This window comes from Rhinopithecus roxellana, chromosome 5 (genome assembly GCF_007565055.1).
Source record: "Rhinopithecus roxellana isolate Shanxi Qingling chromosome 5, ASM756505v1, whole genome shotgun sequence".
Classification (NCBI taxonomy): domain Eukaryota; kingdom Metazoa; phylum Chordata; class Mammalia; order Primates; family Cercopithecidae; genus Rhinopithecus; species Rhinopithecus roxellana.
In genome coordinates this window covers 106,284,404-106,570,218 of record NC_044553.1, presented here as the reverse complement: position 1 = coordinate 106,570,218, position 285,815 = coordinate 106,284,404, and the positions used below count along the sequence as shown (strand labels likewise).

Here is a 285,815-nt window from a genome sequence, read left to right as displayed (position 1 = left end):
AATAAAGTTGCATTTGATTGCCTCCAGAGCTGTGCTTACCCAGAACACTTTGGAAGAAGCCCCCAGGAAAGCCCTGGTGGAAGGCGCACAGCCCAAGGGCTCTCAAGAATCTCCTTCCAGGCCTGGTGTGGTGGCTCACCCCTGTAATCTCAGCACTTTTGGAGGCTGAGGTGGGCAGATCACGAGGTCAGGAGTTCGAGACCAGCCTGGCCAGTATGGTGAAACCCCGTCTCTACTAAAAATACAAAAATTAGCCAGGCGTGGTGGCAGATGCCTGTAATCCCAGCTACTTAGGAGGCTGAGGCAGAAGAATCGCTTGAACCCGGGAGGCAGAGGTTGCAGTGAGCCAAGATCGTGCCATTGCACTCCAGCCTGGGCAACAGAGCAAGACTCCGTCTCAAAAAAGAATCTCCTTCCTGGCCTTGCCATGACAGTCCTCAGCCCTCTCCACATGACCAGCCAGCTGAGACCCTTGGTAGAGCCACAAGTCTAAAACCCCTCACAGCACAGGAAGTAACTCAGAGCACAGCATGTGACCTCTCCTGGTGATACTTGAGTAGTAAGAAGTGGCAACTCAGCCACAGCAAGTCTATATTTGGACCTTCACTCATGGCAGGCCTGTTGCTATTTGCAGCTATAGCCAGCTCGTGTTACCATCCATCTTTAGTGCCTCACTTGCGGAACTCTGGTGTAAAATAGGCAGGGGTAGCCTGTGGGGCATGCAGAGGTCACCAGGAAGGAAAGCCTGCTGAACACGGATTCAATTTTCTAGCAGAACTCCAGGTCCTCTGAGTTAAAGGAAGCATTTATGGACGCTTAGCAGGCAAGTTTTGGGGTAGTCATATTCTTCCCATGCAAATTATATTATTAGAAACTCAACTTAATGCTGCAATATTAATGCAATATATTTCCTGTAGGTGGGAAGAGATATCATGGTAAATTGCAGATGTTTAAATTACAATAAACAGTGTAAATGTTTTCTGTGCCTTCTTAAAGTAAGAATTCGCGTTAACTGAACATGATGTTGGGACAGGATGTGAGAGGCTCTGATGAAGGCAGACGGGCTGGTGATTCTTGTAATGTGTCTTTAGGATATCTGTAGTGCTGGGGCTCATTTGCTAGAACCATTTGCTAGAACTGTTTGGAAATATAAATGTTGAATATCATCTGGCTATACCATTGCGTTGTAAATACATTTTATTTAACCTGCATGTACATACTGACAAATAATAACTTCATGCATTGATTCAAATACTATAAAACAGCATCGTAATTATTTTTCACTTGTTATGCATACAGCCTCCTCCTATGGAAAGTTTTCAGGTTTGGGCAGTGTCTGCAAAGCCGATTTGAATCATTTTGTATCACTGTAACACTTTAAGGCAAGTTTTCTTTTGTTGCTGTGGCTCAGGAATTGCCAAGGGCTACATGGGTGAGCTAAAATTGTATGCAAAGTTATGTTCCTGCCCTTATGGAATCACTTCTGGGAAAAGAATTCACAGGTTTCAGTAGATTCAGTAGATGTGCTCATGACCCATAAAAGGTTCATAAACAAGCCAAGTGAGGTGGCAGATTGCATGAGCCCAGGAGTTCAAGACCAGTCTGGGCAACATAGCGAGACCCTGTCTCTAAAAAAGAAAAATAAAAAACATTCTGGGGGGACTTTTCTAAGTAATGCACAGGGATACACCTCCCATATAAGCCTTAGGTAAACATCTTTTTAATTTTAATTGCTTCCCTATGGCATAGAGGAAAGGGTATCAAGACATTCATAATGGACTGTGACTTATTACTTTACTTCTCTAAGCTTTAGTTTCACCATTTATAAAATGACAATTTATTGTCAACCTTCCTTTCTCCCCAAATCCTGATTCTGTTAAGAGTCTAGGTGTTGAGGGGAAAAGTGAGTGTTAACTGTAGGGTGTGTTGCAAAATTCCTACTTTGACACTGAGCAAGTTTGTGTTGAGACCAGTTTGTGTTATGTGTTCAAAGGGCAAGTGCCAGCTTGAAAGCATGTGTTCTTATTTGTATTTGTACTAAGTGTTTTCCAGTCTTCTTGCTTGTGTCTTTCTGACAGTTCAACTTGGTGTTTCACATTCCAGCTTCTGGTTGAAAGAATTTCTCATGATGATTTATTGGTCATACAGAATCCTGGCTATTTCCCTTTGGGTAGCACATGGGAATGTAAGCATTATTTTTAGTGAACTGCTCCTCTGTCTGGAGATGGTGTGATTTAGTGGAAACCTGGGTTTGAATCCAAGCTCTTCACCTGACTGGTTGTGTGTCAGGTGAAAAGCTTGGATTCAAGCACAGGGCTAAATACAGAGTAGCCCAGATAAATTTTTGTAAAAGAAAATTGGCTATAAGCAAGCCATTTATCCTCACAAGAACTGTTTTGCCATCCTAAAATCAGGAATTATTTTAAACATCCATGACCTGCTGAATAAAATCAGGAAATTGAATTAGATGCTCTCCAAGGGACCTCCATCCCTAGAATACCACATCTCTACCTGGGCCCCTTGGAAACTCTTGCTATAGGGAGAAGAATGATCTCATAGCAGATGTCTGTGCATGGTTATGAGGCTGTTCTGCTTTGGTGCCTTCTTTCATCATCAGCTGTTTTCAAGGGACAAATATTCCCACAGTGGCCACGGATGATTCCACACTGCTGTGGTCACTCTCCATGAGTGACCAGGTAGAAGGCTTGTAGCCCAGGTGGGAGATACTAAGGTACGAATGATGGTAATTATAGTAAGAACAATAGCAATAACAGCAGCTAACACTTATTGAGGACTTACTTTAACCCATGCATTATGTATAAAGTACATTATGTTATTTCGTCTAAATGCCAACCTTATGAGGTAGAAAGTGTTAATAGAGCTGTTTTATAGTCCATTAAAGTGAGGCCTAGAGAGATGTTTTTCCTGAAGTCATACTTCCAGGATGTGGCAGAAACAATGCAAACACAGGACTGTCTAAATCCAGAAGGCAGTGGTCTTGGGGAGGGGGGAGGAGGGACAGGAAAAGGAATATTACCTAGAGATTCAAGAAGTAGAGTCAAAATCAGCATGAATTGATTATTCATTAGATTGGGGGTGTCAAAGATGAGCTTCTGGTCTCTGGTTTGGTGCTGGAGGGGGTGGGTGTCATGCTGTCATTCATGGATAGTAGCAATGCAAGTGGCCTTCATGGAGGGCCATGTTGGATGAGTAGGGGTTTAAGAAGCAGTGGTGAGACAGGGAAGAGTGGGAAGCTCTCAGCAGGCAGGACAGCCTGAGCCAGGGCCTAGGATGAGTCTCACATGGAAGACCCTGAGAGCGGCCAGAAGGAACAGGGGGTGACCGCTAGGGAAGGTGGGGCTGCTTGGGGAGTATAGAGCTATGGCATGGGGCGGGGGGTCCCTGGTGCCCAGGAGAGTTGGGACTTGCCAGTAATGGAGCCCTCAGAATGCAGGACATGCAGATGTACCACTTCTACCTGAGCAAAGCAATGTATGCTGTATGAGTTTTGCTGTTATCCTGGGCAGGGACACCCCTGAGGAAGAACCATGGTGCATAGTCAGCAGACTGTAGAGACAGGAGGGTTTCAAGCAAGATTTCGAGGCCTCAGAGGGAAATAGTGGGATTTTGGTCCTCCTAAAATCTGTGCTTTAGGAAGAAGAAGTACTCTGGGGTCCCAGGAAAGAGGGAAAGTGGCATCTCTGAGAAGTCGTGCATAGCCCCAGATGGGATAATAATCCCTTATTCACTTGTCTGGAGCCTCCTTGAGACCAGGAACTGTATCTCATCCATTGTACCCCCAGCGCCTAGCCTGGTCCCGTTCTCTTGAATTCACACCTCACCAACCCCATGAACATTCAGAGCTGGGGCAATGAATGATGCCCAACACCACAGACCATGCATGTGGTAAGGTTAGCCAGGGTCACAGAAGGACCTAGGGCTTCTCCAGATGTCCTCTGCATGGGTGCAGACTTTCCAGGTCATTCCATGTTGCCCCATAACACACTGGCTCCAGGACATCTAACTCTGCCATGACCAGGTAGAATCTATAACGCCCAGGAGCAGAGGCAGCAACCAGGAGTCCCAGTGGAGTAGAGATGAGGAACTGCTTCTAAGCTTGGGAGACCTGCTGCTGCTGTTGCTGGCTGATAAGAGGCCCCTGGAGAAGAAGCATGACCCTCCCATCCTGTCAGGTTCTATTTCCAGAGATACTTGTGCTTAGCTTCATTCTCTTCCTCTTTCTCCCCCATGATGCCAAGTTAAGAGCTCAACCCAGCTGTTAATGGTAAGATATTATTTCCATGCAATGTGGGTAATTCTGATTAGCTGGGCAATCCGACATACAGGAGTGTGAAGGCAGGATTGATTCAGAGCCTCTTAGGGTAGAAGGCTCTGATTGCTTTGTTGAGATTCATCCACTACAATAAGGGATTCAGGATGAGAGAGGAGGCAAAGTGGTGTTTCTGTAGCTGGAAGGGAACTTTGACCTTGTGAACCATCAGAGGGAAACATGGGCTAAAGTGCAGGCAATGTGCATGATACCCAGGAAGAGCTAGCAATCCCTTGGGTCTGGTATGTATGGAGGGGGGTGGTGCTTGCCAGTACAGCTCAGTGCTGATTTTGCTGGGACGCAGATTCAGTGTGAGAAAAAGTTGTGCCCTAGTTCACTTGAAGCCATACTTCTCCAGCTCTGTGTACAGGCTGCACTAGTGAGGATGAACTAGGACTGCCCCAGCCAGGGCCTAATGGTGGACAGGTTTCTTAGTAGTAACTTCTCCATAAAGAAAATCCAATTCTGGAGTCTTCATAAATCATAGATGCTCTGGAGGCAAAACACTGGCCCTGGTGCCTAGAAGCCACTGGCTTTGCGATGCTGCCTCTGGAAACCTACCTCCACTCATCCTTCTCTCCATCTAGGGGGTGGACCTGATCCTGTTTGTGGTCTCAGGTGGCATGGACCAAGACCTGGTGGAGCTGGTGCATTGTGTGCCTTAATCCTGCATGGTGATGGTATCTCAGCCTCAGCAAGTGTTACCGAAGTGATATTTACCACTGTCTTCCACGTGAAGAGTTTTGGAGCACTGGAGAGTGGGAGAACTCCAAGAGTGATGTTCCCAAGTCTTAGAGTCTCAGGAGCAAGGTTTCCTTATGAGGATCCAGATCTCTGAAACCAATAACATACATGGCATTGGGTTAGGATAGCAGCATCTTTATCATCTAATGGCTGCTGGAAGTCGACTTCTCTGTGTGGTGCTGTTAGAGTACCTAGAAAAACAGCAACCCATGGACACTTCAGAGTGAAGAGGAGAAGAGAGAAGGTCCCCAGGGGCTCACCAGGGCTGAGTCCATGTAGTGACACTTCCACATCCCACCTCCCCAAACCCTCCACCATCAGAGAAGGCTGGTTGGTTCTTGTGTTTTTGTCTTGTCAGAAAGCCAGGGTGAGCGCATGGAGGAAAATGTGAGGGATTTCCAAGGTGAGGTGTAGCCATGATTAACTGGGGGAGTGATATTTGGTATGGAGTCCCAGTTGAAGTGGCTAAGGGCCCCTCCAGGTTAAGAGCAGGACACAGTTCCATCACTGGGATCCAGAACCTCCTATTCTTGGATCAAAATGTTACCAGCATCCTGGGTTCTTGTAATCTCCCAGGATAGAAATCAAGAGAGATCACCAGACATAGCAGCAAAGAAAAAGTTTATTTTAGCTTGTGCACAAGGAAGCTGGCACTGAAGAAGAAAAGAATGGGCTGCCCCTTGAGGAAAGTAGTGTGTGGGTTAGTTTTATAAAGTCTTTCTATAGGGAAGGGTTACATCGGGGCATGTGTAGAAGGGTTTTTCTAGTGCTTGCACAGTGGCTCAACATGCTTCTTCATACATTATATGTAACATTAGCATTTTAAATCGCCACCCCAGGTGTGATTTTTAGCATTAAAATGAAGAAGGGGTAACTACAGGTTGGAGTTTAAATCTAACTGCACATTTGGGGTTCCAGGGAAGTCCCTAGACCCCCGAAATAGGAGCTTATGGTTATAGCAGTTATAGCTTCTTGGGTCTTTTGTTACTGATTGGCTGGGAGTTAGATAAGCAAGAGCTTGACTGAGGGGCTTTTCTTTTCTTTTCTTTTTTTTTTTTGAGACAGAGTCTCACTCTATCCCCCAAGCTGGAGCGCAGTGGCGTGATCTTGGATCACTGCAACCTTCGCCTCCCAGGTTCAAGTGATTCTCATGCCTCAGCCTGCCAAGTAGCTGGGATTACAGGCTCCCACCACCACGCCCAGCTAATTTTTGTATTTCTAGTAGAGACAGGGTTTCATCATACTAGCCAGGCTGGTCTTGAACTCCTGACCTCAGGGGATCCACCCACCTCAGCCTCCTAAAGTGCTGAGATTACAGATGTGAGCCACTGCGCAGGGCCGACTGAGGGGCTTTTATCCTTTTCCTCCAGATCATCTTAACATAGGAACCTAACTAGCCTGCCTGTCTCAAATCCTTCCTAAATGGGCCAGATGTAGAACTGTGTTGGCACCTCTGCTGTCCTCATCAATACTCCTAGCCTTTTCCTGTGCTCACAGGACAAAACTTGGAGGGCACCAGGTGAGGCAGTGAGCAGAGCCTGGGTGGTTGTCCCCAGGAAGGAAGGAGGAGGTCCAGGCCATAACGGCAAAGTGTCATCTCTGACCAGCCTAGGACACAGGGCAGAGTTCTTCTTCCTGAGGCCATGGGTAACTTGGCCTCCACAAATAAAGGCTGAGGAAGAGGGATGAAACTGGAGGCTTACAGCAGGAATGTCCAGGGAGGGCAGGGGGAAGGGCAGGCAGTCAGTTCAGGACATCGCAGATTTTCATGGCCAGAGTGTAGAGAGGCTGAAGAAGGTGGGTTTTCTGGAAGACTGTCCCAACCTCTCAGGGGCCAGCTGGGCATCCAAGCATCTCCTACCTTAGAAGGTAGACCAGCAGAATAGGCACCACTTAGAGATTTAGAAATGCAGTTTTCCAGACCTCACTCTAGACTTTCTGACTCTACATTTAACCAGATCCCCAAGGTGACGTGTGTGCAGGAAAGTCTGAGAAAACTTGTTGAGGGGAGGAGTTCTGACAGGGCTGGAGGGAGGACACCCCTCTAACAGGCAGCACGCAGGGGCTGCCATGGAGGTGACATCACACCACATGGTGAGTTGGGGAAAGAGAGAGGCAATGAGCTCCTTCCGGCGGGGCTGAGTGTGAGGGGGCTGCTGGAGGGGGCTGCTCAAGACAGCAGCTGTGCCTCTGAGCCTCTGCCTCTGCATGGGGCACAGGTTAGGGCCAGAGACATGGATTTGGAGCCCTCAGAAGAGACGAGGACGTAGAAGCTGTGAAACTGGACGAGATCACCTAGAACAAGTGGAGAGTGGGAAGAGGGCCTAGAATGGAGGTTGAGGGGATGCCCCCATATAAACAGCAGCCAAGGGGAGGAACTTGGCAGAGATTTCAGCAGTCAGTGGCCTAGGGGAAATTCCAGCTGAGCCGGGGGAGACAGAAGGGTCAATAGGATTGAATGGATAGAGCAGACAGGAGGGCACCAGACAGGGTCCATGGATTTCACAGGCCATCAGAAAATGTTACATTAAAAGGGCTATCAAAAGCGGAGATAGGCCAGGCACATTGGCTCACACCTGTAATCCCAACATTTTGGGAGACCAAGGCGGGAGGATTGCTTAAGCAAGAGTTTGAGACCAGCTTGGGCAACATAGTGAGACCCTATCTCTACAAAAATTATAAAAATTAGCCAGGCATGGTGGTCTGTGCCTGTGATCCCATCTGCTCGGGAGGCTGAGGTGGGAGGATTGCTTCAGCCCAGGAGGTCAAAGCAGCAGTGAGCTGAGATGGCACCACTGCACTCCAACCTGGGCAACAGAGCAAGACCCTGTTTCAAAAAACAAACAAACAACAACAACAACAAAAAAAAACAGTGGAGATAGTGGAAAGAAAACTTAATGCCTTTTTAAAAATATGGTTTGGGAAGTGGCTATTAAAAGGACAGTCGGCCGGGCGCGGTGGCTCAAGCCTGTAATCCCAGCACTTTGGGAGGCCGAGATGGGCGGATCACGAGGTCAGGAGATCGAGACCATCCTGGCTAACACGGTGAAACCCCGTCTCTACTAAAAAATACAAATAACTAGCCGGGCGAGGTGGCGGGCGCCTGTAGTCCCAGCTACTCGGGAGGCTGAGACAGGAGAATGGCGTAAACCCGGGAGGCGGAGCTTGCAGTGAGCTGAGATCCGGCCACTGCACTCCAGCCTGGGCGACAGAGCAAGACTCCGTCTCAAAAAAAAATAAAAATAAAAAAAATAAAAATAAAAATAAAAATAAAAGGACAGTCTATCAGCAGAAGTGGCAGTCCATCACTGTAGAAAGATAAACAGAGCTGACAGGGGAAGCTGCTGAACTTGTTGATTTCTGTTTTCTGTGTACAACTGTGGAACAAATAGGGAAGACAAACAGCTGGCTGCTAACTCTGATCACATAAATGGAAGTTAAGGAAAACTGGATCATAAAAGTGATGGCTAAGGAAAAAACAGTGCTAAACCATATCTTAAAATATTTTGCTTATCTTATTTTTCTCAAAACATTATATATATGTCATGTTAAAATAGCTTAATAATATTAATTAAAAAAAAAAAAAAAGGCAGCCAGGTGCAGTGGCTCAAGCCTGTAATCCCAGCACTTTGGGAGACTGAGACGGATGGATCACGAGGTCAGGAGATGGAGACCATCCTGGCTAACCCAGTGAAACCCCGTCTCTACTAAATACAAAAAACTAGCCAGGCGAGGTGGTGGGCGCCTGTAGTCCCAGCTACTCGGGAGGCTGAGGCAGGAGAATGGCATAAACCTGGGAGGTGGAGCTTGCAGTGAGCTGAGATCTGGCCACTGCACTCCAGCCTGGGCGACAGAGCGAGACTCCATCTCAAAAAAAAAATAAAAATAAAAATAAAAAATAAAAAATTTTTTTAAAAGGCATTAAGTTTACCACAATTTTTTAATGGGGGTAGGCATTGGGAACTGGATTGTGATGATGGCTGCACAATTTGGGGAATTTACTAAAAATCATTGAATTGTGCACTTAAAACATGAATTTTCTTCCTTTCTTCCTTTCTTTCTTCCAACAGGGTCTTGCTCTGTCACCCAGGCTGGAGTGCAGTGGCAAGATAATAGTTCACTGCAGCCTCAATCTTCCAAGCTAAAGTGATCCTCCCACCTTAGCGTCCCAAGTAGCTAGGACTGCAGGCACACACCCCCACGCTGGGCTAGTTTTTTGTTTTTGTTTTTGTTTTTTTAATAGAGGTGAGGTTTCTTTGTGTTGTCCAGGCTGGTCTCGAACTCCTAACCTCAAGAGGTCCTCCCACCTTTGCCTCCCAAAGTGCTTGGATAACAGGTGTCAGCCACTGTACCTGACCTGTAATATTTTTCTGTTCTTGGAAAGTCTTTTGTTGGTCATCTATGATACTTCTCTATAAAAATACACATGTATAACTTGAGATTTAAGATTTCCTCTTATTCTCCTGGGACCATACATCTCTGAATAGTAAACTCTTTTTTTCTTTTTTTTTTTTTTTTTTTGAGACGGAGTCTGGCTCTGTCGCCCAGGCTGGAGTGCAGTGGCCGGATCTCAGCTCACTGCAAGCTCCGCCTCCCGGGTTGACGCCATTCTCCTGCCTCAGCCTCCCGAGTAGCTGGGACTACAGGCGCCCGCCACCTCTCCCGGCTAGTTTTTTGTATTTTTTAGTAGAGACAGGGTTTCACCATACTAGCCAGGATGGTCTCGATCTCCTGACCTCGTGATCCGCCCGTCTCGGCCTCCCAAAGTGCTGGGATTACAGGCTTGAGCCACCGCGCCCGACCTCAACCCTTTTTTTCTTTTGGATGAAGTTACCAATACAGCTTTTAGTCACATGTAAGCAAATAACAGAAATATATTAAAAATTTCAGTAAATAATAATTATTATTATTTTTATTTATTTTTTTTTTTTGAAATGGAGTCTCGTTCTGTCGCCCAGGCTGGAGTGCAGTGGCGCCATCTCAGCTCACTGCAAGCTCCACCTCCCGGGTTCACGCCATTCTCTTGCCTCAGCCTCCCGAGTAGCTGGGACTACAGACGCCACCACCACACCCTCCTAACTTTGTATTTTTAGTAGAGACTGGGTTTCACTGTGTTAACCAGGATGGTCTCGATCTCCTGACCTTGTGATCTGCCCGCCTTGGCCTCCCAAAGTGCTGGGATTACAGGCATGAGCCACCGTGCCTGGCCAATAATTATTACATGAAAAATAAAATGGAAATGCATCTCTTAATGAAGTAGATGGAGCTTTTTAAAAAAAGTTGATTTGTGTATCCATTGATGAAAATTACATGTTTTAGACTGCAACAGGAATTAGGGTCAATTGTCTTTCTGCTTTTCATTTTGTTGATGTAAGCACTGAGCAACCTTGCTCAGCTACATAATCAAACATTGATGGAAATGAAAGTTTTTTATTATAGCAGTGTCACTCACTCACATTTTTTAACTCTTTCTGAAATGTGTGTCAAAAAGTACATAGTGATCTATCATGAAAAATTATTTTTAATCATATATTAGCTGACAATTTGATTAGATCTTCCTTCAACTTTATTGAAAGCAAAGAACTGGAAACCACTCAGCTTGAAAACAAATTTTTTCTTATGCATTCATTCATTAATGTCACTCACCCTCCACCATTGATAGCAATACTTCAATTGTCCTTCCATTTAATCCCCTGGAGGTTTTTGGGTTTTGTTGTTGTTGTTGTTGTTTAATTCCCAAGCAATGAAATCTTACAGTGCAATGAAATATTCAGGACAAGTGAGAGGTATAGTTTTACTTTTGTAATAAAGAGAAGAAGGACTATTGTGAAAAAAGAATCTACATGAAGTCTCAAATGCTGGCTCCTTCCCAGGCAGAGCAGCTCTGGGAAAGATTAAATATGAAGTGGAGCATCTGGGAGCTGATCCTCCTGAAGCTATCTATACCCATGTACCCCTTGGAAAGTCTTCACATACAGATTCCATAGCCTGAAGAGTGATGGTGGGAATGCCATCCTTTGATGGAGTCTGGATAGGAAAACAGGAGAAGGCCGGGCGCGGTGGCTCATGCCTATAATCCCAGCACTTTGGGAGGCCGAGGTGGGCGGATCATGAGGTCAGGAGATCAAGACCATCCTGGCTAACACGGCGAAACCCCGTCTCTACTAAAAATACAAAGAAAAAAATTAGCTGGGCGTGGTGGCGGGCACCTGTAGTCCCAGCTACTCGGGAGGCTGAGGCAGGAGAATGGCGTGAACCTGGGAGGCAGAGCTTGCAGTGAGCCGAGATCGCACCACTGAACTCCAGCCTGGGCGACACAGCGAGACTCCATCTCAAAAAAAAAAAAAAAAAAAAAAAAAAAAAAAAAAAAAAAAAGGAAAAGGGGAGAAAGAGAGAATAACAGCTAGCAGAGAAAGCTGGGTGGAAAGTTTATTTTTAGTCTGGGACAATGAATTAGTCATCTACTGTGACATAACAAATTATTTCAAAACTTGGCAGCTTAAAACAACAAATATTTATTCTCTTGAATGGTTTCTGACGGTCAAGAACCTGAGAACAGTTCGTCTGGGTGATTGTGGCTCAGGGTCTCTCATGAGGCCTGGTGACCACTTTCCCTTGGTCCTTTAATATGTCTTATGCCCTCAGCAATGCTACCAACTTCTTCGGCTCACCTGCCAGCCAACCTTGGTTCACCTGTGTTTCCATATGTTTTTCTTGCTTGTACAGCCACTGGGGACCAGCTCTGGCCAGGACAATTCTGTTTGCCATGATGTGGGTTGAAATCACAACTTCTCCTGGGCCTGGTGGCTCACGCCTGTAATCCCAGCACTTTGGGAGGCCGAGGCAGGTGGATCACAAAGTCAGGAGTTTGAGACCAGCCTGGCCAACATGGTGAAACCTTGTCTCTACTAAAAAATACAAAAATTAGCTGGGCATGGTTGTGGGAGCCTGTAATCCCAGCTACTCGGGAGGCTGAGGCAGGAAAATCGCTTAAAACCGAAAGCGGAGGTTGCAGTGAGCAGAGATCGCGCCACTGCACTCCCACCTGGGCAACAAGAGCAAAACTCTGTCTCAGTAAAAAAAAAAAGAAAGGAAAAAGAAAAAGAAATCAAAACTTCTTCTCTGACATTTGAACTCCCTGTGAAGTTTGTCCTGTGTTAGAGTTTTTCTCTCGGTCTTAGAGTATCCTTTAGTGTCCTCTTCATAATTACTCTCCTATCATAACTCTCCTATCATCTAACACTTTTTTTTTTTTTTTGAGATGGAGTTACCATTACCCAGGCTGAAGTGAAGGAGTGAAATCTCAGCTAACTGCAATCTCCGTCTTTTGGGCTCAAGAGACCCTCCTGCCTCAGCCTCCTGAGTAGCTGGGATTACAGGCATGTGCCACCATGCCTGGCTAATTTTTTTGTATTTTTCGTAGAGATGGAGTTTCACCATATTGCCCAGGCTGGTCTCAAACTCCTGAGCTCAAACGATCTGCCCACCTCAGCCCCCTAAAGTGCTGGGATTACAGGCATGAGTCACTGCGCCTGGCCTAATACTCCTTTAGAATGAACTGTCTTCCTCTAATATAGCCGTAAATGCGTATATTTAGTTCTGATAGACTTGTAGATGATAATCTTCTTCTAACCTCTGATTTATTATCCTACTAGGAAGTTGAGAATTGGAATGTTCATTATCAGGTTCTGGGGAGGATTTTCTTTGGGGGTGTGTTATATTATTTCATAGGAAATACCATTTTGTTATACGGAAAAAAAAATCATAGCTTGAGCTCCTCCAAAAAAGTGTTGTAATTTAGAAATTCTTAGGAAGCTTGTCATAATGAATCAATAAAAAATTAATAACAATATAGCCAACTCTATGTTGTCTACAAGATACACATGTTAGATTCAAAAATACAAATAGATTGAAACTAAAAGGATAGAAAAAGATAAATCATGTAAACAGCAACCACAGGAAAGCTAGAGGGGCTGTACTGACATCAGAAAAAAATGGATTTAAAACAAAAAAGTGTTACTAGAGATAAAGAGGGATATGCTATCATTAGAAAAGAGCCAATCCATCAGAAAGATATGACAATTATATATGTATATGCACCTAACTACAGAGTACCAAAATATGTCAAACAAAAACTGACATAAATGAAGGTAGAAATGGAAACTCTAACAATAATAGTTGAAGACTTTAATACTCTGCTTTCAATAATGGATAGAATGACTAAGCAGAAGATCAACAAGGAAATAGAAGACTTAGGCCGGGCGCGGTGGCTCAAGCCTGTAATCCCAGCACTTTGGGAGGCCGAGACGGGCGGATCACGAGGTCAGGAGATCGAGACCGTCTAACATGGTGAAACCCCGTCTCTACTAAAAATACAAAAAAACTAGCCGGGCGATGTGGCGGGCGCCTGTAGTCCCAGCTACTCGGGAGGCTGAGGCAGGAGAATGGCGTGAACCCGGGAGGCGGAGCTTGCAGTGAGCTGAGATCCGGCCACTGCACTCCAGCCTGGGTGACAGAGCGAGACTCCGTCTCAAAAAAAAAAAAAAAAAAAAAAAAAAGAAATAGAAGACTTAAATAATACTATAAACCAAATGGACCTAACAGACATCTGTATAACACTCTACTCAACAATAGCAGAAGCAGAATACACATTCTTCCCGAATGCCTATGGAATGTTCTCTAAGATGGACCATATACTAGCCCATAAAACAAACCTCAATACATTTAAAAGGATAGAAATAATACAAAATATGTTTTCTTGTCGCAATGGAATGCAAATAGAAATTAATAACACAAAGAAAGTGGAAAACTCACAAATACATGGAAATTAAACAACACACTCCTCAATAACCAATGGGTCAAAGAAGAAATCAAAACGGAAGTTAGAAAATACTTTGAGATGAATAGACATGAAGATAACATGAAAACTTGTGGGGTACAGCAAAAGCAGTGATTAGAGGAAAATTTATAGCCATAAATGCCTATATTTAACAAGAAGAAAGACCTCAAATCAATACATTTAAAAGCTGGAAAAAGAAGAGCAAACTAACAAAACAAGCAGAGGAAGGAAATAATAAGTATTAGAGTAGAACTTAATTAAATAATAGAAAAACAATAGGGAAAATTAAAGAAACCAAAGCAGATTATTTGAAGTAATCAGCAAAATTGACAAACCTCTAGTCAGAGGTTTGACCAAGAGAAAATGAGGGAAAACTCAAATTACTAGAATCAGAAATGAAAAAGGGGCATTACTACCAAGCATACAGAAATAAAAAAGATTGAAAAGAAATACCATGAACAACTGTATTAGAATAAATTAGATAATTTAAATGAAATAGACATTTCCTAGAGAGACACAAAGTCCCAAAACAGACCAAGGAAGAAATAGGCAATCTAAATAGGCCTAAGTAAAGAGATTAAATTAATAATTTAAAAACTAGCTTTTTCCAAAGTGAATTCAGGGCCCCATTGCTACTTGTGCTATACTTTGACATACCTTTCCTTTCTTATTTTGTAAACTTCCTGGAAAGCCGTCTTCACTAAGTATCTCCTAGTCTCTCTATGTGTGGTTGGTAGTCATGGAAGTGACACATAAAGTAAGCCAGAAGTTCGGTGGAACGTGTGAGAAACTGTTTTGTGCTTTTATAGATGTCATACTTGACAATACATGTATAAGTTACATGAATTGATGCTAAATATATCTTCCATTTGAATTCCTTTTGGACAAAGTTATTTCTTGATGTGAAAAAAAAAAAAAAAAACAAAACACCAGCCTGGCCAACATGGTGAAACCCCGTCTCTAATAAAAATACAAAAATTAGCCAGGTGTGGTGGCAGGTGCCTGTAATTCTAGCTACCTGGGATGCTGAGGCAGGAAAATCACGTGGACCTGGGAGGTGGAGGTTGCAGTTAGCCAAGATTGTGCCACTGCACTCCAGCCTGGGTGACAGAGTGAGACCCTGTCTCAAAAAAAAATTAATAATAATAGTAATAATAATACATCACCCACGAAGAAAAGCCTAGGACCAGGTGGCTTCACTGATGAATTCTGCCAAATGTTGAAAGAAGCATTCATAACAATTCTTTACATACTGTTCCAAAAAATAGAAGAACAGGAACACTTCCCAACTCATTCTATGAAACATATTACCCTGATACCAAAACCAGAGAAAGATATCACAAGAAAAAAAAACCAAAACTACACGCCAGTATTTGTTAGGAATATGAATTCAAAATCCCTCAGCAAAATACTAGCATACTGAATCTAGTCACATATAACAAAAACTTAGGCCAGACACGGTGGCTAATGCCTGTAATCCCTCCTAAAAAACAATAACAAAAAAGAAAAATATTAAGCATTATGACCAAGTGGGATTTATCCCAAATTTGGCAATGGATTGTTAGACATGACATCAAAAGCACAAGCAGCAACAACGACAAAAAATAGATAAACTAGACTTCATCAAAATTAAAAACGTTTGTGCTTCAAGGGACATCATCAAGAAAATAAAAGGATACCTCACCAAATAGAAGAAAAATATTTGTAATGTACATACCTGACAGTGGACTAGAATCCAGAATACATAAAGAACTCTTAGAGCTCAATAACAAAAAGGCAAATAACCCAATTTAAAAATGGGCAAAAGATTCAGAGAGGTATTTCTTCAAAGCAGGTATACAAATGGCCAATAAATACATGAAAGATAACTGACATCATTATTCATCAGGGACATGCAAATCAAAACCACAATGAGATACCATTTCATAACCACTAGGATGACTGTAATCAAACAGTCAGATAATAACAAGTGCTGACAAGAATGTGGAGAAATCAGAGCTTTCCTACACTGCTGGCAGGAATGTAAAATGGTGTAGACAATTTGGAAAATAGTTTGGTGGTTTTTCAGAAAGTTAAACATAAGTTACCATTTGACCCAGTGATTGCACTCTGAGGTGTTTACTCACTCCTAGGTATATACCTACAAGAGATGAAAACATATTCATACAAAAACTTGTACACAAATGTCTTTAGCAGCGTTATTTAAAATAGCCAAAAGGTAGAAACAACCCAAATGAAATGGGAAACCACCTGAATCAACTGATGCATGGACAAACAAAATATGGTATATCCATACAACGGAGTATTTTTCCAGTGCTAAAAAGGGAATGAAATACTGATACATGCTACGACATGGGTGAACCTTGAAAACAGTATGCTCAGTGAGAGAAGCAGTTACAAAAGATCATATACTATATTATTCCATTTATAGGAAATGTCCAAACAGGAAAATCAATAGAGACAGAAAGTAGATTAGTTGTTGCTTAGGGATAGGAGAGATGGGGGAATGCTGGTGGTGATAGCTAAAGGGTACAATGCTTCTTTTTGAGGTGATATAAATGCTCTAAAATTACGGCCAGGCGCAGTGGCTCACTCCTGTAATCCCAGCATTTTGGGAGGCTGAGGTAGGAGGATCCCTTGAACTCAGGAGTTCAAGACCATCCTGGGCAACATGGCATGACTCCGTCTCTAAAAAAAAAAAAAAATTCAAAAGTTTGCCAGGCGTGGCAGCAAGTACCTATAGTCCCAGCTACTTGGGAGGCTGAGGTGGGAGGATCCCCTGAGCCCAGGAGGCAGAGGTTGCAGTGAGCCAAGATGGTGCCACTGCACTCCAGCCTGGGTGACAGAGGGAGACCATGTCTCAAAAAATTTTTTTAAATTTAAAAATACATGCTGTGAAATTGACTGTGGTGATCACCACATATATGTGTGAGTATACTAAAAACCACTACATTATACACTTTTAACAGGTGAATTGTATGGTATATGAATTATACCTCAATAAAACTGTTACAAACAAGAATTAATAAAACACAATGGGCCGGGCGCGGTGGCTCACGCCTGTAATCCCAGCACTTTGGGAGTCCGAGGCAGGCGGATCATGAGGTCAGGAGATCGAGACCATCCTGGCTAACATGGTGAAACCCTGTCTCTACTAAAAATACAAAAAAAAAAAAAAAAAATTAGCTGGGCATGGTGGTGGGTGCCTGTAGTCCCAGCTACTCAGGAAGCTGAGGCAGGAGAATGGCACGAACTCGGGAGGCGAAGTGAGCAGAGACTGCGCAACTGCACTCCAGCCTGGGCAACAGAGCAAGACTCTGTCTCAAACACACACACACACACACACACACACACACACACACACACACACACAAATGGCAGCTCTGTGCCAGGAAGAAAGCATGGACTTTGGAGTCTAACAGACTGTGTTAATCTGGTTCTCCAAGAAGCAGGAACAATATGGAAAAGAATTTTATTAGAGGAAACACCTATGTGAGCGATAAAATGGGGAGGCAGCTGGGAGAACTGCCAGACCATGATGCAAGTCTGACCCTGGCTGAAGAAGAGCAAGAGGGAAGGTTCAGGGAAGATTCAGGCAAGTATCCTAGACTACTATGCAGTCTAAGAAAGCCTTGGTGAGGCTGTCAGGGAATCCTCCAGCCAACTCCTCTGGCCATCAGAGAAGTGTGTTGTTGTTGTTGTTGTTGTTGTTGTTGTTGTTTGAGATGGAGTCTCGCTCTGTTATCCAGGCTGGAGTGCAGTGGTGCAGTCACGGCTCACTGCAACCTTCACCTCCCTGGTTCAAGCAATTCTTCTGCCTCAGCCTCCCAAGTAGCTGGGATTACAGGCACCTGCCACCACGACTGGCTAATTTTTTGTGTTTTTAGTAGAGACCGGGTTTCACCACGTTGGTCAGGCTGGTCTCAAACTCCTGACCTCATGATCCATCCGCCTCCGAAAGTGCTAGGATTACAGGCGACCAGCCTTCTGTTTGTATTTTAAGAGACAGGGTCTTGCTATGTTGCCCAGGCTGGTCTTGAACTCCTGGGCTCAAGTGATCCTCCCACCTCAGCCTCCTGAGTAACTGGAACTAGAGAAGGGCTCAGAGGAGTTTTGTATCAACCAGAAATGGATCTGCCTTAGAATCCCTGGCTGTGCTTGTCACTGGATGGCAGATGTTTGTGGCAAGCATGCTATGCAGCAATGAACTTCAGGGGGCAACTGAAACCTCCAGTCAATTACACTCCCTGTAGTTGGATATCTGTGAAGCACAGTCGCATAACTGCCACACCGATTAAGGCTCAAATCCCAGTTCAACAATATGCTAACTGTGTGGCCTTGCACAAGATACCCTCCCTGAGACACAGTTGACTCATCTACAAAATGGGGATGATAGTAGTACCTGCCACATAGGGTCGATGTGAGAATAATGTATATATAAACTGCCTAACACAGAAAAGGCATACAATAAGTGTTCAAGAAGTAGTAGCTATTACTAATATTGTATTTACTACTACTGTTGTTATTATTATATCCTTCTAGACTTTATGTACTTCATTAAAATAGTGGACATCATATTCTACATATAATGGGCGTTCTGTTTATTTTGCTTAACATCATATTGTATGTCTTTTTCCAAGTTACCATTTGCTCTTCATAAACATTTTGAAGGCTGTTTTGTAGTCTATGTAGTATACATACCCGAGCTTACTTAGCCCTTCTCTTAATCATTAAACCTTTCCCCCCAAAAAAGTTTTTGCTACTTAAAAAAATTCTGTAGTGGGCATTTTTACATAAAATAATTATTTTCTTTGTATTTGGGATTTTTCCTCAAGGTTCCAGAATAGGATTACTAGGTTAGAGAGAGTGTGGACAGGCTAGAGAGTTGTATGTATGAACACTTTTTTTTTTTTTTTAGACAGAGTCTTGCTGTGTCGCCCAGGCTGGAGTACATTGGTGCAATCATGGCTCACTGCTTCAGCCTCCCAAGTAGCTGGAACTACAGACATGCACCACCACACCTGGCAAATTCTTAAATTTTTTGTAGACATGGGGTTTCACTATGTTGCCTAGGCTGGTCTCAAACTCCTGGCCTCAAGCAATCCTCCTGCCTCACCCTCCCAAAGTGCTGGGATTACAGGCGTGAATCACCACACCCAGCTGAGAGTGTGAACATTTTTAAGGCTCCTGACCCGGGTTGCCAAGCTTGCTCTTCAGAAAAATGGGGCCAGTTTACATTCCAGCCAGCAGCATATGAGAGTGCTCACTTCACTGTCCCCTTATCCAGCCGGGGTTATCACTTTTGATATTTTTAAAAAAAAATTTTTTTTTTTTTTGAGACGGAGTCTCGCTCTGTCACCCAGGCTGGAGTGCAGTGGCCGGATCTCAGCTCACTGCAAGCTCCGCCTCCCAGGTTCACGCCATTCTCCTGCCTCAGCCTCCCCAGTAGTTGGGACTACAGGCGCCGCCACCTCGCCCGGCTAGTTTTTTGTATTTTTAGTAGAGATGGGGTTTCACCGTGTTAGCCAGGATGGTCTCAATCTCCTGACCTCGTGCCCGTCTCAGCCTCCCAAAGTGCTGGGATTACAGGCTTGAGCCACCGCACCCGGCGATATTTTTAAATATTTTCTAACTGAAAAGGCAAAACAGCCTCTACTTATTTGTTCTGTCCTTTTTTTTTTTTTTTTTTTTTTGAGACAGGGTCTTGCTCCGTCACCCAGGCTGGAGTGCAGTGGTGTGATTTAGGCTCACTGCAACCTCCACCCCCCAGGCTCAAGTGATCCTCCCACCTCAGCCTCCCAAGTAGCTGGGACGACAGGTGCACACCACTATGCCTGGCTTTTTTTTTTTTTTTTTTTTGTATTTTTGGTAGAGACAGGGTCTTGCCATATTGTCCAGGATGATCTCGAACTCTTGAGCTCAAGCAATCCATTCGCCTCAGCCTCCCAAAGTACTGGGATTACAGGCATGAGCCACCATACCAGGCCTGTTCTGTTACTTTTAAGTACAGTTTTTTTTTTCAAATGTTTTTGTGCAGGTGCTATCATATACAAAAGTAATTGTTTTGTGAATTGTCTGTGCACATTCATCTATTAAGATGCCACCTTTTCAATTAATTAATACAATTTCAAAATAATAGACTGGGCGCAGTGGTTCATGCCTGTAATCCCAGGACTTTGGGAGGCTGAGGTGGGTGGATAACCTGAGGTCGGGAGTTCCAACATGGTGAAAACCCATCTCTACCAAAAATACAAAAGTTAGCTGGGTGTGGTGGCACATACCTGTAATCCCAGCTACTTGGGAGGTTGAGGCACAAGAATTGCTTGCACCCCGGAGGCAGAGGCTGCAGTCAGCCGAGATCACGCCACTGCACTCCAGCCTGTGCGACGGAGTGAGACTCCATCTCAAAAATAAATTAATAACAATAATAATAATAATAATAATTGCCTGACATGCTTCCCATTATTTTGCCTTTTAAGTTTTTTTTTTTAATGTATAAGAAGGGAAGTATTTTGTCGGACATACCTATTAGACATTTGTTTTGTAATTTCTTTTGTCTCTTTTAACCTTAAAAAGCCCATCCTCCCATAGAAAACAAATTTTTTTTACAGATGGTTCAAAGTGAAACCATGACTGAGCTACACAGATAATTTTTTAAAGTTTTGTATGAGTACAGCCCAATCTAATGATCATCTGCTGCAATGCCCTTCTCCAGAACTGATCTTCCTCCTCCTTTTGTGTTCCAGGGCCCAGATATTCACTATTAAGTGTCCAGGAAGGATCTTTCTTATATAAAGGTGCTTCTGAGGACTTCCAGAGTTACAGTAGAGGAGGAATCGGGGCAGGAATTGGGGCTGGACAGGTCTACTCCCAAGGATTTCCACTTTTACCACATGGACCTGCATGACTCTGAAGACAGACTGCAGCTCTTTCCAGAAGAGAATACTAGGATGAAGAAAGAAGTAGTCCAAGCTGAAATGGCCAATGAGTCAAGAGGAGCAGGGGATGGTAAGGCTCAAAGAGACCTTCAAGAGGAAGTGGATGAACTTGTCCACTTATATGGACTTGAAGATGATCATGAATTAGGGGATGAGTTTGTTGATGAACACATGCCCAGAACAGCGGTTTCAGAATATCCTCCTTATGTGATGAAGAGGAGAGACCCAGCCAGGGAGCAGAGAGACTGGAGACTTAGTGGAGAGACAGCGGAGGCCGAGGACCTGGGCTTCGGAGGGTGGGGCTCAGCAGGCCAGTGCCAGGACTTGCGGGAAGCCTATAGGTACACACACGGCCGTGCCAGCGAGGAGTATGAATGCTATGTCATCCCCGAGGAAGAGGATGAAGAAGAAGCTGCTGATGTCTTCTGTGTCACTTGTAAGACTCCAATAAGAGCTTTTCAGAAGGTTTTTGATGAACATAAGGAGCATGAAGTGATCCCACTCAGTGAAGCACTGGAAAGTGCCAAGGTAAATAAGTCTCCTTGGTTCTTCTCTGTCTTGACATTGCTTTGGTATCTCAAGTACATATGCAGGGAATACATCTAAAATGCCTTCTAGGGCCGGGCACGGTGGCTCAAGCCTGTAATCCCAACACTTTGGGAGGCCAAGATGGGCGGATCACGAGGTCAGGAGATCGAGACCATCCTGGCTAACACGGTGAAACCCCGTCTCTACTAAAAAATACAAAAAACTAGCCGGGCGAGGTGGCGGGCACCTGTAGTCCCAGCTACTCGGGAGGCTGAGGCAGGAGAATGGCGTAAACCCAGGAGGCGGAGCTTTCAGTGAGCTGAGATCCGGCCACTGCACTCCAGCCTGGGCGACAGAGTGAGACTCCGTCTCAAAAAAATAAATAAATAAAATAAAATAAAATGCCTTCTACAAGAGCGAGAGAAGATATAACATTAATACCTTCTTTGTGATCCTCTGTTGGACAGGATGAAATTCACAAAAACATGTACAAATTGGAAAAGCAGATAATCGAGATGGAAAACTTTGCAAATCACTTGGAAGAGGTTTTCATCACTGTGGAGGTAAGACCATACTTGAAGACCTCATCAGACTAACATTGCTTCCATCAATGGCTAGGTCAAGCAGCTGTTTCTGGTATGAGCTAGATAATCTGTTTTCTTAGAATGTGAGGGGTCACCAGTGCACCTCTCCCCTCCCTTCTTTCCCTGACCTCCCATAGCACCCAGGCATGGATGTCATGGAACCGATTACCTGTCAGCATTCCCTACTGAACTATAAGCTCTTGGTGTGAAAGCTGGGTCGTCTGTCTCAATATCCCTAGTCCTACTACATGGTATATTTCAGAGCAGGCATTTCATACATGTTTGTTGCATTAGTAAATAAGGTAGAAATTTCCCAATCACAATCCCTCTCCTTCACTTGTTCATTTCCCCTTTACCCAAATCACCAATTGTATGTGATTTAGACCCTTATTTGAATTCTTTTTTTAATGTATACTGTTTTCATTATTCAACTTGATAGACCCTTATTCTAACAAAGATGACTTCACGGTGGCATCATCCAGTGAAGTCCCTCATTTGAGCCCAGGTGGTGAAGAGGGGACATCTTTAATTTTGCCCTTGTGTTTTGGGCTGTTTTTCTTTTTATTTGTTTTGGACCTCTTTTTTGGGGTAGAAGGTCTTACTGAGAATCCCTGGGTTGCTGTCTGGTGCTTTGGCTGAGAAACCAGAAACAGTGGAGTTCCATGTTGCTTCCTTGGTTTTGGGAGTTTTTAATTTTAGGCTTTTGGGGGTACCTATAATGTTGACTATATAAAGTCAGGTGTAGACTGTGAAACACTTTTTTATTTTTTTTTTTTTTTTTTTTTTTTTTTTTTTTTTTTTTTTGAGACGGAGTCTCGCTCTGTCGCCTGGACTGGAGTGCAGTGGCCGGATCTCAGCTCACTGCAAGCTCCGCCTCCCGGGTTTGCACCATTCTCCTGCCTCAGCCTCCCGAGTAGCTGGGACTACAGGCGCCCGCCACCTCGCCCAGCTAGTTTTTTGTATTTTTTAATGGAGACGGGGTTTCACCATGTTAGCCAGGATGGTCTCAATCTCCTGACCTTGTGATCCGCCCGTCTCGGCCTCCCAAAGTGCTGGGATTACAGGCTTGAGCCACCGCGCCCGGCCTTTTTTATTGTTCTAAGAGGCAAAATACCCACTTCTGCCAACGATTGCTACTCAAACAAATGAATATTTTTAGCTCTGCATGCATTTAAAAAATAAATTTATGGCTGGACGCAGTGGCTCATGCCTGTAATCCCAGAGCTTTAGGAGGTCAAGGTGGGCAGATCACCTGAGGTTAGGAGTTCGACCAGCCTGGCCAACATGGTGAAACCCCATCTCTACTACTAATAAAAAATTAGCTGGGCGTGGTGGCATGTGCCTGTAGTCCCAGCTACTTGGGAGGCTGAGGCAGGAGAATTGCTGGAACCTGGGAGGTGGAAGTTGCAGTGAGCCTAGATCACACCACTGCACTCCAGCCTGGGCAACAGAGCGAGACTCCATCTCAAATAAATAAATAAATAAATAAATAAATAAATAAATAAATAAATTTGTGTATTGCCTTTGTCTAGTTAGCAATTTCCAGACTTTCCTGAGAGATCAGTAAAAGCTTAGAATTCTAGGATTGAAAAGGAGTTTCCATCCTTTGACAGCCCCTCTCCCTCCCAATCTTGACATGAGTGAGGATGTGAGCCTTGATCCAGATGTCAAGACAACTGAGATAGAAGGTGTGGCTCTGTAACTTCTGCCCACTAGTCATATTGGCCCCTAGATACACAGAATAAAACTAGTTCCTTTTTCATGGTTCAGCCTTGACAAGGCATTGCAGGATACCCATTCCATTTTTGATAAATATTCTTTTCCTCAGCTGTTATCTATTTCTCATAAGATTAAAATAAGTTTCAATGCCTGTCACCAAACATGCCACAGTCCCCTGTGTGTGACCTAGTAGATACATGGTACACCACTGTGATGCCAGAGCTCAACCCAACCTTCCAGATGAGGTCAACCAGGACTGAGGAGCTCAGGACTTGCCCTCTCTCTTCTCTTCACATGGATGCTCTACTTCTATTAATGCAGCCTCGGATGGTACCAACAGGAGGATCTCATATGAATCAACGAAGCCCCAGGCCCATTTCCCATGAAGCTAGACCTTTTCCATCCCCAATCTTACAAGGGAGGAGAGCTATTGCACTAATCCTCCATGGAAGACACAGAGAAGGGGCAAACCCTTCCACTGCCAAGCATAGGGTGGTAGTAGGAGGGGGTAAGTGCACAACATCCAAGACAAAACTTCTTACATTGGCTGGGCACACCTGTAATTTCAGCATTTTGGGAGGCCACAGTGGGCGGATCAGTTGAGGTCAGGAGTTCGAGACCAGCCTAGCCAAGATGGTGAAACCCCATCTCTACTAAAGATACCAAAAAAAAAAAAAAATTAGTTGAGCATGGGGGTGGGTGCCTGCAATCCCAGCTACTTGGGAGGCTGAGACAGGAGAATCACTTGAACCAAGGAGGCAGAGGTTGCAGTGAGCTGAGATCGCTCCACTGCACTCCAACCTGGGCAACAAAACAAGGCTCCATCAAACAAACAAACAAACAAACAAAAGCTTCTTACACGCTGCTCTGCCAGCTTACTCTCAGATCAAAGTCCCTTCATCCTCAGTGAGGACCCCATGGCCATCCTTTCATACTCAGCACTGGGAAGTTCATCGGTTGCCTTTCTCTCTCTTGCACCATTCTGAGCAAGTCCTATGCACATAGCGGGTGTTCAGTAATTACTCCCTGAATGATTGATAAGATCCTCTTCCTTGGAAATGTCCCCATCACCTCATGAGGATGACATCCATTAGAGCTTGCAGAGCTCTGGGGACAATATAAGCAATATATACTCTATTAATATTAATATTTCTCATCTACTGTGCTCCTGGATTCATATTGTCAGAACCCTCCCTTTGCCCTCCTGCAACTTCTCATCTGTAAGCAGTGCTGCCGGGTCACAACCCTTGTTCCCCCTTTGCCTTCATCTCTCCCCTAGTTGATATGATCCTCGTTGATTTAATCTTGGTGTTTGTATGATCCAAGCACAAGGGAGTGAAGAGGAGCCTCATGAGATGTTAAGAGCTCAGGAGGGAATGGTAGATGGGAATCTCTCAGGGAAAATATTCCCACATTAAGGTCCAATATCAGGCTGAATCATCACTGATAATCTCCCTGGTCACTTGTCATGGTGATATAAGGTAGTTGAAACTGGAAGTGGATTGCAAAATGATGCCAGGAGAGAAAGCAGTGCTTTTGTTTAGATTATTCCTGGGGTCTAGACAACTGTGTTCCAGCACCTTCAGCTTCCATTCCAACATCCTGACAAGAGATGAGAGGACAAAGTAGAGGAACTAAAATAGTTCTGATAGGCACACATTTTCATTGCTCTAATGACTCTAATCAGGCTGGGCGCGGTGGCTCACTCCTGTAATCCCAACACTTTGGGAGGCTGAGGCAGGCGGATCACTTGAGGTCAGGAGTTCAAGACCAACCTAGCCAATATGGTGAAACCCCATCTCTACTAAAAATACAAAAATTAGCCAGGTGTGGTGATGCACACCTGTAATCCCACCTACTCAGGAGCCTGAGGCAGGAGAGTCACTTTAACCTGGGGGGCGGAGGTTGCAATTAGCCAAGATCGCACTACTGCACTCCAGCCTGGGCACCACTGCGTGACTCTGTTTCAAAAAAAAAAAAAAAATTAATCAACACACTACATGTGCTGAAATGATGACTGAGGTCAACTGTCTTGCAGGAGAATTTTGGAAAACAAGAACAAAACTTTGAGTCACATTACAACGAGATCTTGGAAACACTTGCTCAAAAATATGAGGAAAAAATACAAGCTCTAGGGGAGAAAAAGAAAGAGAAGCTGGAAGCCTTATATGGACAACTGGTCAGCTGTGGAGAAAACCTAGATACCTGCAAAGAACTGATGGAAACAATAGAAGAGATGTGTCACGAGGAGAAGGTGGATTTCATAAAGGTCAGTAATGAAACGAAATGAAATAATGAACATAAAGGAAAGAGATGGAATGATAAACGGAAACGACAGTTATGGCTGAGGTAAGCTTGGTTGTCCTCTTTCCTTCTGGAGGCATTGGAATCGACTTTTATGGCCAGCATCCATTTGATTCCATTGGATGATCATGATGGGGAGGCTGTGGCCCAGTCTCTCTGCATGGCTTCCACATGAGTGGCCAGGCAGACTCACAGCAGCGGACTCTCTCCCTCCCCCAGTGCGGAGGCAGCACCAGTCTTTGTTCCTCTTTTCTAGTCACCCAGATACTTGTCCCCTCATCCTGGAGCTGAGCTGAGCAAAAACCGTGCTCTAAGAGTTTTCTGGCCACCTCAGATGGCCTCTTGGAGCTCTGGGGAGAAAGTTGTCAAGGCTCAAAAGGCACCTTAAATTTCCCAGTTACAAATGTAGCAATTAAAAATCTTACTTCACAAACTCAGACATGCAAAAAAAAAAAAAATCCATTTCCTAATTTTCTTGAAGTCAAATTAAATCTTACCCAACCCTCTACATGGCTGGGCTGTGGGAATTTCAATTTCAGTCAGAGCCGGGGTCCCCTTTCTTCACAAGGTGCCACAGGAGTAGGAGGAAGATTTGGTGTTCAGGGTGTGGGGGAGGGGCCTTCCGCCTCCAGTGCTTCCTGGTTGCTAAGTATGGCCCCCACATTGTCCAAGCATACAGTTGCTCCTCAAAGCCCAACCATGCCTCCTTCCCGCTGTGCTAGGGGTGAGGGACCAGTGAATGAAGCTGGAGAGCAATTTGGCAGGCACTGCAAGAAACATCAATGCTCATTGGGCCCACCATATGCAGAACGTGGAGAAAGTGATAAACATGAAGGTGGGTTTCTCACTGTTATGTATGATGGTGAAAAATTGGAAACAACAAAACATTCAACAATAGAAGAACCTTAAGTAAATGATGGCATTTCCATTCATTAACTGTTCACAATTAACTGTTATACAAGTGTTCAAGTCGATGGCCCAAAAGACCATTTATAACATGGAAAGTGCTTACATAGTGTGGATTGTTTGTTGTTGGTTTTTCTTTTGAGACAGGGTCTTGCTCTGCTGCTTGGGCTGGAGGACAGTGGTGCGATCATAGCTCAATGCAACCTTGAACTCCTGGGCTCAGATGATCCTCCTGCCTCAGCCTCCCAAGGAGCTGGGACCACAGGCACATGACAATGTTAATGCGGAAAAGCAGTACTGTGGTATGGAAGAAAATGCACAGAAATAAGGGTGGTTTTGTTAGGGTATGGGATACAGCTGGGCTTTTTAACTTTTTCCTAATTTCCAAGTTTTCGTCTATGTTTATGTTATTATATGTTATGTATAGTTATATCAATTGTTATATAACTATCCTATATATGTAAGATGTAACAATATGTATTATTAAATATATAGTTATATCTATCTACGTATTTATAACAATATGTTGGTAAAAGAAACTTATTTCCAGCCAGGCGTGGTGGCTGACACCTGTAATCCTAGCACTTTGGGAGGCCGAGTTGGGCAAATCACAAGATCAGGAGTTCGAGACCAGCCTGGCCAATATGGCAAAACCCTGTCTCTACTAAAATACAAAAATTAGCTGAGTGTGGTGGTGCGTGCCTGTAATCTCAGCTACTTGGGAGGCTGAGGCAGGAGAATCCCTTGAATCTGGGAGGTGGAGGATGCAGTGAGCCGAGATTGCGCCATTGCACTCCAGCCTAGGCGACAGAGCGAGACTCCATTTTAAAAAGAAAAAGAAAAAAGAAATGTATTTCCAAAATCAACTTAATATTTTCTCCTTTTCCTTTTTAGGATGCAGTGGCTATGGCTGACAGGTAATACATTTGTTCTAATATGTATTTCTTTTTTCTACTTTTTTCAACTTTAGATATCCAAATAGACTCAGTTCCATTTGGTTATATGGTTCCAGTTTCAGTTTTTGTGTCAATCCTGGCTTTGGACTGATGGTGTGTGGTCGCTAGGAGTATCTAGTATTGCCAATTAGCACTGGCTTTGGACTGATGGTATGTGGTCGCTAGGAGTATCTAGTATTGAATCTCAGGATCTCAGGACTAGCAGGGAGCGTGTATGGTGAGGCTCAGTCAACAAGCCTATGGGCATCTCTCCTCCACAAGCCCCTCATTTCACCAGGAAGAACTGAGATCTGTGGAGTACCCCCACATCCCCTTGCTATGCCTGGACCCAGACTATCCAGTTGCAGAAAGCATGCACATTTTAGAGTCAGACAGATAGGAGTTCAAATCCTGCTACCTTCATGACCTTGGGCAAATCCAATCAGTCCAGGAGCTACCTTATCTACAAATGAGGATAGCTTTGTGAGAATCAAATAAAATAAATGTCCATAAAGCAACATGAACACAGAAGTTTCATAATGTAAGGGTTAAGTGCAGTGATTTTTGCAAAGATGGAACTGGTTTCAATTTTTTTTTTTTTTTTTCTTGAGACAGAGTTTTGTTCTTGTTGCCCAGGCTGGAGTGCAATGGCGCGGTCTCAGCTCACTGCAACCTCTGCCTCCCGGGTGCAAGTGATTCTCCTGCCTCAGCCTCCCAACTAGCTGGGATTACAGGTGTCCCCACCATCCTGGCTAATTTTTTTGTATTTTTAGTAGAGATGGAGTTTCATCATGTTGGCCAGGCTGGTCTCGAACTTCTGACCTCAGGTGCTCTGCCTGCCTTGGCCTCCCAAAGTGCTGGGATTACAGGTGTGAGCCACCGTGCCTGGCCCTGGTTTCACATTCTGCCTGTGCCATTTACAAACCTTGTGACTGCCAGGAAGCAGATACAAGGAGACCCAGAGTCCCATGAGCAGCAACTTGAGGGCACCTGACCATGTGGAGAAGCCCGGGGAGTCTGGACCCTCGGTACATCTTGGGCCTGGAGTGACTTGAGAGTGGGAACTCCCAGGTTAGCACCTAAGAGATCTTCCAGAGGGTGTGGTTCTGGATCTTGTTGGCAGATCGCCCCTACCAACCCTCTGACATGGCCTTACTCTTTCTCCTCTCCCTCAAAGGCACAAACCAATCCCACCCATCCCCAGTGATGACCCCAGGTCAATCTCCAAAAAAAATGGTAGATGGCAGCCAGCAGCTGTTTGTAACTAAATGAAAGTTCAGCAAAGAGCCCCTCTTCATTTATGACAGTGACTCAGCACTATAGATATACACTAAGGAGAATGCCCCTCCATTCTAGTCAGCGTGTCTTTTTATACCAACAGACTCGGGAAATTCCTGAAAGCAAAAACAGACGTGGAAATCTCTGCACAGCCTGAGTTTGAAGACCAGACCTTGGATTTCTCTGATGTGGAGCAGCTGATGGGCTCCATTAACACCATTCCAGGTGCTCACCTGTGTGTGTACTTCATGGCAAGCTCAGACTACCCAGAGCTTTTTTCTTTCTTGTGATGAGAACACTTAACATGAGATCTATCCTCTTAACAAATTTTAAAGTGTACAATACAATATTGTTAAGTACAGGTACTGTGTTGTACAGCACACCTCTAGAACTTACTCATCTTGCATAACTAATCTTTGTATCCATTGAGCAACAATTCCCCATTTCCCCTTCCCCCAAGCCCCTGGCAACCACGATTCCGTTCTCTGCTTCTAAGAGTTTGACTGTTTTATATACCGCATGTAAGTGGAATCATGGAGTATCTGTCCTTCTGTGACTGGCTGATGTCACTTAGCATAATGTCCTCAGGGTTCATCCATGTTGTCACAAATGGCAAAACTTCCTTCTTTGTTAAGCCTGAATAATATTCCATATGTATACACACACACACTTTTTAAAATCTATCCATCTATTGATGGACATTGAGGTTGTTTCCATGTCTTGGTTATTGTGAATAACGAATGCTGCAATGAACGTGGAACACAGGTATCTTTGAGATCTTTATTTCAGTTCTGGTGAATACATACCCAGAAGTGGTATTACTAGATCATATAGTAGTTCTGATATATATAAATATTTTCAGAGACAGGGTATTGCTATGTTGCCCAGACTGGCCTCAAATTCCTGGGCTCACATGATCTTCCCACCTCAGCCTCCTGAGTAGTTAGGACTACAGGTACACACCACCGCAACCAAATTATTTTTAATTTTTTGTGGAACCACCATACTGTTTTCCATTGTGGCTGCATGATTTTATATTCACACCAACAGTATATAAGGGTTCCAGTTCTCCACGGTCTCACCATTTGTTACCTTTCACTTTTTCTTTTTAATTGAGACAGAGTCTTGCTCTGTCGCCCAAGTTGCAGTACAGTGGCATGATCTTGGCTCACTAAAACCTCTGCCTCCCGGGTTCAGGTGATTCTCCAGCCTCAGCCTCCTGAGTAGCTGGGATTATAGGTACCCGCCATCATGCCCCGCTAATTTTTTGTATTTTTAGTAGAGATGGGGTTTCACCATGTTGGCCAGGCTGGTCTTGAACTCCTGACCTCAAATGATCCGACCACCTTAGCTTCCCAAAGTGCTGGGATTACAGGCCTGAGCCACCACGCTCAGCCTCCTTTTACTTTTTGACAATATCATCCTAACAGGTATGAGGTGATATCTTGTTGTGGTTTTGATATGCATTTCCCTGATGACTAGAGATATTGAGTACTCTTTCATATACAAGGTGGCTATTTATATGTCTTCTTTGGGGAAATATCTATTTAAGTCCTTTGCCCATTTTTTAATTGGTTTGTTTTTTTGCTATTTAATTGTAGAAGATTCTTATTTTTTTTGTATACTAGTCTCTTATCAGATAAATAATTTGCAAATATTTTCTTCTATTCTGTACGTTGTTTCTTCACTCTGTTAATGGTTTATCTTGCTATGCAAAAGCTATTTTAGTATGATATAGTGCCATTTACCTATTTTTTATTTTGTTGCTTGTGCTTTTGGTGTCAAATCCAAGAAATCATTGCCAAGACCAATGTCAAGAAGCTATTCACCTGTATTTTCTTTAAGGAGTTTTACAGTTTCAGGGTTTTACATTTAAGTCTTTAATAATCTATTTTGAGTTTACTTTTGTTCTGATGTAAGATAGGGATCAAATTTCATTCTTTTGCATGTGGATATAGTTTTCCAAATGCCATTTGTTGAAGACACTATCCTTTCCCCATTGTGTGCTCTTGTCACCCTTAGCAAAGATCATTTGGATGGGTTTATTACTGGGCTCTCGATTCTGTTTCATTGGTCTATGTGTCTGTCCTTATGCGTGTACCATACTGTCTCAATTACTGTAGCTTTGTAATATATTTTGAAATCAGAATTTGTGATGCCTCTAGCTTTGTCTTTACCAAGATGGCTTTAGCTACTTGGGTTATTTTGTGGTTCCATATGAATTTGGGGATTTTTTTTTTATTTCTGTAAAAACTGCTGTTGGGGCCGGGTGTGGTGGCTCATGCCTATAATCCCAGCACTTTGGGAGGCCGAGGTGGGCAGATCACGACATCAGGAGATCAAGACCATCCCAGCTAACACGGTGAAACCCTGACTCTACTAAAAATAGAAAAAATTAGCCGGGCGTGGTGGCGGGTGCCTGTAGTCCCAGCTAGTCAGGAGGCTGAGGCAGGAGAACCTGGGAGGTGGAGCTTGCAGTGAGCTGAGATCGCGCCACTGCACTCCACCCTGGGCAAGAGCGAGACTCCGTCTCAAAAAAAAAAAACAGAAACAGAAACAAAAAAACTGCTGTTGGGATTTTGATAAGGATTGCCTTGAATCTGTATATCATTTGGCATAATATGGACATTTTAACAATCTTAATTCTTCCAATCTATGAATGCAGGATACCTTTCCCTTTTTTGTGTGTCTGCTTCAATTTCTTTCATCAGTGTTTTATAGTTTTCAGTATACAAGTCTTTTTTTTTTAGACAGAGTCTCACTCTGCTCCAGGCTAGATCACATGTTAGGCCACAAAACAAGCCTTAACAAATGTAAGAAGAATGAAATTGTATCAAGTATCTTTTATTGTTATTATCATTACTATTTTCAGATAGGGTTTTGCTCTGTTGCCCAGCCTGGGGTACAGTGGTGTGATTGTGGCTCACTGCAAACTCCAACTCCTGGGCTCAAGAAATCCTCCCGCCTCAGCCTCCCAAGTAGCTAGGACTATAGGTCCATGCCACCATACCCAGCCAATGTGTTCAATTTTTTGTAGAGGTGAGTTCTCACTATGTTGCCCAGGCTGTTCTTGAACTCCTGGTGTCAAGTAATCCTCCAACCTCAGCCTCCCAATGTGCTGGGATTACAGGCCTGAGTCACTCTGCCTGGCCTTAAGTATCTTTTATGACCACATGGTATGAAACTAGAAATCAATAACAAGAAAAAATTGGAAAATTCACAGATATGTGGAAATTACACAACACATTCCTGAGCAATCAATGGGCCAAAGAAGAAATCAAAAGGGAATTTTAAAAATCTTGAGATAAATGAAAATGAAACACAACATACCAAAACTTATGTGACGCAGCAAAAGAAATACTACAAAGGAAATTTATAGCAATAAGCACCTACATTAAGAAAGATCTCAAATAAACAACCTAACTTTACACCTCTAGGAACAAGAAAAAGAACAAGCTAAGCCCAAATTTTGCAGAAGAAAGGAAATAATAAAGATTAGAGCAAACATTATAAGAAATGTCATATATGACATCCCACAGCTAACATCATACTCAATGGTGAAAAGTTGAAATATTTTCCTCTAAGATCAGGAACAAGACAAAGATGCCCACTCTCAACACTCCAATTCAACATAGTGCTAGAAGACCTTGCCAGAGCAATTAAGCAAGAGAAAGACAGAAAGGCATCCAAATTGAAAAGGAAAAAGAGAAATTGCCTCTGTTTATAAATTATATATATATAATATATATATACACATATATATATACACACATATATACACCCACACACACACACACACATATATATATATATATATACATTTTTTTTTTTTGAGACAGAGTCTCACACTGTTGCCTGGGTTGGAGTGCAATGGTGCGATTTCAGCTCACTGCAACCTCAGCCTCCCGGGTTCAAGCGATTCTCCTGCCTCAGCCTCCTGAGTAGCTAGGATTACAGGCACCTGCCACCACGCCTGGCTAATTTTTTATATTTTTAGTAGACACGGGGTTTCACCATGTTGGCCAGGCTGGTCTCAAACTCCTGACCTCGTGATCCACCTGCCTCGACCTCCCAAAGTGCTGGAATTACAGGCGTTAGCCACCATGGCCAGCCAGATTATATGATTTTATTGTAGAAAACCCTGCAGAACCCCTGAACTTTGAGTAGGAAATGTCGATGTCTGAAAAAAATCATAAAGATTTAGAAAGAAGGCCAGCCGTGGTGGCTCACGCTTGTAATCCCAGCACTTTGGGTGGCCAAGGTGAGTGGATCATGAGGTCAGGAGATTGAGACCATCCTGGCCAACATGGTGAAACCCCATCTCTACCAAAAATACAAAAATTAGCTGGCTGTGGTGGCATGCGCCTGTAATCCCAGCTACTTGGGAGGCTGAGGCAGGAGAATGGCTTGAACCCAGGAGGCAGAGATTGCAGTGAGCCGAGATCACGCTACTGCACTCCAAACTGGTGACAGGGCGAGACTCCATCTAAAAAGGTATTTTTTCCCTCAAACTTCCTATTTTTGTCTTTATGGCTCATAAGTGAGAACAGAGGCTGACCTCTCTGAGGTTCCTCCTGGGTATCTGTGATTAGCATTGTGGCTAAGAGATGGGCTTTGGAATTCTATAGAACTCGTGAGAATCCCAGCTCTGCCACTTCCTAGCAGTGTGACTCTGGACAATTCACCTAACCTCTCTGAGTCTTGGTTTCTTCATCTGTAAAAATGGACATCATAATACCTCATAGGAATATGTCAAGAATTAAGTGAGGTAACTTATGTACAACATCTTACATGGTGCCAAGTAGCTCTTTAAAAGTATTATTGTGGGCCAGGCATGCTGGCTCACGCCTGTAATTCCAGCACTGTGGGAGGCTGAGGTGGGCAGATTGCTTGAGCCCAGGAGTTTGAGGCCAGCCTAGGCAATATAGCAAGACCCCATCTCTATAAAAAAAATCTTAAAAATTAGATTGGGGTGGCAACGTACACCTATAGCCCCAGCTACTTGGGAGACTGAGGTGGGAAGATTGCTTGAGCCCAAGAGTAAGGCTGCAGTGAGCTATGATTGCCCAACTGCACTCCAGCCTGGGTGACAGAGTGAGAACCTATCTCAAAAAAATGAAAGACAATAAAATATTATTATGATTACTTATTTATAAGGATAGTCTGTAATTCCTCTTTTTTCAACTGCTTGCTTTCCCTTTCTCACCAACACTGAACAACATGATTGTGAACAATGTTGTGTATACCATTTTAGGTTTTTCCTTGCACAGTATTTTTGTTATAAAACTTGAGTCATTCTGTTTTGTAATCTGCTGTTTGTAATATGCTCTTTTTTTAGCAAAACAATTTTGATAGATATTTTCTCACCCTGATAAATTATTTTATAATATCACTTTAGTGGCTACATACTTTAATTTGTTTATTTAATCCTCAATTGTTAGATACTGGTGTGTTTCTAACTTTTTTTTTTTTTTTTTTTTTTTACCATTGTAAACCATACTGTAATGCAAATCTTTAATCATAGATCTTGGGGACCATTCTTAGAATCACTGGGTCAAGGAGAGATTTCATGGAGCTATGATGTCCACTGGATGGTTCTTTTCCCCATCTAGGAATGGTGCTGCCCAAATAATCAGGCTTAGTCATTGGGAAGGAAAGGCACTATTGCCCAAATTCGTGCTTGAGAAGCAGAGACATTTTTCTTCACTTCCCTGTGTCCGGATCTCACATAAACCATCACCTTCCTGCTTGCATCTAGTGCTTCCTGAGGGGTTAAAAGCTCCCAGAACATCCATTTTCTTACACTGCATCTCCAGGTGAAGCTGTATTTGACAGTGTCTAGCAGGGCATCTGTTGAGCACCCTGAACTTTGTCATTGGGGATATAAGTTCTTTGTCTTCCTCCTCGCCTCTGTCACGTTATGATCTTTCAGCTCCGGACCAGAAAGCAAAGGATGAGCCAAAACTAATTCAAACTCCTTTAAGTTCAGCTGTGCTCTTACATGGGTTGATCAATTTCAACTTTTGAAACTAAGGATATGAAAAGTCTGGGATGGAGGGAGATGCTGCCATGGGAGAAGAATTATAGAAGAAAGGGCCGAGTACAAGTGGCTCACACCTGTAATCTCAGCACTTTGGGAGGCAGAGGCAGGAGTTCACTTGAGGTCAGGAGTTCAAGACCAGCCTGGCCAACATGGTGAAAACCTGTCTCTACTAAAAATACAAAAAACTAGCTGGGCATGGTGGTGTGCACCTGCAGTCCCAGCTACTCAGGAGGTTGAGGCACAAGAATCGCTTGAATCGGGATGTGGAGGCTGCAGTGAGCCAAGATTACGCCATTGCACTCCAGCCTGGGTGACAGAGCAAGACTTTGTCTCAAAGAGAGAAAAAAGAAAGAATTATGGAGGAAAAACACCACTTGTTCTTATTCTCGGTTGTGTGGGTGAGATTGTATGGGGGTGGGGAAGATAGAAGTACTCACCTACAGAGAAGAAAATAATTAGCTTAGTAGATGGACTCTAAAGAAGTTGGTTCTGAAAAGCACAACTGGGCCACCCCAGTGTTCTCTCACTAATGTGGAAGATGGTCCCTGGATGCCTCCTTTCCCCACACCATCAATGAAAGCAGAGCCTCCTTGTTGAAGGCTTCTTTCTCTCTGCTGAGGCAGCAGTGCTGTGATCCTCGTTGTCCTGCCTCTTCAAGTGCCAGAGAAGGGCCAGAGGACCCACAACCTAGAGCAGGACTCCCAGTCTATGCCTTGGTCTGAGTCCCTGCCACCAACCCCTGCTCCCTAAGCTCATCTGCACTTGTCAAAGCAAGAATAAATATACTGGTTGTGTTTTGCAGACTCATGTTTGAGAGGCTGTGTGTCCCCATCCTTGTCTACTCTGGACTTTCTCTTCCATTCTCAAAGGCTGTGGCTTCATTGGGGGATCAATGGTCATGGGAAAGGGGCCACTCTCACCCCACACCTCTATTAGAGGTTCCTCTTTTTTTTTTCTTTTCTTTTCCTAGCTCCTTCTGCTCCAGTCATAAATCCGCAGGCTCCTAACTCAGCCACAGGTTCCTCAGTCCGAGTGTGCTGGAGCTTATACTCGGACGACACCGTGGAGAGCTATCAGCTGTCCTACCAGCCAGTGCAGGACAGCTCACCTGGGAAGGACCAAACAGGTGAGGCTCTGCCAGGAACATGCTCATGTTCATGGGAACGGTTCAGGCCCCCCAGGGGCCTGGGCCCTGTCTTCCTGGCAGTTGGGATAGTGGAGACAGGATGGGTCTACACGTGCAGAGGATTGGATGCAGGCAGGTGAACAAGGCAGAAAGGGTAGCAAGGCATGATGGGGCCTGACTGGGGAGGACGGTAAGGCCAGGTGAAGGGGTCTGGAGCGTATCTACAGCCATTGGGTCAGAGCTGTCCCTGGGACCAGTCTCTGGCTGCACTGTGTACAGGAGGGACCAGGGGCGCCCCTTGTCAAGGAGGTTGGGCTAGCTGGATTCTAGCTTGTCCTGGCATCTGAGGGTCAGGCTGGTGCTCCTCTCACAGCAGCCTTGTGTTGCAGGAGAAACTGGAGGATTCATCTGCAGACCCCATGAGGCGTGAGGGGGTCTCTGCAGCCTGGAAGGGCTGCTGCTGATACCAGGTGGAGACAACTCCTGAGATGGCCCCCAGCCTCCACTCTGGGCAGCTCTTGGCCAACATCCTTTTCCCCAGAAATGGGACTGGTTGGTGTGGGGTTATAGCTGGGGTAGGGCCCCCCACACCACAATAATCAATAAGCCATTCTCTCTTAAGGAGTGAGGGTCAAACAACAGAAGAGCCCCAGCTGAGCATCTGAAGATTGCAAGGGATCAGGGCCAGCCTGACAGTGCCTGTCCTGGGCATGTGGGGTTGGAGTGGGATTGCTAGAAAGAGACTTAGAGATCTCCATTTTATAGACGAGGAAACTGAGACTCAGAGAGAAAGAAGCTGTCCGTGAGGACACAGTGAGTTATGGCAGAATGAGGATGTGAATCAGGCGTGTAGGCATCCTGCCCCAAGGTCCACTCATTGTACCAGACCATGCAGATGGAGGGCTGAGTTCCAGAAGCTAAGGATGGTGTTTCTGCCCAGGAAAGAAGGGGAATTCTTGAGAAAAGTAAGAGTAAATTTAAGCGATGATGAGGGAGGGTAAGAGTGGTCAGAATAAAGACTAAAGAGGACATGGAGTGGGTGAGGAACTTTGAAAAGGGAGGTTGGGGACTAGGAAGTCAGATGTGATTAACCCCAGCTTTTGCCACAAATCAACCCTGCCAGCACCCCTGCAGATACACAGAAGCCATTGTATTGGGGCTGTGTTGTGGCAATCTATAAAGAGCTTTCAAACTGACCATTTTGCTATAAAGGAACTGATATCTGAAGGTAAATTAGGGAGTTATCACTGCCTTTCAAGATTCTGGGGAAGTCTGGAGTTGTGTCAGTTTTTGCTGCATAACCAAACCCCCTCCCCACCCCCTACAACTTAGTGGCTTAAAATAACAAACAATTCTTCTTCTTCTTTTTTTTTCTTTTTTGAGATGGAGTCTTGCTCTGTTGCCCAGACTGGAGTGCAGTGGCACCATCTCGGCTCACTGCAACCTCCGCTTCCCGAGTTAAAGTGATTCTCCTGCCTCAGCCTCCTGAGTAGCTGGGACTACAGGCAAACACCACCACGCCCAGCTAATTTTTTGTATTTTTAGTAGAGATGAGGTCTCACTGTGTTAGCCAGGATAGTCTCGGTCTCCTGACCTTGTGATCCGCCTGCCTCAGCCTCCCAAAGTGCTGGGACTATAGGCGTGAGCTACTGCGCCCGGCCCTATTATTTAATTCTGTGGGCTGGCCAAACAGTTCTATTCTGAACCACCTTGGGTAGGGCTGGTTGGTCTAGGATGGCCTCATTTACTGTCATCTCAGATAGGATAGCCAGGAGGACTTGGGCAGCTGGGGTCTCTCTCCCTGCAGTCTCGCATCCTCCAGGAGGCTGGCTTGGGCTTGCTCACATGGTAATGGAAGCATCCCCAGCAGCAAGAGGGCAAGCCCCTGTGCACCAGCACTTCCCACACCTCTGCTTCATCGTTTGCTATTGCCTCATTGACCAAAGCTAGTCACATAGCTAAGCCCAGTTTCAAGGAATAGAGAGAAGGAAGGAAGCTCTGAATGGAAGGAGCAGCAAAGTCATGCTGCAGAGGGAGTGCATACAGAGATGGGAGGAATTTACAGCCAGTTTTGTAATCTACTACTGTGGGATTCAGCATAATGAATTTGGAGCCACTTGGCCAGTTTTTAGGGTTGAATTCTTATCTTTTTTTCCCCCAGCATTTACAGTGACCGTCAAAGAAACATATTGCTCAGTGACAAACCTTGTGCCAAATACCCAGTATGAATTTTGGGTCACAGCTCACAACAGGGCTGGCCCCAGTCCCTCCAGCGAGCATGCAGTGTACATGACAGGTAATGGGCTACTCATTTCCTATAACAGGGCTTTCAGTCAAGGGGACACAGGACTCATGGGTTTCTAGACAAGGCAGAGCCCTTGATTTCATTTGGAAGGGTAGGAAGAGCTGTATACATTTTGTTTCTTCTATTTAATACACCAAATCTACATGCCTAGTTTGACAATGACATTTTTTTCTTTTCTTTTCTTTTTTTTTTTTTGGAGATGGAGTCCCACCCAGGCTGGAGTGCAGTGGCATGATCTCTGCTCTCTCTGCTCACTACAACCTCCGTCTCCCAGGTTCAAGAGATTCTCCTGTCTCACCCTCCCGAGTAGCTGGGATTACAGGTGTCTGCCACGTCTGGCTGATTTTTTTTTTTTTTTAATTTTTTATTTTTAGCAGAGATGGTGTTTCACTATGTTGGCCAGGCTGGTCTCGAACTCCTGAACTCAAGTGATCCACCTGCCTTGGTCTCCTGAAGTGCTGGGATTACAGGCGTGAGCCACTGTGCTCAGCCGACAGTGACATTTTCTGATGGTTGGTCTCAAAATATAAAAAACTGCCACTCTCCGTCACACTGACATTTAAACCTTGCAACCATCTTCTACTCCAGAAACATCTGGAAGGGATTCCCTGGTTTGCTTTTTATTGCACTGAATCTCTTTTGTGGGAGGAAGAAGGTGGCTGTGATGTTTGTCTGTGGCTCTGAACAAAATGGCTGGAAATGAACCCAACAGTTGCTCATCTCTCCCTTTCTCCCACATTTAGCACCTTCTCCCCCCATTATAAAAACAAAAGAGATAAGGAGCTGTGAAGAGGCTGTGCTGATTTGCTGGGAGTCTGGGAACCTGAATCCTGTGGACTCATACACTGTGGAGCTGACCCAGGCTGAAAGTCCAGAGGCCTCAGGTGTAACTGAGTGAGTCATAAGGGCATTTGCTAGGCACGAGAGCCCTGACACCTGATACAGTGACATGGCTTAGGAAGTATATGGAGTCTGAAGATAAGGTTGGCATTTTTGATACACAGGAATCTCAAATTTTGGTTGCTCAGTGTTCATGAGAAGTAGTTGGAATGCTATTACTGAAGGTGAATGATGAGTGAATGAATAAGTTGGTTGAACCTCCGGTTTTGTTGTTGTTTTAGCTGAAGTAAGGTTTCCCATTCATTCATTCATTCATTCATTCAACAAGCATTGAGTGCTGGGTGGTGTCAGGTCCTGTGCAAGGCACTGGGAACTAGATGGATAAATTTCCTGCCCTAATGGGGCTGACAGTCTGGTGGGGAAATAAACAAAAGGCAAGAAAACAAACCAATGTGCAAAATATGCAGTGCTAGGAAGGAAAAAGAAATGTAATAAAACAGAGAATGGTGGTGGAGGTGAGGATCCACTTTGGATAAAGAAGATGTTTAAACTGAGACCTGAACAGATGGGAAAGACTGAGCCCCAAGAACAGTGAATGCAGGGGTGCTCCAGCGGGAGGGGGCTGCATGGACACACACCCTGGGGGCAGGAGTGAGCAGCTGGAGGAACTGAAAGACCCACTTAGCTGGAATTCAGAGAGGAGAGGGAGAAACTCATAAGCGAAAACAAAAGAGATCACAACTCAATGTACAAAGAATGTTTCATCTATCATAGAAGACTGTCTGGAAGCTCATGTTCACCCCTCATTCTCTGAGAGCTGGAGGGGTTCACAAACTGATAAGGGTTGGACTCAGTGACCACAAGGGCTCAAAGAACCTGAGTTTACAGCAGCCTATGATGGAAGAAGCATAGGTTTACCTCTGGTTTACAGAAGCTTGTGAAAGGGGATGAACCAGCCAGGCATGCCAGCACCAGCCACCAGGACCAGGGGCTCCCCTGCTGTGGAGCACAGGGTTGCACTGACCTGGAGCTGGAGAAATGAAGAGGGATTGGTGTCAACTGTTACGGAAGCAGATTTTTCTATGCTAAATGCCAGGTTTGAAACATGGCCATATGCCACCCATCCATCTGTTCCAGGTGGAATCTGCATGTCCATGGCCACATGGAGGCTGACCTTGGTAATCCACTCTGGGGATACTCAGGAGTGGGGCAGGGTGTCCAGTGGTTCTGGCCATCCTAGTGGTTCAGGTTTCCTCTGCAATTTATGCTGATACTTTAGGAGCACTTGACACCTGGGACCAACTCACAATGATGAGGTCACCAGAGGGCTGGTCAGTAACCTGAGAGATGACCTGAGAGCTGTTGCATATTCTTCCAGTACAAATCCAATCGTGGCGGCCCATTGCTGAAGAAAAGGCAAAACTCGTTCATAGGCTCTGGCCCCTTCCTGCCTCTCCAACTCCTCCCACACCAGCTCCCCTCCCTCTAAAGCTCCCACCACATTGGTCACATTTCAGTTCCTCCTACTTTTCACACTCCTTCCTGCCACAGGGCCTTGGCACATGCTTCTCCTGTGAAGGAGACTCCTCTGCCCCTTTTTCATTCAGTTACCTCTTCAGCATTCTTCAGAGCTCTGCTCAAAAGCCATCCTTCCCCCACCATTATATGCTATAGCACACTGTCAACTTGTCATGGTTGCCATCTTACATTCCTTCCAGTGATTGCCTGAAGAATGCTGCTCTTCCCATCTAGACTGTAAGCTCTATGAGGGCAGGAACTACATTTGGTTTTTCTGAGGGCCTCCCTATACAGTGCCTGGAACCTAAGGAGTTTAGTTAATATTTATTGAACGCATAAATGTGCCCCTCTGGCCCAGAGCTGCAGCCTGAAGATAACCTAGACAACCTGACCTCATCTGGGTGAAGATGTTGTATTGGTAAACGGGCCTTATCCTAAAGACTTTTCTTGCCCACTGGACTGACATGGGGTTGGCAACCGCAGCAATATAGACAGTGGCAATTATGGGCTTATATTTCTGTATAGTACAATTTAAATACATTGGATTATTTCTAATAGGCAGCTGTTCTCAGTGGGTTAATAGCAGTTAACCCTTTCAGCTCTAGTCAGAATTATTTGTTCATAAACATGAATCAAGGACCTTCTTTTTTTTTTTTTTTTTTTGAGACAGAGTCTCACTCTGTCGCCTGCCCAGGCTGGAGCGCAGTAGAGTGATGATCTCTGCTCACTGCAACCTCCAATTCCCAGGTTCACGTAATTCTCCTGCCTCAGCCTCCTGAGTAGCTGGGATTACAGGCATCTGCCACCACACTCGGCTACTTTTTGTAGTTTTAGTAGAGACAGGGTTTCACCATGTTGGCCAGGCTGGTCTCGAACTCCTGACCTCAAGTGACCCACCGGCCTCAGCCTCGCAAAGTGCTGGAATTACAGACGTGAGCCATCGCACCCGGCTGAAGTGAGGCCCTTCTATGGGCCCAGCACTGTACTAAGAATAGCGGTACTCATAATGACTCAGAGACATTATGATCCTAACAGACAGAGACACACTGGATTCCATTGCATGCACACTCCATGATGCAGTGTTAGCCATATGCCAAGCGCGGTGCTGGGTGCCTGGGAAACCAGAATGAGGGACTTGGAGAGGAGACAGCCACAAATACAAGAAGTAGCAACGAAGTGAGAAGAGCAGACTAGAGACTGTGGGAGGGAATGCCAAGGGGCAGCCAACACTCCTGGCTGTGCTGCTGTAAGTGTGGGTCAGAGGACAGGGGCGCAAGAGTGAGTTAAACCTTCCAGCTTTGAAAGGGATGCCTGGTGCTTGGGCCCGGGTGTCCTGGCCCCATTCTGACTGCAGCTCTGCTTCCTTGTACAGGTCTGTTGTAGGCATCCCGACCTGCGAGTCCCTGGTGCAGCTGCAGCCGGGGCAGAGCTACATTATCTATGTGCGAGCCCTCAACACGGGGGGCCCCAGCGTGAGGAGCGAGCCAGCTGCAGTTCACACCATAGGTCTGTGCCCCAGCCCACATAGTCTCTGGGACCCAAAGTGGCCACTCTGTGGCAGACCCAGTGATGCTATGACTTCACTGGGAAATTGATGAATATGCACAGATATGGACATGTGGCAAGTCAGCCCAGAAGGAGTTCAGGGTTGTCCCCCACTGCCCTAATTGCAAGTCAAATGGATCATTAAGAAGTCCCTCAGGCCGGGCGCGGTGGTTCACGCCTGTAATCCCAGCACTTTGGGAGGCCGAGGCGGGGGGATCACAAGGTCAGGAGATCAAGACTATCCTGGCTAACAACTCCGTCTCCACTAAAACATACAGAAAACATACAGTGCAACCCCGTCTCCACTAAAACATACAGAAAATTAGCCGGGCGTGGTGGCGGGCCCCTGTAGTCCCAGCTACTTGGGAGGCTGAGGCAGGAGAATGGCGTGACCCGGGAGGCGGAGCTTGCAGTGAGCCGAGATGGTGCCACTGCACTCCAGCCTGGGTGACAGAGCGAGACTCCGTCTCAAAAAAAAAAACAAAAAAAGAAGTCCCTCAATTCCTATTTCCCTTGGCAAATAGGTTAGACATTCTTATCCATATATAGGCATTACAGCTAGAGGTGAAGAGCACAGCCTCTGGAATCAGAGGGGATTGGGGTTCAAGTTTTATCATTTGCCAGCTTGATTTCTTAACCACCCTGTGTCTCCATTTCCTCAACTTCAAAATGGAAATAGTAACACCTGTTTCTAAGGGTCGTAGTGAGGATTGAAGGGCATACTAGGCACACAAGACTGCCCAATGAGTGTTAATTGCCATCCTTGTTAACGGGACGCCTATTACTAGGCCAGGTCCAGGCTTAGGTGTATCCCACACGAAGCTAAGCCGGCCACCACCGCCCACGTGGAGAAAGCAAGTGATTGGCTGCGGGTCTTCTGTGTGCTCCTCCTCCCACAGGAAGCTACTTTCGCCTAAACAAGGACACCTGCCATCCCTGGCTGATCATTTCTGAAGATGGACTTACGGTCGTACGAAGTGAAAGGAGAATCCCCGCCAGGGAGCTGTCATCCAGCAACACCCGCTTCACCAGGTACTTTGTCAACCTCTCACAAGGGCGTTCTGTGAACTACCCGAAGGTGCACTGCTATTCAGGTCAAATCCGAATATGGCATGGAGGCAGCCTTGAGGGAAAAGGAATCCCGGAAATGAGTGAGGAGAGGGGAGCCTAGTGGGGAGGGGACCCAGAGGAGTGTGGGTGAGAGGGGTCGGGCAGTTGCCAGCAGAAGAGCCCCCTGGGAGGGCGAGGTCAGGGGAGAGTGCGGTTCCCTGGGAGGGCATGGTCCCCGGGTCTTAGGCTGCCAGAGCTGGAGCAGCCAGAGGTCATGAGGGTGGGACAGGTATTACTAGTGGAGGGTGTCCAAGTTCTTAGAGTTCTCAACAAAGAATTGGACAAAACGCACAAACAAAGCAAGGAAAGAGGCCAAGCACGGTGGCTCACACCTGTAATCACAGCACTTTGGGAGGTCGAGGCAGACGGATCACTTGAGGTCAGGAGTTCGAGACCAGCTTGGCCAACATGCCGAAACCCCATCTCTACTAAAAATACAAAAATTAGCCGGGCGTGGTTGCGGGTGCCTGTAATCCCAGCTACTCAGGAGGCTGAGGCAGAAGAATCGCTTGAACCCGCAGGGCAGAGATGGCGCCACTGTACTCCAGCCTGGGCAACAGAGTGAGACTCCTTCTCAAAAAAAAAAAAAAAAGCAAATAAAGAATGAAGCAACAAGAGCAGAGATTTATTGAAAACGAAAGCACACTCCATAGTGTGGGAGCGGACCAAGTAAGCGGCTCAAGGGCTGGGTTACAGAATTTTCTGGGGTTTAAATATCCTCTAGAGGTTCCCACTGGTTACTTGGTGTACACCCTATGCATATGAAGAGGCTAAAGTGAAGTTACAAAGTCCTTTACTCGGTGTACACCCTATGCAAATGAAGAGGATGTTTCCTGCCACAGCTGAAATACAAAGTTATTTACTTGGACTTAGAAGGTTGGGGTTTTTCCGCTTAATTTAGTTCTAGGAAGTCCTTATGTTCCCTGCCCCCAGACTCTGTTCTGCTTCACAGGGCTCATGCTGTGGGCTAGTGGGAGAACAGAAACAAGGACCTAGATCTCCCACCGGTTAGCCCAGTGCTCTTTCTCCTGCACTGTGGTACCTTATAGCCAAACTCCTGATGGAAAACTGGCCATGGAGTGAGACTGTTCCGAAGTGAGGGGAAAACCATCATTGTGCTGGTGCATGACCTGTGGGCAGGATGGCCCACCAAAGAAGCTGGTTGGCTGGTCCAGCTATTTCTAAAGCTTGGTACACAACACATGTTGAAATTACTTACATATTCCTTACTTCTTTCCAAACTTAACAGACAAAATAAGGGGCAAATAAAAATACTGAAATAGAAAAATCAAAGCAATGGGAGAAAAGAAAGGACAGAGGTTAACTTCAAGGGCTAATTCAGTTTCTAGGATTAAACATAAATATGGCCTCTCAGCTTCCTGATATCCAGGGCAAAAATAGTTCTTGGTAGGTTGATTTTTAGAGTCAAGAGGATCTTCTAGGGAAGCAAAGGGGCTCTCCTATTAGGGCTGGAATGTCCACTGACGGAAAACTATCCAGCCTCCCTACCTGGGTCCTAGATAGTCCCCTCAGCTGGCTCTTCCTCTGACCCTGGCTTCCTGCTGGCCTTTTTACTGCACATGGGTTAAGCACCTACTGTATGCAAGTGTCAGTGTGAAAGAGCAGGTGCAAAGGAAAAAATTTTGTCCTTTCCTCCTCTGCCCTTTCAACCCAGGTTTGTAGGGTGTAGAGAGGATTAAGCAGCAATAAAGGTCTTGCCTGACTGGCACCAGAGCAACGTTTAAAGCTACTCTCATGGGCACTGTCATAAGCCCCTCTGACTGCAGCTGTGGGCCCCAGGCAGTCCCCCTCCCTCCAGGGGCCCTTTGCTACCCTTCAACCTTTGCATCCACACAACTCTAGCATCTTTCTGCTGAGGTCTCCTTGACCCCCACAGAAAGCCCTCTTGGACAGGACCCCCTCAAAAACAGCACTACGACAGCATCCCTGTGGCGGCTGCCAGTCACACCTGGTCCTGGGAAAACACATACCTTGGATGAGGCCACTGCTACTTCACTCTTCCTTTGTGTGAATAAGAAAGATCTCTGGGTAAAGCCTCAAGCATCTTCAAATTCAACCCTTTGTTATTACACTGAAAAGCTATGAACCCAGTTTTTGGCTCTCTCCTTCTAAACTTTTGCCTAGGGGGTCTATTTCTAACATCTCACCATGAAATACAGGAGTTCTTTACACTCATCGTTTGGTTCTTGGCTTTTGGGGATCCAGCCAAGCTGAGTTAGACAGTCCCATTTTAATATCCAGTTGCCAATGTAGCTGTTGCCCTGTGAAACATTGTGCTGTCCTGGGGGATAAAGAGATGAAGATACAGTCCTCGCCCACCTAAGACTCAGATCTCAAGTGGAGGAGACGTGCATGCAAAAGGCACACACATTAAAGGTAAGGTAGATTTATAGACAAAGCATTGTAGGACCCCCAAGGACAAAGACTTGGAAGGACAAAAGCATGAAGGATAAATAGGAGTTCTCTAGGCCAACAAGGCAGATAGTTGCTTTGTACATGTACATATGAAAGAAGCCAAAAAGATCCTGTTTGGAGAAATATGAGGAATTTGGTATGTCTGCAATATAGGGTCCACGATGGGAAGAGGTGGAAGATGAGGCAGGAAAGTCAGAGAAAGTCCAGTACATACACAATAAAAGTTTGGATTTTATCCTCTATGTGGTGAGAATTATTGGATGAGTTAAAGCAGGGGAACAAGATCAGATTACATTTCAGAAAGCTTACAGTGCATGGTAGAACATGAGCTGGGGAGGGAGAGGGAAAGGGAAAGGCAAAGGCAGATGGGAAACAAAGAGACCAGAGAGGAGACTATGGAGGGCTTAACTATGCAGTAGGGTACGTGAGAGGAGCCAGTGGAGTCAACAGCTGTTAAGCACATAAAATCAACAAGGCTAGCTGGTCACCTGTTTAAAGGGCAACAGACAGGGAGATGAGTCAGGGACTATCATATTGCCATATTTATAAAGTGCTTACCAAGTGCTAAATGTACTTCATCTCATGCAATCATCCCAACAGCCCTGTGAGGTCTGTACTATTATCAATCCCAGTTGATGGATGAGAAAACTAATTAAAACACAGAGAAGTAACTTGCCCAAGAGTATAATGCCATTAAGGGTTGAAGCAGGAATCAAACTAGAAGGTAAGCTTGTAGCCACTACATTATTCCCATCTTAGTTTTCTGCCAAGGGGTTATCAGGTAGATAACGACTATATTAACCAAAATGGAGATGTGAGAAGTATGTACCCCTCCCCACTACACCCCAAACTTTGGTAGATAAGAGGGGTGGGAATATGACTTTCCATTTGGGACATTCTGAATTTGAAACAACAGGTGGAAATGTGAGTCCGGAGCTTGAAGCAGAGATGGCCTCATTTTATAGGTGAGGTAACCGAGGTAGAAGTTAACCAACATGCAACCTCCTTCTCAAAGCTTTGCTTGGGCAGTAAGAACTTGGAGTTTTGAGAATAGAGAGAAAATTTTAAACTGAACAAATCTTTCCCAGGATGTTGAGGGCTATATATATTTTGGTTAATGTAGGAGTCTCCTGAAGAAGGTAGAACATTCACTTTGGAGATACCAATATAATTTGATTTTCACTGAAAACCTTCCTGTGTTGATAGTTTGCTGACGTAGAACAAAACATTACTCTAACCTTTGTCAGTATAATTGTTCCCAGTGCAACCTTGGAGGTAGATTTTAATGATCTGTGAGGAATCTGCTATCTTGTCCTTCTTGGGTTGGCCTCTGAATTATTGTCTTCCTCCAGGAGTCATCCCTAACATGATAGCTACCTCAAAGGCCTTCCATGTTCATTTAGTACAATAAGCAATGGTGGTGAACCTGAAGCTTATGGTTCACTTAACTGTGCTGTGTTGTATATTTCCAACCCTTTTCTTTTTTTATGAACAAGTGAACCGAACCTTTTTCTATAAAAGTCCCAACAATTTTAAAGAGCAAACAAAACTTGTTCTGTTGGTTTAGTGCCTCCTCCTCTCCCATTACCAAGCAGTATCATAATCTTCTTTAATCTTCAGGATCAGCCCACTGAGCTTTGAGAGCTAAGGGTGCTTTACAAGTTAAGTGTCCAGAAGCACCCACCATCACATTCGTAGACCACCGACTGATCCCAGCAGCTGGCTTCACTGACCTGCACAGCCAGGTTTGGGGCACCCCAGATCACACATGCTTCCACTTTCTGAAACCAGGTGTGTTGCTGTCATGGGAAATCTAATTCCAGTCCGAGGGCACCATTACTGGGAGGTGGAGGTGGATGAGCATTTGGACTATACAGTTGGTGTGGCCTTTGAAGATGTCACTAAACAGGAGGATCTGGGAGCAAACTGCCTCTCCTGGTGCATGAGGCACACATTTGCATCATCAAGGTAAAGTAAAATCTGGATACTCATAATTAAAATTTGTTTTTGAAAGATTACAGCAAGACCTTTTTACTAGCAATAATTAAGACACACGTTATGTTTTACAAATATTCTAAGACATTTCAGGAGTTGCTGCCAGTCACTTTCCCTAAAGTCCAAGTAAGAGGAGAAAGAGCAGCTTTTCTCTGAGCTAAAAATAGCTAAAATTTATGGAGAATTGTGTGCCAAGTACTCAGTTACTCAGGAGAGTGAGGTGGGAGGATCATTTGAGCCCTGGACTTCAAGGCCAGCTTGGGCAACATAGCAAGACCCCTTCTCTAAAACAAAAACAAAAACAAAAATAAAAGAATAAAAATAAAAAGACCACACCTCACAGCAATTAGATAATCCAAACAACATGGATTTGGAACTTGGATTCAAACTCAAGCAGTCTGGCTCCAAAGAGTTCATTCCTAACCAGTTAAGTGATTGATTTTTTCATTTCTGTTCACCTTTAGTATTAAGCCAATACAGTTTGCTTTGAAGCCCCAGTTCCATCTTTTTAAGTGAATGTGGGCAAGAGGCTTAGTAGTTATGGCTAATTCTGGTTTGCTCCTGCTGCTGGGCACTCTGTCTTTACACATGGATAAGTTCCATATAGTAAGGAAAAAGGTCTCATGCAGCCCAGGTCAATGAATAAACTTTCAGACTTAGAAGGCCATGGTTACAACCTTCCTTCACCTCAAAAACTGAAAAACAAGACCCCACACTGCTTTCCCATCACACCTTGTAAAATGGGGCCTCTGACCCTCCTTGGTTTGATGAATCCTATTAATGTTCATCCAATGTTCTCTGCCCATGATCCTCTATCATGGTTATTTACACATTATGTGTCATGCCCAAGCATAAGTGGGAAGACCAACTTCCCCTGATAATAGATGAGGACACTAATGAAATCTACTAAACTTCAGACCCAGTTTGGGGAATGCAAGAATTACTATACACTAAGGCAGATACTTTATTTGGGGATTCTGCCTGAAGTAAGGCTAAAGATCAAAGTCTCTTCTTTAGAAAGGCAAGAACAAGGGGCAGAGTAAAACTAAGGGAGCATAAAGAAAGCTTAGAAGTCTGTGTGTAGGGGGAGGAATAAGGGGAGTAAGAAGACAGAATAGAAGAGGGATGGAAGACAAAGGAAGGGCAAAAGCTACAGGCCAAGTGCTAGAGCCAAGCCAGTTTCTTACAGATGTAGGGATGTGTAGGGGTGTGTGTGTGTGCACGCGCACACGTCACAAATGGAGAATGAAGGTAAGGTATCCTAGGATAAGGTCTCCTAGCAGACTTGCATTTTTGGCTCATAGTATTAGACTCCATTGGTGGTGTGAGAGAAAGTACAAGAAAGGACTCATATAGCTTCTAGCAGCTGCTTAGTTAAAATAAGGTGAAATGGGCTAGAGACAGGCTGGCTTCCTCTGACACATTTAGATTATATTCCAAGTGTTCATCCCAGCAGCCTAGACTAGCCTGTTGACACAAAGAGCTTTTCAAGTATCTATAGGTAGCAGGGTTAGGAAATTCCTGTGACAGGTTTTGGCTTCTGCCATTTTTCAAAGTACACAGGATGCAGAGCACGGATAGTGATATAATATTGATTGGTAACAGGCCCACTGGCTCCCCACTCAATTTGAAAGTTTAAGAATTGGAGTAACTGTGCAGAGAAGAGCTTATGCCAAGAGGCCCATTTTATCACATGGAAAATCACAAGGTTCCCTGTTTCAAATGTCTAATCCAAATTTTAAAAACATGTTCTATTCCTATGCTAGTTTAGATGCAAGAGAGTTCAGGATGCTATAGGTAAATTTCTTAGGTTAAGAGGTTACTAGAGAAAAAATGATGTTTGAAAAATGTTTTGGCCAGGAGCAGATGCTCACACCTGTAATCCCAGCACTTTGGGAGGCCAAGGTGAGCGACTGCCTGAGCTCAGAAGTTTGAGACCAGCCTGGGCAACAGTGAAACCCTGGTCTCTACTAAAAATACAAAAATTAGCTGGGCTTGGTGGTACATGCCTGTAATACCAGTTACTCAGGGGGCTAAGGCAGGAGAATTGCTTGAACCCAGGAGGTGGAGGTTGCAGTGAGCCGAGATAGCGCCACTGCACTCCAGCCTGGGTGACAGAGTGAGACTCCGTCTAAAAAAAAAAAAAGAAAATATTTCTTAGGACAAATTTTAGAAAAGAGATAGTTTAGAGAATATAGTTTTAGAAATAGCTTGTCACTTTGCTAGTCATTTAATACTAGAAAATAGCAAAATCATAGGACTATCAATAAAATTAATATGAAATGTTCTATAAATAGTAAATCTATAGAATTACTGAAACTTTATGTCAAATTTAATTTTCAGGCATAAGTATGAATTTCTGCACAACAGAACAACTCCAGATATAAGAATAACAGTTCCTCCAAAGAAGATCGGCATTCTATTAGACTATGAAAATTCAAAGTTGTCATTTTTCAATGTGGACCTTTCTCAGCATCTATACACATTTAGTTGTCAGCTTCACGAATTTGTGTATCCCTGTTTTTCTTTGGAAAACCCTGGGTGTCTAAAGGTACATAATGGCATTTCAATGCCAAAACATATCACTTTCTATTAGAACATTCTGATGTCCAGTTTCCTGTCTTCCATGCCTACCCCTCTCGCAGCCACTCACGCCTTAGCTGGCTGAACCCGGCATTTAAGCACCATGTGCCCAGCACAATTTATGGCTGATGTTATTATCTGGCAGAATGGTGTGCTGGCGCTCATTTCACCCAACCTGGATTCTAGTCCTGTGTGCTGCTAAGATAGTCATTACCAGGCCCAGCTGTAAAATAAAGGCTCAGACTAAATGAACTCAAAAGCCTTTAAAGTTGTCAAACTGTAGTTGTGTATATGCAAAATATGAGTTTCCAAGACCTAGAGAGCTTGGAAGACGAGGAGGGTAGTCTTAATGGCTCCAGCAACCCCAGTACACTCATGCATTTCATGAGTCAGCCAAGAATACACTTGAGAAGGCAAGAGGCTGTCTGTAGAAAACTAGGGAAGCTGTGTGCCCTTCTCAACATCTTCTACCCTCATTTTCCCAATAGTGAGCAGCATTATGGTGAGGTCCCTTCCACTATGTACTCTTTATAACACCCTGTTCCACTCCTACACAATATGCACCACTCTCTAATTTTGAAATTACCTCTATAATGCCCAATTCCACGAAGGCAGGGACAGTGCCTGTTTTGTTAATTGCTAGATTCCCAACGGCTAACACATAACAGCTGTTACCAAGTATTTGTTGAATAAATGAGTATCTTCTTCAGCCACTGCTCTTTGGCCTCTCACTGCTCTCCATGTGAAGGATGGCAAGGCTCTTTCAAAACTATAGCAAAGGACCTATGGCCAAGAAATGGGAAAAAACCTAGAATGGAGGCAGCGTGAAAGAACAGAAGGGCATCTGTGGCATATTAGCAAATGCACAACAATTTTTTAAAAGAAATTAACACCCCACCAGAGGGCAAAGCTGAGCACGGGAAGGAAGACTGATCTCTAGCTAGGCAGCTTTCAGGCATCCTGCCTCACTGCCCCCAGGCCATTCTGTGAGCTCAATGCCCAACTCCATCAGCTACATTCCTGGTTCTCCCGTTCAAGTTTCCAGTTGCCACTTAAGCTCTGCACACATAGCATTTTCAAAGCTTGTGAGTGAAGCTGCAGAATAATTCCATTTGTGAAGCAATTACAATTCGGTATCACGTCCCACGGATGCCTCTAAACCCAGATATGCCCTAATCTCATCATTTAAGGTTTTGTGTTTAAAAAAAAGGCCACTTTGATGTTTTCTGGTGAAACCCTGTCTCTACTAAAAATACAAAAAATTAGCCAGGCGTGGTGGTGGGTGCCTGTAATCCCAGCTACTCAGGAGGCTGAGGCAAGATAATTGCTTGAACCCGGGGGGTAGAGACTGCAGTGAGCCGAGATTGTGCCATTGCACTCCAGCCTTGGCAACAAGAGTGCAACTCTGTCTCAAAAACAAACAAACAAAAAAACCTCTGATGTTTTCCAGCACATGCAAATCCTGACAAACTGAAAGACTCTCATCTACTAAACTCTGGCTACTGGTATAAATGGCAGCTCAGATTCCTGAATTAACAATTCACACTGACAATTTAATAACTCATTATACACACACATACCTAGCCTGCCAAGCTGGACTGTCTACTCTGAAACAAGGGACAGCAGATGTAAGCACAGAAATGGTTCCAGTTATAAACAAACAAAAGATACATATATGTATATTAAAAAATGTTCTCAGCTACTGAAATAGAAACTACCAAGTAAGAAACAGGATATCACAGAGAAGGCAAGTTTGAATTCAGGGTTCTAATAGGCTTTATGGAATACTACACATGTTAATATGAACACGGATAAATGGATTAAAAACTCGACACCTGTAAAGTTTTAATTAAATTTTTATTTGACCAAGAAAAAACTGTCTAGAATTGTCTGACATTTACACCAAATGTCAGACAAATCCACTTAAAGCAGATTAGCAACTTCAAGCATCATAATTATTCAGCATAAAGAGCCTTTGTTGAAACATCTTTCTCATTTATTTAGAAGAAAAACATCTAGAACAGAACCAAACAAAACTTTTGTGTTTTTGTAAAAAAATTCCAATTCCTTAAACTACTATAAACAATCTACTGAAACTGTATTCAACAAGGGACAGATTTACCTCAACATGCCATGTTCACCTGCAACATGCTGATAAGTCTGTTAAAAAACAAAGCAAAAAAAGAATTTTTAAAAATTAGACCACTGTAGCCACAATCCCTAACATTGGACAGTTAAAACAAAAGATATCAAAATCTGTCCTTTTCTTAGCTTTACCTGTATCACTTTATAACTCCTGAGAAAGTCAATTCACATAAGCTGTGGCCTCCCCACCTTAACAAAGGGGAAAAAGAATATGTAAAACCACCACAGAATCTTGGTGTAAACTAACATGGGTTTAGTAACACAGAGTGCAGTATTAAGAATTTAAGGCACGCTTATAAGTCAGAATTGGAAAGTTGGTTTGAGACTTGCAAACTAAAATGACACTGGTTTCTGATAAAATTAAATGACTTTTATTTAGAAAAGTGTGTTTAATAAATTACTTCCTGCTGGTTCAAATGACACACAATCACTTGTATACAATCCACTAAGATATTTCTGAAGTGTATACTTGGTCAAAAGTAAAAAGCAGAGCAAATGCATGGGCAGTGGGGCCTTTTTCTTAATACTTCTCATCCTCCAAAATCTGTTAAAATCATCATCTTCCACAACTCATACACTGGAAGCTGTCCACAGCACAATTCACTGTGATTTGGCATTCTGTAAATAAGACTATATTGGTCTTGATGCAAGCAGGTTCAGCTACCACACTGCACTATAAGAAAAGTCCTCTCCTCAACTTACCAAGACAACTTCTCCAATTTCTAGTCACCCTCCTATCAATTAGTAGAACAAGATTCTCACATGTTCACTATGTCTTTCTCCAGTTTTCTCATCTATAAATGTACTACTCCTATTTTCTATAGAAAGACAATGGAAAGCATATAATTGCTGTTGGTAGATAAGTAGGCCTTGAGTTTATTTTGCAAACAAGACCTGTTCTATCTACCTTTTCATTTAGGAGGCTAAAAGCAGAGTCAGCTTGATTTCAAGGACTCTATTTTCTTAGTCTCCAGAAGAACATAACCAAATCCAGCTTTTAAAACACTGTCCTTTACCATGTCAAGATACTCAAATAAAGATCATTTATAACTTCAAGCTATAGGAGATTAACTCTGTACATATGCTTGTTTCACTGTAACCAATGGTTAATTAATCTAAATGCAAGAGAAGTGTTTGTTATTTGGAAAGAAGACCCCAGCTGGTCAGCATCTTTTCTGTCATCCGGAAGTCCCCTGGAAGGAGTAGGACTATGACCTGGGCACAACAACTGCCCCTAAGTTAGTACTTATTTTACAGTTGCTACTGAACAGGTGGTAGTTCTTGTCAAGTATATCATGTCTGACTATTTCATTGTTTGTTTTCTGCTATCACCAGTTCCAGAAAAAAAAAAAAAAAAAGCCCAAATTGATTGCTTTTTCATTTTGCCAGAACATGACAGAATCAAGGTTTTTAGCTCTATTTTCACCTTACTCAAATCCTGGAGGAATTAAACTATCATTTATTTGAAACGTTACAAATTAGCCTCCAGCTGATTCAAACAACATGTAGTCACTCAGACATAGCCAATAAAAATGTTTTGGTAGTGTGAACTTGGATTCTAATCTTGCTGTCTCTCCTACTCTCATTCCTAAGTCTAAATGTTAGGTCTCTTGCTTGAAAGGAATTTAAGAGATGCCCTTAAATTCAAACAGACTGGATTGCAGAAAGGAATATAATCCATTCACTGGGAAAATACACAACCAACAAAACTGAGATTTCCCAACTGTGCACTATTAACAATGCAGAAACACAGTTTTAGAGATGGCTTTACTGAGTATATACATTGCTCTTTGTAGACTCATCTATTATTCTGCCACCCAGAAAGATTCTTACCCTCCTACTTCCTTCCTACTAAATGAATGTTTAAATTAAACATTCATTTAATTTAAAGGTGATAAGGCCAGGGAGAGGGAAGGAAAAAACAAGAAGCACTATCCAAAAGTAAGAACAGTACTCTGGAGAAAGGTAAAAGATACTCAACACTGTTTTTTGTACCATTTACAATTTATAAACCAGCCACAGAGTCCTAGGCACCCAGAATGGACCTCCCCTTCCTTGTCTACCTAATGCCTGTATAGCCTCTTGGAAACACTGCCTTATTCCTCCCCGTCCCAGGAGAGGTTAAGTGCCACACTCACCTCTTTTAGATTACTTAAGTAGCTATACTGCAATCATTGACTTGTGTCTGCTCCACTTGACTATAAGCAAACTGAAGGCAGGGTTTGTGCCTTCATAATCTCTGAATGATCTGAAGATGGAAATAACTGCTTTGTGCTTTCAGGGAGCTCATATACCTGCAAAGAGAAAAGAGACATCAAATTATCTTCCAAATCAAAGGAAAAGTCTCTTTATTAGAAAGCAAAGCAGCTTTCAAATTTGTGTGTGCTTGGGGAGTAGAAGGAAACATTAAAATACGAACCTGCCAGGCACAGTGGCTCATGCCTGTAATCCCAACACTTTGGGGGGCCAAGACGGGCAGATCACCTGAGGTCAAGAGTTCAAGACCAGCCTAGCCAACATGATGAAATCCCGTCTCTACTAAAAATACAATAATTAGCCGGGCATGGTGGTGGGCGCATATGATCCCAGCTACTCAGGAAGCTGAGGCAGGAGAATCGCTTGAACCAGGGAGGCGGAGATTGTAGTGAGCCGAGATGGCCGCCATTGCATTCCAGCCTGGGCAACAAGTGTGAAAACTCCGTCTAAAAAAAAAAAAAAAAACCCCAAAATATCAACCTTTCTTCTGTCCCAGTACATCTTAAAGATCTGATACACAGTCCCATTACTAACAGTGCTCCATGGTGACTTCTAATCTAGGAAGAGTGGGAGGGGGCACAGAATGATCTGGGGATGGGAAAGATGTATGTGGTTTAGAATGCTCTTCCCATCATTGCAAGAGACCTTTGACACATTTAATATTTATTATAGTTAGACTATCCTTATGAGAGCCCAAAGATCTTCAACATGTATATTTTAAATGTACTGAATCATAAATTTGGTTCATATGCCCTGGAGGCTGGTGAGTGAAAGCTGCCCCCGTGACTACTGAGTAAGCTTAACTGTCAATCCTATATTTATAGCACAACATGAGTATTTGGCTTTCTGCTAGTTTCAGGATCTAAGACTTTATGGAATAAATCATATGCTATAAAATTAATGTCAAATTAGGGATTTAGAAAGATCAAAGGTGATTCCTTTTCAAATGTCAAGTATCTTTAAAAGTCAATTTTAAAAGTGATACAAAGCAACAAAGTATTATAGTTAGTACCTAACAACAGCCCCTCTCCCCCAAACAACTTTGGCCAAATTTATATATTAATCTGTAGGGTGGAAATCAGATAAACAAACCCCTTGTTACTGAAATTTCATCCTTTTCTTATAAAGTGATTGATGGCTAGAATTTTCAAACAGTGGGATCCTATGCTCCATTATTTTAAATCAGAAATAAAGGGATCATTCTATAGTTCATTACTGGAAATGTTTCTCTGAATGTGGAGAGCACCAGTGAACAAATAACTTTGACACACACACACATAGGTACATGCAAAAGAAAGAAATACATGTTCCCAGCCCTTCAAAGAACCTCAAGCCAGCTTCCCAAAAATAACCACATATAACTAACTATCAAGGATTTCTACATAAGGTATTTTAAACAGCATTTACCTATTTATTATAAACTCACTAGTGGGTATGTTTCTGTACAGTTATCCATTGAAAACTCATCTAAGTTCTGGAAGAGGGAGAAAAAGGAGATGGAACATAGAGGCTGTCACATGCTACTGGCTACCGGCAGGGGAAGTTAAGCAAGAGATAACTGGCCAAGAGAGTGAGAAGAAAAACTGCCTGTGGCTTGTCCATGTCCAAATCTACTAAATTGGTAGTCTTTTCTTCTTAGCCCTTGATTCTCTAGTAGCTGGTCTGAACCACTGTCTGAAACCATTAAAAAAAAAAAAAAGTAATGGGATAAAAAGAATACAAAATGGCTGAGTGCGGTTTTGTAGAGATGGGGTTTTGCCCTGTTGCCCAGGCTGGTCTCAAACTCCTGAGCGCAAGCGATCCATCCACCTCGTCCTCCCAAAGTGATGAGATTACAGGTGTGAACCACCACATCTGGCTGAGAAAATTTTAAATCTCAAGTTATATATGTGTATTTTTGTAGAGAAGTATCCTAGCTGATTAATAATAAACTTTCCAAGCATAGAAAAATATTACAGGCCAGGCGCAGTGGCTGACGCCTGTAATTCCAACATTTCAGGAGGTCAAGGTGGGAGGATGGCTTGAGCTCAGGAGTTTGAGACCAGTCTGAGCAACACACAGAGACCCTGTCTCTACAAAATGTATATATTTTTAAATTAGCCAGGGTGGTAGCACACACTTGTGGCCCTAGCTACTCAGGAGGCTGAGGTGGAGGAGCTCTTGAGCTCAGGAGGTCAAGGCTGCCAGTGAGCTGTGATCGCATCACTGCACTCCAGCCTGGATGACAGTGAGGTCTTGTCTCAAAAAAACAACAAAAGAATTAAAAATGGACAACTGTTTGTGTTCTCTGTGCCTGGAATTATACAGCTACTGGAAATACAAGCTACTGTGCTTGTTGTTGCATTTTTAAGGTGATACTTCTGCTCATGTCACAATCACAACAGCAATCATTCCTCTACATAATCTAAAATTTCTTTGAGATAACTTTTTTTTTTTTTTTTGAGACGGAGTCTCGCTCTGTCGCCCGGGCTGGAGTGCAGTGGCTGGATCTCAGCTCACTGCAAGCTCCGCCTCCCAGGTTTACGCCATTCTCCTGCCTCAGCCTCCCGAGTAGCTGGGACTACAGGCGCCCGCCACCTCGCCCGGCTAGTTTTTTTTTTTTTTTGTATTTTTTAGTAGAGACAGGGTTTCACAGTGTTAGCCAGGATGGTCTCGATCTCCTGCCTCGTGATCCGCCTGTCTCGGCCTCCCAAAGTGCTGGGATTACAGGTTTGAGCCACCGCGCCCGGCCTGAAATATCTTAAAAGTCGGTCTCTGTGGGGGTTTCTGAAAACCCTTCTCGGGGTTAGTGAAGTCAAAACTATTTTCATATGAACAAAAGCTCTTTGGAGTCCTCAATAACTGTTTAGTGGCTCCTGAGACCAACAAGTTTGAAAACTGTTTATATAGGAGCCGGGCACGGTGGCTCACACCTGTAATCCCAGCACTTTAGGAGGCCAAGGTGGGAAGATCACCTGAGGTCAGGAGTTCGAGACCAGCCTGGCCAATATGGAGGGACCCCCCCCCCCCGTATCTACTAAAAATGCAAAAATCAGCCGGGCATGGTGGCACACACCTGTAATCCCAGCTACTCAGGAGAGTGAGGCAGGAAAATCGCTTGAACCCAGGAGACAGAGACTATTTATGGCTTCCCCACAATGAACATCTGGTTGAATGAGTTCCCCAGTACTTAAGACACCCCCTATGTGAAGTGAACAGTTTTTCAATATTTGCTAATGTATGGTTTTCTGGGCCTCAGGCTCACTTATTTTCTTCACAGGCTTGCCACTTTCCTACAACACATTTCCATTTCAATAACATGAGAGAGATGAGTGCAATAATGCACAAGACACTTAAGCCACACAAGCACCAAATGTAAGATTACTTAAAACAGCTGAGGGTTGACTGCAGTGCACGCTACAGAATCAGTTTTCTAGGGTGAGCACTTAGCGTGTTCAGTGAACCCCAGGCCGCTCTGTGTAAATGTGTGTAACAGGTAATGAAAGTTCCTTCTTCACATATTGTTACTACACATCTATTGCTAAAAGTGAAATGACAGAAGCGACGTGACAGACTCATCTCCATCTATAAAGTATGAAAGATGTAGATGACTGACACAGTTCTAACACACACTGATTTAGCCTTTCATGGATTTATACTGTATGTAGACGTACATTCACCCTCTTCACTCCTCCTTGCAACTCCCCATCCACTTCGTAAAAAAAGACCAATTGTCTAGCAATGCAAAGAAAAAGTATGGTGTAGAACAAATAATTCCGGGCTGAAAATGAAGAAATCGCGCTTTCACTCTCGGCTCTGTTATTAACAAGTTGTATAACTTTCGGCCTATCTCCCCTCATCACGCTTCAGTATACGCTAAAAGGAGGGAGATGACCAAGATGGCTTTACTCACTTCTGACACCAAACGACTGCCAGCAGATTCAAGAAGCTTAAGAATTACCAACTCTGTGTGTGTGTTCTAAAATTAATGCAACAGGTGCTGCTGCCTCCAACAGGCGTCACCGATTCAGAAGGTTTGGGTTCGCGCAGGCCCTTATGGGACACAGGATAGCACCACCTATGTGAAAACTGCAAACTTTAGTCTGGTGAGTGCATATTTCTCCTTTCCGCATTTATACTTACCTCAGCTCCGTCGGCTACCAAGCTCGTTCTTCAAATGAGGTGGAGAAATGTAAGCGCAATGAATGAGGCCCAGATCGCTGGTGGCGCTGAACCCCCAAAAGATACACACCGCGACAGATGCAACGACCCCTCACCTCTACCCCCGTTCCCTGCTGCATCCTCTGAAACCTGATACGCCTGCCTGCCTACTAGGACGCTGCTGTCACCAGCTCCGCTGGGTGGCCAGAGACCGGACTTAACTCCAAGGTACTACCCCTCCAGTGTCCCACCTTCCTAGTAAATCCACTCTCCTTCCGGCGGAAAAGCCCTTCTAGTTTCCTGGGCGTGAGAGGAAGTCCCGCCCCACGCACCAGCGGGCTATAACTGAATGCGCCCAGGAGCTTCGCGCAGGCTCAGAATCGATCGCTCGGCTGGTTGACGTTATCCAGGAGGAGAGTCGCTTTAGACCAGGGGAAGGCATGCACAGGATCCGGTTGTTGCTGGGTCCGAGGGCGGTAGGGAGTGGAGAGAGCGCCGGGAGTCGCTCAGCGGGGTCTGGGAGAACGGCTTGCAGATTCACATCTCCTCCGCCCGCGGATGTCCTCCGGGGAATTGAGGCTTCCTTCCTCAGCGGCCGTTGTTTCTCTCTTTGCTCCCGCTGCCCCTTGTTGTATTTGGTTTCTTACTATTTATGTAGTATTGCTTGCGGTTATAATGGCCACCACTTTCTTGAGCATTCACTGTACAAGCATCTCGCAGCAGGCGCTCATAAGCATCTGGCGATTCTTGGCCACTGCTGGAAGCCCAACCATTCTTTGGAAGGAATTTGACAGCCTACATAACAATCCTGTACTCTAATATCCACATGGTACTCTTGGGGCTAGGAAGATGAAATTGCCGTTATATTAGTTTTCTGAAGCCGCCATAACAAAGTACCACACACTGGATAGCTTAAAACAACATATATTTTCTCGTTTTCTGGAGTCTGGAAGTCAGAAATCAAGATGTCAGTGGGGCCTTGCTTCTTCTGAGGCTCTGGATAGAATCCTTCCTGCCTATTCCTAGCTTCTGGTGGGAGCCAGCAATCATTGGTGTTCTTTGGCTTGTAGCTGCATTAATCCACTCTTCCTCTTTTATCAAATGGTATACTCCCTGTGTGTCTCTGTCTCTGTGTCTTTTATAAGGAAACCAGTTCTATTAGGTAAAAGGCTCACCTTACTCCAGTATGACCTGATCATGATTTATCACATCTGCAATGACACCCTTTCCAAATAAGATCACATTTCGAGGTTCCAGGAAGGACATGAATTTTGGGGGCGACACTAACCAACCCAGTACAGCTATCAAAGTTCTTAAGAAGTAAACAAACGAAGAGTTGACAAATAGATGTACAAGTGGATTCAAACTTAGTTCAGTTTTTTTTTTTTTTTTTTTTTTTTTTGAGACGGAGTCTTGCTCTGTCACCCAGGCTGGAGTGCAGTGGCCGGCTCTCAGCTCACTGCAAGCTCCGCCTCCCGGGTTCACGCCATTCTCCTGTCTCAGCCTCCCGAGTAGCTGGGACTACAGACGCCCGCCTCGTCGCCCGGCTAGTTTTTTGTATTTTTTAGTAGAGACGGGGTTTCACCGTATTAGCCAGGATGGTCTCGATCTCCTGACCTCGTGATCCGCCCGTCTCGGCCTCCCAAAGTGCTGGTATTACAGGCTTGAGCCACCGCGCCCGGCCGTTCAGTTTTATCTGAGTGTTCATAGACATTCGAGGTATCCCTTTAAAAGATGGGTAGGGGCCGGGCGTGGTGGCTCACGCCTGTAGTCCCAGTACTTTGGGAGGCTGAGGTGGGCGGATCAGTTGAGGTCAGGAGTTTGAGACCAGCCTGGCCAACATGGCGAGACCTCGCCTCTACTAAAAATACAAAAATTAGCCGGGCATGGCAACAGGTGCCTGTAGTCCCAGCTACTTGGGAGGCTGAGGCAAGAGAATCGCTTGAACCTGGGAGGTTGCAGTGAACCGAGATCACGCCATTGCACTTTAGCCTGAACAACAGAGCGGGACTTCGTCTCTAAATAAATAAATGAATCAATCAATCAATAAATAAAACATGGTGGGTAAGACTTGAATGTGCCATCATAGACTGTCAGAGACAACATTCTGGGCAAAAGAAACATCACAGACAAGGAAGCACGGGTTGAACTGTAAAATAAATTAGGTTAAAGCGGGAAAGACCTTCATTGCATGCTGAAGAGTTTGGAGCCTTCTCTTTATATAAAATTAGGAGCAAATCAACGTGTTTCAGCAACTTAGTTGTGCTTTGAAGATTAATTTACCAGTTTGGGCCAAGCCTGCTTTGCATTTCTTACTCCAGTTTAAGAAGTCTTAAGTCCTATGATCTGAGCATAACGTGCTGCCCATCCTGTCTCCTCTGCCTGGAATGCTGCCGTGGGGCTACATCATATTCACTTCTCCTTTTTTTTTTTTTTTTTTTCCTTGTCCTGGAAATTGTATTATAGCATGGCGAGGAGTTGAGTGGGGAGAGAAAGTTCTTCCACTCATTTGATGGCATTAGTATCCCCGTAATACCAAGACTGATAAAAAGCACGAGAAGAGAAAACTACATGCCAAACTCAACGTAGATACAAAGCTCTAAAATAAAGTTCTATCGGGAACAAGAAAAGGTGTATCTCAGAAATGATTTAACATTAGGAAACCTGTTACTATAAATCATTGTATTAATAGTTCAGAGGTTTAAAGCCCCATGATTATCTCAATAACATTATTTTTTGAAAAATTCAATAGCTACTTTGACTTAAGAGAAAAGTCTTTAAGCAAATGGGGAATGAATAGCAACTTGATAAAGGACACTTATCAGAAATCTATGGTAACCATCATACTGAATAATACAACAGAAGCATTCCCATTACTGTTAGGGAAAATGAGAATACTCACTTTTACTGCTAATGTTCAACATGGTGCTGGATTTTCTAGCCAATACAGTAAAACAAGCAAAAGGCAAAAACATTAGGAAAGGAAGAAATGAAAATCGTATTTTCAGAAAATGTAATTTTCTTTCTAGAAAATAGGATGTAAGGACAACCTACTAGATGGTGCAGCAAGGTGGCTAAATAGATTAAAGTGATAACTTACATTTTTTGTATATACCAGTAATAAAATAGAAAAAAGGGAACCCACCCAAAGGGGCCAAATGAAGTACCTATGAGTACACTGAACAAAAGATGTATGAGACTTATGGGAAAATATGAAATATCATTGAAAAATATTAAAGACTTAAGTAAATGGGTATTTCATGTTTCAGGATGGGAAATTTTAGTATTCTAAAGATATTAGTCTATTGCAAATTAATAAAAATTTGATGTAGTGCCTACAAAATGTTAATATTATACTAATAGGATCTTTCCAAATAACTCTTTGGTCAAAGTGTATTATTATTTTGACACACTATTAGGTTTCATTATTTATTTAGAATGTTTATTTAGAATGAGTAATATTGGTATGTAGGAGGTTTTTGTACTATATTAATCAGCTGTTGAGGCTTAAAGTTATACTAGATTTCTTAAATTTATTTTTATTTCGTATTTGCCTACGGTTTGAAATAATTTAAGTAACTTTAGAATGATCTGCTCTTTGAAGGATGCAGAACTCAGTTATGAAATTATTATATAGTATTATATGGTGTGTTTTAAACAATGTAGTCTACTCTCTATCATAATTGGACTATTCAACTTTTCTACTTTTTGTGGGATCAATTACGATTATTTATATTGTGTTTTAAAGTCATTAATCACAAGTGGGTTTTGGATTTTGTGAAATACTTTTTCTGCATCTATAGTTATGAAATTGGGATTTTTCTTCTTTAGCTTGTTGATGGGTTACCTTTTTTTTTGTTTTTTTTTTTGAGACGGAGTCTGGCTCTGTCTCCCAGGCTGGAGTGCAGTGGCCGGATCTCAGCTCACTGCAAGCTCCGCCTCCTGGGTTTAGGCCATTCTCCTGCCTCAGCCTCCCGAGTAGCTGGGACTACAGGCGCCCACCACCTCGCCCTGCTAGTTTTTTTGTATTTTTTAGTAGAGACGGGGTTTCACCGTGTTAGCCAGGATGGTCTCGATCTCCTGACCTCGTGATCCGCCCGTCTCGGCCTCCCAAAGTGCTGGGATTACAGGCTTGAGCCACCGCACCCGGCCGTGATGGGTTACCTTAATTGATTTTTGAATGTTTAACTAGCCTTCCATACCTGGGGTAAATCGCACTTGGTGATTGATATGGTTTGGCTCTGTGTCCTCACCCAAATCTCTTCTTGAATTGTACTCCCATAATTTCCACGTGTTGTGGGAGGGACCCGGTGGGAGATAATTTGAATCATGGTGGTTCCCCCATACTGTTCTCCTGGTAGTGAATAACTCTCATGAGATCTGATGGCTTTATCAGGGGTTTCTGCTTTTGCATCTTCCTCATTTTTCTCTTGCTGCTGCCGTGTAAGCAGTGCCTTTTGCCTCCCGCCATGGTTCTGAGGCCTCCCCAGCCATATGGAACTGTAAGTCCAATTAACCCTCTTTTCCTTCCCAGTCTCGGATATGTCTTTATCAGCAGTGTGAAAACAGACTAATATAGTAAAAGTGTATAATTCTTTTTCTTCATTGTTGGACTAAATTTGCTAATGTTTTATTGAAGATTTCGCATCTATGTTTACGAGAGATATTGGTCTGTCATTTTCTTTTCTTTGTCTGGTTTTGGTATGAGGGTGATGTTGTCCACATAGAATTAGTTAGGAAAGCCAGGCACGGTGGGTCACGCCTGTAATCCCAGCAGTTTTGGAGGCTAAGGCGGGTGGATCACTTGAAATCAGGAGTTTGAGACCAGCCTGACTGACATGGTGAAACCCCATCTCTACTAAAAATACAAAAATATTAGCTGGGCGTGGTGGTGCATGCCTGTAATCCCAGCTACTTGGGAGGCTGAGGCAGGAGAATTGCTTGATCCCAGGAGATGGAGGTTGCAGTGAGCTGAGATGGCGCCATTGCACTCCAACCTGGGTGACAAGAGCGAACATCCATTTCAAAAAAAAGAAAAGAAAAAAAAGCCAGGCGCAGTGGCTTACACCTGTAATCCCAGCACTTTGGGAGGCCGAGGCAGGCGGATCATAAGGTCAGGAGATCGAGACCATCCTGGCTAACATGGTGAAACCCCGTTTCTATGAAAAATGCAAAAAAAATTAGCCGGGCGTGGTGGTGGATGCCTGTAGTCCCAGCTACTCAGGAGGCAGAGGTGGGAGAATGGCGTGAACCCAGGAGGCAGAGTTTGCAGTGATCTGAGATCACGCCACTGCACTCCAGCCTGGGCCACAGAGCAAGACTCCATCTCAAAAGATAAAATAAAATAAAATAAAATAAAATAAAATAAAATAAAATAAAAAGAATACGTACTACAGGACCTCCATTTTATAGTCAGGATGACTCAGCGTCATATAGACACCTCACTCCATAATCTTCTGCAAAATTAGCACCAAATTCAGGCAGACCAGGTTTTTGTTGCTAGGGAGAATAGTTGCCAGAGAAATACGCTAGAGGGTAAACACCGATAGATATATAAAAAGCATCAACATCAATCACTCCGTATTTATTACTTTCACCTGCATTTCTAACCTATCTCTCATGGTCTATTATTATTATCCCCTTTTTATTTCTCATAAGACTCTCAGGCCCCATGAAGAATGCGAATAACAAAATTGTACGTCTTAGTTAGCTTACACTGCTATAACAAAGTACCATGTACTGGATGTCTTAAACGACAGACATGTATTTCTCACAGTTCTGGAGGCTGAGAAGTTCAAGATCAAGGTGCTGGCAGATGTGGTTCCTGGTGAGGATCCTCTTCCTGGTTTGCTGATGGCCTCCTGCTTGTTGTGTGCTTGCATGGCAGGGAGAGAGAGAAGCAAGTTCTCTGGTGTCTCTTAAGGGCACTAAAACTATTATGAGACCCCATCTTTATGATCTCATCTAAATATAATGACCTCTCAAAGGTTCCATCTTCATATACCATCATATTGGGGGTTAGGGCATCGACATATGGATTTGAGGGGTCACAATTCATTGCATAGCATTGTACCTATTCAGCAGTATTCCTTTGAGAGTTATGTCCCAGCAGTGTGTCATGTTTTTATACGCAGATGTTGACTTAGTCCTCACTATAGAGCTGAGGGAACTGGGTCTAGTTCATTAACTACACTAAGGTTATAATCAGTAAGTTGTCACAGAGCTAGGATTTGAGCCCAGGCAGTCTGAGTGTAAATCCCCAAATCCTAATTCCCTCCCTATATTGCCTCAACAGAGGAAAAATCATTTTGAAACCTGATTAACTGAGTTCAAGAGTTGTCACACTTTTATGGACTGGGTATAGAAGTACTTCAAATATTAATTAAACTGATTCTTTTGATAAATGCTTACAAGAAAATAAACCAGACAGACAATAAATGTTTACAATAGAAAGAACTAAAAACAAAACGTTGGAGAATATGGACAGCCAGTTTGAAAGGAGTAATTTCTTGAATGCTGATCACATGAGACATGCATGCCTTGTCAGAAGCAACCACAAGTGTTAACTGATCAAACTGGCTAAGGATTTAAAAAGTTCCTGGCCAGGCAGGGTGGCTCACGCTTGTAATCCCAGTACTTTGGGAGGCCGAGGTGGGTGGATCACGAGGTCAGGAGATTGAGACCATCCTGGTTAACATGGTGAAACCCCGTCTCTACTAAAAATACAAAATAGTAGCCAGGCGTGGTGGCAGGCACCTGTAGTCCCAGCTACTCAGGAGGCTGAGGCAGGAGAATGGCATAAACCTGGGAGGCGGAGCTTGCAGTGAGCCGAGATGGCGCCACTGCACTCCAGCCTGGACAACAGAGCAAGACTCCGTCTCAAAAAAAAAAAAAAAAAGTTCCAGTGAGGGTCTGGGGAAGTGGCATTGTTCAACACTGCTGGTGAATATGTATTTGCACTTCTTCTGAAGAGGAAATTTGAAAATATGTATGTAAAACTTCAAAAAAATTATTCTTTTGACTAAATAGGTTAAACCTGGGTACGAATTCTAAGGAAGTCAAGATGTATGCAAAATGTTATGTACAAGGCTAGTCATTATATTACTTCAAAAATAAATTTATATATATTCTGATTATTAAAAACATGCTACTTACAAAAAAGTCAAGAAGATACAGAGATGTCCATAGAAATAAAAACAAAGAACTTGGGATTTTATCTCTTAGAACTTGCCATTGTTACAACTGGACACCCCTACTCCTCAGTCATGTATATATGTCTAATTTGTATTTTCATAACTCATTGCTTTTAAAAATACACTTCTCTTACCTAGTTATTCATGCTCAAAATACAAATACATGCTTGCATCTTTTTTGTGTGTGTGATGGAGTTTCGCTCTTGTTGCCCAGGCTGGAGTGCAATGGCACGATCTCAGCTCACTGCAACCTCCACCTCCTGGGTTCAAGCAATTTTCCTGCCTCAGCCTCCCAAGTAGCTGGGATTACCAGCGCATGCATGATGCCTGGCTAATTTTTTGTATTTTTAGTAGGGATGAGGTTTCTACATGTTGGCCAGGCTGGTTTCGAACTCCCGACCTCAAGTGATCCGCCCACCTCGGCCTCCCAAAGTGCTGGGATTACAGGTGTGAGCCACCCCGCCTGCCCCCCCCCCCCTTTTTTTTTTGAGATGGAGTCTTGCTGTGCCACCCAGGCTGGAGTGCAATAGTGTGATCTCGGCTCACTGCAATCTCTGCCTCTCGGGTTCAAGCGAGTCTCCTGTCTCAGCCTTCCGAGTAGCTAGGATTACAGGCACATACCACCAAGCCCGGCTAATTTTTTGTATTTTTAGTAGAGATGGGGTTTCACCATGTTCCCTAGGCTGGTCTCGAACTCCTGAGCTCAGACAATCCACCTGCCTTGGCCTCCCAAAGTGCTAGGATTACAGGTGTGAGCCACTGTGCCCGGCTGCTCACATCATTTTATTTTTATTTATTTATTTTTTTGAGACAAAGTTTCACTTGTGTTGCCCAGGCTGGAGTGCAATGGCACTATCTCGGCTCACTGCAACCTCTACCTGCCAGGTTCAAGTGATTCTCCTGCCTCAGCCTCCCGAGTAGCTGGGATTACAGGCATGTGCCACCACACCCAGCTACAATTTTGTATTTTTAGTAGGGATGGCATTTCTCCATGTTGGTCAGGCTGGTTTTGAATTCCCGACCTCTGGTGATCCACCTGCCTTGGCCTCTCAAAGTGCTGGGATTACAGGCGTGAGCCACCGTGCCCAGCCTGCTCGCATCATTTTAAATGAATGCCTATTATTCGACTGTATGAATAGACCATAATTTAATCAGTGAGTTTTTTTGTTGTTGTTGTTTTGGTTTTTTTTTTTTTTTTTTTTTGAGACAGTCTCGCTCTGACATCCAGGCTGGAGTGCTTTTGTTGTTTTTTTGGTTTTTGTTTTGTTGTGTTGGAGACAGTCTCACTCTGACACCCAGGCTGGAGTGCAATGGCGCGATCTCAGCTCACTGAAACCTCCATCTCCTGGGTTCAAGCATTCTCCCTGCCTCAGCCTCCCAAGTAGCTGGGATTACAGGCGCCCAACACCACACCTGGCTAATTTTTGTATTTTTAGTAGAGACAGGGTTTCACCATCTTGGCCAGGCTGGTCTTGAACTCCTGAGCTCAGGCAATCTGCCCTACCTCGGCCTCCCAAAGTGCTGGAATTTTAGGCATGAGCCACCATGCCTGGCTAATTTTTGTATTCTTAGTAGAGATGGGGTTTCACCATGTTGGCCAGGCTGGTCTCGAACTCCTGAGCTCAGGCAATCTGCCCTACCTTGGCCTACCAAAGTGCTGAGATTACAGGCATGAGCCATAGTGCCCAACTAGTGAACTGCTGATGAGCTTGTTTTTGCCTTGTTAGAATTGAGAACTTGATTTATCATCTCACCCTCCTAAGATTTCATTAAAATCATACTTAAGAAATAAAAAGAGACATAAAGATATAAATAAGAGAATGGGAAAAGAAACATAAGGATCTAAACAGGAGAATGGGGAAAAGATCATTAGTAGATGGCAGATTTCAAAGCAATTTTGGAAGATAGCTTATGAATTATAACTGATGGTGGGGGAAGCAGAAGAAACTGTGGAGGGTGAGAGATATAACCCAGGAAAAAACAATTCACACTACGGAGTGCTAGAAGTTTCCAGAACCAGGAGCTATCAGAGACAACTGAGTACAGGAATGAGATATAAGGCCAAGATTCCACATATGAAACAGTTTACCTTCCTTTCCACCTCTGCATGCAGAATACCTTACAGCCAAGAATCTACCCCCAGGGTGAGGGTATGATAGGAGGAACAGAGACCATCCAGAACTTCCCATACATTCACACATCACACTAAAACGTTATTCTGTAAATAAATCCAAGGGTTCCATAGAAAATCCCCTGCATTCTGCCCATTAAAGTACAATGTCAGCATTCCTGTCCCATCATCTTGGCCAGCAGACAAGTTCCACACAAGAGAGCTCATAATCCACTTATTACTTCATTAAAAAATATAAACAGTCAAGACCCCCTGACTCCAGACATTTGAGGAATACTTCCAATGTGAAATAAAGATGGGTGAGATCACTGCACTCCACCCTGGGTGACAGAGCAAGACTTTGTCTCAAAAAAAAAAAAAAAAAAGAAAAGCTTAACAAACTGAAATAATTTTTCTTAAATCCAGAAGAAAAGTGAGGTCACAGGGCAAACCACTATCCCCAAAATTGGAGAGGCAGACAGGTATGTAGAAAAGTCACAAGCTACCCAGACCAGAAATCTCCAAAGGAACCAATGCCAGGGCAGAAAAATATGAACTATAATTGCATTGCCAGAGGCTAGGTGTAGACAAGTCTGAGAGTCAAAAATTTCAGAAGAAACCAGACATAGGGGAGGCAGAACCCAAGCTTCTGTGAGTTTTACCTCCAAGAGTTTGACCAGATTCTCACAATAAATACCAGAGAAAAATCTTGTCAGGCTTCTAGCAGGAGAAGAAGAAAAAGAACCATTTTGAAACATGCCAGAGCATGCTATTCTTAACAAAGTCTGCCCTCGGGAGAATTATTTAATCAGAGCCTAAACTGCTGGAGTTTTATCAGGGCTAACTGCCCTGGGAGAAGGGAAAAATGCCCAACTCCAGCCCACCCTGGCCATTTTGTCTCACCTAAGGGGGAAGAAAAAACTGAGAAGCACTTGTAAAGTTCACATTCCAGAAGCATATGCTCACTAAAAGACTGAGACCTAATCATAGGATTCATAGAGGAATACTTTCTTTCTCCCCACACCTTACTCCCACATTACTAAAGGCGTATTTGCAGCAGTTCCTTTTACCCAGTACATCCTGTCCAGTATGAAAAAAAACTTACAAGGCAAACTAAAAGCCAAAACACACATTTTGAAGAGACAGAGCAAGCATCAGAACCAGACATAGCAGGAATGTTGGAATTATTAGACAAGAAATTTTAAACAACTTTGATTAATATACTAACAGCTTTAATGGGTAAAGTAGACAGCATGCAAGAACAGATGGTCAGTGTAAACAAAGAGATGGAAATCCTAAGAAAGAACCAAAAAGACGCTGGGAGCGGTGGCTTACGCCTACGCCTATAATCCTAACACTTTGGGAGGCCTAAGTGGGACAGATTGCCTGAGCTCAGGAGTTCGAGACCAGCCTGGGCAACATGGCGAAACCCTGTCTCTACTAAAAATACAAAAAAAATTAGCTGGGGGTGGTGGTGCGTGCCTGTAGTCCCAGCTTCTTGTGAGGCTGAGGTACGAGAATCTCTTGAACCCAGACCCGGGAAACAGAGGTTGCAGTGAGTTGAGATCATGCCACTGCATTCCAGCCTGGGTAACAGAGCGAGGCTCTATCTCCAAAAAAAAAAAAAAAAAAAAAAAAAAAAAAAAAAAAATTAAATCAAATAAAAACAAAAAAGAACCAAAAAAAAAAAAAAAAAAAAAGGCAAGAGATAAAAAACACTGTGAATAGAAAATGAAGAATGTCTTTGATAGGCTACTAGACTGGACATGGCTGAGGAAAGAATCTCTGATTCTATAATACATCAATAGAAACCTTTTTTTTGAGATGGAGTCTCATTTCATCGCCTGGGCTGGAGTGCAGTGGGGCGTGATCTCAGCTCACTGCAACCTCCACCTCCCAGGTTCAAGCAATTCTCCTGCCTCAGCTTCCCGAGTAGCTGGGACTACAGGCGCATGACGCCATGCCCAGCTAATTTTTTGTATTTTTAGTAGAGATGGGGTTTCACCATGTTGCCCAGGCTGGGACTACAGGCATACACCACCACGCCAGGTTAATTTTTTGTATTTTAGTACAGACGGGATTTCACCATGTTGCCCAGACTGGTCTTGAACTCCTGAGCTCAGGCAATCCACCTGCCTTGGCCTCTCAAAGTGCTGGGATTACAGGCGTAAGCCACCATGTCCAGCCAATAGGAACCTTTCAAACTGGCAATAAAAGAGAACAAAGACAAAACAAACAAACAAAACAAAACAAAACAAACCTAAGAGACTATCCAAAACTTATGGAACAACTACAGAAGATATAACATCTGCATATTATGAATACCAGAAGGAGAAAAAAGAAAGGAATAGAAGAAATTATTAATATTGTTTGAAAGAATAACGACTTGAGAGTTCCCTCAAATTAATGTCAGACACCAAACTACAGATCCAGGAAGCTCAGAGAACACTAAGCAGATAAATATAAAAAACAAAAACAGAAAACTGCAACCAGTCCTATAATTTTCAAACTACCAAAAATCAAAGATAAAGAAAAAATCCTGAAAGAAACTAGAGGGGTCCAGGCACAGTGGCTCATGTCTGTAATCCCAGCACTTTGGGAGGCCAAGGCGGGTGGATCATCTGAGGTCAGGAGCTCGAGACTAGCCTGGCCAACATGGTAAAACCCCATCTCTACTAAAAATGCAAAAAATTAGCCAGGCATGGTGGCATGTGCCTGCAATCCAAAATACTTGGGAGGCTGAAGCAGGAGAATCGCTTGAACCTGGGAGGTGGAGGTTGCAGTGAGCCAAGACTGCACCACTGCCCTCTAGCCTGGGCAACAGAGTGAGATTCCGTCTCAAAAAAAAAAAAAAAAAAAAAAAAAAGAAACCAGAGAAACACCTTAACTACAGAGGAGGAGCAAAGTTAAGAATTACAACTGACTTCTCCTCAGAAACCATGTAAGCAAGAAGAAAGCAGAGTAAAATATTTAAAGTATTTAGAGAAAAAAACTCCATCAATCTAGAATTCTGTAGGCTGTGAAACTATCCTTTAAAAGTCGAAGAGAAATATAGGTTTTCTCAGAAAAACAAATATTGAGGGAATTTGTTGCCAGTAGAATCCCAAAAAATGTTAAAAGAATTCTTTAGAAGTCGGGTGTGGTGGCTCACGCCTGTAATCCCAACATTTTGGGAGGCCAACTGGGGCACATTACCATAGGTCAAGAATTCAAGACCAGCCTGGCCAACATGGTGAAACCCTGTCTCTACTAGAAATTCAAAAAAATTAGCCAGGTGTGGTGGCACATGCCTGTAATCCCAGGTACTCGGGAGGCTGAGGCAGGAGAATTGCTTGAACCTAGGAGACAGAGGTTCCAGTAAGCTGAAATCGCACTGTGCTACTGCACTCCAGCCTGGGTGACAGAGAGAGACTCCATCTCAAAAAAAAGAAAAGAAAAGAAAAGAATTGTTTAGAGAGAAGGAAAATAACACAGGTCAGAATCTCGGATCCACATAAAGAAAGAGCACCAAAGAAGTAGTAAGTGAAAGTAAAATAGAAACTTTTTCTTATTTTTAATTGATCTAACAGATAATAGTTTGTGCAAAATAATATTAACAAATATATTTGCTTATCTGTGCTTATACGTGTATGGTTATGTATGCTTACATATTGTAAGTGATACAAATGACAGCAATGATACAAAGATGGGAAGGAAGAATTAGGATTATTTAATTATTATAAGGAACACTGTTCAAGAAATGGTGTAGTGTTATTTGAAATTGGGCTTGGATTAGCTGTAAATGTACATTGCAAACTCTAGGGTGACATCTTAAAAAAAAAGTATAAGTGATATGGTAACAAATGAATAAAAATGGAATTACATACAAGGCTCAATTAAAGCCACAAAAGGGGCCAGACATGGTGGTTCACACTCATAATCCCAGTACTTTGGGAGGCCAAGGCAGGTGGATCATCTGAGCTCAGGAGTTTGAGACCAGCCTGGCCAACATGATGAAACCCTGTCTCCACTAAACATACAAAAATTAGCCGGGCATTATGACGTGTGCCTGTAGTCCCAACTACTTGGGAGGCTGAGGCAGGAGAATCGCTTGAACATGGGAGGTGGAGACTGCAGTGAGCCGAGATTGGGCCACTGCACTCCAGCCTGGGAGACAGAGCAAGACTGTGTATCAAAAATAAAATAAAATAAAATAAAAATTTATCAGGGATAAAGAGAAACATTATGTAATGATTAAGAAGTTATTTCTCCAAAAAGACTTAACAATCCTTAAAGTGTGTGTGCCTAGCAACACAATATCAAAATATGCGAGGTAAAAACCAATAGAACTACAAAGAAAAACAGATGACTCCATTGTCATAGTTGGAGATTTCAACATATCGCTATCAGAAATAGACAGATCCAGCACGAAAAAAATCAGTAAAGACACAGTTGAACTCAACAACACCATCAATCAACTGAATAATATTGACATCTGTAAACAACTTCATTTAACAACAGCAAAATACACATTTTTCTTAAGCTCATAGGGAACATTCACCAGGAGAGACTACATTTTGGGCCATAAAATACACTTTAACCCACTTGGGAGAATAGAAATTATACAATGTCTGCTCTCAGACAACAATGGAATTTAACTAGAAATCAATAATAGAAAAATAACTTAGAAATCCCAAAATATTTGGAGATTAAATATACTTCTAATTTACATGTGAGCCAAAGAAGAAATTTCAAAAGAAATTTTGAAATACTTTGAATTAAATGAAAGTGAAAATACAATCAAAATTTGTGGGAAGCAGTTAAAACAGTGATTAGAGGGAAATTAACACCATTGAATGCATATATTAGAAAAAATGAAAGATCTAAAATCAATTTTAGCTTCCACTTTAGGAAAACACAAAAAGAAGAGTTAATTAAATGCAAAGTAAGTAGAAGAAAATAAATAATAAAAATTAGAGCAGAAATCAATGAAATTTACAACAGAAAATAGAGAAAAATCATTGAAATCAAAAAGCTTGTTCTTGAAAAAGAGCAATAAAAGCAAAACACTTCTAGTAATCTAACTACAAAAAAATTGAGAAGGCATAAATTACTAATATTAAAAATGAAAGAGGGGAACATCACTACAGATCCCATGAAGATTGAAAGGGTGATAAAAACTCTGTCCAAAAACAAAAACAAGAAAAAAACCTCTACGCTCATAAATTTGATAACCTAAATGAAATGGACCAATTTCTTAAAGACACAATCTGGCAAAACTTACACAAGAAGAAACAATCTGAATAGGCCTATACCTATTTTTAAAATGGGATCAATAATTGGTAACTTTCTGAAACAGAAAGTACTAGATCCAGATGGTCTAACTGATGAATTCCATGAAACATTTAAGGAAGAAATTATGCAAATTATCTACACTCTCTTTCAAAAGATAGAAGTAGAGAGAATCTTTCCTAACTTTTTTTTTTGAGACGGGGTCTCGCCTTGTCACCCAGGCTGGAGTGCAGTGGCGTGATCTCTGCTCACTGCAAGCTCCGCCTCCCAAGTTCACGCCATTCTCCTGCCTCTGCCTCCTGAGTAGCTGGGACTACAGGCGTCCACCACCACGCCCGGCTAATTTTTTTTTGTATTTTTCATAGAGATGGGGTTTCACCGTGTCAGCCAGGGATGGTCTCGATCTCCTGACTTTGTGATCCGCCTGCCTCGGCCTCCCAAAGTGCTGGGATTACAGGTGTGAGCCACTGCGCCCGGCTTTTTTTTCTTTTTTTGAGATGGGTGTTAGCTCTTGTCACCCAGGTTGGAGTGCAATGGCGCCATCTCAGCTCACTGCAACCTCCATCTCCTGGGATCAAGCAATTCTCCTGCCTCAGCCTCCCAAGTAGCTGGGATTACAGGCATGCACCACCACGCCCAGCTAATATTTTTGTATTTTTAGTAGAGATGGGGTTTCACCATGTCAGTCAGGCTGGTCTCAAACTCCTGACTTCAAGTGATCCACCCGCCTTAGCCTCCAAAACTGCTGGGATTACAGGCGTGACCCACCGTGCCTGGCTTTCCTAACTAATTCTATGTGGACAACATCACCCTCATACCAAAACCAGACAAAGAAAAGAAAATGACAGACCAATATCTCTCATAAACATAGATGCGAAATCTTCAATAAAACATTAGCAAATTTAGTCCAACAATGAAGAAAAAGAATTATACACTTTTACTATATTAGTCTGTTTTCACACTGCTGATAAAGACATATCCGAGACTGGGAAGGAAAAGAGGGTTAATTGGACTTACAGTTCCATATGGCTGGGGAGGCCTCAGAACCATGGCGGGAGGCAAAAGGCACTGCTTACACGGCAGCAGCAAGAGAAAAATGAGGAAGATGCAAAAGCAGAAACCCCTGATAAAGCCATCAGATCTCATGAGAGTTATTCACTACCAGGAGAACAGTATGGGGGAACCACCATGATTCAAATTATCTCCCACCGGGTCCCTCCCACAACACGTGGAAATTATGGGAGTACAATTCAAGAAGAGATTTGGGTGAGGACACAGAGCCAAACCATATCAATCACCAAGTGCGATTTACCCCAGGTATGGAAGGCTAGTTAAACATTCAAAAATCAATTAAGGTAACCCATCACGGCCGGGTGCGGTGGCTCAAGCCTGTAATCCCAGCACTTTGGGAGGCCGAGACGGGCGGATCACGAGGTCAGGAGATCGAGACCATCCTGGCTAACACGGTGAAACCCCGTCTCTACTAAAAAATACAAAAAACTAGCAGGGCGAGGTGGTGGGCGCCTGTAGTCCCAGCTACTCGGGAGGCTGAGGCAGGAGAATGGCCTAAACCCAGGAGGCGGAGCTTGCAGTGAGCTGAGATCCGGCCACTGCACTCCAGCCTGGGAGACAGAGCCAGACTCCGTCTCAAAAAAAAAACAAAAAAAAGGTAACCCATCAACAAGCTAAAGAAGAAAAATCCCATAATCATAACTATAGATGCAGAAAAAGTATTTCACAAAATCCAAAACCCACTTGTGATTAATGACTTTAAAACACAATATAAATAATCGTAATTGATCCCACAAAAAGTAGAAAAGTTGAATAGTCCAATTATCATAGAGAGTAGACTACATTGTTTAAAACACACCATATAATACTATATAATAATTTCATAACTGAGTTCTGCATCCTTCAAAGAGCAGATCATTCTAAAGTTACTTAAATTATTTCAGACCATAGGCAAATACAAAATAAAAATAAATTTAAGAAATCTAGTATAACTTTAAGCCTCAACAGCTGATTAATATAGTACAAAAACCTCCTACATACCAATATTACTCATTCTAAATAAACATTCTAAATAAATAATGAAACCTAATAGTGTGTCAAAATAATAATACACTTTGACCAAATAGAGTTATTTGGAAAGATCCTATTAGTATAATATTAACATTTTGTAGGCACTACATCAAATTTTTATTAATTTGCAATAGACTAATATCTTTAGAATACTAAAATTTCCCATCCTGAAACATGAAATACCCATTTACTTAAGTCTTTAATATTTTTCAATGATATTTCATATTTTCCCATAAGTCTCATACATCTTTTGTTCAGTGTACTCATAGGTACTTCATTTGGCCCCTTTGGGTGGGTTCCCTTTTTTCTATTTTATTACTGGTATATACAAAAAATGTAAGTTATCACTTTAATCTATTTAGCCACCTTGCTGCACCATCTAGTAGGTTGTCCTTACATCCTATTTTCTAGAAAGAAAATTACATTTTCTGAAAATACGATTTTCATTTCTTCCTTTCCTAATGTTTTTGCCTTTTGCTTGTTTTACTGTATTGGCTAGAAAATCCAGCACCATGTTGAACATTAGCAGTAAAAGTGAGTATTCTCATTTTCCCTAACAGTAATGGGAATGCTTCTGTTGTATTATTCAGTATGATGGTTACCATAGATTTCTGATAAGTGTCCTTTATCAAGTTGCTATTCATTCCCCATTTGCTTAAAGACTTTTCTCTTAAGTCAAAGTAGCTATTGAATTTTTCAAAAAATAATGTTATTGAGATAATCATGGGGCTTTAAACCTCTGAACTATTAATACAATGATTTATAGTAACAGGTTTCCTAATGTTAAATCATTTCTGAGATACACCTTTTCTTGTTCCCGATAGAACTTTATTTTAGAGCTTTGTATCTACGTTGAGTTTGGCATGTAGTTTTCTCTTCTCGTGCTTTTTATCAGTCTTGGTATTACGGGGATACTAATGCCATCAAATGAGTTGAAGAACTTTCTCTCCCCACTCAACTCCTCGCCATGCTATAATACAATTTCCAGGACAAGGAAAAAAAAAAAAAAGGAGAAGTGAATATGATGTAGCCCCACGGCAGCATTCCAGGCAGAGGAGACAGGATGGGCAGCACGTTATGCTCAGATCATAGGACTTAAGACTTCTTAAACTGGAGTAAGAAATGCAAAGCAGGCTTGGCCCAAACTGGTAAATTAATCTTCAAAGCACAACTAAGTTGCTGAAACACGTTGATTTACTCCTAATTTTATATAAAGAAAAGGCTCCAAACTCCTGAGTAAGTGGGACTACAGGTGCCCGCCACCACACCTGGCTAATTTTGTTTTTGTAGTTTTAGTAGAGACGGGGTTTCACCGTGTTAGCCAGGATAGTCTCGATCTCCTGACCTTGTGAGTCACCTGCCTTAGCCTCCCAAAGTACTGGGATTACAGGCGTGAGCCACCACACCTGGCTGGTCCTGAACTATGTATTCTACGGCTTTCCTTCTAGATGGTATTTACTGTAGGGATTCACTTAATGGATGAGAAAGCTGGAATCTGTATGTATTTAGTAAAAAGTTGAATTCTAAATGACTCATTTTTTCTATTGGAATTCTGAGGAAATTTTTTGTCTTCATTATAATCATTATAAGTTTTCTTTTCTTTTTTTTTGAGACAGAGTTTCGCTCTTGTTGCCCAGGCTGGAGTCCATGGCAGGATCTCGGCTCACCACAACCTCGGCCTTCCAAGTTCAAGTGATTCTCCTGCCTCTGCCTCCCCGAGTCCTGAGATTACAGGCGTGCCTCACTACACCTGGCTAATTCTGTTTTTTTAGTAGAGATGGGGTTTCTCCATGTTGGTCAGGCTGGTCTTGAACTCCCGATGTCAAGTGATCTGCCCGCCTTGGCCTCCCAAAGTGTTAGGATTACAGGCATGAGCCACCATACCCTGCATAAATTTTTCTTATCTTTCCAAGAAGACTTGCTGGTTTGTAGGGTTTTCCTTTTGTGTAAAAATACTCCTTTGTTACTAAATCAGAATTAAAGTATTATAAAATTTCTACCCACAACACCATTAAGTTAATACCAACTACTTTAAGGTTTATCTGTTCATTTTATATGTGAACAATTTTATTCACTTGTTTATTCATTCAACTTTATTTTTAAAACTTATTTTAATATTGCTACTCACTTGTAATATTCATATAATATTCCATAGAACCCTACTATCTCTGACAGGCACATAATAAGCGCACATGTCATGTATCTGACATAACATGTGGCCAGTGAATGCCAGGCAGACCTCTCAAACCAGTGCCTAACAGAGCAGGTAGTTTATCTGTCAAAAGATGAGGTCCAGCCTTCAGCATTTTTAGGTTAAGAAGCTCAAGATTTGTAGTATTAGAGATTTTACTTTGATACATTGATTTAAATTAACCAATTTGACAAGAAAGGCATGAAACTTCTAGAATATAAATGAAATAAGTTATCAATAAATATAACTAGAAGGGAGAGGAGATTTGGAATATATGAACATCTTTTTTAAATTTAATTTTTAGTTACAAATATTAGTATTTGAACATCTTTTTTTTTTGTTGTTGTTGTTGTTGTTGTATTTTGAGACAGGGTCTCGCTCTTTCGCCCAGGCTGGAGTGCAGTAGCATGATCTCGGCTCACTGCAAGCTCCGCCTCCTCTGGAAGGAAAATCTACTTGGAACTTTGGGTAACTAATTGACCATTCACTTATAACACACGGAAGGAGTTAAATCATTTTTAACACAGACCATCAGTAACTTTAACATACAAATTAACCTGTTATAAAGACTATTAATCAGTTATTTCTGGAGGTACCCTGTCCCTCTGCTGTCTAAGATGTGCCCTGGGATTCTTTTGTATTGAGACAGGGTCTCTGACACCCAGGCTGGAGTGCAGTGGCATGACCATAGTACACTGCAGCCTCAACCTCTCTGGTTCAAGTGACCCTCCCACCTAAGCCTCCTGAGCAGCTAGGACCACAGATTTGCACCACCACACCAGGCTAATTTCATTTTTTATGTTTTTTGTGGAGATGAGGGGGTGAGTCTCACTATTTTGTCGAGGCTGGTCTCAAACTCCTGGGCTCAAGCAATCCTCCTACCTCAGCCTCCCAGAGTACTGGGATTACAGGCATGAGCCACCACACCTGGCCTACATTGTTTTTTTGTTGTTGTTGTTTGTTTTGTTGTTGTTGTTGTTTGTTTTTGAGATAGGAGTCTTGCTTTCTCATCTAGGCTGGAGTGCAGTGGTGCGATCTCACCTCACTGCAACCTCTGCCTCGTGGGTTCAAGTGATTCTCCTGCCTCAACCTCCTGAGTGTCTGGAACTACAGGTGTGCACCACCATCCCTGGCTAATTTTTTGTATTTTTAGCAGAGACGGGGTTTCGCCATGTTGGCCAGGCTGGTCTTGAACTCCTGGCCTCAGGTAATCTGCCCACCTTGGCCTCCCAAAGTGCTGGGATTACAGGCATAAATCACCGCATCCGGCCTGCACTGGGATTCTTAACTGGATCCTGGGCTGATTGTTTTCCCCACAGTAGCAATGGGGTGGGAACTCATTAGCAGATAGACTAAAGAAAACTATCACCTGGAACGTGTGCAAATGAGAATTTAGCAAATGTGAAATCTTCTTTCCCAAGAATGCCTCTAAGAGGCTCTAGACTAAGAGCAGAAGCAGAGTGGAAACAGGACTGATATCAAAGGGGTAATTGAAAGACAGTCTATCAAACCACTTTGTGCCAGTTGATGCTGTGACTCTCCCTACTCCAATCTTATATATAAAGTGGCTAGCTGCAGCAGTCACTAACGGAAAACTAAACTAAAAACCAAAATTGAAGGAGTCATTCTTCCCTAAAGAAAATGATCTGCCTTGGGAACAATCCAGGTAGGTAAGCTTTTCTCATTTTGGCAGTTAGAAGGGCCCTCCTTCTGTCTGTGTACCCTAAAAAGAAGCCTCCCAGTTGACACATCCACCATATAAAGTTGACATTACCCCTCCTATTACAGAGAGAAATCAGCTATGAAAATTGAACCTACAGCAGCAGATGAAACTCCAGCAGCTACCTAGTCATTTATTTATTTATTTTTAGAGACAGGGTTTCGTTCTGTCACCCAGGCTAAAACGCAGTGGCATGATCATAGCTCACTGCAGCCTCAAACTCCTGGGCTCGAGCAATCCTCCTGCCTCAGCCTGTTGAGTAACTAGGATTACAGGTGCGTACCACCATGCCCAACTAATTTCTTTCTTTTTTTTTTTTTTTAAGACAGAGACTCCCCGTGTCGCCCAGGCTGGAGTGCAGTGGCACAGTCTCGGCTCACTGCAACCTCTGCCTCCCGGGTTCAAGTGATTCTCCTGTCTCAGCCTCCTGAGTAGCTGGGATTATAGGCACGTGCCATCACACCCAGCTAAATTTTGTATTTTTAGTAGAGACAGGGTTTCACCATGTTGGCCAGGCTGGTCTCAAACTCCTGACCTCAGGTCATCTACACACCTCAGCCTCTGAAAGTGTTAGGATTACAGGTGTGAGCCACTGCGCCTGGCCCCAGCTAATTTTTTTGTTGAGACAAGGTCTCACTATGTTGGCCAGGCTGGTCTCAAACTCCTGGCCTCAAGCAATCCTCCTGACTGGGCCTCTCAAAGTGTTAAGATTACAGGCATGAGCCATTGCGCCTGGCCCTAGTCCTTTGTTTTTGTGCAAGTCTTAAATGTTCAACCCGCATTTACTAGACATTTAAAGAAAACTAACAGCAAGTAAGAAAAGGGCCTCATTGAAAAAACAGAGCTATTCCCAGGGAGTACAACTTATACAAGAAACAGAGAAAACATTGGAAAAAAATGTATGTGTCTATGTATACTAAAAAAATTAGTATCTATGAAGAGATTTGAGGATATTGCATTGTAAGTCAAAAATAGGCTGCTATGGAAAAGGAACGACGCAAATAAGAGAACTCCTAGAAATTAAAAATGATTGTCAAAATAAAAATTTAATAGTGTTGGGATAACAAACAGAAACATCCTTCCCCAAAAGATAATTGGAAAAAAAATGTTAGTCTAGGATATCTACTAACTACCTAATAGAAGTTAAGAAAAAAAATCAGGAAAAAAATGGAAGAAAAGAAATACTAGGAGAACAAATAGTTCAGGTAACTTAGAGATGCATGTCTTTGTACTGAAAACGTACCAAGCATAGGAACTTTTAAACACGTATATATGTGTGTGTGTGTGTGTATATATACACACACACACATATCTGTACACACAGCAAATTTAAACACACACACACACACGCACACAGAAACCTGTTACCGGGAAGGAGTCCCACTCCAGACCCCAAGAGTGGGTTCTTGGATCTTGTACAAGAAAGAATTTGGGATCAGTCCATAGAGTAAAGTGAAAGCGTTTATTAAGAAACAAAGGAATAATAGTTGGCTACTCCAGAGGCAGAGCAGCAGCTTGGGCTGCCCCACTAAGGATACTTATAGTTACTTCTTCTTTATATGCTAAACAAGGGGTAGATTATTCACAAGTTTTCCAGGAAAGGAGTTTAGTACTTTAGAAGTTACTAAAACTAACTTTAGAAAGTTAGTTTCCCAAAACTAAGCTTTCCTCCCCCTTTTGGACCATATAGGGTAACACCCTGACATTGGCATGGTATTTGTAAACTGTCATGGTGCTGGTGGGAGTGTCTCCGAGCATGCTAATATATTATAATGAGTGTATAATGAACCTTGAGGACGACCAGAGGTCACTCTTGTCACCATCTTGGTTTTGGTGGGTTTCAGTCAGCTTCTTTAATGCAAACTGTTTTATCAGCAAGGTCTTTATGACCAGTATCTTTGCTGACCTCCTGTCTCATCCTGTGACTTAGAAAGCCTAACCTCCTGGAAGTGCAGTCCAGTAGGTCTCAGCACCTATTCAAGATGGAGTTGTTGTGGTTCAAATGCCTACGACAAATCCTTCAAGATTTTGGAATAATAAAAATTATAGGAAGAGCCTAAAAGTTTCCAGAGAAGGAAAACAGAGGTTACCCAAACAAGAATGAGAAGTGGATTGGCATCTGTTTTGTCATCAGCAAAGAGGTATACAAGAAGATATTGAAGCAGTACCTTCGAAGTCGGAACAGAAAGTTGTTGAATCTGTAATTCTATACCAGACAAATACATGAAAGAGTAAAAAAGATATTTCAGAGATGCAAGAACTCACATTTATTTCACTTCTACATTTTTCTGAAAAAAAAATTTAAGGATATACACCGGAGAGAATGAAACTTGTGAGCTAGTAAAAAGGACCCAACCTAGGAATGCAATGAAAAGAAATTCCAGGATGCTATCTTTGCAGAAAGCCTAAAAAATAATGAATCCTCATTTGAACAGGATTCCAGAGGGTCAGCAGAATGTATTGAAGCAAAAAGTAGATTCCAGTTAACAAATAGTTAAGATTAAAAAGCTAGATGATCATCACCAAAAAAGGTAACAGTGTATGTTTCATTTTCTCAAATAAAGAGGTTAATGAAAACATCAAGGAAAGCAGTTTTATAAGAATATGATAGTCCACATACAAAAATTAGGCCAGGCACAGTGGCTCACGCCTATAATCCCAGCACTTTGGGAGGCCAAGGTAGGTGGATCACTTAAGGACAGGAGTTCGAGATCAGCCTGGCCAAGATGGTGAAACCCCGTCTCTACTAAATATACAAAAATTAGCTGGGCGTGGTGGCAGGTACCTCTAATATATAAAAATAAAAAATAAAAATAAAAAAATTTAAAAAAAGATATTCTCTAGGTGATATTTTCTTTTTTTTTTCTGAAAGTTTTAATTTAGCTTTAATTATCTATAGAATTTTATGTGATGTGAGATAGGGACCTTTATGTGGTATGAGATAGGGACCCCGTTTTATTTTTCACCTTGATTTGATAATCAATAGTCCCAGATCTAGTCATTAAATGACTATTCCTTTCCCCCCGATCTCCAATGCCCCCTCTGTCATATCAAGCATCCATATGTGTGGGTCTGTTTCTAGGACCTCTTATTTGTTCTATCAATCATTTTATTTTATTTTGAACCAATACCAGAGTATTATAATTACTATAGCTTTGTCATAATGATACAGGAGGTAGAAAGAAATTATTTAGGCAGATAGTGAGGTCAGCAGAGTCTTCAGCAGAGCTTCCTGTCTAACAAAAAGTAGCCCAAGAATCTTTTTATTTTTTTTAGATGGAGTCTCACTCTGTTGCCCAGGCTGGAGTGCAGGGGTGCAATCTCGGCTCACTGCAAGCTCCACCTCCCGGGTTCACATCATTCTCTTACCTCAGCCTCCCGAGTAGCTGGGACTACAGGCGCCTGCCACCATGCCTGGCTAATTATTGTATTTTTAGTAGAGACAGGGTTTCACCTTGTTAGCCAGCATGGTCTCAATCTCCTGACCTCGTGATCCACCTGCCTCAGCCTCCCAAAGTGCTGGTATTACAGGCACGAGCCACCACGCCTGGCCAAGAATCATTTTTTTCCTAACAAAGATCAGCCTGACAAATCAAACTGCAAACATAAGTAAGGAAGCTAGAAAGTTGCATGGGGGAATGCCGGCAGCTGTGCCAACAGGAAAGGGCTAACTGGGGGCCAGACATGTCCACCATGGAGGTTCCATCTTCCCTTTTTTTTGTTACCATGTGTACAGTAATAGATACATGGGCAACATGGCACAGCTCAGGCAGAGAACCCACCAGCATAATAGAAGATTAGGGTGGGAGCTACGAGAAATTAATGCCCTATGCAAATGGCACACCTGGTGTAACCAGTTTTTTGCACCCTACGTAAATCAGACACCGCCTATTCACCAGCTCATCTATAAAACTCCCTGCATTTCACTGCAGATCTGGAACCTATTTTTCCAGGACCCATCTCTGAAGCAGAGAGCTCTTCTCTTTCTTTCACTTATTAAACTTCCATTCTTAACCTCACTCTTCGTGTGTCCTTGTTCTTGTTCTCCGTGGCTGTGGGACAACGAACCTTGGGTGTTACTCCAGACAACGAGGTTGTTTCAGTAAGACTAGATAGTTGATAGAATAAATCCTCCCACCTTACTCTTCAAGAGTGTCTTGGCCACTCTTGGCCCTTTGCTCTTTTATTTGCATGTTAGAGTCTATCAAGTTCCTGGCCGGGCATGGTGGCTGACACCTCCTGGGTTCAAGCAATTCTCCTGCCTCAGCCTCACTAGTAGCTTTACAGGTGCCCACCACCACACCTGGCTAATTTTTTGTATTTTTAATAGAGACAGGGTTTCACTATGTTGGCCAGGCTGGTCTCAAACTCCTGACCTCGTGATCTACCTGCCTTGGCCTCCCAAAGTGTTGGGATTACAGGTGTGAGCCACCACACCTGGCCAGCTGTTTTTAAACATAGGGTTTTTATTATTTGGCAGGAGAGCAGCAGGTGCAGCATATAGGCCACATCCTCACTCCCATGATAACAAGCCACTTCATCCCCTGACTGACTCTGGTCGGGTCTCCGTTTCAGCCAATCCTTCACCGTGTAGCCAATTGGAGGCCTCTACAGGGCACCAAGGGGTGTTGCTAGGTTCCTTTAGCTTAATAAAAACCCTAATTGAGGAGGCTCTTGAGACGCTTGCTGGAGCCCACTCCCACTCTGCTAATTGTCTTTAATAAACTTGTGCTTTCACTCTTTCCTTGCTCTGTTCTTTTATTACTTTGTTCAGTTCTTTTTTTTGAGATGGAGTCTTGCTCTGTTACCCAGGTTGGAGTGCAGTGGCATGATGTTGGCTCACTGAAGCCTCTTCCCCCCAGGTTCCAGTGATTCTCCTGCCTCAACCTCCTGGGTAGCTGGGATTACAGGCGCACGCCACCACGCCTAGCTAATTTTTGTATTTTCAGTAGAGATGGGGTTTTGCCATGTTGGCCAGGCTGGTCTCAAACTCCTGATCTCGAATGATCCACCTGCCTCGGCCTCCCAAAGTGTTGGGATTATAGGTGTGAGCCACTGTGCCCGGCGTTGTTCAATTCTTTGTTCAACATACCAAGAACCTCAACAACTCTATCCAGTAACAATACCTTTTCCAATCAAATCCCCAAACATTCTAAATGTGAGTGTTCAGATGTTCCGATACTTGTGTGAGAAGATCCAGGATAGTGATCAGTTCTCTATTTTTCCTGTTGGGACCTCAAACCCACAAATAAAAGCACATGTGGGAATTCCATAGAAGATCACTAAAGTTTTTCCCAAGTTCAACACAGATGAACCAATCCATTTGGACATACATACATTCATGGTTACATACAGAGGAAAATGCATTCTCTTTTGAGGAGGCCAGATGATGGTAATAATCTGTGATATGACACAATTTTAAAGGAAAATGTGTTCTTGTTTAGTCCCCATTGCTTGGTTGGGAAGAGAGGCATCTGTAGCATTCCCCTGGAGGCAGGAATCAACTATGGAATCAACAGTCAAGAGCAGAGAGGCCAGGCACTGTGGCTCACGCCTGTAATCCCAGCACTTTGGGAGGCTGAGACGGGCGGATCACGAGGTCAGGAGATCGAGACCATCCTAGCTAACACGGTGAAACCCTGTCTCTACTGAAAATACAAAAAAATTAGCCGGGCGTAGTGGTGGGTGCCTGTAGTCCCAGCTACTCGGGAGGCCGAGGCAGGAGGATGGTGTGAACCCCTGAGGCGGAGCTTGCAGTGAGCCGAGATAGCGCCACTGCACTCCAGCCTGGGTGACTGAGCAAGACTCTGTTTCAAAAAAAAAAAAAAAAAAAAGAGCAGAGGGATAAACAGGTAGGTCCTCTATGCTTTTTCTGGGCTCTAGAAAGCCTCAGTAAGTGAAAAACCACAGTTTTGTCTGGATGCTATAAGAGAAGTCCTGTGTTACTATTGGGGAAGATTGATATGATAATGGCGAGAAAGATAGTGGTGATGACTTTCCTGATTTGAAGACCTCTACATGTATTCTCTCAGAGTGGTCCTAAAGAGAGGTAAGAAATGAGGTTTTATGAGAACTGGTCAGGACTGAAACTTCATGAAGATGTGTGTCCTGCTCTCTCCACAGCCCCATCAGTCAAACAGACTGAAGTTCCTCTGTGTTCAACTGCAGAACAGCTAAGTTGTGTGCCCTTTGAACCTTAAAATTAAGACCCTTTACAGTCATTCTAAAATGGTTGTCTGTACGCTTCTTTTGAGAGGATCAAATAAATCAATATTATAGCACTTTGAAAGAGTCTAAAGTGGTGTTATTCACCAGTGAACATGAATCAAGAACAAGAGTGGAAGAACCTTAATCCTTAACCTACTTAAGTTAGGAAGGGAGATCAGAAAGGATGGCTAGGAACAACCCAAGTCAAAGGATTCTCAGGTGTCAATCACTCTTTTATGTTCCTTCTTTTGTCAGTCACCTCAATCACTCTTTTATGTCGTCTTCTTTTTGTTCTTCCTATCACTGCCTTAATGAACACATTCATCATTTAATTATACATTTGCCCTCATCCAGCCACCCTAAAAAACTTGCTTTCTCTGTTTCCAGTATCTTTCTTTTTTTTTTTTTTGAGACAGAGTCTTGCTCTGTCACCCAGGCTGGAGTGCAGTGGTGCTATCTCGGCTCACTGCAACCTCGGCCTTCCGGGTTCACACCATTCTCCTGCCTCAGCCTCCCGAGTAGCTGGGACTACATGTGCCTGCCACCATGCCTGGCCAATTTTTTTGTATTTTTAGTAGAGACAGGGTTTCACTGTTTTAGCCAGGATGGTCTCGATCTCCTGACGGTGTGATCCTCCCGCCTCGGCCTCCCAAAGTGCTGGGATTACAGGTGTGAGCCGCCGCTCCCTGACTGTTTCCAGTATCTTTTATACTGGCCACTCACTATTCTTTCAGACATATGTATGCCAGGCTCAGTGGCTCACGCCTGTAATCCCAGCCCTTTGGGAGGCTGAGGCGGGCAGATCACCTGAGGTTAAGAGTTCGAGACCAGCCTGGCCAACATGGTGAAACCCTGTCTCTACAAAAATACAAAAAAAATTAGCTGGCCATGATGGTGAGTGCCTGTAATCCCAGCTACTCGGGAGGCTGAGGCAGGAGGATCACTTGAACCTGGGAGGCGGAGGTTGCAGTGAGCCGAGATTGTGCCATTGCACTCCAGCCTGGGCAACAGAGTTGAGACTCCATCTCAAATAAATAAATAAAATATATCTAATTACACAATTTCTATGGCTTAGACACCTTTTTTTTTTTTTTTTTTTTTTTTTTTTTTTTTTGAGATGGAGTCTCGCTCTGTCACCCAGGCTGGAGTGCTGTGGCCGGATCTCAGCTCACTGCAAGCTCCGCCTCCCGGGTTTACGCCATTCTCCTGCCTCAACCTCCCGAGTAGCTGGGACTACAGGCGCCCGCCACCTCGCCCGGCTAGTAGAGACGGGGTTTCACCCCAATTAGGTACAGGGCCATTCAGGTCACCCTGTCCCTGCATGCCTCTGTCAGCGCCATTGGCACCATCGCGGACTCAAGCGATGGGGTCACCCACACTTGCCCATCTTCAGGGATATAACCACTCGCCCCCAGTCAGACTGTGTTTGGCCCTGGCTGGCCAGGACCTTGCTGACTACCTGGTGAAGATCCTCATGGGGCCTGCTACAGCTTCATCACCACAGTGGAGTGGGGGATTTGTGCGTGACATCCAGAAAAATCTGTGCTATGTTGCCTTGGACTTGCAGCAGGAGATGGCCACTGCCGTGTCCTCTTCCTCCCTGGAGAGGAGCTACGAGCTGTTCCACAGCCAGGTGGTCACCATCAGCAATGAGTGGTTCTGGTGTCCAGAGGCACTGTCCCAGCCCTCCTTCCTGGGCATGGAATCTTGTTGCATCCAGGAGACCACCTTGAACTCCATCATGAAGTGGGATGTGGATATCTGCAAGGACCTGTACACCAATGTGGTGCTGTCTGGCAGCATTGCCATGCACCCAAGCATCACACACAGGATATAGAAGGAGATCACTGCGCCGGCACCCAGGGCCATGAAGATCAAGATCATGGCTGTCTCTGAGCACAAGTATTCCATGTGGATCAGCAGCTCCATCCTGGCCTCACTGTCCACCTTCCAGCCAATGTGGATCAGCATGCAGGAGTGTCACCAGTCAGGCCCTCCACTGTTCAATGCAAATGCTTCTAAATGGACTGTGAGGAGATATGTAGCCTGTGATGCCTGAGTCAATTCAGAAGTATAAATTTGTCCCTGGCAAATGTATACATCTCATGCTAGCCTTAGGAAACCGAAACAACCATTTGAAAAGAAATTTGTCAGGCTGGTTGCGGTGGCTTATGCCTGTAATCCCAGCACTTTTGGAGGCCCAGGTGGGCGGATCACCTGAGGTTGGGAGTTTGAGACCAGCCTGACCAACATGGAGAAAGCCCGTCTCTACTAAAAATACAACATGAGCTGGGCGTGGTGGTGCATGCCTGTAATCCTAGCTACTCGGGAGGCTGAGGCAGGAGAATCGCTTAAACCTGGGAGGCAGAGGTTGCAGTGAGCTGAGATCGCATCATTGCACTCCAGCCTGGGCAACAAGAGTGAAACTCCATCTCAAAAAAAACCATAATAAATAAAAATAAAAAGAAAAGAAAAGAAATTTGTCCTTGAAGCTTGTGTCTGATGTCAGCACTGGATTGTAGGATTTGTTGCTGATTTTGACCTTTTATTGAAGTTAACTGTTTCTTTGGTATTTAATACCTTGTACTTATCTTTTATTTAAACCCTTAGTACACGTGGCTCAGTCACTTCATGGCAGAGGTGAGAACATGCTTGTGGAAGAGAAGTTCGTGACTTGGTGATTCTGCCTGACCTTCAGTCTCTCCATCTGTGCAGGGTACTAATGTGTCAGAGCTCAGTGTTCCAGAATTTGTCTAGAGACCAGCAGGAGCCCCTCCCCCCGTTGTCATTTCTGTCTTGCCTGTCTGTCAGGGTTGGAGAAGCCCAAACCTTAGGACCCAGTTTCCTTTCTTTCCTGATGTTTTCCTGCCAGGACACCAGTAGGCTGTTACTTGCCTTGAGCTGGAATAAGTTTGCATTTACATGTAAACATATTCAGTGTTTTAATTGATGTAATGCACAATTCTTAATTCTTTAAGAGATGACAACAAATTTTGGTTTTCTCTTTTTTCTGTGGCCAATGTATTTTTAACAACAATCCCAAGATCATTCAGTGGGGGAAAAGACCATTTCTATAAATGATGCTTGGACAACTGGATATCTACATGCAAAAGAATGAAGTTGGATGCCTACCTCACACCACATAAAAAATTAACTCAAAATACATCAAAGGCCTAAAGGTAAGAACTAAACTAGAAACTCTTAGAAGAAAACATAGGTATACATCTTTGTGACTTTAAAGTAGGCAAGTTTCTCAAATATAACATCAAAAGCAAAGCATCAGCCGGGTGTGGTGGCTCACCCCTGTAATCACAGCATTTTGGGAGGCCAAGGCAGGTGAATCACTTCAGGTCAGGAGTTCAAGACCAGCCTGGCCAACATGGTGAAACCCCATCTCTATTAAAAATACAAATATTAGTTGGGTGTGGTGGCTGTAGTCCTAGCTACTCAGGAGGCTGAGGCGTGAGAATCACTTGAACTGGGAAGTAGAGGTTGCAGTGAGCCAAGATTGCGCCACTGCACTCCAGCCTGGGCGACAGAGCAAGACTCCATCTAAAGAAAAAAAAGAAAGATCTACAAATGGCCAATAGGCACATGAAAAGATGCTCGACATCATTACTTATCAGGGAAATGCAAACCTAAACCATAATGAAATATTACTTCACAGTTGCTAGAATGGCCGTAATAAAAAATACAGATAAAAGCAAGAATTGGTGAAGATGTAGAGAAACTGAAACATTGTTCATGGAAATGTAAAATGGTGCAGTTGCTTTGGCAAGCAGTTGCGTGTTTCTTTAAAAAGTTAAGCAGAATTTTTGGCCGGGCGCAGTGGCTCACACCTGTAATCCTAGCACTTTGGGAGGCCAAGATGGGCAGATCACGAGGTCAGGAGATCGAAACCATCCTGGCTAACATGGTGAAACCCCATCTCTACTAAAAATACAAAAAATTAGCCTGGCATGGTGGTGGGCGCCTGTAGTCCCAGCTACTTGGGAAGCTGAGGCAGGAGAATGGTGTAAACCCGGGAGGCGGAGTTTGCAGTGAGCCGAGATAGCGCCTGGGTGACAGAGCGAGACTCCATCTCAAAAAAAAAAAAAAAAAAAAAAAAGAAAGAAAGAAAAAAAGTTAAGCAGAATTTTCATATGACCCAGCAACTGCACTCCTAGGTATACACTCAAGAGAATTGAAAACATATGTTCAAACAAAAACTTGTACATGAATGATCATAGTACCATTATTTATAATATTCAAACAGTGGAAACAATCCAAATGTCTATCAACTGATGAATGGATAAATAAAATGTATATACATAAAATGGAATATTATATGTTCATTAAAAGGAATGAAAGCAAGGCGCAGTGGTTCATGCCTGTAATCCCAGTATTTTGGGAGGGTGAGGCAAGAGGACTGTGAGCCAGGAGTTTGAGACCAGCCTGGGTAACATAGTGAGACCCTGTCTCTATTAAAAAAAAAAAAAAAATAGCTGGGTATGGTGGCATGTGCCTGTGATCCTAGCTACTTAGGAGGCTGAGGTGGGAGGATTGTGTGAGCCAGGGATGTCAAGGCTGCAGTGAGATGTGATCATGCCACTGCACTCCAGCCTGGGCAACAGCAAGACCCTGTCTCACAAAAGAAAAAAAAAGGAATGAAGTACTGGTACATGGTACAACATGGATGAATCTTGAAAACATGCTCAATGAAAGAAGCCAGTCACAAAAGGCCACATATTATGTAATTCCATTTATACAAAGTGTCCAGAATAGATAAATTCATAGAGACAAAAAATAGATTTGTGGTTACTAGGGGAGGAAAGAATAGGGGAATGACTACCTAATGAATATGAGATATTTTTGGAGAGTGATGAAAATGTTGTGGAATTAGATAGTAGTAATGGGGCCAGGTGAGGTGGCTCATGCCTGTAATCCCAGCACTTTAGGAGGCCAAGGTGGATGGACCACCTGAGGTCAGGAGTTCAAGTCCAGCCTGGCCAACATGGTGAAACCCAGTCTCTATTAAAAATATAAAAATTAGTTGAGTGTGGTGGTGCACACCTGTAATCCCAGCTACTTGGGAGACTGAGGCAAGAGAATCACTTGAACCCAAGAGGTAGAGGTTGAAGTGAGCCAAGATTGTGCCACTGCACTCCAGCCTAGGCGACAAAGCAAGACTATGTCTCAAGCAAATAAACAAACAAACAAAAAAGATAGTAGTGATGGTTATATAACCTTGTAAACAAACTTTTTAAAACCCCAAATGAATTGTACATTTTAAAATGGTGAATTTGGCCAGGTGCAGTGGCTCTCCAAGTTTGGTGGATCACGTGAAGTCAGGAGTTTGAGATCAGCCTGGCCAACATGGTGAAACCCTGTCTACTAAAAATACAAAAATTAACCGGTGGTGGTGCATGCCTGTAGTCCCAGCTACTTGGGAAGCTGAGGCAAGAGAATCGCTTGAATCTGGGAGGCGGATGTTGGCAGTGAGCCAAGATTGCGCCACTGCACTCTAGCCTGGGCTACAGAGTGAGACTCTGTCTCAAATAAATAAATAAATAAATAAATAAATAAATAAATAAAATGATGAATTTTATGCTATGTAAACTATATTTCAATACAAATAGCAAAAGACTTGAACAGATACTTCACCGAAGAGATTACACAGATAGCAGATAAGCACATAAAAATATGTTTAACATTTATTAGGGAAATGCATATTAAAACCATGGTGACAAGAGGAACCCAAAGAGACATGATGACTAAATGTAATATGGTGCTGGGATGGAATCCTGGAACAAGAAAAGGACTATAGCCAAAAACTTAGGGGAAGCTGAATAATGTATGGAACTTAGTTAATAGTAATGTATTTTCAGTGGTTCACTAATTGTGACATGTGGACTCATACTAGTATAAGATGTTGAAAAAGTTAGTTTGGGGGAATGGTAGAACGATTCTGTATCTTGTGATGCATCTATACATATGTTAAAATTCATAGAAATGTACAACAATTCAGTAACTGACATTTACTGAATGTCAATTTAAAAAAAATAAAATTTAAAAAAAGACATGGAGGAACTAGAGAGCATTCAAGAGCCCATAGAACCTGGAGATTTGACCCCAGAAAAAAAGAAGTGCACTTAATGAGATCCATGTTTCCGAAGTTGTCGTCGTCGTCGTCTTCTTCTTCTTCTTCTTCTTCTTCTTCTTCTTCTTCTTCTTCTTCTTCTTCTTCTTCTTCCTCTTCCTCTTCCTCTTCTTCTTTCTTCTTCTTCTTTCTTCTTTCTTCTTCTTTTTATTTTTATTTTTATTTACTGAGACAGAGTCTCACTCTGTCACCCAGGCTGGAGTGCAGTGGCACCATCTCAGGTCACTACAAGCTCCGCCTCCTAGGTTCAAGCGATTCTCCTGCCTCAGCCTCCCGAGTAGCTGGGACTACAGGCGCGTGCAACCATGCCCGGCTAATTTTTTGTATTTTTAGTAGAGACAGGATTTCGCCGTGTTAGCCTTGATGGTCTGGATCTCCTGACCTCATGATCCACCCAGCTTGGCCTTCCAAAGATGTTGGTACCCCGCCAACATCCCTCTCTTAACAACTGACAGAGAAACCATACAAAAAAATCAGTGAAGTCATAGTTCATCTGAACATTATCAACCACCGTGACCTAATTGATATTTATAGAAAACTATACCCTAATTTGCAAAATCAACATTTTCAAGTACAAATGGTATGTTCACGAGAGTAGACCATATGTTACTCCATGAAGTAAGCCTCAATAAAATTAAAGGGATTGAAATCATTCACTGTTTGTTCTCTGACCACAATCTGGGGATGTGGCAGGCATCTGAGCACACTGGAGGTCAGCGGAAGGAGAAGAGCCAGTTCAGAGAGGAGGCACAAGCAGGTCTGGGTAGGACTGAATACCAGGAGGACTTAAGGCGGGGTGGTGGGGGCACCAATTACCCACCTGGACCCCAGCCTCAGAGATGCTAGGAGGAAGGAGTGCTGCTGTCAGACTGGCCTGGGCAGTGATGACAAACAGGGCCCCAGGGCTTCCCTCTTGGTCCCTTTATCTGCCTGAAGGATGGACAGCTTGTCCTTCCTTCTCTATCACAGTCTAGTCACAGAAGAACATCTAGCAAGGTGTGCTAATTGGGCTGGGGGCTCAGATTCAAGTGGGATTGCTCTGTGCCAAGAGGAAAGGGATAACCAAAGGCTCTGTATGGGAAGGAAGACGGGCTGAAGCAAGGTGTGCTAGGGAACTGCCTACTCCGATGCTTGTTCCTGCTGAAGGTGGCCGGCTAGGACCAGCGATCCCAAAGCCCTGCCTTCCACAGAGGCACACTTTGTCCAAGTTTAAACTGAAGGGTGAAGAGAGAAGCTGACAATGTAGGGTTGTCACTAAATTTGGTTGACCCCACTGGTTGGGGTCCTGCAGGGGCCCGGTTCTGGGGAAAGGCAGAGCCCTGGGCTTCAGAAAGACTGCCTGTCACCCCCACACCCAGCTGCAGGACCACCCTCATTACTTTGCTCTGTTGAAAGCCTCAGTCAGGGTGAGGGGAGGAAGAGCTCAGGCCCCCAGCAAGGAGTCCCCATGAGGTGGGTGGCATGATCAGGCCAGGTGCTCCAGGAGTGGGAGTCTCTGTTCCCTGGGTTCTTACAGCTCCAGGGCCTTGCCCCCTTTTCTTTCTTACAAAGAAAATGGTGGCTTGACTCAGCGAAAACTAAGGAGAAGGGTAGCTGTTTCTCCAGGTCAGGGGGTCAGCACTTCCTGGCAGTTGGGTCTGGAGAAGGGGGACCTCACATGCCAGCAGCATGAGAAAGATGATACTGTACAGTGGTGAAGGACACGGGCACTGGAGCCAGACCACTTAGCCTGAATACTGATTGTGCCACTTACTAACTTGTAACCTCTCCAAGCCTCAGTTTCCCCATCTGTAAAATGGGAAGTATAACATCATCTACTTGAAGTCATTATTGTTAGGGCTAAATGATGCTTTAGCACAGCTTTTGGCAACAAATCATTATGGATGGAGCACCATGTGGGGACCTATATCCCCTATCTGAAGGAGCATGTCCTCATCAGATCTTGACTCAAAGTCTAGTGCCCAGCTGATAGTGGCCGAAGTGCCTCCCCACCCCCACCAGCACTGGGAAACTTTCAGAGGGAGAGTCAGGGTGGGGCCCTGCTCCCCAGGGCCTTTCCATCTGGGTGATTCCCTGAGACCTCTGGGGCAGGAGTCGCAGGGAGGCCACCAGCCTCTGAGGTGCCCATTGTTCTTCTCCTCTGAGCTAGGAAAGATGTATTGTCCCCACCCTTCCTCTCCACACGCACATCTGCATGCTTAGGGCAGACTTTAGATAAACAAACCTTGCCGGCTAGCCTTGCCCAGCTCACAGAGAGCTCTTACTGCCTCAGAATGGCCCTGTGATGTCCAGCCCTTCGAGCTTATTGTCCCTAGTTCACAGGAAGTTGAGGCCCAGAGAGAGGAAGGGGCTGGTTTGATGTCCCATATAGACAGGTGGCACAGCCAGGGATGGGTATCCCAGTCCTGTGTCCAGCATTTTAGTGCAGATTCACATGCACATCAAAAGCACAACCATGCACTGACAGACAAAGAGCTCCACAGGTGGAGTGTACAACCAGAAGGGGAGAGGAGAGAGGCTGGACAGCCTCTGTCCTCACCTCCTCAGTGGCCCCGTGGTGACAGCTGTTTTTTTTTTTTTTCTCCCTAGATAAGCTTCACATCTCAGGTAACTGGAGAAGCCTTCAGCTCTTCTTGTCTTCTCCACAGGTGGGGTGCCCACTGCCTCAACAGGGGCCAGAACAGTGTGCCCTCCTCCATAGCTGTAAACATCTGCTTGGCTCAGCAGGAGTGAGGGTAGAGGGGAGTAGGGTTCAAGGTTCCCTCACTACCTGGTAGATGGTAGGAGAGCATGACCAAAAGCCAAAGAGCCGTTTACATGACTGGGTTCTCCCTGTGGCCTTCTGAAATTACGGGAGATGGAAAGGGGGAGACCGGATCCTAGGGGAACCCAATATTCAGGTTTTCCTGGGTTCCTGGGATGCAAGGTTTCAATTTTAACACATGGGAAGTTGCAGGCAGACTGGGATGAGTTGGTCACCTGAGTCTTCCACAGCTCCCAGTCTGAGAAAATGAGACTCAACCAGTAATAAGCAGAAGATTTGGCTGGGTGAGGGGGCTCATGCCTGTAATCCCAGCACTTTGGGAGGCCAAGGCAGGCAGATCACAAGGTCAGGAGTTCGAGACCAGCCTCGCCAAGATGGTGAAACCCCATCTCTGCTAAAGATAGCTGGGCATGGTCGTGGGTGCCTGTAGTCCTAGCTACTCAGGAGGCTGAGGCAGGAGAATCACTTGAACCCGGGAGGCGTAGGTTGCAGTGAGCCGAGATCATGCCACTGCACTCCAGCCTGAAGACAGAGCAATACTCCATCCAAAAAGAAAAAAAAAAAAAAGCAGAAGATACTATGGAATGGGCCAGGAGAAAAAGGAAGGATCAGGGATGGGAGAGACACAGTGAGCCACACAGTAGCTGGCATTCTGCATGGTGGGCCTGGGCAGCCTGGCTCTTCAATTGCATATGGGTCTTTCCCACCCCAGTCAAATCTGCTGAAGCCAATTCTGCTCCCTTCCAAGAAAGATGTCCAGATACCTGGCGGTAGTGTGTCACTTCCTGCTGCCAGCTCCTCTAACACCCCTGGAGAGTTCCATGCCCACAGGTCTTAACTTCACCCACTTTCCCAGGCTCTGAGATGAAACCTCAGGCACAGTGCAGGCAATGGGGCCATCCTCCCAAGTCCCAAAAGCCTTCTGTTTCCAGTAGAGATGGGAGAAGCCTGAACTAAGCAGGTTTCTCACTTCCTTATGGAGGAAGAAGAACTAAGAGAGGTGACTGCTTTTAGTACAAAGGGCACAGGGCAGAGTCATGTAGGAATACATTAGCTGCGTGCACTTGTGATGTATAGCCTCTGTAAACCTGTTTCCTTATCCTGAAAATGGGGACGTTGTTCCTATCTTGTGATTGTATTACGGATCAAATGAGCAGCTGCTCAACAGAGGTTGTTGGAGAGGTCCTTCTCCACACAGACTTGGGAGGAGATGCTTGTCCTAGGGCCACATCTCATCCAGGTTTCCTGATTTTTTCAGGTCTTCTGCTCAACCCAGGTACCAGTTGACACCCACCCAGTCCTTGGTGTTGCCTTCAGGAGCAGTGGCAAGATGGGAGCTGGTTGGGGAAGGGGATCCTAGAGCAGTGGAGAGGAGGAGAGAATGGAATGGTTGGACTTTGAGATGAGAAGACAGTTGGATGGGGAGGAGGTACCATTTGCTGGAACTGAAGGGTTCTCAGTAGGGGCTAGAGGCAGGATGTATCTGTGATATCTGGACCTCTGGAGTCCCTTAAGCACAAGGAGACAAGTGTGTGGCAGTGAAGACATTCTGCCTTGGGCCCAAGCCCAAGACAGGTCTCCCTGAGCCCTGGGCAGACCATCCGACCTATGGTCGGTGGAAGGACCCACCTCCTCCCTATCCCGGGCCCGTGTAAACGACAGGATACATACAGGCCCTGACTGGGGCAGTCAGCACCATTAAGTTCTTCCTCTCTGAGGCTTTCCTGAGTTAACACTTCGAGGCTGTGAAGTTAGAGGGCAGGGAGCCTGAGCCAGGAGACCTCTTCCTGTTCAGGCTGATGTCCCCCACTGGACGCTGGCGCGGGGCCCAGGTGGGCATGTACTGTGGCCATGGAGAGATCATCCACTTTGAGGGTGAGTGCCTTCAGCAGAAACACAGTCCCAAGTCTGCAGAGATGCTGCCCAGCCAAGCCACGCCCCACTAGTGAGCTGGCTACTCGGGGATAAAGACTGAAGTCCCAGGCGAGGGGTACGTGTCTCTGAAAATAGGGTTTGGGCACTCAGGGTCCCTGGGGTCTCGGGAAATGGGGGTGCGGGATCACAGGGCATAGGACCTAAGCCTGGCTCTGATCCGCACCCCTCTGGCGATCCCCGCAGGCAAGAACTCAGGAGCCTGTGGGCCGTTTCTGGGCTCCTGGGAAGGCATCGTATCCAAACAGGGGCAGCGCCCGCTGCTGTGCGTGCTGCTGCGTAGACGCAGCGGCGTTGAGCGAGCGGTGCTGGAGCGCAGAGTGCGCGAAGCCATGGACACGAACCCACCACCCTATCACCCCACACGCAGCAACTGTGTGCACTTTGCACTACGTCTGCTCGCCCCAGGTCCCAGCCTGGACCCCTGGCAAATAGACGGGAGCTCCAGCAGCTCGGTGAGCATGGCCCATCTACCTACACAGGACTCATCCCACCTCCTGAGCAGACTAGCCAAAGAGCCTTACAAACGCGCAACTGCAAAATTCAGGCCCTTCCGTCCCCACTCCCTACCCACATCAGTTTTCTCCAAACTCAAGATCCACTTTTCTCTGGCAGACACAAAGCCACCAGAACCAAGCAGACCCACCCACTTGTCTAGGTTATCCCAGTAGAACCTTCCCATTACTCCAACAGAACCTTACCCCAATAGAAAGACCTCCAATAGAACTTTTTTAGAGTCGAGCTCCACGTTTTTGGGCCCCACTCCTTCCCAGGCAGGCCCGCCAATTCTGGCCATGGATACTTCGGGATGCTAGTCAACAGACCAAGACTCAGGCCTTAGGAACTCCTCCAGTCCCCATGCCCAGCTAAGAGACTCCAGCCACTTAAACTGATGCCCCAAACTCGGGCCCAACTGGATCCTACCTCTTCCCCCAGCCCAGTTCACTACTTTCCATCTGATCCAAGCCCTCCTTCCTTGGGCCTAGGGTACCTCGGTCTAGGGAGGTACTCACTGGAGGTCTCACATGACTCAGGAGTCCTGGTGGTCACACCAGACCCTCTCTCTTCCTTTTCAGGTGTCAGTGGATGTGGATGTGTCCCCGGATTAAGCATGACCTTGGGCCCTCCTGGGTGGACGTGGAGGCTTCAGAAAGATTCATTAAACTACTTTCCGAAGCTTAATCAGATGTTCACCGTCCGTATCCTGTTCCCCATCTCTCTAAGCCCCCAAGGGCTCCTCGGAGCTCCCTGACCTTAGTTCCTTAAATTCCGCCACCTCCAGGAAGCTCTTCGGCTTCCAGCGGCCAAGCCAGATTTTGTTGGAAAGGTGAGGCAGGAAAGAGAGTGTCCTTAGGTATCTGAAGCCGGTCCTCGCGTGTGGTGACCCCTTCCCGCTCTAGAAATCCCAGCCCGTGGGCACAGCCTTCTCTCCAGATCTCCGCTTTCCCCCCACGGCGTGGTGGAGCATCTGCTCGCGTGTCTGGGGAGAACGGAGCCCCAGAAGCCCGTTCCGCCGAGGCCAGGTGGTCGGGGGTGGGGGCAGGTGTTCCGCATCCCCTGGAAGAAGGTCCCAGCGTCCGTCCAGCTGCCTTGCCCACTTTCAGACCTGGAGATGAGCCAAGTCGCTTTAAAGGGCAGAAGACGCCCTAAAGGGAGGGCATTTCCGAGGGATGGGCGGGGCCAGGCCCTGCTGCACCGCCCCTGTAGCCTCCTCGCGGACTCGCCCTCCGCTCGGCTGGCGCCGGTGCCTTTAAGACCTCAGCGCGCGGCCCTGATTGAGAAATCCGCGCGCAGCCTCCTCCGCCGCACACTGTGGTCTCTGCTGAACCCCTGCCGCGCCGCCGGCCTCACCAGCCCGACCCGGACCGGCCCGCGTTCCCTTCCTCGGCTCCAGCCGGCCTCCGGCCCCGCAACCTCCTCCTCGGCGAAGTCTTCTCCCTGGCCGCCCCATGTCTGCCGCCCCCGCCTACAGCGAAGACAAGGGCGGCTCCGCTGGCCCCGGGGAGCCCGAGTACGGCCACGACCCCGCGAGCGGCGGCATCTTCTCCTCCGATTACAAGCGGTGAGGGAGCCCGCGAGGAAGCTCGCGGGAGGGCTAGGGCCGGGGCCGGGGCGAGGCGCGCGGGCACCATGGACAGCGCCCGGACCCAGCGCCGCCCCGCCCCGGCCGCGCCGACCGGAAGTCCGCCCGGCCCCCTCTTGCGGCCTGGAGCCCTGGCCCAGCGCGGGTAGCGCTGGCGCCCCGGCCCCTAGGACGCGGCGCGGGGCGGATAGGGGCTGGCGGGGGATGGGCCGGCGGGGGATGGGCCAGCTCGGTTTCGGGAGGAGAAACCCTCCGGTTCCAGGTGTTTCTCTGGTTTGCAGCGTTGCGTTACGGGTTCCCTTCCTTTTTCGTGCTAGGCGGGTTGGCTTCCCAAAAATGTGGGGGAGGAGTCTGAGTCAGTGAACGAGTTTGAGCCTGGGGCCTTTCCAGGAAGGCAGGCCCTGGATGTGCTTGCACAGCCTCACAGCCTGGCCCCTGTTGCAAATTCATTTCCCCTCCCGCTGGTCCCCATCTCCATCCGACCGTCACATTCCTGCCCCCGGCATTGCCCCTATAGTTCAACTCCACCTTCACACCTCCCCCACCTTTGATTCTTTCGTTTGTTTCTTCACTTGTTTATTCGTAAATTCTGCAACAAGCATTTATGAAAAGCCAGCTGTGTCGAGTACTGAACTAGTCACGGAATACAACTGTGAACATGAGACCCTTCTTGTCCTTAGGTTGCTCTTGAGGGGAGCACAGATAAAAAAGCAGTCGGGGACAGTTGAGTGTAATGGGGGCTAGTGGAAGCAGGGAGAGGACCTGGTCTCTGGTGCCAGAGAGAAGGGAGACAGGAGCCTGAGGTATGTTCCAGGCAGAGGAAAGGGCTTTCAGGAAGGTTGAGAGCCAGGCAGAGGAAAGGGCTTTCAGGAAGGTTGAGAGCCATTGGACTGACCAGAAAAGAGGGTGGGGAGGACTCCTGAAGGGTTTTAAGCAGGCGACATAATCAGATTTATATTTTAGAAGGACCTCAGGCTGCTGCATTGTGGAGAAGAGATTGGAGGTGGGCCAGATTGAGCAAGAGACAAGCGAGGTGGGTCTTGAAGTTCACAGGCCGGGCATGATGGTGGCCTAGACCAGGGGAGAGGCAGAAGATTTGAGGCTGTGGAAGAGGCGGAAGCCTCAGACCTGATGATTAATTGGATATTGGGTGGGGGTTTGAGGGACGGGGGGAGAAGATGAGGCTTTTCATGCACATCTGTGTGAAGAGACCACCAAACAGGTTTTGTGTGAGCAATGAAACTTTTTAATCACCTGGGTGCCGGCAGGCTGAGTCCGAAAAAAGAGTCAGCAAAGGGAGACAAGGGTAGGGCCGTTTTGTAGGATTTGGGTAGTCAAATTATAGTCAAAGGGGGTTGTTCTCTGGCTGGCAGGGGCGGGAGACACAAGGTGCTCAGTGGGGGAGCTTTTGAGCCAGGATGAGCCAGGAGAAGAAATTTCACAAGGTAGTGTCATCAGTTAAGGCAGGAATAAGCCATTTTCACTTCTTTTGTGATTCTTCAGTTCCTTCAGGCCATCTGGATGTATATGTGCAGGTCACAGGGGATATGATGGCTTAGCTTGGGCTCAGAGGCCTGACATTCCTGTCTTTTTATTCGTAAGAAAAATAACATAAAATAGTGTTGACGTGTTGGCAGCAAAAATTTTGAGGGGGGTGGTATGGAGAGATACTGCTTCTCCATAGCCTCAAAGGACTGCTTCGAGCGGGATTAGGGGCAGTGTGGGAACCTAGAGTGGGAGAGATTAAGCTGAAGGAAGATTTTGTGGTAAGGGGTGATATTGTGAGGTTGTTAGAAAAAACATTTGTCTTATAGAATTATTGGTGATGGCCTGGATACAGTTTTGTATGAATTGAAAAACTAAATGGAATTTAGAGAAGGAGAAAAACAGGTATTAAAGGACTAAGAATTGGGAGGACCCAGGACATCCAATTAGAGTGCCCAAGGAGATTCAGCATAGTCCTGCCAGCAAAGATTATTTATTTACTTTAAGAGGGAGTTAAGAGTGGTGGTTTGAGGATAGCACCAGGAGATATCAGCTGTGATGGCTTGGAGAAGCAATGTAAACCGGCAGTGTAAACAAGAGCAGGGCATTTATGAGTAGTTGAGAATGGTGAATAGGAGTATGACTAGTCAGAAGATAGTAGGGATGACAAGTTTTTTGGGGCACAGCCAAGTTGGTCTGGTGTCTGGAATGAGACTGGGGTCTAATAAAAAGGGGTGTCCATACAGGAGCTCAAATGGGCTGTACCCTGTAGCATTCCGAGACAGGCCCGAATTCTGAGAAGGGCAAGTGGTAAAAGTATTGTCCAGTCGTTTTTAAGTTGGGGGCTGAGCTTGGTGACATGTGTTTTTAAAAGACCATTAGTCTGTTCTACCTTTTCTGAAGAGTGAGGACAGTAAGGGGTATGAGGGTTTCACTGAATACCAAGAGCCTGAGAAACTGCTTGGGTGATTTGACTAGTAAAGGCCGGTGTGTTATTGGACTGTATAGAGGTGGGAAGGCCAAACTGAGGAATTATGTCTGACGGAAAGGAAGAAATGACTGCAGTGGCCTTCTCAGACCCTGTGGGAAAGGCCTCTACCCATCCAGTGAAAGTGTCTACCCAGACCAAGAGGTATTTTAGTTTCCTGACTTGGGGCATATGAGTAAAGTCAATTTGCCAGTCCTGGGCAGGGGTAAATCTTTGAACTTGAGGTGTAGGGAAGGGAGGGGGCTTGAACAATCCCTGAGGAGTAGTAGAATAGCAGATGGAACATTGAGAAGTGATTTCTTTCAGGATAGATTTCCACAATGGAAAGGAAATGTGAGGTTCTAAGAGGCAGGCTAGTGGCTTGCAACCTACATGGAAGAGGTTATGAAATGATGACAGAATAGAATGGGCCTGTGAGCCTAGAAGGAGATATTTTCCTTGGGCTAAGAACCATTTGCCTTGTGTGGGAAGAGACTCATAAGTGGAAGTTTCAGTGGGGCAGTAGGTGGGAGTGACTGAAGAGGAGAAAAACTGGCCATGAGGGACAGAAGTTGGAACGCTACCTGCTTTTTTAGCTACGTTATCAGCATAAACATTGCCCTGAGTGATGGGATCTTTTGATGGCCCTTGCAGTGAATGACTCCAGCTTCCTTTGGAAGTAAAGCTGCCTTGAGGAGAGTTTTTGTTAAAGGGGAATTAATGATGGAGGACCCTTGCATAGTGAGGAAACCTCTTTTCGCCCATATAACAGCATGGTGGTGCAGGATATGGAAGGCATATTTAGAGTCAGTATAAACATTGATGCATAGTCCCTTTGCAAGAGTGAGGGCCCGAGTTAAGGCAATGAGTTCGGTTTTCTGAGAGGTAGTGGAGGGGGGCAGAAAGTATACGCGTCAGGTGTGAGGAAGAAAATAGATTTTGGAAGTTATGAGAACTGTCGAGAGTGAGTTGAGCATAGTTTGTGATTTTGAGGGCCTCTAAAAGTATTAAAGCAGTGGCAGCTGCCACACGCAGACATGAGGACTAGGCTAGAACAGTAACATCAAGTTGTTTGGACAGAAAGGCTACAGGGTGTGGTCCTGGCTCTTGTGTAAGAATTCTGACTGCACAGCCCTGCACTTTGGCTGTGTGTGATGAAAAAAGGTTGGGATGAGTTAGGGAGAGCTAGTGTGGGAGCAGCTTCTAGGGCTGTTTTTAAGGAATGGAAAGGAGTGGTGAAAGGATTTAGGATCTGTGGAATCAGCTAAGTTTGCTTTTGTGAGTTTATATGATGGTTTAGTCAGGATGGTAAAACTAGGTATCCAAAGGCAGAAGTATCTATCCATGCCTAGGAAGGAAAGGAGCTGTTATTTTGTAGAAGGGATTGGGGTTTGGGAGATTAGCTGGACATGATCAACAGGGAGAGCACGTGTGTTTTCATGAGAATTATGCTGAGATAGGTAGCAGATGAGGAAGAAATTTGGGCTTGACTGAAGTAATGGGGACTGTCTGTGAAGCCTTGCGGCAGTACAGCCCAGGTAGTTTGCTGAGCATGATGGGTGTCAGGGTCAGTCCAAGTGAAAGCGAAGAAAGGCTGGGATGAAGGGTGCAAATGAATAGTAAAGAAAGCATGTTTGAGATCTGGAACAGAATAATGGGTTGTAGAGGGAGGTTTTGAGGATAAGAGAGTATATGGGTTTGGCATCACAGGGTGGATAGGCAAAACAATTTGGTTGATAAGATGCAGATCCTGAACTAACTTGTAAGACTTGTCCGACTTTTGGACAGGTAAAATGGGGGAATTGTAAGGAGAGTTTGTAGGCTTTAAAAGGCCATGCTGCAGCAGGCGAGTGATAACAGGCTTTAATCCTTTTAAAGCCTGCTGTGGGATGGGATATTGGTGTTGAGCAGGGTAAGGGTGATTAGGTTTTAATGGGATGGTGAGGGGTGCGTGATCGGTTGCCAAAGAGGGAATAGAGGTGTCCTATGCTTGAGGATTAAGGTGGGGAGATACAAGGGGAGGATGCGAAGGAGGCTTTGAACTGGGGGAAAGGGCAGCAATGAGGTGTGGCTGTAGCCTAGGAATAGTCAGGGAAGCATATAATTTAGTTAAAATGTCTCGACCTAATAAGGGAACTGGGCAGGTGGGGATAACTGAAAAGGAGTGCGTAAAAGAATATTGTCCAAGTTGGCACCAGAGTTGGGGAGTTTTAAGAGGTTTAGAAGCCTGGCCATCAATACCCACAATAGTTATGGAGGCAAAGGAAATAGGCCTTTGAAAAGAAGGTAATGTGGAGTTGGTAGCCTCCATTGATTAAGAAGGGGACAGACTTACCCTCCACTGTAAGAGTTATCCAAAGCGTCTGTGATGGTCCAGGAAGATTCCGAGGTGATTGGGCACCATCAGTCTTTAGCCGCTAAGCCAAGAAGATTTGGGAAGGAATCAGAGAGCCTTGGGCCAGAGCTCCAGGGGTTCTGGGAGTGGCTGCCGGGTGAGTTGGACAGTCCGATTTCCAGTGGGGTCCCGCACAGATGGGACAAGGCTTAGGAGGAATCCCAGGCTGTGGGCATTCCTTGGCCCAGTGGCCAGATTTCTGGCACTTGAAGCAAGATCCTGATGGAGAACGTCCTGTAGGAATGCTTGACTGCTGCAGCTTAGGCATTTTGAAGTTCTTGTGTGCTGGAGATGTGGCTGGGGTTTCTCTCACAGTGGAGGCCAGGAATTGCAACTCAGAAATACATTGTTACTTGGCTGCCTCTATTCTATTATTGTACACCTTGAAGGTGAGGTTAATGAAGTCCTGTTGTGGGGTTTGAGGGCTGGAATTTAAATTTTGGAGTTTTATGTAATGTTGGGAGCAGATTGGGTAATCAAATGTATATTGAGAATAAGACAGCCTTTTGACCTTTTAGGATTTAGGGCTGTAAAGCGTCTCAGGGTTGCTGCCAAATGAGCCATGAACTGGGCTGGGTTTTTATATTTGATGAAAAAGAACCTAAATGCTAACTGATTTGGGAGAGGTCGGATAAAGAAAAAGGAGCAGTAACCTTGACTATGCCTTTAGCTCCAGCCACCTCTTTAAGAGGAAATTGTTGGGCAGGTGGGGGAGGGCTAGTCATGGAACAAAACTGTAAGCCAGACTGGGTGTGGGGAGAGGAGGTGATAGAAGGATTATAGGGCGGAGGAGCAGAAGCTGAGGAAGAATTGGAGTCTGATTCAGCCTGGTCGGGAGCCACCTGAGGAGTATTCTGGGGATGAGGTGAGAGATCAGATGGGTTGGTAGAAAAGGAAGATTGAAAAGACTCAAAAATGCTTGGGGTTGGGACTGCAGGGACAGGCGGGAGGGAAAGAAGGAGGATTTGGGACAAGTTGCATTGGGAACAGAGACTAGGGAGGGACAGATGTGTAAAAGAATGCCTGGACATCAGGCACCACAGACCGTTTGCCCATTTTACTACAAGAATTACCTAGATCTTGTAGGATGGAAAAATCGAAAATGCTGTTTTCTGGCTATTTGGAATCATTGTCGAGTTTCTACTGGGGTTAAGTGGCATTGCAGAAGAAAATAAGGCATTTAGGTTTTAGGTCAGGTGTGAACTGAAGAGGTTTCAAGTTCTTGAGAACACAGGCTAAGGGAGAAGAAGGAGGAATGGAGGGTGGAATGTTGCCCATAGTGATGGAGGCAAGCCCAGAGAAAATAGAGGGTAGAGACATGGAGAGAAGGGGTAGGGGGCGCTTGCCCCCCAGGAAAGTGGAGAGAAAAGAGAGGGTAGAGACACAGAGGGAAGGGGTTGGGGGTGCTTGCCCCCCAGGAAAGTGGAGAAGGGGTGAGGGTGCTTGCCCCCCAAAAAGTGGTGCTTGCCACAAAGGGTGAAAGATCAAGGCAGGCATCCCCGTGGTGATCAGACACCTCCAAAACGTGGGTGAATAATCAAGCAGGCGTCCCTACAGTGATTAAACACCACGGGAAGACTGTCTTCCTGAGTCCGTGACCAGTGCCGGAGTTTTGGGTTCACGGATAAAACGCATCTCCTCTGTCTCTACCAGAAAAGGAAAGGAACTGAAATTAAGAGAAGGGAGAGATTGAAAGATGGCACCAAGATTGAAAGGAGAAAGAAGTTGAGGGATAGTGAGAGAGGCTGGAGAAGAGAGTAAAAAGAGGCCGCTTAACCGATTTAAAATTGGTGAGATATTCCTTGGGCTGGTTTGTCTGAGGACCTGAGGTTGTAGGTTGATCTTTCTTTTCGGAGCAAAGAGCAGGAGGACAGGAGATTGATCTCCCAGGGGAGGTCCCCCGATCCAAGTCATGGCACCAAATTTCATGCACGTCCATGTGAAGAGACCACCAAACAGGCTTTGTGTGAGCAATAAAGCTTTTTAATCACCTGGCTGCAGGCTGGCTGAGTCTGAAAAAAGAGTCAGCAAAGGGAGATGGGGGTGGGGCCGTTTTATAGAATTTGGGTAGTCAAATTATAGTCAAAGGGGGTTGTTCTCTGGCTGGCAGGGGCAGGAGACACAAGGTGCTCAGTGGGGGAGCTTTTGAGCCAGAATGAGCCAAGAGAAGGAATTTCACAAGGTAATGTCATCAGTTAAGGCAGGAACAAGCTATTTTCACTTCTTTTGTGATTCTTCAGTTACTTCAGGCCCTCTGGATGTATAGTGCAGGTCACAGAGGATATGATGGCTTAGCTTGGGCTCAGAGGGCTGACAAGGATGTTACTCAGGTTACTAGTTCCTGCAACTGGATGGATGATGGTGTTATTCAGTGTAATTGGAAATAAAGATGTTACAAGTAAATTTGTGGAAAATGAATGTTGAACCCAGCTTTGGACATACTGAGATTGTAAACTCTGAGGGACATATTACCCTATTAGGTAGCTGGATTATTACGATTTTGGTTCCAGGAGAGAGATTAGGGAATTATTAACATATATATGTTAATTAAAGCCACAGAAGTGAAGATAACTCAGGGAGAAGGTATAAAATGAGTTCAGACACTGCATAAGTCAGAACCCTGAAGACACCAACATTAGAGGTGACTAGAGAACAGTGGAAAGTGTTTCAAGGTACCCAAGAAGTGAACTAAAGGTTGAAAGAAAACAATGTAATTTCAAGGAGGGAGTGGTCAGTAGTTTCAATGCCCATTAAGGTCAAATCAAACAAGGAAAAAAATTATGACCATTGGTTGACAAAGAAGAGCTCAATTCCTTTCTACTCTATTCCCCACCTTCTGCCCTGGGAGACAAATTCTGGCAAAATGTGGAGAACAGGAGCTAGATTATTTATTTCTCAACATTCTGTTGTACATGATTTAAAATACATAGAAAAATGAAATTAATAGTACAATGAACACATGTATATCATTCATCTAGATTCAACTGTCATTGACATCATGCCATATTTGCTTTATCTAACCATCTATTCGTATACTTTTTTTGGTTGAACCATTTTAAGTTGCAGAGATCATGACCCTTCAACTCCAAATTCTAAATCGGCATCTAAAGCCAGATTAAAATGAATAAAGGATCACATAGGAGGTGAATAGATAAAACAGTGAATGGGAATTTTGCTTTCAAGAAATTTGACTGTAAAAGAGAAAGCTGCTGGAGGAGAACCTCAGTTCAAGGAAGTTTGTCTATTTTATTTTGGGTTTTTTTTTTGTTTCCTAAAATGTATGACTCCATATTTTTGTTTATTATTAATATTAGACTGGGAGAGCCTAGAGCAAGTTTAACTGCTGATGGGAAGGAGCAATTGGTGAGAAAGAGGCTGAAGGGAAGAAAGGAAGTACAGAACGCTAAGTGATGGGAGGGGAGGCTTACTGAGCTGGGTGGGAGGTCTAGCCTGCGAGCAGGGAGGACCAGCTCTGCCTAGAGGGAAGAGGGCAGGAGGAGAGGAGAGTATGATGCAAATGGAGACTGGGTACAGTGGCTCAGGCCTGTAATCCCAGCACTTTGGGAAGCCGAGGCAGGCAGAGCACTTGAGATCAAAAGTTCGAGACTAGCCTGGCCAACATGTCGAAACCCCCTCGCTACTAAAAATACAAAAATTAGCCAGTTGTGGTAACGAACGCCTGTAATCCCAGCTACTCAGGAGGCTGAAGCAGGAGAATCACTTGAACCCGGGAGGCGGAGATTACAGTGAGCCGAGATGGCACCACTGCACTCCAGCCTGGGCAACAGAGTGAGACTCCATCTCTAAATAAATAAATAAGTAAATAAATGCAGATGGATGGGAGTCTGGGGCAGGGAGATGCAGGGGATTTCATCTAAAGCCTTTCCCTTTTTTGGGAACCAGGTAGTGAAGCCATAAGGGCAAGGCTGGGAATGGGGACTTGAGGGTCAAAGGGGTTTCAAATACAGTGAATAAAGCCAACCAGGCCAGGTGCGGTGACTCACACCTGTAATCCCAGCACTTTGGGAGGCTGAGGCGGGCAGATCACCTAAGGTTGGGAGTTTCGGACCAGCCTGACCAACATGGAGAAACCCCGTCTCTACTAAAAATATGAGAGTTAGCCAGGCATGGTGGCGTATGCCTGTAATCCCAGCTATTTGGGAGGCTGAGGCAGGAGAATCGCTTGAACCCAGGAGATGGAGGTTGCAGTGAGCCGAGATCATCCATTGTACTCCAGCCTGGGCAACAAGAGTGAAACTTGATCTCAAAAAAAAAAAAGCCACCCACCACTGGCAGGCCAGTGGCATTAGAGACTAGTGGGACAAGAAGGCCAAGGATGTGAGCCAGTTGGAGGGATGGACACAGGGGTTGTGGGGGAGGGTGCTAGGAGGAAGTAGAGATAAAAGAAGGTTGATGGGAAGGAATAAATCAAATATTGGTTCTGGAAAGGCAGGCGAGGATTAAGATGCCTAGGGTCAGTGACAAGAGGATATATAAGATTTCTCAGAAGGCTGCAGTCTAATTGTGGTGGTGGGATTGGAGCTGAAGAGGGCATCTCTCACCTCTCTGTCAACTCCACTGACCCTCTAGTCCCTTGCCCAGAGACTGGGGGTAGGCTTGGTCCCCTGTCCCTACCCTTCTGTCCCTCCGGATGCCTTGTCTCTGAGCAGTGAAAAGGAAACCGGAGCCTCCCTCCCTGCCAGTGTCTGGTTACCAAGTTTTGGGGGCAGGCCGTCTGGCGACTATGACAGGAGCCCCAGTGCCCTGGCCAGCTCAGTCCTATCCTGGAGAAGGACCTGATGCAGCGATTCCTGCAGCTCCCGGGGGTGGTGGTGAGGCCCAGGGTCAGAGGGGCCTGCAGAGCTGATCGAGAGGCTACTAGCTGTGTGCTGGCTCCCGAAGGTGGGCCACCGCCCTGGTACCAGGCCTTGGAGCCTGAGGAGCTTCGATGGCTGCAGGCCCAGGAGGAAGACACGACCCCAGAAGCATCTCTGGAAGGACCTTGCCCAGAGGCTGGCCAGAGCCAGAGCCAGCCACTACGGTATAGAGGAACCCACAGGAACCCCCTACTTACGCAGCCAGGAAGGCCAGGGATGGGCAGCTGCACTCAGCCCAGACACCTTCAGGACCCACCTCCTCAGACAGAGGCTTAGGCTGACATTTAGGGTCCAGGCTGGGCAGAGAAGGTGGTCAGGGGCACAGTATGGGGGCTGAGGGTATGAGTGAGGAGAGGAGGATAGTAAAATATTTGAGGGTTGAGGTCCCACCTTGACCTTTTTCTCCCCACAGGCCCCTACTGGAGTGGGCTCTGGATGAGGTTTGGGGACAGGATAAAGCACAGACAGGGTTTGGCCAGCCACTGCCTGCCAGTAGACTGGAACTTAGGTGGTAAGAGGTGGCAGGGAGGTGGTATATCAAGGGAGGTGACCTCCAGTGCCATGCTGGACCCCCTGGCTGGCTCCAGCCACCCCCAGAAGAGTCCCTCAGGCTAGGTCAGACTAGGGGTCAGGTCAGAGTGAGCCCAGCGTAAGGGGATCTGACTATGGGAGATAATGTTTCATGGCCTTAGGGTGTTGTTGTGCCTTAGTCCCTGTGTCTGCCTCTTGGGAATGGAAGCTGGTGGGAGTGAGGATGAGAGGCCCAGGGCGGTCTCACCGTAGGTGGTTGCTGTGGTCTGTGTCAGTGCATAGGTCTGTGTCAGTGCATATTCCACAGTCAATCTTGCCTGTGCTGGCTGCTTTAGGCCCAGTGGTCCTGCCCTCTCTCATTCCCCTTCTCCTTCAGGGGCCTGGAATGTACTCACTAGGCTGGGTGGGGAGGATGCCTTGGGGTGTGTGCATTTGACAGGCACATGTGGCATTTTTGGGTGTGGTGAGGAAGGGAATACCCAGAGTTAAAGGAGATTGGGCAAACTTGGCCCTCCTTCCACGGAAGCCCAGGGAAAAGCTGTCCCAGGGTGACCCCTCAGAAGGGGATCAGGGGACTCCTGGGGCTGGATATATTTGATCTTAGAAGCCAACATTTATCATCAAAAATCTCAACTAGGAGTCCACTGGACCATTTTGGTGAATGAGACTGGAGAGACCTAGTTTGGTCCAAGTTGTCTGTGTATTAGATGTGACTGTGGCTTGTGTGTTGGGGGGAAACATGTGTGGTGTGTGTGTCTCTATGAGGGTGTAGGGGAGCAGGGAGAGGTCTCGTGGTGGTTTATGTCTGTGGGGGGCATGTGTGGGGTGTGTGTGTCTCTATGAGGGTGTGGGGCAGCAGGGAGAGATCTTGTGATATGTGTCTGTGGGGTACATGTATGGGATATGTGTGTCTCTATGAGGGTGTGGGAGAGTGGGGAGAGGTCTTGTGGTGGTATATGTCTGGGGGGTTTGTAGGTGTGTAGGTGAGTTGTGTGGGTGTCCAAGTGTGGGGGTTTGTGTGTATAGAGTTTTTCTATGGTAGGTGTCTATATGTGGGGGAGTGTGTTTCTCTGGGTGTTGCGTAGGCAGGATTTTGTGGGTGTGCATGGGTTTATGTATGGATTCTACGAGTGTCTGTGGGGCCTGTAGGTATGTTTGTATGAGCTGTCCATGAGGTGTAGGTATGTCTGTCAGGGGACATGGGAGTGTCTGTGGTATATGTGGGTGGTATCAATGTGTAGTTGTCTGTGGGGTGTGCGTACGGAGGATCCTGGGGTGCAGTGTTGTGCATTTGTATCTCAGGGAAGCTGGTGCCCAGCTCTGTCACTGTTCGTAGGCCCTCGGTGCTGCCCAGGCCTACCCAGCTCAATGGTCTGTACCTATGCCCATGCCCCAGGTGTCCTGAGCTCAGCCTCCTACCCACTAAGAAACTCACAGTCTCATCTGTGTTTGGGAGGGTAAGAGGGTGATTATCTTTGGGCCCTGGCCTGACCCTAGCAGAGTAGAAGATGTCCTCTGATTTGGGGGGCAATCCCCCAGGTGGGGGAGTTTCAGATAACATGATGGGGCTGGATATTTTCTTCTGTTCTCACATGACAGATAGTGAGGGCCTCAGATAATGCTGGAAGGCATCATCTTTCTATTTTGTTTTCCATAAAAAATCTCTTTAGGAAAGACAGTTTCTAAAATTCTTGGGATAGTGACTTCTTAGTGCCCCTCTTCTCATTTGACATTAGGTACTCACGCATTTCTGCAGCCCTGTGACTAAGGCGCGTGTTGTATCGGGTTCTCTTCCTCTCAGCATTTGTCACTCATTTCTTAGCATTAGCAGCAGTCATTTGCCTCTTTATGGCTGTTATCATGTTCTCTCCTCTCCTAACAGAAAACATTTCTGATTTTCTGTCACTTCTAAATGTTGAATGTCTGTGACTAACTTGGCACACAATGAATTTTTTTTTTTTTTTTTTAGACGGAGTCTCAATCTGTTGCCCAGGCAGGAGTGCAGTGGTGCGATGTTGGCTCACTGCAAGCTCCACCTCCTGGGTTCATGCCTTTCTCCTGCCTCAGCCTACCAAGTATCTAGGACTACACGCACCCATCACCACGCCCGGCTAATTTTTTTTGTATTTTTAGTAGAGACGGGGTTTCACCATGTTAGCCAGGATGGTCTTGATCTCCTGGCCTTGTGATCCGCCTGCCTTGGCCTCCCAAAGTGCTGGGATTATAGGCGTTAGTCACTGTGCCCGGCCTGATTTTTAATTTTTATCACTGGTGATATTTCTCAAGCTGAATTCTCGTGCCTGGGTCAAAGCTGTGGGTTACCAGAGTGTCATCTGCGAAATTAGTGTGTGCGAGTCCCCACACACAGCTGCTCACCACATTTTGGAATTGTCTTGGCAACATATGAGTGCATCAGTTTCACACAACTCTATCAGCTGTATATAGACACATTCTTTTTTCATGGGTTTATTCACAATTCTCTGATCACTTCTTGATCACCAGTTCTGCATCCTCTGAGTATGGTTAGGCACATTGTTCACGTCCACAAGGGCATCTGGCCAAGGAATACCAGCCCATGATCCACACATGGAACGGGGAGCAACAGCTCAGGGCTGTGTCTACCTGGAGGGGCATGCAGATGGCAGATGGGCTTGTAGCAGCCCTAACAGTGAATGCTGGAGAGAGACCTTATACATGTATATCAGTTCCTTTTTTTTCTTTTTTTGAGATGGAGTATCACTCTGTCGCCCAGGCTGGAGTGTAGTGGCACGATCTCGGCTCACTGCAACCTCCGCCTCCTGGGTTCAAGTGATTCTTGTGCTTCAGCCTCCTGAGTAGCTGGGATTACAGGTGTGTACCACCATGCCCAGCTAATTTTTGTAGTTTTAGTAGAGATGGGGTTTCACCATCTTGGCCAGGCTAATCTCAAACTCCTGACCTTAAGTGATCTGCCCACCTTGGCCTCCAAAAATGCTGGAATTACAAGCATGAGCCACCACGCCTGGCCTCTATTTTGAATATTAAACTTTTATTTACCATATCCCAAATATTTTTCCTTTTGTTGCTATTATGGGCTGATTTGTGTCCCTCCAAAATGCATATGTTGAAGTCCTAGCCCCCAGTACCTCAGAATGTTACCTTTGAGATGATTAAGTTAAAATGAGGTTATTAAGGGGGGCCCTAATCCAGTATGACTGACTTCTTTATAAGAGGAGGAAATTTGGATATAGGCATGCAGAAGGAAGACCATGTGAAGACCGAGAAGATGGTTGTAAGAGACAGAAAAACCCAAAGTGTGTTTCTCCTACTCTCATACACACCACTCACCAGAGAGTGCTTCACCTCTGGCCACAAAAATGGGTGGAGATTTCTCCCCACCAACAACCTATTCTCCAGCGGACACTGAGTGTTCTCTAATTCAAGTCAATCTAGTTTTAGGATTTTTTAGGTTAAGGGCTCAGTGCCATAAGACTGCCTTCTGCTTCAGATGCCAATTGCAAGTGATAAGTTGTCACCTGTAATTCTGACCAACTGGCTATAAATCAGGGGTTCCCATGCCCTCCTCCTTGGGTTCAACTCTGTGAGTGGCTCACAGAACTCAGGGAAACTTTATTTATATTTACCCATTTATTATAAAGGATACAGACAAAAACCAGATGAAGAGATGCATAGGGAGAGGTATGGAAGGGGGGGCGCAGAGCGCCCATGCCCTCTCCAGGCACTCCACCCTCCAGGCACCTTCACATGTTCCACAATCTGGAAGCTCTCCAAACCCTGTCCTCTTGGGTTTTCATGAAGGCTTCATGATTGATTGCATCTTTGGCCATGTGATCAATTCAGCGATCAGCCCCACTCCCCATTCCCCAGAGGTCAAATAGTGGGATTGAAAGTTTCAACCCTCAGCTGGGCGCAGCGGCTCATGCCTATAATCCTAGCACGTTGAGAGGCCAAGGCGGGTGGATCACTTGAGGTCAGGAGTTCAGGACCAGCCTGGCCAACATGATGAAACCCTATCTCTATTGAAAATACAAAAATTTGCCAGGAGTGGCGGTAGGTGCCTGTAGCTACCCCAGCTACTTGGGAGGCTGAGGCAGGAGAATTGCTTCAACCCAGAAGGCAGAGGTTGCAGTGAGCCGAGATTGCACCACTCCAGCCTTGGCAACAGAGCAAGACTCAGTGTCAAAAAAAAAAAAGAAAAAAGAAAAAAGTTCCAACCATCTAATAACAAAAGATGCTTCTATCACCCAGGAAATTCCAAGGGATTTCCATGTCAGATGTTCCTATCACTCAGGAAGTTATAAAGGTCTTAGGATTGCTGTGTGAGGAACTGGGTGGAAGACCAAATATTAGGACAAAAGTTATCCTAGCATCACTGTCGTCAAGTGTTTTAGGAGCTCTGTCTCAGAAATGGGGTATAGAGACCAAATATATATATTTCTTTACAATATCACAAGAGCCATGTACAAGCCAAAGAGAGAGGCTGTAGAAGAAACTAATCCTGTTGACATTTTAATCTCAGCCTTCCAGCCTCCAGAACTGTGAGCAAATAAATTTATGTTGTTCAAGCCACCATCTGTAGTACTTTCTGGTTTTTTTTTTTTAGAGATAGGTTCTTGCTCTGTTGCTTAGGCTGGAGTGCAGTAGAATGATCATAGCTCACTGTAGCCTCCAACATCTTGGTGCAAGTGTTCCTCTCACCTCAGCCTCCTGAGTAGCTGGGACTACAGGCACGTGCCACCATGCCTGGCTAATTTTTTTTTTTAGTTTTGTAGAAACAGGATCTGACTATGTTGTCCAGGCTGGTCCCAACTCCTGTGCTCAAGTAATCAATCCTTCTGCCTCAGTCTCCCAAAGTGCTGGGATTACAAGTGTGAGCCCTGGCCTGTGGTTCTTTGTTATGGTGGTTCTAGGAAGCTAGTATAGTTGCCTTATTCTTCTCATAAATTTAGTTTTTAGATTCCAAAGTTTAAAAATTAAACCTAGGCCTGGGACAGTGGCTCACACTCGTAATCCCAGCACTTTGGGAGGCCGAAGCAGGCAAATCACTAGAGTTCAGGAGTTTGAGACCAGCGTGGTCAACATGGCGAAATACCATCTCTACTAAAATACAAAAAATTTGCCAGGCATGGTGGTGTACGCCTGTAATCTCAGCTATTTAGGAGGTTGTGGCATGAGAATCACTTGAACCCAGGAGGCCGAGGCTGCAGTGAGCCAAGATGGCGCCACTGCACTCCAGCCTGGGCAGCAGAGTGAGACTTTGTCTCAAAAAAAAAAAAAAAAAAAAAAAGGGCTGGGCGCAGTGGCTCACGCCTGTAATCCCAGCACTTTGGGAGGCTGGGGTGGGCGGATCACCTGAGGTCGGGAGTTCGAGACCAGCCTGACCAACATGGAGAAACCTCGTCTCTACTAAAAATACAAAAATTAGCTGGAATGGTGGTGCACGCCTGTAATCCCAGCTATTCGGGAGGCTGAGGCAGGAGAATCGCTTGAACCTGGGAAGCGGAGGTTGCCGTGAGCTGAGATTGCGTCATTGCACTCCAGCCTAGGCAACAAGAACGAAACTCTGTCTCAAAAAACCAAAAACAAATACAAATTAAACCTAGCCATATTGTTGCTAATAATTTTATGACCTTAATAAAATCTTCCCTTCTTTTGTATTTAAAAATAATTTAACTGTTAATCAAATGTGGGATTTATTTTGGGGTGAAATATGTATACAAGTTAAATTATTTGCTGCTGGCCAGATGTGGTGGTTCACGTCTGTAATCTCAGCGCTTTGGGAGGCTGAAGTGGGTAGATCACTTGAGGTCAAGAGTTTGAGACTAGCCTGAACAACACATGGTGAAACCCTGTCTCTACTAAAAATACAAAAATTACCCGAGCGTAGTGGCGCATGCCTGTAATCCCAACTACTTGGGAGGCTGAGGCAGGAGAATCACTTGAACCCAGGAGGCAGAGGTTCCAGTGACCCGAGATTGAGCCATTTTACCCCAGCCTGGGCAACGAGAGCAAAATTCCATCTCAAAAAAACAAAAAAAGTGCTGCAAAGCAGTTGTCTCAATAGCATTTATTTAAGTGGGGGTGGGGGGGAGGTTCTTTCTTCCTTAGATAAGTTATTGGTTCCTAATTTATCAAGTTAGACCTTTTATGAAATTCCCTCCATGACCTTTGACCTTCTGGTTTTAACTTGGTACCAAACAGCTTTTATCATTGTCTCATGGTTTTATGTTTTGAAGTCCAATAGGGTGAGTTGTCTATCATTACTCCCTTCTTTTCCCAAAAACATTCTTTGGAGTTCTTACCTACTGATTTTTTTTTCCAGATGAATTTTGCTGTCACTTCAAAAAGTTTGACAAAATGTTCCCTTTGAAATTTCAATTTTTTGAAATGAAGTATGAGATCTAAAAAAAGAAAGAAACCTGTGTATTGGCTCAGCACTACCCTTATTCGTCTCAGCCAAGTGCAAGGGATTACTTATTCAAATCTTTATTCATCCCACTAGAGTTTAATAACTTCCTTGAATGGCTGTTCAGTGGTTCAGTGACAGGTCTGTCTTTTGTTGTGAGGCAATCTATGGAGTCTCTGGTACCCTTCCAGTCCCTGGAATCAGTTTGGTCTGAGAGGTTAGGCCTTGGAAACATACTGGAGGCAGGGCAAGGGCACCCTGCTCTTGTTTTGGCATCTACCTCTTTTCCACTGGTCCTTCTCATCCATCCAACTGGTCCTTTTCCCTGAGCCGGGTCCATACTTCCCCACCCCAAACCCTTCCTCTTGTCTCTTTTCTCTCGTTCCTGGCTACATTCATTTCCTACACTGCCATATCAGAAGTACCACAGTTGCCCCTCGTTCCCACAATGCAGTGCGACTGAGCGCCTCAGAGCCCGCGGGGACGCTGCCACGGGCAAGGGGTGGGGGCGTGCTGAGGCGGGGGCATGCTGAGGCAGCGGCCCGCGGGCCCGCGGCGTCAGGCTGTGGGGATGTGCGGATGTTGGGCTGGGCGGATGAGCGAGAATGAGTGACGGTGACGGGCGCATCTACGTGGTGGACCTTCCGACCGAGGTGCGCGAGAAGGACCTGGAAGACTTTTTCTACAAGTACGACTGCATTCACGAAATCGAGCTCAAGAACAGGCACGGCCTGTGCCCTTTGCCTTCGTGTGCTTTGAGGAGGACCCCCGAGATGCAGAGGATGCTATTTATGGAAGAAATGTTATGATTATGGCCAGTGTTGGCTTCGTGTGGAGTTCCCCAGGACTTATGGAGGTCGGGGTGGGTGGCCCCGTGGTGGGAGGAATTGACCTTCTACAAGAAGATCTGATTTCCGAGTTCTTGTTTCAGGACTTCCTTCATCAGGCAGCTGGCAGGACCTGAAGGATCACATGCGAGCAGTTTGGGATGTCTGTTATGCCGATGTGCAGAAGGATGGTGTGGGGATGGTTGAGTATCTCAGAAAAGAAGACATGGAATATGCCCTGCGTAAACTGGATAACATCAAATTCTGCTCTCATGATAGTGAAACTTCCTACATCCGAGTTTATCCTGAGAGAAGGACCAGCTAAGGCTACTCATGGTCTCGCTCTGGGTCAAGGGGCCATGACTCTCCATACTAAAGCAGGGGTTTCCCCACACCACTTCTCTCCTTTCAGGCCCTACTGAGACAGGTGATGGGAATTTTTTCTTTATTTTTTAGGTTAACTGAGCTGCTGTGTGCTCAGAATCTACATTCCAGATTGAGGATTCAGCGTCTTAGGAAATTGTTTTAATTTTTTTTTAAATAAGAAAAAAAACTACGTAATTTCTACCAGGGCCATATTAGCAGTGAAACATTTTAAACTGCAGAAATTGTGGTTTTGGTTCAGAAACAAGTTGTATATTTTTCACTCCTGATTATGGGAAAAAAATCAGTTCTGTCTTTGTGGGTTGCTCTGCTATGGAGATCAACAGTTACTGTGACTGAGTTGGCCCATTCTGTTTAGAAATATATTTTAAACCTTTAGAAAAATGCTCATCATCACTGGCCATCAGAGAAATGCAAATGAAAACCACAATGATATACTATCTCACACCAGTTTGAAGGGTGATCATTAAAAAGTCAGGAAACAACTGGTGCTGGAGAGGATGCGGAGAAATAGGAACACTTTTACACTGTTGATGGGAGTGTAAACTAGTTAAAACCATTGTGGAAGACAGTGTGGCGAGTCCTCAAGGATCTAGAACTAGAAATACCATTTGACCCAATGATCCCATTACTGGGTATATACCCAAAGGATTATAAATCATGCTACTATAAAGATAAATGCACACGTATATTTATTGTGACACTATTCACAATAGCAAAGACTTGGAACCAACCCAAATGTCCATCAGTGATAGACTGGATTCAGAAAATGTGGCATGGCCGGGTGCGGTGGCTTATGCCTATAATCCCAGCACTTTGGGAGGCTGAGGCAGGTGGATCATGAGGTCAGGAGATCGAGACCATCCCAGCTAACACGGTGAAACCCTGTCTCTACTAAAAATACAAAAAATTAGCCAGGCGTGTTGGTGGCGGGCGCCTGTAGTCCCAGCTACTTGGGAGGCTGAAGCAGGAGAATGGCGTGAACCTGGGAGGCGGAGCTTGCAGTGGGCCGAGATTGTGCCACTGCGCTCCAGCCTGGGCAACAGAGTGAGACTCTGTCTCACCAAAAAAAAAAAAAAAAAAAAAAAAGAAAATGTGGCACATATACATCATGGAATACTATGCAGCCATAAAAAAGGATAAGTTCATGTCCTTTGTAGGGACATGGATGAAGCTGGAAACCATCATTCTGAGCAAACGACTGCAAGGACAGAAAACCAAACACCACATGTTCTCACTCATAGGTGAGAATCAAACAATGAGAACACTTGGACACAGGGTGGGGAACATCACACACTGGGGCCTGTCGTGGGGTGGGGGGAGAAGGGAGGGATAGCATTGGGAGGAATACCTAATGTAAATGACAAGTTAAAATGACAAGTTAATGGGTGCAGCACACCAACATGGCATATGTATACATATGTAACAAACCTGCACGTTGTGCACATGTACCCTAGAACTTAAAGTATTAAAAAAAAAAAAAGTTTAGTAATTGAAAAAAAAAAAAAAGGTACCACAGTTGGGTTGCTTGGAACAACAGAAATGAATTGTCTCACAGCTCTGGAGGCCAAAAGTCCAAACTCAAGGTGTCAGCAGGACCATGCTCCCTCTGAAACACATAGGGGAATCCTTCCTTGCCCCTTCTAGCTTCTGGTTGTTTGCTGGCAATCTCTGGCATTCCCTGGCTTGTAGACGCATCTCTCCAATCCTCTGCCTTCACATGGTAGTCTCCCTGTGTCTGTCTCTTTAAGTGGCTGTCTTCTTTTTTTTTTTAATTTCAATTTAATCTATTTTTTGTAGACACATTGTTTCACCATGTTGCCAAGCTGGTCTGGAACTCCCGGCTCAAGTGATTCTCCCGCCTCAGCTTCCCAAAGTGCTGGGATTACAGGCGTGAGCCACTGCGCCCAGCCCACATGGCTGTTTTCTTATAGGAAACCAGACATATAGGATTAGAGACCCACGCTGCTAAAGTAGGATTGCATTTAACTAATTACATCTGCAACAACTCTGTTCCCAAATAAGGTTACATTCTGAGGTACTAGGGGTTAAGACTTAAACATATCCTTTTTAGGAAGGATATACTTCAACCCCTAATATTAGCTGGCCACATGTTTCCACTGATCTGTACTTTACTTGCTCGCCCTGGCTCTGGTCCCTCTTCGGGTCAGGTCCTGCCTGAGCCTCCCCTGGGCCATGTTCCTTCTTTGTGCCTGGACCCTCCTGATTAATACCCCGTCCCCACCCTTGTGCCCTCAGTTGACCTCTTGTACCTCCCACCAGGCATGATGACCTGAAGGAGATGCTGGATACCAACAAGGATTCTCTAAAGCTGGAGGCCATGAAGAGGATTGTGGCGGTAAGAGGGGAAGGAAGGGGCCTCCCTTGGGGCGGGGCCTGGGTGGCCAAGAGCAGCTCTCTTTAGCTCCTTGTAGACCTTCCCTCTAATTAGTGCTGTGCCTCCCGATTTGTCCCTCTTCCCTTACCTTGACCCCACCACCCAGATGATTGCCCGAGGAAAGAATGCTTCAGACCTGTTTCCAGCGGTGGTGAAGAATGTGGCCTGTAAGAACATAGAGGTGAGCACTACCTGGTGAGGGATCACTTGTTCCCACCTCCCCCAGGAACAAACTCAAGTTTGGGGTGAGGAAGGAAATGATTTAGCCCCTGGAGGCCCAACTTGCTCAGAAATGTCCCTGAGCCAGGAGAAGACACTCTCTCCATGTCCTTGAACTGGATGTGGATCAAGGTAAAGGACCTGGATACACTCGGGTGCTCTCCCCAACTGGAAGAATTTGTCCCCATGGACCACAGCTGCCTGGGGAGATGACATCCCAGGGGTAGGGGGGCGGGCACAGGTCCCTGCTGAGAAGCCTTCTGCTGAGAAACCTGCTCTCCCCAAGGTGAAGAAGCTTGTCTACGTGTACCTGGTACGCTACGCTGAGGAGCAGCAAGACCTGGCCCTGCTGTCCATCTCCACCTTCCAACGTGGCCTAAAGGTCAGGGGTCTCAGTTTGCCTCCCAGGGCCTGGGTCTCATTGGCGCTATCAGAGGAACAGGCCCAGGGAGAGGCCATGAGCATGGGAGCGGGCCCTTTCTACCTGCCTAAAGTTGGGAGGGTCACAGTCAGGAAAGGCCAGCCAGACCCTCAGAGTGTGGAAGCCAGGTTCAGAAGGGCATAAGAGATGAAGTGGGTACCTAGGGCCCCTGTCTCTCTTCCCAGGAACCTGTGGTAATGGCTGCTTCTAGTATGAACCACTTGAGCCCCTGGAGAGTGGGGAGTCTCTGGCAATGGAGAACCCCTCAACCCTCTTTGTGTAAAGGTGTGAATTGTGGTCCACAGCCAGGCAGAATTCAACCTTTAGCAGTGGCCGGAATCCCCCACACCATTCTCACTGTTTCTTTCGTTTTGCCCAAGGCTTCTAGTTGAATTTACATATGTTAGGTGCATGCATAAGTTTCCCCTGAGGGCTTTTCTGGTTAGTCTAAGATATCTTGAGGGTAAAGACAGCCATTTCAAAGCCATTCTTTCTCTCCATATCAGATTTTTCGCTCTGATTACAACCATTAACTCCCCTATTTTTGCATACCTTTATTTATTTATTTGTGAGACAGATTCTCACTCTGTTGCCCAGGCTGGAGCGCAGTGGTGCAATCATGGCTCACTGGAGCCTGGACCTTCCAATGAGCTCAGGTGATTCTCCCACCTCTGTCTCCCGAGTAGCGGCGACTACAGGCATGCACCACCCATGCCCACCTAATTTTTTTGTAGTTTTTGTAGAGACCGGGTTTTACCATGTTGCCCAGGCTGGTCTCGGACTCCTGGGCTCAAGTGGCCTCAGCTTCCCAAAATGCTGGGATTACGGGCATGGCCACTACTCCTGGCCTGGATACTTTTAGTTCAAATTTCTGTGAGAGAGATTGTGAGAGGTCCAGCTCATCTTTTCATATCCAGAAGTTCTGTAGGTTACTGGGTACATAGGATTGACTGCTCAAATTCAGGGCCCACCCCTTGTCCAATCTGCTATGGCCAGCAAGAGGGGTTGACAGTCGGCTTCTTTGGGGTGACGGTAGAAAGCATGGTCACTTGCATATACAGTTCATTCATTTAGCAAATACTTGGGTGTCTCTATGCCACACATTGTGCTAGGGTTCTTTTTATAAGTCAAAACCATGGAATCCATCTTAGATTGGCAAGTAATCTTTCGGTTTGAGTTAAGGGTTAAGTATAAAAACTAATCTGAAATCGTTGCACAGATTTTCACCTGTAGTCTCTACCAACTGCCCCTTTCCCCCTTTTAGAAAATCAGAGCTCATTTAGTCCAACTGAATGTGATAATTTCTTTCTGCAAAGTGCCAAATAGTATTTTAGGTTTTGTAGGCCTTATAGTCTCAACTATGCAACTACTTAATTTTGCCCTTATGGTGCAAATGCAGCCATTAACAAGTGGGTGTGGCCGTGTTCCAATACATCTATATAAAAACAGGCAATAGACAGATTTTATCCAAGGGCTGTAGCATGCCAACCTTTGCTCTAGAACATCTCTAACAGGTATCTTTTCTGATAGGGACCTCACTCCTTCACAGGGCAACTTGCTCCATCTCAAAGACAACTACTACTATTTGGGGTGTTTTTTAAACCATTATATTTTGTTGAAACCTCCACAACTATAATTTTTAAAAATTGATTTCAGGCCGGGCACGGTGGCTCATGCCTGTAATTCCAGCACTTTGGGAGGCCAAGGTGGGCGAATCATGAGGTCCAGGAGTTTGAGACCAGCCTGGCCAACATGGTGAAACCCCATCTCTACTAAAAATACAAAAAATTAGCTGGGCATGGTGGCAGGTGCCCATAATCCTAGCTACTCAGGAGGCTGAGGCAGGAGAATTGCTTGAACCTGGGAGGCAGAGGTTGCAGTGAGCTGAGATCGTGCCCATCCAGCCCAGGCGACAGTGTGAGACTCCATCTCAAAAAAAAAAAAAAGAAAAAAAAATTGATTTCAGGCTGTACTGCATTATGACTGCGCCTGTGAATAGTCACTGTACTCCAGCCTGGGCAACACAGGGAGACCCTGTATCTAAAAAATAAAATAAAATTTACTACAGGTTCACAAAAGGCATAAAGAATAATATAATGAATATCCATATATCCAGCATAAGAAATGACACATTTCTCAAAGCCTCCTGTATATCTTCTCTTGTTTATCATTCATACATATGTATTTATTCCTGAGCTAGTAATTTGCATATTGTTAAGCAATATAAAATGTTTTGTAAATGGTGTCATCATACTATATATGTATTCCTTTAAAACTTGTTTTTTTGTTGTTGTTGTCACTGGCTTTTGGTCTCTCCTGCATGTTGGAACCAATCATTTTAATCTAGCCTTCTCCCTTCTTTTTATCAGCCCAGGCTAGGGCCGTGTTCACTTTCTTAGGAGATCCCTCATGGAATCAAACCTCTGACTGGCAAGCAGATAATCTAGGTCTCCCTACATCCTGTCTTTGTGCAGTTGGTCCCTTGAACCCCCTGTGAAACCCTACTCTATTTCATTTTATCGGTTTAGCACAGGGTCCAAGCCAGGGTAATTCTGAATCTTAATTATGTTCCTCCTGATTTTGTGTCTTCTTTCAAGATACTGATAAGCTATTTGGACCAGGGCAAAAGACTGAGGCATAGCGTGTTTCCAGGTTGACATTGATCTGTTAATAAACCTTCCCCAAGTACATTTCATAAACCTTCCCCAAGTACATTTCACCAAGTTGTAGACCCATCTGACTGTACAGACAGCTGGCATTTTTCTATCTTGTTAGGAAAGATCTTATTCAATAGCAATAAATAAATAAATAAATAACACCTTTCATGTGCAAAGGGTTGTGGGTGACACAGAGATAAAACAGATGTGAATTCTTTTCTTAAAAATGCTTGACTATTAGGTGAAACAAAAGGCCTACCTAAAAAATGGCAATGCAGGAAATGCTGTGAGACTTCCACAAACATATCACTGAAATCAAGATACAAAGTACTAATATCCACTGGCCTAGTTACCCCATCAAAAAGGAAAACAGATTTTTTTTGATAACTTTCTGTGAATCTATAATCATTTCCCAAATAAAATATTCACACACAAAAAAGGAAAACGGGTTTTAGCAGTTGATGTGACTATTTGTCTCTAAGAAAACAGAGACTCCTTCCTTTTTAATAAATGCTTCTAACCCATCTGTTTAAAAGTCAATTCCAGAATTTTGTCAGGAATTAGCATCAATTTTGCCCGCAATTGTGAGGATCTTTTCTTTCTCCATTTCAGAAAGTCACGGTAATATCTATCCTTCTTTAGTGTTCCTATTCCCATCATTCTCTAAGATTAATAGTACAGACGCATCTCATTTTATTGCACTTTGCAGATATTGCACTTTGCAGATATTGCACGTTTTACAAATTGAAGGTTTCTGGCAACCCTACATCAATCAAGTCTATTAGTGCCATTTTTCCAACAGTATGTCCTCACATTGTGCCTCTGTCACATTCTGGTAATTCTCACAATATTCTCACAATATTCCAAACTTTTAAATGATTATTATATGTTATGGTGATCAGTGATCTTTGATGTTACTATTGTAATTGTTTTGGGGTGCCACAAACCATGCCCAGAGATGAAAGTGAAAGTAATCAATAAATGTTGTGTGTGTTCTGACTGTTCCCCCATCTCCTTCACCGTGGGCCTCTTTATTCCCTGAGACACAACAATATTGAAATTAGACCAATTAATAACCCTACAATGGCCTCTAAGTGTTCAAGTGAAAGGAAGAACCACACATCTCTCACTTTAAATCAAAAGCTAGAAATGGTTAGGCTTACTGAGGAAGGCATGTTGAAAGCCGTGATAGGCTGAAAGCTATGCCTCTTTCTTTAAACATTTAGCCAAGTTGTGAATGCGAAGTAAAAGTCCTTGAAGGAAATTAAAATTGCTACTCCAGGCTGGGCGTGGTGGCTCACACCTGTAATCCCAGCAGTTTGGGAGGCCGAGGCAGGAGGATCACTTGAGACCAGGGGTTCAAGACCATCCTGGGCAACAGAGCAAGAACATCTCTACAAAAAAAAATTTTTTTTTTTCCTACAAAAATTTTTTAAAAATTAGCCTGGTGTGGTGGTATGCACCTGTAGTCTTAGCTACTTGGAAGGCTGAGGTGGGAGGATCACTTGAACCCAGAAGTTTGGGGTGCTACTCCAGAAAACACATGATAAAGAAAGCAAGACAGGCTTATTGCTGATATAGGAAAATTTAAGTGGCCTGGATAGAAGATCAAACCAGCTACCACATTCCCTTAAGCCAAAGCCTAATTCATAGGCAGGTCTTAAATCTCTCCAATTCTATGATGGCTAAGAGAGGTGAGGAAGCTACAGAAGAAAAGACGGAAGCTAGTGGAGGTTGGTTCATGAAGTTTAAGTACAGAAGCCATCTCCATAACAAAAAAATGCAAGGTGAAGCAAAAGTGCTGATGGAGAAGCTACAGCAAGTTGTCCAGAAGGTCTAGCTAAGATCACTGATGAAAGTGACTATGTTCAACAAGAGATGCTCAGTGTAAATGAAATAGCCTCTTACTGGAAGAAGATACCATCTAGCACTTTCCTATCTAGAGAGGAGAAGTCAATGCCTGGCTTTAAAAAAACAGGCCGGCTCTTGTTAGGGGCTAATGCAGCTAGTGACTTTAAGTTGAGGCCAGTGCTCACTGACCATTCTGAATATCCTGGGGTCCTTAAGAATTATGGCAGATCTCCTCTGCCTGTGCTCTATAAATGGAACAACAATGCCATGACAACATATCTGTTTGCAGTTATGGTTTACTGAATTTTTAAAGCCCATTGTTGATACCTACCGCTTAAAGGTTCCTTTCATAGTATCACTGCTCTATGACAATGCATTTGTTCACTGGAGCTCTGATGGAGGTACAAGATTAATGATTTCGTGCCTGCTAACACAAGATCAGTTCTGCAGCCTATGGATCAATGAGTAATTTTGACTTTCAAGTCTTATTATTTAAGAAATACATCTCATAAAGCTAGAGCTGCCATAGATAGTGATTCCTCTCATGGATCTGGACAAAGTAAATTGAAAACCTTCTGGAAAGGATTCACCATTCTAGGTGCCATTAGGAACATTCATGATTCATGGGAGGAGGTCAAAATATTAACATGAACAGGAGTTTGGAAGAAGTTGATTCTAAACTCCATGGATGACTTTGAGGGGTTCACTACTTCAGTGGAGGAAGTAACTACATATGTGATGGAAATAACAAGAGAAGTAGAATTAAAAGTGGAGCCTGAAGATGTGACTGAATTGCTGCAATCTCATGATAAAACTTGAATTGATGAGGACTTGCTTCTTATGAATGAACACAGAAAGTCCTTTCTTAAAATGGAATCTACTCCTGGTGCAGATGCTGTGAACATTGTTGAAATGACAACAAAGGATTTAGAACACTACATAAACCTAGTTGATAAAGCAGAGGCAGAGTTTAAGAGGATTGACTTCAAAATTTTTTTTTTTTTTTTTTTTTTTGTAGAGACTGGGGTCTCCCTATGTTGCCCGGGCTGGTCTTGAACTCCTAGGCTCAAGCAATCCTCCTACCTCAGCCTACCAAAGTGTTGGGATTACAGGCACAAGCCATCACACACAGCCTACATTGGTTTTTAAGACATAATGCTATTGCATGCTTAGTAGACTACAGTATATTGTAAATGTAACTTTTTTTTTTCCTTTTTTTTTTTTGGAGATAGGATCTCACTCTGTTGCTCAGTTTGGAGTGCAGTGGTGTGAACATACATAGCTCACTTCAGCTTCCAACTTCCTGGGCTCAAGTGATTCTCTGACCTCAGCTTCCCAAGCAGCTGTAACTATAAGCATAACTTGTATGCACCAGGGAACAAAAAATTTATGTAACTCATTTTAGTGTGATATTTGCTTTATTGTTGAGGTCTAGAATCAAACCCACAATATCTCCAAGGTGTGCCTGTAATATATAGCTGCTGCTGCTGATAGTGGGAAGAAGTCCTAAGCCCCATGATCACAATACAGTGTAACTAACGCTTTTATACATTCTGTATAGGATGCAATAGGAATAAAGAGGAAGGGCTTGGGGCCAGGCGTGGTGGCTCACGTCTGTAATCCCAGTACTTTGGGAGGCCAAGGTGGGCGGATCACTTGTGGCCAGGCGTTCGAGACCAGCCTGGCCAACATGGCGAAACCCCATCTCTACTAAAAATACAAAAAATTAGCTGGGTGTGGTGGTGCATGCCTGTAGTCCCAACTACTTGGAAGGCTGAGGCAGGAGAATCGCTTGAAACCAGGAGGCGGAGGTTGCAGTGAGCCAAGATTGTGCCACTGCACTCCAGCCTGGCCACAGAGTGAGACTCCATCTCAAAAAAAAAAAAAAAAAAAAAAAAAAAAAAGGAAGGACCTACACCCCTATTCTGTTTTAAACACTGTGGAAGAACAGCAGCTTTTGCAATGATTTCTGGGAGAAAGGAGTGTAAGGTTGAACTCCGGAAGGGATACCAGCCTGCATCTGCTGGGCAGTCACCTCAGGCATTAAAACAGATACCCCCCCCCCAAAAAAAACCCTTGCAAGGAACAGAAAATGTTTCAGGTGTTTCAGCAACTTTAGGCGTTCTGAACGTTTTTCAATCTTTCTGGAAGTGAAGCTACCCATTGCAACACCTGTTCAGGTGTCAGATTTCTGCAACCAGAGCCAAAATTAAGTGTCCCCCAGGTACCCAGCAATGGCACACCATCCAGGCTCCAGTCAGGGGGCAGGGAAGCAAGAACTGGTGGTCGCTGGGGACAGTGATTTCCAAAGGTGTGGTCCCCCTCCATCAGGTCACCTGGTGCTCTTTCTTTTTTTTTTTTTTTTTTCTTTTGAGACGGAGTCTCCCTCTGTCGCCCAGGCTGGAGTGCAGTGGCCGGATCTCAGCTCACTGCAAGCTCCGCCTCCCGGGTTTATGCCATTCTCCTGCCTCAGCCTCCCGAGTAGCTGGGACTACAGGCGCACACCACCTCGCCCAGCTAGTGTTTTTGTATTTTTTAGTAGAGACGGGGTTTCACCGTGTTAGCCAGGATGGTTTTGATATCCTGACCTCATGATCCGCCCGTCTCGGCCTCCCAAAGTGCTGGGATTACAGGCTTGAGCCACCGCGCCCGGCCACCTGGTGCTCTTTCATAGCTCTGCCTCCACCTCTGCCTTTAGGACCCCAACCAACTGATTCGTGCCAGTGCCCTCCGTGTCCTCTCTAGCATCCGTGTGCCCATCATAGTGCCCATCATGATGCTAGCTATCAAGGAAGCCGCCTCGGACATGTCACCCTATGTGCGGAAAACAGCTGCCCACGCCATCCCTAAACTTTACAGGTATGCCCCAGCCCTGTCCCACGCTCCCCAGGAGGCTGGCTCCTAAGTTCCCAACGGACCCCTGGCCTTTCCTAAGTCTTGCCCGCTGCTTCTCAGAGGGTTTGAGGAGGGCAGTTTGGGGGACTGACAGAGATGGAGGAGAACAATAAGGTTGGGGTGCCTGAGGTGAGCATGGCTTGGACAGATATTGGGAAGGCTGGGGCTGAGAGTGGCAAATTCCCCTACCGATTTCTCCCTCAGTTTGGACTCTGACCAGAAGGATCAGCTGATAGAAGTCATTGAGAAGCTTCTGGCTGACAAGACCACGGTGCGGTATCGGGGCACTCCGGGAGGGGTGGTGACTGACAGCCGGCCTTCCACCCTTCGCGTTCACCCCCTCGCCTTTGTTCTTTCCCCAGCTGGTGGCGGGCAGCGTGGTGATGGCCTTCGAGGAGGTCTGCCCGGAGCGCATCGACCTGATTCACAAAAACTACCGGAAACTCTGTAACCTGCTGATCGACGTGGAGGAGTGGGGCCAGGTGGTCATCATCAGCATGCTCACCCGCTACGCCCGCACGCAGTTCCTGAGCCCCACCCAAAACGTGAGTGGGCCCCGCCCCGGCAGAGCGGGCGGAAGGGTGTCCCAGGGAGGCGCCCACAGGCCCGTCGGTCTCCCTGTCCAGGAATCCCTGCTAGAGGAGAACGCGGAGAAAGCCTTCTACGGCTCAGAGGAGGACGAGGCCAAGGGCGCGGGGTCTGAGGAGACGGCCGCCGCGTCGCTCCCCGCTCGAAAGCCCTATATCATGGACCCCGACCACCGGCTGCTGCTGCGCAACACCAAACCCCTGCTGCAGAGCCGCAGCGCCGCGGTGGTCATGGCGGTGGCGCAGCTCTACTTCCACCTGGCGCCCAAGGCGGAAGTGGGCGTCATCGCCAAGGCGCTAGTGCGCCTGCTGCGCAGCCACAGGTGCGCTGCGGCCCCGGCCCCGCCCCGGCCCTAGCCCCGCCCTAGCCTCACGCCCTGTCCCACGCCCCGCCCCAAGGGCTGCCCGGCTCCGCCCCCTCATGCCCACCAACCGCTTCCCCCTCTGCCCAGCCGCTCCACACTGACCGCAGGCCTGCCCTCTGCACTGGTCCTCTCCCCGCAACGACTTGCCCCACCTTTTCCCCTCATCCGCTGCCCCTTGCCCCAGCCGAGGGGCCCGGGGTGCTCTGACCCATCCTCTCCGCAGTGAGGTGCAGTACGTTGTGCTCCAGAACGTGGCCACCATGTCCATCAAGCGCCGGGTGAGCCTGCGACCGCAGCCTGTCCTCGCTGTCCGAGGGCCGCTTCTGCAGGCACGGAGGCGCTTTCGGGGCTGGGACTGGGACCGGGGCTGGGGAACGGGAAGATGGAGGAATACCCGGGCTGTGCAGAGGATGGGGCAGGGGAGGCTCCAAACACAGATGGGGAGCAGGGCCTGAATCCTGAGGGGCCGCTGAGAAGGGATGCACCTTGGAGAAAGAGCTGGTCAAATCTGAGGTGGACGAGGGAAGACTTGAGGAGTGGAGGGCAGTGGTGAGGAGGGAAGGATCCTGGGTACTAGGTCAGGATAGGAGGGGTGCCTCTGGGCAGTGAGGCAGGCCTGGGGCTTCGGTGGAGCTCCCTGACTGCCTCTCTTGTGCCAGGGTATGTTTGAGCCCTACCTGAAGAGCTTCTACATCAGGTCCACCGACCCCACCCAGATCAAGATCCTGAAGGTGAGTGAGGGACAGAAGTGCATGTGGCTCCCAGCCCTCCCCACCCCATGTACCCACTCAAATAACACACAGTGGCCCCCCTGGTGCCTGCCTGTTTCTAAGGCAGAGCCCAGGAGCCCATGACTGCCCCAGCTAGAGCTGTTTGTTCAGGGAGCTGGGCTAAGGAGGGTCGGGGGAGAAGGGAACTAACTGCTTTTTGCCTCATACCTGGTATACACCTGCTACTCTTCATAAATGAAGTAACCTGATACGACCTCTTAATAATCCCAGGATGTGTACATTATATTCCTTTTATAAAAATATAGACTCTGGCCGGGCACAGTGGCTCACGCCTAATCCCTGCACTTTGGGAGGCTGAGGCAGGCAGATTGCCTGAGGTCGGGAGTTCAAGACCAGCCTGGCCAACATGGCAAAACCTTGTCTCTACTAAAAATACAAAGATTAGCCAGGCGTGGTGGCAGGCGCCTGTAATCTCAGCTACTCGGGAGGCTGAGGCTGGAGAATTGCTTGAACTTGGAAGGCAGAGGTTGCAGTGAGCTGAGATCGCGCCATTGCAGTCCAACCTGGGTGATGAGTGAAACTCCATCTCAAAAGAAAAAAAAAATAGACTCTGGGAGGTAACTGCCCCAGACCACACAATTCTGCTGACTCCAAGGTTCATGCTTTTCTCTCCACCCACAGTGTTATGGCCCCCACACACCTGCCCCCTCACGCTTTCCTGCAAACGTTCACAGACAAGGAAAGTGGCAGGAGCCCATACCTCCATTTGATTCCTGCTCTGCTGCCTCATTATTGAGTGATTTCCTTCAGCAACAGTTAATTCTCCTAACCCTTGTGAACATCCACTATGTTCTAGGGGTACATGATGGAGCAAACTAATCAGGGACCTTGCCTTCGTGGAGCTTACAGATGCAGGGAGGAGGATACATTAAGCAGCTAATCACAAGGCAAATGTAAAAGCCCATTTACAAAATATGGAAGAAAGTGTGGAGAGCTATAAGGGCATAAAATAGGGAGAACTAATCTAGTCTGGTGCCAGGGAAAGTTTTCTGGAGGATATGAGACTTGAGCTGAAGACAGAGAGATGAACATGAAGTATGTGGGGACAGAAATGGGAAGAACTGCTCCACACAGAGGAAACAGCATCTGCGAAGACCCTGGGTTAGGAAGTGGAGTGGGATTGGGATGGAGAGTGATAGGAGATGGGAGGTAGACAGCAAGCAGATCATTCAGGGACTTACAGACCATGGTGAATACAATGGTCTCCATCCTGAAAGCAATAGGAAACTTTACGTTTTCAATGGAGTAGGGAGGTGACATGGTCATACTGTAAGCATACTCTGTAGGGAATCCCTTTAAGAGGCAAACTGGTCCTCTTGATTTTTAGACAAGTTTCATAACCTGTCAATTCCCTCATCAGTCTGAGGATGATGCAGGTCTGTCATGAGGATTGTTTTCTGGTCTGTGAAGTGTACTTGGAATAGAAGTACAGAAAGCCCACTGGCCACCCCTCTCTGCCTCTCCACCCCTCCCTGCAGCTGGAAGTGCTGACCAACCTGGCCAATGAGACCAACATTCCTACTGTCCTACGGGAATTCCAGGTACAGGCCAGCTCCCAGCCAGAAGGGCCTGGGAGAGGTACCCATCAGATCCTTGTGCCCTGGTGGGTCAAACCTCTTATGAGCCCAAAGCTGGAGAAGCTATTATCTTACATTCCCCTTCCAATGCGTTTGGCTAGCTTTGGGCGAAGGAATCACTGGATTGGGGGTGGAGGTGTCGCCCCCTTTCCCAAGTCTTAGTCACTGGCATGATGAGCCATAAAATGAAGGGCCACAGCCTTCTTGAAGGTCACACTTAAGCCTGCAGAGTCACTGAGGCATTTCTTTGTCATATCTCACAGACCTATATTCGCAGCATGGACAAGGACTTTGTGGCAGCCACAATCCAGGCCATTGGACGCTGTGCAACTAACATTGGCAGAGTCCGTGACACCTGCCTTAATGGCCTGGTGCAGCTGCTGTCCAACCGTGATGGTCAGTGTTTGCCTGAATGTCTAATCGTGATGATCAGAAGATGCCTGCCTGCAGGTCTGACTCTGCTGGCCAGTGGATATCCACCAGTCTGCCTAGATATGATGTGTGTCCATTGGTCTGTCTGTCTTGATCAGGGCCCAAGTGTTCCTACACCTCTGAGGGCTGCTAGAGAAGTGAAGGGGTTGAAAGAAAGAACCAAGGGCCTGGGGCACTGCAGGTGTGTCTGTCCACCTGAGCATGGCTATCTGACTGTCTTGGGGTCCATACACTCATTTTTCTTCCGTAGAGCTTGTGGTTGCAGAGTCAGTGGTCGTCATTAAGAAATTGCTACAGATGCAGCCAGCACAACATGGAGAGATCATCAAACACTTGGCAAAGCTTACAGACAACATCCAGGTGAGGGAGTAGCCACATTTTCACTCCCCACTTCAAGGTCTTCCCCATGATTTCAAGACTGTATAATTAAATATGCTAGCCTTATCAAAAGTAACTTCCACACCTTAGGTCTTCAGGTGGGAGGAGGAGAGACACTGGACCATGTGATCCTGACCTTGTTACCCAAGATTTGCCTTTCCTTTGGAGACCTTCACTGAGTGCCATGGACTTTACTGCTACTCTTGCTTTCTCTCTAAAGCTCTAGCCAAACATGGTTAAGTGACAAATCTTGTATTTTTCTGTTGCACTGCTAAGCTGAAACATCTAAACAAGGCATTCCCAAAGATTCAGGAGAGTAACATGGAAATAAAGCACTGAGGGTACAATGAATCCAGAAAGTCAGTCTTTTACATCATGATTGACTTAGGGTCTTGAAAGCTCTATGCTAATGAAGTCCTGGGGAAGAGGGGAAATGCTGTCCAGGAAATGTCTACCTTTTAACCTCTCTCTTTCCCACCACCCCCAACTCCCATTTCCAGAGAACCCATAATAGGCCAGCACAGATGAAGAGTGCTGTTTCCCTGGAAGTCCACATTCCTACCCACCCACTTTCCCATATTTACCCATCTTCACTCCTCTCCCACAACCACAGGTGCCCATGGCCAGAGCCAGCATCCTGTGGCTCATTGGAGAGTACTGTGAGCATGTCCCTAGGATTGCACCTGATGTCTTAAGAAAAATGGCCAAGACATTCACAGCAGAGGAAGATATTGTCAAGCTGCAGGTCATCAACTTAGCAGCCAAGCTCTACCTGACCAACTCTAAACAGGTAAAGATTGAGAGATGACCCCCCCAAATACTCTGGTTCCCAGAAACTCCCTAGACAGTATTCTTTTGGCCCTCCCTAGGCAGGGCTGAACTTTTGCTCCTATTTTGGAAAAGAAGAATCAGGGAAGGTGGCTGGTCTGCCCATATAACCAATGCTACCCCAGTGCCCACAGCTATTCTGGGGACTCAAAGACCTTGTAGTGCTGGTAGTCACTGTTGAAGAGACTCTCCTATGAAGCTGTGACCTCCAGTTGGCTAGTACAAGAGTCCTGTCTGCCACCTTGGAACTCTGGGGCTGGGAAGAACCACAGTTGATTGAAATAAGGGAAGGGGCCAACAGTGCAGGTACTGATGGGAGAACATGCATCCCAGATGTGGTCTGTGCTTCTTCCCAAAGCTTGACAATGCTTGGCCAGTCTGTGCCAAAGATAAGGGAGTGAGTCTCTGCTTGGACTTGGGTGGTGCTGGTGGCCACTGTCATTCTCAAGGTGAAAGGTTGTAAGAGATACATAGCCAAGGATGAGGCTCAACTAAGTTGTAGTATCAGGGCATTCAGAGCCTCCTAGCTGTCTGGCATCTCCTGAGATGGTTCCAGGAGATTCTTCTAAAATAAAGCATAATGTGCTGAGCTTTTCAAGGTGTCAGGGACATCAAACACCATGACAATTTCCACACTCTCCTACTCAGTTAAGCAGGACAGGGATTGGCAAACTACTGCCCATAGGCTGAATCTGGCCTATGCCTGTTCTTGTAAATAAAGTTTTGTTGGAACACAGCCCTGCTCGTTCATTTATGAATTAGCTGTGGCTGCTTTTGTGCTACAACAGCAGGGTTGACTAGTTGCAACAGACTGTATTGCCCACAAAGCCTAGAATAGTTATTCTCTGGCCCTTTTATAGAAAGACTCTGCCAATCCTTGAAGCAAAACATCTGGGTAGGTGGCTGGGGTCTACAGATTTATAGCAGGGATATCCCCTGGAGACTGTAGCCTCCCTGCCATGCCTACTCTGCATGGGAGTCTTTGGATGGTGGCATTTGTCTTTTTCAGTGGCTTCTTTGATCCATGGTGGCCAGAGTGAGCCCCAGAGGCTCAAGCTGAGGTAGGCAGGGCCACCAAAGTGCTGGGACTCTAATCAGGAGTCAGAAAGGACAGCAGCTACATGTGGAGGCAACTGAGTCTGTGGGTATCAGTGTTGTGGGCAAAGCAGATTGGAGAGAGAGAAGTTAGAGGGAGAGGGAGCACCATGGAGAAGCCTTCAATCATTAAACGAATATTTGTATACTTTCTTTGTTCAGGCAGGAGGAAGGAGCAAGTGGGAGGAATGTTTGAAAAGATGAAGCAGCCTGGGTGGGGAGCCACCCAGGTAGGTGGGAGTCTGACATGCTCAGCACTGAGCCAGGGTCCTAAACCCCAGGATGGTGAGGTTGGCATGTTTTCATAAGCTTGGGCCTGTCCACATGGCATTTCTCCAAGTTGTCACTGTGAGCTACATGTGCATTTGTTCATTTATTTAACATACAGGCCTACTATTTACCTGGTAATGTGCTACGTCCTAGGGATATGACAATAAGTGAGACACATTTACAGGTCTCCAGATACTCACAGCCAAGTAGGATAAATAGGAGAAAAATAAACACTTTAAACATAGCAGGAAGAGCTGTCATCAGGGTTGGCACAGAGAGCTGGGTATATACAGCTTAACCCTCCCCTAGGAAGGACCCCTGTCAGGGCACCCAGAGTAGGCTGTTCAGGCAAATGGATACACCTCCAGGGTGCCCTTCACCTGAAAGTGAGTTTTTGCAGACCCCTTAGAATGGTTATTTGATTCAATAAAGATTTTTGTCCTCTCTTTCTTTCTCCTTTCTTCCCAGCCTCTTCTGGGAGTGGTAAAGAAGGGGGAGTCCTTGGTGTACTAGGAGGGAGGTGGTTTGGATGCGCACATGACCATGATTGCAAAACGTAGTGATGCTTCCCATCCTGGGACCATGAGTGGCAATCTGCCCAGCTAAAAGGTCACAGTAATCTCAGTCATTCTCTCCAATTTGGATATGGCCCCACTGCATGCCAGATCCTGGCACAGGCTGAGGCCAAGGGAATGACCAAGATGAGGCCTCTGCCCTGCTATTGATCATCAGATAATCAGATTCTAGACCAGAGACCACAAACACATAATATGCAGGCTTAAGCAGGCAGCGGGGGAGGGGGGGTTGGTAGTGAAAGTGGTTATTACATCCACATGGATATAGAACCTGGGGAAACTGCCTAGCAGCTGAGTTTGCTTTTATATGTCAGGTAAGATGTGTGGCAGGAGGGTCTGCCAGGGGCACAGTGAGATCTGCAACCCTCCCATGTGACCGTCTTTACAGTGAATGGAGGATTGTGACAAATTTTGCAGAATTGCTTTTAAAAACTTAAAACTCTTTAAATATTCTAAAGGTAATACATGCTCATTGTAGAACATCTGGAAAACTCAGAAAGTTAATAGTTTAAACTATTAATAAGTCCACCACTTAGAAGACCACCATTCATTTTATATTTCCTTATTTTTTATTCCTATATATAGTCATTCAGAAGTTGTACATTTGTCTGTTGTCCAATATTTTAAACTTTTCTGCTGCTTTTCAATGCTTTCATATTTAATACTTTTTTTCCCAGTCACATTTCAATTAAAATTTTCACTTAGAATTTTCGCCAGACTGGGTTCAGTGGCTCACACCTGCAATCCCACTTTGGGAGCCCAAGGTGGGTGGACCATTTGAGGTCGTGAATTCAAGACCAGCCTGACCAACATGGCGAAACCCTGTCCCTCCTAAAAGTACAAAAAAATTAGCTGGGTATGGTGGTGCACTTAAATCTCAGCTACTTGGGAGGCTAAGGCAGGAGAATTGCTTGAACCTGGGAGCTGGAGGTTGCAGTGAGCTGAGATGGCACCACTGCACTTCAGCCTGGGCCACAGAGCAAGATCCATCTCAAAAATAAATAAAAATGGCTGGGCGCGGTGGCTCAAGCCTGTAATCCCAGCACTTTGGGAGGCCGAGACGGGTGGATCACGAGGTCAGGAGATCGAGACCATCCTGGCTAACACAGTGAAACCCCATCTCTACTAAAAATACAAAAAACTAGCCGGGCGAGGTGGCAGGCGCCTGTAGTCCCAGCTACTCGGGAGGCTGAGGCAGGAGAATGACGTGAACCTGGGAGGCGGAGCTTGCAGTGAGCTGAGATCCGGCCACTGCACTCCAACCTGGGCGACACAGCAAGACTCCGTCTCAAAAAAAATTAAAAAATAAAAAAATAAATAAAATAAAAATAAAAAAGAATTTTCTCCAGATTTTTTTCTACTTTCACATTTTTAAATCAATTGTATTAATTTTCTGCAACATAATAAATTACTGTAAATTTAGGGGCTTCAAACAACACACGTATATTTTTTCAACGTCTATGGGTCGAGAATTCAGGTATGGCTTAGTTGGATCTTATGCAATACAATTGAGGTGTCAGCCAAGGCTGAGTTTTTATCTGGAGGCTGTAATGGGGAAAGGTCCACTTCCAAGTCACATGGTGCCAGGATCCACTTCCTTGCAGTTGTAGGATTGTGGCCCTGGCATCTTGCTGGCTGTCAGCTGGGGACTGCCCTTGCCTTCTAGAGGCTGTCCTTAGCTCATTGCCATATGGGCCTCCCAACACGGATGCTTATTTCTCCAAAGCAACAAGGGAGAAAGTCTCTAGAGTCAGTCTGCTAGCAAGACAGTCTTCTTTTTATTTTTTAATTTTTATGGGTACATAGTAGGTGTATACATTTATGGTATACGTGATATATTTTGATACAGGCATACAATGCATAACAATCACATCAGGGAATGGGGTATCCATCCTCTCAACCATTTATCTTTTGTGTTACAATCAAATTATACTCTTTTAGTTATTTTTAAATGTATAATAAATTATTGTTGACTGTAGTCACCCTGTTGTGCTATCAAATACTAGATCTTAGCATTCTATATAACTATAATTTTGTACCCATTAACCATCCCTACTTCCCCCCACCCACTACCCTTCTCAGCCTCTGGTAACCATTATTCTACTCTCCAACTCCATGAGCTCAGTTCTTTTAATTTTTAGCCCCCATAAATAAATGAGAATATGTGAAGTTTGTTTTTCTGTGCTTGGCTTATTTCACTTAAAATAATGACCTCTAGTTCTATCCATGTTGTTGCAAATGACAGAATCTCATTCTTTTTTTTAATTCTTTTTTTATAGTCTTGCATTGTGTATATGTACCATATTTTCTTTATCCATTTGTCTGTTGATGGACACTTAAGTTGCTTTCAAATCTTGGCTATGGTGAACAGTGCTGCAATAAACGTAGGAGCGCAGCTATCACTTCAATATGTTGATTTCCTTACTTTTGGGTATATACATAGCATTGGGATTGCTGGATCATACGGTAGCGAAATTTTTAGTTTTTTTTTTTTTTTTTTTGAGATGGAGTCTTGCCCTGTCGCCCAGGCTGGAGTGCAATGGCGTGATCTCAGCTCACTGCAACCTCCCGGGTTCAAGTGATTCTCCTGCTTCAGCCTTCCAAGTAACTGGGATTACAGGTGCCTACCACCACTCCTGGCTAATTTTTTGTGTTTTTAGTAGAGATGGGGTTTCACCATGTTGGTCAGGATGGTCTCCATCTCTTGACCTTGTGATCCGCCCACCTCGGCCTCCAAAGTGCTGGGATTACAGGTGTGAGCCACCGCACCCAGTCTATTTTTAGTGTTTTAAGGAACCTCCAAACTGTTCTCCATAGACATTCCAACTAACAGTGTACAAGGGTTGCCTTTTCTCCATGTTCTTGTCAGCATTTGTTATTGCCTATCTTTTGGATATAAGCCTACTTGGGGCGAGATGATATATCATTTTTTTGTTTTGTTTTGTTTTTTGAGACGGAGTCTTGCTGTCACCCAGGCTGGAGTGTGCAGTGGTGCGATCTCGGCTCACTGCAACCTCTGCCTCTGTGGTTCAAGTGATTCTCCTGCCTCAGCCTCATGAGTAGCTGGGACTAGAGGTGCATGCCACCATGCCCAGTTAATTTCTGTACTTTTAGTATAGATGGGGTTTCGCCATGTTGGACAGGCTGGTCTCAACTCCTGACCTCAGGTGATCCGCCTGCCTCAGCCTCCCAAAGTGCTGGGATTACAGGCATGAGCCACCATGCCTGGCCTTTCATTGTAGTTTTGATTTGCTTTCTCTGATGCTCAATGATGTTGATCACCTTTTCATATACCTGTTTGCTATCTGTATGTCTTCTTTTGAGAAATGTCTATTCAGATCTTTTGCCCATTTTTAAATTGGATTGAATTTTTTTTTCTTATTGAGTTGTTTGATCTCCTTACATATGCTGGTTATTAATCCCTTGTCAGATGGGTAGTTTGCCAAATTTTTTCTCCTGTGGCTTGTTTGTTGATTCCTTTAGTTTGCAATTTTTTTCTCCTATTCTGTGGCTTGTCTCTTTGTTGATTCCTTTAGTGTGCAGAAGCTTTGTAACTTGATGTGATCCCATTTTTCTTTTTCTTTTTTTTTTTTTTTGGAGATGGACTCTTGCTCTGTCGCCCGGGCTGGAGTGCAGTGGCCGGATCTCAGCTCATTTTTTTTTTTGTATTTTTAGTAGAGACGGGGTTTCACCGTGTTAGCCAGGATGGTCTCGATCTCCTGACCTCGTGATCCGCCCGTCTCGGCCTCCCAAAGTGCTGGGATTACAGGCTTGAGCCACCGCGCCCGGCTGTGATCCCATTTTTCTACTTTTGCTTTGGTTGCCTGTGCATGTGGGGTATTACACAAGAAATCTTTGCCCAGTACAATGTCCTGGAGAATTTCTCTAATGTTTTCTTTTAGTAGTTTCATAGTTTGAAGTGTTAGATTTAAGTTTTTAATACATTATGATTTGATTTTTGCATATGGTCAGAGATAGGAGTCTGGTTTAAATCCTCTGCATATGGATATCCCGTTTTCCCAGCACCGTTTATTGAAGAGACTCTCCTTTCCCTAATGTATGTTCTTGATACCTTTGTCAAAAATGAATTCACGGCCAGGTGTGGTGGCTCACGCTTGTAATCCCAGCACTTTGGGAGGCCAAGGCTGGTGGATCACCTGAAGTCAGGAGTTCAAGACCAGCCTGGTTAACATGGTGAAACCCTGTCTCTACTAAAAACACAAAAATTAGCTGGTTGTGGTGGCGGGTGCCTGTAATCCCAGCTACTCAGGAGGCTGAGGCAGGATAATTGCTTGAACCCGGGAGGCGGAGGTTGCAGTGAGTCAAGATCGCGTCATTGCACTCCAACCTGGGGTACAAGAGCAAGACTTTGTCTTCATCTCAAAAAAAAAGTAAACGCTACTGATTTTTTGTTTTGTTTTTTTGGAGACAGAGTTTTGCTCTTGTTGCCCAGGCTGGAGGGCAAGGGCTAATTTTTTTTTTTCTTGGAGATGGAGTTCTCGCTCCGTTGCCCAGGCTCTGGAGTGCAGTGGCGTGATCTCAGCTCACTGCAACCTCCGCCTCCTGGGTTCAAGCAATTCTCCTGCCTCAGACTCCCAAGTAGCTGGGATTACAGGTATGCGCCACCATGCCCAGCTAATTTTGTATTTTTAGTAGAGAAGGGTTTCTCTATGTTGGTCAGACTGGTCTCGAACTCCTGACCTCAGGTATTCTGCCTGCCTCAGCCTCCCAAAGTGATTACAGGTGTGAGCCACCACGCCTGGCCAATGCTACTGATTTTTTTTTTTTTTTTTTTTTTGAGATGGACTCTCACTCTGTCGCCACGCTGGAGTGCAGTGGCACCATCTTGGCTCAGTGCAACCTTTACCTCCTGGGTTCAAGCGATTCTCCTGCCTCAGCCTCCTGAGTAGCTGGGACTACAGGTGTGCACCACCACATCCAGCTAATTTTTGTATTTTTAGTAGAGACAGGATTTCACCGTGTTGGCCAGGATGGTCTCAATCTCTTGATCTTGTGATCCGCCTGCCTCGGACTCCCAAAGTGCTGGGATTACAGGCGTCAGCCACTGCACCCGGCCAATGCTACTGACATTTATGTGGATTTTGTATCCTGCAACTTTACTGAATTTGTTTATCAGTTCTAATAGTTTTTTGGTGGAGTTCTTAGATTTTTTTAACTATAAGATCATACCATCTGCAAACAAGGATAATTTGAATTCTTTTCCAATTTGGATATGCTTTATTTCTTTCTCCTGTCTGATTGCTCTAGCTAGGACTTCCAATACAGAGTCTTCTTAATCAAACATAATCATAGGATCATATATAATCACATACCACCTTTGCTATATCCTGTTGGTTAGAAGCAAGTCTCAGGTTTTGCCCATACCCAAGGTGAGGGATTGCACAAAGGCATGAACACCGGGAGGCAGCTACTGGTGGGGAAGACCTTAAAATCTGTCTGCCACATCCATCTAGAGCTTAAACTTACTCATGTGTAATGTGTGAATTGAGGATGTATTTCAATTTTTTTTTTTATAGTCAGTTTTCTAAGCATGATTAGCAGGCAGCTGCAAGGTAGCATGTACATTGGCATAGGTTATGGAAAGATAGTGTTTCCCATTTAAAATTCCTCCCTGACAACTGGAGCCTGTTGGTGAGGGGGAGCCTTGTTCTGTTCTTGGCATACTGGAGTGTATCTCATAGGCCTTCTTGAGTAGCCTGTAATTCCTGCATATCCTGGCTAGATGAGGTGGGGGTCTTGGTGGTGCACACAGTATGCCACAATCCACAGGGAGTGGCTCCTTGGGGTGGAGAAGGGTAATGAATTATTATAGGCAAATCCTGCAGTGTCGAGGTGGTGGGCCAGCCCTTCTTGTGTTGGTTGTTAACATGCAGGTAAGGCTGTGGACAGATGGATCCAAATACCAAACAGTTCCGTCTAGAACTAGGCAAGGTCTTAAAGGAGGGAGGCTGTGATCAGCCAGCTGGGAAATCTGTGGAGGAAGACATTGTTCAAACCAAAAGAGGGATCAGCAGCCTCTTGATAATGGACCATGTTGGTAAGGGCATCCACTAGCCCTGGCCATTTAGATGGTGTCTGGCCAAGAGAGGGGCAGGTTGGTGATGAAATCTGTTGTGATGGCATCTTATTTTCATATTTTTAAGTCTATTCTATTAGGGGTGCATGGGGTTGGGATTGCTTATCTGTGACTAGAACAGTATGAGAGGTGCTGCTTTGCTGGAAGGGACTGAGCTGAAGAGGTCCTGTGGGCCAGACTGGAGGTAGGAATGTGGAATCATAGTGGCTGTCTAGAGTGGTGTGGGGCAATTCTGTCACAGCAGCTGCTCCGACTCTGGGTCAGCATCTGAGGGGCTTTGCCCCTCATGGACATCTGCCTGATGTTCCTGCCAGATTAGCTGGATTAACCATGTCCAAGGCTGCATGTAACAGTATGTCACCATAAACCTCAGGAAGAACAGAGTCAGTTCCAGGCTCCCTCCTGCTGGCCCCTGATGCCCCTGGGCATTCTGGTTGTTGATTACTTGGTGGTTTTGATCTTGGTCACAAGTGATGGAAACATGGAGACCTGGACCAGGGCAGGCTCCTTATGTCAGCAGGTAGGCAGTGAAGGGAAGCAGATGGGGTGCAGCTCCAACAGACGCAGGCCTAGGTGCAGTACTGATGGGCTCCTTGGCCTGGGAAAAGCCCCTTAATGATTCTGCTTCTTTTCTGTAAAATGGGGGCAATAATGCCTACCTCTCAGAAGGCTTGGGGAGATTAGATGAGCTAGTGTGGAGCACCTAGCAGTGCTTGGTGCCAGAAGGCACTTGATAAGTGATGGCTGCTACCACTGTTGCCATGTTAAGGCAGGTTAGATTAGGCCAAGATCATGGCAGAAATGGAGAGATTTCAGGTCTGCAGTTGTAGCTTCCCTGACTGCAGACTGTGAACCCTACATGACCTTGGCAAATGCATCGGTAGCTGCAGTTTGCCTTAATGTCTCATTAGAACCTTCCAGGGAAGGATCAAGACCTGAGACCCCTGGACTGCTCAGAATCTACTAAGTGGGTGGATAGGACATGAGGGTGGCCCCTGCCAAAGGGACCCCTGTTTATCTGCCCTTTTTGTTGTCTAATTCCCCCCTGGGTGGTGGAGCCTGGAAACTGTGAGGTCCAGTAGAGCATTCCTAGAGACTTCCACATACCCTGCTACCCTGGAGTAAAGAGGCTGGACAGGCCTGGAGACGTAGGAACCAGAAACCTGGGGAAGAATGGAGTCCAGAGCCAGGAGTGGGGAAAGTCCAAAAGGAAAACCTCTTTTGCTGGCCCAAGGCAGTTGTCAAAGTTGGGGTCATCAGGAGGCATGGTCAGAGAGATGAGAGAAAATTCTGAGCCCAGAACAAGGGCAGGTGAGGAGGGAAGCAGCCGGTCCTAAGCAGGGAGAGGAGAGGTTCTGCCTGCAAGTGTCGGCTTAAAGAATCTGGTTCTGAGCCTCCTGTGTCCCCACCCCCTCTGTCAGCTGACGCACCTCTTCCTGTTCCTCCAGACCAAGCTGCTGACCCAGTATGTGCTGAGTCTGGCCAAATATGACCAGAACTATGATATTCGCGATCGGGCACGCTTCACCCGGCAGCTCATCGTCCCTTCCGAGCAGGGTGGGGCCCTTAGCCGCCATGCCAAGAAGCTCTTCCTGGCACCCAAACCAGCTCCAGTCTTGGAGTCATCCTTCAAAGGTGGGTGATGAAATCAAGGGTAACATTCCTAGGGGAATGGGAGGGAACTGGCCAGTCTCTGCCCCAGACCTTCCTGAAGCCCCTAGCCAGGCACCATGCTTCTGTGGGCAGTCCTACTCCCTGGCTCACTCCTTTTGCCCTTGCCTGTGGCACCAGGAATTACTCTTTCACCTGCCCACAACCATTGCCAGCATCATCTCACTTGAGGGTCTGCCTTCCCAGCCAGGATGGGCTCCTGCCTCCTCTCCTCTCAGGCTCCCTTTTTAATATCCCTCCCTGAGCAGACAGTAGGCTTTGGAATACATACCAAGATCTTAAATACCAAGGACCCAGGAAGACAGAAACCAAAACAACACACAGAGGAGAGGTGTATATTTTTATAAAGGTCCTGAGAAAGCAGTTGCCTGTACTCTGTGGGCTTAGTCACTACAGTCAGTCCAAATCCCAGGCTCCAGGGCTTCAGCCTTGCTCTGTTCTTGGGCTTGGCCCTTAAGGCCTCTTTTCCCAAGACAAGGGCCCTGAGAGGGGGCTGGGAGGGAAGGGTTCTCCCGCTGGCTCTCTGGACCCCAGGAGCGGAAGCCAGGAACCTACACAGAAGAGATCCTCCTTCACAAAGCTCAGTTCTTCTGGGTATCTTTTCGTTCTTTTTCTCTTCCCTGGACCTCAGGAATGGGGAGATTCTGAGGGTGGGTGTAGCTTTGAAATTCTCCCAGGAAGAAGGCAACAGTCCCTTTCTCCCTGGCACCATCCCTATTCACAGGCCTGTGCTGCCCTCCTCCAGCGGTGCCTCACCTCTGACCTGGACTCCCACACACTCATGCTCTGATGCTCATCTCTCCCAGCTGAGTCCAGAACCTGACTAGACATGCTTCCCAAGCAGATGGGCTGGCAGCATCTGTGGGCCCAGAGTCTCCTCCTGCCCACCTCTGTAGGCCGCCTCTGCCTGGCCCTTAGTCCCTGCTCTGGCCTGGCCAAACAGCCTTTTCTTCCAGCATGTGGGCCTAAAGGTGCAGTCAGGGTGGAAGAGCCATTAGGGCACACATCCATCTCCTCCTACCCACCTGGGAAGTCCCGACCAGAATCACGACCCAGCCCCATCTGGGAAACAGCTCCCAGAGGTCTCCCTCACTGCTGCTACCTGCCTGACCTCTAAACCTATCCCTAGACCGGGACCACTTCCAGCTGGGCTCACTGTCCCACCTGCTCAATGCCAAGGCCACAGGCTACCAGGAGCTCCCAGATTGGCCGGAGGAAGCCCCAGACCCATCTGTGCGCAACGTGGAGGTCAGCGGGGTGGAGGGTTGAAGTGTGTGTGTGTGTGTTGGTGGGGGCAGACAGTAGGGAGCTCTGGCAGTGCTGGCCCAGCCCTCCTAACACCTTCCCCACACACACAGGAAGAAGATCTCTCCCTTATTGAGACTCACGTGGGCCTGTTGGGTGAATACACTGAGGTCCCACCTCCGTGTGCCGTGTGCTCTCTCCCATGCCCTGTGTCCCTCTGCTTCCCCTGTGTGCTGTGCTCCTGGGCCTTCCCATGTTCTGTTTCCACCTTGGTTTGGCAGTGCCCCTCTGTGAGCAGCATCCCCTCCCCTCCATGGACAGTGCCCCTTTCTTCCTCCTCTGTTCTTCCCTTTGTAGGACAGACCAGGTAGGGCCTCATGAAGAGGTGGAATAAAGGGTAAGGGCTTGTGCCTGCCTTCCTTCTCCCCAACCATTATGAAACGACCCTGCACCCTACTCCCATCTCCAGGTACCTGAATGGACCAAGTGCTCAAATCGGGAGAAGAGAAAGGAGAAGGAAAAGCCCTTCTACTCGGACTCTGAGGGGGAGTCAGGCCCCACGGAGTCCGCAGACAGTGGTGAGCAGATGGCAGAGCTGGGGTCCTCTGTGCTCCCGCCCATGTGTCTGCATGACTGGCTATATGAGGGGTGTATGTATATGGTTGTGTGTCTAGGGGTGTGCACCTGCTTGTGAGTTCTGTTTGTGCACCTGAGGGATTCATGTTCCAGGTGTGTGTGCTTGTGCAGGCTTCTATCCATGGAGTCCATCTGTGTTTCTGTCAGTTCCAGCTGGCATGTAGGGCTGGGGGCAGGTCAGAGAGGGTTCAGTACTGAATCTGAAGGTGGAACCCAGCTGCCTGCTCCAGACCCAAGGAGGCCTGCATATGAGGGAGGAGGCCTCATATTATTCCTCCACAGACCCTGAGTCTGAGAGTGAATCGGACAGTAAGAGCAGCAGTGAGAGCGGCTCTGGGGAGTCCAGCAGTGAGTCCGACAATGAAGACCAGGATGAGGATGAGGAGAAAGGCAGAGGCAGTGAGAGGTGAGAAGGGAGCTAGCCAGATGGCGGGTGGGGTTCCGGGGGGCTTTCCTGGAAAGAAGGGCTAGCACTGAGCTTTAGCCAGTCTCCTAAGAGCCCCTGAGTCCCTCATGAGCTGGCTGGGGTTGTCAGCTCACATGACAACTGCTTTCGCTGGCTGCAGGAGATCTCTGAGGCCTCGTGGGGGAGGTGTGGAGAAGCAACCAGGAGCCTGGAGCCTGAGCTGGCACAAGCTGGCTTCAAGCTCTCATGAGGTCCCTGCTATAGGACTTCAGGTGTGAACCCTCCTGGCCCAGGCTCCCCACTCCACTCCAGCTTTTCAGCATGTCTCCTGCTTCTGTGAAGCAAGGAGGGGGTGTCCAGGCCAGGCCTGAGCCCACCTTTCCCACTCTCCTTCAGTGAACAGAGTGAGGAGGATGGTAAGAGGAAGACGAAGAAGAAGAAGGTGCCAGAGGGAAAAGAAGCGTCATCCTCTGATGAGGACAGCGATTCCAGCAGTAGCACATCAGAGTCCGAGATGTCATCGGAGTCCGAGGAGGAGCAGTTGGAACCTGCCTCCTGGAGGAGGAAAACAGTGAGAGCCTTGGGGCAGAGTCAGGGTGTGCTCATGGGCCAGGGCCCTCCCCACCCTCTGGGCCAGACTCAGACTCTATCTCCCTACCATCCAGAACAGACCATGACATCTTCTACCCAACCCAGAACATGCCAAGGTGCTCCCCTTACTTACACCCATATCCCATTTTTCTCTTTCAGCCTCCCAGCAGCAAAAGGGCCCCTGCAACCAAGGAGATCTCCCTGCTTGATCTAGAGGACTGTGAGTTTGGGTGGTAAAAGTCACAGGGGAAAGGAGGACTGGGGAGCATGAATTAGAACGGCCCACTAGGGATTCTGGATCAGGTTCCTCAGGTCTTGCGGGAGCAGGGGAGCAGACAGAACATATCTTCAGGCCTGAGAGGGCAGCAGGGCTGACTTCTCCAGGTCTGGGGTTGAGGTCTAGGGATGGGTATTTTGCGAGAGCGTCCAGGCAGGCATGTGCTCCCGCTGTCCATGGTGCTGAAACGCGTACTCCTTGATCCCTGGGCTCCCTGCTCAAACCAAGTCACCTTCACTTTGCCTCATCATAGTCTTTATCTACTCCCACAGTCACCCCTCCCAGTGTCCAGCCTGTGTCTCCCCCAGCAATTGTGTCTACCAGTCTGGCTGCTGACCTGGAGGGCCTGACACTCACAGATTCCACCCTGGTACCATCGGTGAGTGGGATGGAGGAGGGGACTGGGCTGGGGCAGGGACACATCCCTGTGCTGCATCCTATGGTGTGGATGTGTGTGGGGGGTGGGTGTGATGGAGGATGTGATAGCTTTGAGTCCCAGTTGCTGGATGGCCCTAGGGGACAATGCTGGGACAGGCTCTCTCCGTCTTGCTCAGTTCTGTCCTTCCTTACCCCTCCACTCTAGCTTCTGAGTCCAGTGTCGTGTGTTGGGCGGCAGGAGCTGCTGCACCGGGTAGCTGGCGAGGGGCTGGTTGTGGACTACACCTTCAGCCGCCAACCTTTCTCTGGGGACCCCCACATGGTGTCTGTGCACATCCACTTCTCCAACAGCTCTGATACCCCCATCAAGGGCCTGCATGTGGGCACTCCCAAACTGCCTGCTGGCATCGGCATCCAAGAGTTTCCCGAAATTGGTGCGAAGGGCTTTGGATGGGGTGGAGGAGGAGGCTCCTGGGCAGAGTCAGTCTTTCTGTGGTTGTTGATACCCTTTTTGTGCCAGGCCAGGGGCCAAGCTATAGGGACACAGAGATAGCATCTAACGTCATCAACACTCTGGTGAACAAGACAGATTATGAAATAAGCAAGTTCACATCAGGGCAAGAGGTGCTTGCAGCAGCAGATTTGAGCCTTGGTTGTTTCAGGACTAACTTAAATGTGGTGAGGGTGAGTGGGGGAAAGCACCCTTAGAGTTCAGAAGGAAACCAGAAACAGTCTCCAGGGGCCAAGAAAGCCAAGATTCTGTAGAGGGTTGGTCAGCTGTAACAGTGGAGGGGAGAGTAGGGCTAGGCTGGGTTCTAGACCTATCAGGTGATGGTGGTCCTCCCTCTCCCCTTCACTGCCTTATACCGCTTCAGAGTCCCTGGCCCCTGGAGAATCTGCCACTGCTGTAATGGGCATTAATTTCTGTGACTCAACCCAGGCAGCCAACTTCCAGCTGTGGTATGTGCCCAACTCAAGGTGGGGGTGAGAGGATGGGCTGGAAAGGGTCAGGGTAACAATGAACCAGAAATGGAGGTGGTGCTTAGTGGGGATACATCATGATTGGGTGGGTTTGGAAGCCATCTTAGGCCCTCATTCCTCACCTCACTCTCCCACTGCCTCCAGGCTGTGCCTCTACACAGGGTGGGAGGTGAGGGGAGAGATGACGGCCTTAATTCTTCTCCCTCTGTTTTCTCCCACCCTTCCAGCACCCAGACCCGACAGTTCTATGTCTCCATTCAGCCACCTGTTGGGGAGCTGATGGCCCCTGTGTTCATGAGTGAAAATGAGTTTAAGAAGGAACAGGGTGAGTGCTCCCTGGGAGTGGGCAAAGAGAAGCTGACTCCAGAATATCTAGCTTGAATGGTAGGGAGAATGGTGGTGTCCTTCATCTAGACCAGGGGTCAGCAAACTTTTTCTGTAACGGGCCAAAGATAAATGTTTTAGGCTTTGAGAATCATGTGGTATCTGTTGCAGTTACAACACGACTGTGGCTGTTGAAACATATAAACATCCACAGACAGTATGTAAATGAATGAGCATGGCTGTGTTCCAAGAAATTTCCATTTATATTTATAGATATTGAAGTATAAATTTCATATAATTTTCATGTGTCATGAAATATTAATCTTCTTTTGATTGCTCCCCCAACACTTAAAAATAATTTAAAACAGTGTGGGCCATACAGGTGGTGGGCTGGATTTGGCTTGGAGGCTGTAATTTGCAAAACCTCTGGCCTACAAGAAAGAAGAGTGGCTTGGGCAAGGGAGGAGGGAAGATCATGGTTAGTTTTGGATAAGCTGATTTTGAAATGCATTTGGGAAATTCAGGAGGAGCTATTTAGTATGCAATTGAAAATATGGGTCTATGCCCAGGAAACACTTTGAGCTGGAGTCATGAGCATAGAGGTTGTAATGGAAGCTGTGAATATGAATGAGATCACTCTGGGAGGTGGGAGAAAATAGGAATGCCAAGGACAGAACCTTGGGGGAAAACCTGAATTCTGCAGAAGAAAGAGGAGGAGAGGAATAAGAGAAGGAGCACAGAGAGAGGTGGGAAGAGAACCAGGAGAGACAACAAGGCAGAAGGTGTCTGCAAACCACAGTTACCGAACACCTTCAAAGTCAGCATATAAAAGGCTACTGCCAACCTGAGGGAGAAAGGGTCATTGCTAAAGGAGGGACAGAGGCCAATTGCAGTGGGTTGAGGGAGACCAGGGCTCAAGTAAATGGAGTCCTCTTTGGAGGACTTTAGCCATGAATGAGGAGGGAGACAGGGCATTGGCACGATGAAGGATCTCGCTTCTGGAAAGGATTTTTTGGAGACGGGAACACTTGAACATGAACAGATTGAAGGAACAAATATAAGAAAATGTTATTAGTCAGGAATGAAGGGGATGGAAGAAACAGGAGAGGGATGTTGGTTTCTAAAAGGAGGTGAAGAATGGGGGAAGCAGCGGAAGGAGAAAAGAGGCCTCCTGTTGGTGTGCAGGAGGGCAGATGGAGGGGCTCCCACTAGGGACCTAGAGCATGTGAGTGGAGAGAAGTCAGCCCTGCAGAATGAGGAGTTCTGGTGATGCTGGGAAGGTTTGGGGGCTTCAGGAGCCCTGGCTAGGTCTGGAGCTGCTGCTGCAGAGGTGCAATTAAAAATGTACCTGTGAATGCTGCATGTGACTACTGGATTCTGGCTGAGAGATCACAGCAGCCACCTGTCATCTTTTTGTGAGGGCTTAGCCTCCAGGAGCTGAGTGGGAGTTGAATGTGGATTGGAGGGCCCCCCAGGAAAGATCAAAGGGTATGAGGTTCAGGATTGGGGAACCTCTTAAGAACTGACTGGCCACTCTCAAGGGGCTGGTAGCCCAGATATCTGATGGAGGAAGCGCCAAATCAGTCTTTGGTAACAACGTGGATAAAGGCCTGGGTGGGAGGGGTACAGAGGCTAACGAAGGCTTCCTGATGGAGGGCCCAGTCTGAGAGCGAAGTACCCTCTCCCCACGACTGATGATTTAGATTCTGACCTGCCCTTTGCATGATACCTTCCCAGCCTGGGAGAACTTGATGCTTAGTAAGCAGACCCAGGTGCTGGCCTCTGTACCCACCACAGCCTCTGCCCTCATCACGACCTCTGCCCCCAGGAAAGCTGATGGGCATGAATGAGATCACAGAAAAGCTCATGCTGCCAGACACCTGTCGGAGTGACCACACTGTGGTGCAGAAAGTGACTGCCACTGCCAACCTGGGTCGTGTTCCTTGTGGGACATCTGATGAGTACAGGTACTAGGCCACCAGTAGAGGGGAAATGATGAGCATGGGGGCCCTGGTTTGAAGGAGGAGCCAGGAGCCCCAAGCGCTGATCCCCTTCCAAACACAGTCACCCTTAGCAGCTCTTCCCCACCCCTTCTACTCCCACCTCAGGTTTGCAGGGAGGACACTAACCAGTGGAAGCCTCGTTCTGCTGACCCTGGATGCCCGGCCAGCTGGAGCTGCCCAGCTGACGGTCAACAGTGAGAAAATGGTGATTGGCACCATGCTGGTAAAGGATGTGATACAGGCTCTTACCCAGTGACTTCCAAATGCTATGACCTCTTTGGCTCCTATCTATACCTCCCCATGACATCTGGGCTGTCAGTCCCTCTCACCTTTCTCTCTCATCATCATCCTCATGCCAGATAGCATTCAGGGTGTCCTCTCTCCCTTGGGAGGACCAGGCCTTCCCCTAATCCCCTCTCCATGTGTTCCTTAGTGATCTGTGCAGAGGGAGATGGCAGTCACTCCCTTCAGTCCTCCCAGCTTTCTGTAGCTATTTATTTAACACTGTCAATAAAATGTCTTCTCTCTAGCAGCTGGCTTGATTTTCCTTCTGGGGGTTTGGGGGAGAGCTGCTAAGGGTGACTGTGTTTCGCCCTTGTGACCTTGTAGGGGAGGCTATGACTGCTTCTCAGGAACAACTCTGGTTGAATCCCCAAGGTGACTATCTCTGGGTCAGGATGCCTAGGAGTCTGCAGGCATCTCTGTGGAAGAGACATCTGGGCTGGGATGGGAAAGCAAAGCTGGAAGAGCACCTTGGTTCTTTTTTTATAGCCTCTGCAAAAACAAGTCCTCTTCAATGGCTGGCAGACCCCCTTAGTTCTTCTTATGGTCCCTTGGGAAGGAAGGACTCATAACATGGGGATTTCCCCAAACACAGGTGCTCAGTTCAACATATGTCAAGTACTTCCAGTTAGGCAGCCTGGAGGCCCCACCTGACTGGGGTACTGACCCACTAGTCATCTTAGTGGAGTAATAGACGATGTATAACTGTACTTCTCAAGTCAGTTTGTGGCAAGTCACCTGGTGATCCTATCACACGCAGATGCTATTAATAGGTCTAGGATGAGGCCAGAAATTGCTTTCTTTTTTTTTTTAAGTGAAAGCAGCCGGGCATGGTGGTTCATGCCTGTAATGCCAGCACTTTGGGAGGCTGAGGTGGGCAAATCACGAGGTCAAGACCAGCCTGGCCAACATGGTGAAATCCCGTCTCTACTAAAGATACAAAAAATTAGCTGGGCACGGTGGCATGTGCCTGTAATTCCAGCTACCTGGGAGACTGAGGCAGGAGAATCGCTTGAACCCAGGAGGCAGAGGTTGGAGTGAGCTGAGATCGTGCCATTGCACTCCAGCCTGGGCAATAAGGTGAAACTCCGTCTCATAATAATAATAATAATGTGAAAGCAAGTTTATTAAGGAAGTAAAGAAACAGAAAAATGGCGACTCCATAGGCAGAGCAGCAGATTCTGTACTTGTGACAAGACACCACCATCTGGTCACACCTGGAACAAACCTGGTGGGTGCAGTGGGGGTCGGGGCTCTCCCTGACACCTTTTCTGGTGAAGAAAGAGGCTGAGTGAGCAGTGGTTCTAAAAGGTATAAAAGGTGTTCTATTAGGATGTGTTCTGTACCTTCCCTTCCCCTGCAAAGTCTATGATCAAATAAGTTTAGGAATCTTAGATTTAAGTGAAATAAGTTCATTTCCCACAGGTCTTCTCAGAACCTTTACTATGCTAATGTACACTGTGACCACCTCTCAGCCTGCAGTGTGACTCAAACTTGGTTTTGATCTTGGAACACTTTGCTCACATCATCTTGATTGACTGGGTTACAAGGAACACACTCCAGTGATAGTTTGAGGTGTTGTACCTCAGCCTCTGATCCTCTGTGACCAACACTTTAGGCCCTTGGCCATACTGTCCCACAGCCCTGCCACTTAGACATCCCTGAGCACATCTGTTCACGGGTAAGACGGGGTGAAGCAGGTGTGGCTGTCCTCTCACGGAAGGAGAACAAAGGCAGAACAGGGGACAGCCCGACTTGCTGGGCACTGTGACACCGGAGAGCTGCTGGAACTGCTGCTCCCCTGAGAGCCTGGGGCCCCAAAGTCTCCCTGGGATCACTGTTTTTGTCACTGCAGATTCTGAGATGATCCTCCAGTCAAAATTAAGATTCAGTCTTACTTTTGCCTCTGAATCAGCACTACCCACAGCCCTGAGAGGGTGAGGGTGATTTTCTAAGAAATTTGAACAAGAACCATCAGAGAATCTCTTATCCACCTTTATTCTATATCAAAAGCCCCAGAGTAGAGCTGGGCATGTGTCTGTAGTCCCAGCTACTCAGAAGGCTGAGACTGGAGAACTGCTTGAGGCCAGGAGTTCAGGGTTGTATTGCACTATTATTACACCTGTGAATAGCACTCCATCCTGGACAACCTAGCAAGACCCCATCCCTTAAAAAAAAAAAAAGTCCCCTTTTAAAAAAAATGGGATTCTGTAGGAACCAGAAGTGTAAAAGGCAAGTCCTTTAACATTCCTCAAGTACAGCCCAGGTTCCCAGAACCTCTTGTAAAGGGCACTGGGATTTCCACCTCTGAGAGTCCAGATAGTTGGAACCTTCACAGCTCTGTGTTGGTGTCTCTGGAACGTGTCCCAGGCTTTGGCGTTAGCAGTAGCAACTCTTCATAAGGAAATGGTTCTGGTGCTTGATGGAAGAGAGAGGCAGGAAGCAGGAGAGCAAGGTGTGGGCAGGGGAGAGTATGACTGCAGAAGGAGCCCAGCGGGGAGTGCTGTGCTGCTGGTGGAGGCTGGGCTGGGAGATTGGTGGGGCAGCAATTTCCCATCCAAGAGGAGCACAGGGCCTGTTCTGTGCTGAGGGAATGGTCTGGAGTGAGAGAATCTTAGTCACAGAGGAAGGGGGAGTGGCTGCCCCAGCTCTCATCCCAGCCCAGCCCATCTCTTCCAAGGCCATACCTCCCACAACCCTACCACATGAGCATCCCTGAGTGGGTGTGCAGGGATAAGATGGGGGCTGCCCAGCATACACAGGTGGAAGCAGGTCAGACCTGCAGGGGCTGGGGGCCCCCACATCCCCCAGGGCATTTTCCCCAACCCATATCATATTCTGTATTTTATCACTGGCCCAAGTCTTTGCCACTGTGGTGACACTTTGTCCCCAGGTTATTAGGGGCCTGGTCACAGAGTGTCTGGATCTCAGTTGGCAGGGAAAATACTTCCCACGAACAGCTTTTCTTTTTGGGAGACAGAATATTGCTCTGTTGCCCAGGTTGGAGTGCAGTGGCATAATCTCTGCTCACTGCAACTTCCACCTCTTGAGTTCAAGCAATTCTCGTGCCTCAGCCTCCTGAGTAGCTGGGATTACAGGCATGCGCCACCACGACCAGCTAATTTTTTTTTTTTTTTTTTTTTTTTGAGATAGAGTCTCATTCTGTTGCCCAGGCTGGCGTGCAGTGGCGTGATCTTGGCTTACTGTACCCTCCGCCTCTCAGGTTCAAGCGATTCTCCTGCCTCAGCCTCCTGAGTGGCTGGGATTACAGGCGTGCGCCACCATGTCTAGCTAATTTTTGTATTTTTAGTAGAGACGGGGTTTCACCATGTTGGACAGGCTGGCCTCGAACTCCTGACTCGTGATCCGCCTGCCTCGGCCTCCCAAAGTGCTGGGGTTACAGGCGTGAGATACCGCACCCAGCCTATGGGGTTTTGCCATTTTGGCCAGGCTAGTCTCAAACTCCTCAGCTCAAGCAAAAGACCTGCCTCGGCCTCCCAAAGTGCTAGGATTATAGGCATGAGCCATCGGGGCTGGCCAGTTATGGAGTTTTGATGGGGCAACCAGGGAACTAGCCCAGGGCTGTGGGATTCAGGTGGGGCCCAGGACCACAGGACTGACTGGGAAGCACTCTTAGGACTCTGCTGGTACAAAGGAAGGGCTGCAGAAAGGGGCCTCGAAGTGGATAGAAGCACAGGAACTGGCACAGAGGCAGAAGGTGCCCTGACAAGGATGGGGTAGTGCATCAGTGGGGATCTAGGAGGTCTGAGCCTGACCACAGGCCTTGATGGGTTAGAAGACAATGAGCTCAGGGAGGGGCTGGGAACTGGAATCTAGTCCAGGATGGCTTCAAAACAGTGCCCAGGCAAATTGGCAAAAGAGACAGCTCCAGTTTCCAGCCAGGCTGCAGCACCTGGCTAGCTGCAGTGGCTGGTGACTCTGGGGAACAGATCCATTTAGAGATACCAAGGAAGCCACCACAAGGACCCCAGAGTTGCGACATTAGTTGTGCCCATGCTTGAACTCCCATCTATCTGGTGACTAAGGCAAACCCCTGCACTAGTTCAGCCTGTTCTGCTGGGCATTTTGAGAGTCACCTCCCCACAGTGTGTCTTCCACATCAAAAGGATGGGTGTTGAGGGTGGAACTCGAGTGGCAGGACTTCCCCTGTCCTGGTTTGGAAAGGAAAGGGAAAACTGAAAAATTCTGACCCACCAGAGGACCTTGGCCTGGGTCTTCCTTCTGTCACCACCTGGTCTTTTGGCTCCCAGAGTCAAGAGACGGATGGTGAATTGGTCCCTGGGAGCGTGGATCCCAGGTTGGGATATGGAAAATAAGGATTAAAAGTGGAGTATCCTCAAGGAAAAGAAGCAGCGTGTACCTTTTTGGGTCTTGTACTAGATGGTTCTGGTTTGATCCCAGTGTCTCTCCCTGCATCCCCAATTCCACGGTCTGTCTAGTAGAAGAAAGCACTTAGGGCTGAACTTTTTTATCCTGACCTTTGGGAACCCCCATTATTTTCCCTTTACCAATTGCCCCCTTACTGCAGAAGATGCTGTGGTGTCACTAAGGCTTTCCTTCCCTATGGCATCTGAAGAACAGAAAGAATGGTTCTCTCTTTCCAGGCCCCAAATACATTACATCTCGCCGGCTATTTTTGTATTTTTTTTTTTAGAGACGGGGTTACCATGTAGCCAGGATGATCTCGATCCTGACCTCGGATCCGCCGTCTCGGCTCCCAAAGTGCTGGGATAAGCTTGAGCACCGCGCCCGCGGAATTTTTTTTAAATCTTAAGTTTCAGTATTTAAATTTATGAATCTGTAAACTTATATAAATTATAAATTTATGAATATTTAAATATAATATTCCTACATAAAATTGTACAGATCACGTGTTCAACTTGATGCGTTTTCACAGACTGAATAACCCATGTAAACAGTATCCAGCAAGAAAAAGCGTGGCAGCTCATCTTCCTCATGCCTACTTCCAGTTTAGGGCAGTGTTTCATTTTGCTGAGAGATTACAGAGCCCTGAAACAGTCTGACACCAAGCTCCAAGTGGCAGTGGGATTCCAGAAGGCCAACATGGACTTGTGTCCAGCAATGCCAAAACGGTGGCAGATGCTTCTCTTTGGGGCTACTAGGGATGTGTTAATAACAGCCTCTGTGGGAGGGGCAGGGTATGTGGAAATAGGAGGGTTGTCTTGTTTTGGCTGCAAAGAATGTAAGGAAACAACTATGGGGGAAAAGAAATTCTTAAGAGCTTGGGTAGGGTGACCTTGATCTAATCTTGGATGTGCTAAGACCCTAGCATCTGTACCTTCAGAGGGAAGTCAGGGAGGGAGAGGTGGGGTTGGTGTTTCTCATGGGTACCAAGGCAAGACCAAGACCCTGGACTCCTGACCCACACCAAGAAAAAAAGTTGCATACTCTCAAGTAAATCTCTAAATGTCTCAATTTCCCCAGCTGCCTCTCCATGTCTCTCGGCATCCACAAACCCATTACAGGCATCTCAGGACAACCAGTACTCACCTTCAACTTCCAAGATGCTCCCCAATGATCTTTGCTACCTGGTATCTGTATCCTTGTGTCATTCCCTTCCACATATTATCAGTGTTGGTGTATGTGAATAATAGGATACAAATGATGGTATGTCATTTCTGAGATTAGGTCATAAAATTCTTTGCATCTCCATCTTGGTTGGTCTCTTCCTCTCAAGCCAGCTACCATGTCTTGAGCAGGACTATGGAGAGGTCCACGTGACAAGGAACGGAGGCTTTTGCTGGCACCCACTTGAGTAAGCTTGGAAGCTGATCTTCCAGCCCAAGGCAAAGCTTCAAGTGACTGAAGTTCTGGCTGACATCATGACTGCAACCTCATGAGAGACTCTGAGCCAGAACCAGCCAGATAAGCCATTCTCTGATTCCTGACTCCCAGAAATTGTGCAAGATAATAAATATTTGCTATTTTAAGCTGCTTAGCTTTAGGGGTAACTTAATAACAATAAATAAATAATACAATCCAGCCTTCCACCTATCTCCTAGGTTGTTGGGAAAGCCCTCAGGGAGCCTGTATCCCTGACTCTGGCCTTCAGAGCACTCTGCTCCCACATTCAGTGTCTGAGTGGTATGCCTGAGTTGCCTTCTACTAGCTCATAAGGGCTGACTGTTATTACACATTCAGGAATTTGGTGAGCCAGATAATGTTGCACTGGCAATCTGAAACCAGCCATGGTGGGAGTTTTTGTGCCATGGGAAGAGGCAAATGCTACAAATCACTTCCCTCCCCCAGCCAACTGTCAAACATTTACCAGCACATCCCTGCCCTTAATTATCCCCATCTCTGTCTCTTTAAAATATTATTATGTATTTCAAGTTTAAAGACTAACATAGCCACCTGTATACTAATCACCCAACTTAAGAACTGAAGCACTTATCAGTTCAGTGCTCATCAATTCAATGTCCCCAATACCCCTCATTTCATGACTGCTTCCTTTCCCACCTGAAGCAAATCATCATTCTGAATTTTCTGTTTGTCAATGCCATCCTTTTTTTTGTACTTTTACTATATATAGATGTGTTCCTAAATAATATATTGTACCATACTTTGTGATGGTGGTGGGTACTACATGTTTTCAAATTTTATATAAATGGCATCTTAAAGTATGTTTTCTCCTACATCCTGCTTTTTCACTCAATATTGTTTGTGAGTCATGTTGATGTGATCTGCTGTATTTCATTTCCTTTTACTTATATATAGAATTCCACTGTACGACTATATCATAATTTATTGATCCACTCTCCTGTTGGTGGGCATTTAAGGTTATTTTGTTTTGTTTTTGCAACTATTAACAAAACAGCTAGACATTTTTACTCATGCCTCTTAACATGTATGAAAGTTTCTCTAACATATTTTCCTAGGAATGGAATTGCTGGGTCATAGAGTATACACTTTTTCAAGTTAACTAGAGAATCCAAATTGCTCACCAGAGTTGCTATACTTCACATCAAGAATATTTCTAGCAGCTTTATTCGTAACAGTCCCCAAACTGGAAAGAATTCAAATTCCAATCAATAGGAGAATGCAGAAATAAATTATCGTGTATCTATACAATGGAATACTACTTAGCAATACAAAGGAACAAACTACTCCTACATGCAGCAACATGGATGGATCTAACATGCATGTTGAATGAAAGAAACCAAAAATTATATGAAGTCTACAACAGGTTAAACAAACCTGTAATGAAAAGCAGTAAAGATAATGGTACCTTGAGGAGGGAGGTATAAAGTGGGAAGGGGCAGGAAGGAACCCAGTGGGGGTTCTGGAGAGATTCTATGTCTCGATGTGGGTGGTGGTTACCCCAGTATACACTTAAGATTTGTGCACCCTGGCCAGGCACAGTGGCTCATGCCTGTAATCCCAGCACTTTGGGAGGCCGAGGCAGGCGGATCACGAGGTCAGGAGATCAAGACCATCCTGGCTAACATGGCAAAACCCGGTTTCTACTAAAAATACAAAAAATTAGCTGGGCATGGTGGTGGGTGCCTGTAGTCCCAGCTACTCAGGAGGCTAAGGCAGGAGAATGACGTGAACCCAGGAGGCGGAGCTTGCAGTGAGCCTGGGCAACAAAGCAAGACTCCATCTCAAAAAAAAAAAAAAAAAGATTTGTGCACGCTATGCATTGCCTTCTTTCCATTAAAAGATGTGAAACATAAAAGCACACACCAAAGTAGCTGAACCAGTTTACACCCTCACTGGCAGTGATCCTGCTACTGGGACAGTGAGACTTGATCATTTTTTCCATTTGAAAAGTGTGGCATGGCATCTGATAGCAGTTTCATGTGCATTTCCCTGGTTATTGATGAGGTGGGCATCTACCTGATGTTTATTGGCCATTTGGATTTTCACTTGTGTCAACTGCCTATTCCCATCTTTTGCCCATTTTTCTATGGAGTTGTGTTTTTTCCTCATTGATTATAGAAGTTCTTATATAGTCTGGAAACTAGTTCTTTGTAAATACATGGATAGGAGATATCTTCTTCCAGTCTATGGCTTGCCTTTCAAGCTTTAAACAGTATCTTTGGCCGGGTGGTTGCTCACGCCTAATCCCAGCACTTTGGGAGGCCGAGGAGGATGGATCACAAGGTCAGGAGTTCGAGACCAGCCTGGGCAACATGGTAAAACCCTGTCTCTACTAAAAATACAAAAATTAGCCAGGTGCAGTGGCAGGTGCCTGTAATCCCAGCTACTCTGGAGATTGAGGCAGAAGAATTGCTTGAGTCCAGGAGGCAGAGATTGCACTGAGCCAAGATTGCGCCACTGCACTCCAGCCTGGGTGACAGAGCAAGACTCTGTCTCAAAACAAACTCTTTTAGTAAACCAAAGTTTTTAATTCCAGTGTGGTCAAATGTATTGTCTTCCTTTACATCCTGTGCTTATTGTTCCAAGTTTACAAATCCATCCACAGGCTGAAGTAAGGAAAAAATTCTCCTATATTTTCTTCTAAAAAAAATTCTAAGTAAAGCTTTTCAGAACTGTATTTTTGACTTACTTTTGTGTAAGATGAAAGGTGGGGCCAATCCACTCTTGCTCTGTCACCCAGGATGGAGTGCAGTGGCGAGATCTCAGCTCACTGCAAGCTCCGCCTCCCGGGTTCATGCCATTCTCCTGCCTCAACCTCCCGAGTAGCTGGGACTACAGGCGCCCACCACCACGCCTGGCTAAGTTTTTGTATTTTTAGTAGAGATGGAGTTTCACTGTGTTAGCCAGGATGGCCTCAATTTCCTGACCTGGTGGTCTGCCCGCCTCAGCCTCCCAAAGTGCTAGGATTACAGGCATGAGCCACTGTGCCCCGCCCCAATCCACTCTTTTATCCCACTTAAAAGGAACTTGAGAAAACAAAAGAACATGGTTTCTTCTGTACAGAGCTTGGCAAAACTTGAGCAGAGACGGTGTGTGTCTACCTTGTGGTCTTCAGTTCCTAAGTGAATTCCTTTTCTTATCTTTTGCAACCAGGAAATTATTTCCTCCCATCAAACTTCTCTCTTCTTTTAGCTCTCTGCCTCCTGCAGAAGCACTGAACACCTGAGCATATAAAAGACTATAAGGTCTCTCCTGTCTTCTAGTACATATATTTAACATGTAGTCCAGCTAATTATAGTTGGACTTAAAATCAGTATTGTAAGTCTGGGGCTTGACTCCAGAGACAGTGCCAGGCATAGCTGGGCTCAAAGGCTGTTTGTTGACCGGGAGAATAGATAATGCTGCCTATTTGTTTCTGCTACTTCTGCCAGTGACCAGCTGTGGGGATTTGACCAAGTCATTTAATATATTCACCTCTGTCACTTTCCACACCCTGCCTTGTGGATTATGGTCACCTTCAGAGGGACTATTCTTCCTGTATGACCTGCAGGCCTAGCCAAGTCTGGACAGGGAGCAAGGACTCGCCCACACCTGAGGTCATGACTGCATTTGGTCAAAATTACCTCCTCTCAACATCTGCAGTCAGCTCTGGGGTCATTCACAGATAGGCACACACATAAGCGTGCTGGAAGTTTTATTCTCACCTGGTTAAGACTTCAGGCTCTGAAACCAGAAGATTGCCTTGGTTTGAGTCCTTGCTCTGACACTTTTAGCTGGGAGTCTTTTGGCAAGTTACTTAACTTCTTTGAGCTTCAGTCTCATCTGCAAAATAAGGTAACATAGGAGAAGCACTTAGAACTTTCCCACGCACATAGTAAGTGGTCAGTGAAGACAAGTTATTATTACCTGCAACAGAAAATTTAGGAAGAGAGACTTTAGGCAGAAGAAATTTCTGTTCCAAGTCTCTTGATGCCTTCATTTTCTTATGGTTGAGAGTTTTGAAATATGAAAGGGCTTCCAGACACCCATTCCCTTAGGCACTATTCTGGGTTTCAGATTCTTATCTCGCTCAGCTTTTGGGTCAGAGAGGAGGAAAGGATGTCAGGGATCATAAACTGGCAGCCAGTGAGCTGCATGGGGCCCCTGGACATGCTGGGCTTGGCTCTTTTCATTTGAATTAATAACCAATATTAAAATTTACATTCAAGATTTCACTTAAAAAGTACTTCCAGCTTTTCTTGAAAGATTTAACTGGACTGGGACCTCATCTCTACATGGTGCCCACCAGCTAAAAGCCCTTTTGGGTATGCCTTGGGCCTTCAGTGCTGTCGCCCACCCTCACTTGGCTCCTGTGCTGTAGGCATCCGAGTGTGGCACCCTCTCAGAACCAGCTGTCGTAAGCTGCTTATGGGCCAGGACAAGACTCAGGGGTAGGCTGCTCCTGGAGAAAGTATGGCTAAAGAGAGAGGGGTCCCAGCGAAGTTGCTCCTGCCTTGTTCCTGTAGTCATCACCCTTTCTGCCCATGACCTCAGCAACCCAAAGAAGCTCCTGTAAGTAGACCAGGTGGATGAAAACTGGCCAATTCCCACTGTCACTCACCCCTCTTGGACTTCTACTCTTACACTCACCACCCTTCCCCCCCTTAATCCTTCTGAAACACTAGACTATACCATCAGCTTCCTCTTTCTCCCTCACCTCAGGCAGAAACTGACAGTTACCTGCCCCTCTCCCCTTAGCCATTAGATTAAGCCCAGGAAGACGGCAGCACCATCTTCCCTAAGTGCCAGGAAGGAACCGGAGCATAGTTAGTGCTTATTAAATAGTATCATGATAACATGACACACGTAAAACACCTAGCAATGCTCAATAAACTCTGGTCCCCTTCCTCCCGACTCCAGTCCCTTGTTTTCCCCCTTTTCTGTCCAACCTCGTCTAAGTCTCCAGTAACACCTTAAAACAGACCTGACAACTGCCAACCCCTTTTACAATTCTCTAATAGTTTCCTGCTGTCTGCAGAATAAAAGCCCCTTACAAACCGGGCCCAGGCTTCCCTCCGGCGGTATCAGATCGCATCATCCTCAGTCCTGGTCAGAGGGAGCCGTTCCGTGCCGTCCTCCCTCTCTGCCTTTGGTTGGTCTCCCGCCTGGAATGCCATCTCCTCCTCTGCGCTTGCCTGAGGTTTCCGGTCCGCCCCTGCTCCAGGTGCCCCAGGACGACTGCCCTGGAGCCCTCGCCCTGTCCATAGCCCTATTTCTGTGAAACTTTCTATCGCGGTCTGTCGGGAGCGCCGGAAGCGGTTTCCCCGGAGAGCTCCGGTCCAAAGAGGACCAGTGATGTCTTTGGAACTTTCTGGAATGTCCCGACTCTCGCGGCCCCCTCTGCAGCGCACGCAGTAGTGGGTCTAAAGTGAGCGCGCCTCCTGGAGCCCAGGTGCTACGGTTCCGACCGAGGATGCAGGGCTGGCTCTCGCCCTGTAGAGATCCCTGGAATAGAAGGAGCGCGGACAGTAGGCTGTGCTGACGAAGCGATCGCCGCCGCTCGCAGGGGCTTGTAAATCGTGCCCTCTTTTGTCAGAGGGAAACTGAGGCCCAAGGCAGACAGTGCTCCGCTAGGGGTTACTTAGGTGAGTGGCGCGCTCAGGCTTCGGCCTCTGGCCCCCCAGGGGATGGCTATGGCCAGTAGCGGCGGCGGTCCCCGCCGGGTTCCGGGTGGGCGGCGGAGCCCTCCTTGGCCCGGCCTGCTGGGAGGGGCGGGGCACGAGGGGGCGGAGGCGAGGGCTCGGGCGGGGCAGACACAGGTGCTCCGCATCCGGCCGGGGGGCGGCTCCGAGGAGCGGCTCGGAGGAGCTTCATAAGCTGCCGGGGTGTTGGGCTGCGCGCCGCTCGCTGCAAAAATAGTGCCCACGTGCGTGCGTGTCTCTAGCCCGCCGGCTGGCCGGCCAGCCCGTCAGCCCCGCAGGGCTACACCGGCCCCATGGCGTTCCCACTGGTAAGAGCCGCCCGCCGCTGGCCTGGGCGGGGCCGCGTCCCGGCCGCACTAGCTAACGGTCCGCGCGCAGCCGGGTCCGGCGCAGCGGTACACCCATCCCCCGCCCCGTGCGCGCGAGTCCCGGGCGGGGCGCGGTCACGTGCCCGCGGGCGTGGGGCCTCGTGGGGGGGTGGAGGGCGAGGGGGGCAGGGAGCCTCCTCGTGACTCAGGGCCTTTGGGCTTAAAGGCGCCGCAGCCCTGCGGGGGTGGCCGGTGGGGCCTCCGAGCCGCACTGCGGCCTCCGGGCGGTCTCGAGCGTTATGTCCAGACAGGAGCTGACCGGACATAAAGGAGCACCGGCGCCCGGAACGTTTCTTTTTCACATTGCCGTCGCACTGGAGACCCGAAGCCGGGGACGCTGGAAGCTCACCCCCCCCTGCGGGTCTCTTTCGCACCGGGCGCGCGGTGGGGGGGGCCCGGGCGGGACGGGGCTACTGACTACGTAGACTCGGTGTTCCGTGGGTAGCCCCACGACGGCGGCGGTCTGGGCCCCTTTAAGGTGTAGGGATCAAGCCCCTCGTGCGGCTTCCCAATCCCGGGCAGGTCACGTGGCTTCACACCTTCCCTTGGCGCCGGAGAGGTAGTCCTGGGGGCGGGGCTGACCAGGTAGTGTGGCTCGAGGGCGGAAGACTGGCGGGGCTGGCGGCTTTGAGGTGGGTCCTGGGGCATGGGCGGGAGAGGGGTAGGGTTGCAGGCCGCGGAGGTGTCACAGGCGGGGAGCGACCAGAGCCGCCTCTGGGCTGTGCTGTCCGGACTCTCAGCCTGGCGAGTGGGTGCATGTGGCCTCGCGTTCTGGTCATTCTCCTCAGTACGGGACGAGGTCAGGTGCCCAGACTCAGGGGCGGCCTCAGGTTTGGCGGAGCAGCGGCTGGGGCCCTGGACGGGTCGCTTCCCCGATGACGAGCTGGTTGGGCAGGCCTGTGCCCGCCTGGAGTCATCCGGGAGTGGGGGTACTCACCCACAAAGGGGCCCTCACCTTGGGGTGTCCCACCCGGCGTCATTTCCCGGAGCTTTTTCATCTCTCGTGGGTTCCTCATAGCTTGAGACGACCGAGGCTTTGCTGCCTCATTCCTAGGGGACCCAGGGAGGCCAAAAGGCCCTGTGAGCGGCGCCGCGCTGACCCCGTGACCGAGAAAAGCCAGGCGGACCCCTGGGCTCTTGGGTGCCTTCGTGGGCGCGCGCTTATTTTTCGGGGGCATTTTGCTTCCTGCAGCCCTGGTCCCTTGCACCGTGCTCTCAGCTGGGGTTCCTTCCATGGGGAAGAGAGTCGGGAGCCGAATTCGCTCTTAGAAGTCGGGGTGCCTCCCGCCAGGCCCTCCTGGGAGGAGGCCAAGTCCCTCCTCCCGCGCCCCGCGCCTGCAGCCCCGGCCCTGACTGATGCCGCATTTCTCTGGCAACCGCTTCCCTTGGTCTCCCTGGCTACCGCCCTGCCTCCCCGCGCTCTCTTCTGGCACCTGAGTCCACTACTGGGCTGTGTCATTGGTGGAGAAGAGGGACAAGTGGGTGGGGTTCCTATCCTGGAAGGCACAGGTGCACTGCCCGCCTCTTGCCTGCCCCTCAGGTTATTTTTTAACCCAGCCCTAAGAGTGTCTGCTAAGGACAGTTTGCACCCTGAAGCTCGTGTTCCGTTTGAGTGTAGGGACACATGCTGGGTTAAAAAATAAAAATATATTCGAACAGGACCCAACCTTGGAAACCTCAAGTTGGTGATTGTTTTCCTGGTTGTTTTTTTTTTTTTTTTGCATAGTTAGAAAAGCTTGTGGAACTCAGTGGGGCTATTGGCTGTCGGAAAACCCTGGGGACGGTGTTTTGGGGACTCATCATTGGTCTTTTATTTGTCCTCATTGAGCACATGGAACTTGTGGCCGAACTGTATTCCCAGAGCAAGTTGCTGTAGAGTTTGGTTATTTATTTATTTATTTATTTATTTATTTATTTATTTATTTATTTTTGAGACGGAGTCTTCCCCTGTCACCCAGACTGGAATGCAGTGGTGTGATCTCGGCTCACTGCAACCTCCGCCTCCCAGGTTCAAGTGATTCTCCTGCCTCAGCCTCCTGTGTGGCTGGGATTACAAGCACGCGCCACCATGCCCGGCTAATTTTTGTATTTTTAGTAGAGACAGGGTTTCACCATGTTGGTCAGGATGGTCTCGAACTGCTGACCTCGTGATCCGCCCGCCTCGGCCTCTGAAATTGCTGGGATTACAGGTGTGAGCCACATCGCCTGGCCCAGTTTCGCTTTTTTAAATTTTTTGTCACGGCGATTTAAACTTTGGGTGGCCTGGCAGTGCCTGCTCACTTTATAGAAGTAGAATTTGGAAGTTGACTACTCTGTATGTAAGTCAACATTTGTAATAAAAAAGTATGGCTGGGCGCCATGACTCACGCCTGTAATCCCAGCAGTTTGGGAGGCCGAGGCGTGCAGATCACCTGAGGTCAGGAGTTCAAGACCAGCCTGGCCAAAAAGGTGAAATCCCGTCTCTCCTAAAAATACAAAAATTAGCCGGGCGTGGTGGTGGGCGCCTGTAATCCAAGCTACTCGGGAGGCTGAGGCAGGAGAATCGCTTAAACCCAGGAAGTGGAAGTTGCAGTGAACCGAGATTGTCCACTGCACTCCAGCCTGGGCGACAGATCGAGACTCCGTCTCAAAAAACACAAAACAAAACTTTGCTTCCCCTCTCTGAAGGGTTTGTCTTGTAAACAACTCCATGGTCTAGGCTCCCATGTGTGGGAGGGAGGTTGTGCTAGCCTGTGCAGCACATCAGAGGTTGAAGAGCTGATGCTTGTGGTGAATGATCATGGAAACGTTTGCAGTTTGGGTTAAGCCATAGGCGTTTGATACAGGAATGGTTCTGTGGGCTTATTCTTTCACTGTAGTGCACAAACCAGTGCCCATGAAGCAAAAAGTGGAGGAGGAAGATAAAGTAGTAAGACTCCAAGCTCAGCACCAAACTAGTGAGCTAATGATAATAGCTGCCTTAATAAGCATTTTCACTGAGCACAACTATTAATTTTACTCTTAGTCTTTAAAATGGGTTGCAAACTCAAACCCTACAGGGGCCAGAGGTAACATAAATGAGCAAAGGAGGAGGAAGGAAAAGTAATGGCTTCTGAACTGCAGAGTATATGCCTCTCTGAATGGAACAGCCGCTAGCTGATTGTTGCCCAGCAAAACTGTGGGCCCAGAGTTGGTGGATCTTTGACTTGCTTCTAAACTGGTTATCTCTATTTTGATGAATCTCCTGACTTTTAAATGTAGCATTAAACAAATTTTAAATACTATGGACCAAATGTAGCAAGTCTTTAATGTTGGATTCAACCTGAAGGCTAGTTTGGAATCTGTCTTAAAACATCCCTTTTGGATTTCCCCGCTATTTTTCAGAAAAGGAAACAGGCTTAGAAATCAAGTCACAAGGCTGTGAAGTGATGGAACTGAGTGTGAACCTAGGTCTTTCTGGTGCCATAGTGCAGCGTATTATGTGTGTTCTGTTATGTCAGAGGATCAAGGGGTTATTGGTGGCATACATTGTAGAAAAAAGGTAGTGGTCTGGGAGCTGGTCACATTTATAGGCAAAGTGAACCTTAACTGCATTGGCAGGAATCCCAGTTGCTGTAGAAGTCAGTGTGGGTCTTCTGAGTGTGAGTACAGCAGTGCTGATGTCAGAAGGAATGTGCTGTGTCTATCATTCCACAATGTATGTCAGAGCAGTTAGCTGATCCTGAGAGCCCGAGGTCTGGAGATGCAGGCTCCTCCCACTATGGGGGTGACCCTCCCAACCCTCTGCACAAAAGACTCCTTTTTTCAGGACAGTTAAAATTTCAGTAACTTTTCCTGTCTGAGGCAAGGCAAATTTGAAATTACATAATTGTTTTAAGACCCGTGAAAGTAAAATGGAGCTTACTAAATCTCACTTTGTCTGTCTTAGCTAAGATTCCCGTAATGCTGTCTCTCAGATTTCCAGGAAGAATTAATAAAGGTTAAAACATGTTTTAAATGCAGTATGTGGTAAAATCTTCTGAGATAAGCTCCCAGGGCATAAAATAGCCCTGCCCCAGAAACGAGGGACTGGGGTTTCAATTCTGGATAAAACTTAGAGTCCCAGCATTGTACACAACCAAACTTACAGATGTAAAGGAGTATGTATATTTTTTTTCTATATTGCATTTCCAAGAAATTTTTTTTTTTTTTGAGATGGAGACTCACTCTGTCGCCCAGGCTGGAGTGCAGTGGCACGATCTTGGCCCACTGCAACCTCCGCCTCTGGGGTTCAAGCAATTTTTCTGCCTCAGCTTCCCAAGTAACTGGGACTACAGGCACACACCACCATGCCCAGCTAATTTTTGTATTTTTGGTAGAGGTGGGGTTTCAACATATTGGCCAGGCTGGTCTCGAACTCCTGACCTTGTGATCTGCCCGCCTCGGCCTCCCAAAGTGCTGGGATTACAGGTGTGAGCCACCGTGACTGGCCGCATTCTCAAGGATTTAAAGGAGTAAAAAGCATATTCAGAACTTCTGCCAAAGAATTTTTTTCTGTGAGAATGCAAGCTAGATAGCATTTTTTCTGTGAGACACAAGCTAGATAGCTTTCTTACCTGTGTCCTGGAAAGTTTTTGGAAAGATGAAAACTTTAAAATGTTACCTGCTTCTAGCTGCTTCTTAGCAACCTTTACCAGCAAAGCACTCAGCTATGAGTTCAGTGTTTATGGATTTGGGGGTGTGGAGTGTATTGGGGAGGGGAACGGTGAGGTGACTAAAGTAGCTTTCTGCTGGTATTATTTTTGCATTTATAATGTTAGGTGTTGTCTGTGCAAACTTTCTCATTCATTGGTTTCAGGTCCCTTAGCTAAATGATTATTTTCTAAAGTTATGTTTATTTTAAGGGAAAATTAGAGTATTTGTACTTCTGTCTTACAGTTTGAGACAGAAATGCACACCAAACCTAAATATTAATATTTAGACTGTTGTCTTTAGTAGCTAGTGGTGGAGGTAGTAAAAGAATCATGGGATCAAATAACAAATTATTTTTTCTGCTATGGAGAAGTTGTGCTAATCTTACCCTGTTCTGCAAATCTGCTTTTCCTAGGCAGTATATAAACTGTACTGGCTCTGGGGAGAATTTGCCAGAAAGCCCCTGAGGCTAAAGGGTTGGAAGGAGTTTGCACCTAGAGGTTATGGTAAGGGAGGTTATGTAAAGAATTTTGCTTCTTTTTTGAATTAAGACCAAGAAGCACTGATTGCACCGTTTACCGTTTCTTAAGCCTTTTAAGATTTTATTATTAAGATTGTTTTTGAGACTAGGTCTTACTCTGTCACCCAGGCCGGCGGGCAGTGGTGCAATCACAGTTTACTGCAGCCTCAAAGCTCCCTGGCTCAAGGGATCCTTCAGCCTCAGCCTCCCAAGTAGCTGGGTCTAGAGTCATTCAACATGCTTGGCTAAGTTTAAAAATTTTTTTTTTCGAGATGGGGTTTCACTATGTTGTCCAGGCTCATGCTGGGCTCAAGCCATCCTCCTGCCTCAGCCTCCCAGAGTGTTGGGATTACAGGTATGAGCCACCATGCAGGCTCTTAAAGTCTTTTGGTCACTATGAACTTTGCTTCCTTTGCACCCAACATTGCAGTTTTGGAAATGCCCTTAGCTTTTTCCTGCATTGTTGCAGCCTGTTTTTTAGGTAAACCTGCTTATGAGAGTGTCTTATCTTCTGTGAGCACAGATTCCGTAGACTGAAAGTTTTTATGTTGAAGATAGGACCCACCCCAACAGTGCATTTCTCAGTTATAGTAAACTAGCTGAAAAAGAATGAAGTAAAATGTGCATGATGTATGTAATATTTCATATTTTCATAGGAAAATTGTCTGACTTGCTGTTAAAAGTTAGTATCCAAATTTCAGAGTGCTAAATTCACATTGTAGATGTAATTTCCAATGAATTTTGTTAGGTGTCATTTTAAAGCCCAATGTTAGGGATTATTTTGCCACCCTAATTTATAATGTGATTTTGATTAACTTGGACCTGGGAGGATTCCTGACTGAATGGGGTTGAGCTTTACTTTCAGTAGTTGAGGAGAACGCTTAGGCGTGGATAACCTTTGAATTTTATTTTATTTTATTTTTTTTGTATTCCTGAATGGTGGAACAGTCCTTTTAAATTATAGTGAGTTAACACTCTTTGTTTTGATTTAAGGCGTTCGTGATGAGTTCCCTTGAGGTAACAGGAGAATCCCCAGAGGGCAGGTCTAAAGGTTGGTTTGTATGCTAAAAATGGGTCATAGTTGCAAGTAGCTATTGATTCTGGGAGTAACTTGACTAATAGTGTTACTGGTTTCTTTATTCTTGGCCAGCATAATATGCTGCTTTATGTACCATCCTGACGGATTTAGCCCCACTGCCTACAATCCCCTTTGATAAAAGTGTGGGGGTAGCTCTCCTCTGTTGGAAGAGAACAGTTACTTTGAAGGGCAGGTTGGTTTTTTTGTCTTTTTACAGAACACTTAATCTCTTACTACTTAACACCTGTGCTCTCTGCATTCTGGCTTTGTGCTCCTGGGTTCTGGCCCTTCCACCATCTATCTGTCTCCCGTGTGTCTGCCCTTTCTCCTGAGGCTTTTTGTTTTTGTGTTTTTTTAAGCTGTAATCTTGGAATTGTTTTGAAACTCAAAATGTGTTAGAGACCTGTCTTCTACATATAACTTAGAGTTGACACCAAAGCCAGATTATAATCTCTGACATCCTCTTTTCATGGACTAGGAGAATTAAGTTTAGAATGAAAAGGGATTACCCTAATTTTGTACTGTGAGCAGGGAATAAAGACAGAACTGGAACCCAGGTTTTCTCATTTCTACACTAGTACTTTTTCTAAAATTCACACACTCTCACCTCTGCTGCTCTCTTATTGTACTTAAAATGTCCATTTGGTTTGTAAGACTCTAACTTCCTTTTTATTTTCTTCTTATCTGATCAATCTTGTCTTGTCTTGGTACTTGCAGGTTTCCTTTTCTCCCCAAATGCCACGTTATTCACAGTTCAACCCTGTTGGATCATTCCTGTCTCCTTATATATACAGGAGGCCCATGTGTTCTGTAGAAGCAAGCACCAGTTGTCTGTTGTGTGCCCAAGTTTTAGATTGAGTTCTTTAGCCTTGGTTGTTCTGAAGACTTATACTTGTGATTGGACTACGGAATGCATGTGTCTGAGGTATGTTAAACCCAGAAGATAAAAAACAAAACCAATGTCTTCCTTCTCCTCATCAGAAATAACATCAGAACTAGGCAGGTAAAAGATTTAAAGGTTATTGCCAAAACAGGCATAGTGTGTAGGGGGTGGGAAAGACATTCTAGGCGAAAGGAATAACGTGTGTAAGGACAAGGAGATATGAAACAGGGCTGTTTTTAGGCAACTAGAAGTACAATATTGCTAGAATTTTAAGCACAAGGGATACTAGCCTATGACCTAGTAATCCACTTGTGTTCCTATATGCAAGAGAAATGAGTACATATGAGTATAAAAAGGCATGCACAAGAATATTCACAGCAGTTTTATTCATAATATTCAAAATCTGAAGAAAAGGCAAGCTGGTTGTGGCGCCTGTAGCACCAGCTACTGGGGAGGCTGAGGCAGGAGAATCCCTTGAGCCTAGGAGTTCAAGACGGGTCTGGACCACATATCCAGACCCTGTCCCTAAAAGTAGGACAAAACAATAAACGCCTGTTATGTTGAGTCCCCCAAGACAGTGCCCAAATTAGATGATTGACTAGGAAGATTCACAGGACTCAGCGTATAGTGGTACTCATAGCTAAACTTACAGCTAAAGGACACAGAAAAAACCATCAAAGGGAAAAGGCACATGGGGTGAAGTCTGGTACAAGCTTCCAATGTTCCTTTTCCGGGAGAGTTAAACAGGACATAGTTTAATTAATTCCCCACAACTGACAACATATGTAAAATGTCGCCAGCCAGAATAGCTTGTTAGAATCTGGGCACCCAGAGAGAGAGAGAGAGTGTGTGTGTGTGTGTGTGTGTGTGTGTCTCTGAGGAATGGTTAAATAGGTAGCCTCTGCCTGAAATGTACCAAAATTTCAGACTCCGGGAGGAAAGCCCATGTTCAGCATAAACCATATTGTTTGTTCATTTTGGGTATAGTAAGTCACTCAGTTCTGGGAATGGTGGGAACTCAAAATTTTAAGTTCCCAGATGGTAGCTAAAAGACACCAGTCAGACCTGTTATTTTAAATCTTTTCTGTACACCCTTGAGGAATATGGATAAATATATATATCCACATCTATTAATATGTAGTACTGCACAGTAATAAAAACCCCTGTTCTATACTTCAATGTGTAGACATGTCAGATACTAAGTTAAGTGGGGGAAAAAAGACCTAAAAGAATACCTACATGATTGCATTTATATGAGGTTCAAAAATAGGCAAAACTAATTGGTAACAACAGAAGCCTGAATAGTAAACTCTTTGGGGATAGTGTGGGAAAGGGCACAGGGGAACCTTATAGAGTGTTGGAAATGTTCTTTATCTTGTTATGTGTGGTGGTTGCTCCGGTGTATACAGATAAGTGAATCTTAATCAAGATACATACTCATAACTAGTGCCCTTTTATTGAGAGAGAACACAACAGAATAAAGTAGGAATAGACTAGGAGGGTTCTAACTTGATCACTAAGCTGAAGCCAGACCATGAAGGGTTTTATATGCTATTGATAAGGAACTTGGCCTTTACTCTGTGGAAGTAGTTCTCCAAGCTAGGTCTGTGCCTGCCTAGTGGTCACCAAAACCCTTTAAGAGGCCACAAAGTCAGAAGTATTTTTATAATTCTAAGACATGGTTGATTTCTCTTCCCCCACCCCACTGTATTGACATTTGTACCGATAGTGCAGAAGCAATGGGGGTGGATAAAACAGCTGGCACTTAGCAGGAATCAGGACAATGTCATTAAACTGTGGTAGCAGCCATTGTATTTTTCATGCTACACATTCCCAGAAAAGCCGGTGTCACTTGCAAATGTCCTTGAGGAAGCAGTAAAATTAATTTCATTAACTCTCAGCCCTTGAATATGTGCCTTTAATATTCTGTGTGACAAATGAGAAGTCAGTATAAAGTACTTTTACTTCATATCCAAGTATGGTGATTATCTCAAGGAAAAGTGTTTATGTGACGGAGTTTCAAGAATAAGCCTCTTTTTTTCCTTGGAACACCTTTTTATCTTTATCAGAAGAACAACTAACAAATTATGGTTATTGAACTTTGGGTATTTGGCACACATTTTCTTGAAAATGAACAAAGTAATCCAGTCACTTCATAAGAAATACCTCACTATATTTGTTGCCACTGATACAATTTGAGCACTGAAGGAAAAAAAAAAGAATTTTTGAAGACCTTTATCTGCCACCACATGAGCTTGACACTTGCCCCAATACTTAAAGACCCCGATGAGATTGGTGGTACTATTTACTATTAACTAGTGTGTCAACATCTGTTATATTTGCATAATTCAGGCAGTATTTGTCAAATGACTAACATATGATAGAAAATCAGATAGGAGTAAAAGATCCATCCAAAATGCAAGATTGACCCATGTGTTTTAATGTAACAGCATATGAAGAGTACATATGGTTTCAGATTCCATATTGTAACTAATCTTTAAGAAGTTACCATTTGTTGAGAATTTGGTATAGTATTAATAGCCACAGTTGTCTGAAAATGGTATTAAAATACTCCTTTTTCCAACTACATATCTGTGTGAGGCTGGATTTTCTTCATATACTTCAACCAGAATAACACATGACAACAAATTAAATACAGAAACAGACCAGAAAATCCCGCTATCTTATATTAAACCAGATAGTAAAGAGATTTGCAAAAATGTCAATGCCACTCCGTAAATTTTTTTTTTTGTCTTGGAAAATCATTGTGTTAATATGTAATAGGTTTTTTAACGATTAATAAATCTACCCCTTTTCTATTTCTAATGGGTGCATATTGATATGACCTACTTACACAAAAAGCTCTTGAGTAATTAAAATTGAAAGTACTTAAAATTACCTCAGTAATTTTTAAGAGTATAAAGGAGTCCTGAGACCAACATGGTTGTGGACCACTGCCCTCTGGAGTAGGTGATTAGATTTGTACTTTCCAAAGATCCTTTAAGAATATCCAGGTAGTCCCAGCACTTTGGGAGGCCGAGGCGGGCGGATCACAAGGTCAGGAGATCGAGACCATGGTGAAACCCCGTCTCTACTAAAAATACAAAAAAAAATTAGCCGGGCGCAGTGGCGGGCGCCTGTAGTCCCAGCTACTCGGGAGGCTGAGGCAGGAGAATGGCGTGAACCCAGGAGGCGGAGCTTGCAGTGAGCTGAGATCGCGCTACTGCACTCCAGCCTGGGCGACAGAGCGAGACTCCGCCTCAGAAAAAAAAAAAAAAAAAAAAAAAAGAATATCCAGGTAGGAATGAAGACCTCTTAAAAGACTCAGGAAATGTCCATAGGATTTGATAAGGCACAGTGAACTTGGTTTGAAAAAAAGGTGTTTCAGAATAGCATGTGTGGAAAGGGAGAGAAGCATCTGATGCTTGCCTTCAAGGATTAAAGAGATGAGTAAAGGCAGTAGAGATGGGGTACTCTATACGGAAGGCTGATGGGGATGCTAGGGAAAGACAGGCTGGCTACTAGAGGAAAGAGCAGGGTTAAGAAAAGTTCTAAACATGGGAGAGAGCTGATCATGTTTACAAAGGTGTGAGAGGTGTGGCAGGGATAACTGACCAAGAAGCCCTGAGGGTGTGAGAAAAAATGAACTCCAAATTTGCTCTTTAAATAAGAAGAAGGATACCCTGTCAGTAAGTACAGAAAAAGGATAGTAGTGGAAGCTGTGTCAGATCGGCGAGGGCAAGAGTAGGGTCATGTAGACCAACTGTCCAGAGCCTTTAGTTTCTTTTATTCCTCAGGAGAATTTATGAGACTGTCATTCTCACATTACAAAGAAAAAGACCTGCTTAGAGAAATTGAAAATATTGGTCAAAGTTCCCCCAATTAATGGAGCACTGGGGCTTAAATCAGAATCCCAGACTCCAGGTTCCCTCTTTCTTCTACATCAGGGCAGCCTGAGAAGCTTTATACAGAGAGGTAATGGAGACCAGGTCCGAGAACAACTCTGAGACAACTCTGGAGCCTTTGTGTTTTTATTGATGGGGAATGGTCTGTGGTCCAAACCTAAAACCCCAAATCCCAAAATGACTTTAGTGGCTGAGAATTTTGACAGGGAGAAGAGGTAGAATTGATGAATATTTCTGTTGATGTATCTAAAAGCTTAAGAAAGGAGTCACTACCATTTATGAAGGTTATGAGTGAGGTGGTAAAAATACCTGTGACAGGAGTGTGATACGGTTCTGCCTTTCATGTGGTAACTGTATTGAGTGCTTGCAAATGCAGCAGATACTATGCTGGGGCACTGCTGAGATACAGGTTGTGAAGGACCTTTATAGTTGATCAGATTGGTGAGCTAACAGTCCATACAGTTAGCAGTGTGACAGATAAGTGATGAGAGTTACAATTTTAGTGACCATGTGCTTTCAATATTCTTGAGCTGTTTTGGTATGAAATGTTCTCTAGTGTTCTCATAAACCTGTCCTGGAAATTGTAGTATTTCCTTTTCCAGACTGAGTTAAGAGAGCAAAAAGAATATTGGACAATAGATGTACCCTGTGAAAACTGAAGAATAACCAGAGATGGAAAGGGAGAGCCAGGAGAAAGTGATTCCTGACTTGAGTGGAGAATAGCTGAAGGGTCAGATCCTACAAAAATGCAGAGTAAGATATCCTGGAAGTATCAGTTGGGTTTGGCAGCTCTGAATCATTAATTTGGGAGCAGTTGTTTAGTGTCTTTTTGGGGAAGGGGAGAGATTAGTGCTGGCAGGACATTGTAGATTGAGAGGACGAACAGGAGGTTAAATAAAGATCACATTTTTGAGAAGCTTGATAGTGTAGCAGAAGAAAGATGGCAGTGAATTGGGAGGATATTTTAAATCAAGGAAGGTATGGTGGTTTTTTAAGGTGGAAGAGTCTTGAACATACTGACAAACTGAAGGAGCCAGTGGAGAAGAGAGGAAAGTCAGGTGATGCAGGGAGAGGAGATATTGTATCTGTTGATGGATTCATCTTTCTGATAGAGGAAGAAGGTTAGGACCTGTAGCTTTATCTCGTTTATTCCTGGTAAGCCTTCCTGTCCAGCCCTGTTGGACCACTTTGTTTTCTTGAATTTACTGTGTTCTGTATTCTCTCTGTGCTTGTTCTCTGTGTGTTAATGCTTTCTCATGCCTGCTTATTGAAATTCTGCATTTTCATTATTCTCTGGCCAAAACTCCTGAATTGTGAAACCATTTTAGACACCCTGATTTATTCCTCTCTTCTGTAGCATTTTGTGCTTGATCTCTACTTACCTAACTAGATTTGGTTCTTTTTCCTACCTAAATAATTATCCTGAGGGCAAGGAGTATGTATATGTGTATATGTATATATGTATATATATATACACACACACATATATACGTGTATATATATATACACACACATATATACGTGTATATATATATACACATACATATATATGTGTGTGTATATATATATACACGTATATATGTATATATATATATCTGTAATCTCAACATCTAACCTAGTGGGTTGTCAGTATTTATGAAATAATATTAGGTTGAACTATGTGAAATTGCCATTTTATTGGTTGAAAAAGGTAAAATACTGACAGTTTCATATGACCAATCTGATAAATTTTTATTCCTGACATTGCATAGAAGACTTGAGGTAGGACCAAGGAGAAGGTTAAACACAGAGAAGCATCTCTCAGCAAACTATAAAGTCATTAAAGTAGAGCCAAAAACTTGGCTTTGAGTGAGCTAGTGACTAAAGCAAATAGAGAAATTTGGCTAGAAGACTTATTTTCTTCCATGAGGAAAATGTATTCTTCATGAGAATCTTTAGCATGTCCTAATCTGTGGTCTGAATGACATTTTTCTAAATGAGTGTTCATATAAGGGCTCTTCAAAATTGTAATAAAGAATATGCCCAAAATCCTGAGTATCCATTCTATAGAAATTTTGTTTAGCTTTATTGTTAGTATAAAACTAAAGGCAGGCCGGGCATGTATGTGGCTCATGCCTGTAATCCCAGCACTTTGGGAGGCTGAGGCGGGTGGATCACCTGAGGTCAGGAGTTTGAGACCAGCCTGGCCAAACATGGCGAAACCCCATCTCTATTAAAAATATAAAAAATTAGCCAGGTTTGGTGGCACGTGCCTGTAGTCCCAGCTACTCGTTAGGAGTAGGCACGAGAATTGCTTGAACCCAGGAGGCGGAGGTTGCGGTGAGCCGAAATTGTACCATTGCACTGCTGGGCAACAGAGCGAGACTCCGTTTCAAAAATAAAAATAGGAAAAAAATAAAGGCAAATTGCCAGAGTACATCTCAGCAGAACCAGTTATTTGGGGCATCTAAGTATATTGCTTTCTGTTACTCTGGCTTAATTTAAAAACAAAGTCTAAATGTTCAAGACCAATGCATTTAAAAAACATCTGATTAAATGGAGAAAAAATGTTTCAGAAACATTTTTCGTGTAAACACATTTTTTGTCAGGAGGATTACTACACTCCGATCCATTTGACCCCAGTTTTAGAACTCTCTCTGGAGGACTGAGTAAACCTTGGGCCCTTCAAGCTGTCTTCTATAAATTTCTCAACTAGCTGTTAATCCATTGTACATGATTAATAGTAATAGTCTTGAAGGATCTTCAGCATTGGTATTATGTTGTCAATTAAAGGCAAACTGAATAAAAATCAACCCAGAGATGGTAGTTGGCATTCATTTACGACAGATGAGTATCCCCAAATCAAGATTTTGAGCTGCCAGAATGGCCATCCTATCACAGTGCTGGGTCTGGGGAGTATGATATTTAAAGGCAGGGCCAAGGTTTCCAATTTTTTTTTTTTTTTTTTTTTTTGAGATGGAGTCTTGCTCTGTCAGCCAGGCTGGAGTGCAGTGGCCCGGATCTCAGCTCACTGCAAGCTCTGCCTCCCGGGTTTATGCCATTCTCCTGCCTCAGCCTCCCGAGTAGCTGGGACTACAGGCGCCCGCCACCTCGCCCAGCTAGTTTTTTGTACTTTTTTAGTAGAAACGGGGTTTCACCATGTTAGCCAGGCTGGTCTCGATCTCCTGACCTCGTGATCCGCCCGTCTTGGCCTCCCAAAGTGCTGGGATTACAGGCTTGAGCCACTGTGCCTGGCCAAGGTTTCCAAATTAATTGTACATTTCTTCTATACAAATAAGTATAAAATTTGGGGATCTTATTCTTTAACAAACATGTCTACATAATGTGGGTTCAGATTTTTAAAGAAAAGGTTATGAGTGATACTTCCGAACCACAGATGGAAAAAAAAAAACAACCCCAGTTATATGCTAAAACAAGTAAGCTTCTTGATGAACTTGGCTAGGATGAATAAGTTGAAACCATACCTCTGAGTAACGGATATAATTTAATAACATGTGGAATTAGACATTTGACACTAATAAGGTATTTATTGAGCGTATCCATGTACTTTATGTATTTCTGACTACTACAAAGTCTGCAAAGTAGGTGCTACCCACTTTTTTTTTTTTTTAAACCTTTAGGTAACCAAGGCTCAGAGTGATACCTAAGTGGTAGACCTGGTGTTTGTATTCCAAAGCCTGTGTTCTTTCTGCTTTTCGAAACAATGATTCCCAGTTTTAAGGAGGAGGAGGAGGAGGAGGAGGAGGATTTTCCTTTATGGAGGAGGGGAATGCTTTTCTTCAGACTATCTCCCTCACCTTTGTTGTCCTAGTTGATTATCATGGCTGTAGGAAAACAGTTTCATGATAGGAGTGTCAGCTCTTATCTGTTGGAGAGGAGAAAATTGAGGCCTGATCTAAAATAACTTGTATTAGGGCCAGGTGCTATGGCTCGTGCCTGTAATCCCAGTGCTTTGGGAGGCTGAGGTGGGCAGATCACCTGAGGTCAGGAGTTTGAGACCAGCCTGGCCAATATGGTGAAATCCCCTGTCTCTACCAAAAGTACAAGAATTAACCAACTGTGGTGGCACACGCCTGTAATCCCAGCTACTCAGGAAGCTGAGGCAGGAGAATCACTTGAACCCGGGAGGCGGAGGTTGCGGAGAGCTGAGATTGAACCATTGCGCTCCAGCGTGGGCGACAAGAGCAAAACTCCATCTCAAATAACATAAAATAACTTGTATTAGGTGAGTTTCCTCAAAAGCCATTCTTTCTAACAATAGGTAGATAGGTAGAACTAGTTTTATCTTGAGGGTATTTGTCTCTATATCACCAGCATTAAACAAAGAATTGTTTTTAAATTTTTTAATTAAACAATTGTTTTTCTTTTACAGCATTGCCAAGTAATTCTTCCTGTTGACTCCTGGTTTTCGGTAGTATTAAAGTTTGCCCTCTATTAAGTCTCTGATTTATCTAAAAGCCTTCTTTCCTGTTAAAAGTAAAAGACCAACAAGACCAACTAAAGGTCAAAAAAAGCTACAAATGACCTCACTTTATGGCAAAATATGCTAAAAATAAGGGCAGGAACTGTCAGGCAATAGTAGAATAACCAAGAGAAAAACATTTTTTCTCATGGTAAAACACTGGTCTGAATGCAGATCTATACACTGATGAAAGTTCAGATAGACCAAACAAAGTAAATGGGTCTCTGAGTATGGGGTGGATAGTAGGTTTCTGTTTTGAAATGAGGAACTGTGAATTCATTTAACTGGACAATTTAAAAGGATCAGTATTGGCTAGGTGTGGTAGCTCATGCCTGTAATCCCAGCACTTTGAGAGGCTGAGGCAGGAGCAACACTTGAGTCCGGGAATTCAAGACCAACCTGGGCAACATAGCGAGACCTTTTCTCTGAGGGGGGGAAAATAGCTGGGCATGGTGGCGCTTGTCTGTAGTCCAGCTACTTGGGAGGCTGAGGCAGGAGGATTGCTTGAGCCCCGGAGTTCAAGGCTGCAGTGAGCTATGATTGCAGCACTGTGCTCCAACCTGGGGGACAGACCAAGACGCTATCTCTTAAAAAATGTGTGTGTGTGTGTGTGGTGTGTGTAAATATACACAATACACGTCGAGCAGCCCTAATCTGAAATGCTCCAAAATCTGAAACTTTTGGAACACCAACATGTCACAAGTAGAAATAACACACCTGAATTCATGATGGGTGACAGTGAAAACACAGAGTTTAATTTCATGTACAGAATTACTAAAAAATATTTTATAAAATTAACTTCAGGCTATATGTATGAAATATATATGAAAAATAAATGAATTTGGCCGGGCACAGTAGCTCACGCCTGTAATCCCAGCACTTTGGGAGGCTGAAGTGAGCAGATCATGAGGTCAGGACATCAAGACCATGCAGCTAACATGGTGAAACCCTGTTTCTACTAAAAACACAAAAAAATTAGCCAGGCATGGTGGCGGGCGCCTGTAGTCCCAGCTACTCAGGAGGCTGGGTGGGAGAATGGTGTGAACCCGGGAGGTGGAGCTTGCATTGAGCCAAGATCGTGCCACTGCACTCCAGCCTGGGTGACAGAGCGAGACTCCATCTCAAAAAAAAAAAAAAAAGAAAAATAAATGAATTCTGTGTTTAGATTTGGGCCTTATCTCCAAGATAGCTCAATATGCAGATATTCCAGAATCCAAAAAAAAAAAAAAAAAATCAAAATCTGAAACACTTCTTGGTCATCTCAGATTTCAGATGAGGGATACTGAACCTGTAGTGGATTCAGCCCTTAGGTCTATTTGAATCATATCTCGTCTTTTTTTTTTTTTTTTTTTTTGAGACAGAGTATCGCTCTGCCCCCAGGCTGGAGTGCAGTGGCCGGATCTCAGCTCACTGCAAGCTCCGCCTCCCGGGTTCACGCCATTCTCCTGCCTCAGCCTCCCAGTAGCTGGGACTACAGGCGCCCGCCACCTCGCCCAGCTAATTTTTTTGTATTTTTAGTAGAGACGGGGTTTCACCGTGTTAGCCAGGATGGTTTCGATCTCCTGACCTCGTGATCCGCCCGTCTCGGCCTCCCAAAGTGCTGGGATTACAGGCTTGAGCCACCGCGCCTGGCCCATATCTCGTCTTTTAATTAAGCATTTTAAGTCAAATGATTAGGAGGAAGAGTTAGGGGGTACCAGGAATAGAAGGGCCTGGAGTCTCCAGAGAAATAGTTGCCATAGGTCTTTGGTTCACTTAATGAGCCAGGAGATCCTTCCTCAAGGATCCCTGTCATGGCCTCTGAATAATAATAATGATACTACTGATAGACAGTTTTCATTGTTTCAGCACATAATTACATACCAGGCCCTATGCTAAGTACTTTGTGTGCATTAATTCACAAAAAACCTTATGAGATAGTGTTACTTTTATCCCTATTGTACACAAAGGAGAGTAGTAGATCTTTCCCCATCTGACAGTCGTAGCTTTGATTTTTTTTTTTCCTTCTAAATTGGTTAAGACAAGCATTGGTAATTATAAGATGAAACAGTTTGGAATATACATTGAACACCTCATTCACTTTTATTATAATTATAATGTCATCTTAAACTAGAGCTCTGGCTTGATGTACTTGAGAGAAGGGGAGGGAGGCATGTCAGATATCATTTGCTTTGATTTGGGAATCCTGTTCTAACAGGATTAGGAGTGGGGCAGGGTGACCAGACATATTCCTAAATTATATATTTTTTTCCAGGCCCTTTGAAATAGTAAGATTTCCTTCCTCTCCTAAGGAATACCTTTCTCCCAGACTCCCAAGTCTGCATCTGTCCCCTAGACTACTGTGGTACTTTCTCACTAATCCTTCTGCCACTTATCTGTGATGTATTTGTTGGTGGTCTCTTTCTAAGACTCACATTGTTATTTACTTGCCTTTAGATGTAACAAGGATCTGGAATCTATATGTGTGTGTGTGTATATATATATATATATATAGTATTTTCATTACAGTAATTAAAAACTAGGTTAATTTTTGTGTATTGAAAAGACAATGCTGACTCCTTAATTTGGCATATGAGGCTTTTCCAGTCTTCTCTCCTATACCTAATGCTGCACCACACTGGACCTCTTTTGATAATGCCTCTCTACTCTCTGTGTTCTTCAGAACTTCCTCTTTACTCCCATTTCCAGGCATATTCTGTCCAAGCCAAGGTGGCTTGGAGGACAATGTATGTATATAGCACATTGTAGTCTGTGTTATGGATGTTTACAGGATCGGGTCTTGGTTCTTTTTCTTTTTCTTTTTTTGAGACGGTCTTGCTGTGTCACCCGTGCTGGAGTGCGGTGGCATAATCTCTGCTCACTGCAACCTCTGCCTCCTGGGTTCAAGCATTCCTCCTACCTCAGCTTCTTTAGTAGCTGGGACTACTGGCATGCACCACCATACCTGTCTAATGTTATGTATTTTTTGTAGAAACAGGGTTTCGCTGTGTTGCCCAGGCTGGTTTTGATCTCCTGCCTCAAACATTCCACCCGTCCTGGCCTCCCAAAAGTTATTTTCCAGACTTCAAAACTATTTTGATTTAGTCTCTGTCTAATCTGCTGCCCCTTGGGGTGTTAACTATAGAGAGCAGGCAGTCCACTAATGTGTATTAGGCAGTGAAGAGTGAAGCATGTAGCCTTAAGATATGCAGATTGTGCCAGGCAATGGCAAGCGCCTGTAGTCTCAGCTACTCCGGAGGCCAAGGTGGGAGGAGCACTTGAGCCCAGGAGTCTCAAGTCCAGCTTGGGCAACACAGCGAGACCTCCTCTCCGCAGATTATAAGTATTTGCATCTTAGCCTTCATGAAGTTGCCTTCCTGAAATTGAGAATCATCTTAGAGATCTACAGTTGTGAAAAGGGCCTTGTGTGTCACTGGATTTAACAGTTCTCAATGGCACCACTCTAGAGAGTTTGGGAAAACAACCTGCAGGATTGTGTATTTTGGTCTTCACAGTTTGCAGAGGGTACCAGTCTTTTCAAGAAATTGAGGCTGATGTGAGGCTCAAGTTTGTCCCTTTAAGGTCATCCTGCAGAGTTGATAAAACTGTAAATGCTCTTGGTCATTCTCATGCTTACTTGGATTTTAGTAGGCCAAAGTGACATCAGGCCTGTTATCGTTTTGATGTGACCAGCTTATATATTAAGTGCCAGTTTCGTTACTTGTTCTGTTTTTGTTTTCCCCAAGATAATTGAGGATAATAGAACTGATGAGGCAGGCTCCTCTTAAAGAAATCTGTCAACCAATATTTCATTGCTTCTTATGTTGGGCATTGACTGTGGAGAGTGAGGGAGACTGAAGAATGGTACCTACATTTCTGCATTGGGCATCTGGTGGATGGTAGTGTTATTTACTGAGATAGGGAATACCAAAAGAATAGTTTTTGTGTAAGGATTCATGATTTTATATATGTATATATAGGATTTCTTTTTTCATTCAGTAAGTAATGTCTTGCCCATTTTCTCATGCCAGTTAATAAATAAATAATTAGTGCCAAAATAAGTATGTACTTATAATGACCACATACAGTTGTATAACTTAATCAGTTTGGGTGGTTTTATCACTGTTGGTACTTACCTCTCTTGTATTTAATAGTTAATGTTTCCAGATACAAAGTAAGTACTCTATGCCATGCAAAATGCTTTACATATGTCATCAAAAAGTTTGTATCCTTTTTCCGTTTAACAAGTGGGGAAACTGAGGCATAGAGGTTAAGTAACTGACATCACGCAGCCAGTAAATGGCAGAATGAAAATTTTTTAAACAGCTCTATTGACATAAAATCTACCTACCCTAAAGTTAACCTTTAATGTACAGTTCATTGGTTTTTAGTCCAGTTGACTCTTGGACAGTGTGGGAGTTAGGAGGACCAACCCCCCACAGTCAAAAATCTGTGTATAACTTTGACTCCCCTAAAACTTAACTAGTAGCCTGTTGTTGACCAGAAGCCTTACCAATAACATAAACAGTTGATCGCATATTTTGTATGTTACATGTATTATATACTGTATTCTTACAATAAAGTAAGCTAGAGAAAAAATTTTACTAGAAAATCATAAGAGAGAATATATTTACTGTTCATTAAGTGGAAGTGGATCATAAAGATCTTCATATTGAGCAGGCTGAGGAAGAGGAGGGATTGATTGGTCTTGCTGTCTCAGGGGTGGCAGAGGTGGAAGGATGTGGAGGGGATGGAAGGAGAAGCAGGCACAGTCAGTGTAACTTTACAGAAATAATTTGACTTTTTGCTTTTTCATTTCTGTAAAAATGTTTCTATGTGGTACCAATCCTTCTTCCACTGTTTGCATTAGTTTCAGTGCCTGTATAATAGAAGGGTCCATATTGTAAAAGAAGTCAAAAGCAGTCTTGAATAATCAGAACCCTTTGCCAGATCATCTAATGTCAATTTGTTTTCTGGCATTGCTACTTCAACATCGTCTTCCTTGTCTGGTACTGGTTTGGAGCACTCATCTCTATCAAATTGTCTTCTGCTAATTCCTCTGGTATGGTGTCTGTTAACTCTTGGATTTCTCCGAGATCCATGTCTTGGAAACCTTCACGCCCAACCTTTTTTGTCATATCTACAGTCTCTTTCATGATTTCCTGTATTGGCTCTGTGGTAAATCCTGTGAAGTCATGTACAACGTCTGGAAACAGTTTTCTTTAGCAGGAATTTATTGTTTTGGGCATGATGGCTTTCATGGATTTTTCTGTAACAGTGATGGCATTGTCACTGGTGTAATTCTTCCAGACTTTCATGACATTCTCTCTGTTGGGGTTCTCTTCCACAGCATTAACAATCCTTTCCATAGAGTAGCATGTGTAATGAGCCTTAAAGGTCCTTATGACCCCTTGATCTGGAGGCTGACTTAGAGATGTTGTATTTGGGGGCATGTATACCTCTTTTTTGTTGAATTTATGGCATTCTGGGTAGCCAGGGGCATTGTCCAGTATTTAAAGAACTTCTGAGTACCTTGCTCATCATAAACACTCATTAAGTGTTTTGTTATATAAAAAAGTCCTTTACTGGCAAGGTAATTTCTGACTTCAGGAACAAAATATCAATTGAACCAATTCAGAAAAAGGGTTCTTGTTGTCCAGACCTTCTTGTACAACCGAAAGACTGGCAGCTGGTGTTTTATTTTCCCTTAAGGTCCAGAGGTTAGCAGCTTTATAGATAAAGGCAATCCTAATCATAAACCTGACAATATTTGTAGAAAACTAGTAGAGTTAGCCTACCCCTTCTTGCCTTAAATCCTGGTGCTTGATTCTTTTCCTTAATAGTATCCTTTGTGGAAATTTTTCCAAGAATTGGCCAAGAATATTTTGGTATTTTTTTCTTACAGTTCCGAGTGCTTAGCTCATAGTAAACACTCATTAAGTGTTTTAATGTATAAAGAAGACACTTAAGTCCTTCCTACTTTATCTAATTCATAGTGTGGAAAGAAAGGGGGTCACAAAGAAGTGTAGAAAACCTAAATATCTTGTTTTTTTCTATGTCTAGGAAGAAGAAGCAGGAAGGATAAAAGATTGCTGGGACAACCAGGAAGCACCTGCTCTCTCCACGTGTAGCAATGCCAATATCTTTCGAAGGATAAATGCCATATTGGATAATTCTCTGGATTTCAGTAGAGTCTGCACTACACCTGTAAACCGAGGAATTCATGATCATTTGCCAGGTGATTTAGATTTGAAAACTTGAACGTGGTAGGCATCTGTACAGATCTGCTTCTAGGTAGTGCATGTAAGAGGTCTTCCTTGGAAAGCTTGTGAAGAACAATGTTGAGTTGCCGGCAACACTTGCCTTTTTGTGGTTTAGTTTATGGATTGAATCCCTCTTTGGATGAAGACTACCTTTAATTAGGATGTATAAACCTACTTTATGATACACAGAAAGGTTGGGGAAAAAAGAACAGGTCACAGATTACACGAGTATTTAGATAAAGAGATATAATGTGAATCACATATGTTACAGATTTTCTGGTAGCCATGTTAAAATTAAGATACAGATGAAATTAATATTTTATTTAACCCAATATATGATAATATGACAACATTTAATTAATATAAAAACAATGAGATTTTTTATTGTTAGTACTATGACTTCAAAATCCAATGTGGATCTTACAAGCTTATCTCAACATGGACATTTCAGGTGTTTAGTGGCTACTGCATTGGACAGTGTAGCTCTCAAATGTTTTAACAGCTTTTAAACATGAGTCAGCATGCATTTAGTTTCTATGATCTACTGGATACTCCAAGGAATAGTGGAGATAGAAGGCAGCATCTTCTGAAGTTGACTCTTTCCAAGAGGTGTGGATGTCCTAACAGTGTTTCATTTTGTCGGAGTTGCAACCCATTATAAGAATGTTGAAGTGTTTTTGGTTTGAGTTATTTATTTTGTTTTCGTATTTTCTTTTTCTTTTTTTTTTTTTTGAGACAGAGTCTCGCTCTGTTCCCAGGCTGGAGTGCAGTGGTGCGATCTTGGCTCACTGCAACCTCCGACTCCCTGGTTCAGGCGGTTATCCTGCCTTAGCCTCCCTAGTAGCTGGGATAACAGGCACACGCCACCATGCCCAGCTTATTTTTGTGTATTTAGTAGAGACAGGGTTTCACCACGTTGGCCAGGATGGTCTCGCTCTCCTGACCTTGTGATCTGCCTGCCGTGGCCTGCCAAAGTGCTGGGATTACAGGTGTGAGCCACTGCGCCTGGCCTTTATTTTATATTTTTTTTCTTTCTTTTCTTTCGAGGCAGAGTCTCGCTCTGTCGCCCAGGCTGGAATGCAGTGGTGTGATCTCAGCTCACTGTAACCTCCGCCTCCTGGATTCAAGCAATTCTCCTGCCTCAGCCTCCCAAGTAGCTGGGATTACAGGCACCCACCACCACACCTGGCTAATTTTTTTTTTTTTGAGACAGAGTCTTGCTCTGCCGCCCAGGCTGGAGTGCAGTGGCCAGATCTCAGCTCACTGCAAGCTCCGCCTCCCGGGTTTACACCATTTTCCTGCCTCAGCCTCCCGAGTAGCTGGGACTACAGGCGCCCGCCACCTCGCCCGGCTAGTTTTTTGTATTTTTAGTAGAGACGGGGTTTCACCGTGTTAGCCAGGATGGTCTCGATCTCCTGACCTCGTGATCCGCCCGTCTCGGCCTCCCAAAGTGCTGGGATTACAGGTTTGAGCCACCGCGCCTGGCCAGTTTTTTGTATTTTTAGTAGAAATGGGGTTTTGCCCTGTTGGGCAGGCTGGTCTCAAACTCCTGACTTCAGGTGATCCACCCACCTCGGCCTCCCAAAGTGCTGGGATTACAGGTGTGAGCCACTGTGCCTGGCCTGTTTGAGTTATTTTATATGAAAGAATATATTTTTAATGTTTAAAAATGGACCTTGAAAACAATTAGCAACAATGGGGATTCTCAAAACAAGGTCTGGTAATTACAGTCGACCCTTGAGCAACACTACTTTGAACTGTGCAGGTCCACTTATATGCAGATGTTTTTCAACCAAAGCTGGAAAATGTGGTATTCAAGGGATGTAAAACCCACATATATGGGAGGGCTGACTTTTCTGGTATAGGTGGGTTCCTCAGAACCAACTGTGAGACTTGAGTATGTGTGGATTTTGGTATACTCTAGGGGTCCCGGAACCAATTCCCTACATACACCAAAGGACAACTACTGTTTTTAGTTGTAAATTCTTTTATTTATTTTTTAGCTTGGCCTTAGAAATAATTCCCACAAAAATGTAGGGGTATGTGAACATTAAATAGCTTAATGTTTGAGGGAGAGGCTTATTAAGGAAGAAAGTAACTTGTAGCATTTGCTTTTGTCGTACGGGAAGGCAAATGAGAGAAGGGCATACTCGGGGGTTAGGGTAGTTTTTGTCTCTTCTGACTTCTACAAAAGAAAAATGTAAGTCATGAGCTAACCCAGTTCTCTTTTACGGTTATGCTGAGTTAAAAGTTCAGGGAGTCATCTTTCTTAGTTCTACTACATGTTCTCTTTTTCTCCTTTGAGGAAATTGCATGTATTGTGTCCCAGTAAGAATGACAGGCCAGGCACGGTGACTTAAACCTGTAATCGAGGCTGGAGCAGGTGGATCACTTGAAGCCAGGAGTTCGAGACCAACCTGGGCAACATGGTGAAACCCTGTCTACAAAAAAATAGAAAAATTAGCAGGATGTGGGGTGTGCACCTAGTTGCAGCTACTTGGAGAATGAGGTGGGAAGATCACTTGAGTTTGGGAGGTCGAGGCTGCAGTGAACCGTGGTTGTGCTACTGTACTACAGCCTGGGTGACAGAACAGGACCCCTGCCCACCTCCACCAAAAAATAAAAGTATGACACTCAACAATTCAACAATGGCTTAAACCTCACTGGGTTGTTTCAGAGATGCTGGAAACTTTTCTAGCTTCCAGGAAAATATTTTTCAGCTAATACTAGATGTTGGACCTAAGGGAAAGGACCCATGATTGATGGGAGAGGAGCTTTCAGGAGTGTATGTTTGCAACTGTCCAGGGAGCCCAGTGACTTCACTGGTAAGATGCCAGGGTCTGGTGAGGGTATTGTTACCATTATACTCTGCCCAGGGTCAGTAGCTGAAGTTCAAATTATAGACTTCTCGGGCTCTTCAACTCCTTTTCAGCTTCTTAGAACCTTCTAAGAGAAACAGGAGGAAGATCTTCAGGAAATTGGGAAACCTGGGTTCTAAGCTTGACCCTGGGCAGTGAGATAAAAGGTCAGTTTTCTCAGCTATAGGACAGAATGGTACCTGTTCATCCCGACTCACAGGTTTCTTATGGGAGTCAGATGTTAAGACAACACTGCAGATTTAAGGAAACTCGAGGAATTGTAGGAAAGGTTTCTGTCAGAGGTAGCTGATGTTTTTGAGCCCTTCACATATACCTAGCCCCTCCCTTGTGTGGTCAGCTCTCTGCTTTCCACCTGTGAATTCAGCTCAGGGCTGTGGGCCTGTGTTCTCGAGCGGTGAAACAAGGATGCCTGGCCTACAGTAGAGAGCATTTTTCCTGTGTTCACCAGCAAAAATACCAACCTTGTGGTTAATGAGGAAGTAAACTAGGATATATTTTTTTCTATGAAGAACCTTAAGAAATAACCCAAACTTGTAGCTTCTGATCGAAAGTAATTTTGTTACTTGAAGGAAATAATCAGAATTATGAAAACCTAAGATTGTTTATGGACAGCGTTATAACTAGGGACAATTTGGTAATAGAATGTTAAGTAAATGATAGGAAAGTTGTATCATGGAGTGTCCTGTACCATAAAATATAATGTTTGTAGAAGACTACTTAATGGCAAAGAAAGATAACTACGGTGTCTGAAATGAAAAAAAACAAAGTGTAAGACAGATGTAAAAAAGCAAAATGTATAAAAGCAAAGTGTAAAAAGAATGGCCTTAAGTATATATGCATAGAAAAACCCTGGAATGATATAAATGTGACAGTGAAGGTGGGTAATACAGAAAATTGTGGGTAATTTTTTTTTTCCTGAGACGGAATCCACTCTGTTGTCCAGGCTGGAGTGCAGTGGCATGATCTCGGCTCACTGCAACCTCCGACTCCCAGGTCCAAGTGATTCTTCTGCCTTGGTCTCCTGAGTAACTGGGATTACAGGTGTGCACCACCATGCCTGGCTAATTTTTGTGTTGGTAGAGATGGGGTTTCACCACATTGGCCAGGCTGGTCTTGAACTCCTGACCTCAAGTGATCCACCTGCCTTGGCCTTCCAAACTTCTGGGATTACAGACATGAGCCACCGCACCCGGCTGGGCAATTTTTTTCTGTATACTTTTCCCCACTAGTTCTTCTAAAACAAACATTTGATAATAAATTTTCAAGTGGCATATATCCTAACACAGTGTTTCACATTGCTGTTTGCATGCATAACCCAGTTGATAAAACATCATTGGAAAAGTGCTGTGATAGGGTCAGGGAGAGGTTGGTTTAGTTGAGAACTAGGAAACACTTCTGGTCAAAGCAGCATTTGAAATAGGCTTTGAAGAGAATTAAAATTACTTTAGTCTTAACTGGAGGTTGAGTAGATTATTTTTTTTCTATTGCCCCAGAATTGGCTATTAGGGCCCAAAGCTGAGAATAAAGAGCTGTTAAGTGACCTGTGGTGTAATGAGAATCCCTAAGAGGTGGGACCAGATACCTCCTGCCAGGGCTTACCAAAAGGTCACAGAGCTGTCCCTCCTACCACAAACATTAGCTCAACCCTTCCCTGGCCTATAAAGAGGATCACATAAGGAGGGGGTAGCATTTGAAGTGATTCCCTCCCGTCTGTGGAGGAGGGTGGGATAGGATGTGGCTTTGTTGTTCAAGCCAAGCAAGAGGGTCTTCCAAGAGAAATATTTGTATAGATGGAGAATGCTTCCAAGAAAGAAGACAAGGTTGAACCCCTGGTTAGACAACTGACTTGCTGTCTGTCCCTGACTGAATAGAGATTAATGAGAAATTAAGAGATGTGGGCTGGGTGCAGTGACTCATACCTGTAATCCCAGCACTTTGGGAGGTGGGCAGATCACTTGAGGTCAGGAGTTCGAGACTAGCCTGACCAACATGGTGAAACTTTGTCTCTACTAAAAATACAAAGATTAACTGGGCATGATGGTGTGTGCCTGTAGTCCGGGAGGCTGAGGCAGGAGAATTTCTTGAACCCAGGAGTTGGAGGTTGCAGTGAGCCAAGGTCGCACCACTGCACTCCAGCCTGGGTGATAGAGTGAGACTCTGGAGAGAGATGTGGTGGGGTGGGGAAAGAGAGTAGCTGGAGCATCTGAATTCTCTGTTTATATACAAGAAAGTTGTGACTTGCTGTGGTTTAAGAGGGTTTTGCAAAGGCCTGAACTTTTGGGCTGGTACCCCACCAAGAAGGCCCTTGTTGCATGATGGGTGGTGGGAGCTAGGGTGGGGCTGGAAGGTAAGGCCAGAGCTGGATTTCCTACCCCAACAACTGTCCAGTGGAGATGAGAGGGATGTCTGCCATCTAGAGGGCCCTCTCCACATTCCCTAGTCCTTTAAGCCATAGACCTTTTGGAATCTGTGAGGAATGGAGAAAATGGGCTGCAAATGGACATGTTATTTAAGTATTAATGCGTCGAGTTTTTACTAACAGTGTCTGTAAAGATGTGAAAAGTGGTGAAACATCATTAAGGGACATCTTAACTGCTATATGGGTAGGGAGACTTAATATTTAGGCTGGAGGCAATGATTGGAGGAACAGTTTCATGTTAACTCACCGAGATGCCATTTCTCAATAACCAGTTAAAATAGCTTGGAGGTTTAGAAAGGAATTGATTAGTCAAAGCAGTCCTAAGTAAGGTTTAGGACTGATATGTTGATTTAACAGTTTTTAAAAACTGAAATAAAATATACATACAGGAAAGTACATGCTGTATCATAGGTGAAGAGCTCCAACTTTCCCAAAATGAACACAACCATGTAACCAGCTCCCAGACCTAAATAGATTGCTGACTTCTAATGTAGGACCAAAGAATTGTATCGTTGTAGCCCGAAGTTGGATTTTTTTTTTTTTTTTTTTTTTTTTTTTTTTTTGAGACTGAGTTTGGCTCTTGTTGCCCAGGCTGGAGTGCAATGGCGGGATCTTGGCTCACTGCAACCTCTGCCTGGGTTCAAGTGATTCTCCTGCCTCAGGCTCCTGAGTAGCTGGTATTACAGGCATGCGCCACCATGCCCGGCTAATTTTATATTTTTAGTAGAGACAGGGTTTCTCCATGTTGGTCAGGCTGGTCTTGACCTCCTGGCCTCAGGTGATCTGCCTGCCTTGGCCTCCCAAAGTGCTGGGACACCTCACCCGCCCTGGATTTTTTTTTTTTTTTTTTAAAGAAACATGGTCTCACTATGTTGCCCAGGCTAGTCTCAGACTCCTGGCCTCAAGCAATCCTCCAGCCTCAGCCTCCCAAGTTGCTGGGATTACTGACATGACTAATGTTGAATTTTTGACTGAGATGGTTTCACTTCTTATTGTACTGGATCATAAACCGTATCATCACTAAATTGTCTGAAAAGCTATTCCAAAACAAAGTTTAATACATTCAGTCCCAGCTTGCAGGAAATGATTGAAATTACTCTCGTGAAGTCTTGTTTCCCACAAAATAAACTTTTGTGAAACCTTACTATGTGGCTGTAACAGTTAAGTGATAACGATTGAACTTGTGTTATTGAAGTTAACTTACAGAAAAGTACAAGTGTACTTGTTCACTGAATTTTTATACACTGAACACATCTTGTATAACTACTTACATGTAGAGGCAAAAATTAAGAATACACCAAAATTCCCCTTGCAATCCTTTCAGTCTCTAATTTACAAAGGGCAATTGTTCTGCTAACTTTGTATTTTTCTGAGATGGGGTATCACTCTGTCTCACCCAGGCTGCAGCCCATTGACATTATCATAGCTCACTGCACTGCAGCCTTGAACTCCTGGGCTCAAGTGATCCTCTTGCCTCAGCCTTCTGAGTAGCTGGGACTGCAAGCATGCACCACCATGCCCAACTAATTTTTTTTTTAAGTTTTTGTAGAGACAGGATCTTGCTGTGTTGACCAGTCTGGTCTCGAACTCTTGGGCTCAAGCAAGTTCCTTGCCTTGGCTTCCCAAAGTGTTGGGATTATAGTTGTGAGCCAGTACACCCAGTTCATGCTGACTTTTAATTGCATAGATCAATTTTGCCTGATTTTGAATTTACATAAATGGAATCACGGATTTGTACTTCTTAATTTTTTTTAGACGGAGTCTCGCTCTGTTGCCCAGGCTGCAGTGCAGTGGCGCGATCTTGGCTCCCTGTATCCTCCACTTCCCGGGTTCAAGGGATTCTTCTGCCTCAGCCTCCCGAGTAGCTGGGACTACAGTCGAGTGCCGTCATGCCTGGCTAATTTTTGTATTTTAAGTAGAGACATAGTAGAGACATATTGGTCATATTATATTCACCATATTGGCCAGGCTGGTCTCAAACTCCTGACCTCATGATCCTCCCGCCTCAGCCTCCCAAAGTGCTGGGATTACAGGCATGAGCCACCTCGCTGGCCCAGATATGTACTCTTTAGCTGTGAGTTTCATCCATGTTGCAACTGGTCGTGGATCATTCATTTCTGTTGCTTTACAGTATTTCATTGTATGAATGTACCAATGATTATTCGTTATACTGTTAATAGGCATTTGAGTTGTTTCCAGTTTGGGGCCGTTGTGAGTAGTGCTGCTATTATCTTTTGGTGAATTAATTTCTCTTGATTATCTTCCTTAGGAGAGGGTATACCTATGTTTATCTTTGAGATGCTGCCAGTTTTTCTCAGTGTTTATACCAGTTTGCACTTCTAGTAGTGGGCCGTGTTTTGGGTTGTTTCATATCCTCGTCAATAATTGTATTGTCTTTCATTTTAGCCATTTTGGAGCGTATGTAGCAGTATCTGTTGTGGTTTTAATGTTCATTTCCTTGGTGACTAATGAAGTTGAGCACATTTGCATGTTTATTGGCCTTTGGATATCCTTTTTCTTGAAGTGTCTCTTCATGCCTTATACTCATTTTTCTTAGGGTTATCTACCTTTTTCTTGTTTACTTGTAGCAGTTCTTTATATAGGCCACATATGAGTTCTGTCTCTGAAATATGTATTACAATTATTTTCTTCAAGTCTGTGGTTTGCCTTTGTACTCTTAATTGGTGTCTTTTGAATAATAGAAAACTTAAATTGTAATGAAGTATAATTTAATGACTTTATTCCATTGTGCTTAATGCTTGTGGCCTGTTTAAGAAATATTTGCCTATTACAAGGTCTTGGAGGTAGTATACGTTTCTTTTCAAAAGTTGTTTTACCTTTCACACTTAGATTTGCAACCCATCTGGAATTTTGTTTTGTACATGGTGTAAGCTAGAGGGGGAAGATTAATTTTGTTCTGTGTGGATAACCAGTTGACTCAGTATCATTTTGGTGGAAGAAATTTCTTCTAAATTGTATTGCCATGTCGCCTTTCTCATAAATCAGGCATCCATAGTATATGTACAGATCAGTTTCTGGATACTCTCTTCTCTTCCATTGGTCTATTTATCTGTCCTTGTGTTAATTATTGTAGCTTTATAATAGGCTTTGATAGTTGGTAGTGAAGTCCTTCAACTTTGTCTTTTTGGATTCTTGGCTTTTCTTGGATCTTCACATTTCTGTATAAATTATAAATTCAGCTCATCAGTCCAAGCTCCACCCCCCGCCCCACATACACAAAGTTCTACTAGGATTTTGACTGGGATTGCATTGAACCTATGAATCAAGTTCTGGATCATGGATATGTTGACAACTCTTCTAATTTAAGAAGTTGGTATATCCCTTTGCTTATCTGGTCTTTAAAAATTTTCAGCTGGGCACAGTGGCTCACACCTGTAATCCCAGCACTTTGGGAGGCTGAGGTGGGAGAATCATGAGGTCAGGAGAGTGAGACCATCCTGGCTAACATGGTGAAACCCTGTCTCTACTAAAACAAAACAAAACAAAAAAAATTAGCCAGACATGGTGGCGGGCACCTGTAGTGCCAGCTACTCAGGAGGCTAAGGCAGGAGAATGGCGTGAACCCAGGAGGCTGGGCTTGCAGTGAGCCAAGATTGCACCACTGCACTCCAGCCTGGGTGACAGAGCGAGACTCCGTCTCAAAAAAAAAAAAAAAAAATTTATCAGTGTTTGTAGATTCTTTATCTCTAAGTTTTGATGGTATTTAATACTAATGTAAAGGAGTTTTTTGTTTGTTTGCTTTTTAATGCCGTTTTCTGTTTGCTGCTGTGACAGCCCTGTTTTTAGTGTTGGCTCCAGAAGTAGGTATTTCAGGTTTTGGACATTTGAGTCCCTCTTATGTGCGAATTGTTTTGTGGGAACCTGTCTCCCAAATAGTCTATAGTTTTGAGATGTGAGTTAGTTTTATTGCTTTTGTTTATCTGTGAGTTTTAGAGGATGTATGGAGAGATTTGCATCTAGGCAACTGCCAGTTTCCTGTAGGAACGAGGAAGTCTGATTTTGCTGATCTTGTTTGAAGAATATATATAAAAATATTATCTGTCATATATACATATATATGTATTGTGCATTTGTCAATGTGTATATGAGAGAGAATATATATGTGTATATATGTGTATACAATATATATATTGACAAAATATACACAGAAAGTGTTTTTGCCTCTTAGAATGTCTAAAATTGAGAAGACTGACCTTACCAAGAATTGGCAGGATGTTGAATAACTGAAACTGTCAAACTGCTGAGGAATGCAAAATGGTACAACTTTTTGGAAAACAGGTTGGCAGGTTCCTAAAAGGTTAAATGTTTACCTATCATAAGATCCAGTGGTTCCACTCTTAAGTTTTTTTTTTTTAATAAGCTTACATTTTAGAATAGCTTTCAATTAATAGAAAAGTTAGAGAAGTTACACAAGTTATTAATAGAATTAATAACTTTAATATAATTAATAACAATAGAAGAGTTACAAAGATAGCACAGAGAATTCCTGTATATCCTGTAATTAGTTTTCCCCTATTTTGCTAACATCTTACGTTAGTACTGTGCATTTGTCACACCTAATGAAGCAATATTGATACTGTAATCTGTATTTTATTTGGATTTTCTTAGTTTTTACCTAATGTGCTTTTTCTGTACCACGATCCCACCCAGAATATCACATTAGTCATCATGTAGGCTCCTCCAGACTGTGGCAGTTTCTCAGAGTTTCCTTATTTTCGATTATGTTGGCAGTTTTGAGTAGTATTGGTCACACTGGAGAAGTGACACCATTTATCCACATGCAAACTTAACACAAATGTTCATAGCCTCTTTATATATAATAGCCAAAACCTGGAAACAACCCAGATGTCCATCAATAGATGAATGGATAAACAAATGCAAAGGAGTACTGCTCAGCAGTAAAGAGGAATAAACTGTTGATGCTACTACAGCATGGATGAATTTCAGGATAATTATGCTCAGCGAAAGAAGCCAGACAAAAGAGTATACTACATAATTCCGTTTACACAGAATTCTATCAAATGCCAACTAACCTCTAGTGACAGCAGGGAGATCGGTGGTTGCCTGGGCAAGAGAACTCAGAAGTAGGTAGAAAAGGATTTCAAAAGGGCATTAAACTTTTGGGGCAGAACTTGAGGATAAGAGGTCAAATAATGAAATAAGCTTTTGGGAAGATGGATATGTTTATTATCTTGACTTTTGGTGATGGTTTTGTGGGTATGTATACATAGGTTGAAACATATCAAATTCTGCACTTTAAATACATGCAGTTTATATGTCAGTTATGTCTCAAAGCTGTTAACCTTTGCAAACATAGTTATCTCAGAATGGTAGGATTTAAATGCACATATTTGCTTTTATAGGGTTTTTTTGCTTTTAAAAATTTTAACCAGCCTGGCCAACATGGTGAAACCCTGTCTCTACTGAAAATACAAAAATTAGCCGGGCATGGTGCCGTGCACCTGTAATCCCAGCTACTTGGGAGGCTGACGCAAGAGAATCACTTGAACCTGGAAGGTGGAGGTTGCAGTGAGCTGAGATCGTGCCATTGCACTCCAGCCTGGGGGACGACAAGAGTGAAACTCCATCTCAAAAAAAAAAAAAAAATTTAAGAAGAGGAACATAAAATAATGTATCTACCACTGATCTTTAACAAAAGTTAAGATTTTGATATATTCGATTCAGACCTTTATTCACACAATATAAAAAATAAAAATTTTTCACTTAAGTGTACTCTTTTCCTCATTTTCCTAGAGGGTAACTCTCCTGAAGTTGGTGTATTTCCTTGCCATCCATGTTTTTATACTTCTCTGTGTATGTCCATAAACATCATTTTACTTTTTTATGCAAATAAAACATACACTGAGGAAAATGCACAATTAAAGTATATAACTGGGTAAATTGTCACAAAACAAATACACTCATGCTCTCAAGCTCAAATCAAGAAATAGAATGATATCAGCAACTAAGAAGACCCCTCATGCCCCCTCCTAATTGTCATATGTTTTAAATCTTTATGCAAAGAATGTGACATTATCTTGCTGGCATTTGCTTTTTTCCATGTATCATATTTATAATGTGTACATATTGATATTTGTGAGGAAAATCAGTACATTTTAATTGCTTTGTAGTAATATTTTACATAAATATATACAGTATCCCTCTTGGTAAATGGTTAGGTATGTATTTTTTGCTGTATTTAGGCAAATCTTTAAGTATATATTTTTTGCTGTTATAAACAATATTTTGGTGAACATCCTTGTTTATGTCTCCTGTGCACACATCACAAGAGCTTCCTTGAGTATGTACCTAGAAGTTAATTGCAGAGTTTGGTATACTGTCTTCACACTTCAAGTTGCTGGGTACTTTTTCAAAGTGCATTTACCAGTTTATAATCCTGCTAGGATTTCATGAGTTTTCAGTCACATTCCTTGTAGACTCTAGGTAGTGTCATACTTCAAAATTCCAGTTGATATAGCTATAAATCCAACTTTGATTTTATTTTCTTTATATTATAAAATACTTTCTGAAGTTAAAATAATACATGTAGCATATATGATCTGGCATCAACCCAGAGAAAGTTTCTAGAATTGTGTCCCAGGATTCTTTTCCTTTATGCCATTCTGTCTGCTGTTTCTTGACATTCCATGCATGTTATATAATTAAAATCATTAACTTAGATGAAGTTGTGCAACGAATGCTCTTCTGCTACATAGTTGACAACTAAATTGACTGTCTTCCTGGAAGAATTCTTTTATTCCAGGTTGACTTGGTTGTCACTTCAGAAATTTTCTCACACTGTCCTGCTTCCCATGTTCTGTAGTGTGTCAATCTGTGAGATTAAGCAAGGTCCTTCTTGGCTCTTTCTGTTTATTTGTGGATCCATCATGTGGTGTTGTAAACATATATATATTCTTAAAATGGGAGGATAGGGTACAGTTTTGAAAAAAACATTGTTCGTCCATTTCATAATAAACCCAAACAAAGGTAGGGTACAGGCTCTGAATGCAGATGACCTGAGAACAAATTCTGGTTGTGCTACTTACTTGCTGTGACCTTGGCTTAAATTTCGTCTTTAGACATACAGGTAGTAATAGTACCCATTTGTGGGAGTTTTGTGAAACTTAAATTAAGATTTGTATTGAATACAATCTACAATGGTGCACATAACTGCACTTACTAAATGGTGATAGTGATTGTATAGTGTGGGTATATATAGATGCAGTTGTGAGAGCATTGGCTGAGGTCATATATATATATATACACACACACATATTTATATTTTAAAGAGTTGATTGAACAAGGTTTTCTGTTTAGACTGTAAGTCTCTTGAAAAATATGTAAAGACTAGGTCTTAAATATCCTTGGGTTTCGTTTCTTTTCTTTTTTGTTTTTAAAGGTCTTCTGAAATCCTTGGATTTCTAATCCTCAGTATTGGGCCTGGTGCATGTTAGGTAACATTATACAATTGCTTAATGAATACCTTTTCTCAAACTGGATGCCTAAGCTGAAAAAGGCCCTCATTTTGTGTTCAAATTGTACTCCCCCCACATTCGGTACTGATAATATCTAGGAATTTACTTTGCAGTTTTGTATGTGTGTATGTGTACACAGTGGTTATTTATTTAGACTTCAGTAATTTTTTACTGATTACTTAGATTATCATTGTGTTTTGTTTAATTCTTGGACTAGTTTGATGGACTTTTCCAAATTGTTAAACATAGAATATATGGAAACTTGCATGAACACCTGTATACTTCAATCAGTTAAACAGCAGACACCCACATAACCATTACCCAGGTCAAGAAATAGAATATTGCAGCTGAGTGCAGTGGCTCATGCCTGTAATCTCAGCACTTTGGGAGGTTAAGGTGGGAGCCCAGGAGTTTGAGGCTTCAGTGAGCTATGATCATGCTGCTGCACTGCAACCTGGGAGTAAGACCTATATTTTTATATGGTTGTATATTTTTATATGGTTAAGAGGGCCAAAGAGGTCGCTGGGAGCCTCCCAAGGAGGCCAGTCCCTTCCCAGTAGCCCCCGGGGCTGTTCCGGGGTGGGGGGTCTTAGAGTCCCAGGCTCCCACCCAGGGTGCGTGTCTCTCTCCTGGAGGGCTTTCCCAGGTGGCAGCAAGGCCACCAGGTGGCGGAGGCATGCCAGCAGGGACTCAGAAGCAGTGAGGCCGAAGAGGACACTGGGAGCCTCCCAAGGAGGCCAGTCACTTCCCGGCAGCCTCCAGGGCTATCCCAGGGGGGTCGTAGAGTTGCAGGCTCCCATGCAGGGTGTGTGTCTTTTTTCTCGGGTTGGGGGGGACTTGTTTCCAGTCTTAGGGGAGGGGCTGTTAGTGAACTTCTCAGCATTTCTCCTTTAAATATGCTGAAGTTTTTGTGAATGTTTTTTATCTGATTAAGAAAGTTATTTTCAGACTTTGCCAAGAGGCTTAAAAAAAAAAAAAAAATTTGCAGGGTGCAGTGGCTCATGTCTATAATCCCAGCACTTTGGGAGGTTGAGGTGGGCAGATCACTTGAACCCAGGACTTAGAGACCAGCCTGGGCAATGTAGTGAAACCCCATCTGTACAAAAGTACAAAAAAGCCGAGTGTGGTGGCATGCACCTGTAGTCCCAGTTACTTGGGGCTGAGGTGGGAGGATCGCTTGAGCTCAGGAGGCAGAGATTGCGGTAAGCCAAGATCATGCCACTGCACTTCTGCCTGGGTGACAGAGCCAGATACTGTCTCCAAAAAAGAAAAAAATAATAATAATAAATCATGAATGTTATTAAATTATATCAGTTTTCTGCATCTATTCATTTAACTTTTCTCCTGTATTCTATAGATGTAGGAATAACATTCAGGGAAGAATACCAGAGTAAAGCCAACTTTGCTCTCCTGGAATTTACTCCAGTTGTTCATAATATAAGTTATTTAGTATATTGTTTGGATTTCATTTGTAAATGTTATCTTTAGGATTTTTGTGTTCATGCACATAAGAGATAAGATTGTAATTTTCCTTCCTTAAAATATTCCTGGTGTCAGAGTCGTTAGCTTCATGAAGCAAATCATTAGCTTAAGTTTGTTTTTTTTTTTTTTTTCCACCCTGTTGTTGGGAAGAGCTTGTGTGAAATTTATAATAGTCTTTCTTAAATTTTGGTATAATTCATTGCTGAAGCCACCTGGGCCTGGAGTGTGTTTTTGTTTTTGTTTTTTTGAGGAACAGTTTTTAAAATGTGGATTCAGTTTTTTGTTTTTGTTTTTGTTTTTTGAGACAGAGTCTCACTGTATTGCCCAGGTTGGAGTGCAGTGGTACAGTCTTGGCTTACTGCAACCTCCGCCCCCCCAGGTTCAAGCGATTCTCCTGCCTCAGGAGCCCGAGTAGCTGGGATTACAGGAGCCTGCCACCACGCCTGGCTAATATTTGTATTTTTAGTAGAGATGGAGTTTCACCATCTTGGCCATACTAGATCTTGAACTCCTGACCTCATGATCCACCCACCTTGGACTCCCAAAGTGCTGGGATTACAGGTGTGAGCCACCATGCCTGGCCCAGTTTTTAAAACACAATTATCCAAATTTCTGTTTTTGTTTTTTTTTTTTTTAAGACAGACTCTCACTCTGTCGCCCAGGCTGGAGTGCAGTAGTGTGATCTCAGCTCACTGCAACCTCTGCCTCCTGGGCTCAAGCGATTCTCCTGCCTCTGCCTCCCAAGTAGCTGGGACTACAGGGGTGCTCCACCACGCCTGGCTAATTTTTGTATTTTTAGTGGAGATGGGATTTCACCATATTAGCCAGGCTGGTCTCAAACTCCTGACCTCAGGTAATCTGCCCACCTCAGCCTCCCAGAGTGCTGAGGTTATAGGCATGAGCCACTGCACCTGGCTCGAATTTCTATTTCTTCTTCTAAGTTTTGCTAAGTTGTGTTTTTCTAGGAATTTCTCCATTTCATTTAAATTTTCAAATTCATTGGCATAAAAGTTTATGTAAAAGCTTCTTCTGATGTTTTAGAATTTCCAGTATTTATTTTATTTTTTTGAGACAGAGTCGTGCTCTGTCTCCCAGGCTGGAGTGCAGTGGCGATCTCAGTTCACTGCAAGCTCTGTCCCCAGGTTCATGCCATTCTCCTGCCTCAGCCTCCTGATTACAGGTGCCCGCCACCTGCCCGGGATTACAGGTGCCCGCCACCATGCCCAGCTAATTTTTTGTATTTTTTTAGTAGAGATGGGGTTTCACTGTGTTAGCCAGGATGGTCTTGATCTCCTGATCTTGTGATTCACCTGCCTCAGCCTCCCAAAGTGCTGGGATTACAAAATTTCCAGTATTTCTTAACATTAGGTTTGCTTTTTTAGTCTGTGTTACTAATCTTTTTTTTTTTTTTTTTTTTTTTTTTTTTTTTAAATAAGCTTTTGGCTTTGATCCGCCCCTCATTCTTTCTATTACACATTTCTTTCTTTTTTTTTTTTGAGACGGAGTTTCGCTCTTGTTGCCCAGGCTGGAGTACAGTGGCATGATCTTGGCTCACCACAACCTCCGCCTCCTGGGTTCAAGTGATTCTCCTGACTCAGCCTCCCAAGTAGCTGGGATTGCAGGCATGTGCCACCATACCTGGCTAATTTCGTATTTTTAGTAGAGACGGAGTTTCTCCATGTTGGTCAGGCTGGTCTTGAACTCCCGACCTCAGGTGATCCGCCCACCTCAGCCTCCCAAAGTGCTGGTATTACAGGTGTGAGCCACTGCGCCTGGCCTCTATTACACTTTTATTTTATGTGTCGTTTATTTTTTTTCCTATTGCTTTCTTTGGATTTGATTTACTGTGTGTGTGTTTTTTTTTTTAACTTATTGAGATGAAAATTATTAGATCATTGTATTTTTGGTTTTTGTTTTTTGGGGTTTTCTTTTTTTTTTTTTTGAGATGCTATCTCTTGGGCTCAAGTGATCCTCCTGCCTCAGCCTCTTGAGTATCGAGGACTGCAGGCATGTGCTACCGTAGCTGGCTAATTTTTATTTTTATTTTTTTGTAGAGATGGGGTATTGCTATATTGGCCAGGCTGGTCTTGAACTCCTTGCCTCAAAGGGTCCTCTTGCCTCAGCCTCCCAAACTGTTGAGATTGTAAGCATGAGCCACTGTGCCTGGCCTACTATTGCGATCTTAACAATAGTAAGTCTTTTTGTTAAGTCAATGCATGAATTGGGGATGTCTTTTGTTTTAATTTATTTCAATGATTTCTTACAGTTTTCAGTGTCCAAGTCTTGCAATTTGTTCATAAGTATATTTATTTTTCATGCTATTGTAAGTCAAACTGTTATTTTCAGATTGTTCATTGCTAGTGTATAGAAATAGAGCTGATTTTTGTACATGGATTTTTGTGTGTGTGTGTGTGATTTCTTAGGATTTTTTACATCTGAGATCATGCCTTCTGAGTGTATCATCTATAAAGATAGTTTTACTTTTTTTTCCATCTAGATGCGTTTTGTTTCATTTCCCTTCCTAATTGTGCTGGCTAAAATTTTCAGTATAGTTTTGAATAGAAGTGAAGAGAGCAGACTTCTTTCACCATTAAATATGATGTTAGATGTAGGTGTTTTTGTAGGAGCCCTTTATCAAGTTGAGGATTTGATTTTTTTTTTTTTTTTGAGAATAGAGTCTTGCTCTGTCCCCGAGGCTGAAGTGCAGTGGCGTGATCTTGGCTCACTGTACCTCCACCTCCCAGGTTCAAGCAATTCTCCTGCCTCAGCCTCTGGAGTAGCTGAGATTACAGGTATGCGCCACCATGCCTGGCTAATTTTTGTATTTTTAGTAGAGATGGGGGTTTCATCATGTTGGTCAGGCTGGACTCGAACTCCTGACCTCAGGTGATCCACCCACCTTGGCCTCCCAAAGTGCTGGGATTACAGGCGTGAGCCACCAGGCCCAGCCTGCGGATGTTTTTTTCTATTCCGAGTTTATTGAATATTTTTATCATGAAAGGGTATTGGATTTTCATCAAATACTTGTCTGTGTCCATTGAGATGGTCATGTGTTTTTTTAACTTTTGTTCTATTAATATTATATTGATTTTTTTTTCGTATAATAAACTAACCTTGTCTTCTTGGAATGAACTCCATTTGGTCATAGTGTGTAATCCATCTTAGATGCCACTGCATTTAGATTAGTAAACAGGTAGGTCTATGATTTTCTTTTCTTGTGGTCTCTGCCTGATTTTGGTATCAGGGAAAAATACTTGCTTCATGACTGAGTTGTAAAGCGTTCCCTCCTCGTCTGCTTTTTTGGAAGAGTACGTGTGAATAATTGGTATTTATTCCTTTTTAGGTTTTTGGTAGAATTCACCAGTGAAGCTTTCTTGTCCTGGACTGTTCTCTGGGAAGTTTGTTGATGACTAATATGGGCTTTTTGTTCATTAAAAGTGCATTCAGATTGTCTATTTCTTTGAGTTAGTTTTGGTAATTTGTGGCTATAGGATTTGTTCATTTCACCTATGTTTTCTAATTTGTAGGCATATAATTATTCATAGTAATTCTTTTTTTGAGACGGAGTTTTGCTCTTGTTGTCTAGGCTGGAGTGCAATGGGGCGATCTCGGCTCACTGCAACCTCTGTCTCCCAGGTTCAAGTGATTCTCCTGCCTCAGCCTCCCAAGTAACTGAGATTACAGGCATGCGCCACCATGCCTGGCTAATTTTGTATTTTTAGTAGAGATGGAGTTTTTCCATGTTGGTTGGGCTGATCTCGAACTCCCGACCTCAGGCGATCCACCCGCCTCAGCCTCCCAAAGTGCTGGGATTACAGGCATGAGCCATCGCAGCCAGCCCATGGTAATTCTTTATATTCTTTGTTTTATTTCTGTAAGGTTGGTAGGACTGTACCCACTTTCATTTCTTCTTGGTTAATCTAGCTCAAGGTTTATCAGTTTTGCAGATGTTTTTCAAAGAACCAACTTCTGTTTTTTTTTATAGTTTTTCTAGACATTATTTATTTCGACTTCAATCTTTGTTGCTTCCTATACTTGCTTTGTGTTTATTTTTTCTAGTTTCTTTAGGTAGAGTGTTAGGTTATTGATTTTTTTTATTATTATTATTTTGAGACAGGCTCTAGCTCTGTTGCCCAGGCTGGAGTGCAGTAGCGTGATCACAACTCACTGTAGCTGCAACCTCCCAGGCTCAAGCAATCCTCCCACCTCAGCCTCCTGAGCAGCTGGGACTACAGTTGTACACCACCATGCCTGGCTAATTTATATTTTTTTTTGTAGAGGTGGAGTCTCTCACTATGTTGCCTGGGCTGTTTCAAACTCCTGGGCTCAAGTGATCCTCCTACCTCAGCCTCTAAAGTTCTGGGATTATAGGTGTGAGCTACGACATCCAGCATAATCTTCAAAATTTTACCACTTTCCAAGTATTATTTTCCTTGCATGCCGTAAGTTTTAGTATGGTGTGTTTCTTCATCTCGAAGTATTTTCTCATTCGCCCGTGATTTCTTCTTTGATCAACTGATGAAGAGTATGTTGTTTAATTTCCACGTTTTGTGAATTTTCCAGTTTTCCTTCTGTTACTGACTTCTAATTCTATTCCTTTGTGGTTGCAGAATGTACTTTGTATGATTTCAGCCATGTCACACATTTTTTGAGACTTTATGGCCTAACGTATGGTCTGTCCTGGAGAGTATTTCATACATACTTAAGATTGTATATTCTTTTGTTGATTGAAATATCTTGTGTCTGTTCTAGTTGGTTTATGGTGTTCAAGTATACAGTTTCCTTCCTGATACTGTCATCTTGTTCTATACATTACTGAAAGTGCACTATTGATGTTTCCACCAATAGTGTTACTGTTGAAGTATCTGTTTCTCCTATCATTTCTGTCAGTTTTTGTTGCATACACTTTGGTGGTCTGTGTTAGGTTCATTGGTGTTTATAATTGTTAAATTTTTTTTGATAAATTAGCCCTTTTATTATAAAGTGTCCTCCTTTATCTCTCGTAACAATTTTTGTCTTAACGTCTGTTTTGTCTGGTAATAGGTACAGTTATTCTACATCTCATTTGGTTACTATTTGCAGGGTATACTCTTTTCCATCCTTTTACTTTCAACCTATTTGTGTCTTTTTTTTCCTTGAGACTCGAGTCCTGCTCTGTCGCCCAGGCTGGAGTGCAGTGGCGCGATCTTGGCTCACTGCAACCTCTGCCTCCCAGTTCAAGCAATTCTCCTGTCTCAGCCTCCTCAGTAGCTGGGACTACAGGCACACACCACTATGCCTGGGTAATTTTTGTGTTTTTAGTAGAGACGGGGTTTCACCATGTTGGCTAGACTGGTCTCGAACTCCAGACCTCAAGTGATCCACTTGCCTCAGCCTCCCAAAATGCTGGGATTACAGGGGTGAGCCACCGTGCCTAGCCCTGTTTGTGTCTTTGAGTCTTAAAGTGTATCTTCTGTTGTACAGTATATATTTGGATCATGCTTTTAAAAAGGCCATTCTGTCAGTCTGTCATTTATTCAAGGGTTTGATCCATCTACATTTAATATAATTACTGGTAAGATAAGATACACACCTGCCATTTTTCTATTTGTTTTCCATGTCTTGTGTCTTTTTCCCCTATTCTTCCATTACTGCCTTCTTTTTTAAGATATTTTCTAGTATAAAATCCTATGTATTTTAATTTCCTTGTTTCTTTAGTTTCCTTGCCTTTCTTGTATATAGTTTCTTTCTTTTTCTTTTTTTTAAAAAAGAGACAGTCTTGCTCTGTCACCCAGGCTGGTCTCAAACTCCTGGCCTTAAGTGATCTTCCCATCTTGGCTTCCCAAAGTGCTGGGATTGCAGGCATGAGCCCCTGTGCCTGGCCTCTTTTACTGTGTACTTTTAAGTTATTTTCTTAGTGGATGTGTTGAGAACTAGCTTTTTGTTTGTTTTTGAGACGGAGTCTCGCTCTGTCACCCAGGCTGGAGTGCAGTGGTGCCATCTTGGGTCACTGTAACCCCTCGGCTCCTGGATTCAAGCAATTCTTCTCCCTCAGCCTCCTGAGTAGCTGGGATCACAGGTACCCATCACCACGCCCAGCTAATTTTTTTGATATTTTTAGTAGAGACAAGATTTTGCCATGTTGGCCAGGCTGGTCTCAAACCCCTGAACTCAAGTGATCTGCTTGCCTCGGCCCCCCGAAGTGCTGGGATTACAGGCGTGAGTCACCACGCCCAGCCGGAACTAGCATCTTAATTTATATTAACAATCTAGGTCAAATAATACCAATTTTCTTTTCTTTCTTTTTCTTTTCTTTTTTTTTTTTTGAGACGGAGTCTCGCTCTGTTGCCCAGGCTGGAGTGCAGTGGCGTGATCTCTGCTTACTGCAGGCTCCATCTCCCGGGTTCACGCCATTCTCCTGCCTCAGCCTCCCAAGTAGCTGGGACTATAGGCGCCCACCACCACACCTGGTTAATTTTTTTATTTTTAGTAGAGACGGGATTTCACCGTGTTAGTCAGGATGGTCTCGATTTCCTGACCTTGTGATCCACCCACCTCAGCCTCCCAAAGTGTTGGGATTACAGGCGTGAGCCACCACGCCTGGCCACCAATTTTATTTTCAATAGTATACAGAAACTTTGCACCAGTATCACTTTTTCTCCTCCTCTTGTGCTGTTAATGTAATACAAATATATCTTTTTTTTTTTTTTTTTTTTTTAAGTTGGGGTTTCACTCTTGTTGCCTAGGCTTGGGTGCAATGGTACGATCTCTGCTCACTGCAACCTCCGCCTACTGGGTTCAAGCGATTCTCCTCCCCCAGCCTCCTGAGTAGCTGGGATTACAGGCATGTGGTACCATGCCTGGCTAATTTTCTGTTTTTAGTAGATACAGGGAATTCTCCATGTTGGTCAGGCTGGTCTCGATCTCCTGACCTTAGGTGATCTGCCCACCTCAGCCTCCCAAAGTGCTAGGATTACAGGCATGAGCCACCGCGCCCGACCACAAATATGTCTTTATACATGGTGTGCCTATCAATACAGATTTATAATTAACTTTAGCTATATTTTATCTGCTTCCTAGCTTTAATAATTGAAAAATGAGAACTTTATGGTGTACAGTATGATGTAGTGATATATGTATACATTGTGAAATGATTAACGCTAATATATTCATCACCTCACATACTTATATTTTTGTGGTGAGAACATCTAAAATCTCAGCAAGTACAACTATAGAACACATTGTATAGTTGTATGCAACTATACAACTATAGTTATCATCATTCTATACAATGGCTCTTCAGAACTGTTTCATCCTAATCAAAAGTTAGTACCCTTTGACCAATACCTTCTTATTCTGCCCCCATTCGGTTATCTTTTAAATCTGATAGGAGAAAAAAAAATTAGACAAAAATATACTGTCTTTTATATTTACCTATGTAGTTATCTTTTTTGGTCTTCTTTATTCATGTGGATTAAAGGAACTGTCTAGCATTCTTTCACTTCACTGGGAAGAATTCTCTTTAGTATTTGTTTTAGGGGAGGTCTGCTAGTGATAAACTCTTTTTGTCTAGGAATGTCTTAATTTCTCCATTTTTGAAGGATCGTGTTGCTGATAAAAAATTCTTGGTTGAGTTTCTTCTTTTAACTCCCTCAGTATGTCGTCCTACTGCCTTCTGGCTCCACAGTTTCTGGTAAGAAATCAGCTATTAATGTTCTTGAAAATCCCTTGTATGTCATATATGATGATTGCTTCTCTCTTGCAGTTTTCCCCATTCTATGTCCCTGGCTTTTGACAGTTTAATGTGTCTTGGTGTAGGTCTCTTTGCACTTATCCTACTTTCAGTTCATCGGATTTTTTGAATATGTAGATTAATGTTTTTCATCAATGTTTTCTGCCATTATTTCTTCACGTATTCTGTCTCTTTCCCTCATCTGCTTTGGGACTTCTAATATGTGTATCTTGGTATACTCGACTGTATCACAGATGTCTCTGAGGCTCTGTACTTTCTCATCCTCAGACTGGATAATCTCAATGTCTATATCTTCAGCCTTGCTGATTTTTCTTTTTAAATCTGCTGTTGAGCCCCTGTAGTGAATTTTTCATTTTAGTTATTATACCTTTCAGTTCTAGGATTTCTAATTGGTTCTTTCTTATATGTAATTTCTGTCTCTTTAGTAATGGTCTCTATTTGGTGAGACATAATTCTCATACTTTAGTTCCTTAGATATGGTTTCTTGTTTCTGTTGTTTGTTTGTTTTTTGACATGGAGTCTTGCTCCGTCACCCAGGCTGGAGTACAGTGGCATAATCTTGGCTCACTGTGATCTCCACCTCCTGGGTTCTCGCCATTCTCCTGCCTCAGCCTCCCAAGTCACTGGGACTACAGGTGCCCGACACCATGCCCAGCTAATTTTTTGTATTTTTAGTAGAGACAGGGTTTCAACCTGTTAGCCAGGATGGTCTCATTTCCTGACCTTGTGATACGCTTGCCTTGGCCTCCCAAAGTGCTGGGATTACAGGCGTGAGCCACTGTGCCCGGCCTGTTGTTTTGTTTTCTGTAGCACTGGAACCTTGCTATGTTGCCCAGGCTTGACTTGAACTCCTGGCCTCAAGTGATCCTTCCTTCTTGGCCTCTCAAAGTGCTGGGATTACAGAGCCACTGTCCACAGCCACATATGGTATCCTTTAGTTCTTCAAACGTATTTAAAATAGCTAGAGTCTTTGTCTAATACATGTAATTTCTGGTCTTTCTCAGGGACCATTTTTAATGATTTTTTTTCCCCATGAATGGGCCATACTTCTTTCTTTGAATGTCTTATAAATTTTGTCTTGAAAATTGGACATTGGAAATAATGTAGCAAGTCCGGAAATCGGGTTATCCCTCCTCCATAGGCTGAAGGGTTCTTGTTTGTTGTTGTTTATTTAGTGGCTTTTCTCAGCTAATTCTGTAAGCTTTGCATTTTTTTTTTTAATATGTGGCCACTGAAGTCTCTGCTTGGTTATCTTAGTAATCAGCTAATGATGGATAGAAATTGCCTTACATACTTTGAACCAGTAAGTTTCCCAGTCTTTGACAAGGGGCCCAGTTGCCCTCCACACTGAGCCAGACAGTTTACAGCCCTGCAGTAGTCTTCACTTCCTGTTTGTACAGAGCCTCAAGGTTAACCAGAAGAGAGAGCTTAGGGCCTTCTAATCTAATGCTTTTTTTCAAGCATGCAAGTTAGCCTAGATTCCCAGGAATATGTTGAGTATTTTATAAAGCCTCATATTTCATTCCCCAGCCTTTTAAGCTTTTTTGGTTAGCCTGTTGAGTTCCTAAACTGTTACCTAATGCCTCAGGCACCTGGGATATTTAATAATTGCCTCTGATTTTTTTTTTTAAACAAATATTCCATGGGAAATGGGAAATGGCTAGCTGTACTTGGTGAGCTCAGAGGCGGGTCGGATACAACCGCATAAGTGGGGCCTTGTGTGTAACCATGTAAAAGGTCAAGTAATGACAATTCGTTGAGGATGGGGCTTGAGCTCCTAAAAATAATACTGTAATGAACTTTTTTTTTTTTTTTTTTTTGAGACAGAGTCTCCCTCCATTGCCCAGGTTGGAGTGCAGTGGCAGAATCTCGCCTCACTGTTTTGTCCTTTCAGTGGCTTCCAGACTGCTAATTTTCGCTGTGATGCAGCTTGCTTTTTTTCAGGGTTATAATAGAGCTAGGGAGGAAGGTATGAAAATAGTACAAATTAAAAGGCTACAAAGAATGTTGTTCTTACCAAGATTCAGCTATCTTGTTTTTATTTTTTAAACAAATACTCCCCAAATTTCTGCAAGCTTTTGGTTTAATTTGCAGAGTTCTGACAAAGTTTATTGTGACAATTTTTTGCTAGCGTTCTCATTGGTTTTTATTTTTATGTAGGAAGAATTGTCAGAGGTCCTTATTCTGCCATTTCACTAATATTACCCTGATCATTGATTTTATTTTGTTTTTATTTATTATTATTATTATTTTCTGAGATGAAGGGTCACTCTGTCGTCCAGGCTGGAGTGCAGCACATGATCTCAGCTCACTGTAACCTCCATCTTCCGGGTTCAAGCAATTCTTCTGTCTCAGCCTCCTGAGTAGCTGGGATTACAGGTGCCCGCCACCATGCCCAGCTAAATTTTGTATTTTTAGTAGAGACGGGTTTTCACCATGTTGGCCAGGCTGGTCTCAAACTCCTGACCTCAAGTGATCTGTTCGCCTCGGCCTCACAAAGTACTGGGATTACAGGCATGAGCCACCGTGCCCAGCCAATTTTATGTACATATGTCTCTGGATGCCGAGTCTTGCTCTGTCACTCAGGTAGTGGCACAGTCATACCTCACTATAACCTCAAACTCCTGGGCTCAAGCAGTCCTCCCATCTGAGCCTCCCCAAGCACTTGTATAACAGGCATGAGTCACCATTCTTCGCCCATGGTTTTTAATCTTTTTAATACATTACCAAAGACTGTAAATTTCCCTCTGAGCATGGATTTAAGTGCATTTTATGAGTTGTGAAGTCTTTTTAGTTATCATTTAGTTGGGCTCAAGTGATCCACCTACCTCAGCCTCCCAAAGCACTGGGATTACAGGCATGAACCAACGTGTCCAGCCTATATTTCTTGTTTTTAGGATTCTTCCTGATTTTGGCACACCGAGGATATCCTTTTTTGTTTTCTAATATGGTTACAGACTTTAAATTTCTTTAAAATTGACATTTTAACATTGGAGGATGAAGGGGAAGCTACAGCATATATTCTTCCTGGTATCTTAAGCCTGCCATGAGTATTTTTGCTTGTTGCTAGATTGTCTTCCATGTTAATGACTTAAGTATGTCAAGAGGATGTATCAAAACTGCTTAACAGTTCATATCCTCTTCTTGCCGTGTAAACAAAACTACATGCTTCTTGGGTATCTTCTTGCTAAAAATAATACTGTAATGAATTTTTTTTTTTTTTTTTTTTTGAGACAGAGTCTCCCTCCGTTGCCCAGGTTGGAGTGCAGTGGCACAATCTCGGCTCACTGTAACCTCTGCCTCCTGGGTTCAAGTGATTCTCATGCCTCAGCTTTCCGAGTAGCTGGGATTACAGGTGTGCACCACCATACCTAGCTAATTTTTTGTATTTTTAGTAGAGACGGGGTTTCGCCATGTTGGCCAGGAGTTGAAACTCCTGGCCTCAAGTGATCTGCCCACCTCAGTCTCCCAAAGTGCTGGGATTACAGGTATGAACTGCAGTGCCTGGCCTGTAATGAACATTTTCATGAATTTTTTAGTACATATGTTTTCCAAATTTGGTGCTTTTTTTCTCAGATTAAAAGCTTATTAATACTTGCATTTGCAAGTTAAATCTTCTCACATCAAAAGTTTATTTGCAAGTGAATTCGGTCAGAATATTATGCCATCAAGAGTATAAACCAGTGCAAGTTTCACCACACGCTTGTCTTAACGGCTATATTTTTCATGAGCTTTAGTAAAAATTAGGCCTAATTGTTTTTTGAATCCTTCAGGAATAGATTGTGATTCTGTGATTGTTAGGATTGTGATTATGTCTCAAGTTGCTTTTAGTCTAGAGTTGCTTTCTCCATCCTGCCCCCTGCTATAAATTTTTTGAGAAAAGTAGGTCATGTGTTCTATGGAATTATCTGCAATACAGATTTTACTGACTGCATTCCCATGGCAGTACTTCACATGTCCCTTGGCCCCCTGTAGTTTCTGTTAATTGGTGATTATAGCTAGAGACTTGAGCAGACTTAGGTTTGACTTTCTTGGCAAGAATACTTAGTAGGTGATACTGAGTACTTCTTTCTAGTGATATCATCAGACATTGATGGTCACTTCCTAGATACATTAGGGGTTGCCAAATAGCAGTTTTCTAAATCTCTGTTTTTCATTTATTAGTAGATAGGCTTTTTTTTTGAGACAGAATCTCGCTCTGTCACGCAGGCTGGAGTACAGTGGCCGGATCTCAGCTCGCTGCAAGCTCTGCCCACCCAGAGAAGGGTTTACGCCATTCTCCTGCCTCAGCCTCCTGAGTAGCTGGGACTACAGGTGCCCACCACCTTTCCTGGCAAGTTTTTTTGTATTTTTTAGTAGAGATGGAGTTTCACCATGTTAGCCAGGATCATCTTGATCTCCTGACTTCGTGATCCACCCGTCTCAGCCTCCCAAAGTGCTGGGATTACAGGCTTGAGCCACCGCGCCCGGCCAGTTGATAGCTTGTTTAAAAATAAACTTAATTTCATCAACTATTTGGTAAACCGGAAGAGAACGTTTCTTCACATAATCAAGCACAATTAAATGCCTATTTTTCTTTACTTTCTTTCATAATATTGAGCTAATTCTCTAGCATTCTCCAGAGCTGACCAGTAAGTTGTTTTTTAGTATCATTGTGAACTCATAGATTTAATGTGTTTGGTGTGTCTTGATCCACTGCAGTTACCCTTTTTTGTTTAGATTGTCCAATCTTTGAACAGATCCTACCTCTTTACACCTGGTAGGATGCCTGTAGCAAAAAGGCAGTAACAATTGTTGATCAGGATGTAGAAAAAGTGAAACTCTTATACATTGCTAATGTGAAATGTTGCAACTGCTTTGGAAAACAATTTGGCGGTTACTCAAGGTTAAACAAAGAATCATCATGTGACCCAGAAATTCACTCCTTAAGAGAAAACGCAAGTTCATACAAAAACTTGTACATGGGCATTTATAACAGTGTTGTTCATAATATCCCAAATGTGGAAACAACCCAAATGTCTATCAACTGGTGATGAATGGATGAATAGAATGTAGTACAGGCATACCTCCTATTATTGTGCTTTATTTTATCACGCTTCACAGATAACAGCATTTTATACAAATTGAAGGTTTGTGGTAATCCTGTGTTGAACAAGTCTGTTGGTGCCATTTTTCAAAAAGTATGTGCTTGCTTCATGTTTCTTTGCCACATTCTGGTAATTCTTCCAATATTTCCAACTTTTTTTACTATTGCTTTGCCACTCTTGTAATTGTTTTGGCGTGCCACAAACCATTTCCGTGTAAGATGGTGAACTTAATTGATAAACGTTGTGTTTGCTGTGACTGCTCCACCAGTTGGCTGTTCTCCTGTCTCTCTCCTACTTTTCTTGGGCCTCCCTGAGACAAAACAAAATTGAAATTAGGCAAATTAATAACCCTATAGTGGCCTCTAAGTGTTCAGGTGAAGGGAAGAGTCACATGTCTCTCAGTTTACATCAAAAACTAGAAATGATTAATTTTAGTGAGGAAGGCATGTCGAAAGCTGTGGTAGGCCGAAAGTTAGGCCTCTTATTCCAAATAGTCAAGTTGTGAATGCAAAGCACAAGTTCTTGCAGTGAACTAAAAGGGCTACTCCGGTAAGCACATGAATGATAAGAAAGCAAGACAGACTTTTTGCTGATATGGGAAAGATTGAGTAGTCTAGATAGAAGATCAGATCAGCCACAACATTCCCTTAAACCAAAACCTGATTCAGAGGAAAGGCCCCAGCACTCTTCTGAGAAGGCTGAGAGAGGTGAGGAAGCTGCAGAAGAAAATTTGGAAGCTAACAGAGGTTAGTTCATGAGGTTTTTCTTTTTTTTCTTCTTCTTCTTTTTTTTTTTTTTTTTTGGTTCATGGGGTTTAAAGGAAGAATCTGTCTCCGTAACATAAATGTGCAAGATGAAGCAGCAAGTGCTGATGGAGAAGCTGCAGCAAGTTACCCAGAAGATCTAGCTAAGATCATTGGTAAGATGGCTACACTCAACAACAGATTCTCAATGTAGATGAAAATGCCTTCTCTTGGAAGAAAATGCCATCTAGGACTTTCCTAGCTAGAAAGGAAAAGTCAGTTTCTGGCTTCAAAGCTTTGAAGAACAACAAGCTGATTATCTTGTTACAGGCTAATGAAGCTGGCTACTTCAAGTTGAGGCCAGTGCTTACTGACCATTCTGAAGATTCTAGGGCCCTTAAGAAACATGCTAAATCTACTCTCCTTGTGGTCTATAAAAATGGAACAATAAAGTCATGACAGCACATCTGTTTGCACTGTGGTTAACTGAATGTTTAAAGCCCACTGTTGAGACTTACTGCCCAGACAAAAAGGGATTCCTTTCATAATATTACTGCCCATTAACAATGCACTTGATCACTTGAGCTCTGATGGAGATGTACGAAGAGATTAATGATTTCATGCCTGCTAACACAAGATAAGTTTTGCAGCCTGTGGATCAAGGAGTAATTTTTACTTTCAAGTTTTACTATTGAAGAAATACATGTAATAAGGCTAGAGCTGCCATCCATAGTTATTCCTTTGATGGATCTGGGAAAACCTTCTGGAAAGGACTCATTATTCTAGATGCTCTTAAGAACATTTGTGATTCATGGGAGGAGGTCAGAATATTAACATGAACAGGAATTTGGAAGAAGCTCATTCCAAACTTCATGGATGACTTTGAGGGGTTCACTACTTCAGTGGAGGAAGTAACTACATAGGTGGTGGAAATAGCAAGAGAAGATGTGACTGAATTTGCTGCAATCTCATGATAAAACTTGGGATGAATTGCTTCTTACAGATGAATGGTTTCTTGCTAGAATCTACTCCTGGTGCAGATGCTGTGAACATTTTTGTTGAAGACAACAAAGGATTTAGAATTTCCACATAAACTTAGAGGCAGAGTTTGAGAGGATTGACTCCAATTTTGAAAGTTCTCCTGTAGTGGGTAAAATGCTATCAAACAACATCACATGATACAGAGAAATCTTTCATGAAAGGAAGAATCCAACTATGAAGCAAACATCATGGTTATCTGATTTTAAGAAATTACCACAGTTAACCCAACCCTTAGCAACTACCACCCTTATAAGTCAGCAGCCATGCACATTGAGGTAAGACCCGTCCACCAGCAATGAGATTATGACTCACTGAAGTCTCTGATAATTGTTAGGATTCTTTTTTTGGAGACGGAGTATTGCTCTGTCACTCAGGGTGGAGTGCAGCAGCGCAGTCTTGGCTCACTATAACCTCTGCCTCCCAGGTTCAAGTGATTCTCATGCTTCAGCCTCCTGAGTAGCTGGGACTACAGGTGTGTGCCTCCATGTCCAGTTAATTTTTTTTTTTATTTTTAGTAGAGACAGGGTTTCACTGTGTTAGCCAGGATGGTCTCGATCTCCTGACCTTGTAATCTGCCTGCCTTGGTCTCCCAAAGTGCTGGGATGACAGGCGTGAGCCACCGCACCTGGCCCAATTGTTAGGATTCTTTAGCAATGAAGTGTTTTAAAATTATGATACGTACTTTTTAAAAAGACATCAATGCTATTACACATTTAATAGACTATAATATAAAAATAACTTTTTTTTTTTTTTGAGACAATATCTGGCTCTGTCACCAAGGCTGGAGTGCAGTAGTGTAATCTTGGCTTACTGCAACCTCTGCCTCCCAGGTTCAAACTATCCTCCCACCTCAGGCTCCTAGGTAGCTGGGATTACAGACATGCCCTATTATGCCCTGTTAATTTTTGTAATTTTGGTAGAGATGGGATTTCACCATGTAGCCTAGGCTGGTCTCAAACTCATGAGCTCAAGCGATCTGCCCATCTCGGCCTCCCAAAGTGCTGGGAGTACAGGCGTGAGCCATCATGCCTGGCCAAAAAACAACTTTTGTATGCACTGGGAAACCAAAAAGGTTGTGACTCACTTTATTGCAATATTCACTTTGAGGTGGTCTGGAACTGAACCCGCTGTATCTCCAAGGTATACCCATGTATCCATTCAATAAAATATTATTTGGCAATAAAAAGAAATGAAGTTCTGGCTGGGCGTGGTGCCTCACGCCTGTAATCCAAGCACTTTGGGAGGCTGAGCCCGGCGGATCACTTGAGCCAGAGTTCGACACCAGCCTGGGAAATATGGCAAAACCCTATCTCTACAAAAAATACAAAAATTAGCCGGATGTGGTGGCACAGGCTTGTAGCTAATTGGAAGGGTGAGGTGGGAGGGAGGATGGCTTGAACCTGGGAAGTAGAGGTTGCAGTGAGCCAAGATAGTGCCACTGCACTCCAGCCTGGGTGACAGAGCCAGATACTGTCTCAAAAAAAAAAGAAGTTATTTGGCTTCAAAAAAAAAAAGGAAGTTCTGATACAAGCTAAAACAATGATGAATCTTAAAAACATGCTAAGTGAAAAAAAAAATTTTAATATTATATGATCTAGTTTATGTGACAATATCCAGAATAGGTAAATCTGTAGAGACAGAAAATAGATTCACAGTTGCCTAGGGGTGGGAGAGGTTAGAGGGAAATGATAGTGTCCTGATAAGGACACGAACAGACACTTTTCAAAAGAAGACATACATGTGGACAAGAAGCATATGAACAAACTTTATAACTGATCATTAGAGAGATGAAAATCAAGCTGAGCACGGTGACTCATGCCTATAATCCCAGCACTTTGGGAGGCTGAGGTGGGTGGATCACCTGAGGTTTGAGACCAGCCTGGCCAAACATAGCGAAGCCCTGTCTCTGCTAAAAATGACAAAAATTAGCCGGGGATGGTGACATGTGCCTCTAATCCCAACTACTCGGGAGGCTGAGGCATGAGAATCGTTTGAACCTGGGAGGCAGAGGTTGCGGTGAGCCGAGATCATGCCACTGCACTCCAACCTGGGTGACAGAGCAAGACTTTGTCTCACAGCAAAACCAAAAACAGAAATGAAAATCAAAACCACAATAAGATACTATCTCATACCAGTCAGGATGGCTGCAACTAAAAAGTCAAATAATAGATGCTGGCAAGGTTGGGTGGGGGAAAGGGGAACGCTTACACACTGTTGGTGGGAATATAAATTAGTTCAGCCATTGTGGAAAATAGTGTATTGATTCTTCAAAGAGCTAAAAATATAACTTCCATTCAACCCAGCAATCCCATTACTGGGTATATGCCGAAAGGAATATAAATTGTTTTACCGTAAAAACACATGCACGCACATGTTCATTGCAGCACTATTCACAATAGCAAAGACATGGAATCCACCTAAATGCCTGTCAGGGGTAAGCTGGGTAAAGAAAATGTGGTACGTATACACCCTGGAATACTACACAGCCATGAAGAAGGAGATCATGTCCTTTGCGGGAACATGGATGGAGCTGGAGGCTATAATCCTTAGCAAACTAACACAGCATCACAAAATCAAATACCACATGTTCTCACAACTGGGAGCTAAATGGTACGGACGTATGGACACAAAGAGGGGAACAATAGACACTGGTGCCCATTTGAGGATGTTGGGTGGGAGAAGGGAGAGGATCAGAAAAAAACAAGCATTGGGTAATAGACTTAACTCCTGGGTGATAAAATAGTCTGTACAACAAATTCCTGTGACACGAGTTTACCCATATAACAAACCTGCATATGTATCGCTGAACTTAAAAGTTAAAAAAAAATCCCTAGCGATCGACTGCTGAAAGGATACAGTTTCTGTCTATGGCCATACCACCGTGATTGCACCTGATCTCATTTGAAAGGATAGGTGTTTCATTTTGGGATGATGGAATGCTCTAAAATTGTAACCATTGCAGAATTCTGGATGTATTAAAAACCATTGAATTATATAATTTAAGTATGTGACCAAGGAGGAAAAAATATGTGTAATGGGTAACAGAATTAAATTAACAGTTAAATTAACAGAGTTTTCTAGGAATTAATGAGACTAACAACTTTTTTTTTTCAAAGGGATGGGGGAACACATATGAAAAGACTGTTCTGTACTTCTTTTAGTCAACACTAATAAGCTCTTCTAGATGTTGTGAATACAGACGTGAAAAGGGCAGACACTGTGTCTGCTCTCCTTTAGAAAAGCTATGAAGAAATATGGTGGAGTAGAAACAAAAGTCGTCCCTGGTTATCTGTAGGGAATCCAGGACCTCCTGTGCATACCCAGATCCACAGATGTCGAAGTCCCTGATGTAAAATGGTACAGTATTTGTATCTAACCCATGCATGTCCTCCTGTGTATATATATACTTTAAACCATCTCTAGATTACTTATATCTAACGCAATGTAAATAGTTATACTGTATTGTTAGGGAATACTGACAAAAAAATCTGTACATATTTAATACGGACACATTTTAAAAAATATTTTTGATCTGCGGTTGGTTGAATCCACAGATGTGGAACCCACAGGTAGGGAGTGCCAACTGTAATACAATTTTTTTTTTTGGAGATGGAGTCTCACTCTGTTGACCAGGCTGGAGTACAGTGGCGCAATCCCAGCTCACTGCAACCTCTCCTGCCTCAGCCTCCTGAGTAGCTGGCACTATGGGTGTGTGCCACTATGCCTGGCTAATTTTTGTATTTTTAGTAGAGAGAGGGTTTCACCATGTTGGCCAGGCTGGTCCCGAACGCCTGATTTCAAGTGATCCACCTGCCTCTGCCTCCCAAAGTGCTAGGATTACAGGCATGAGCTACCACTCCTGGCCACAATTTCAAATTATACTCAGCAATATGAAAATTAAGCAATGGAATGTGATAAGGAATGATTAGGATGGGGGAAGGGGTTTGTGATTAAATTGCCGCCCCACATACAATTGAGGTCTATCTCTCAGAAAATAACATTTAAGCTGAAGACTGAATAACAAGTAGCCAACCATGCAGAGAAACTGGGTTAAGGCCAGAGCGGGAGTATCTTAAGCAGAGCAAACAGCAGGACCTTGGCATGGGCCTGAACTTGGGATGTTTAAGGGGTACAGGGCTTTCCAGGGGGTAGGAAGTGTTGAGTGGTAAAGCACAGATAACATAGGAGGCTGTTGCAGTAGTTCAGGTGAAAAGTGTGTTGGCTTGGACTAGTATGGTAATAATAGAGACAAAATAAGTGGACAGATTTTGTGTAAATTTCAAGGTTAGGTTCAACACGACTTGATAGTGGGGAATGGGACAGAGAGGAATCAAATTTTGTCTGGTTTGCCGGGCGTGGTGGCTCAAGCCTGTAATCCCAGCACTTTGGGAGGCTGAGACGGGCGGATCACGAGGTCAGGAGATCGAGACCATCCTGGCTAACACGGTGAAACCCCGTCTCTACTAAAAAATACAAAAACAAAAACTAGCCGGGCGAGGTGGCGGGCGCCTGTAGTCCCAGCTACTCCGGAGGCTGAGGCAGGAGAATGGCGTAAACCCGGGAGGCGGAGCTTGCAGTGAGCTGAGATCCAGCCACTGCACTCTAGCCCGGGCGACAGAGCAAGACTCCGTCTCGAAAAAAAAAAAAAATTTGTCTGGCACACTAATGTGGATCTGTTTTCTAAGATGGGGAACATGATGGGGAAAAGGATGACAATTAATATGAAAGAATATTCAATCTTAAGAACATATGGTAGACATCTTGTCCTTCAGCTCAGAACCCCATCATTGATTTAAACACTGGGTTCTATTGTTTACCTGTCAGGTTCATAAAAAGTAAAACTTGGCAAGGGTGCAAAGAAATAGTTCTCATATCGTTGGGAATTTAAACTGGTGTGGCTCTTGGGGCAATTTTGACCAACATCTGTCAATTTTAAATGTACTGGATTGTAAGATGTATGCATTTATCAAGTATGCTTGCCCAAATAAGTCAAGATCAATGTTGAGGGATGTTCATTGCCTTTTTTTTTTTTTTTTTTTTTGAGATGGAGTCTCGCTCTGTCACCCAGGCTGGAGTGCGGTGGCCGGATCTCAGCTCACTGCAAGCTCCGCCTCCCGGGTTTACGCCATTCTCCTGCCTCAGCCTCCCGAGTAGCTGGGACTACAGGCGCCCGCCACCTCGCCCGGCTAGTTTTTTGTATTTCTTAGTAGAGACGGGGTTTCACCGTGTTCACCAGGATGGTCTCTATCTCCTGACCTCATGATCCGCCCGTCTCAGCCTCCCAAAGTGCTGGGATTACAGGCTTGAGCCACCGCGCCCGGCTCATTGCCTTATTTGTAGAAGAAATAAAAACTGCTAGAAGCAGCCTGAATGCTCATCAGTAGAGAAATGGTTAGATATATTATGTTCATGGAATGGCTGCCATGCTGCCATAAGATAATGAAGTTGATTTCTGTATACAGATATGGAAAGAACTCTTAAAATACTTGAAAGTATATTTTCAAGTGAAATGGTATATTTGACCATTTGTGCATATATTTTTTTAAAGCTATGTGTATACATGCTTGTATACATAAAAGAATCTTTGAAAAGGTATCTCTGGGGTAGGGAATTGGGTGGAGATAATTCTTCATATCCTCCTTATTTGAAGTTGTACATGCTATTATTTTATTAACTCTTAATGTGAGGATGAACCTCCACATTAAGAAAACCTCTGGGCCGGATGCAGTGGCTCACACCTGTATTCTCACACTTTGGGAGGCTAAGGCAGGTGGATATCTCTTGAGCCCAGGAGTTCGAGACCAGCCTGGGCAATATGATGAAACCCTGTTTTTACAAAAAAATACAAAAAAAATTATTTGGATGTGGTGGCGTGTGCCTGTAGTCCTAGCTGCTCCAGAGGCTGAAGTGGGAGGATCGCTTGAGCCTGGGAGGCAGAGGTTGCAGTGAGATGAGATCACACCACTGCATTCTAGCCTGTGTGACAGAGCCAGAGCCTGTCTCAAAACAAAAACAAAACAAAACAAAAAATTTGACCATTATCCTCATAGTAGAATCTTAGAAGTACTAAACTACTTCTGAATGTTTGTACTTAGGTATAAACGTACTCTTAAAACATATGACCAAATAGCATCCCAGAAAAGATTTTTAATGAATTATTTTCTTAAAAGAAGACAGCTCATCTTTCTTTAAATGTACATTTTAAAATATATATTGTGAATTCCTTTGTCAGAGAGCCATACGCAGATTATAATTTCTTAAAATTATCTGATTATTTTTCTGAGTAGTTTACATTTGCTATAAACAATTTGAAAATTTCAGTAAAGATTTATACGTGCTGCTACCTGTAGTCTACTTCAGTTGTTTTTGATCTTTGAGTTCTGTCTGTATTTCTGAATATCTTCATGCAGCTGTAGTCTTGCCTTTATACAACTTACTTTCTTTCCTCAACCACTTAAGTATTCTCCTTTGTCGTATGCTGAGGTGTATATTTTAATGGCTAAGTTCGTAGTCCATTTTGACAGAATAGTTATTTTCAGTTTTCACAGTTGATTACATTGTGACAGGCATCTTTGTAAGTAAATCTTTCCTAACATTTATGAGTATTTAGAGAGATTCTTATAATACAGTTACCAAGTTGAAGAGTTTTGATATTTTTAAAATTCTTGATGGTTACATTCTTGATGGAGATACTATCCTTTTGTGTGATTCTCTCAGCAGTTGGAGAGTCCTGTCTAACCATATACTTAGAGAAGAAAAAATTACCTAAATGGCTCATCACCATTGAATATTGTAACTGTAATTTTTCAGGTTTGGTAAGCAGAATTCTCATATTCCCATTTTCATTATAAGCAGAACAGTTATTTTTTCTATTAGTCTTTTAAATCTTTTCCTGTATTGAATTTCCTGATAATCTTTTTTACAACCAGGGGATAGCAACTATTGAAACTGTCTTAAAGACAATTGCAATTCCTTCCCTGTTGCAAAGTTAAAGATATGTAGTATGTTGGTTCATCATCATCTAGTTCCTAATGAATAAAATCCCTTGGGGAAAATGCTGTAAGTCAGGCTTAGGGCAGCAGACGTCCTTACTAGCAACTTTAACTCTTTAAAATGTTAACGAAGGCTAGGAATAGTAATCATCTTGAATTCACACCTATGCAATTCCATGTCCCTAAGTATAGAGGGGAGTGTGTGTGCATGGTATGTGTGAATCTAAATTTAGAATAGCTGTGAAACCAGCCTGAACCTACAACTTCCTTAGATTCTTTCCCAATGAACACAGAAATACAAACTAACTGTAAGTGGTCTACTCATTTTCATGCAGATTGATTGAAGTTAGTTTTTACCAGCAATCTGACTGTCCTGGACAAAAATGTAGCTTAGGTAACTTTTGGTTCCGACCGAAAACGCAGAGAAGGAGAGATCAGATTTATTTTATGTAATTTTTTTTTAAAGGAAAATAACATTTAAAACTAGAGGCCTCTGTAAATCGTCTAGTTTAAAGCACTTTAAACGTAGTGCTTAGAAAAGTGTAACAAAATTATTTTTAGAGTATTCCTTCTTTTAGGGTATTTCTCTTTCTCGAGGACAATAAGTACTGGCTTATTGATGTAAAGTAAAAGCCACAGTAGAAGAACTCATTCTTAAAGAGGGCAAAGGATATAAATGGAAAATTTATAGCTAGTGGCTTTTTTTTTTATCTGAAAAAAATGCTTCAACCTTCCAATCAAATTAGATTAACACTGCAAATGAGATTAACAGATACCTGAAAGGCATACTTACCCAAGGAAATTCTAACTACTGTTACCCCATTAGGCCAGAAACCATCTTACATACTTTTGTATACTGATGTCTCTTTCCTTCCTGGCACCTCACTCACAATTGTACTTTATCACTTATACCGTTATCAGGTTTTTCTCTACCACTACAATAGTAACCCCAAAGAGACAAGAGCTGTAACTGTTTTATTTTTTTTTCTTCACTTATATCCTGGTTGCCTAGCTAGTGCCTGACATTCAAGATTCTCATTTATTAATTAGTGTATTTTTTGACCTATCATATTGGCAGAACTTAAAGTTGAATAGTACCAGTGTTGGTAACAGTGTTCACAAATGCATAGAAAATGGTACAAAAGGAATATCTCAAACTTCATTCAGAGAAAAGAGGAGGATTGAGGACAAGGAACATTGCAGAGAAGTGAAAGTGAGCATCTTTTACTTATTACTTGTATGCTTTTTAAAAAAAACAAGATGGAATTTTACAGTATTATTGTATAAAGGGCATGGTTGGGGAAGGGCTTGGGTTTTGAGTGAGATCTGAGTGCTTGGTCAAATTGCTTCATCTTTTTTGTGCCATGGCTTTAATGCTTGTAAAATGGATGTAATGCCTGTCTTCTCCATGGGGTTGTATTGAGGAATGTGGTGATAGTTGTAAGTTGCCTAGTTCTTCCTGGACTTCAAAAATAAGTTTTCTGCTCTTTTTCTCCCTTGAAAAATAGAGAATGTGGTATTTCATTTAAATTTTGAAAGTCTTATTCTGCATGGTACCATCCCTATCTGGTGGAATGTTCAGACTTTGCCACTGAAAGCTTAATTGTTGGTTGTGTCTTGATCACAGTCTGGATTACTTCCACTTTGGAGAATATGGTCTAGTTTCCAAACGTAGATATGTTGCATCATTTTGTTTAGAGAATAAATGAGTACATTTATGGGGGTAGAGTGAACTGTGCAGAGATCAGCACTTAAGCCTTCTAATTAGTACTGGGCGGAGGGTCTTTCTACTGTAAAATAAAGGACTTCCACTAAATGGCCTCCGAAGTCCCTCTTATTTTTAATGTTTTGTGGCTTATTTAAATTTATGATCCTAATTTCATTTTGTCATTGAACTCCTGATGTCAAATTTGAAATCTAATATGGGCTTTTATCTGCAAAAACAACTCAAGTTTATTTAGGGGATGTTAAGTCACCTTACCCAGTTTAATAGCTTGCATTTTTTTTCTTGTTACAGTATGTTCACTGTAAAAAAAAAAAAAAAAAAGAAAACAGACAAATTAGGAAAAAAAAAAAAAAATCACGTCATCTTACTACCCAGACAAATTAGGAAAAAAAAATCATGTCATCTTACTACCCAGAAATAACTATTGTTAACATTTTGGTGTATCTCTCCAGTTTTTTTTTTTTTCTTTTTTTTTTCCAAACGTGTATATTAACTCTTTTGAACACACTGTTTGCCTCTTTATCTTTTATCTTTCTGTGTTTATTTTTTATATCTCTTTTCAAGGCTATGTAGCATTTTACTGTGTAGATAGATGCATTATGGGATTTTTTTTCTTTCTTTCTTTTTTTTTTTATGGAGTCTTGCTCTGTTTTGCCCAGGCTGGAGTGCAGTGGCGTGATCTTGGCTCACTGTTACCTCCGCCTCCCAAGTTCAAGTGATTCTCCTGCCTCAGCCTCCAGAGTAGCTGAGATTACAGGTGCCCACCACCACGCCTGGCTAATTTTTGTATTTTTAGTAGAGATGGGATTTCACCATGTTGGCCAGGCTGGTCTTGAACTCCTGACCTCACGTGATCCACCCACCTTTGCCTCCCAAAGTGCTGGGATTAAAGGTATGAGCCACCGCGCCCGGCCTGTGTTACGGGATTCTTAACCTGGTTACGTGGATAGAATTCAGGGGGTCCAATAATTTAGACAGGTAAAAACTTGTATCTTTATATTCAGTGATGTTTAACCGAAACGTAGCTTTTGTGTGTGTGTGTGTGTGTGTGTGTGTGTGTGTGTGTGTGTGTGTGTGTGTGTGACGGAGTCTCATTCTGTCGCCCAGGCTGGAATGCAGTGGTGTGATCTCCACTCACTGCAAGCTCTGCCTGCCAGGTTCATGCCATTCTTCTGCCTCAGCCTCAGCTGGTACTACAAGCGCCCACCACTACGCCCGGCTAATTTTTTTTATTTTTAGTAGAGACTGGGTTTCACCGTGTTAGCCAGGATGGTCTCGATCTCCTGACCTCATGATTTGCCCGTCGCGGCCTCCCAAAATTCTGAGATTACAGGCGTGAGCCACCGTGCCCAGCCGCATTTCTTTTAACTGTAAGTTTAGGCATCAAGTCACGATATTAGCAGGAACTAATAATTTGGTATCACTAGGATGATCAGACAATTCATATTGATGCCTTTATTGTACACATCTTGTACATATTTGACATTTATTTACTATTTCAATATTATTACTATTTTGTATGTTTAGAAACATTTTTCTTAGATTTCCATAGGTTTTAGCAGACTGCCAAATGGTTCATGATACAAAAAAGGTTAAGAACCTCTGGCTTTCAGTCTTCGTATTTTGGAGTTTGTTTAAATAGGTACCTATTTTATACACTAATAAGAAGTACCTGAAGTTAAAGCATTTGCCTGCATCTGTGATTATTTGGACATAGGATAAATTTCTAAAAGTAGTATTTCTTTATCAAATAATAAATATCTTTTGAAGCTTTCAATGTTTTTGTCAGATTACTCTCCACAGTGTTGTACCAATTTACTCTCTATATGGAAATACCCTGCCCTCCTGTTTTAAATAACTGGCTTTTATATTCTGTAGATGCATTTGTGGTTGGCACTGTAAAGGGTCTCCAATTTGATGTGATGTTTAAGGAACTTCTGCAGACCCCAAATTTGAACAGCGTAGTGTCAGGTAAAGTAATGTTTCATTGTGTTTCAGTTATACTAGTTTTACTAAAACTAGTCTTTACCTACAACCTAGATGGCATGTTGTATTCAAGGACTGTGAACCATAGTCTTCAGGATGGTCTGCTTCAGAACTCTCCCATACCATAAGCAATAGATTGGATGATGCTAGCGTTGAATCAGCAGTCGTCTTTTTTGCTCTCCATGGGTAAGAAGTAAAATTATCACCTTTGAAAATAATACATGCACATGGCAGCGAAATCTTAGAAACACCAGAATTGTGGAGAGAGTAGTGGGGAGGGTGAGGGAGTTAGTGTTAAGAATTGAACTCCTGCAGCACTTTGGGAGGCCGAGGCGGGCAGATCACAAGGTCAGGAGATCGAGACCATCCTGGCTAACACGGTGAAACCCAGTCTCTACTAAAAATACAAAAACGTAGCCAGGCGTGGTGGCGGGCGTCTGCAGTCCCAGCTATTCAGGAGGCTGAGGCAGGAGAATGGCGTGAACCTGGGAGGCAGAGCTTGCAGTGAGTGGGGATCGCACCACCGCACTCCAGCCTGGGCGACAGAGGGAGACTCCGTCTCAAAAAAAAAAAAAAAAAAAAAGAATTGAACTTCTAGTATAATGGAATGGGTTTAGTACACAGCATGGGGACCTGAGTGCAGAAAAGGGATCCTTGGCTAACTTACTGATAAAACAGGTCTGAGTAGGGTTATTATGTATGAGTGTAGACCTGGGTCTAGAAAGTGTCCCATCGTGGGAGAGGGGTCGGGAGAGCAGTTAGTCCCTGTATTTGAGACAAACAAATCGAGATTTGGATCTCACCTCTGCCTTTTAGTAGCTTTGTGGCTTATGGCCATCTCTGAGCCTTGTGTGCTTTCTTCAAAAAAAAAGATGGGTGGTGGCGAGGAATTTGACAAGGTGGTCTGGTCTTCAAGCTTCTTTCCTGCTTTCTTTTATGGCTGACTTTCTCAGCTGGTGCCAGGACATTAAGGGCTTTTGTCCCAGAGATTTTTATCCTGCATGCAGTAGTTACTTGTTTGGTCTATCCTTGCTAAAGGGCCTGAATTACACAGAACACTCTCATTTGTAAGCAGTCAAACACCCAATTAGAACTACTTTAGTAAAATGTGGGTATGTTGGAAGGCTGTTGATACAAAGCTCACAGAATAGGAAAGAATTACTGGAAAGCTAGGGATACTGAATCTGTGGCCTCCAATTTTGCCTATTTCTGTCTTTCCTCTGCTCATTTCCCAGTGTGAGTTTCATTATCTCCTTTTGCAGAGTTGCCAGTTATGAGAAAGGGTGTATGTTCACATCCTTTGGCATCATGGACAATCAGGAAATAGTTCTTCTTCCACAATATGCAGTTAGAAAAATCTCAAGGAAAGATACCCAGCTAGCTTGGCTTAAGTCATGCCCATACCTGGACTGGTCTCTGTGGTCATGGGGATGGGTAATTCTTGCCCAGCTTGAGTCAGATACTTAACCTATGGAACCATCACTGTAACCAGTGAGGTGGAATCCTGCTAGAAGATGCCATTGCCTTTAGGACCACTTGGATGGCAATTCAACAAAAGCAATTCAACAAAAACCTGGTGTGGGAGAGATTTTTAAAAACATTGGGGAATTGTGAATTAGGCAACAGCAATCTTCAAACATTTTTGTACAGGCTAATTTTTTAAAAAATGTACACCACAATGAGATACCGGTTTACACCTGTTAGGATGGCCATTATTAAAACAAAATATAAATTGTCGGCAGGGATATGGAGAAATTAGAACATTTGTGCATTGCTGGTGGAAATGTAAAATGATACTACTGCTGCTGGGGAAAAGAGTATGGTGCTTCAAAAAAAATTAAACATCGAATTACCATATGGTCCAGCAATTCCCCTTCTAGGTATACACACAAAATAATGGAAAGCAAGGACTTGAACACATATTTGTATGCTAGTGTTCATAACAGTACTATTCACAATAGTCAAAAGGTAGAAATGGGAAACAACCCAACTGTCTATCAGTGGATGAATTGGATGGATGAATAAAATGTGTACAATGCAAAATTAGCTTTAAAAAGGAAACCTGGCACAGTGGTGCACACCTGTAGTTCCAGCTACTCGAGAGGGTGAGGCAAGGAAGGATCATTTGAGCCCAGGGGTTTGGGGACAGCCTGGGCAACATAGCAAAATCCTATCAATGAATGAATCAATGCATGCATGCCGGGCAGTGGCTCATGCCTGTAATTCCAGCACTTTGGGAGGCCTAGGCGGGTGGATCGCTTGAGCCCGGAAGTTCAACAGCCTGGGCAACACAGGGAGACCTCTATCTCTAAAAATTTAGCCAGGCTGGTAACATGCATCTGTGGTCCCAGCTACTTAAAAGGCTGAGGTGGGACAATTGCTTGATCCTGGGAGGCTGAGGTTGTAGTGAGCCGTTATTGCGCCACTGCTTCCCAACCTGGGTGACAGAAGGATACCCTGTCTCAAAAAAAAAAAAAAAAAAAAAAAAAATGGGGATGTACTATAACATGGAGGAACCTTGAAGACGTTATGCTAAGTAAAATAAGCCTGATACAAAGGAAAAATATTGTATAATTCCACTTATGAGGTCCCTACAATAGTCAAATTCATAGAGACAAAGTAATATAATGCTAACCAGGAGCTAGGAGGAGAGGGTAGTGGGGAATTAGTGTCTAATGGTACAAAGTTTTAGCTTAGGGTAAAAAAAGCTTTAGAGGTGAATAGTGGTGATGCTTGCACAAAAGTATGAATGTACTAATGCCTCTGAATTGTATGCTCAAAAATGGTTAGAGTGGTAAATTTCATGTATATTTTACCACAATAAAATTTTTAGTACAGGGTACCCCTGACGTATTTAACTTGGTATCTACATTTTTATTATAAGTGAAAACTGTAGATTTACAATAGAGAGATTTGATACTTAGTATCTATTTTAAAATATGTAAACCAGTTCTTTAACGGGGAAACTTCATTATTTTTTTTTTCCTCCTCCTCCTCCTCCTTTTTTTTTTTTTTTTTTTGAGCGAGAATCTTGCCCTGTTGCCAGGCTGGAGTACAGTGGCGCGATCTCAGCTCACTGTAACCTCCGCCTTCCGGGTTCAAGTGATTCTCCTGCCTCAGCCTCTCGAGCAACCGGGACTACAGGTGCACACCACCATGTCCAGCTAATTTTTAGTGTTTTTAGTACAGAAGGGGTTTCACCATGTTGGCCAGGATGGTCTCGATCTCTTGACCTCGTGATCCGCCCACCTCAGCCTCCCAAAGTGCTGGGATTACAGGCGTGAGCCACCACGCCTGGCCCGTTATTTCTTTTCTACTAGTATTTATAGTCCACTTCTCCTGCTGAGTTTTATCCTAACGTAATATTTTATGCTTGAGAGTCTTTTGTTGATCATGTCATACTTCTCTAACAACAAAAGTACATAAACTGAAATTTAATTTTATTTATTTATTTATTTATTTATTTATTTATTTATTTATTTAGAGATGGAGTCTCGCTTTGTCGCCCAGGCTGGAGTGCAGTGGCCAGATCTCAGCTCACTGCAAGCTCCGCCTCCCGGGTTCCCGCCATTCTCCTGCCTCAGCCTCCCGTGTAGCTGGGACTACAGGCGCCCGCCACCTCGCCTGGCTAGTTTTTTTGTATTTTTTAGTAGAGACGGGATTTCACTGTGTTAGCCAGGATGGTCTCGATCTCTTGACCTCGTAATCTGCCCGTCTCGGCCTCCCAAAGTGCTGGGATTACAGTCTTGAGCCACTGCGCCCGGCCAAACTGAAATTTTAAATTATTTCCTGTGTCTCAAAGATAATAATGACGATCAGTAGTGCAGTTAAGACAATATAAATGTTATAAATCTTGATAAAATTGTATTCTTTAATAATTGTTTATTGGAAATGCTTGTTTTTTTTTTTTTTTTTTTTGAGACAATGTACCTGTCGACTAAGCCAGAGTGCAGTGGCGCAATCATGGCTCATCGTAGCCTCAACCTCCTCAGTAGCTGGGACCACAGACACACGCTACCATGTCCAGCTATTTGTCTTACTTTTTGTAGAAACGGGGTCTCCCTGTGTTGCCCAGGCTGGTCTTGAACTCCTGGGCTCAAGTGATCTTCCTGGTTTATCCCCCTAAAGTGTTGGAATTACAGATGTGAGCCATCACACCTAGCCTGGAAATAGTTTTTAATGACGTAAATTGAGGTCTTTTAAAATCTCATGTAATTTTAAGGCTGGGCACAGTGGTTCATGCCTATAATCCTAGCACTTTGGGAGGCCGAGGGGGGTGCATCACCTGAGGTCAGGAGTTCAAGACCAGCCTAGCCAACATGGTGAAACCCTGTCTCTACTAAAAGTTCAAAAATTAGCTGGGCATAGTGGTGCATGTGTATTATCCCAGCTACTCGGGAGGCTGCGGCAGGAGAATTTTCTGAGCCTGGGAGGTGGAGGTTGTAGTAAGCCAATATTTTGCCATTGCACTCAGGACGACAGAGTGAGACTCTGTCTCAAAAAACAAAACAAAAAACATGTAAATTTGCATGACTGACTTGTTGCTGGAATGACCTGGGTGTTGTTTTTTTTTTGCTTTTTTTTTTTTTTTTTTTTTTTTTTTTTTTTTTTTTTGAGACAGTCTTGCCCAGGCTGGAGTGCAGTGGCATGATCTTGGCTCACTGCAATCTCCACCTCTCGAGTTCAAGTGATTCTCCTGCCTCAGCCTCCTGAGTAGCTGGGACTACAGGTGCACGCCACCACACCCGGTTAATTTTTGTATTTTTTAGTTGAGATGGGGTTTCGCCATGTCTGGTCTTGAGCTCCTGACCTCCACTGATCCACCTGCCTCGGCTTCCCAAAGTGCTGGGATTACAAGCGTGAGCCACTGTGCCTGGCCAACTTGGGATTTTCAACACTATATACATTTTGTTTCCATAGGTTTGTGCCCTGAGTAAACTTGTTCACATAGAATAAGTAGATGGGGAATGAACTAGTTAATACAATTCTTTGATCTCCTTTAGTTATGTGCAAGGAATTAGTCATTTGTTATTTTTAGTCAGCTACTGGCTAAGTTGCATTCATTCCTCCTTCATATTTGTTGAAAAAAAAGACCTGAAAACCAGCTAATTTGTGAAAAGATTTTTTACCTAGTCATACCAAACATGGAATTACTCAGTTTCCTAACTATACCAAGAATGCTTTATCAGTATAGCTTTATCAGTGCTATATTTTTCAGATGAGGCTGAATGCAGTGGCTCACGCCTATAATCCCAGCACTTTGGGAGGCTGGGGCAGGCAGATCACTTGAGCTCAAGAGCCTGAGAACAGTTTGGGCAACATAGCAAGACCCTGTCTTTACAAAAATATACCCCCCCAAAAACCTAGCTGGGTATGGTGGCATGCACCTGTAGTCCCAGCTACTTGGAAGGCTGAGGTAGGAGAATCACTGAAGCCTGGAATTCTAGTCTGCAGTGAATTGTGTTTATGCCACTGCACTCCAGCCTGACAGAGCAAGATTCTGTTTCTAAAAATCCATCTCAAAAAATTTTTAAAAAGCAGATTTGAGATTATTACTATGTCTGTCCTTCACTTAGACACATCTTAACTCAGTCTACATAAAAGATTGAGAAAACTTAAAATATTTTTTGTGCAACATTCGTAGGAAATTAAAAAAAATTTTTTTAAGTTGAAAGTATACCTTTGCAGTCAGGCACAGTGGCTCACACCTGTAATCCCAGCACTTTGAGAGGCTGAGGTGGGAGGATCCCTTGAGCCCAGGAGTTCAAGACCAACCTGGGCAACATAGTGAGACCCTGTCTGTACAAAACAATGAAAATACTTGGACATAGTGGTGTGCCTATAGCCTCAACTGCAAAAGCAAAACAAAGCACACCTTTGCCAACATGCTATTTAAAAATGATTTTATCTTACCATTTGCTTTAAGTATATTTTGTCAAAACCCTGGACCTATAGATTTAACTTGATAGAAAAAAATGTCTACTATAATACCTCATTTAATGGAGTCAGTTCTGTTTTTGGAGACAGGGTCTCACTCTTGTCACCCAGGCTGGAGTGCAGTGGCATGATCTCAGCTCACTACATCCTCCGCCTCCTAGACTTAAGTGATCCTCCCACCTCAGCCACCCAACTAGCTGTGACTACAGGTGCACACCACCATGCCTGGCTAATTTTTTGTATTTTTATTAGAGATGGGGTTTTGCCATGTTGCCCAGGCTGGTCTCAAACTCATTGGCTCAAGCTATCCACCTGCGTTGGCCTTACAAAGTGCTGGGACTACAGGTATGAGCCGCCACACCCAGCCTGGAGTCAGTTCTTATTGTCAGACCAATTAGTTCAGTCAGACTTTTTTTTTCCAGAAAAAGTCTGACTTTATTTTTTTCTCAACATTTTATTAACATTTTCAAGCATACAGAAAAACTAAAAGAATTATGAAGTGAACACCTGTAATGCCACCTAGATTGAACAATGAACATTTTGTCATGTTTGCCTTATCACATATCTTTTCATTTATTTAGCACCCTAACCACTTAACTGTTACATCTTATTTTTACTATTTGTTTCAAAGTAAATTGTAGACATTGGTACAGTTTACCCCAAAATCCTTCAGCATGCATATCATTAACTAGTATTCAATACTATATTTGTTTATAACTTTTTTGAGGTAAACTTTATATGCAGTGAAGTGCACAAATTCTAAATGTGTCATTAGATCCTTTCTGACTGATGTATCCCCACTCTCATCAAAATAGATACACTGTTAGCATCACCTCAGCTACTTCCCTTGTACCCCTTCCTAATCTACCCCCCTGCTTTCTGCCAGAGGCAACCACCTAATTTTTTTCACCATTTATTAGTTTTGTCTGTTCTAAAAATTCAAATAAGTGGAATTATATACATACGTAATTTACGGCGTTTTCCACTCACCATAATTATCTTGTTGCCTGTATTATTCCTTTTTATTGCTGAGTAATGGTATGGTATATGCATGTACTACATTTTGTTCTGTTGCATGTACTACATTTTGTTCTGTTGATTCTCACATGGACTGAATCCAGGTTTGGGTGATTATGAATAAAGTTGCTATTACTATTCTTGCACAGGTGTTTTATTAGACATACACTTTTACTCCTCTTAGATGAATTCCTAGGAGTAGAATTTCTGGATCGTAGGATAATATGTGTTTAGTTGTGTAAGAAATGGGCAGACCATTTTTCAAAGTAGATGTACCTTTTCTCCCATTGAAAAGGAAGAAAATACATAAGTGTTTTCATAAGTATCAGGTGGATGTACCATTTATGGTAATGAAGCTTTGACAACATCAAATGCTAGCAAGATGTGGTACAGTCTTTAATTTTAGCCATCTAGTTAGGTGTGCAGTAGTGTCTCACTGTGGTTTTAACTTGGATTTCTTTGACTAATGATGTTGAGCACTTTTTGAAGTTCTTATTGGCCATTTATATAATCCTTGTGAAGTGCTTTTCAGATTTTGTGACTTTTAACAATTGAGATTTTGTTACTTTTCAGTTATTACTGATTTGTCAGATATGGTTGTAGATATTTTCTCATAGTTTGTGGCTTGCTTAATTATTTTCTTAATGGTATCTTGATGAGCAGAAGTTTTTTATTGTGATAAGATCAGCTTATCAACTTTCTCCATGATCATTGCTTTCTGTACTCTACATAAAGAAATTCTTGTTTCTATGCACTCCCTCTCCCCTACCAAGTCATAAAGATAGGTTCTTAGAGAAGCTTTATAGTTTATACTTAGTTTTCACTTTTATGTCTCTGATATCTACTAAATTAAGTTTGTATATAGGTCAGAGTTTATTCCCTCCTCCCCATATGGTGTTTCAGCACCATTTGTTAAAAAGCTCTTCCCCAATGAATTGCTTTAAGTCTGGTATATTGGGATTACACCGATGTGCAGATGGTCCCAGACTTAGGATGGTTCAACTTAGGTTTTTTGACATGATGATGGTGTGAATGCATATCAACGCATTCAGTTGAAACTGTACTTTGAGTATCCATACGACCTTTCTGTTTTTCTTTTCATTACAGTATTCAATAAATTACATGAGGTGTTCATCACTTTATTATAATACAGGTTTTGTGTTAAATTATTTTGCCCTACTGTAGGCTAGTGTCGGTTTTCTGAGCACAGTTAAAGTAGGCTAGGCTAAGCTATAATGTGCAGTAAATTAGATGTATTTAAATGCATTTTCAATTTATAATGTTTTCAATTTACAATGGGTTTATCAGACCATAACCCCACTGTAGTTGAGGAACATCTGCATATTAATTTTGCGGGTATCACTTTTTAGCACTGTTGAGTCTTCCAGTACATGAACATGGTTTATGATTTTTTTTTTTTTCTTTTTTTTTGAGACCGAGTCTAGCTCTGTCGCTCAGGCTGGAGTGCAGTGGCACAGTCTCGGCTCATTGCAACCTCTCCCCATCCCGGGCTCAAGCAATTCTTCTGCCTCAGCTTCCCAAGTAGCTGGGACTCCCGGCGTGTGCCACTGTGCCTGGCTAATGTTTTTTGTATTTTTAGTAGAGACAGTTTCACCATGTTGGCCAGACTGGTCTTGAATTCCTGACCTCAAGTGATCTGCCTGCCTTGGCCTCCCAAATTGCTGGTATTACAGACATGAGCCACCACACCTGGCCTCAGATATTTTCTTTAATCCTCACAAAACACCTAAAAGGTGGCTAGTGTTGCGTCTTTAAAGAAGAAACGATGCTCAGAAAGACACAGTGGCAGACCTGGTGAGCAGAGCAAGGTCTGTCAGTCGTCTAAAGCTGTTGATTTTTCCAGCCTGCCACACTAATGGTTTTAACAGCTATGGCCTCCATTGAGTTGGAGCTAGTGAAGGAATCCTACAATGATACGGAAAACCTTTATCTGGAAGAAATAACAGATTGAGGAATGTCTGGATAAGGAGGAAGGTGAGGTCTGTGGTGGGGGTTGTGGGTGGGGGTGAGGGTGGAGTTATACTGTGTGTAAAACTCCAAGCTCTTGGATTCATGTAGCCATTTGGTCCTCAATAGGTTTAACAGACCTGTTGCTCAGGCCTGCGTTCTTTCAGCTTGGGGTGGGAGGATTGTGTTAGTTGTATACATCAGTACCGTTCAAACTTTTGAGATGGGGACTGCTTTGTCGCCCAGGCTGGAGTACTGTGGTGCAGTCATGGCTCTCACTGCTGCCTTGAACTCCTGGGCTCAAGCGATCTTCCCAAAGTTCTGGGATTATAGGCATAAGCCCCCACACCTGACTGCTCCAACTTTTTTTGCATACATATATATTAACTGGGGATCTTGTTAAAATGCAGATCTCAATTCTGTCAGTCTTGGGTGGGGCCTGAGAGTATTTATAACAAGCTCCTGGTGATGCTCATATTGCTGGTCTGCTACACTGTATATTGCTACTCAATATGCAGACCACTGTATATTGAGTTGATTCTCTCCTTGTGAGGGATGGGGGTAATCATATGCACAGTTACCCTGGTTTTAACGGGTGGAGAATGGCTGCTTCTAGACATAGATGCCCTCAGATTGGGGTATGAGGGGATTATATAGATACTTGGTTTAGGGGAGAATAGATACTTAAATATGGATGTTTTTGAAGGAAGCATTATGCTTTGGTAACTAATATATATGGGTGAAGTCTAAAATATATCCTTAGCTTGAGGGAAGGGTGAACACAGAGAAGCAGGAGAAGAGTAGTCAGGTGGTAGGGGCAGCATCAGTATGGGTGATTCTTGATAGGCCTTTGCAGTGATGAACAAGGCTTTGACAAACACAGATGGGGGCAAGCAGAATATCTACAGCCAGCAGGAATAACGTGGATGGATGACACAGCAGCAAAGCTTTAAAAAAAGAAATCTCCAAAGGAAGGAGACTGATAATTTTCCCTTCTAGGCTATGCCTGAGTGCCTGTGGACACAGGGTGTACTGCAGGAAGTTCTGAACAGCTATTCCTATGGCAGCATTATTTTCTTGACCCTGCCATGGGAGGTCCCAGGTGGGCATGCTTCCTGTATCTGCTTGCTTCTCCTTGCAACAGCAGAGAACAAGCAGGTGGAGTGCTACCAGCTGAGTCCAGGTGTGAGCAGCCTGCCTGGTGAGTCTGGGCCTGTTGCCCTACCCTCTTTTATGAGGAAGAAGCCCAGTGACCCAGGGCTCATGTTGGAAAAGGACCGATGTGGGAGGAGATGGCAAAGGGGAAATGGTGGAAGCTCCAGAAGCTGAATATTCTTAGACTTTGTTGCTAGAGCTGTGAGTGGCCACAGAAATAAAGCATTGGTCTTGTGCAGCACCTCTGAGAGAGGGCCTGGGCATTGGAGGCATCAGTGGCCCTCACAGCTGCCCTGTATCATTCTCAGGGCTCCTGGAAGGGCAAGAGAAGCAATATTGACAGACTTAGGTGACTAAGTTTCAGAGTTTGGTGTTTCTAATAGGGCGTAACAGTACTTCAGAGACTGTTTCTCTTGGTTTGTCAGACGCTGCTTTGAGAGTGTTTCCTCAGCCTGTACCTATAGTTGCAAGAGGGGAGGGGAGGAGCTGGGCCACAGTATCTGCTCATGACTAATACCCATCTTGTTGGGATGAGGGAGTCTCGGCACAGGGATTATCCTAGTTAGGGCAGGTGTCACTCTGGCATGTGGGTTGTGGGCCATGTCCTACAAGGTGTACCTGGAACAGCCCAGTGACTCTCCCCAACTCTGCCAAAGCTTACCCCCTTTCTCTGTGATAAGCTGCTCTAGACAAGCCTGGGACACCAGGTGTTGTTCCCCAGGGTCCAAGTGTACAGCGTTTTTCTGAAGGTTATCTTGTTCCTCAGTGGTAAACACTGCTGTGTCAGGGTGCTGCTCAGGGGCCTCTTGGAGCACAGATTTTTGCTAGCAGGACTGTGGAGCTTTGCATTGGGCTGCAAAGCCAGGGCTTGAGCCAGCAGCTGGAGAGAGTCCAGGACTAGAGTGTTTTTGGGTTTGGGGGTGGAGAGCAGAGGGAGGGAAAGGGAGGGGCAGGAGGGCAGAGCCACATGAGCAGGCATTCGGCTGCTTTGGCTCTGCTGTCGGCGGAGAGGACTTCAGTCGTTCCTGAGGGCTGCTTGGCCACCATTGCTGGAGACCGAAGGTCGCTGCCTTGCAACCCAGACTTACCGGCACTGCACCGGGACTATTCCAAGTAGCTGTTGTGCTGTCTTTCCCTGGGAGGCAAGTCTCCTCCCTGTCGTCCCCTCCTGCTCCTCCCCCGTTCTGTGAGGGATGATGCCGCTCTCTATTGCACAGCTCAGCCGGCTGATGTCACTGGCAGCGGGAAGCATCAGCAGCCTGATCACATGCTGGCCCAGTCTGTAATGCAGACGGGATAGGGGTGTGTGTGTGAGGGGAGGGGGCCTGTATGGCAACCGCTCTTGACCCAGCGCCCCCAAAAGTGCAGAGGCAGTGTCTGCAGCATCCAGCCAGCTTGGATGTCTGGCCCGTGAGGCTGGGGAAACTATTATTAATAACATTTACTGTTGATAATATTGGGGAAAACAGCCCATAACTCTGAGGTTTCTGCTGTGCTCCTGTCCAAAGCAGACTTCCAGGACTCTGAAGAAACAGTTACAAGCAGGATGCTTTTCCCAACCTCTGCGCAAGAATCTTCCCGTGGCCTCCCAGATGCAAATGACTTGTGCCTTGGCCTGCAGTCCCTCAGTCTGACAGGCTGGGACCGACCCTGGAGCACCCAGGACTCAGATTCCTCAGCCCAGAGCAGCACACACTCGGGTGAGTGCCAGAGGATGAGTTGGCTGGGGTAAGGGGATGCATGGGGGTGGTGAACGAAGCTATCCACAGCAACAGTTGTTCTGTTCCCCTTTGCATCCACTACCATACACACATACAACATGGAGCTATTTTGCAAGAGATGGAAATGCTAGCTGTAAGTGTGGCAGGACAGATGGCTCCACGTAAAGGCAGGCATAGCTCTTCCAGTTACCCTAATAAATTCCCTGGAGTTGTTAGTCTGCACCTGGAGTGGCCGTGAGGAGGGTCCCCAAGGTGATGGCCTTATGCAGAAAAGATCCAGCTAATCCCCTGGTGCCCAGGCCTGTCTTGGAGATGATGAAGCAAAACACTTTTAGGTGGGGGAGGGGAAGTTAAGGGGTTGATTACTGGATGATCAAAATTACTCAGTGGTTTTAAAAACCAGAGAGTTATATGAAGAGTGAGTGGTCTCTGAATCATGGCAAGGGAAGGATTTTAATCTCAGATGAGGCTGGATAATGCGCTGGGATATTTGGAATTGACTTAACATAGGGTTTAGAGCACTGATCCTGGAAAGGTGTAGGCAGGGTAAATGGGGTGGGGTAACTCCCAGCTCTAGAACCTTTTTTTTTTCCCCTTTGTGTTGAGAGTGACCAGCTGGATAAAAGAAGAACCACTCCTCTTTAGGATCCCTTGTCTTCTTGGTAGGATTCAATGGGGACAAACGAAAGAGACTCCTTGGCAGCCCCCCCCTTAAACTGCTTCTGCTTAGACCTTCTGTTACCCATTTATTTCCCTCTTGTGGTACAAGGAGGAGGGTTGCCCAAATGCAAGTTGCGGAGTATTCAGGAAGAAATGTGAACTTAAACACTACAGGTATACTTACAACCTACATATTTTGCTTTATGTAAATTATAATAAAGAGGTATTGGCAGCAGATACTTTAGGAAAATGAAAAGGTGGTAAGGGGCAGTGGGTGGGGAAGGGGGGTTGTACAGCCATTTGCTGTTGGTGCTGACAGTGGGAAACACCAAGCCTGCTGTCCTTCCCTTCCCTCCCTGGTCCAGGAACCGGCAGCCATGGCAGCAAGGTACTGTCTTGTTGATTTCTGCGGCCTCCACCCTGTTTGGCGCAGGTCTTTTTTTAGAGTGCTTTGCAGAGCCTGGGCCTGTTGTGTCTGTTAGGCATTTTAATGCCCAGTTGTTTTGGTAAAACCCCATTTAGGGGAGGAGTATTGAAATTGTTTTATGTGGTTGTGGATGGGGAGTGCTTTACCTTAAGTAACTACCTCTGGGTTAAGATAGGGTTTCTTGAAGTGCTGTAGCCTTCTGCTGACTCAGGATTTTCCAGAAAGGTCAGTAACTGCCCTGTTCCCCTGGGCAAGGAAGTATCTGAGCAAAAGATAGAAGAGCTCACACAGGAGATGGGTACTTGTCTGTGGGCGGTCAGTGTTTGACCAAGGCACTGTCTTTCACTGGCATCAGGTTGAAGTATAGCCCTTCTTTGGCTCTGGCTCTCTAAGCTGCAATGCTCTTTCTGAAATACACTATAGCATTGGGCCCATAGAAATGCAGGTGTGTCCAGCTTAGGGCTTGGAGAGCTTGGTCTGAAAGTTGCTGTGAAATTCAGCTATTAAAAGTAGCTTGAATCTAGTTATAATATCCACAGCTTCTCCACCACCTGAAAGGCCTGTGCTTGTAGCTGTTTGTCTCTGAAATATAAATGGTTTTTCTTTTCCACTTTCCATCCCAAACACTTTAGTGATAAATATTACATGATTTTGTGGACCAGGGAGGGACTGCAGCCTGAGCCTCAGAATTCACAAGGTCCAGAACCAGAGTTGCCCCAAGCGGTATGATCTGGCTGTGTAGGCAGGTTAGTGTGGGTATGTTTTCCTTTCTGAGGGTTGAGGACACACCCATCCCTGATCGTCATGTTGCCTTTGGTTTTGGAACTGTGGTGACAGCCACCGCTCTTCTTTCCCTGGGCCTTCTTGGAAAGCCCACATGAGGGTATTACCTCCTGGAGTAGGATGCAGCCCTCCCACCAGCCAGCTGCAGTGCCAGATCGTGCACCCTCACCAGCAATGCGGGAACATGCAGCCCACATTCCAGTGCCTACACTGCCTTTCCGTCTGAAAACCAGCTAGCTCAGTTGCTTCAGTGAGGGAGGCTTCCAACAGCTCTGGGCATTTTCGGAGTTATCCTTGCAGATACCCTGTTACACTGTTGTCTCTCTGTAGAGACAAAGATGCAAGCTTATTCCTTGAGCTCTGCTTGGTGATACATTGCCTGAGGCAGCTATGGCATCACATCTGACCATCTTCTACTATTCTTTTTTTTTTGAGACGGAGTCTTGCTCTGTCGCCCAGGCTGGAGTGCAGTGGCTGGATCTCAGCTCACTGCAAGCTCCGCCTCCCGGGTTCCTGCCGTTCTCCTGCCTCAGCCTCTGGAGTAGCTGGGACTACAGGCGCCCACCACCTCGCCCGGCTAGATTTTTGTATTTTTTAGTAGAGACGGGGTTTCACCATGTTAGCCAGGATGTTCTCGATCTCCTGACCTCGTGATCCGCCCGTCTCGGCCTCCCAAAGTGCTGGGATTACAGGCTTGAGCCACCGTACCCGGCTATCTTCTACTATTCTTAAGTAGTGAGCAAGGTTGGAGATAGTAGGGCTGTTGGCTAAATTCATTTGGCAAACATTGAGCATTCGTTGTGTGCAGCACTGGAAGTACAACATTGAAATAGATAAAATTGTTACCTTTAAGAATCTCCATAGCTATCAAAGGAAAAGAAATGAAGAAGTATACCAAGTGCTACGTGATAGCTGCTATGATAGGGGCTTTCATTTTTTCCCCTAAGGATTTTCTTCATTGTAACAACCTTTCATTGGATTCTTAGCTTGAGGCTAGTACGTGGATACCATTCTCCGGGGGCCAGAGTACTTCTGCTATCTAGATTTCCTTGGCCTCAGAGTCCTGCAAGAAGACCCTGGAATAGAGTCTGTTTTTGAGAATTGTACCTGCAAGGTCTGCATGGGCTTGGATGTGGGGTCTTTTCTCTTCTAGACTGTGCCTACCCTGAGGCACCATCCCTTAATGGAAAGAAAGCCTTGTGGGACAAGATGAGTGTTATAGTGCATTTTTCTCATACCTCAGTGCTACCCTTTCTCATGTCCAGGGCTATGCTTGTCCTGCTTAGCAATGTCTTAAGATCTGTAATGGAACAGAAAGGCTGTGGAAGCTGTCCTCAGTATCCTGGAATGGGGGATGGAGTGACTAATAACCACCATTTATCGACTACTTTTTGTGCTAAGTACATCACATTATTTTAATGCTTGCACAGAGGAGCAAGTAGGCTCACAGAGGTTACAAAATGCCCAAAGTGACATAACTACTGGAAGACTCAGAATTCTAACCCAGGTCTCTGTTTACAAAACTCATATGCTTCCTGTTACACCTGTGGTCCTGTTAGCAGAACCCTAACATATTGGGTGAGAAAACTTAAAGTAACCATATACTACTACACGGGCTAGTCAGCTAGAGGTGATGTGCACCCTTGATGAGATCTCTGAAGGCGAGGGCATATGGTAGACAGTTCCAGCCCCATCTTGATCCCTGAGTCGCAGCTCATCAGCGGTACCACCCGCTGGATTTGTCTTCCTGCCTTCCCCCTTGTGACTCTTCTGTGTGCAGCGTTATTCAGCAGAAGAGTGAGGTGACTGAGACTACTTTGGGGGACCTGGAAACAATTACTCTCTTAATGATGCCTTGTACAGAAGCCCAGTGGGCAGACCAGATGTGTAGTCTAAGGATGCCAGAAGGCATGTCTGTTTTCTCCCACTCCCCTTTAGAAGTCCCTTGAGGACTAACTTGTTCACACTTTAGTTTTGTTTTGTTTTCTTTCTTTTTTTTTTTTTTTGAGATGGAGTCTCACTCTGTCACCCAAGCTGGAGTGCAGTGGCACGATCTCAGCTCACTGCAACCTCTGCCTCCTGGGTTCAAGCAGTTCTCTGCCTCAGCCTCCCAAGAAGCTGGGATTGTAGGCACCCGCCACCACGCCCAGCTAATTTTTGTATTTTTTTTTTTTAAGTAGAGATGGGGTTTCACCATCTTGGCCAGGCAGGTCTTGAACTCCTGACCTTGTGATCCACCCGTCTCGGCCTCCCAAAATGCTGGGATTACAGGTGTGAGCCACCGTGCCCGACCCCACACTCTGGTTTTTACCCTAACTGCTAATCAGTGAATGGAATGTTTCCTGTGCTGTGTCACTTGCAGGCTCCCCATTGATCTGCAGGCTAGATCAGCCTAAGATGAGCCGGGAGTCTTCAGCAGTTTTCATCTGAAGCTTCTTCCAAACAACCATTCTGAGGTGACATTCAGAACGGGGTTAGGTTTCTCCTGTGTGGAACATGGACTTCCTCGGCCCAACCAAGGTGTCTTGTAAATCTTCCTCAACTCCCAGTTCTCCACTACTGTATTCCCAGCAGTAGAATAGTGCTTGGCTAATGGCTAATACATATTTTTTGAAGTGAGTGATGGTGCTGAGCCAGTGTTTAATCCTGGGTGTTTTTTCACTGCAGAGTTCAGACAAGGTCTCTCCCATTCTTCTGCCTCCCGCTTGTGTTGATATAGTTGGATGGACAAATTTTTCAAAGATCAGTATCTTGGACCTGTAGCTTCTAGGGGACGGTGATGTAGTTATACAAAGTTTTCATCATACAGTGAAGGATGAGCTCTATCGTGGAGTCAAGTAGTCTATTTGGGAAAGCTTTCAGTGCAGAGAGGAGGGAGAACCTGGGAAGCAGTGTGGCCAGGGAGGACTCCTAGGTGAGAAAGAAGTTGAGGTGGTTAGTAACAGGGGCAGGATGTGTGCTGACCTTACAAGGGACATGAATATGTCTTCTCTGCAGGTAATGGAACTTGCCTGATGATCAAGACTGCGAATTATACTGGGGAGAAAGGCTGTGTTTGTCACTAATTTGAACTTGTGGGATCCACAGTCGGAGGGGGAAGTCCACACTGATTACTGCCACAGTAGAGATATAGTATAGAGTTGCAGATTTGGGGTCACAGGCAGAGTGGTCTGTTTTCATACCTGGAATGAATGCTACTCTCCCCTCTTCCTATTCCTTCAGAGAGATCCTGAGCGAGCAACCTAGAATCAAGGATGGTGATAGAGAAGAAGGGTTCCAGGTGTACGGCCTTATATCACAGGCTAGAAATAATGGCTCCCGGTCTGGATTTTCCCCATTAGATTTTTTTCCCCATTAGACTATTCCCATTAGATAACAAGCATCTGACTGTCATGTCTTGGGGCTAGTCTCTCCTTCAGCTAAGCTAAAGCTCAGACGGTCTTATAATGCAGGCATTCACTGCCAGGCCCTTGTTGCTATTGCTAATGCTGCCATCACACTCCAGGTGCCTTTGTACTCTTGGGGAAGGCTTCCAAAAATTCGAACAGTGACTCAGCTGTAAAACCGACAGGAGTTGGCATAGAAGGGTGAAAGTAGAGAAAGTTAACAATCAGTCTAAAAATATTACTGCTGATTTGGTCTCTTATACCCTCTGAGGTAGCATTAATGAACTGGAACCCTCTGCCAGGTCCTCTCCTCCCCATGACTTCCCTGAGAGATGTCTGTAGCTGATTTCCCGCCAGCATGTGAGTGGGGATGGGTACCTCTGTTCTAGGAAGAGCACAATGTCTTACCCATTTCTAGAAGATAGGGATTTGCTGGACACTTGGACACCAGAGCTGGAGGCACTTGATAAAATCTTAGACTTTCCATGATCCCTTGTGTTCTGGAGGCCAGGAGAGAACAGAGCAAAGAGATCAGGGTCTTAGCCATTATTGGAGGTTGACTGTAGGACATCTTACCACCCCTCCTCGTCCTCTAATCCAACTAGGTTAATACTTGACATTTGGACTTACGAAGTGTGCCCCAGGATGGGGAGTGGACTTTGAGATGAGACACTGGCCTGCTTTATAAGGGACCTGTCATTTCCACTGGATTTGTTTGTGTGGCTTAAAGAGAATGCCTTTCCAGTTAGGTATGCTCGTGGCTTTGAATATAAATGGGAACAGTCTAACGCTAGCTATTTTGCTCCTTTCCTTCTGACTCCCAGCTGGTAGAATCGGTGCTGCTTACTCAGCAACCCTACATAGGGCAAGTATGGTCTCATGAGCTGGGAGCAAGACAGGTTTTCTTTCTTGAAATGAGGTCCTCCCACTTCGCTTTGTCTTTGCTGCTTTCCTTCCATTGTCTTTGCTGCTTTCCTTCTGTAGATACTCAGAGAACTGCCTGGCCAGACCCTATAGAGGTACAATCAGGTCACTCTAGGGCATCTGACCATGGGTGGCAGTTTCCACAAAATTCACTTGTTCTGTGGCTTGAAGGAGATATCAAACCAGCTGACAAGTTCTAGGCCTCTTGTCTTCTCAGTATCTTCTAGTCAAACTTACAGTATATCCCTTCTGATTGAATATTTGCAGGAAACTGAGCATTGCCCCTTTCTGAGCCATGAATACAAGTCCTTTCCCTGTTTTTCTACGTGGTTGGTATATAATTCAGTGAGACACTCTTCCTTGCTCCTGTACTTGAATGTAGGAGTGTATTGCAGTGGCCCTAAAGATTCCAGGAGAGTCTGGGGAGGATTGATTAGGACAGAGTGATTTCCACCCTGCCCCTCAAGCAGAGAAGCTTTCTTCAACCTTTTTCTCTTTGAAGAAATTGAGACTCAGGGAAGAAGTACTGTCGCAGATGTGATGTGGTGAGTCACTGTGGTTTTCTAAACCTCTGTTTTGGTGATGGGCTGGGTAGGGATGAGTTAAGTTTATTCCCCTAAATCTGCATTACACTCTAAGTCAACATTGTGTCCTTAGGCTGGGCGCAGTGGCTCACGCCTGTAATTCCAGCACTTTGGGAGGCCGAGGTGGGCAGTTCACAAGGTCAGGAGATCGAGACCATCCTGGCTAACACGGTGAAACCCCATCTCTACTAAAAATACAAAAAAAAAAAAAAAAATTAGCCGTGTGTGGTGGCAGTTGCCTATAGTCCCAGCTGCTCGGGAAGCTGAGGCAGGAGAATGGCGTGAACCTGGGAGGTGGAGCTTGCAGTGAGCTGAGATCACGCCACTGCACTCCAGCCTGGGCAACAGAGCGAGACCGTCTCAAAAAAACAAAACAAAACAAAACAAAACAAAACATTGTGTCCTTAAATTGAATATCCTTGATAGAAAAGGGTAGAGCCTCAGGGAGCATACTAGCTCTATGGAATATGTACTCTCTATCTTTGAGTAGAATTCAGCAGTCTTTCACCTGCTTTTTGCCAGATGTTGAGCTAATTGCTATTGGAGTAGGGTGGTAAAGATGGGTCTTGGTATGCTTGGTTGAGAAGGCACAACTTTTTACACATGTGGGCCTGCAAATATCTGTGCAGATTTTTTGAGACTTTAAAAAGTATGTTTAAAAGAAGATTATTTCTTCTAATAGAGACTCCAAAAGTATTCGATTACTATCTTATCCTCTGGGATCCTTGTTCCTATTACTTGTGCTTGATTTCCCTTTGCTGATTAGATAAGTTACCTTGAAAGAGGCAAAGAAAGTCAAATGGGAATTGACTTCTGTTCTTTCCTATCATTTAAAAAAAATGGAAATAATTTCAAATTTATAGAAGTTACACAAATAAAATTATACAACAAATATTTGTATTCCTTTTTATCCAGAACCTCCTATTGTTGGTGTTCATTTTAACCCATTTGCTTTATCATTTGCACATTCTCTCTCCATATAGCAATACATAATTGTTTTCTGAATCATTAAGAGGAGAGATAATTGGTCCAGGCACGGTGGCTCACACCTGTGATCTGAGCACTTTGGGAGGCTGAGGCAGGAGGATTATTTGAGCCCAGGAGTTCAAGACCAGCCTGGGAAACACAGTGAGATCCTGCCTCCACAAAAAAAAAAAAAAAGAAAGAAAAGAAAAATTAGCCAGACATGGTGACATGCTGCTAGCTACTTGGGAGGCTGAGATGGCAGGTTGAGACTGCAGTGAGCTGTAATTGTGCACCTGCGCAGTAGCTTGGGTTACAGAGGGAGACCCTTGCTCAAAAAAAAAAGAATAGCAATGATCTTACATACATTCGTACGTAACAAAACAGTTAACTTTAGTCAATTTAAAGTTGATACACTACTTTGATTAAACTGTCATTCATATTCCAATTTTGTCAAGTGACCCAGTAATGTCCTTAAATCCTTAATAACATTTTTCTCTTTGTGCTCTAAGTAGGCCCTTGCTCCTTTTGGTTTTGCTCAGTACGAGCTTACAAAGTCCCTTGGGTTGTCTTGAATGTATTTCACAATGATCAGCTTGTTTTGGCTATCACTTTTCCTGAAACTATGATAATCCTTACCACTCTTTTTTTATACTCTTACTCGTTCTTGGTTACTCTGTCTGTCTTGCCTCTCTGTATTGTCCTCCACTCCTACCCAGTGTTTTCAGAGAGTAAATGTCCTATGTAGCCATGTTGATTTCTTTATCTGATGCCTTTTTTTTTCTCTTAAGTATATTTACCATTTTAGTGTGAGAACTGTATTTAAATTATAACCTCTAGTCTTTTTTTTTTGAGACAGGATTTTGCCCTGTTGCCCAGCCTGGAGTGCAATGGCCCGATCATGGCTCACTGCAGCCTCAACCTCCTAGGCTCAAGTGATCCTCCTGTCTCAGCCTCCTGAGTAACTGGGACTGTCAGTGCATGCCATAATGCCTGTCTGATTTATTTTTTTAGAGACAGGCCTTGCTGTGTTGCCCAGGGTGGTCTTGAACTCCTGACCTCAAGCAGTCCTCCTGCCTCAGTCCCCCAAGGTGCTGGTATTACAGGCATGAACCACTGCACTCGGCCATAACCTCCAGTCTTTAAGTCAGAGGAAATAATTATATATGAAAGATGTTTGGGTGTGATAAGGCAATTGATTAGGAATTTGAAGTAGCAAGCCTTGGGTTTGTATGGGTCAGTGCTTCTCAAACTTAATGTGTATACACATCTCCTGGGGATCTTTTAAAAATGCAGATTCTGATTCAGGTCTGGGGTGGGACCCAAAATGCATTTTTAATGAGTTCCTGTAGTGGCAAGGCCCTAGATAAGATTTAAGACCCTAATACTCTAGGTCCTAAAGCAGGGACTTCTGGTAGGCAAGATCACTAGTCTGTAGTTGATGGTCTTACAGGATTCAGACAAAGGAAAGGTGCTGAGGAACGTGAAGACAAACAGATGTGGCGTTCTAAAGATTAAAAAAAAAAAAAAAAAGTAGCTAGTGAATGGTACTTGGAGTGGGAAAGAATCCAGTCTCTGTCACTCATTAGCTGTTACTTTTACAGACTGACTGCCCCAAGTCTTGGTTTCCTTTTGTTAGGATACAGTAATAATAGCCACTTCTTAGGATTTGGTGAAGACTGTTTACCTAAAGTGCTTCTAACACAGTGTTTGGCACATCACATGCTAGACGTTCAGTAAGTTGTTAGAAGCTTAACTGAACCTGGTCCAGATTGCAGAACAGATGAATGATCATGAATTGTGAACACTTAAGGAAGTAGAGTTCGTTAGTGACCAACTTGGGTTGTCATGCCATTTTCTACTTAGGCAGGTTTATTGCTAGATTAGAGGATCACTACAGAGATAATTCCTAGTTTTGGTACAGGAATTTGACAAAGCCTCAAGATATCTTCGTAGGCACAGTAGAGAACTTTCAAGTTGGTGGAGGCAGATGGGTTTGTGGCCGGTGAAACAGGTGTACCAACATAATAGTGAATACAAATTGATGTGAATGAGAAAAGGGCTCTGTAGTGCTTACCATGTTGCTTTTTTGACCTTTCCCAAAATACCTTTTAGAAAAAACCTTGGGTGAGGACAGTTACCAGAGCCCATATTTGCCATCTTTGGTGTTTTCAGACACAAGCCTTTGGGGCGGCATCCCTTCTTGAGTATTTTTTCTGGCATTCTGCTTTATGCTGTTTCCCCCTTGACAACTCTCAGAGTTCTCTGCTGTGCCACTTGAAACTCCCCTTTTCCTGGGTTAACAAACTGGCCTCCTTCTTGTTACTGGTGCTTTAGCTGAAGACTTTTCCTTTAAGATGCTGCTATGCCAAGTAGAGCCTACTCATTGTCTCAGGTCTCTGAAAATCTCAGTGTTTAACTCCAGGCGCAGTTATCGCCATAGGTCTCTTTAGTGTCCACATGAATGACTTACCTAATATTTCAAACTTCCCACATTCTAAGTCAGCCGTGTCTAGTTCCATACTCTGGACCTTGACATCCTCAGAGCTCTTAATCTTCACTGTCCCACCTCTTCGTGTTTATCTTGTCTGCCACCCTCATTCTTCTTACCAGCCTATTGAAAACACTGATTTTCCATTTATTTGCTCCCAGTCTATTGACTTTGTTCTGTCTTTAGCCTATGATGCACAACCCATTCTTCATTTCCTTTGTTGCTGTTATCATCAACTCTGTTGTCCCATTTATTCCTTCATTACCCCGTTGGGGGAACAAAATCATAGCTCTGGATGGCTCCAGTGTCCATCCAGGTATCTGAGCTCTGCTGGAGAAAATCCTTTAAGTCCAACTTAGTTTTCTCTTTGCTAGGCGCTGGTTCCTACTGGTACTTTTCCTTAGTTTCCCTGGTCAGCCTTCTTTGCTATCCACACAATAGCTCTGCAGATGGCCTTTTCCGTGTCTCTCAGTTACCCTTAAGATAAAATGAAGCTGGGTGCAGTGGCTCACGCCTGTAATCCTAGGACTTTGTGAGGCTGAGACAAGAGGATTGCTTGAGCTCAGGTGTTTGAGACCAGCCTGGGCAACATAGTGAGACCCTACCTCTACTAAAAATTTTTTAAAAATCAACCGGATGTGGTAGATATTACATGCCTGTAGTCCCAGCTGTTCTAGAGGCTGAGATGGAAAGATTGCTTGAGCCCAGGCTGATTGAGGTTGAAGTGAGCCACTGCACTCCAGCCTGGGGAACAGAACTAGGCCCTGTCTCAAAAAAACAAATGACAATAAGATAAAATGAAAACTATTTAACTTAGTTGTCAGGATTCTCTGTGATTTGAATTGTTACCTCACTGTTCATCACCCTAACTTGTTTTTGTGAAATGTGGAAAAGGATGAGGCCCTCTGGGGCATTGGTACCACTTTTAAGACCGATGCATATGATCTGTTGATTTTTCACGTGCCTCTTTGCCAGTCTTTGCAGCATTAGGGTGGAACCTTGAATAAAATCTTCTCATATTCTGCCTTCTCAGGGCATGGACTCTACAGACTTTGATTTTGGATTTCTTTCAGGCAGGAGTTTGTCAAGGAATTTATTTTTATTTTTTAGACAAGAGTCTTGCTCTGTTGCCCAGGCTGGAGTGCAGTGGTACAATCTCGGCTCACTGCAACCTCTGCCTCCTGGGTTCAAGCAATCCTTGTGCCTCAGCTTCCCGAGCAGCTGGGATTATAGGTGTGCACCACCACGCCTGGCTAATTTTTGTATTTTTAGTAGAGATGGGGTTTCACCATGTTAGGCAGGCTGGTTTCAAACTCCTGACCTCAGGTGATCCACCTGCCTCAGCCTCCCAAAGTTCTGGGATTACAGGAGTGAGCCACCACACCCAGCCAAAGGATTATTTGAGAAGTTTGTCAAGGTTATCAATCCAAGCATTTTGAAACACTTAGTTTTAGCATACAGTTAAATGCTAGAGCTTTGAAAACTGCTTCAAAAGGCAATTTCAAAGTTAGAAATGTTTCCTTGAAAAGCAAAATGCTAAATTAACTCCTTGGTGGATGTGATGTGGCTCCACCCCACCCACATCCCACAACATACATATTAGACTGGCTAGATATAAAAAGACTGACCAAACCAGGTGTTGGCCAGGTTGTAGAGGCACTGAAACTCTCATCACTGCTGGTGGGAATGTAAAATGGTATAGTTCCATCTACTTGGAAAACAGTATTATGGCAGTCTCTTTAAAAATTAAAGCTATTTTTACCACAAAATAATAACTAGATAAATAGATATATCTATAGTTTCCCCTGTGTTAAATGTTAAGAATACACCTACCATGTCTTATCCAAAAGGGGAGGTTATATACCTAAAGGAGAGTGGGCTGGTCTGGTCCCATATTAACAGATTTTTGGGATCTTGTGCATATATTCCATCAGTGGCATGTGTGTCTGGTACCCTGAAAGCATGCATTGATTTTGATTTCAGTCTTGAGAGGTTTATTCCTGCTTCTTGGGACTCCAGCTCCAGACAAGCATTCAAACTGACTTAGAGGCCTGGGAGGAAGTCAGCTGTGGGTGACCTGTGTTTCATTTCATTGCTAGTCAGGGCTGAAGTGGGGCCAATCAGAGCCAGTTATTGAGCACTTACACATATTATTTTGGTTTTACCTCAGCCATTTTGAGGTGAATGTTCTCATTCTTCAGATGAAAAAAAAACAAAAACAAAAAAACCCCTTCAAATTAAGTCTTCTTTCCTAGATTTAGCACACCCATAGCTCCATGCCAAAGCCCTTTTATTCCTCATCCTCATAGATAGAGGGTGTGCTTTGCTTAGGTTCCCCAAGGCCAAGTGTGGAAAATGTTGCTCTTTTTTTTTTATGTTTCATGTTTAAATATTTATTATGTGCTGGGCTGCTACTGTGCTGAGCTCTTTCCATCTGGTATCTGATTATTGAGCTGTCCTAACAATGTTATGAAATAGTTGATACTCCACCCTAGATGCCAGTGAGAAAATAGAGGGTCAGAGAAGCTAAGTGAGCTTCCCAGAGCTCACAGACATATACAAGAGGTGTCAGACACAGGACTTGATCCCAAGCTTGTCTTAAGTCAAAGAATGGGCATGACATTCTGCTTCCATCCTTAACATTTCAAGTTCAGGGGTACATTGAAGAGAATCTGTATATGTTAGAAGTTTGCATAAGTGAACCTCTCACATGAGGTGGTATGCTTATGCTATACCAGATTTCTGGGGTGTGGCCTGAAATTCTATATTATAGCATTAGAAAGGTGGGAATTCTTCTAATAAACAAACTGGCAGCAGTAAAGATGAAGTATGGTTTGGGATTTCTGACTGTGCTGTAGGTGTATCCAGGCATTAATAGCAGCTGTGACCAGGGTCCCCAGTGACAGTTTCCCAAATGCTGGCATTAACCTTTAAGCCTGGGTAGTAGAACCCAGCAGTTTTGCTGCTACTGTAACAGCAGGAACTCTGGTCTTCAGTCAGCCTGTAACTTCCTCTAACAGGGCCCTTGTGGCCAGGTCTCAGAGCTGGATATATATCTGTTCATTATATTGTGTTTTGCTGGCATGCTTTTAGTGGTCTTGCCTTTGGTATTTCTTGTTGGGTGGCTGTAGGAGAAGAAAGAGGCTGTTGGCTGCAAAGAAAACTAAGAGGTCATGAGGTTTCCTTTTTTGTCCTCCTAGTACTGAGCATGCTCCATAACCCACTGGGAAATGTCCTAGGAAAACCCCCCTTGAGCTTCCTGCCTCTGGATCCCCTTGGGTCTGACTTGGTGGACAAGTTTCCCGCACCCTCAGTTAGAGGATCACGCCTGGACACCCGGCCCATCCTGGACTCTCGATCTAGCAGCCCCTCTGACTCAGACACCAGTGGCTTCAGCTCTGGATCAGATCATCTCTCAGATTTGATTGTATGTAACTCATTTGGGAAAGGGGGGTTGTGGGTGGAGTTGCCTGTGTGTGTCCAAGGGGAAGGAGGGTACAATATCTATGGGATGGCTGTCCCCTGGAATGCAGGCTGGGAGATGGGATGAGGGGAGGAGTGGAGACCATTGTGGACATTTGTAGAGTTCTCATCCTTAACAGAAAAGAGGATGCTTTGAAGACCCATTGAGCAATACATTTCAGGACCTGAGCTCAGGACTCTCATTTTACTAGTTACTCCAAGAGTACTGGAAAACACTTAATTTCAAAAGTAAATGTGAGGGCCTTAGCAGTGTTCTGTTTCTTTACCTACACGGGGTGCTTGCTTTAGCCCTTAAACTGTGTCATTTATGTACTTTGATGTATGATATCTCAAAAGCAATAACTTAAAAAATTTTAAAGTAGTAATTAGCAGAGATAAGATTTTAATCCAGATCTGACTGACTATGGCTCCTATATTTTTTCCATTGACCCATGTCAGCTTTTAATTCACGCCATGATGAATCTATGAAACATCGCCTCAGTTAATTTTTGCATTTCACGTTCCTTATCTATAGCCATGTATGATGTGTATGGTCTTCATGCTAAGTGGAGTTGGCAAATGAATTAGAATAGGTAGGGGATATTATAGATAGAGTAGTACAGATAATATAGATAGGGGATAGTAGAAGTAAATACAGGTGGGATTAGCAGTAAGAAATTACCCCAAAATAAGAATACAGTTTCAGATGCCTTATAAGCATTTTTTTTTTTTTTTTTTTTTGGCCAAATCTCCCAAGCTGAATGTGCAGTGAATAGAATGGCTTATTTTCCCACCTTCTTCTCTTCCCCATACCCAGGACTGGCAGCATTAGTTGTGATCACCTGTCAGCCTGTCCTAGAATGTGGAAGTTGGTGTTGGTGTTCTCGCTGCCCATTGGTTTTATCTGTTAAGGCTGCTTTTCTAAAAGGACAGTCACACGCGGGTCTCTTTGCTTCTCTGGGCTTCAGTTACCTCTTCTGTAAAATGGGGTCAGATACAGTGCTAGTAGTTCTATGTTACTTAGATTGGACTCAGTCTTGAAAATTTATCTCATGACTGATAGATATTTGGGGATTTAAAAATGTTCTGTCAACGAGTTATTCTGATAATGTGGTATCATTTCACACATGTAAATAGAATTTAAAGGTTTGACACAGCTTATAGTGTTCTGATACATTTATGATACAACGCAGAGCTGTTATAGATAGCATTTTTGGCATTTGACTTTTTTGAATCTGACCAAAGAAAACAAAAAATATGAAGAAGCTACATCTTAATTTTTGTTTATAGTTCTGAAAACTTGGAAAGTATATATGTAACAGGAAGAGTATGGGTCAGTGAGATGTACCTTGTTCCCTAAATAGAATATGATAAATGCATTTTAAGTGGCTATAAAGACTGGCAATATGGAAAAATTGTTGAATGAGGAGAGAAGGAGAATTTGTTTAAATTATAGTCTAACTAGAACTAATCAAAACTGCTCAGGAAGAAAGTCTAAAAGAATATATATCAAATGCTAAATGTCTGTTGGATGTTTTTAATAATTTTTATAATGTGATTATTACTTTATAACAAAACTGTCCTTTAAAACCCTGTCTTCCTTTTTCCTCCCCTAGTCAAGCCTTCGCATTTCCCCACCTCTGCCCTTCCTGTCTCTGACAGGGGGTGGTCCCAGAGACCCTTTAAAGATGGGGGTAGGGTCTCGGATGGACCAAGAGCAAGCTGCTCTTGCTGCAGTCACTCCCTCCCCAACCAGTGCTTCAAAGAGATGGCCAGGAGCTTCTGTGTGGCCATCTTGGGACCTCCTCGAAGCTCCCAAAGACCCCTTCAGCATAGAGAGAGAGGCCAGGCTGCACCGACAAGCTGCAGGTGAGTGTGCCTTGAGCATGTGTGGGGCCTGAGGCCTCATTCTAGGAGCAGAGAGGAAGTGACCTTAGTTCACACGCTTGTGAACTGTCTAGAGGAGGCTTGGTTGCACGGTGAAGTCTCCAGATCTGCAAAGAATTATCTTTCTGTGGAGTAAGTGCTAATGGGAACAAACTCAGGAACTTCTTGAGGCTGAGTGGAGAGGAAAGAGGCAGATAATCTGGCACATGCATGTGCCACAGCACAAGGGGCTGGCTCTGTCTCTCACTTGTGCCCTTCCATGGAGACTGGCTGTGTGGTGCTCTTGCTTTTACTTCTTCCACGGGTGGATGTCCTCAAAAGAAACTCTGGAAGGGATGTCCAGAATTTTGTCTACCCTCTCCCCATTCTAATTCAAAGACGGTCAGACACAACTCATGCTGGAGCTTTCTTCCCCGAGGCTTTCTGATTGGTACACTCACGGATGCACTGGGGAAGGAGGGGTCCATTTGTCAACCTCTAAGGTAAGGAATGTCACCAAATGTCCTGGTCTCTTAGGAATCCTTAAGGTTCTGACATTTAAATTCTTTTAGGCTGGCCTTGGTGGCTCAACACTTAAGCAGAGGCAGCAGGATGGCTTGAGCCCAGGAGTTGCCCAACCTGGGAAACATAGCGAGACCCCATCTCTATGTATTTTAAAAGGTTTAAAAAATAAATTATCTTAAGTATGTATTAAGTTTGTTTTTCATCTTTGTCTAGTACCGCTCCAGGGAGATGTTCATTAACCACTGGCTCTTCTGAGGTCTTGAGTTAGTGTTAGTTTCTCCATTCCATTTGTTTCCGTGTATCTGTTTGCTCACAGAGTTGGGCTGGATCTCATTCTTCTCTGATAGTGCTGTGCCCTGTTCACCTAATGATTTTGGCAGCCCATCTTAGTACTTTTTCTGGTGCCATTGTTTTCATATGAAATGACATTACCATGCTTTTGGATGAGACCATTATATTCTGTTTTTGTCGTAAAAGATTGCTGACATTGCCCAGTTTCTTGCTGTAGCAACACCTTGGGCCTATTCCTTTTAGGAAATGTCCTTCCACATCTTTGTCCTGAATGAAAATGATAGTTCCTTTCATTGGCTGTCTGCCTCTTTGCTGAAAGAGGAGGGTGAAATAAATGGGCAAGAACTAGCTAGTCCTCACTAAGGTCAGTCTCTGATTTGGAAAGGTACAAACAGTGGGGACAGGATTGAAGACTGATTATCTTACCATGTTGACATCAAGGAAGGCCCATTGTCTATTTGGGTACTATAAAGATGAGTCTGGCTTGGAACAGTTGTGACATTCTTGTCTTACTGGGTTGCTAGTGCTGGTTTTTATTGGCAGTGTCCTAACTTCTGTGATTAATGAGTTCAGAGCCAAGACAGGGAAACAGAATAGAATGTTTCTCATTTGAACACTGGGGAGAAGGCCCATTTGTACCAGTAAGCCTGTAAGATGTTGTATTGCTCTGTTTATTTTCAAGTAATTATGAATTAGTAGTACTGTAAGCAATAACAAGATAAAACTGCTTTGTGGTTAGCATATTAGTTGAATGTTTGAAAATAACATGGGGTGTAAATTTTTACCCTACACATCTGGTTTGGCATTCCTTTCAATTTTAGTGGGGACAGAATTAGCAAAGTAGGATTATCATACTTGACTGAGTGGATTGGTGAGACATAGGTTTCTTGCTTTTCAGAATAATCATGGATATTCTTTCAGGCATCTGGGCAAGGATTATGGCCAGTCAGGTTCTTACTGGACAAGTTTACCCCAGGGAAGAGTGGTGGCTTTGCTGATTTTCTAACCTCCCCTGTTTATCTCTTTGCCGTCTACCAAAGCTGTGAATGAAGCCACCTGTACCTGGAGTGGCCAGCTTCCTCCCCGGAACTATAAGAACCCCATCTACTCTTGCAAGGTGTTTCTAGGAGGTGTTCCTTGGGATATTACAGAAGGTGAGCTGTGTCTAAGACCTCCTGCTTTAAGAGTAGAAGGGTGGGGCATGTCTTTCAGGAGCATGAAACTTGGAATTGAGGCCAGGGGCTGAATCCCCTGCCTGAGCTCAGGGGTATTACATGAATGTCTGAGGGGAGAGGTGCATTTCATAGACCCCTATAGTGCTCCTATGTTGGGAGCTTACACCGGAGATCAGCATCCATTTCTGAGTTGTTTGTCAGTGGGGATGAGCCAGGGAGGAGAACGCTGGTGATTCTGTGTTTGCGTCTTTACTGGGAAGGATGGTTCCTCAGCTTCTGCCATTGTTTTCTGTCTCTTTGCAGCTGGATTAGTTAACACCTTCCGTGTTTTTGGCTCTTTGAGTGTGGAGTGGCCTGGTAAGGATGGCAAGCACCCCCGGTGTCCTCCCAAAGGTAATATGCCTAAAGGTAATAAAGACATGGTAGGAGCTTTTTTTTCCCTTCCCTAGAACATAACTGCACCTGTGGGTGCTGGGATGTCACAGCTGCATGTTGGTAACATGGTGGGCACTCCAGGGCACAGACCTGTCATCTGTCAGCACTTTCTCTTCAACCTAACACGTCCCTCTATTTCTTCTGAGCTAATGTTCCATCTGTCCAGACTTACACAGCAGTGGGAGCTGCCTCTGAAACCCCTTCCTTGTACACTTCTCTCTAAACCTGAACCCAAGCAGCACCTTTCCTCTCAAAATAAGGCGTTTGAAAAGCTTTCCCTTGCCTGCCTGTCCTGCCCAGTTACGTTGTTGCCTGACCTAATTCTGAAGTCCCTTTGGAGTTGGCAGGAATGAGGACCAAGCATCTAATTCCTCACTGGTCTGAAATGAGATCCCTTCCCTGTAGAAAGGAGCAGCTGCTATTTTCACCCTGCTCCATCTTCATTGAACTGAACTAATGGTTTAAGTAGGCGTTTAAAGCAATAACTGCCATCCTTCCTGCCCCCAGGAAAGCCTGGCTCTGCTGACCTGAACATGCTGTGTGTTCTGGCATAGAGAGCTGTGGTAATGGTGGCATAGAGAGCTGTGGTAATGGTGGGATCTCTCTGTCTCAGCTTGCCAGTCCTTTCCTTCACCAGGGTGGGAGGGAGGCCTACAACCCTGGGCATCTGCATAGCAAATGCTTCCACTCAACAAGACTTTTCAGGAGTAAAACAAAAATGTATATACACAAGGCCTTCTTTCTTGGAAGAAACTCCCTGCTGCAAAGCCAAGGCTGAGGAGTGGCCACCTAAGGGATATTAATGCGATTTTTCCTCTCATTGGGAATAGGGTATGTGTATCTGGTCTTCGAACTGGAGAAGTCTGTCCGAGCCTTGCTTCAGGCTTGCTCTCATGACCCGCTGAGCCCAGATGGCCTGAGTGAATATTATTTCAAGATGTCCAGCCGAAGGATGCGCTGCAAGGAGGTGAGTTAGCATGATGTCCTTTCTAGATGAAGGTTCTTGGCATATTGAGGCACTGGATTTTCTTGGGGTAGGTGGATAGGCAGGCTGCAGGCAAGTAGTATTCCTGCTGAGGCAAGAAGGCTCTTCTTCTTCCACAATAAAATAGCAGTATCCTCTCAATTACATAAAAAAGAAAAGAAAGCAGCCTTTGGGCCTTAATGGTGTGTGTGCATGCACACATGCGCATGCCTGCCCATGGTAATCAAACTGTCTCCCAGCCTTTGCTCTACTCTTCTTTCTTGTAGCCAACACTTTAGTTTCAAACCTCTTGTCTTAGAATTGAAATTGTGAACAGCAAACTTCTCTACTTGTACTTAACTGATAAACCTACAGCTGTTTTTCCCTGGTCCTGCCCTTCGTGTGCCTTCTTACCTCCCAGTCTGTGGGGGTGAATTCCTCTTTAGCCCACACCCACCTGTGGGTCACTTCTTCATTCTCATTTGGGGCTTTATTTAGTTTTGTGGGTTTTCCCCATAAGATTCTCTCTTCCTACGTCTTTTCTAATATCAGCCTTATGTATCCTTGGCAGCATGGGTCTCTAACGAGTTTATCTCACCTGGGGATCTCATTGCACATTCTTGGGCCTTATCCCAGACTTCCTGAATCACTCTGGGTGGAATTTAGGAATCTCCAACTGAACAAAGATCCCCAAGTGGATCTAGTGGATAGTGTTTGCGAATCACTTGTCAAAGCAAGTTTTGAGCTCTGGAATCAGTGTGGTGTTAAAATCAGATTCAAGAGCACACAACTTTTGTGACACAGGACTAGATATTTAATATCTCTGAAACTTTGTTTCCTCTTCTCTTCTGTAAAATGGGAAACTAAAATCCCTATTTTAGTACAAAGATCAGTGATTGCCAGGGGTTTAGCATGAAGGGATGAATCAGTGAAACTGTTCTGTATATGGTGGATACATGTCATTATACTTTGGTTCAAACCCATAGAATGTAAAACAAACACCCAAGAGTGAACCCTGATGTAAACCATGGACTTTGGGTGGTGATGATGTGTCAGTGTAAACAAATGTTCCACTTGCATGCAGGATCCTGATAGTGGAGAAGTCACACAAGTGTGGGGGCAGAGAGTATTTGGGAAATCCCTGTACTTTCTGCTCAGATTTACTGTGAACCTTAAAGCTTCTCTAAAAACAATCTATAGGGTAAGAGGGGAAATGCCTGTTTTATTGGGATGGTCACATTAGATTTAAAATAAATCCATGTAACAAAGCTGGCTCTTGTTCTGCGTTATTGAGAGGGCAGGCTCATCCTCTGGCTACCCACAGTGACCCACAGCTTCTCTACCTTCTCTGCTTCCTTACTGTGTGGAGCTTGTGTAGTCATCTCGCCTTAGTAAATGTTCTAGGACTTACTTAACATGCTCCTTTCTCCCCTCCTGCTTTCACAACCAGAGATGGCCATATGCATATCACAAAGCCCCTCCCCTTCCTCAGTGCCCCTGTTGACACCATCCTGTCTCCCATTCCCTCCTCATCACCTACAGGGATTTAATCTTTCTTTGATTCACTGGCTATAGGCTGATGTGGTTCTCCTTCCTCTCTGACTTTTCTTTTTCCTTTGCGTTCCCCTCCCCACCAGCACCAGTATAGCCAATCTTTGACTCCCTCCTATCTTCTTTTCTAGTTCAGATAAATGACTCACTTTTGTGGCTCCTCTCATCTTTAGACCCAGATTCACCTTTCTAGCCTCATGTCCTACCTGAGCCCCACCTTCCTGTGGTACCCTCCTTCAGGATGTCCTGTAATCCCAAACTCTTTTGTGGGTAAAATGGGCTTTTGCATCTTCCAGTGAAATTGGCTCCCCTCTCGTAACTTCTGCCAGGTCCTCTCATCCCAAGACTGTGTAGGCCCAGCATCTACCAGGCCTGATTCTTCCTTGCTTGCCCATCCTGCTTATGCCATCTGAGTACTGCAGACTCTCTGTTGAAGAATCTCTTTGGTCTTGGCCTGTTCTCTGCTCATTGCCACCAGCCTTGTCCAAGTGTTAATCACTTGTCCTTTGAAAGTACTGTTTTTGCCTCCTTGCTGGTTTCTGCCTCAGATCTCTTCCTGCTTCAAGACATATTTTTAGATCTTCACTTCATTCTGGAGTTCTCCACTTGCTCTACCAGGTTTTATTCCAGGTTCAGGAGATTCAGAGGCAAAGGACATGGTCAGCCCCAGCCCTTCAAGACTCCAGGGATCTTGTATGTGACTTTCTACCCAGCCTCTCTTCAGTCATTTCCACTGCTCTGGGCACAAACTCTCTGAAGCCTAGGTTGGGCCAGTAACCATCTCATATAAATATCATAAGCACTCCCATCCCTCTGTCCTTTAGGATCCTAGCCTTTAATTTCTCTGTGAGTCCTTCCTTTCTTGAGGACTTCAGATTATGCTCTTTTCATCAGTGTCCACAGCCCTTTGTTGGAACCTCACAGTTGGAAGTTGAAATAGAATGCTGGGCTCCTGGGTTTGGTCATGTGGTACTTTTTTGCTTACTCTCCAGCATAAGTGAGTACTGTGTCCACTTGTACCATTCTGGACACATGGACTCAGTAAAATTCAACTCCAGTTGGGGTGGCGTAAGGATGGTTTATTGGATGCCTGTGTGCCTGAGACTGGGCAACAACACCTTTTCACCCCTGTAAGGGCCTTAGCAGCCCAGCTTCAGTATCTCCAGAGCATGTGCCTTGCCATGCAAGCGCCTCTCTCTCTGTGGCTCTCTGCCAGGGCTGATACACCTTTGGGTGGTTTTCAGGTGCAGGTGATCCCCTGGGTATTAGCCGACAGTAACTTTGTCCGGAGCCCATCTCAGAGGCTTGACCCCAGCAGGACGGTGTTTGTCGGTGCTCTGCATGGAATGCTAAATGCTGAGGCCCTGGCAGCCGTCTTGAACGACCTATTTGGTGGAGTGGTGTATGCCGGGATTGACACAGATAAGCACAAGTATCCCATTGGTAAGTGTCCCACTTCTGTGTGCTGAAGCTTGTTTGGCCCCTGGGAGTAGACCAAGATTGTGATACTTCCCCATGGGAGTGAGGAGAGAGGCCTGACCCAGGTCTGCAGATCAGCATATACCAGCACCATAATATCTTTTTCTAGACAAGTCACGAGTACTGGCCCTTCTGTATCTAGCCCTCTACCCACCATCTCCCATGCAGTGGGAGAAAAAGCAGTTGGAGACTACAAGAGGTGATAAGAAGTGAGAGTGAGGTGTAGGAACTTTGGTTTGCAAACCAGTTTGGAACAGACAACAGGTATTCATGAAAAGGCTGCAATTCTCTGTACTTGCCTGGTTTCTTTTATTGAAAGTTCTTGAAAAGCTCTGGCATTATCTAAGGTCAGAGACCAGGTCAGGCTGGAGGAGGACTTTCTGAGTGAGTCAGGCAACAGAGTGTGGCCTGTGCTTCCCTAACTCAGAAGTCTGTGGGCTTAACCACTAGGTTTTGATCAGCTCCTCTGAGAAAGGAGGTCAGTTCACCAGTCCTGGCAAAATGTCAATGATGGGGTATGGAGGTGGAGCAGAGCCTGAACTCTGTGATTAAGATGTGGCTAACCCACCTCCCCAAATGCTTAGTCTTCACACCCACACTGAATCTGGTCAGGAAGGAGCACCGTGTACTTACCAATGCTGTGCAGCAGATTGAGAACAGGGACTTCAGAAGCTGCAGGAGCGGAGGAGGCACTTGGCAGGATGAGGCTTCTTCCAGCTCTCTTAATAGGTCTCCAGAGTGCCACCAGGCTAGGCGAGGTTCAGTTCAACTGCTGGGCTTACCTTACCCTTCAGACAAGTGTTCTATCTGCATCTTGGCTTCCACTCTGAAACCTTTAACCCTACCTATGCTTCTACCTGCACTGAAGGAGTCCCTTCCCCTTCCCCTTCCCCTTCCGCTCCCCCTCCCTTCCTTTCCCATCCCATCTTGATCTGCAAATTCTTCCCCCATTCCTGAATGGTTTGCACTAACATGATCTCCACTGTCAAATATGGTACGAATATGGTAGCCACCAGCTAAATGTGGCCCCATTGAGTTTTGGAAACATGGCTATTGTCACATTTGGAAATAATATTTTTAACATATAGGGTTAAATAAAAAAAATTTTTTTTTTTTTTTTTTGAGATGGAGTCTCACTCTGTTGCCGTGCTGGAGTGCAGTGGTGCGATCTCGGCTCACTGCAGCCTCCACCTCCCGGGTTCAAGTGATTCTCCTGCCTCAGCCTCCTGAGTAGCTGGGACTACAGGCGTCTGCCACCATGCTCAGCTAATTTTTGTATTTTTAGTGGAGACAGGGTTTCACCATGTTGGCCAGGATGTTCTCCATCTCTTGACCTCATGATCTGCCCACCTTGGCCTCCCAAAGTGCTGGGATTACAGGCGTGAGCCATCGTGCCCGGCCAATAAAATATATTATTAAAATTAATGTCACCACTGTTTAAAATGTCAATATGATGACTAGAAAATTTAAAATTACGTAAGGGCTGGCCATGATGGCTTATGGCTATAATCCCAGCACTTCGGGAGGCTGAGGTGGACGGATTGTTTGAGTCCAGGAGTTCGAGACCAGCCTGGACAATATGGTGAAACCCTGGCTCTACAAAAAATACAAAAATTAGCCAGGCGTGGTGGCTCATGCCTGTAGTCCCAGCTACTTGGGAGGCTGAGGCAGGAGGATTGTTTGATCCCGGGATGCAGAGGTTGCAGTGAGCTGAGATCACGCCATTATATTCCAGCCTGGGTGACAGAGGGAGACCCTGTCTCAAAAAATAAATAAAGTAACATCGTAGCTCACGTTATATTTCTGTTGGACAGCACTGGTATCATAAAGGGTTTCTTGCATTTTAAAAGAGTAGCATTTGGGAGAATTTGGTTAGAAGGGAAGCTTGTGTCTGTTGTCCTAGGATCTGGTCGTGTGACTTTCAATAACCAACGGAGTTACCTGAAAGCAGTCAGCGCTGCTTTTGTGGAGATCAAAACCACCAAGTTCACAAAGAAGGTGAGTTGGCTGGTTTATGCCCTTACTCTGGGGTATATGAGAGGGGTTTGGGCAGTTACTACCCAGGGCAGGCCTGAGACCTGAAGCTGTGTTTGTGCTGGGTGTGTTTAGGGAAGTGAGCCAAACTCCTGAGAATTAACATTGAGGTTAGGGTTTGGGAGTAGGCTTGGTCTTTGTACGCCCAGGAGGAGGGGAACTGGGACTGTTGAGCCTCTTTAGTGTGTAGGGTGCCTTCCCTCACCGTGGTATTTCTCTGGCATTGCTAAGTAGCCTGACTTCCCATTTTCCAACCTTTCGGGAATCCTCTGAACACTTGCCCATATTGCTAATTGATAGAGGGCTGAGGTACAGTTTGCCAAGAGGACCAGGCATATTAAGGTGTGTGGTTGCCTGAATCCCAGAGGCATCCAGCCTGACTCTGCATGGTGTAGGAGTCTGCTCTCTAGAACCCCTTTCTGTGCTTCAGGCCCATAATTCTCTGCAAGCCTCCTTTAAAACAGGCAAATAACCTGCATTCTGATATGCCGCATTCCTGTGTGTGGCCAATAATATGCACTTCTTCTATAGCCTATTGAGCCTCCTGGTAAGAAGAGCCACTTCATCATCTTATTTTGCTTTTGTGCAGGTTCAGATTGACCCCTACCTAGAAGATTCTCTGTGTCATATCTGTAGTTCTCAGCCTGGTCCTTTCTTCTGTCGAGATCAGGTGGGTCTGATGTCTGTGAAGTCCCTGCCCTCAATTAAAAATTGTTTGCTGGGCGTGGTGGTTCACACCTGTAATCCCAGCACTTTGGGAGGCTGAGGCGGGCGGATCCTGAGGTCAGGAGTTTGAGACCAGCCTGGCCAACATGGTGAAACCCCGTCTCTACTAAAAATACAAAAATTAGCCTGGCATGGTGGTGTGTGCCTGTAATCCCAGCTACTCGGGAGGCTGAGGCAGGTGAATAACTTGAACCCAGGAGGCGGAGGTTGCAGTGAGCCGAGATCACGCCACTGCACTTCAGTCTAGGGCAGAGCGAGACTCCGTGTCAAAAAAAAAAAAAAAAAAATTTTTTTATGCCAACTTCATGACATTGAATGTTGGAGTTCCGAGGTACCTTGTGGTGTCTGAGAGCGTAGAGGAGGCAGCAATGTTTGCTGAAGGTCAAACCGGGGACACACTTTAGATAGCTTTATCCAGAACTCTTAGGAAAATATGTTGAATTGAGTCTTTACACTTTGGCCTTTTTTTGCCTGGGATGTTGCTATGCAGTATGCCACTATTGCTGAGAGGTGGTTTTATAGATGATAGAAGCCTGACTGGGTGTGATCAGCAGTACGTAGAAGCCAGGCTCAGCTGCTCTAACCCTGAGGCCTTCTAAGCTGATTTTTTTCTCTACTCAAGGGCTTCCTCCTCCTTTGCATCTGAACTTCTGGACGACTTTGATATTTGCACCCGGGCTGTACCCACAGGTGTCAGTGACAGGCAGAAAGCAGCGAGGTGGCTTTCTGTTGAATGTTCCTGGGTGATGGAATGTGGATCTGGATGTGTTTGGCAGTGCTTCTCAAACCTTAATTACAGACACATCACCTGAGGATCTTAGATTCTGATTCGGTGGATTTGGGGCGGACCCTGAGATTCCATGTTTCCAACAAGTATCCAAGTGGTATCAGTGCTGCTAGTCAGCATCATCTTTTGACAGGTGTTAGGGGAAGTTTGGAACCTCTTAGGACACCAGCAACAGTCCATCCATGCTTAGTGGGTGCTTTTTAAATTTTATTTAAAATTTTTTTGCAGTAATGCCATTGCTCAGATTTGGAGTCTCCTGTATATGGTTAAACCAAGGCTCTCAAGTGAGAGTTTGAAGTTAAGTTTGGATTGTTAGCTAAAGCCTGAGAACGAGTATCTCTCTGATCAGGCTCATCTACCAGGCTTTTATGGATCTGGATCTTTCACAGATAATCTCCATAGTCAGATAATTGCTCAGAGATTAGTGGCTTGCCTGAGGTTACACAGCAACCCAGAGATGGGACTAAACTGAGAAACAAACCCAGTCACCTCTCCTCACTTAATGGGAAGAAAGCAGGATGTTGCCTAGCGTTAGAATTTGTAGTCAGTGTCTTCATACATTCTCCATGTTAGCAACCATATGATACAACTGCTTTGTAGGAGGTGAGAAGGGCAGGGGAATAGGAGAGCAGCTGTCATAGTTAGATAGTTAGAGGAGATAAGAGAAACTAGATTGGTCTCTGTACACACTAGGAGCCCAACGTGTTTAAGTAAGGGGACCTGTAACAAGGATGGCGGGTTTGCCATAGTTAATCAGGTTTCTGTGTTGGGGTGAGAGCGCTTCTAGGGACCATCTCTTCTAATCCATAGAGGCCATCGGGAGTCTCCCACCCCTTCTCCAAACAGAACAAGCAGCTCATGCAACAGCTCCTGTGTCTGGTGCTGACACAGGCATTATGGCATCCTCCTTTTTGTTCCCCCAACCCAGGTCTGCTTCAAATACTTCTGCCGGAGCTGCTGGCACTGGCGGCACAGCATGGAGGGCCTGCGCCACCACAGCCCCCTGATGCGGAACCAGAAGAACCGAGATTCCAGCTAGAGGAGCTGGCCTTGCCCAGTGGCCTGTGGCGCCTGAAGCTGGCAGGTCAGGCAAGCAGCCTGCACCACCCTGCCATTGGCGACCAGGGAGCTGGCTTCCCGAGGACAAGGGAAAATTGTAGTCACCTTTGCACTTGCTGAATCTGTCTTTGTTTCTGCACTAATTAATGCACATTGAGTTTTGTCGGGTTTTGTTTTCAGGGGGTATGCCAGGGGCAAGGACCCTCTGGCTTACCCTCCAAGCGACTCTGTAGTTTTCCCAGATTTTAGTTCCTCATTTTGCAGATGAAAAGCGGGGGAAAAAAAAAAAGAACTACGTGTCCAGAAGGTATTGAGGTATTTACACGGATGCCTACACCTAGGTTTATTTATTAAAAACGCTTTTTTACATTCCTTGCAATACTGATGGTGATGATGCGCAGGTCTCATTGGTTTCATTCTTGCAGTTGCCATACAGTGCCTTTCCATTTATTTAACCCCCACCTGAACGGCATAAACTGAGTGTTCAGCTGGTGTTTTTTACTGTAAACAATAAGGAGACTTTGCTCTTCATTTAAACCAAAATCATATTTCATATTTTACGCTCGAGGGTTTTTACCGGTTCCTTTTTACACTCCTTAAAACAGTTTTTAAGTCGTTTGGAACAAGATATTTTTTCTTTCCTGGCAGCTTTTAACATTATAGCCAATTTGTGTCTGGGGGACTGCTGGTCACTGTTTCTCACAGTTGCAAATCAAGGCATTTGCAACCAAGAAAAAAAAAAAGTTTTTGTTTTATTTGAAACTGGACCGGATAAACGGTGTTTGAGCGGCTGCTGTATATAGTTTTAAATGGTTTATTGCACCTCGTTAAGTTGCACTTATGTGGGGGGGTGGGGTTGATAGAAGTTTTTAATCACAAAGTCACAGGACTTTTTTCTTTTGTAACTGAGCTAAAAAGGGCTGCTTTTCAGTGGGGGCAGATGAAGGCTCACAGGAGCCCTTTCTCTTAGAGGGGACAAGTACCCTTCCCTTATATCTTTAATTTGAGGAATGTATGAGATAACAGTTGCAGTTGACTGAAATGCTACTGGAATTTGAAAACTTGACTTTTTTCTTTCCTTTTTTTTTTTTTGAAAAAGAAAACACAAAAACTACTTGCCCCTCCTAGGGAAGCTGTGTGCCAAAGAACCAGTGTCATAACCCCTCCCTCCTGCTGAGCTGATGTTGCATTGTTGCATATCCCAGCTACTCTGTGGGTTTTGTGAAGCTGTGTGTGAAGTCTCTACCTCATTGTAGTATATGCAGGCAAGACTGCACTCTCCTACAGATGTGTGGAGTAAGCTGTGGTGTAGTTTTTTTGGCACATAATAAACACGTTGCAGCAGAGTTCTGGTTTTGTCTCTTATGTTTGAGTTCTGGGAGCAGGGGACTAACGGGGAGTAAGGGAGTAATGGCGCAGCCGTAGCTTGTTTCCTTGGATTTCTGTGATGGGATCCCGGCCCAGGATAATAGTGGGACCATATGGGAGACCTGCCCTGTGAGTGCTTCTTGGTCCTTTCCATCATCAAATACATTTTGGAGATGCCTCTCCAGTGGGTGGGTGCTTCTAGCCCAAATATAAAAAGTCCTCACATCTAAGCTTCTCAGGGGTCCTCACAGCCTCCAGGCCCAGCCTGGAGAATGCTGGAGGCACAGCTGCTCATGGGCCAGGAGAAGCCACTTGTTCTCAGCTTCTCCTGCAAGCCTTGGCCTATTATTTCTTCAGAGGCTGCTCATCCTCTTGTACCCACCTATGATGACCCAGTTCCTTTCTGAGAGGGAGTGATTTGGTTTTTGCTGTTCAGAGAGCCCTATCAATTGAACTTTTTCAGAGCTCACAGGATCTGTGGCAAGGTCTGATTTTTTTTTTTTTTTCCCTAATCGAGTTGGCCTGGGCCCAGCTGTTGGACTGATTCTTTGGGAACCTCCAACTTAGTATGAGGTGGAGGGAACCCTGCATACTGAAGCTGGCTCTTGTGAGAGAGGTGCTAGAACTATTGGGCAAGGTGGGGGAGTCTCCTCACAAAATGAGAGGCCTGGCCGGGCACGGTGGCTCAGGCCTATAATCCCAGCACTTTGGGAGGCCAAGATGGGCAGATTACGAGGTCAGGATTTTGAGACCAGCCTGGCCAATATGGTGAAACCCCGTCTCTACTGACAATACAAAAAATTAGCCAGGTGTGGTGGCAGGCGCTTGTAATCGCAGCTATTTGGGAGGCTGAGGCAGGAGAATCACTTGAACCCGGGAGGCAGAGGTTGCAGTGAGCCCAGACCATGCCACTGCACTCCAGCCTGGGCAATAGAGTGAGACTCCGTCTCAAAAAATAAATTTAAAACAAAAGGGGAGGCCAGACTGGGCCCAGTGGCTCACGCTTATAATCTCAGCACTGTGGGAGGCTGAGGCAAGAGGATTGCTTGAGCCCTAGGGGTTTGAGAGCAGCCTGAGCAACACAGGGAGACCCCCATCTCTACAAAAAAAAAAAAAATTAGCTGGGCATGGTGGTATGTGCTTGTAGTTCCGGCTACTGGGGAGGCTGAGGCAGGAGGATCATGTGAGCCCAGGAAATTGAGGCTGCAGTGAGCTGTTAACTGTCACTTCACTGAAGCCTAGGCAACTGAGCAAGACTATCAGAAAAAAAAAGGCTGGCCGGGTGCAATGGCTCACACCTGTAATACCAGCACTTTGGGAGGACGAGGGCGGGCGGATCACCTGAGATCGGAAGTTGGAGACCAGCCTAGCCAAAATGGCGAAACCCCGGCTCTACTAAAAAAGTATACAAAAATTAGCCGGGCATCGTGGCGCACGCCTGTAATCCCAGCTACTTGGGAGGCTGAGGTTGCAGTGAGCTGACATCGCGCCACTGCACTCCAGCGTGGGCGACAGCAAGACTACGTCTCAAAACAAACCCCTGATCTTTCACTTCGGGCCTGACAGCAGCTTGATTGGAAGTTTGCTCCCGCAATTCTGAGATTCTGGCCTTTTATTTTGTCCCAGTGCTACTTTTGGTGCCAGGGTTTCCTGTCCTTCAGGTTTCCATCCCCAATCGAGAGTCCGACTGGAGTACCCAAGGTGCGTTGAGGAATGAGGCACAGCCTTGGGCTGCTTAACTCATCCAGCCTGGCCAGCTCAGCCTTCCCCCTATCAGGTAGGGGCCTAGGACTGCTGTCAGTCCAGGGAGCAGAGTTGGAAGAAGGGGCAGCCTGAGTTGGTAGCTTCGGAAGGCCCTGGTTTGGGGATGGGTATGGCAGGAACAGCCTGAAGATGGTGGATGGAGAAGGTGCCCGAGGTGTTGGGAGTTCTGCAGGTGAGCTGGGCCCTTCACGTCAATATTGGAGAGGTTGCTATGTGCTAGGCGCTGTTCAAGCAGTAGGAATTAGCTAAACAAAATGACCATTACTGTCATGGAGCTCACCCCTAGTTGAGAAAAATAAGCCGAGTCACACGGCAAGTGCTAGGAAATATAAGCAGGGATAGTGAGGGAGTTATTTTATCTAAGTCTGAAGGGAAAGCCCTCTGATAAGGAAACATTTGAGCAAAGGCCCAGAAGAAATGAGGTATGTCTCTCCCAGTCGCACCCTGTCTCTACCTGCCAAGTCTCTGGCCAGCGGAGTGGGTGGGGACCCTGGGCGGCCGTCATCCCGCACTTCCTCATTGTTCCGCGGCCCTGGATCGCCTTCCTTTCTCGGTCCTCCCGAGGACCGGATGCCTCTCCTCTCCCTGGCGTGTGTGGAAGAGATGGACCGCTCCTACGCTAGAGCACAGCACACGGGCGGTCCCATTAAAAATCAGATGAGGGAGAGAAGCGAGCCCAAGTCAACCAAGGGGGAGTGGGGAGCGGAAAGGGAGGGGCCGTCGGGGGCGGGACACACCCCGCCCACCGGAGGGGCGCGCCGCCGCCGCTCCCGCCCCACTCCGCCAGGGGGCGCTGTGTGGCTCCCGAGTAGGCTCAGCGCGCCCGGTACCGACGGAAGCGGCTTTCTGGCCTAAGCTTTAATAGGCCTCGCCTGTCCTTCCTGTTTCCTCTTTTACCAAGGACCCGCCAACATGGTAGGTGTTTTGGGTCGAGGCCGCCATCCTCCACAATCTTCTTCCATCTGCAGCTTCCCGCGGTCTTCAGCCCACAAAAAGAGGCCCTGGGCCGGGCGGGCTCGGAGCCCTGTCAGGCTGGAGCGCAGCGGGAAGGCAGCTTCCGCATTGAGCCCGGCGTCCGGCACTGCCCAGCCGGGCCCCTTCTCTGGCTCAGCGCAGCCGGCGGTCCCCAACCACACCCGCCGGGGCTCGGTGCGGCACTCTTCCCAAAAGGTTGCGCTGGCTCGTGAGTGATCCTGTGCTCTCCACCCGCAGGGCCGCGTTCGCACCAAAACCGTGAAGAAGGCGGCCCGGGTCATCATAGAGAAGTACTACACGCGCCTGGGCAACGACTTCCACACGAACAAGCGCGTGTGCGAGGAGATCGCCATTATCCCCAGCAAGAAGCTCCGCAACAAGATAGCAGGGTGAGTCGGGGCTTACTCGGCCTCCGGGGCCCCGCAGCCTGTTTATGTGCTCTGCCGCCCTCCGACTCTGTAAGAGACGGTACTGTGGTGGTTTCGTTAGCCTGAGACTCCTTGGTGTCCCGGAGGAGGGCTAGAGCTCTGCGTGTGCAGGATTTCCGTTGTGAACTTAGGCTTGTGTCATGACTGGCCGCGGTGACACTGGGTTGGAGGTAGCCACCATCAGACTTCTTGCCTTGTAGCTACGTTGCTTTTAGGTGTCAGCTTTCTTTTCTTCTTTTTTTTTTGAGACGGAATCTTGCCCTGGCGCCCAGGCTAGAGCAGTGGCGCGATCTCAGCCCACTGCAATCTCCGCCTCCCGGGTTCAAGCGATTCTCCTGCGTCAGCCTTCCGAGTAGCTGGGATCATAGGCACGTGCCACCACGCCCGCCTAATTTTTGTGTTTTTAGTAGAGACGGGTTTCACCATGTTGGCCAGGCTGGTCTCGAACTCCTGACCTCAAGCGATCCGCCTTCCCCGGCCTCCCAGATTGTTGGGATTACAGGCGTGAGCCACCGTGCCCGGCTAGGTGTCAACTTCTAATGCGTTCTTCACAGTTGCAGTTACTGTTCGAGAGATTTATAGGAATATGGCCTGGAAGAATAGTGCCAAAGTCAACGTATTAAGTGCCAAATTATGTGAATTTGAAATTGGAAGAAAGAAAATGAAGGCTGTGAAGGGTCGTGAAACTGCGGGGCGGGGCGGGGGAGGGGGAGTTGATCACTATGAAGGAGAGTTTGAATAGAGAGTGAGAAACCAAAGGGAAGGAATGCGCAGACCTGTGGAGGTTCTATGTGTGGGAGGTCCCACGATAGTCCTCTCCCTTCTCACTGTGGAAAAGAACTAAAGCGGGTATTTATATATCCACATGTGCTGAGTACCAGGTGGGAGCTGATTTGTTTTCTCACGGTTCTCTTTGGCTATGCGTGCTTTGTAGCTATGTCACCCATCTGATGAAGCGGATTCAGAGAGGCCCTGTAAGAGGTATCTCCATCAAGCTGCAGGAGGAGGAGAGAGAAAGGAGAGACAATTACGTTCCTGAGGTAAACTTTCTGGATATTTGGGCTTCTGGCTAATCCTCGAATGATAAAGCTGTGGGTTCCGGCTTCCAAAGGGACCTCAGCTGAATCTAAGACCTTTTATCCATACATTTCCTAACCAGCTGTAGGTGCCCATAGCCCCCTATCAGTTTCTTAGCCTCCATTCTGCTCTTTTGGAACTAGTTTAGTCCGTATTTCATGGGAGCCCTTAATAATGTTGATTTGATGACTGCTGTCGTGGCATTTGGGTTTTTCATTTGCCCCTAATATGGTATTCCTTGGTGTAAACACAGACTTCAAGTGTTCTGAATACTGAATAGACATATTGAGGGCATGGGAAGGTAAGACCAGAAGAACAGGTCATTGGGGTCTGTAATACTGTAGAGACTGCTTGTCTTGTGAGAGGAATGCTGTCCTTGTGCAGCTCTTCTTCATATTTAAGACCCTGGGGAAAAGAGGAGGAGAGGTGAGTGATAATCTCATTGATTGGTATTTTGAGCCTATCTTGTTTACTTCTAGGTCTCAGCCCTGGATCAGGAGATAATTGAAGTAGATCCTGACACTAAGGAAATGCTGAAGCTTTTGGTAAGTGTTTGCTGGATTCCTAAAGTGGTATTTTCCTGGTCAAAAACCATCGGTAGGTCTTACTATCCAAGGTCACCCAGCTAGTAAGTGGCAGAGTTGGGAATCCCATCTAAACTTCTAGCCACTAAATTGGACTGCTTTCATAATGGGTGTAGCGAAAGTTGTGTGCATTGAGTTTGCTCGCCTCAGGATCATGATTCCCAAATCTAGTGGCTTCCAGGATACCTTTTCTCTCTTGGCTGCTTCTGTTCTTGGTCTTACGGCTGGCTTAGGTTGCCCTCTTTGTGTCAGCCCTGGCTCTCTTCATTCTGCCTGCTTTTCTTCTGTGATGGTATTCCTTTGGTGTCTCCATGCTAACCACTCAGAAATGAGCTTTGGTCCATTTCCAGGTACATACAAGGCACTACTTAGGGTATCACTATTCAGGGTATCTTCATTGCACTTTGATGTTTTTTCTGTGGCTTAAGCATGGGCTTCAAAAATCCATTGGGCAGTTGGTGATTTTGAACAACTTCATTTTTCTTATTTTTATGGTCATTAAATGTTTAAGGCACTCAAAGAGGTAATTAGCAAAATGAACTCCCATGTACTTTCCCAGCTTCAGAAAAACATCACCAGTACAGCTGCAGCCCGCTGTGGGTCTTTTCCTCCTGAAATAACCACTGCGCTGAATGCAGCTTTTTTGTTGAAACTAAAATGGGTTTCTGAGGACCAAATAGGACATGAAGTTCCAGGTACAAGGTGGGCCCTTTGGCTTCTTGTCCTGCCCACCAGCCTGAGCTTGTGCGAGGGCAGGGTCTGCTCTTGCCTCCCTCCCTTCTGCTTGGTGCCTTGTGTACTTGGGCCCTTCACAAATGTTGATTAGATTAGTAATAGCTCTTACCTGAGGCTGGTCCTGCAAAGCAAGTGGCACTGTGTATGCTCAAAAGGACAGAGTTTTGTCTAAGAGGACATTTGGCAATGTCCAGACACATTGTTTTGGTTCTCATAGCAAGGGGATACCTGCTAACTTCTAATGGATAGAGGCCAAGGATGTTGCTAAACTTTCTGCGATGCACAGGACAGCTCCCTGTAACAAAGAATGTCCAGCTCAGGATGTCTGCATTACCAAGATTGAGAAATGGTGTTTTTGAGTGATAGGAAGGGGTTGTGAAAACAGAAAAATGGTATGGTACGTTGGGTAAAAGTCATAGAGTTGTAAGTGGGGATACCACACGGTCAGGTGTGTGTTGAAGGAAGATCACACTGGAAAAGTGGGAGGCATTGAGGCCCTTGTTGGCTCTTAGAGTAAAGGGGTCTTTCAGGTAGCCTCTGGACCTCCTTGAGAATGCTGTGGCTCTAGGGGCAGGGAGAAGGCCCTCTGTTTTCTCCTGGGGCCCACCCACAGATCTCACCAGTAACTGCTTACTGAATCCATTTTCTCGTTCCAGGACTTCGGCAGTCTGTCCAACCTGCAGGTCACGCAGCCTACAGTTGGGATGAATTTCAAAACGCCTCGGGGACCTGTTTGAATTTTTTCTGCAGTGCTATATTATTTTCAATAAATCTGGGACAACAGCCTTGCCTGTGTCATCTTTGCAGTTGTATGTGGGTAGAGTAAAGGCAGGAGCTCTCAAGGTGACACATCAGCTGGCACTTGCCTGGGATTCGGATGCTGCTTGTCTATGGGGAGTGGGTTCACTGGAGTTTAGTAAACGAGCAAGGGCAAGCCTGAGCATGTGGCTAGTGGTCTGCAGTATGAGCCTGGAAAGCTGCTTTGAGAGCCCCATCCTGCTTCCCTGGGTCTTCAGCCCCTTCTCAGTACAGATAATTTGGGCCAACTTGCCCACATTGAGATGGTAGCAACAGGATTATCATGTGTATCAGGGTTTTACTTTTCTGTCAGTGGGAGGTAGGATGAGTGGTGTCTTTGTGTCCAGTGTGGAGCCCAGTGCCTGGAATATAAGAGATCTCAACAAATGTGAATAAATGTGGGAGAATCAATGATAACTGGGATGCTTCAGCCTAACTGGAGGCAGACTCACCAGCTGCAGCTTGGGTAGACTGCCCCGGACTCTGAGCTTTAGGATCTCTGTTGAGGCTGTCAGTTAACTGCGTGTATGTGTGTGTGTGCATGCGTGCGTGCGTGTGTGCACGTGTGTGTCTCAGGAGCTGGGCTGCACTTGGTTGGTTCATGCCTCTGAGTATGAGGAAAGTTGGGGGCTCTGTGTTTCTCCAGTGGGAGAAGGAGCTGTTGCAGAGCCAAGCTTAGCTGGTGGATATGTGTTCAAGAGAATGGGCAGGGCATGGTGGCTCCCAGTACTTGAGACTGAGGTGGGAAGGATTGCTTGAGCCTGAGGGTTGGAGACCAGCCTGGGCAATAGCAAGACCTCCTTTCTACGAAAAAGGTAGAAAATAAACTGGGCATGGTGATGTGCATGTGTAGTCCAGCTACTTGGGAGGCTGAGGTTGGAGGGCCGCCTAAGCCTTGGAGGTGGAAGTTGCAATGAGCCGAGATCACGCCACTGCACTACAATCTAGGTGACGAAGTGAGACCCTGTCTCAAAAAAAAAAGCCAGGAAGTGGCAAAGTTCTAGCCTTAAAGTGATTCTTGCATATCTGCTTCTGTCAAGCAGATAAATACAGCAAACATTTTAAATGTTTTGTTACTTAATTTTTGTATAATTTCAAACTTACAGAGAAGTTGGAAGAACAGTACAAAGAACACCCAAGTTTACCAGTTCATATTTTGCTTCAATGGCTTTATCTTTTTTTGGGGGGTGGGGCACGCGGTAGGTAGAGTCTCACTCTGTCACCCAGGCTGGAGTGCAGTGGCATGATCTTGGCTCACTGCAAACTCCAACTCCCTAGTTCAAGTGATTCTCCTGCCTCAGCCTCCCAAGTAGCTGGGATTACAGGCACTCACCACCACACAAAGCTAATTTTTTTTTTTTTTTTTTTTTTTTTTGAGACGGAGTTCTGCTCTTGTGGACCAGGCTGGAGTGCAATGGTGTGATCTTGGCTCACTGCAACCTCCACTTCCCAGGTTCAGGTGATTCTCCTGTCTAAGCCTCCTGAGTAGCTGGGATTACAGGTGCCCACCACGCCCGGCTAATTTTGTAGTATTGGTAGAGACAGGGTTTCTCCATGTTGGTCAGACTGTTCTTGAACTTCCTATCTCAGGTGATCCACCTGCATCGGCCTCCCAAAGTGCTGGGATTATAGGCGTGAGCCACTGCGCCAGGCCATATATTCTTTGTATGTATATGTGTGTGTGTGTGTGTATACACACAACTTTTTTTTCTGCTCCACTTGAAGTTGGAGATCTGCCCATTTGCTCCCAAATATTTCAGTGTTACTTCCAGAACAAGAACATTATTTTATATAACCACAATGCAATGATCAAAATCAGGAAATGTAACATTGACATAATACTATGTAATTCAGTGAGTCCTTGGTCACATTTTGATCACATTCACAAAATGTGAAAAGTCGTGATTGATTTATTTTGTCCTTCAATTTGGGCTTTAGTAGCTGGGACCACAGGTATGGACCACCATGCCTAGCTAATTTTTAAATTTTTTGTAGACATAATGTCTCCTATGTTGCCCAGGCTGGCCTTGAACTCCCGGCCTCAAGTGATCCTCTCCCCTCAGCCTCCCAGAGAGCTAGGATTACACTAGTGTGTGAGCCACCACATTCAGCCATGTACTCTTGTATCTGTTAACCTGTTAGCCAACCTTTGGCTACCCCCTCCCCCTTACCTTCCTCACTTCTAGTAAACACTATTCTAAGCAAATAGATCTTCAAGGAGACCACTCAGAACCTGGTAGACTCCTATATGGCCATTGTCAACAAGACCGTGCTGGACCTCGTGGTTGGTCTCATGACAAGGACCATCATGCACCTCATGATCAACAATGAGCATGCACTGCCCCATGAGGGCAGGGGGCTCCTGTGGTACTGGGGATGCAGGTGGCCATGTTGGCCTGGGGGAGATGGCAAACAGCCCTCTGGGACCAGGTCCAGGGAGGGAGGCACGGTCAAGACCAGAGCTGTCCCATGGAAATATAACGTGGGACTGGGCACAGTGGCCCATGCCTGTAATCCCAGCACTTTGGGAGGCCAAGGCAGGAGGCTCGCTTGAGCACAGGAGTTCGAGACCAGCCTGGGCAACATAGTGAGTCCAGGTCTGTACACACAAATTAGCCGGGCTTGGTGATGGCACATGCCTGTTGTCCTAGCTACTTGACAGGCTGACGTTGGAGGATCACTTTGAGCCCAGGAGGTTGAGGCTGCAGTAAGCAGTGATCTCACCCACTGTACTCCAACCTGGCAACAGAGTGAGATCCTATCTCCAAAAAAATTTTTTAAAAACCGAGTAGACAGGTGTCCCGGTGGCATGATAGGTCCTGGGTCCCCTTCCAGATCTGTAACCTTGGACAGGTGACTTTTCCTCTGGACCTCAGTGTTCCCATCTGAGTGAGAAAAGGCAGTGGAGAGGCAGATCTTCGAGTCTAAAGTGGTGTAGAAGCCACATTTGAAAAGCCATACTTGGGGCTCCAAGCCCAGTGCACAGTCCCAGCAGGGCCCGGCAGGGCGGCCAGGGCAGCACAGGCATTAGGTTCCACCCTTCTTCCCTCTTTGCCCACTCTCAGACCAAGGAATTCATCTCGGAGCTGCTGTCCAACCTGTACTCACATGGGGACCAGAACGCACTGATGGAGGAGTCAGCAGAGCAGGCACAGTGGGGCGACGAGATGCTGCGCATGGACCACATGCTGACGGAGGTGCTCAGCATCATTGGCGACATCAACACGGCCACTGTCAACACAACCACCGTCAGCACGCCCACGGGGGCCCGTGGATGCCTCCTGGCTGCAGGTGCAGAGCATCCTGGCCAGACGCAGGTACCAGGGCTGGTCCCCACGGTCCCAAAGCCCTCCCAGCCTCCCTGACTGAGCCTGGGGACTCTTAGAACGGGCTCCATGCCCAGGCTGGCAGACGTGGGTGCTCTCTGGAGCCATCAGAGACGGCAGAGAGCTCGCGGTTTATGGTGGGAGCTTGGAGGGGGTCGTGTGTGGGGCTGGATTCTGAGGTGGCCAGAGGTCTAGGAACATCATCCTGGGCACGCTGTACCTGTCATGCAGTCTGAGTCATGCTGCCAGGGCAGAGTATCCAGCTCCCAGCCTGGGAGTGCCGAGAGCCAAATCCACTGCAGAGCAGTGGTGATAGTCGGGGTCCCACTTCCTCTATTTGTTGCAATCCAGTGGTGATCTAGGATAAAACCTTGAGACTCCTATGCACACGGTCATCCCACAACACACTTCACAGACCAGGCAGGGACACAAAGCCCCCTTCCCTCCCTCCCAGGTACCATCATAGCTGCTAGTGTGTGACCGAAAGCAGGGTCCCTGGCCCCCGCTGAAGCACTACTGCCAGCCAGCGGGCTCACGCACCTCGGCCTGTTGCTCCTAGGGGTCACCTATGCTATTCAGCCAAGGGGACCACAGTGCCTGCTGGCCTGGCTGAGCTCTGTCCAGTGAGCCTGCCCACCTCTCCTGCCACAGACTCTCCCTCTTCTGCTTTTTCCTGCAGGAAGGGCCCAGCCTCACCTATGTGACCTGCAGTCCCCCAACAAGCTGAGGCTCCCCTCTTAGACTTACAAATCTATGGCCAGTGGCATCTGGTTGCCTGCCCTCCTTGCCTACTCAAGGGTCCTCTCAGAGGTTCCTGGGCTTTCTGATGGCCCAGAGGGGCCTCCGGCGCTCAATCCAACCATCCATCCCTTTTAGCGTCATCATCCTGGTTCAAGCAGTGTTCCTTCCCTATCAGGCCTGGTGGCTGTTGCTTGGGGCTCCCCAAGGTGAGGGGTGGCCCTGGGCCAGTGGGTTGGAAGACAGGTGACCAAAGAAAAGGGAAGCCTGAGGGGACTGAGCATTGGTCTGAACTGTGGGTACACTACCTGGATGCCGTGGGAGAGGCGTATGTGGGTGTGGAGGGCCGCTGCAGCCCCCAGGCACTACCTGTGAAGCTCCGGCTCTTCCTTCCATCTTCCTCCCTTTTCCCTTCCAGCCCCTTTTCCAGGAACCTTACTACACACCCGCACCTGCGCCCTCCCCTCCCTGGCCCTCACACAGCTTTTGCATTGTGCCCATGCTCTGCGCTTGCCTCACCAGCAATCTGCTTCCTTTTCTCTCTCCTGTTTTCTCTCTGCTTCTCTCCAACTGCCCGCTGATTGGGTCAGGCAAGTCCATCCTGTCCTGAGAGTCCCAGGTCCCGCTTCGACCTCTAAACAGATCTCTCCTCTTCTCGGAGGCCTCCCTTTCCAAGCCTGCCTGGGTGGGTGTTCTGTGACTTGACAGTGGATCCCCAGCCCCAAAACCTTCATCTGTGACTTAGTCTGTTGTAGTGGTGAGCTGACACTTCCAGGTGTGACCGTTGCTGAAAACTTGTGCTCCCTCTGTGGTATGCCCCTGCCCTGTTCTATAAATAGCTATAAATACTCATATATATATATATATATATATGTGTGTGTGTGTATATATATATGCGCACACCTATACATGGCCGATGGCCTCGCCTCTAGTGCTGGGAATCAGTCCCCGTGCTGTCCTTGTGGAGTCTTGTGGCCCAACAAGAGAAAGCTGTCCCCTGACATCGCCACTCCAAAGTGTGCCACCTCCAGTGAGCCTGTCATGCCCGGCCTGTGGACAGCCAGCCCCCGCCATCCCTCCCACCCTCCACCAAGCATGGGAGTGCTGTGCAGGCAGCTGCGTAGACTGACAGTCTCTACCAGTCCTGCTGTCCCTCGGCTGAGAAACCCATTTCTGGATGACGGGGAATGTGTCTTCTGCTGGCTGTGTTCTCTGTGGAGCTCGGGAGGGGAAAGGTCAAGCCATTTCTAGGGTGCTGTTGGGAGTGGTGAAAAGGCCTTTCTTTCCAAGGGACACATTTCCTTGAAAGTCCCTGGAGTTTAGCTGGCTCCTATGCTGTGAAGCCAGCTCTGGCCACTAGGGGGCAGGGTCATGAACTCAGCCTGGAGGGAGACTGAGGGGCAGCCGGCATTCTGGAAGGACAGACAGAACAGGCCACCCAGTGCAGACAGGAGAGGGAGGCAGGCGGACGGAAGGGAAGACACCTGGGGTGGATGGAAGTCAGTGCCCTTGGTTGCTGGTATCTGTCTTCCCGGCCACAGCTAGATCAGGCTTCTGAGCCTGTTGGCTGTCAGGGCCAGACTGTGCCCCATAGGTGCCATGGCAGTCCCCATCAAATCCACCAGGCGTCACCAGGCAGCATACAGATAGCAGGCCTGGAAGGTCCCCAACAGCCCAGCTGGACATGCTCAGACACTCTGGGGCTCCTCGTTCTGTGGGACAAACTGCAGGACCCAGTGAGGGAAACGGGAACACACCAGGCTGAGCTGTATGGCTAAATCCATTTATTCCAAAATGAAAAGCGAAATAAACAGGAGTCACATCACCAAGGGAGCCACGACCCCATCCCCGCCTCCTTCCTCTGTCCTATGCTAGCAATAAATAAATTTCCCAGCTGCAAATAATTATTAGAACCTCCTCTCCTTATACCAGCTCCAACCTCCACTAGGTACAATACAGGGAGTGGCCCTACCCCCCAGAATGTTACACAAATTCAATATGTACACTGGGGAAGCAGGAGTCACCCCAGCAGCCCATGCCCTCACCTGGTCTACTGTTAGCCCCACTGTCCTGGTTTAGCTGCCTCTCTGAATAAGAAGATGGGAGCCCCCTGAGGGAAAAGTTGCTTTGGTGAGAGTAGAGAGGTCATCAGGCCTTCTCAAAACAAACCAACTCCGCCAGCCTCTGGTTCTTAAATAACAAGCATCATCGTCCAGAAATTCAAGGACTCAGCCATGGTCAAGGTGGCAAAAAGTCTGTCTCCCCCCATTAGACAGGGGTCTTGTCTTGCTACCCTAGTGGTAAATGGGTGACTGGGAAGGGGTGGCAGGGACATGGTGGGGGTGAAGACTCCAGACCCACTTCTCCAGGCTTATGGTGACAGGGGCCTGCTTTTATTTATTTTTATATCCTGTGACTTTTTTTTTTAATACCATAACTTCTTTTTCATAACTTTTTAAAATAACTTTTCATAAAACTTTTTTCTACTTTTTTTGACACACTTTTCCACATGTTTTATCCCATAACTCTTTCCTCCCATAACTTTTAGTTTGTTCTTTTAATAAACACACTTACATAGTTACAATTTTATAAAAATAAAAAGAGATTATCTCATGCCAAGCGTGCCCAGTATTTGCACGCTATGGTATTTAATACTATAGTTTTCAAGACGCACACAATTTTAAGGCAAAAACAACATTTTCACAAAACTGTTGCAAATTATTAATTTGCAACAATTTAATAGTTTATTACATTACAGTAACATCACAGCAGTCAGCAATGCCACTTTAGGCAAATTCAGTATTTCCATTATATGATTCAGTATTTCCATATATAGTCTATGTTTATAAGAATTCATAAATTGGTAAAAGTCATTCTAAGAAAACTTGGCAAATAAAGCTTTGGACTGGCATTGGCATTTCTTTCTCTACTTTTCCTTCCCCTAGTTGCTTTCTTTTAAACTACAGTATTCATATTTAAAATGTTTTAACTTATTTCAAAACATTAAGATAGCAGTTACATTTTTGAATAGTTATTTTAAAATGACTAACATAAAGTTTTAGAGAAACTATTATGGATAGGGCTGATTTACATTTTCACATTTTCTAAAAATCAGCTTTGGTTTTAGAATTGATTTTTTTCATTTCTGGAAAACCTATCAAGTTTAATCAAATACTTTAAAAATGATTATCATACATTGCAATCTTTCAATAGGTATTTTGATTCTTCCTACAGAAATTCAAATTTATTCAGTTGAACTCACATTTAAAATTTTATGTTTCTGATTAACTCTAACCTTCTAATGTTGCCTTCTAAGCAAATTGAAAGCTGCCTAATACTGAATGAGGAAGAGAACAAATACTTGGCTGAATGAGGTATTGCAAAGACTGCATGCGCTTTGAAGAAAGACTTAAGTTATTGTCATACAATTCCATTCTTTTTAGCTGTTTCTTAAACACATGACAAAGAGTGGTATTTCAGTTAATATAGTACATTTATTTTCCAGACTGACATTCAGCTTAAATATGTCAGTGTGTGATTTAATCCATAGGTACCCAATGAACACATTATTGTCAGTTTAGTTACAGATGCTAAACGCGATCTGAAGGTCATTCCTGGTCATTTATATGTGTCAGGGTAAAAGTGAAGTGATTTGAACAATAAAAATTCCTTTGAAGTAATTTATCAATGTATTAGGTAAACTCAGTTTCAGAATTTTAAAGAAAAACTGTTAGACCAAATAAGGCGCTAATTAACAGTGGTACCATTTCCAGCCTGAGGGTTTGCAACAGACTTAAAGTAACTGTCTTTAAACTGAACTCAAAGAATGCAAAAGCAGCAAGTTCAGAAAATAAAAGGCAAGAACAGGACTTTAAGTCCTGCATGTGTTCTGGAGCCCAGAACACACACCTGCCAGAGCAGGCCACTTTCCTCTTCTGGGAGATTTAAAAAACTCCCCAAAATGTTATTACTCCCATCCCCAATACACAGAAAAAGGGGGAAAGGCTGTTTCCAGTTCTTGGCCTTTTTTAAAACTACTCTAAATGTCAGTACTCACAGTGGCATATTACAAACTAATAAACAGTGTGCACTTGAGGGCAACCCACATATTGAGCTAATGAGCTCACTGTGATTGGGATTCGATCAAACATAACAACAGAACATAAGCAAATTTTATCTAAATTCCATAATGAATATACATGCTGCAATAACATTAAAAAAGCATGGCAGCCTTTTCCAAACCAGCAAGAACAGTTTTGTGAAAATAGTGGGTCTTTGTGTGTTTGCACTCCCACCAGATAAGGGCACACTCGATATGCGAGCTAATGACCTACAATTTTCAAACTGAAAAAGAGAAATGCTAAAGGATGCTAGAGTGAAAATGAGGGAAAGACCCACTCTCCTTTAACTTTTTAAAAATAAATTTAAACTATAAATTAGAAACACAAATAAACATGAGTGGCTCTAACATTCAAATGAAGTAAATGAATTGTGTAGGAGATTAACCCCTTAACTTTTTTTTTCAACTTTTTTTTTTTTTTTTTTTTGATTTTTTGACCGGCTCTTAGGTGATGGTGATGTTTATCTCCCTGTTCTCGGGAGCCCGAAAAGAATGGCACGCAGGGGTTGCTGGCCAAGCCTGGGTGCTCCTGGGTGTCCCGCATTACAGAAAGCAGCTGCATGATCTGCTGTGCAGTGGGGTGGTCGCTGGGAGAACCCTCCCTGGCCTCTCCTGGTGCAGGCTCCACGCTGTCAGTGAGGCTCACCTCACAAAGACCTTCGGAGAGAGGGAGGAGGGGATCTGAGCTCAGTGCGAGCCTCCCCTTCTCCTGCCTGCCCACCCCGCCTGAGGGCTCTGCTCGCCACCCTGCTTGTCAGCACACCCAAGCTCCTGGGGGCTTGGGGCTCCTAGAGTGGGCTCATCAGCAGGGTTCTGGCAGTGGTCAGGAATTTGCCGTGCCCCTCATTGTGGTCGCCCACAAAATGCAACACCTGCCCCTGCAGCTCCAGCAGGGTCACCTGGAGGGAGGGGTGCTCAGCTGCCATGCCGGTGCCAGCGCCCATGTTCATCCCAAACCCCACCCTCACAGAGATGTTGCACACTCTACCTTCATCTCCTGGTCCTGGGCCAGCCTGATGATGTCCTCCTCCTGGTGCCAGTGCCACATCTTTGACACTGCCCCCTGGTTCCCACATGGGGTGATGTACTTTCCTGCGGGAGGACACTGTTCAGATGCTGGCGCCCCTCCGACGGCCCTGCAGCTCCCCCTGCCCTACCCTGGCCTCCTGCTCACTCATGGTATCTGTCTGTCCCGAGAGGTGGATGAATCAAAGCTCTAGTTTCTCCACCCTCTCCTTCAGGTCCACCTTCTCCTTCCATAAAGTCGCTCTGGAGCCAAAATAATGGGGTCACATCTCAGGAGCCACCTGCCTTGCCTTGCCCCCACCATTCTTGGCCCATGCCAGGACCTGCTCACCTGCACCTTCTCCATGGCCCCCTGCGGGCCCCGGTGGGTCTCCGCACACACAAACTCACCCCCAGTCCCTGGGGCTGGGGCCGCTGCCTCTGGCTTCTGGGATGAGACCTGCTGAGCCAGGCGCTGGCAGCACAGTCTTTGCTCCTCTTGGGCATGGGCTCCAGCGAAGTTGAAAAATGCCACCTGAAGGCAAGAGGTGAGTATTCTTGTAGGGACATACACAGAACAACCGGGGCAGGGAGGTGGAGCGCAGCCCCTTCCCTTGGGGCTGAGTGTGCACCTGTTAGTCACAGGTGAAATGGTGTCTGACCACTGGCTCCCGGAGGGAGTGAAAAGTCCACAGAAATCAGAAGATTGGTGAAACCAAGAACACAAGAGGGTCTGGGAGGGACCACAGAGGAAGGTGGCAAAGTAGGAGCAGGGAAAGTCAGGCTCACCATGGCCTCCTGGCTCTCCAGGTCCTCCAGGATGCTCAGCATGGGCTGAGGTGCCTCCTCCTCCTTACTGTCCAGATGTCCTCCTCCATCTCCTGTGGGGAGGTGGCTAGAGGGGTCCTCAGACAACAAAGGAGGTACTGTGGGCCCACCTCTGTCCCCACCCTCACTGTGTAGCCCTAAGCCAGCCCCTCCCCAGAGGGAGAATGAGCTGTTCTTTATTTTTACTTTTGAGAACCAAGATCTTGCTATATTGCCCAGGAACAGTCCCACTACCGATTGGTGCAGGAGTCTTGACCTGCTCCCTTTCTGACCTGGGCCGGTTCTCCTGTCCTTAGGCAACCTGATGGCCCCCTGCTCCCAGGAGGTCACCATATTGATACCGAACTTAGCGTGGACACCCAGTCGGCATAATGACCAGCTGTCTTAAAGGTCTCTTCCAACTCCTCAATCCTATGCTACTAACAGTCCCCCTTTCCTCCTGGGGCTCTCGCCTCTTCCTCTGAGTGGTCTCCCGTAGCTTCCCCAGGGAGAGCCATGAGGCTCAGCTGGGCTTTAGCTGCTGTTTCCGCTGGCTGGTCGCTTCCAGGTGCTCCTAAGGGGCCAGGAAAGAGGGTGAGAAGGCACGGAGGTTGACAGGTTGTCCGTCTCAGGGCCCTGTCCTCAGCAACTCCCTTCCCTGGGTCTCCTGCAACTTTTGGCGGGCCAATTTAGCCACTGCTTTGCCCTGAGCTTCCTGCCACTGCAGCTGGTCCATGAGCTGGGTCTGCAGCAGTAACTGCCTGTGCAGCACCTCCTTCTCAGAGGTCAGCTGCTGATAAGTGGCCACCTGCTGCTAAGCAACCAAGTACTGCTGCAGGTGACACAGGTACTGGTCTCACTGCTGTTGCAGACTCTGAGCCTCTTGGCTCTTCAGCCCCACCTGCAGGAAGAACCTGGACATGAGGGCATGTGTTGGCTGGCTTCCAGATTCCTGGCCCATTAATAGGGTAGCAAGGGCACTGTGGGGCTCTGTGGTCTGCCCAGGCCCCTGGCCCCTTGCTTCAGGCCTAAGAGACTGCCTTCCTTGCCTAGAACCCCATGCCTCCTTCCCCAGCCTAAAATCTCATGTTCTTTTTCCCACCATTTAAACTGTAGGCCCCAGACTGGTCGAAAAGCAGAGGGAGCCAACCACCATCTAAGTGTGCTAAGCTAAGTGTGCTAAGCTAAGTGTGCTACATGCCTAATGTTTCCATGTATTATCTCATTTAATCCTCAGCACCTCTGCAAGGAAAATGTTAACTTCCTTTTGAAGTTAAAGAAACAGACTTAGAGATGCAAAGTAGTTGAATGATGACCAGTGGAACCGAGGCTGGAATCCAGTTTGAATCTCAGGAGTCTTTTTGTTTTGTTTATTTTGTTTTGTTTTAAGACTGTGTCACTCTGTATCCCAGGCTGGAGTGCAGTGGTGTGATCTCAGCTCACTGCAACCTCCACCTCCTGGACTCAAGTGATTCTCGTGTCTCAGCCTCCTGAGTAGCTGGGATTACAGGCACGCACCACCATGCCTGGCTAATTATTTTATTTTGAAATTTTAGTAGAGATGAGGTTTCGCCATGTTGGCAAGGCTGGTCTCAAGCTCCTAACCTCAAGTGATTCTCCTGCCTCAGCCTCCCAAAGTGCTGGGATTACAGATGTGAGCCACCACACCCAACATAAGGAGCCTCTTATACCACTGTCTCTTCCCCTATGATTGGGGGGCTCCATGCCTCTAGCTGGGATGATAGTGTCCAGACCTGGGAGGAGCCGAGGGCTCCCCACCTCTAAAGGTCAGAGGGCAGGAAGCAAGAAAGAGTCATAGGACTGCCCTGGAGGGTGCTGGGATCACCTGCCCCCAGGCTGCAGCTGCCTCTGACCTGGTACCTCCCCTCCCCAGAGGCTGGTGCCCGCCTCCCAGTCCTTCTTGGATGGGTTGGAAGTTACCATCTCTTTCAGGTCGCCCAGCTTCTTCATCTCCTTTACTTGCTGCTCCAACTGCAGTGCGCTCTTGTTCTCGTTGTTCTGGACAGACAGAAGCAATCAGTGGCCACCCACTATAGCTGGAGACCCCAGAACTTGGTGTCTGCCTCCCATGGCACTGGGAATGGTGGAGGCTGGTTAGAAAAATCATCCCCTTTCTCCCACAGCCATCAGAGTAGGGCTGTGGCTCACAGGTGCCTTTAGAAGTACCATTTCATGTGAGGGCTACAATGCCCCATTTTACAGGTGGTGACACAAAGGCCTGGAGGGCTAGGGAAGAGGGCAGGCTCCCCAGGTGGGGCAACGCAACAGCTCCTCGAAGCCACTGTGTGGCTGGGCCCGCTGCTCATAGAGGGCTTCCTACCCCAGCTCCAGCATCCTCTCCAGCTCCCACAGCCTCTCCAGCTCCCACAGTGTCTTCTGCTCCCACAGCCTCTGATCCTGCTCCCACAGCCTCTCCCATTCCAGCAGCTCCTCCACCTGGTCCAGCAGCCTCTCCTGCTTCAGCAGCCTCTTCTGCTCCTCCTGCCGCCTCTCCTGCTGCAACAACTTCTCCACCTCCTCCAACAGCCTCTCCTGCTCCCATAGCCTCTCTTGTTTCAGCAGCTCCTCCTTCTGGTCCAGCAGCCTCTTCTGCTCCTGCTGCCGTCTCTGCTGTTCCAACAGTTTCTCCATCTCCTCCAGCAGCCTCTCCTGCTCCCGCAGCCTCTCCTGTTTCAGCAGCTCCTCCACCTGGTCCAGCAGCCTCTCCTGGTCCAGCAGCCTCTCCTGCTCCTCCTGCCACCTCTCCTGTTCCAACAGCTTCTCCACCTGCTCCAGCAGCCTCTCCTGCTCTGGCAGCCTCTCCTGCGCACGCAGCCTCCCCTCCTGCGCACGCAGCCTCCCCTCCTGCGCACGCAGCCTCCCCTCCTGCGCACGCAGCCTCCCCTCCTGCTCACGCAGCCTCTCCTCCTGCGCACGTAGCCTCTCCTCCTGCGCACGTAGCCTCTCCTCCTGTTTCCTATTCAGGAGACTCAACATCTGATTGTTTTCCACCTCGGCCTGGAGCTGTCTTCCCAGACTCTCCAGCTCCTTCCTTAGGTGTTTGGTCTCATCTTGTAACTGCTCCACCTAAGAGTATCCTGCTGGGGGCTCTGGGGCCCGGGGTTCAGCTGAGAAAGGAAGCAGACAATAAGGGCCTCTGGATTCTCAAAAAAAAAAAAAAAAAAAAAAAAAAAAAAAATCCTCCCTTTGGTGCACAGCTCCTCCTCTCAGGCTTCCCAAACTTGACCTCACTGCTAATGATTCCTCACACCCAGATGGTAGCCAATCTTCCAAGCCACTTTCAGATAGAGAGAACTGTGGGTGGCTGACAATGGGCACTCCTCCCTCTTTGATGATGGGGACCCTGAGGCTCATGGAGATGACAAGACTTGCCATGTCCTGGCACAGACCTCTCTCCCTCTGCCTCAAAGCCCTTCCATCCACCCCCCTCCCTGGGGCATTCTAAGCCACAGCCTTCTGATGCCGGTCCTGCTCCCAGGTCACGCCAGCCCCATCTTACCCCTCTGGTGTTTGAGTTTGAACAAGCTCCTCCCAAGCTTCTGTACCCGATGTATCTCATGCTGCTTCTCCTTGTTCAATGTGCGAACCTGGCCAAAGCACAGGGCGAAAGGGCCCTAGAGAGAGGGGCTGGTGAACCTCTAGAGACAGAGTTGGAGAAAGGCCCCCACTTCTGCCAGCTTGTGATTTAGAAAGGTGCGTTCATTCAACAAACATCTACTGAGCATGTAGGGGCCAGGTACGGTTCTTCACAGCAGAGATATAAGAAAAGAACAGACAGGAGCCCTTGTCCCTGAAGTTTCCATTCTAGGGGCCTTTACATCTCAGACTCTCAGAGCTAACAGAGACCTTTGATACTCTCTACCTCCTCCAGAAACACGAGCCCAAGGAGGAGAGATGGCTTGTCCAGACTCAAAAAGCAAATCAGGGACTGAGTCAGGGCAGAAATATGGGTTCCTGACAACCAGTCAGGCTAGTGCTTCCCTGAGAGGTGACAACTGCAGGGCATGTGTGACAAGGACTCGAGCAGGGGTGTCTGGAGAAGAGACAGTCAGCAAAGAGGGTGGTACTGAAGAACGAGGCTGCACGTTCTGTGATCTGGAGTCCCTCCCTCCAGGTGAGGCCTGGGCACCCCAGCTCCCCATTTGCCCTTGGCACCAGGGGCTTTAGCCCTTTCTTCAGGGCCCCAAGGGGAAACGAGTCCAGGTTTGGCAGCATGGAATCAGAGGACCCCACTGGACTCTTCCCAGTGAATGGATGTTTTCACTGAGTTGACTGATTATTGTGGCGCTTGAGTCCAGGGCTACTGCTAGTTCTTGGCACCGGCTATGAGGTACATGCAGAGAGGAGGAGTTGGACGAGGATTGCGGGGAGGGGTAGAGAGAACACTCATTAGGGCTGGGGAGGGGTGTGTGTGGGCTCTCTCAGCTGGCAGAGGGGCAACCAGCCCCTGCTGTGGGAGGAGGTTGGAGGGCTGGCCTGCAGGGTCACTGCACCTCGGCCCAGGACCTCTTACCTCCAGATCCTTCAGGGTAGCAGATGATGCAGGGGCCTCCCTGTGGATCCCTGTTGCTGACTACAAGAGATGAGAGTGCACATGGAGATGTTCTGTCCCTCCTCAAGATCTAAGCCCTCTGACTTCCTTTCTTCCCCATCAACTGGCAAAACTTTATTTTCTGCCTATCTCGGACTCTTTGTCCCATAACTCCTTTGTGCCAACTTCTCTCATGGTTCTTATCTCCCCACCATCCCACCCTGGGGCCCTTTCAGTGACTCCTAAAGGGGCAGCCTGATGGCAAGTGGCTCTTCTCATTGGCCTGGCTTCCCCTTGAGACTGGGGATGAGGAAAATCAAGCAGCAATGACCATTTCCTGGGTGTCCTGGGTGTTTACAGCAGGCCATGTACTAAGGATTCACATAAAAGCAACAATAACAAATCTCATTAAACTTCACAAATGGAAGTAAAAAAATTCCACCTCTATTATACAGATGTGAAAAGAGAGACCCGAAGACCTCAAGCAACTTGCCCTAAATCACATCTTAATCAATCCCTAATCAATCATTAGCAGACGGAGAGGCAGGATTCAAACCCAGAATTCTTAACCAGTACCCAACAGTCCATCCACAATCTTAACAATTACCCTCTACTGCCCCTTGGGTCCCCTGTCCCCAGGAGCCTGGTCAGCCAAGACTCACATCCCCAGGTGAGCGGTAACCACCAGAAGCTGCTGTGTCAGGGCTACTGCCATTGATTTTCTTTTTCCTGTTGGCTCCTGCTGGAACACCAGGGCTCTTCCTCTGCCAATATTCTTTTAACTATGGGAAGGAAGAGCAGTAAAACTCATGAGAAGTATCAGCCCCTACAGCCACATCCTCCTTTACAGTTTTGACAAAATACTCTTATACACCATCTGATTTAATGCCACCAACAACTGTACAAGGTGTGGTCACAATCATTTATTGACTGAGGGGAATTGATATCATGGCTAGAAAAATATAAAGGAAGAAAAAGGTAATACTAGAACTTAAACTCAGTCTTTTGACTCCAAGCTCTGGGGTTTTGCCATGAATCAGCAGCTGCCAGGGACCAAAACCAGGGGCAGAGATAGAAAAGTAAACATTAAGCAGGCAGGCACTGTATACCATGTGGTTTAGAGTCATACATCCTCACACATCTGTTAGTGTGAGGAAGTGCACCGGTACCTCTCACACTTTCATATCAATGTGTCCTCATGGCAGAAGGCAGCTTTTCTGTTAAATCTGGGAATTTATCAGAAAGAGGATAACCCAAGACTCACTTCAGAGAGAAGTTTGGTATATGCTTCGAAACCTATGTGACTGTCATCCCTAAGTACATTAATGTTTTTTCTCAAGAGAATCAAGGGAAAACGATGCTTCAGAAAGATGTCCCACATTTATCCTGTGGCACTCAAAGTACCCCAGGTTGAGATGATATGAGGAAGATTCAAACTGTCAAATTCAGTTTCCCAAGATCTGTTCCACAGAAGATGAGCAAATCTCACTTCAGAGACCACTGACTGAAGGGTAGTGTGGTCCCAGAACCGTGGAGAACTCAGAAAAAAATGTTAAAGTCTCTCTGGAAAGTAGAAGCCTGGGAGAAAACCAAACCAAACCCATTCTCCCATTGCCGCCCAGAGATACTGTCAAGGTTTTGAGCTCACAGGGGAAGTGCAGGCTTTTCCCACTGTCAATGTCTATGTTAAGGGAGTAAGACAGCCTGAAACCTCTTGCTCCTGGTTCCCACAGTCTCCATTCCCCTTCCAACTGGAAATTTGTGCTGTGACCAGAGGATCCGGAAATGGGGTGAGAAAACTTAGGGGACTGGGTTGTAAGATCAAAGGCCGGTCTTGCAGCAGTAATGACAGTTCCTAGAGGGACTGTGACATTACTACATTCCATTCTTCCCAGGGGAGAGGACCACATCAGCGTGATGCCTGAGTCACTGCTCCACAATCGGGGAGGGAAATACAGGGTTCGGACTCAGGTCCTTGAAGACGCCAGCCCAAGAAGCCCAGGGAGGTTGAGCTTGGGGCAGCAGGAGGGGAGGGCAGAGTCTGCAGTAGGGAGCCCCAGGAGTCACCAGCCCAAAGTCATGCAGGGACGACTGGTGAGGGCGGGGCCTGGGGCTGGGGGACCCAGGTCCTAGGAGACGCAAGCCCAAAGAGCCCAGGGAGGTCGGGCTTGGGGCGGCAGGAGGCGAGGGTCAAGTATGGAGTGGGGAGCCCCAGGAGTCACCCACCCAAAGTCACTCTGTGGTGATCGGCAAGGGCAGGGACTGGGCTGCTTGCTGAAGGGGTGGGGCTGACTGACAACACTTTGGTGGGGGGAGACCAGAGGCGCCGAGGCTGGGGGCCCCAGTCCAGTATGCCTCAGGAGTAGTATGGACTCTGGCAATGGTTTTGTCGTCGGAAGGGATCCATGGCTGGGTGGGGGGCCATGACCTGGTGCGTTTTACCTTTTTCTTGGCTACAGTCAATTTGCCCTGTCGTGTTGTTTCCGACATCACAGGGTGGGTAGGGAGGCGGGGTTGCGGCCACAACAGTGAAAGCCCAGTGAGCACTGCTGAATGCCTCCAGTCACCTACCAGGCAGCTGTGTGACTGAGCCAGAGAGGTGTAACCAGGGCACCAATAGAACACAGAATAGGGGCGTGGCCTTAACGCTCCAAGCCAATTGGTCAGTGAGAAAGATGGGAAGGAGACGTGGCCAGGTGGCAGCATATCCAGAGGGACCTGTGGCCTTACAAGGAAGAATGCACATGCAACCGCTGTCTCCGCCCACTCAGAGAGAGGGGAGGGGTCGCCCACACTGGGAGAGGGGAGGGGCTTGCTGTTGCTTTAAAAGCTTTAAAATTGTAAAAAATAAACTTCGAGAAATATATGTGGGTATAGTTTATATATATGTGTGTCTGTGTGTGTGTGTGTGTGTGTATCTATGTGTTCCTCCAGAGCTGTCGTCATTATCCAGCTTTTATGCAAGGTCTATGATTTTGGTCTATATTTTT

General features: G+C 45.0%; 7 protein-coding genes, 2 long non-coding RNA genes, 1 other non-coding gene and 2 pseudogenes across 16 annotated transcripts; 8 read left to right on the top strand and 4 right to left on the bottom strand.

Moving 5' to 3' along the window:
• The first annotated feature begins 20,659 nt into the window (after positions 1-20,659).
• Positions 20,660-51,309, top strand: FSD2 (fibronectin type III and SPRY domain containing 2). The gene is made up of 12 exons (XM_010360833.2): positions 20,660-21,379; positions 21,847-21,942; positions 25,721-25,951; positions 27,787-27,809; positions 29,209-29,330; positions 36,119-36,274; positions 38,436-38,570; positions 39,323-39,473; positions 42,310-42,443; positions 43,382-43,514; positions 47,820-47,996; positions 50,367-51,309. Exons 1-12 carry the CDS (start codon positions 20,807-20,809, stop codon positions 50,617-50,619), a joined length of 2,184 nt encoding a protein of 727 aa, XP_010359135.2. The 5' UTR covers positions 20,660-20,806; the 3' UTR covers positions 50,620-51,309.
• A 1,135-nt stretch (positions 51,310-52,444) lies between these two features.
• LOC104660470 lies at positions 52,445-59,437 on the bottom strand. 2 transcript variants are annotated; one of them, XR_747711.2, is made up of 3 exons: positions 59,130-59,437; positions 54,890-55,045; positions 52,445-52,766 (listed from the first exon to the last, which is right to left on the bottom strand). It is a non-coding gene; the product is annotated as an uncharacterized LOC104660470 (long non-coding RNA). The 2 variants fall into 2 exon arrangements; XR_004057545.1 differs by lacking the exon at positions 59,130-59,437 and adding an exon at positions 55,171-55,233 and having other exon boundaries at positions 52,447-52,766.
• LOC115898017 lies at positions 53,599-53,725 on the bottom strand. Its single transcript, XR_004057780.1, has one exon.
• Positions 59,438-87,204: 27,767 nt separating the features above from the next.
• On the top strand, positions 87,205-88,364 carry LOC104660471 (actin, cytoplasmic 1-like). The gene has a single exon (XM_010360834.1). It carries the CDS (start codon positions 87,243-87,245, stop codon positions 87,756-87,758), a length of 516 nt encoding a protein of 171 aa, XP_010359136.1. The 5' UTR covers positions 87,205-87,242; the 3' UTR covers positions 87,759-88,364.
• Positions 88,365-94,376: 6,012 nt separating this feature from the next.
• LOC104660473 lies at positions 94,377-97,938 on the top strand. The gene is made up of 2 exons (XR_747712.2): positions 94,377-96,814; positions 97,833-97,938. It is a non-coding gene; the product is annotated as an uncharacterized LOC104660473 (long non-coding RNA).
• A 562-nt stretch (positions 97,939-98,500) lies between these two features.
• On the top strand, positions 98,501-149,188 carry AP3B2 (adaptor related protein complex 3 subunit beta 2). Of its 4 annotated transcripts, XM_010360835.2 has the most exons (27): positions 98,534-98,818; positions 118,995-119,070; positions 119,216-119,290; positions 119,615-119,710; positions 126,956-127,116; positions 127,357-127,423; positions 127,515-127,697; positions 127,779-128,062; positions 128,328-128,382; positions 128,764-128,835; positions 130,374-130,436; positions 130,736-130,868; positions 131,155-131,264; positions 131,896-132,072; positions 141,596-141,782; positions 142,948-143,066; positions 143,177-143,233; positions 143,533-143,641; positions 143,982-144,105; positions 144,502-144,676; positions 144,856-144,916; positions 145,246-145,352; positions 145,557-145,785; positions 146,227-146,311; positions 146,560-146,657; positions 148,485-148,623; positions 148,765-149,188. In XM_010360835.2, exons 1-27 carry the CDS (start codon positions 98,706-98,708, stop codon positions 148,913-148,915), a joined length of 3,306 nt encoding a protein of 1,101 aa, XP_010359137.1. In that variant the 5' UTR covers positions 98,534-98,705; the 3' UTR covers positions 148,916-149,188. The 4 variants fall into 4 exon arrangements, with proteins under 4 accessions (XP_010359140.1, XP_030786518.1, XP_010359137.1 ...); XM_010360836.2 differs by lacking the exon at positions 143,177-143,233; XM_010360838.2 differs by lacking the exons at positions 119,615-119,710; positions 143,177-143,233 and having other exon boundaries at positions 98,501-98,818.
• Positions 116,080-116,749, top strand: LOC104660474 (annotated as a pseudogene).
• An 11,857-nt stretch (positions 149,189-161,045) lies between the features above and the next one.
• CPEB1 (cytoplasmic polyadenylation element binding protein 1) lies at positions 161,046-261,894 on the top strand. 2 transcript variants are annotated; one of them, XM_030931162.1, is made up of 12 exons: positions 161,046-161,487; positions 182,396-182,570; positions 233,767-233,955; positions 247,395-247,621; positions 249,273-249,525; positions 251,379-251,492; positions 251,817-251,906; positions 252,779-252,915; positions 255,708-255,906; positions 257,846-257,940; positions 258,566-258,646; positions 260,418-261,894. In XM_030931162.1, exons 3-12 carry the CDS (start codon positions 233,802-233,804, stop codon positions 260,526-260,528), a joined length of 1,461 nt encoding a protein of 486 aa, XP_030787022.1. In that variant the 5' UTR covers positions 161,046-161,487; positions 182,396-182,570; positions 233,767-233,801; the 3' UTR covers positions 260,529-261,894. The 2 variants fall into 2 exon arrangements, with proteins under 2 accessions (XP_030787022.1, XP_030787021.1); XM_030931161.1 differs by lacking the exon at positions 161,046-161,487 and having other exon boundaries at positions 182,402-182,570; positions 251,817-251,921; positions 260,418-261,279.
• Positions 261,895-264,468: 2,574 nt separating this feature from the next.
• Positions 264,469-268,264, top strand: RPS17 (ribosomal protein S17). The gene is made up of 5 exons (XM_010360845.2): positions 264,469-264,595; positions 264,893-265,044; positions 266,018-266,123; positions 266,640-266,705; positions 268,136-268,264. Exons 1-5 carry the CDS (start codon positions 264,593-264,595, stop codon positions 268,214-268,216), a joined length of 408 nt encoding a protein of 135 aa, XP_010359147.1. The 5' UTR covers positions 264,469-264,592; the 3' UTR covers positions 268,217-268,264.
• A 1,415-nt stretch (positions 268,265-269,679) lies between these two features.
• Positions 269,680-273,180, top strand: LOC104660478 (dynamin-1-like). Of its 2 annotated transcripts, none has more exons than XM_010360846.2 (3): positions 269,680-269,736; positions 271,343-271,594; positions 272,932-273,180. In XM_010360846.2, exons 2-3 carry the CDS (start codon positions 271,406-271,408, stop codon positions 272,977-272,979), a joined length of 237 nt encoding a protein of 78 aa, XP_010359148.1. In that variant the 5' UTR covers positions 269,680-269,736; positions 271,343-271,405; the 3' UTR covers positions 272,980-273,180. The 2 variants fall into 2 exon arrangements, with proteins under 2 accessions (XP_010359148.1, XP_030787019.1); XM_030931159.1 differs by having other exon boundaries at positions 272,283-273,180.
• Positions 273,181-273,841: 661 nt separating this feature from the next.
• On the bottom strand, positions 273,842-277,509 carry LOC104660480 (annotated as a pseudogene).
• Positions 277,510-277,698: 189 nt separating this feature from the next.
• Positions 277,699-285,345, bottom strand: LOC104660481 (golgin A6 family like 10). The gene is given in 12 exon segments (XM_030931151.1): positions 277,699-277,728; positions 277,819-278,001; positions 278,256-278,349; positions 278,775-278,847; positions 280,232-280,293; positions 280,560-280,748; positions 280,750-281,401; positions 281,794-281,881; positions 282,533-282,617; positions 282,788-282,867; positions 283,488-283,607; positions 285,268-285,345. Coding segments are annotated over 12 exon segments (1,704 nt in total). The 5' UTR covers positions 285,316-285,345.
• Positions 285,346-285,815: the final 470 nt, after the last annotated feature.

Excerpts from the sequence above, each read along its gene's own strand:
- RPS17 (XM_010360845.2), top strand. Across the intron at positions 265,045-266,017 it reads CTCCGCAACAAGATAGCAGG|CTATGTCACCCATCTGATGA; the intron begins GTGAGTCGGGGC and ends CGTGCTTTGTAG. Across the intron at positions 266,706-268,135 it reads AGGAAATGCTGAAGCTTTTG|GACTTCGGCAGTCTGTCCAA; the intron begins GTAAGTGTTTGC and ends TTCTCGTTCCAG.
- AP3B2 (XM_010360835.2), top strand. The coding sequence starts at position 98,706 with ATGTCTGCCGCCCCCGCCTACAGCGAAGACAAGGGCGGCTCCGCTGGC. Across the intron at positions 127,117-127,356 it reads GCCATCCCTAAACTTTACAG|TTTGGACTCTGACCAGAAGG; the intron begins GTATGCCCCAGC and ends TTTCTCCCTCAG. Across the intron at positions 141,783-142,947 it reads CTTGGAGTCATCCTTCAAAG|ACCGGGACCACTTCCAGCTG; the intron begins GTGGGTGATGAA and ends ACCTATCCCTAG.
- CPEB1 (XM_030931161.1), top strand. The coding sequence starts at position 233,802 with ATGCTTTTCCCAACCTCTGCGCAAGAATCTTCCCGTGGCCTCCCAGAT. Across the intron at positions 251,922-252,778 it reads CAAAGGTAATATGCCTAAAG|GGTATGTGTATCTGGTCTTC; the intron begins GTAATAAAGACA and ends CATTGGGAATAG. Across the intron at positions 258,647-260,417 it reads CTTTCTTCTGTCGAGATCAG|GTCTGCTTCAAATACTTCTG; the intron begins GTGGGTCTGATG and ends CCCCCAACCCAG.
- LOC104660478 (XM_010360846.2), top strand. The coding sequence starts at position 271,406 with ATGGAGGAGTCAGCAGAGCAGGCACAGTGGGGCGACGAGATGCTGCGC. Across the intron at positions 271,595-272,931 it reads AGCATCCTGGCCAGACGCAG|GCAAGTCCATCCTGTCCTGA; the intron begins GTACCAGGGCTG and ends TGATTGGGTCAG.
- LOC104660471 (XM_010360834.1), top strand. The coding sequence starts at position 87,243 with ATGCCTCTGTCAGCGCCATTGGCACCATCGCGGACTCAAGCGATGGGG.
- FSD2 (XM_010360833.2), top strand. The coding sequence starts at position 20,807 with ATGGACCTGCATGACTCTGAAGACAGACTGCAGCTCTTTCCAGAAGAG. Across the intron at positions 25,952-27,786 it reads AGAAGGTGGATTTCATAAAG|GATGCAGTGGCTATGGCTGA; the intron begins GTCAGTAATGAA and ends TTTCCTTTTTAG. Across the intron at positions 43,515-47,819 it reads AGCAACACCCGCTTCACCAG|GTGTGTTGCTGTCATGGGAA; the intron begins GTACTTTGTCAA and ends TTCTGAAACCAG.